This window comes from Eubalaena glacialis, chromosome 1 (genome assembly GCF_028564815.1).
Source record: "Eubalaena glacialis isolate mEubGla1 chromosome 1, mEubGla1.1.hap2.+ XY, whole genome shotgun sequence".
NCBI classification, from domain to species: domain Eukaryota; kingdom Metazoa; phylum Chordata; class Mammalia; order Artiodactyla; family Balaenidae; genus Eubalaena; species Eubalaena glacialis.
The window spans coordinates 9,091,809-9,370,575 of NC_083716.1; the positions used below are offsets into that span (position 1 = coordinate 9,091,809).

Consider the following 278,767-nt stretch of genomic DNA (forward strand, 5'->3'; position numbering starts at 1 on the left):
TTGATAAAAGTACACAGCCAGCTGGTGGAGGAAATGTGACAAGCCTCCAAGAGTGTAAAATTGTGCCACAAAACCATTCTCTTCCTGAGAATGATCTTAAGAATGCAGTATCTTCTTTCTTACCAAAGAAAGCAAGTGACAACTCACATATACCTAACTCTGAGTTGCTGCCTTTTCTGCAGAATCTGTGTAGTCAAGTGAACCATCTCCGTGTGGGACCCAACACCAAGTGGCAGGAAAGCATCACCAAGCCCGGCGAAGGCACTGTTGGTGTTACGTAAGTATTTAAGACAAGCGTGGTTTAGATTGGGGACAGGAGGGGGGAGGCAGGTGGAGGAAAACAGGTTTGTTTCAAGAACTACTGCCTGAAAATGTTTCCAGAGAGGATTTTAGCAGCTTTTACATTTGACCATTAACACACTGTAGGAAAGAAATACTCAGCAGAGTAGGATGGATTGCTTTGAAAGAAGTGTGTAAAACTGGAGGTGCCGAGCACTTCTCAGGCATCTGATGGAAGGGGTACAGGCAGCAGATAGGGTCAGAGTAGAGAGTTGTCTGCGTGAATGGAGAGGAGCTGTGGTGACTATGATATGTACATTTTTTGCCTGATTGTATGAAGTGAGCCATTGTAACAGATTTCCTATGTAGATCATGTGTGACCTAGGCTAATTTCAGAGTCATCCAAACATTTTTCAGCTCTAAATTACTTCTAGTGTACAGGTCCTTATCCCCTGATCTCATAATTCCAATTTTTTCCAGTCCTGCTTTGATTGAAGGGTGGCTAAGTGTTTAGTATGTTCCCCATCCTTTATATAGATGTAATGTGTCCAAATTTTGCACTAGACTGGAATTCAGGACTCTAATCATAGTTCTAGCTTAACTATTTTGCCTTACTGTTTAAATTTTTTGGTTTAGGGACTTCCCTGGTGGCACAGTGGATAAGACTCCGCGCTCCCAATGCAGGGGGCCCGGGTTCGATCCCTGGTCAGGGAACTAGATCCCACATGCATGCCGCAACTAAGAGTTTGCATGCCACAACTAAGAAGCCTGCGAGCCGCAACTGACCTGGCGCAACCAAATAAATAAATAAATATCAAAAAAAAAAAAAAAAGAATTCAATGGAAGAAAGACATCAAAAAAAAAAATGTTAGAAAAAAAAAATTTTTTTGGTTTAGACATTTTTCCCATGTAAAATGAGGTAGTTGTATTGGTTGAAATTTTCTTGATGTCTCTAATAGCATTGAAATTTGAGGAGTTTAATAAGTTATTGAAAAAAAAAGTGGTTCTTACTTGGGCAGGACAAGGAAAGATAACAATAGTCTTTAACAGTTGATAGTCTACATCAGTGTTAACTTGTGATGTGGCAAAACAAAACAAACAAACAATAAAACCCAAAGAAAAAAAACCTAAACATTTAAAAACTGCTTCTGGGTCCAGCTGAGATGGAATGTCCCTATTTCTCTCAGATCCCCCACTTTACCAATAAAATCCCTGGACATAATACAGCAAACATACAAAGACTATAAAAGGTGGAAAGAAGTCAGATTGCTCAGGGACTGTGAGGCTTAGTGTTCCTTGGTTCCTAGTTACCTGAGAGTTTCTTTCATCATAGATGGTATAGGATTTTGTCAAATATTTTTCCTATGGCCATTCATATGATCCTGAATTTTCTTCTGTAGTCTGTTCATATAGTGAATTACATTAATTTCAAAAACTGAACCCGCCTTGTATACCTAGAATAAATCCCACTTGGTTGTGGGCTGTAATTCTTTTTTACACAATGCTGGATCTGATTTGCTAATATTTTGTTGAGTATTCTTGCATCTAATTCATTAAAGATACTGGTCTGTATTTTTCCTGTACTGTCTTTGCCTGGTTTTCTATGAAGGTAATACTGGCCTCATAAAATGAGTTCCATGTCTTGGAAGAGATTGTGTAAAATTAGTATTATTTCTTCTTAAACTGTTCGGTAGAAGTCTCTAAGGAAACCAGCTGGGCCTGGATATTTCTTTCCTGGGAACTTTTAAATTACAAATTCAATTTCATACATAGTAAAGTTGTCAATTCTCCCCATTGATATGAAGACTTAACGTAATGCATACTGAAGTTCCACCGTAATACTTTGTAGACATAGACAGGATTATTTTAAAAATTATATGAAAAGCAAAAGAGGTAGAATAGCTAAAACAGCTTTGAAAAAGAAGAATGAGGGCTTCCCTGGTAGCACAGTGGTTAAGAATCCGACTGCCAATGCAGGGGACACGGGCTCAAGCCCTGGTCCGGGAAAATCCCACATGCCGCGGAGCAACTAAGCCCGTGTGCCGCAACTACTGAAGCCCGTGCGCCTAGAGCCCGTGCTCCGCAACAAGAGAAGCCACCGCAATGAGAAGCCCGCGCACCGTGACAAAGAGTAGCCCCTGCTCACCGCAACCAGAGAAAAGCCCGCACGCAGCAACGAGGACCCAACGCAGCCAAAAATAAATAAATAAAATAAAATAAATTTATTGAAAAAAAAAAAAAAAGAAGAATGAAGTGGGAGGAATCACTCTTCCCAGTGTCGAGTCTTATGTAGTGAGAGTATTGAAGATGATGTAGTGATGGCAGAGGGACAGACACATAGGTCAATGGAACGTAATAGAGAGCTCAGAAATAGACCCACACATGGACTTCCCTGGTGGCACAGTGGTTAAGAATCTGCCTGCTGATGCAGGGGACACGGATTCAAGCCCTGGTCCAGGACTATCCCACATGCCATGGAGCAACTAAGCCCGTGCGCCACAACTACTGAGCCTGCGCTCTATAGCCTGCAAGCCACAACTACTGAGCCTGTGTGCCATAACTACTGAAGCCCACGCGCCTAGAGCCCGTGCTCTGCAACAAGAAAAGCCATCGCAATGAGAAGCCCATGCACCGCAACAAAGAGTAGCCCCCGCTCACCGCAATTAGAGAAAGCCCACGTGCAGCAATGAAGACCCAACTCAGCCAAAAATAAAAATAAATAATTAAATTAAATGAAAAGAAATAGACCCACACGAATATGCTCAACTGATTTTTGACAGAGGTGCAACAGCAATTCAATAAAGGAAGAACGGTCTTTTTAACACATGGTGCTGGAGCAATTGGATATCCAAAGGGTAAAAAGTGAACCATGACCCAAACCTCATACCTTATACAAAAATTAACTCAAAATGGATCGTAGACTTAAATGTAAAACATAAAGCTATAAAACTTTTCTAATAATACATAGGGGACAATCTTTGGGGACCTAAGACAAGACTTCTTAGATATGACACCAAAAGCAAGGTAATAGAAAATTTGATATATTGGATGGCATGAAAATGTAAAACGTTTGCCCTGTGAACGACTCTGTTAAGAGGAATAAAATACAAATTACAAAGTGGGGAAAAATATTTGCAAATTACGTATCCAACAAATGACATATCTAAAATATAGAAAGAACTGTCAAAACTCAACATTAAAAAAATCCAATTAGAACATGGGCAAAAGACCTAAAGATACATTTTATCAGAGAGGATGTACAAAAAGCAAATAAGCACATGAAAAGATGTACGATTGACCTCATGGCTATTAAGGAAATGCATATTAAAACCACAATATACCACTATACAGTTATTTAAATGGCTAAAATAAAAAGTTGAAAAGTGGTAACGATAGCAAATACTGATGAGGATGTGGAGAAGCTGGATCTCTCATTTTAAATCCTGTGAGGTTTTAAAATGGTACAGCTGCTCTAAAAACTATTTCGGCAGTTTCTAATAACTGAACGTACAGTTGTGCTCCTGGGCATTCATCCCAGAGGAATGAAAACATCTGTCCACACAAAAGCCTGTACACAGTTGTTCATAGAAGCTTCCAGTAATTTAATAAAGTTATGTGGATTAAAAAAGAAAACTGTTTAAATTGTACAGTTGCTTGGGGAAGTACTTGGAAAACCTTAAAAAAATTTTGCAAGATTACTTTAGATTTGGAGCTCAAAATCAAAAGGACCCTTTCTAAAGAGCCATTCTTTGAGGGTAGAAATTCCATCATCTTCATTTTTATATTCTCATTTCAATTATATGCTTAAATGTTTAAAGAATTGAAGAAATAAGAATGCTTTGGGCATTCAGGATTGTGGTCACCTGTTGAGTGTGTATTTTAGAACCTGCAAATATGTTGTAAAGAGACAGTATAGTTGTGGAGACAAATTTCAGCAATGTGTGTTGGCTGCTTTATTGTACTACAGTTTGGTTGTTTTTGTTATAATATTAGGGAAAATTGTTCTATTATTATTTTTTTAATTTACTTTTAGAATGGAAGAGCAATCCATTTGTTCCTACTTGGAAAAGATTCTTTCTAAAAATATGGAACTGATGGAAAAGAAACTTGTGGACTACATTGATCAGCGAATGTATGAACTCCAGGAGCACATAGATAATAAGATTGCTTTGTTAGTGGACTTGCTGCAAAGTCCCAACTCCCCACCCTCTGGCATGCCTCTAAGACATTATGACTCTGGAGAAAGACTTTCAAATGGAGAAAGATAGCACTGAACATGTTCAAAGTACTACAGATATTTATTACATATTTATTACAAATCCAAACCCAAAAAGTCAAAGCAACTATTTAATGTCATTTGAGGATCACCGTTTACTTACATAAAGCAACCTCAGTGTTCATTTTAACTGTACTGTTACTGTAAATCTCGTCCTGTACACTAAGAGTTAACCTGATAGGGTCAGAAATTATTTTTGTTTTCCATATTTTTCACTTTTATAAGAAATTCACATATACCTCTGGGTTGCTTAAAGTGTTCAAATTTTTTAAGGATTTCTAATGCTTTTCATTAGTTGGTAGTTTATATGTGTTTGATTGGAATACTCTTAATTTTTGGAAAGACCTTATGTTTTACGGGTATACAAAATGCTTAGAATACTTGATTGATATTTTTTCTTTTCCTAATTGATTGTTCTTAGAAAACTGGGTACTTAAGACTTGCAGCCTTTAATTTCAGATCACCATATTACCTTTTTTATTGTTTATTTCAGATAAAAAATTAGATGTGATATTTGGCATGTGTAAAATTGGTTTACATTGGGGCCATTAATTTTGTGTTCTGTCACACTGTAGTTATGGATAGAAAAGTAAAAATTAGAACTGACCTATTCTTTGTTAGGATTATTACTTTAGATTTTACGTTTGATGTAAAATGAGAGAAGTCATCTTGTTTGATCTCCATCAACTCAGAAAGTAGAAGGAATTCTCTCCTTTTCTGAGCTGATACAGGTTCTTCATTCCAGAGCCCTTTTCTGATTAAAGTGTGAAATGCTGAGGTTCTGCATTGAAGGATTAAGGCATATGAATCAAGGAGATTGCAGTTCTCTCTGGCAGACATGATTTTCAGAAATTATACCTATTGTATATGTGTTGTAAGGTGATATATTTGCATCTAAAAAATAAATGCATCCACTCTGGAAAGTACTTGTCTTAAACAAATAAAAGTATTTTTTTTCATCTAATATTTAAGATGAAGAAGGATGGTTTACACTCATTTAGTATGTTGTATTTTGATGAATTTAGTTCTTTGAAGTGAAAACTAATATAAAGTGTGTTCATTTATTAATCACTCTGACCTTAGGGACATGAGGACTTGTATATTACTTTTATCAGTCTTTTCCTAATTTATTAACAACATATGTAGCCATTAGGTAGCATTTCTTTCAGCACTCAGGAGAAATGTGTCTCATTTAAAGCTGAACCCTTTCATTAATAGTTTATACAATTTCTGATTATTGTGGTCTATTCTTTGATTCACAAATTGCTTTAATATAATTATAACTAGAACACATATGCTATGTTTTCTAAAGTAATTAAAATAAATACAATATTCATGATTATAGTAGTAGAAATAATTCAGATGAGCTTTAATTCCTGATCATCCATTTCTTAATTTCTCCATGTTAATAAAAACCTAAATTACATTTTATATATATTAGAGATTCATAGGTATTGATTTTCTTATACTTACAAATTGCTATACGTATGTATATGTAATTGCTTTATTAAAATTATTATCACCTAAGAAAATACTGCCTGAATTTGCTCAGATAGGAGGAGCAGACCACAGTATGTACAAAATCTCTATTAAGTCTTTTTTTTCTTGTAATTTTTCTCCCCTTGTATGTGGCACACCCAGTAAGTCAAGTCTGGGAAATCAGGGCTGGCAAATGCACCTTCAGAGGTGTCAGGGTAACCACTGCAGTTTGAGGTGGCTGCATGGGGTGTGTGGGTGATCAGAAATTAAATCAAGATACAGTTTACGGGGGACTTCCCTGGTGGCGCAGCGGTAAAGAATCCGCCTGCCAGTGCAGGGGACACGGGTTCCAGCCCTGGTCCGGGAAGATCCCACATGCCGTGGACAACTAAGCCCGTGCGCTATAACTACTGATCCTGCGCTCTAGAGCCCGTGAGCCACAACTACTGAGCCCGCAAGCCTATAGCCCGTGCTCCACAACAAGAGAACCCACCGCAATGAGAAGCCCACGCACTGCAATGAAGAGTAGCCCCCCGCTCTCTGCAACTAGAGAAAGCCCGCGCGCAGCAATGAAGACGCAATGCAGCCAAAAATAAATAAATAAATTTATAAAAATAAAAAAAGATACAGGTTACGTATTTTAATTTCCACATTGCCTCCCGTTTGAGTATTAATTCATCTCTGTCTTTCCTATGGTAGCATATTAAGGTTTTCATCCCTCTATCATCACTGGACTTTGATCCTTTTAGGTTCAGGGCAAGGGGTGCGTTTGTGTGCTGCTGCCACGTGGCTCATAAACAGAGACGACCACCGGAGGCTCTTCCTCACTTAGCCCCAGCCTAGCTTTCCAGGCTCACTGGCCACCACCACGTGACCTGCGTTGCAGCCCGTCCTTTCTTCCCAAGTCTCCTCAAGCTGTTGCTTCCGGCAGACGAGAGTCCTCCTGCACTGATCCCCACCTCTTCCTGCCCTAAATCACACTACTGTTCAAAGCTTAGCTGAGGTGCAGCTTCATGAGCTGCCCTTGGTCTCTCTGTTCCTCAGCAAGCGACTGGACACGTGAAACATGAAAAAACAACACAGAAGGCTCTTTTTAGGGGTAAGTAAAACAGTTTAGATTGGCTCAAGCATGTGACGCATGTCAGGTAGAGGAAAGGCTTGAAAAGGTAGCCTGGGTCTGGCCTGGGAAACCATCACTGCTCCACTCGGGATTTGTTAGCACCAAATAATCAGTGGCTCAAGCAGGAGGGTGACATGATTTGCTCTGGGCCTCAGAAAGAAGGAGTGGAGCTTTGCTCATGACCTCACGTGCAGAATTTCTTGGCATTCTGCTTTGGGTGCTGTGAATGTACAACCATGTAACATCTGATTGCCTGACAAAGGTAAGTTGGTGTTGCTCTTCATTTGCTCTCCAGTCTCTGTCAGAATCACCTGGGGAACTTGTTAAACATGAAGGTTTAACAAATCACAGTCTAACAAATCACACCAGAGGGAGAAGCGGTCCCTGAATAGGCATTTCAAAAGATATCAGGGTTATTATTATTTAGATAACAGGCTGAGCTTGGGAAGTCGGCTTTGGTCTCTATCATAGCACACCTCGACACACAGCCGTCTGATCAGGCCCTCCCATCTGCCTTACCTGGGAGCTGGTTAGAAAGGCAAACTCATGAGCTTTACCCCAAAACCAATGAATCAGAATCTCTGGTGGGGGGGCTTCCCTGGTGGCGCAGTGGTTGAGAATCTGCCTGCCGGTGCAGGGAACACGGGTTCGAGCCCTGGTCTGGGAAGATCCCACATGCCGCGGAGCAACTAGGCCCGTGAGCCACAACTACTGAGCCTGCGCGTCTGGAGCCTGTGCTCTGCAACAAGAGAGGCCGCGACAGTGAGAGGCCCACGCACCGCGATGAAGAGTGGCCCCCGCTTGCCACAACTAGAGAAAGCCCTCGCACAGAAACGAAGAGCCAACACAGCCATAAAAAAAAAAAAAAAAAAAAAAAAATCTCTGGTGGGGCCCAGCAGAGACCCCTTGGTGAAGGTTCCATCAAAAACTTAATGTTTTCACTTTCACACTTTCCATCTGGATCAAGCTTGTGAACGGAACACATCTGTGGTTGGAGAAGAGGCACCATCAAAGGGATCAGCTGCTCACATTGGCATCACAGTTTACAAAGTGGTGACACCTCTGTTCTCACTGAAACCTCTCAGACATTAATAGCCACCGCCATCATTGTCAAACCACACATTATTCATTATCTTTTCACTTTCGAGAAGAAGCAACAGGCTCAGGGAGCTGAACTGCTTTGCCAGCCATTCTATCAAGTAAGTGGGGAAGATGGGCCTGGAATCCAGGACTCCTTTCCTTTCCCTTACTTCCATTCTCTGTTCCCCGTGCCCATGTGGGTTTTGGTATAGAACCTTCTTGCTTGGAACTGATCCCCTTTGACATTTGAAATCCAAGGCTGTTGAAAGGAGAAGTGACTCCTCTTCCATGGCCACCTCTCTCAAGGTAAAGCAAGTACAGCATCTTCCTAGTTGTCCCTTCCTTTCCTCACATCACTACTTCCTCCTTTTTTTTTGTTTTTTTTTGGCTGCACCATGCACAGCATGTGTGGCTTGTGGGATCTTAGTTCCCTGACCAGGGATTGAACCCACGCCCCCCTGCAGTGGAAGTGTGAAATCTTAACCACTGGACCACCACGGAAGTCCCACTACTTTCTCCTTCTTAAGGACAGTCCCATGCCCTGCATTGGACAGCAGCCCAGGATTTCAGTTTTCTACCATTTTGACATTTTCTCTCCAAATGCCCTCAGAGACCATATTTCCAAGATGACTTAGAGAAAAAAACAGAAGGATAGAAAAACCTGAATTCTCTTTCCATCTTCGTTATTCCTGCTGTGTAACTTTGGATGAGTGGCTTTACCTTTCTTGGCCTCAGTTTTCTCAGTAAGATTGGAGATATCACAGCCTACTTCATTCTCTTGTATGAAGTTTATATGACTTGCCTAGCACAGGCCTAGTATATAGGAGATATCCAGTAAATGTTAAATTTTTCCCTCCCGCTTTCTACTCTTCTGTTCTCTAGCTTCTTAAGTAGCAAGAGTGGGACTTCCCTGGTGGCCCAGTGGCTAAGAATCCGTCTTGCAATGCAGGGGACGCCCGTTCGATCCCTGGTCGGGGAACTAAGATCCCACATGCTGCGGGGCAACTAAGCCCGAGTGCTGCGACTACTGGGCCCGTGCACTCCGGAGCCCATTGGCCACAACTAGAGAGAAGCTTGCCCACTGCAACGAAAGATCCCATGTGCCGCAACTAAGACCTGACACAGCCAATAAATAAATAAATAAATAAATAGCAAGAGTGACATACATGGTTCTTAATATCATTACTATTCCAGTACATTTGAAAGTCCCTCCTCTCTTCCATCTTAAGTGCTATAGGGAAGTCACATTCAAAGTTAATTATATTGAGCAGTTGTTCTTGAGTCTGGTTCTGGAAGCAGCAGCAGCAGCATACCCTGGGAACCTAGTTGAAATGCAGATTTTCAGGCCCTACCTCACAATACTGGCTCAGAAGCTCTGGGGCTGGGCCCAGCCATCCATGGTTCATCAAGCCCTCCAGCTGATGTGAATGCATGCTCAGTTTGAGAACCGCTGGTCTATGTTTAAAAGCACAGGCTCTGCAGCCAGATTGCACGGGTTCCTTGCTAAAACCCCACTGACACCTTCCAAAGGTGTTCTATAACAGGCAGAAAAAAAAATCTAGACTTTTTACTAAGAGCTTTAAACCCCCCATAAGATTTTGTCCTTGGCTAATTTTTCCAACTCCGTCTCCTGCCACCACTCTCCCCTGGATGCATCCCACTAGCCACAGTGGCCCTTTTCTTGTCCCTTGAACACACCAAACCCATTGCAGCCTTGGGATTCTGTTACTATTTTCTTTGCCTGGAATACACCTCCTCACTTTGCTCCCCCGTTTTTCTAGGCCTCTGCTGGAATGTCACCTGTTCAGAAAGGTATGTCAGCTATTTTTACTTTCTTTTCCTTTAAGTGTCCTTTAAGGGGTAGATCTTTTCAGGACAAATTCTATTAGTTTTTCTTCATCCGAAAATGTCCTTTTTCCTCCATTCCTGAATGATAGTTTTGCCAGATACAGAATTTAACAGTTGTTTTCATTCAGCACTTAGAAAAATGTCATGTACTACTTTCTTCTGGCCTCCATGGTTACAAACAAGAAAGAAGTCCGTTGTCATGTGAATTGGTGTTCCTCTGTAGGTAATGCGTTGTTTCTAGCTGCTTTCAAGTTTGTTTCTTTGTCTTTAGTTTTCAGAAGTTTAATTTAGAATGTGTCTTGCCGTGGATTTTCTTGGCTTTATCCTGTTCAGGATTTTCTCAGCTTGAATCTGTCTTTTGCCAAATTTGGGAAGTTTTTAGCTATTATTTCTTCAAAACCTCATCCCCATTCTCTCTCTTCTTTCCTAAGACTCTGATAACATAAATGTTGGATCTTTTGTTATGGTCCCAAAGGTCCCTGAGGCTTTGTTAATTTTTGTTCAGATTATTAAATTCTCTTGTTCTGTCCTCAAGTTCACTGATTTGGTCCTGTCATTTCCATCTGCTACTGAACCCTTCCAGTGAGGTGTTTTTGTTTTGTTTTGTTTTTTTTTTTTTTTGTTTTTTTTTTTTGTTTTGTTTTGTTTTGTTTTTTAATTTCTGTTAATGTACTTTTTAGTTGTATAATATCTATTTGGTTCTTTTGTTGTAACTTCCCTTCCTTTGCTGAAATTTCTATATTGTCATTATTTCAAGAAGATTTGGTATTGATTACTGAAGGCTGTCTTCAATTCTTTTTGGATAATTCCAACATTTGATTCATCTTGCTGTTAGCATCAATTCATGGTCTCTTCTCATTCAGGTGTTACTTCTCTGGTTCTTGGTCTGCCAGGTGATTTTCCATTGAATCCTGAATCTTCTGGCTATTATGTTAGGAGACTCTAGGTCCTATTTAAATCTTTAATTTTATCAGGTAGTCACCTGGCTTAGGTTTAGAATGCAGATCCTGGCCTATTTTCGTGGGATGAGGTCCCGATGACAATTTAACGTTCAGAGGCTTTTCAGTGCTACTTTGATCTGCTTAGTTATTTTGGTGCCACTGGGGGTCCCAAGCCCCCAGCAGTGCTGCCTGAAGGAGCAGGAGATTCCCCAGGCTAGAGCCTTTTGGTGCATCTAGGTGTGAGAAGGAAATCCCTGGCCCACTTCCACTAGCCACTGACTGTCAGGGGGCTCCCACACTGTCCGCCTTGCCACTGGGCTAGCCTGGGCTTGTCAGCAGGACTCACATTAAATCCAGGGAGAATGAACCCTCCAGAGCCACCCTCTGTTGCTGGATTCAGAGTTGGAGAACATCGGGCCTGGGCTACCTTCTTCTGTCCTGAGGCTATACTGCTCATCCAGGCCTAGGGTCCCTAACCAGTTTGCTTTCCTCTTTCCAACTTTCACAGTTCTCCTTCGTTTGACCTTTGTTGTGTTTTCTTTTGTTTTTTACCTCAGGTATTACAGTTATTCTTTGCAGAGAGGAGCAGGGAGAAACAAATCTAAGCCTTCTTGTCTGTATCTGGAGTCTCCTCATTTAATGTTACTAGATTGGCTGGGTATGAGTACCTTAAATCATATACACTTGACTTAGAACAGGTATCCTATTCAACTTTCATTTTTGTAACCCTTTTAACTATAAAGTATGAAAATCTTGCAATGTCAATGAGCATATATGCTTGAATCCTAGTAAATGGCTCTGTATTATTTCATTGTGTAGCTAACATAAAGTCATCTATAATTGAACTCTTAAGTGTAAGACTATTTTTAATCTCCCCATTTCTATCTTTTTCTTTTATTTTTTAAATTGAAATTTTAAATCCTTAAAATTATCATGAGGGAAATAAGACCTGGAAAGTTAAAGACTTAGAATTAAGTGATTCAAAATAGTATATCTATTTCATGGGGGCTAAAATATACCTACACATAGAACAGAATTCAGAACTCCATGAAAGGGCTCGTGTCCAGAGAGTTGATGTCACACAGCCTATGGCCTGATAGGCATAGCAGTTGGAGCTGAACAGAGGCTGTGCTTCTAAAGTGAGCTCTTCAACCTTGGATCTTAATTCCTCCTAACAGGGATGATTCGATCCCTGTTTCTCAAATTACAGGTTTGATAAAATATCCTGTTCCCTAAAGTTTTTTTGTTTTTTGTTAAATTTTTTTCCAGTTAGCCTTCATCCAGATCTGGATGGTTTAACTGTAGAAGGTATGTTTAGCAGTAGAATTGTTTATGCTTCTTTCCTGGCTCACGTTCCCCAATTTCATTGTGTTAGATCAAGCAAATTGCTTATTCCAGACAAACTGGATTTCCTGGGAGGAATTAGGGGGGAAAATGGCAGAAAGGCCTCTGGTCTCCTGTTGAGACAGAATGAGGGACAAAGTCTCCTAGAATCTCCTTAAACCATGAGATGGCATGACAGCTGTCAGTGGGAGAATTAAAAACTTTTTTTCCTTAAAACATAATCACTTATGAAATGGGTTTGTGTATTCTATTACACAGCATGATATTTTTCAAAAAGTCTTTCCCTTAGTCATTCCTATAAAACAGTATTTTTAAATTTGCTGAACAGCAAGGGGTCAATCCTGACTCTATCAGTAAATATATTTCATGAGACTCAGGTGTTTGGGAATAAAACCATTTGCTCAAGTGCAGGCCTGTTTTTCACTGACAGTTGCACATTACTGCCTGTGAAAGGGAAAAGATTCTTGTCAATTTTTCTATTAATTTCCTTCTCTCTGGACTTTGTATTTCAGTCCTTTTCCATCCATGAATAAACCTTTACCCAACCTGGCCAGCTTAGGGTTCTAGGCTTCTCTGGGAAGATCCACTCATGTTTTAGATGCATAAAGAAGGCTCTGTGGCTTGGGTTCATTCTTCCTCCACTGAAGGAAGCATACTGAGGTTGCTAAGTGACTGTGGGCAGGGGGAACTCGCACTCACTGCTTGCCTGCACTTCTCTGCCCAGGTGTGTGTAAGATGTTTGACCTCAAGATTATGATTGCCATTTGTGGCGGCTTACTGACGACCGCATTTGTGCTGATGGGTGTTGTCATCTGTCTTTACTTCAAAGTAGCTGACACATTAAAGTGAGTGATGTGAGTAAGAGTGGCTAACACCCCCCCAAAGGGGATCCTGGGGCTCTGTGCTGAGCAGGGTCATCCCTTGCCCTGTGGCCGCACCCTGGGTGAGGTCAGGAAGAGCGGGAGGGTTTGAGACGACAAAGGCAGTGCGTGTAGAATCTTGGCTTCTTCCCCTTCTGGTTTCGGGCTGTGAGCTCATAAGTAGAGTGTTCTCAGCCAGGTGGCTCTGTGCTGCCTTGTCACTTAACCTCATTGAGTTTACCCTCAGCTGGTTGATTGCACACTGGCTGGCCCCGCTCTGTTCAGGCTCTGCAGACTGGGGACTGTCGGGGAGACTGTGTGAGTGAGTCTCTGCCTCTGTTCACCCAGAGGACGGGCTGAGCTGACCTCCTCTTGCCTGAGTTGGGGAGCTCTCAGGGTGTCCTCTCACTCATGGCCTTGGGGACGGTGAGGGGGGCCTACAGGACTCTGGGGAAGCGCCTGGGGAAGCCGACAAGGGAGTGTAGATCAGACAAGAGAGCATTAAATTGGGGGGAAAGAAACCTTCAAACATGGGAGAGATTGGTTGTCAGAAGCAGCGGTGTTCCCATTCTAGGGAAGTTAGGCCTGTGTGCTGGAAGGTGAATCCCAGCACCCAGGGGACGGCTGACTTTGGCACCTCCTCATGCTCTGCACTTGGCGGACTTGCAGTGATCATCTCATGACCCACACTTGCAATTCACTCTCCCTTATTTGCTGTAACCTGATTTTACATTTCTGGCAATCTTAGGAGAGAAAGGGATTAGACAGGAACTTGGGACGGGGGCAGAGCACTTTAATCTTGGGCTGGTGTCATGTGTTTGACTGGCTCCAGCCCCAAACTTTCCAGACACCCCTGACAATTGTAACAGATGGACTGAAATGAAAAATTCTAATTCCATGCTTTGTGTATGTTTTTCTTAAGTGCTGCAAAGGCCCCTGTTGCTATGGCCATAACCAAGAGTAATCAAGACAACGTCGCCGAGGCTACAATCTCCGAGTCTTATCCCAGCCTCCGGTGCTGTGAAGAATGTAGCTTGCCTGCCGACTTTGACCGCCTGCCATCGCGCTTCTGTGACATAAACAAGGGACTCTGAATACAGAATGAGTAGTAGAAGGTGTTTATAAATACCAACTGCTACCATCTGACCAGTTACAGAAACAAGGATTCTGTCATATTTCCTCCTTATTTGTTATGAATATATTATGTATTTACATATATTAAGCAAATATCTTTGTTTTCTTTCCTCTTTTATTTCCATATCATGTAACAGAAGATATATTGACTTTATATCAGCATTTAGTATTTAATTTTACATCATAGTATTTAAGTTACAGGATATCAGGAAAATAGTGAACATCACTCAAGGACTTCCCTACTCTTCTGGAGAAGGAACTAGTGTGTTTTGGGTTGCACGCAGAATAGTTGTATCATGTTAGGTGGAATTATGACCTTATTATTGCCTTTATCTGGAGATTAAGTATGCTTTAAGAAGATGCGTACGAGTGCCACGTTGACTAAGGGTGGACTTGTGGTGGTTAATTTTATGGGTCAACTTTACTGAGCTAAGGGATGCCCAGATTGCTACTAAACCATTATTTATGGGTGTGTTTGTGTGGGTGTTTTCAGAAGATATTAGCATTTGAATCAGTAGACTGAGTAAAGATCTGTCTTCACCCGTGTGGGTGGGCGTCATCCAATCCCTTGAGGAACTGAATAGAACAAAAGGCAGAGGAAGAGCAAATTCATTCTCTCTCTTCCTGAGCTGGGACATCAATCTTCTGCCCTCAGACATCGGAGCTCCTCTTGGACTCTGGGACTCACTCTAGCAAACCCGCCACCTCATCCCCCCTCCCCTGGTTCTTAGTGGCCTCGGACTGGGAGTTATACCACTGGCTCCCCCGGTTCTCAGGCCTTCAGACTCAGACTGAATTACACCACGGGCTTTCCTGGTTCTCCAGCTTGCAGCAGGCATATTGTGTCATAGCTCATTCTCCATAATTGGGTGAGGCAATTCCATTATACGTGTCCTCTTATGTATCTGTATATATCCTGTTAGTTCTGTTTCTCTGGAGAACCCTGACTAATAGAGTTGGATAGGACATGAAAAGCACTTGCAAACTAAAGCATTTTTAAGTAATATGAAAAGCAAACAAACAAAATCCCCTTAATTCTTCTCAGTGTATATTTTCTTGAGCACCTCCTGCGTCTAAAATAGTGGGTTCAGCAAGACAAAGTACAGACACAAAAGCTTTGGTTCCTGAACTCAAGTATCCGTCCACAGTGTAAAATCATACCCTGGAAACCTGTAGGTCAAACAGAATTCAGGTTTCATTAGAGGCACAAGCAATGGGCATGGAGATCCAGTGGAAGGAATAATTAATGGGGGGAGGGGGGACAGGTGAGAGCCTCAGGGGAGGCTTCCTGGAGAGGAGACGTTAGGATTTGAGCAAGTGGAGGAGGAGATGGAGGGCAGGCCCAGGCAGCCAAAGGAAGCGGCCCAGGCTCAGAGGTTTGAACATGTGTGGGCTGTGGGATGTACAGTGGGAGGTGAGGCTGGATAATAAGCTAGGCTGAGACAGAGATGGTGTTGGAGGCCATGCTAAGGGGTGTGCCTTCCATCCTGCGCTGTGGAGCTCCAGCTTCAAGCTCCTGGGGGCTCTCCACTGAGTTGAGGGTGGATCTGTTAGGGGAACCACAGACCGAAACCGCCCGCCCTGGCCAGACGCAATAGTAACCACTCGCATGAGTTATCTTACAACAGGAGGTCCTGGTAAGAAATGTGGAACTAACATTCCTTACCCCCCCACCCACAGGAAGAATTCGGGAAAGGTCAAAAGGAGAGAGGAGACGCCAGTCCATATGTCCTACCAGCCTCCCAGAATCCTTCTCGCTGGAATCCATCTTGGCTGAGCAATGCATGCGCCACCAGGAAGGACCCTGAGTCAGACCAGATACGGGCCAAGCAAAATGATTGGCCAGAGACAACCCAGAAACTAACCCCATCACCATAAACCCTGAGACTGCGAGCCACGTGGCAGAGCAGTTCTCCTGGGTTCCCTTACCCTGCCGCTCTCCGCCCGGGCGCCCCTTCCCAATAAAGTCTCCTGCTTTGTCAGCACGTGTGTCTCCTCGGCCTATCCATTTCCGAGTGTTAGACAAGACCCCACTCTCGGGCCCTGGAAGGGGTCCCCCTTCCTGCAACAGATCCAGCACTCCCACACGAACATTCCTCCATCTAAATCTCCTGCAGCTCCGAGTCAGCAGGTCTGGATTTGCCTCCACCTCGCTTACCCTTGTGTGTGGCATATAATTCCTCCAAGCCCCATTTTCCTTGTCTGTAAAATGGAGGTAATAGGACCCACTGGATAGGGTTGTTCTGAAGATTCAATGGGATGTTGAAGAGGAAAGATCTTAATTTAGAGACAAATACGGTAAAAATATAAGTTTCTCCTGAGAGGATAAGCCTCCAAGCAATACAGTGCTTACCACTAAGACCGAATTTGCAATAACTTTCAGAGCAGTCTTTTTCTCAGGCTTCTAAAGTATATTTTCTTGAAAATAAGAATTCTTCTAGTAGTCTGCATGACATTAAAATCTTTTGTCATTTTACTGTTTGCTTTTGAATCACATCACATAATTGTATACATAAAATTAGAGTGAATATGAAAATTCGCTAAAGTTGCACTTTTGATATAAGAGATTCAGGAGTGTCTAAAGCTTTTCTTAAGAAGACATTTTCTTCAAACCTTGTAAAAGCTCGGTTTTTCTTTTCCATGTTAAGTTGAACAAACCACCTGACTATGTTATCACTTAAGATTAGGTGTGATTATAACAAAATCTCAAAATAACAGTGGCTTGAACAAGTAAGAATTTGATTTTTCTCCTCTTCAAGATGCCCAGCAGCAGACAGTCAGGCTGGCTGCCTTTCCCATGTCAGGGGCCATGGTGTTCTACTGTGGTGTGTTGTTTTTTTTTTTTTCCCCAAAGTCATATCATGGTCCAAGATGACTGCTGGTTCTCTAACCTTCATGTCCAAATTCTAGACAAAGAAGAAGGAGGTTGGAAAAAGCTGTGCATTCCATTTCTCTTTGAATCCCCTGTGCTAGATAGAACTGAATCACATAGTCTCACCTAGCTGCAAGGGAAGCTCATAAATGTAGTTTTTATTCCGGTTGTGAATGCGCCCGGTAAACATCAACGTAGTAATAGACATTGCATGTAATGAGCTATCTTCACCTCAATCATGAAGTGATTTCTGACAGTTTATCTTCTAAATATTCATATAAAACACGTTTTGATTATGTTAATTCACATCTTTGCGGTAATGCATTAACATTTAATATAACCCTTATCATCAGAGTCATTATTTTTCCCCGTTAGTGAATTATTACTTCTCATAAATGAGTGAAAGCATGTAACACTTAGAACAGTGCCTGAGAATGTGTTCCATAAATGTTAGCCTGACGAACACACATTCTGTGTGATAGCACAGAAATGGGCAGCAAGATGCACCCTTGACTGTTCTGGCGCCTTCCACTGAGCCTCTAGCACCCCTTTCTAAGCACAGACTCCCCATCTGTAACCACAATTTGTACTTCTTGTGATAACAGAATGTTTGCTTTATAAGCATCACATGTTTACTTAGAGTTAACTAGTGACAGGTGATTATCTACTGAAAGGGGTAAAAAAGGTAACTTGGAAATGAAGGAAACAGCTACTCCCTCTGGGATGAACATAGAACTCAGCATTTTCCAAAGGCCCCTCTCTGCTGAGTTTCAGTCCTCTCAGCACAGGGCTTGGCTGATGGAATAGTCAGCATTTCAGCGATGCTGAAATTTGCCAGAAGGGCTGATGGGGACAAACTTCCTAGAGGGTGAGTGCTCCCAGCCCCAGTACAAGTTTTAAGAAGCAAATTTAGAATTGCATCTTCCCTGGAGGCTGCTCTGAAACCCTCCACTTTGAAATGACCTGTCCATCTTGAGTTCCAGGACACTTTCTCTGCTCCTCTCCTGGCATCTATTCCCAGGTTCATCTTAGGTGTTCATATGCCTTCCAATTTTCTCTTGCCACCAGGAAGTTCCATATCAGACATGAAGGCAGGACTGTGTCTCTCATATTCAATTCTGTATTCCCAGGCCCTAAAACAGTAACTAATGGATATTTTTTGAATGAATGAAAGAAAGAAAAAGAAGAAGGCAACACCACACACACACTTGCTCTTTTTAGTCTCACCTTGGACACCAGGATTCCTTTCTATCATCTGCAAAATGTAGTGCCTGAGGGACTTTAATGTGCCTTCTTCAGGCTCTCTGGATATAGTAGTTTGAAATTCCTCCAGACTGAACCTGGATCTGCACTTTCTTTTTCCTCCTGATCCTGTGCCACCTCCCCACCCCCTCCCCCTCAGGGTCAGCACCCTGGCAGGCTCAGAGGAACCCAGCTGGACCCAGAGTTTGCCCAGGTGCCACACTACCTGCCTCACATGGCTAATCCCTTAAACTCCAAAGGCTTTAATTTTGCAGAAGAGCAGTGAAGGCTTAAGAGGTCAATGGTGCTACCCCCTTCATGATTTGAACAAACAGTAAGGCAAAGGCACAGTCCCAAGTCAGTGCCACGAGGAATTAGTTGTGCCTACTGTGTGCCAGGTGTTGGAGATCCCCTGTGAAGAGCTTTAGCTGAACACCTCCTGCAAACCTTCCAGGAAAAAAATTGGGGAGAGCAGACACTCACTGTTTGGGATCGTTGATAATAAACCAGTCACACAGCAGTTATATTCTCACATAAATCTACCCTTTGCATAGTCAAACTGACACATTTCCCTAGAGGTGGCCAGGAGGCTTATGAAACTAGATAGTTATGAAATGCAGAAAAGTATAAAAATCTGCTCACCCTCAAGGCTGCCTCCTCACAAAGATGGAGGTTGTGAGAAGGGTCATCCCTTTGGTCCTTTTAACTGAATCATGTTTGGCGGAGTTGGATTTGACCAAGTCTGAAGGTAAGAAAATTGAACCAGGTCTTTCAAACAAAACAGGGTCATTCAAGAGGCACCTGCCAGAGACTTAAAAAATTTTTAAACGTTCTGCTGCCCTCAGTGTGGAAAAATTTACTCTTATATATTCTTAGTGAAAGATTAACTTAGTACCAGCTTTATTCAAGGTGATATAACAATATTTATAAAAATATAAAAAGCACAAGGAATTTTACCAGGTATATTACTTCTAAAAGTTTAATCTTTAAAGAATTAATACCAATCCTTCTCAAACTCTTCCAGAAAACAGAAAAGGAAAGAACGCTTCCAAACTCATTTTACAAGGCTAGCATTACCCTGATCCCAGAGGTAGACAACACAAGAAGAAAAAGTAACAGGCCAATATCCCGGATGAACATGGATGCAAAAATCCTCAATAAAAAATACTAGCAAACTGAATTCAACAGTACGTAAAAAGGATCATGCACCATGTTCAAGTGGAATTTATCCTTCGGATGCAAGGATGGTTCAGCATAAGTAAATCAATCTATGTGAGACAACACATGAACAGAATGAAGGATAAAAATCATATGGTTATCTCAATAAATGCAGAAAAAGCATTTGACAAAATACAACATGCTTTCATGACAAAAGCTCTCAACAAATTGGGTATAGAAGGAACATATCTCAACATAATAAAGGCTATGTATGACAAGCCCACAGCTAACATCATACTCAGTATGAAAAGCTGAAGGTTTTTCCTCTAAGATCAGGAACAACACAAGTATGCCCACTCTTGCCACTTTTATTCAACATAGTACTGGAAGTCTTAGCTGGAGCAATTAGGCAAGAAAAGGAAATAAAAGGCATCCAAATCAGAAAGGAAGAAATAAACTTGTCTCTGTTTGCAGATTATATGATGTAATATATAGAAAGCTCTCAAGATTCCACAAAAAACTGTTAGAACTAATAAATTCAGTAAAGTTGCAGGATACAAAATCAACATACAAAATCATTTGCATTCCTTATACACAAACTACCACAGAAATTAAGAAAACCCATTTACAATAGCATTGAAAAGAATAAAATATTTAGGAATAAATTTAACCAAGGAGATGAAAAATCTGTACACTGAAACCTATAAAACACTAATGAAAGAAACTGAAGAAGACACAAATAAATGGAAAGATATTCCCATGTTCATGGACTCGAAGAATTAATTATGTTAAAATGTCTATACTATCTCCAAGCAATATACAGATTCAATTCAATCCCTATTAAAATTCTAATGGCATTTTTCACAAAAATAGAAAAAAGAATTCTAAAATCCACGTGGAACCCCGAAAGACCCCAAATAGTCAAGGCAATCTAGAGAGGAACAAAGCTGGAGGCATCATGCTTCCTGAGTTCAAACTATATTACAAAGCTGTTGTAATCAAAACAGTAAAGTATTAGCATAAAAACCAATGAAACTAATAGATAGCCCAGAAATAAACATATATATATATTTAATTAATTTTTGACAAAAGAGCCAAGAATAAACAACGTGGAATGTATAATCTCTTCAATAAATGGTTTTGGGAAAACTGGATATCCACTTTCAAAAAAATGAAACTGGACCCCTATCTTACACCATATACAGAAATCAACTCAAAATGTAGTAAAGAGTTGAACATAAGACCTGAAACTATAAAGGCCTAGAAGAAAACACAGGGGGTAAGCTCCTTGGCATTTGTCTTGACATTTTTTTTGGATTTGACACCTAAAGCAACAGCAAAAAAAGCCAACAAGTAGGACTACATAAAACTAAAAAAAATTATTCACATAAAACAAGTCAAAATGAAAAGGCAACCTATTAAATGGGAGAAAAATATTTGCAAACTACACACCCAATAAGGGATTAATATTCAAAATATACAAGGAACTCATACAACTCAATAGCACAAAAACAAACAACCCAATCAAAAAATGGGCAAGGGCCTGAATAGACATTTTCCTTAATACTATATACAAATGGCCAACAGTTATATGAAAAGGTGCTCAACATTACTAATCATTAGAGAAATGCAAATCAAAACCACAGTGAGATGTCACCTCACACCTGTTAGGATGGCTATCATCAAAAAGTCAAAAGAAAAAAAAAGAATCTTATTTAAAAAAAAGTCAAAAGATAACAAGTGTTGGCCAAGATGTGGAGGACAGGGTACCCTTGTACAATGTTGGTGGGAATGTAAATTGGTACGACCATTAGGGAAAACTGTATAGATGTTCCTCAAAAAATTAAAAATAGAACTACCATATGATACAATAATCCCACTTTTGGGTATACATCCAAAGGAAATAAAACCTTAAAGAGACATCTGTACTCTCATGTTCATTGCAGCATTATTCAGAGTAGTCAAGATACGGAAACAACGTACGTGTCTGTCAACAGATGAATGAATAAAACAATGTGAGATATATTTATATATATAAAATGGAATATTATCCAGCCTTAAATAGGCTATTTATGACATGAATAAACTAGGATAACATTATGCTAAATGAAATAAGCCAGACACAGAATGACAAATACGGAATGATCTCACTTATGTGGAATACAAAAAAGTCAAATTCACTGCAACAGAGAGTAGAATGGTGGTTACTAGGGGTAGGTGTGGGGGAAATGGGGAGATATTAGTCAAAGGGTACAAACTTTCAGTTACAAGATGAATAAATTCTGGAAACCTAATATACAGCATGGTGATTACAGTTAATAGTGCATAGTATGTACTTGAATTTTGCTAAGTGAGTAGATATCAAGTGTTCTTGCTACACACACACACACACACACACACACACAAATGGTAGCTGTGTGAGTGGTAGATATGTTAATCAGCTTGATTTTGGTAATCATTTCATGATGTATATGTATATTAAAACATCATGTTGTATACCTTACATATATACAATTCTTATTTGTCAATCATACCTCAGTGAATAAAATAATACTAGTAAAATTGTTATCTTTATTAAAAACCTATAAAATACTATTTTTATAAGGATATCACTCATCAGCCACAGAGAAGAGAAATAAGTTTTGTTCCTCTACAAGTGGAGTTACTAACCATTAGATTCCATTGTAAGGTATGTGTTTGTTCACATTCAATTAAAGTTTCTTTTTAAAACCATCGTTCTTCAGGTCCTAAGAGATTTTTACTCTTTATGAACACTATGTAGAGAAGTCATACATGTTTTTCTCCCCAGAGCTTCACACTGGGATGTAAAGTCCTGGTAGCTAACCGTGATGAGAGAAATACAGTTCACTTTTAACAACATGGCTGAGTGGGGATCTCACGTGGGTAGGGCAGGCCCACAAAGCCCTGATCCTGAAACTCGGCCCTAGTGAGGATTGCACCTGAACACTAAAAGACCAGAAAGCAAAGCATCAGAATCATCTTTGCCCACTTTCAGCAAGTAGAGACTTTGGTCTCCTAACAAGGGTGGTTGAAGTCTCTGACCATATTGAAAACTGTTAGAAAGTCAGCTGCTTCTAGATGATGATGATAGTCAAGGCTGATAGTCACTGACTGATGGCTGTGCCCCCAGCTCGGGCTCACGGGGACATTGAGAATTTGTCTCAGATCATACAGTTTGTAAATGGAATGACTGGGGTTAGTACCCAACTAGTCTAGTTCCAGATTCTAGGCCCTAAGACACTACACTTCTAGTTTGGGACTTTGCTATGCATTATCATCAGCCAGGGAGCTTCCCCAAAACCAGATCTGCAGGCTAAACACAATAGAATTAGATCACAACCTCTGGGGGTGGGACCCAAGCATCAGTGGATTATTTTCAACTTTTTATTTTGAAATAAATATACACTCACAGGTGTTTTTGTTGTTGTTGTTTTGTAAGTGCCCAGGTGATCTCAGTGTGAGGCCAAGCTGAGAACAGGGCACTGAACTGCAAGACTATCTCAGGGCCTCATGAGAACTGCCCCAGTTAATCCTCTCAACAGCCCTCGGGGGTAGATGCAATCTAATCCCCAGTCAATGAATAAGAAAGTCCAGAGAAGTCACTTAACACGACCAAAGTCACATACTAATGGAAGTGGGAGAGGATATCAGAAGCACCTGGAGAGTTTAAAAGTACAATTGCTGTGCCCTACACCTCAATTCGCTGATTCAAATAAGGTGGGTGGGGCCTGAGAATTTGCATAGGTTAACAACTTCCCAGGTGATACTGATGCTGCTGGTCGAAGAACCACACATTGAGAATCATGGCTCTACAGCATTGATATTGAATTCACTTCTCTTTCTCTCTCAAAGAAATAAAAGAAGGGGGACTTTCAAATTTCCTAGAATTCTAGGGTTATTAAGAATCATATACATTATTCCTGATGTGGAAAGAGAAAGAATAAAGCATGGAAAGAGTGAGGGGAGAGGAAGATAAACAAGTAACATTTATTGGACACCTCCTGTGTGCCTGGCCTGTGCTAGCTGCTTCATGTTCAGAATATTATAAACCTCACACAAGATGGAAACTGTGATAGACCCATTTTACAGAAGGGAAAACTGAGGTTATAAAATATTAAATCACTCACCCAAAGTTATACAGTAGTTAAGTGACCAAGATGGAAGAACTCAGATTTATCTATCCTTGTGTTTTTTCCTCTAAGTCATCTTGGAAAAATGTTCTCCAAGAACATTTGGAGAGAAAATGTCAAAATGGTAAAAAACTTAAATCCTGGGCTGCTGTCCAATGCAGGGCATAGGACTGTCCTTAAGAAGGAGGAAGTAGTGATGTGAGGAAAGGAAGGGACAACTAGGAAGATGCTGTACTTGCTTTACCTTGAGAGAGGTGGCCATGGAAGAGGAGTCACTTCTCCTTTCAACAGCCTTGGATTTCAAATGTCAAAGGGGATCAGTTCCAAGCAAGAAGGTTCTATACCAAAACCCACATGGGCACGGGGAACAGAGAATGGAAGTAAGGGAAAGGAAAGGAGTCCTGGATTCCAGGCCCATCTTCCCCACTTACTTGATAGAATGGCTGGCAAAGCAGTTCAGCTCCCTGAGCCTGTTGCTTCTTCTCGAAAGTGAAAAGATAATGAATAATGTGTGGTTTGACAATGGCAGTGGTGGTTATTAATGTCTGAGAGGTTTCAGTGAGGACAGAGGTGTCACCACTTTGTAAACTGTGATGCCAATGTGAGCAGCTGATCCCTTTGATGGTGCCTCTTTTCCAACCACAGATGTGTTCCGTTCACAAGCTTGATCCAGATGGAAAGTGTGAAAGTGAAAACATTACGTTTTTGATAGAAACTCTACAAAGGGGTCTCTAGTTAGTGAAAATCTGCAGTAAAAATGATTGCATTCTGTTTGAATCATTTTGTTTCATCGTATTTCAAGAATTCTGACTCTGAAGAAGTCAAAGAATTGCCTTTGTCTTCTACTACTTCTCTCCTGGAACCCATAGTTCTTGTTTAAAATTAAAACTTCAGGAGATACAGAAGGACACAGGGTTTTTTCCCCTCCCCCTCAATTTTCTTTTTATTGTGTTAAAATAAACATAATAACCATCTTAACCATTTTTAAGTGTACAATTCAGTCGTATTAAATACACTCATAATATTGTGCAAACATTACCCTCATCTATCTCCGTAACTTTGACCTTGTGAAACTGAAACTGTATACCCATTAAACGGTGACTCCCATCACGCTCCCCCAAACCCCTGGCAACTACCATTCTACTTTCTGTCTCTGGGATTTTAACTCTAAGTACTTATAAGGTGTGGCTGGCTTCTTTTTCTTAGCATAATGTTCTCAAGGTTCATCCATGTTGTAGCATGTGATAGAATTTCCTTTCTTTTCAAGGCTGACTAATCTTTCATTCTCTGTATATACCACATTTTGCTTATCCATTCATCCATGGATGGACACTTGGGTTGCTTTCACCTTTTGGCAATTGTGAACAATGCTGATATGAACATGGGTGCACAATATCTCTTTGAGACACTGCTTTCAATTCTTTTGGGTATATACCCAGAAGTGGAATTTCTAGATCATATGGTAAATCTCTTTTTAATTTTGGGGGAAACCTCCATACTTTTTTTCACAGTGACTATACCATTTTACCATTTTAGTGTGTACCAAAAGTGCACGAGGGTTCCAATTTCTCCACATCCTCACCATTTTCTGTTTTTTCAATAGTAGCCATCCTAATCAGTGTGAGGTGGTATCTCATTGCAGTCTTGATTTGCATTTCTCTAATGATTAATGACATAGAGCATCTTTTCATGTGCTTATTGGTCATTTGTATATCTTCTTTGGAGAAACATCTACTCAAGTCCTTTGCCCATTTTTGAATTGGGTTGTTTGTTTTGTACCGTTAGGTGTTCTCCATATATTCTGAATATTAATCCTTTATCACATGTATCATTTGAAAATATTTTCTCCCATTGTGTGAGTTGCCTTTTCACTGTGGATAGTGTCTTTTGATGCACAAAATTTTAAAATTTTCATGAAGTCAAATTTGTCTATTTTTTCTTCTGTTACCCATGGGTTTCGTGTCATATCGAAGAAACCACTGCCAAATCCAATGTCGTGAAGTTTTTGTCCTATGTTTTTTTCTGAGAGTTTTACTGTTTTAGGTTTACATTTAGGCCTTTGATCTATTTTTTTTTAAATGTCATGTTACATAACAGTCCAACTTCATTCTTTTCCATGTGGATATCTAGTTTTCCCAGAACAATTTTTTGAAAAGATTGTCCTTTTCCCATTGAATAGTCTTGGCATCCTTGTCAAAATTCATTTGATCATATACTTGAATGTTTTTCTGGGCTCTCTATTCAATTCCATTGATTTCTGCGTCTGTCTCTATAATAGTACCCCATTGCTTTGATTACTATAGCTTTATTTTTTTCTTTAAATAAATTTATTTATTTTTTGGCTGCATTGGGTCTTTGTTGCAGCATGTGGGCTTTTTCTAGTTGCGGTGAGAGGGGGCTACTCTTCATTGCGGTTCACGGGCTGCTCATTGTGGTGGCTTCTCTTGCTGCGGAGCACGGGCTCTAGGCGCGTGGGCTCAGTAGTTGTGGCTCGCGGGCTCCAGAGTATGGGCGCAGTTGCTCCGCGGCATGTGGGATCTTCCCAGACCAGGGCTGGAACCCGTGTCCCCTGCATTGGCAGGTGGATTCTTACCCCCTGAGCTACCAGAGAAGTCCTGCCATCAGGTCTTTTTCAACACACACACACACAGAGACAGATACATAGGTGATAGATAGGCAGAAATAATGTAATTTAGATCTTCAGAACTTGGAAAGATTAACAAGATGAAAGAGAAATTAATGTTCATCTGAATTATTTTTAGTATTATAATCATAGAATGTTATAAAATTTACTTTTATTATTTTACAAAACGTGTACAAATTACGATAAAACATTTCTATAACTACAGCCATAATTACTAGAATTTTAAAGTGTATTTTAATTTTTACAAAGAAGGCCCTATTTGTGTTTTCTGGTGGTTTCCTTTTTTAAAAAAACATTTTCATTGCTTTCAACAGAAACCAGGACAATTAATTCATTTGTGCTATATTTTGGTAATAAACAGAATGTCATCAATCTACAAAATATATGTGGCATTCTAAAAAAAAAAGAGGTGGAATATTTCTTCTAAAGTGGTTTCATTGTTTTCTAAAGCTAATGGATTTTTTTTTTCTTTTTTTTTAATATATCTCGCTAGAGTGCAAGGGGAGCATTCAAATCTGGCCATTCACTCTATGTAATTAGGAATGGATCCTAGAAAAAAAAAGTCAAATAATATGAGTTTAAAGAATTTTTCTTTTTGAATTTTTGCATTTTATTTAATTTATTTTTTTATACAGCAGGTCCTTATTAGTCATCAATTTTATACATATTAGTGTATACATGTCAATCCCAATCTCCCAATTCATCCCCCCACCCCCCCCCCCCCCGCCGCTTTCCCCCCTTGGTGTCCATACGTTTTTTTCTCTACATCTGTGTCTCAACTTCTGCCCTGCAAACCGGCTCATCTGTACCATATTTTTAGGTTCCACATATATGCGTTAATATACGATATTTGTTTTTCTCTTTCTGACTTACTTCACTCTGTATAACAGTCTCTAGATCCATCCACGTCTCAACAAATGACCCAATTTCGTTCCTTTTTATGGCTGAGTAATATTCCATTGTAAATACGTACCACAACTTCTCTATCCATTCATCTGTCGATGGGCATTTAGGTTGCTTCCATGACCTGGCTATTGTAAATAGTGCTGCAATGAACATTGGGGTGCATGTGTCTTTTTGAATTATGGTTTTCTCTGGGTATATGCCCAGTAGTGGGATTGCTGGGTCATATGGTCATTCTATTTTTAGTTTTTTAAGGAACCTCCATACAGTTCTCCATAGTGGCTGTATCAATTTACATTCCCACCAAAGGTGCAAGAGGGTTCCCTTTTCTCCACACCCTCTCCAGCATTTGTTGTTTGTAGATTTTCTGATGATGCCCATTCCAACTGGTATGAAGTGATACCTCATTGTAGTTTTGATTTGCATTTCTCTAATAATTAGTGATGTTGAGCAGCTTTTCATGTGCTTCTTGGCCATCTGTATGTCTTCTTTGGAGAAATGTCTATTTAGGTCTTCTGCCCATTTCGGGATTGGGTTGTTTGGTTTTTTAATATTGAGCTGTGTGAGCTGTTTATATATTTTGGAGATTAATCCTTTGTCTGATGATTCGTTTGCAAATATTTTCTCCCATTCTGAGGGTTGTCTTTTCATCTTGTTTATGGTTTCCTTTGCTGTGCAAAAGCTTTGAAGTTTCATTAGGTCCCATTTCTTTATTTTTGGTTTTATTTCCATTACTCTAGGAGGTGGATCAAAAAAGATCTTGCTGTGATTTATGTCAAAGAGTGTTCTTCCTATGTTTTCCTCTAAGAGTTTTATGGTGTCTGGTCTTACATTTAGGTCTCGAATCCATTTTGAGTTTATTTTTGTGTATGGTGTTAGGGAGTGTTCTAATTTCATTCTTTTACATGTAGCTGTCCAGTTTTCCCAGCACCACTTATTGAAGAGACTGTCTTTTCTCCATTGTATATCTTTGCCTCCTTTGTCATAGATTAGTTGACCATAGGTGTGTGGGTTTATCTCTGGGCTTTCTATCTTGTTCCATTGATCTATGTTTCTGTTTTTGTGCCAGTACCATATTGTCTTGATTACTGTAGCTTTGTAGTATAGTCTGAAGTCAGGGAGTCTGATTCCTCCAGCTCCGTTTTTTTCCCTCAAGACTGCTTTGGCTATTCGGGGTCTTTTGTGTCTCCATACAAATTTTAAGATGATTTGTTCTAGCTCCGTAAAAAATGCCATTGGTAATTTGATAGGGATTGCATTGAATCTGTAGATTGCTTTGGGTAGTATAGTCATTTTCACAATATTGATTCTTCCAATCCAAGAACATGGTATATCTCTCCATCTGTTGGTATCATTTTTAATTTCTTTCATCAGTGTCTTATAGTTTTCTGCATACAGGTCTTTTGCTTCCCTAGGTAGGTTTATTCCTAGGTATTTTATTCTTTTTGTTGCAATGGTAAATGGGAGTGTTTCCATAATTTCTCTTTCAGATTTTTCATCATTAGTGTATAGGAATGCAAGAGATTTCTGAGCATTAATTTTGTATCCTGCAACTTTACCAAATTCATTGATTAGCTCTACTAGTTTTCTGGTGGCATTTTTAGGATTCTCTATGTATAGTATCATGTCATCTGCAAACAGTGACAGTTTTACTTCTTCTTTTCCAATTTGTATTCCTTTTATTTCTTTTTCTTCTCTGATTGCCATGGCTAGGACTTCCAAAACTATGTTGAATAATAGTGGTGAGAGTGGACATCCTTGTCTTGTTCCTGATCTTAGAAGAAATGTTTTCAGTTTTTCACCATTGAGAATGATGTTTGCTGTGGGTTTGCTGTATATGGCCTTTATTATGTTGAGGTAGGTTCCCTCTATGCCCACTTTCTGAAGAATTTTTTATCATAAATCGGTGTTGAATTTTGTCAAAAGCTTTTTCTGCATCTATTGAGATGATCATGTGGTTTTTATTCTTCAATTTGTTAATATGGTGTATCACATTGATTGATTTACGTATACTGAAGAATCCTTGCATCCCTGGGATAAATCCCACTTGATCATGGTGTATGATCCTTTTAATGTGTTGTTGGATTCTGTTTGCTAGTATTTTGTTGAGGATTTTTGCATCTATATTCATCAGTGATATTGGTCTGTAATTTTCTTTCTTTGTAGTACCTTTGTCTGGTTTTGGTATCAGGGTGACAGTGGCCTCATAGAATGAGTTTGGGAGTGTTCCTTCCTCTGCAATTTTTTGGAAGAGTTTGAGAAGGATGGGTGTTAGCTCTTCTCTAAATGTTTGATAGAATTCACCTGTGAAGCCATCTGGTCCTGGACTTTTGTTTGTTGGAAGATTTTTAATCACAGTTTCAACTTCATTACTTGTGATTGGTCTGTTCATATTTTCTATTTCTTCCTGATTCAGTCTTGGAAGGTTATACCTTTTAAGAATTTGTCCATTTCTTCCAGTTGTCCATTTTATTGGCATAGAGTTGCTTGTAGTAGTCTCTTAGGATGTTTTGTATTTCTGCGGTGTCTGTTGTAACTTCTCCTTTTTCATTTCTAATTTTATTGATTTGAGTCCTCTCCCTCTTTTTCTTGATGAGTATGGCTAATGGTTTATCAATTTTGTTTATCTTCTCAAAGAACCAGCTTTTAGTTTTATTGATCTTTGCTATTGTTTTGTTTCTATTTCATTTATTTCTGCTCTGAGCTTTATGATTTCTTTCCTTCTGCTAACTTTGGGTTTTGTGTTTTCTTCTTTCTCTAGTTCTTTTAGGTGTAAGGTTACATTGTTTATTTGAGATTTTTCTTGATTCTTGAGGTAGGCTTGTATAGCTATAAACCTCCCTCTTAGAACTGCTTTTGCTGCATCCCATAGGTTTTGGATCGTCGTGTTTTCATTGTCGTTTGTCTCTAGGTATTTTTTTATTTCCCCTTTGATTTCTTCAGTGATCTCTTGGTTATATAGTAACGTATTCTTTAGCCTCCATGTGTTTGTGTTTTTTACGTTTTTTTCCCTGTAATTCATTTCTAATCTTATAGTGTTGCGGTCAGAAAAGATGCTTGATACGATTTCAATTTTCTTAAATTTACTGTGGCTTGATTTGTGACCCAAGATGTGATCTAACCTGGAGAATGTTCCATGTGCACTTGAGAAGAAAGTGTAATCTGCTGTTTTTGGATGGAATGTCCTATAAATATCAATTAAATCTATCTGGTCTGTTGTGTCATTTAAAGCTTGTGGTTCCTTATTAATTTTCTGTTTGGATGATCTGTCCATTGGTGTAAGTGAGGTGTTAAAGTCCCCCACTATTATTGTGTTAACTGTCGATTTCCTCTTGTATAGCTGTTAGCAGTTGCCTTATGTATTGAGGTGCTCCTATGTTGGGTGCATATATATTTATAATTGTCATATCTTCTTCTTGGATTGATCCCTTGTTCATTATGTAGTGTCCTTCCTTGTCTCTTGTAACATTCTTTATTTTAAAGTCTATTTTATCTGATATGAGTATTGCTACTCCAGCTTTCTTTTGATTTCCATTTGCATGGAATATCTTTTTTCATCCCCTCACTTTCAGTCTGTATGTGTCCCTAGATCTGAAGTGGGTCTCTTGTAGACAGCATATAGATGGGTCTTGTTTTTGTATCCATTCAGCAAGCCTGTGTCTTTTGGTTGGAGCATTTAATTCATTCACGTTTAAGGTAATTATCGATATGTATGTTCCTAAGACCATTTTCTTAATTGTTTTGGGTTTGTTTTTGTAGGTCCTTTTCTTCTCTTGTGTTTCCCACTTAGAGAACTTCCTTTAACATTTGTTGTAGAGCTGGTTTGGTGGTGCTGAATTCTCTTAGTTTTTGCTTGTATGTAAAGCTTTTGATTTCTCCATCGAATCTGAATGAGATCCTTGCTGGGCAGAGTAATCTTGGTTGCAGGTTCTTCCCTTTCATCACTTTAAGTATATCATGCCACTCCCTTCTGCCTTGTAGAGTTTCTGCTGAGAAATCAGCTGTTAACCTTATGGGAGTTCCCTTGTATGTTATTTGTCGTTTTTCCCTTGCTGCTTTCAGTAATTTTTCTTTGTCTTTAATTTTTGCCAATTTGATTACTATGTGTCTCGGTGTGTTTCTCCTTGGGTTTATCCTGTATGGGTCTCTCTGCACTTCCTGGACTTGGGTGGCTACTTCCTTTCCCATGTTAGGGAAGTTTTCGACTATAATCTCTTCAAATATTTTCTCGGGTCCTTTCTCTCTCTCCTCCTTCTGGGACCTCTATAATGTGAATGTTGTTGCGTTTAATGTTGTCCCAGAGGTCTCTTAGGCTGTCTTCATTTCTTTTCATTCTTTTTTCTTTATTCTGTTCCGCAGCAGTGAATTCCACCATTCTGTCTTCCAGGTCACTTATCCATTCTTCTGCCTCAGTTATTCTGCTATTGATTCATTCTAGTGTAGTTTTCATTTCAGTTATTGTATTGTTCATCTATGTTTGTTTGTTCTTTAATTCTTCTAGGTTTTTGTTAAACATTTCTTGCATCTTCTCGATCTTTGCCTCCATTCTTTTTCTGAGGTCCTGGATCATCTTCAGTATCATTATTCTGAATTCTTTTTCTGGAAGGTTGCCTATCTCCACTTCATTTAGTTGTTTTTCTGGGGTTTTATCTTGTTCCTTCATCTGGTACATAGCCCTCTGCATTTTCATCTTGTCTATCTTTCTGTGAAAGTGGTTTTTGTTCCACAGGTTGCAGGACTGTAGTTCTTCTTGCTTCTGCTGTCTGCCCTCTGGTGGATGAGGCTATCTAAGAGGCTTGTGCAAGTTTCCTCATGGGAGGGACTGGTGGTGGGTAGAGCTGACTGTTTAAGCTAATGGATTTTAACTGGACCACCATACTGCACATTAATAATGGCAAGCAGGTAATGAAAAGTATTCAAATTCTAATATAGGTATCATTTTTTAAATTAATTCATGTGGACTCAGAAATTTAGGCTTAAGGGAATTTTGCTATCTTGCAATAAGAGCAAATCCAAAGTCTTAGCTTACATTAGTCTGAACTGAAGACTTTGTCTCTTTAGAGAGATTTTGGCTTCTACAAACTGGAAAATTCAATTGAAGAATATTTTGTATCATCTCTTTTCAATACTGTAGCTTTATACATCTTTTTGACATGACCATATTTCTGTTTCAGATGCAATCAAGATGAGACTTGTAAGAAGAATTATGTATCTGGAAGGAGGCATTTTGTAAATCAACAGACTATAACTACCAGAAGCTGTAAAACTTAACTAAAGTGTTCAGCTTGCAGTGAGACAGATTTCTCCTGAACAACAAAGGAAATACTATCTTACAGCTATGTATGTTGTGAATGTCCCATAAATTAGAAAAGACTAGAAAAATATGAAAATTTTCAAGTGGCTGTAGTGAGGGTATGTTCTATATACTGTGTCACCTTTGTAGTATGATACAAATGAACAAAGAGTATATAAATTAGCCCTCATTTTAAAGAACTGACCAAAATATCAATTGTGAGACACCCCTTTTCATAAAAATACGCATTTTAAGCAAAGATTAGATGAAAATTAAAAATTTGTATTTACTTAGACAAGTAGTTTCCAGAGTGGATACATTTATTTCTTAAATGCAAATACATCACCCTTCAACACATATACAATAGTTATAATTTCCAGAAATTAAGTCTGCCTGAGAGAATTGCAATCTCCTTGATTCATATGTCTAACCCTTCAAAGCAGAACCTCAGAATTTCACACTTTAAACATATAGAAGAAGGTTCTGGAAAGAGGAACCTGTATCAGCTCAGAAAGGGAAATAGTTCCTTATATTTTCTGGGTTGACTGAGATAAAACAAGATGACTTCTCTCACGTTACATCAAACATTAAATCTAAAATAATATTCCTAACAAGGAATGGGCTAGTTGTGATTTTTACTTCCCTATCTACTGCTACACTGTACTGAAACAAATAATATTAACCTCAGTGTAAACTAATTTTACACATGCCAAACACTGCACCTTGTTCATTATCTGAGATAAAAATACAAAATATAAACTAGTGATTTGAATTAAAGGTCTTAAGTATCCAATATTCCAAAAACAATTGATTAAAGAAAAATTATCAAATACTCTAAGCATTATTTTTCAGACGCCTAAGACTATATAGTTTTTGTATAAATAAAAAATGTACTTCTATGAAACACATATACAATACGAACTAATGAACTGCTTTAGAAATCCTTAAAATCTTAAACAGTTAATCCAGAAGTATACATAAATTTCACTGAGAGTGAAAAATATTGCAAACAAAAATAACTTATGATCCTATTATGTTAACTCAGTGTACAGTACTGGATTCACGAGTGCAGTAAAAGTGAACACTGAGGTCACTTTAAGTAAGTGGTAATATTTCAAAGGACATTAAATACCTGCTTTTCATAAACTTTTTTGGGGGATTTGGCTTTGTAATAAATATCTGTAGTACTTTGAACATGTTCAGTGCTATCTTTCTCCATTTGAAAGTCTTTCTCCAGAGTCAAAATGTCTTAAAGGCATGCCAGAGGGTGGGGAGTTGGGACTTTGCAGCAAGTCCATTAACAAAGCAATCTTATTATCTATGTGCTCCTGGAGTTTATATATTCGCTGATCAATGTAGTCCATAAGTTTCTTTTCCATCAGTTCCATATTTTTAGAAAGAATCTTTTCCAAGTAGGAACAAATGGATTGTTCTTCCATTCTAAAAATAAATTAAAAAAATAATAATAGAACAATTTTCCCTAATATTATAACAAAAACAACCAAACTATAGTACAATAAGCAGCCAACACACATTGCTAAAATTTGTCTCCACAACTATAGTCTGTCACCTTACAACATATTTCCAGGTTCTAAAATACATATGCAACAGGCAACCACAATCCTGAATGCCTAAAGGATTCTTACTTCTTAAATTCTTTAAACATTTAAGCATAAATTGAAATGAGAATATAAAAATGAAGATGATAGAATTTCTACCCTCAAAGAACAAGTCTTTAGATAGAAAGGGTCTTTTTGGTTTTGAGCCTCAAATCAAAAGAGATCTTGCTGACTTTTTTTAAGGTCTCCATGTTTGTCTTCCAAGTGCTTCCCCAAGCAACCCTACAATTTAAACAGTTTTCTCTTTTTTCATCCAAACAACCTTACTAAAGCAGTGGAGGGACAAGGACAGTGAATTTCAGAGTGTGGTCCACAAAACCCTAGGGTCTCCATGACTTTTTCCAGGGGTTCCATGAGGTCAGAAGTATTTTTATAATAATAATAAAATACGATTTGAACATTAATCGTACAATGAATGTACAATGAATTATCCAGAGGCTATACCATGTATAATGTCATTACTCTGATAACTAATAGCATGTATGGTTGTATATTCTGTTTCCTAGAATTCCTTAAGGTAGTAGGTTTAGGGTACAGATAAATGTTTTTCTCAGAGGTAACTCAATTTGTTCTCAGTATTTCTACTGTGGTCTTACTAGCTATCTATGTTTATACATGCTATAATGCAACATATATGAGAATACAACCCAAAGCTAATAAAGTTTTACATAAATTTAAAACAATACCGAACTTCCCTGGTGGCGCAGTGTTTAAGAATCCGCCTGCCAATGTAGGGGACACGGGTTCGATCCCTGGTCTGGGAAGAGCCCACATGCCATGGAGCAACTAAGCCTGTGCGCCACAACTACTGAAGCCTGCGTGCTCTAGGGCCCGCATGCCGCAACTACTGAAGCCCGCGCACCTAGAGCCCGTGCTCTGCAACAAGAGCTCACCGCAGTGAGAAGCCCGCGCACCGCAACGAAGAGGAGCCCCCACTCGCTGCAACTAGAGGTAGTCGGCGCACAGCAACAGAGACCCAATGCAGCCAAATAAATAAATAAATAAATAAATAAAACTATACCATTCTCACTAAACTTTTTAAAAAGAAAATATGGTATTTTTTCATAAAAATGTTTATGTTACTATGTAATGAGTTTATTGTTATTTCTAAACTAATAAATATTTTTATATAGCCTACATAAATAAAAGTTCTTTGGAGTGCTCAATTATTTTTAAGAGGGTAAAGACCAAAAAGTTTGAGAACCACTACTCTAGAATATACGAGGAGCTTTTTATTTTTCTCTTTATTTTCAAATAATTATAGATTCACAGGGGTTGTAAAGATACTATAATTCCCCAATGGTCCCAATCGTTACATCTTACCTAACTATGGTATAATATCACAACCAGGAATTTGATGTTAGTACAGTGTGTGTGTATGCCATTTTATCACATGTACACACATTCATGTAAACATCATGTTCTTGACAGAATCAAGTTCTGTCTCGATTGCAAAAACCACAATCAAGAGACAGAACTATTCCTTAACTACAAAGATCTCCCTCCTGCTACCCTTTTATTGTCACATCCACTCCCCTAATCTCCTCTATCCTTAACACCTGGTAATCACTAATACAGTCTTCATCTCTATTATTGAGAATGTTACACAAACAGAATCATATAGTATGTGACCTCTTGAGATTCTCTTTTGTCAATCAGCATAATGCCTTTGACAGACAACCAAGTTGTTGCATGTATCAACAGGTCATTCCTTTTTATTGCTGATAGCATCCCATGATATGGATACACCAGGGTTAATTTAACCACTCATCTATTTTAAGACATACTGGTAGTTTTTGGCTTTTACAAATAAAGCTTCTATGAACAATTGTGTACTGGTTTTTATGTGGAAAGAAGTTTTCATTTCTCTGGGATAAATGCTCAGGAGTATGACTGCTGAGTCACATGGTAACTATATGTTTAGCTATTAGAAACTGCCAAACTTATTTAGAGTGGCTGTACCACTTTAAATCGCCACAAGCAATGTATGAGAGATCCAGTTTCTCCACATCCTCATTGGTACTTGGTTTTGTTATCATTTTTAACCTTTTTATTTTAGCCATTCTGTGTAGTGGCTTCTTGTGGTTTTAATGTGTGTTTCCTTAATAGCCATGAGGTCAACAGCACTTATATTCATGTGCTTATTTGCTTTTTGTACATTCTCTCTGGTATAATATCTCTTTATGTTTTTTGCCTATGTTCTAATTGGATTTTTTTAATGTTGAGTTTTGAGAGTTCTTTCTATATTTTAGATATAAGTCATTTGTTGGATGTGTATTTGCAAATATTTTCCCTCACTTTGTAATTTGTATTTTATTCCTCTTAACAGAGAAGGGCAAAAGTTTTACATTTTCATGGCATCTAATAAATCAAATTTTTGATTACCCTGCTTTTGGTGTCATATCTAAGAAGTCTTGTCTTGTCTTAGGTCCCCAATGATTGTTTCCTATGTATTATTAGAAAAATTTTATAGCTTTATGTTTTACATTTAAGTCTATGATCCATTTTGAGCTAATTTTTGTATAAGGTATGAGGTTTGGGTCATGGTTCACTTTTTGCCCTTCGGATATCCAATTGCTCCATCACCATGTGTTAAAAAGACTATTTTTCCTTTATTGAATTGCTGTTGCACCTTTGTCAAAAATCAGTTGAGCATAATTTTGTGGGTCTATTTCTGAGCCCTCTATTATGTTCCATTGACCTATGTGTCTGTCCCTCTGCCATCACTACATCATCTTGAATACTCTAACTACATAAGACTCGACACTGGGAAGAGTGATTCCTCCCACTTCATTCTTCTTTTTCAAAGTTGTTTTAGCTATTCTACCTCTTTTGTTTTTCATATAATTTTTAAAATGATCCTGCTTATGTCTGCCAAATATTGTGGTGGGATTTCAATACGCATAATATTAAGCCTGCATATCAATGGGGAGAAATGACAACTTTACTATGTTAGAAATTGAATTGGTAATTTAACAGTTTCCAGGAAAGAAATAACCAGGCCCAGCTGCTTTCCTTAGAGACTTCTACCAAACATCTTAAGAAGAGATAACACCAATTTTACACAATCTCTTCTAAGATGTAGAACTCATCTTATGAGGCCCATATTACCCTCATGAAAACCAGACAAAGACAGTACAAGAAAAATACAGACCAGTATCTCTAATGAATTAGATGCAAGAATACTCAACAAAATATTAACAAATCAGATCCAGCATTGTATAAAAAAGAATTACAGCCCACAACCAAGTGGGATTTATTCTAGGTATACAAGGCAGGTTGTTTTTGAAATTAATGTAATTCACCATATGAACAGACTACAGAAGAAAATTCATGATCATATGAATGGTCATAGGAAAAATATTTGACAAAACCCTATACCCATCTATGATGAAAGAAACTCTCAGATAAGTAGGAACTAAGGAACACTAAGCCTCATGGTCCCTGAGCAGTCTGACTTCTTTCCACCTTCTATAGTCTTTGTATGTTTGCTGTATTATGTCCAGGGATTTTTATTGGTAAAAAGGGGGATCTGAGAGAAATGGGGACATTACATCTCAGCTGGACCCAGGAGCAGTTTTTAAATCTGTTTAGGCTTTTTTTTCTCCTTTGGGTTTTATTGTTTGTTTGTTTTGTTTTGCTATATCACAAGTTAACATTGATTAGACTATCAACAACTAAAGACTGGAACGTCCCTGGTGGTCCAGTGGTTAAGACTCCGCGCTTCCAGTGCAGGGGCACGGGTTCAATCCCTGGTTGGGAAACTAAGAACTAAGATCCTGCATGCCACGCAGCACGGCCAAAACAAAAAACAAAAAAAACAATTAAAGACTATTGTTATCTTTCCTTATCCTTCCCAAATAAGAACCACTTGTTCAATAATGTCAACTCCTCAAATTGAATGCTATTGGAGACATTAAGAAAGCTTCAACCAATACAACTCCCTCATTTTGCATGGGAAAAAAGGCTAAGCCAAAAGATTTAAACAGTAAGGCAACAGTTAAGGTAGAACTATGATTAGAGTCCTGAATTCCAATCTAGTGCAAAATTTGGACACATTACATCTATATAAAGGATGGGAAACATACTAAACACTTAGCCACCCCTCAATCAAAGCAGGACTGGAAAAAATTGGAATTATGAGATCAGGGGATAAGGGCCTGTACACTAGAAATAATTTAGAGCTGAAAAATGTTTGGATGACTCCGAAATTAGCCTAGGTCACATGTGCTCTACAAAGGAAATCTGTTACAATGGCTCACTTCATACAATCAGGCAAAAAATGTACATATCATGGTCACCACAGCTCCTCTCCATTCACGCAGACAACTCTCTACTCTGACCCTATCTGCTGCCTGTACCCCTTCCATCAGATGCCTGAGAAGTGCTCGGCACCTCCAGTTTTACACACTTCTTTCAAAGCAATCCATCCTACTCTGCTGAGTATTTCTTTCCTACAGTGTGTTAATGGTCAAATGTAAAAGCTGCTAAAATCCTCTCTGGAAACATTTTCAGGCAGTAGTTCTTGAAACAAACCTGTTTTCCTCCACCTGCCTCCCCCCTCCTGTCCCCAATCTAAACCACACTTGTCTTAAATACTTACGTAACACCAACAGTGCCTTCGCCGGGCTTGGTGATGCTTTCCTGCCACTTGGTGTTGGGTCCCACACGGAGATGGTTCACTTGACTACACAGATTCTGCAGAAAAGGCAGCAACTCAGAGTTAGGTATATGTGAGTTGTCACTTGCTTTCTTTGGTAAGAAAGAAGATACTGCATTCTTAAGATCATTCTCAGGAAGAGAATGGTTTTGTGGCACAATTTTACACTCTTGGAGGCTTGTCACATTTCCTCCACCAGCTGGCTGTGTACTTTTATCAATGTAAGCTTTTAAGTCTTCAGTCATGTTTCCAGATGTCAATCCAGTTCTGGAAGGGAAAGGTGTGGAGGATGACTTGTCGAAGGCTCCTGAAGCAGATGATGATTGCAGTCTGGTCATGTGCTTGTATCCAGTGCTCCCCAAAACTGACTGAAGCTGCTCTCCAATGGGAATACAATTCTAAGCAAGGTAAATAAGAAAATGTTATTATTAACATGAATGATAATGACAGGTAACCTCTGGAGTAACTCAGAGTCAGGCAACGTGCCTTCTTTCATCTGATCCTCAAAGCTTTCACATGGAGTAGGCTATAGCTACTATCCCAATATTAAGTTAGGAGACCAAGACTAAAGTTAACTTGGCCAAGGTAACACAACTGGTCAGTGGCAGAAGCAGGACAGGAACCCAGGCCACCGAACTCCAGAGTCAGGACTTCTCATCATTTCACTAGTTTTGCTAAGGAAAATATTCAAATAAATACAAGCATCCTTAGTAAAACTGCATGGGCATATTTTAATGTTTCCACTACAAAGGCCTCCTTAATATATGGTAATAAAATGTAGTATTCTCAGCTGAGTCACAGTAATTGATAACTTTCATAGAATTAAAAATCATCTGCCTTGGACAGGAATAAAGACGCAGACGTAGAGAATGCACTTGAGGACACGGGGAGGGGGAAGGATAAGCTGGGACGAAGTGAGAGTGGCATGGACATATATATACTACCAAATGTAAAACAGATGGCACAGGGAGATCAGCTCGGTGCTTTGTGACCACCTAGAGGGGTCGGATAGGGAGGGTGGGAGGGAGACGAAAGAGGGAGGAGATATGGGTATATATGTATATGTATAGCTGATTCACACTGTTATAAAGCAGAAACTAACACACCATTGTAAAGCAATTATACTCCAATAAAGATGTTAAAAGAAAAAAATATACACAGGAAAAAAAAATCATCTGCCCACCGTCACATATGGTAATTCAACCTAAGAATATGCAATTTATTTTCATTGGAAGATAGACCAGATAGTTACATACTTAAAGTATGATGTTATATGAGTACTTCTGTGACATTTTCAATGACTAAAATGAGCTACCTTTTGGCTAAGTCTGCCTTAATAATCTGTAGGGTAATGATTATGTTTTGTGGCCTCAACTCAACCGGCTATACTATATTATTTCCTGAGAAAAAACTCTGGCTCACCTTTGAGAGCAGGTTACACTGTCTCCTATCCAGGGCCATGTTCTTGCTATGCTCTTCAATTTTTCCACAAGAGAAAAGCAAAACTACCTCTAGCCTATCTAACTGTTAAGTTATACACCTCCATCCTAAATTCTAAACACAGAACTCTACTAGGGATTCTTATAGGGAATATCATCTCATACTTACTGTTGCTCAGTATCTAGTTAGAGAGACTGAGAAAAATATTATACAAGATTAGCTGAAAACACTCAGTCCATATATTTTCTGAATATTCTAATAAATGATTCTTGGATAAAGCCAGCCCCAAACTCATTCATTCAACAAATATTTACCAGGAATCTACTCTGTGTTAGGTACTGTTTCAGGGACTGGAAATAAGACAGTGAACAAGACAAATACAAATTTGCAAACATACCCTCAGATTTCTGAAAAAAATAAGTATCTCTGAACATCTTGTAGGATTTCTGAAAGGTCTGTCTTTAACTTTTTAAATTACCATAAAATCCAAAAAGTATCACCTTGAAAAAGCAAGAAAAAAAGATGTTTTTATCTTTTCAGATGAAAAAGGTAAACAGTGAAAATCTTGAATAACTGAATATATTTTTGTTGAGAAAATGGGGCACAGCTTTCCCTCAGATAACGTTAAATGACAACTATATGCCAGGCACTTTGATTCAGAATTCCTACTCAATTATTCTAAATTGCTAAAGCAAAAACAAATCGAAGTCAGCACATGTGAACTTCAAATACAAGGAAATAAGAAATCACTTTAAGAAACTTTCCAGAAAACAAGGAACCACAAGGCAAAGGTGCAGCAGGGAGTCTAGAAAGCTGTTCCCCAGGTCCTTTCTTTCCTCATCAGGACAGGCCCTGCCCCAATTAACATATGAAGGTTCCAAACAGTGTGTGGTTACACCCCTTCCATAGAAGGAGAGGTTCTGATCATGAAACATCCCTACTTTATACTCAACAGATAGTTACAGAGCTTATATGACACTTTCCAGGAAGACATTCCATGGATTCCTTGTTTGTGGACAAAAGCAATCCTAGAGAACCAGGTATATCCTGTGAGAATCATTCCATAAATATAGCCTCCCCACGAAAAAGAAGACTTTTATTAGCATGTTTCAAAGACGATTTAACAGGATCACCTTCTTTCTTCCCCGGGGGTTTCCCAAATGTCCCCATAGATAATGATTTAGCACGTGTGTTGGGGGGTTACAACACACATGCTGTTGGTTGGAGGACTTGTGTTTCTATACGATAGAAAATGCGACAAGGACACACATCAAGCTTGGGAATAGGATGAGAGCTGGGAGAGCACGCTTACAATATACCTTATGCACTTGTGAATGGACGGAAATTACACAGCAAAGAAAATGTATTGTTTGGGGAATTAAACAAAAAACCCTAAAAACATGGGCAAAAAACCCCATAAACTACTGTTCATGTCATTTCTTTTCCAGAGTCAAGGTTTTAAAACATAAAAATCAGTCCGTGAACTGATTTTACTTAATTCATTAACCCTCTCTAATGTTTCCAAAATTTTCCACACACAAAAAATTTCTTCTGTTTTTAAATGTTTAATCTCTATGGCCACTGGATCCTTCCCCTCAAACATCTGTTCTTAAAATATGCTATGCATAAGACTCATCTGGCATTGCCTGTATAAAACAGGTGAGTCCTGGATCACATCCTCAGTGTTTCAGGTCACTGGTGAGAGCCAGCATTCTGCACTTCATAAACATTCCAAGGGATTCTGATACCGGCAGGTTCCTTATCTCTATCATTCTTGAAACAACCCACTTTACCCTGGCTACCTCCACATTCTAACTACCCATTTACTATCTAATCCCTCAAAATCTGGTTTCCATCTCATCACTATTCAAACTGACCCCTTGAAGATCTCCAAGGAGTACGTAGTTGATAATCCAAAGGGCATATATATTATATAAAATTTACTTGGAGCCATAAACTAGACAGACAGGTCCTCTTTGCACAAAGCTTATATTTTAATGAGATACACAGAACAACACATAAACAAAAACAGGCAAGAAAGTGCTGATGAAAATATGATACAGATTTGGAGGAAAAGGCTAATATTTTAATCAGGGTGGCTAGGGAAGGTGTCATTCAAGATGGAACATTTAAGATGAGGTTGAAATAATAAGAAAAAGGCAGACTTGCTAAGATCAGGAAGAGAGGATTCTGGCCAAAGAGAACAGTTAAGAGGGCAGAGGTCCTGAGGTGGGAGCACGTCTGGATATTTATGGAATACCCACATCAGAATGTCTAGAGCAAGGCATCTAAGGAGATGCAGCAGGAAATGAGGTTGAGGAGGTAACGAGGGCCCAGATCTTAGACGAGAGCGTAAGGAATCTGGATTAGTTCTGAGTGTCAAGGGAAGCAGTCAGGGGGCTTTACACAGGGGAAGTCGAGTCTGCTTTACCCTTTGAGATCATTCTGGCTGCACTGTGGAGAGGGAGCACTGGAGCAGGAGGGCCAGTTAGGAACCTCCTGAGGTATGGAGGTGAGATAATAGTGCCAGCGGAAGAAGAGTATGGACCCTGTTCATTTTAAAGCTTTCCTTTCCATGCTTTCCAAGATCATCATCAACTCTCCTGTTCTCCTATGTCTGCCTGTTGATCCAACGATACTCGTCCTAAATTAATATTGGCAAATCTCAAAAAAGTTATATAAGTTTTTAAATTCATATTATTGGTTTTAAACTTTCATCCTGTGATCTTACTAGTATTACCATTTAGATTGTAAACACGAAGAAATTTATTCTCAAAAAGAGGAAGCAATGCCAAATAACACAGAACTAATAGCTTTGAATTCAGGTCTCGTGACATCAGATCTCTTGTGACTCTTAAGCACTGCTGTGTCCTGCTCTTGTGGTTCCTTTTTCCTCTCCCCGTATTCTTAGCAAACGCACCTACTCTCCCAGGGTCTTCCTTCCTGGCTCCGGTCTCTCCCTTCACCCCCTTCCCCATCATCTACTAGGCATGCTCCTCCCAAACCTCCCTCCACTCCACTAGCCCCACCTGTGTTTCCAAAGCCTCACAACATCATCCCAGGGCATGTGTTATTCACATCTAAAACTCAACACTCCCAAATTAAACTCCTTTCCCCCAAGTCGCTTCCCTCCTTGGGTTCCATGTATATTATGGTATCACCATTTTCAAAACTTTAGTTTCACGTTTGATTCTGTTTTTCTCCCACAGAACCCATATTCAGTTAGTTGTCAAGTGCCAATGGCCCCACTGTTGTAGCCTCTCACAATCCAGCATCAGGTTACTCCTTCCAAGTTTAGACTCTCATTAACTCTCCTCTGGATGAGGGAAATAACAGAGCTGCTTTCCTTCTTGTAGCCTCACTTTCTGCTGACACATCTTTCCTACTGACTCATCTTACACATAATAGCCGATTAAATTTATTAAAACAGAGCTAAAAAACACCCACAAACTTTATAACATCATTCAAAATCCTCTGAGATCCAGCCCCAGTCTACCTGAAACTTCCTGTCACTTCTTCACTCCAGAGAAATGAACTTCTGTTCATTTCCTAGCTACATCCTATTCCTCTAGCACTTAAGATTTAATCCATACTTGTCTCTATCTCTTAAGTTGCATCCCTCCAAATTTACTTGCCTAATCCCACCCTTCCTCTTTAAAGGCGTAGATAAAATGCTACTTCCTTTAATAAGCCTTTCCTAGCACTCCTCATCATTCCCCACTTAGATGCCCTGACTCCCCTAACAAGACTACAGAGATCCTTGACAACAGGCTATCGACTAATTCATCTTTGAATCTTCTGAAGTAACCAAAACTGTGGTACTCACTAAGAAGGGGCTAAGTAAATACTTGCTGAATGAATAAATGAGTGAATTCATGGAAAATTGTGAAGTCTGTAATAGAAATATTTTTTTGCAAGAGAGTATGTCTACAGAATGTTATTTTTAGAAAATTAGTAAAGTGAATAGTTAAATCAATAACAAAAGTTAAAATAAAAAGATTTATGTTTCTATATGTCCTTATAAGAAGACATCATTTAAAGAATTTTAACAGTATCTGGAAAGAAATCCATTTCTACTCACCTGTTGCTGGAAAATAACCATATTCATCAATTGCTGAGCTCCAGATGACAACTTTGACCCCATGGACTCCATGATGGTTTGGACCCTCTCCAGGTCTATCCTTGATCCTAGAGCAGGACAGCCTGCTGAAGAATTTGCCGAAACTGGCCTCACATGTACCACAACTTTACTGATGAACACACACTGCTTTTCACCAAAGGAGAGCAGCTATTATAATACAAAAGTTCAGCAAAATTAATGATAATAAAAATAATCATCATTTAAGGTCATTTCTTGTTAATACTGAAGAGTGAAGCATTCAAGAATCTAAAAATTAACTTCAAGTACATTTTAAAGGTTTCTCTATAACAGTCATAGTCAAAAAAAGACTCAAAAAAACAATGTAAATGCAAAAAGTCCTTTTTAAATAAAAGATTATGTATAAATAATGTTTTACTTACTTAGTTTAGGGAATTAAAGATAAACTATACCAATCTGAGATCTTAACATACTGAAACTTGCTACAGTATTATTTAATACAAAATAAGACTGTCCAGTGTCCCATGCAAAGTGTTTGTGAAATACTAAATATAAATAAGTCCGGATTTTAGAATTTAGAACTGTAGGGAATATCAATACAACCTAAGAGAGCTCAACAGTTTACACATAAAAATACGAGTTCAGGGTGGTTTTTTCAACTTGCAAAAGACACCCAATTAGCAAAGTTGAGCTCTGAGCCTGTTTCTTCTGGCTTCTATCCCAGTAGCTTTTCCAATGTTTTATGCTTCTTCATGTTGTCCATGCTTCTAGAGCAAAAGACATTTCATGTGTGGTGTAGGACAACAAAGTAGCAAAGTGGAAAGAAAATAGCATTTAGAATCAGACAGACCTGAGTTCAGTGATGGTTCTGCCTGGGTGACCATGGGCAAATGCCAAACTTGAGTCAGGAGTAAAATGAGTTCACACGGTTATTATGAGGATTATGTGTTAAAATTTCCAGTACATATCATTGAGTAAGTGCTCAGTAACTATTACTTTTAACTTACATATACTATTGGCCCAGAAGAAGCTTTCATACAAACCCAAGGATTTCACTAAATGAAACACTCTTTCACTCCCTGGTACTTCCACAGCACAGTTTTAAATACCATTCACCTTCAGACACAACAAACCCATACATCACACAAAGACACAGGCGAATACAGACACATGATCTAAAAACTCAGTGTGGCACCAAAGATGTGAGTGTCATCAACAAGGAAGTAAATACCTCATGAAATGTAAACACCTACATTCCAACCTCCATATTATCCCTGTTCTGCTTTTTAACCCCCAAGCCTTTCTCACTAGCAAATGTAGTACCTATTTTGCACACTGAGTCAACCTATTATCTGTCTTGCCCACTATAATATTTGCGACGTGAGGCCTTCATTCCAATTTATTTCATAACTGGCAATTCCTAAATGCCAAGTACAGTATCTGGCATCAATAGGCACTCCAACATTTGTTGGATGAATGAATCACCTTATTTAAATGACTTTAGAAGCTATTAGTATATACACCTAAAACAACATCTTGGGATAATCAGTTCTGTGCTCTTCTGTAAGTAATAATCAGCATAGAATTTTAGAGATAAAAATAATTAATCCAAGATCTATTTTCCTTAGTCCCCTAATATTACCCATGAAGTAGGTCCAAACAGGTGAAGAAACTTGCCCAAGGTTATTCTGCTAGTCAGCAAGAGAGCTCACTTAACACTCAGGGCTTATGTAAAAAAGAGTGGAAATATGTATATGTATAACTGATTCACTTTGCTGTATACCTGAAACTAACAAAACATTGTAAATCAACTCTACTCCAATAAAAATTAAAAAAAAAAATAGGGCTTTTGATTTCCAGCTCAGTACCATTTCCTTAGATCTGATGACCTTAGTAAAGTTCACCTTAATAATATTTTTCAGGCTGAAGACACCAATCCAAACTCCCTTAACTTTGTGGTGCCCATGTCTGAATCCTCCCTGATTGTGTCTTATCCTTCTAGATTTGGGGACCAAAACTGCTTGTGGTTTTCTTGGCACCTAAGTTTTATATAAAGATAAAAAATGTTTTTAACTCAGTTTTTTAAGGCTCAAAAGTACAATACTGCTGTACTAACAACAGTACATGACATGACTAGGAAATGGAGCAGGACCCCATGGTCCTTGCCCCCCATGTCCTCAGCCTGCCTTTGGTCTGTGGAAAAACTTTAGCCAAAGAATAAGTTTAATCAGAGAAGTGCGAAAATGGAGAAGCAAAGAAAAGCAGTCAACAGGACAAAACAATAATTGTTTAGTCAGTAAGCAAAGTCAAGGACCTTTAGTTCCTCCTCAAGGGCTATAGATCATATTCTGAGCCACATCCTGCGAGCTGTCTTATAGATACTGAAACCCCCGCCAGGTGGAGGAAGTTAACTACATGATGACAAGACTGTACCCATGACATAAGCTGCCACAATTCCGGGAACTGGCCTCAAGGAAAAGTGAACAAACCGACCCTGGAACTGAAGAACAATCAAGATGATGCTGGTCAGCCCACCACATGACCAAGTTCAAGATGACTGTCAGAGCTGGCTGTGCTGTTTCTGCATGCAGCCCCCTCCCTCTGTCTATAGAAGCTCTTGTCCCCTGATGGTTAGTGGGGGGAGTCGGCCTTCAGACAGGAGTCCAGCACCCCCAACGCCCCACCCCTGCTGTTGCCGGCATCCAAAACAAAGCAAACTTTCCTGTCCACCAACCTGGCCTCTTTATTGGCTTCTGAGTGGCGAGCAGCTGGGCCCCACTTTCGGTTACAACCGTAGCTAATAAATGGTCACATTTTAACAGAAGAATGTTGATAATTTTTTAGAAAAGAATTTCTTTTTACATGTTTACTGAGTATTTCTGAACAAAAACCAGGGACCAAGTTGGACTAACTACATTACCAAACCTACAGAAAATAAGTTTATATAATAGGAGGACAACTGTAGTTTTTAAATTAGTTTAGGAATGACTAAATGATATTTAGGAATGACTTACCTTTACTTTACAAGCATGTGGGGAAGACTCCAATTTTAGATATTTTTTGTACAAAATAATCTTTTCATGTTCACTAAAAATAAAAAAGAATTAACTTATAAAAAATTTCACACACTATCACTTTTAATAGTTACATTTAAAAATAAAGGCTTCCAGGACAATATTTAAATCCTGAGATTCAGTTTTCCTGGTGAGGCATAAACAGCTGGGACTTCCTACTGAAGTGCACTGGCTACAAAGACAACATCTGCCACTTACTAGCTATATGAGAAAATGAAATTAGATATCAAATGTATACTCATGCAGCACAGAGCACACTGTAAAGCTCAATAACATACCCGTTATATCCAACATGCACGGTATATAAAACACTTCGTATTTTGATTCGTATTAAGGAGAGATTAGGTCAGAATCTTTGTAAGAAATCAGAAAAAAAAACAAGAAGTATAATAATGGGTTAAGTATGCTGGTATGGCACAGTGTTGGGCTCACACACTATGTGTAAAGAGTTTCCTACAGGAAAATGTTCAAAGTTCCAGACTGATAGACAACTTAATTTTTGGAAAATAGATCGTTGTGAGTTAAAGAAAACAGACAAGAAACACTTACCAGAACTTCATCTGATCATAGTCTTCCACTAACTAGCTATGATCTTTTACCAACTTCTCTCTCTTCCACTAGCTCTCAATTTCCACGTTTATAAAAACAACTAGGCTGATCTAGACTGTCTTTAAGATCCCTAAAGGTCTAAACTTCTATGTCTGCTGGTATGTTTTTATCTTCTCTCCCCTAGTGTCTGGCACCAATGTCAGAGAATCAATAAATATCGCAAAAGCTCAAGAAAATAAAACACTACTTCAGAAGAACACTTCCACACGCATACGTCACAAACCTGTTATCCAGAACATTACAAACATTCTTGCCCCTACTGGTTCCACAGTACTCCTCTCCTGAGTATACTTCCATATTTCTTGCTGAACTTAAAATGCCAATAGAAACGATTTCTTCACCTCCAGGAGGGTCACATCTCAGGTAAAGGAAGCAGGGGTTTTCATCTTGGCTGTTCACGTTCCTTTGCAAAATCACCAGATCCTGGCTGAAAAGAAAATGAAGAATATTATACAGTTCTCTGAACACTGTCACTAACCCACTTAATGGGCCACAGGGGTTGACATGCTATCCTATTCATTTACATTTGCATTTGGAGTCCAAGCGCCTTGCAAAGCACTGACGGAATGCTCAATACAGAATTCATAAGGAAATGATGCTTTAGACGTGAGGGCTCTCCACTCTCTTTTCCCTTGACTTCTGTAATACATTCTAAGCGACTTCCTATAATTGCCTGTCCAGTTAATGAAATATATGTACTGGGCAGCTAGTGTAAGTTAAAAAACAGTTCAGAAGTGGGGGTGGGGCGGGGTGCAGAATAGAATAAAGGACCAAAGTGTGCTATTTTCAAAACTAAGCTGATGAAGATTTTCGACATCTGGATTTTGTTTTTAATGCCTATTTTGGCCGACAGGAGGTTTTTGTTTCGGGATAGAAAGGCGGTTCTGATCCCGACAGGGGGCCTCAGGAGCCGACGTGACGGACACAAGGGGGAAGGGGGTGAAATGCCGAGTCTTCAGGTCACCTGCCCCCCGTCCCCTGCGCCCGACGCTCACGCCGGAGTCGCCTCCTCTTTCCCGCGGGCCCGCCCCCACCCTCCCGCCACCCGGGACCTGCCCCCTCGCCCTCGCCGCCCGCACAGACCCGTCACCGGCTCGGCTCCGGGCCCAGACCCTCTCCCCTCACGGCCCCCGCCTCCCCTCCCGGCTCCCCCAGGGGCGTGGCTGGCACCGAGCACAACCCCAGTCCCCGCCGGCCCGGCGCACCCGGTGGCAGGCGGCGCCAGCAGCTCCTCCCAGTCGGCGTCCCGGGCGCCGAGACCAGACCGGGTGAGATGGAGACTCTGGGCCAGGGCTCCGCACGCGGCATCCCAGGAAGAGGCCAGCGTCGGGCGGCGGGTCAGTGGCGGCTGTACGGTCTCGGTCTCCATCTGGCCACCTACACGCCAGGCCAGCTCCGGAACCTCTCTTACAGCTCTTTAATTTCCGCCAGACTGAGGGACTGTAAAGGAACAGAGCAACTTCCGTCTCATCCGGCTGCAAACCCCAGAGCCGCCGCTTCGCGCCGGTGTCGGGAGAGACCAGCTACTGTAAACACGCATGCGCGCGCCGGCCGGTTTGGGAGGAGGGTTCAAAATCTGCGTGGTGGGGGGAGAGAGCTGGAGTCCGGCGCATGCGCACTGACAGCCTGGTCCAGCTGCTGGGCTGTGCGCAGGCGCGGTGCGGTGCGCGCGGGAACCCAGTGGTGGTTTGCCGTTGGCCCCAGAGATGTCGTGTGGATGCCAGTGTCTGGGCTGACCCGCAGGATTGGTCCGGTGAGGAGAGTACGTCGTGAGGTAGGTGTGGTGTCGTGGCTCTCGAGACCTGAAGGACCTCGTCCCGACCCTCGCTGTCTGTGGCGCGGACGCCGAGCCTTTCCGCGGACGCCGAGCCTTTCCGCGGACTGAGGTGGGGTGCGGGGGGCTGGGGACGCGGCGGCCGGGCGGTGGGTCGAATTTTCAGCAAGTCCTCAGCCCGCTCCGCACACGCGTTCTCTCCTTCGAGGGTGTCAGGTGGGTGCCGGTCGTTCGGCTTTAGCTGAGGAGGAGGTTGGGACGGTGTCGCCCTTGGTGTGGGGCCGGGGCGGGTGGCGTGTGAGGAAGGTCTGTGGCCGTGGGGCTTCGCCCTGTCAGGTGGCGCGGGCCGCCCTCGTGTCCCCCGGGCCGGGTGGAAGGTGGAGAAAGGCCTGGGCCCGAAGGGGGTGGGGTGTGCCCTCCCGGCCCCGGGAAGAGCGAGCAGGACGGCGGCCTCGGGTCTGCGGTGGAGCAGAATGCGAGCTGGACCTGAAGGACCCTGAAGCTTTGGGTCCGGAGAAGTGGGAGCGGGTGGCTCTTTCCCGATGCCCTCGGCATAGGAAGGCCTATGATGCCTTTCTGCCCCTTTCGGCCGCACTTTGTGAAGAAGTGCAAAGTAGAGTAAAATACACTTGTAATGTCAGCATTCTGCAAATTTGGCCCGTCACTTGTGTAGTTCTGGTGGTGTTCTGTGTAGGAAATAGACATCGAACTCTGCTACGGCAATTCCCTGGCTGTCGAGTGGTTAGAACTCGGCGCTTTCACTGCGGTGGCCTGGGTTCCATCCCGGGCCGGGGCGCTAAGATCCCGGAAGCCGTGTGGCGTGGCCAAAAAAAGAAAAAAAGAAAGAAAGAAAAAAGAAATCTTGCCTCACGTTAGTTTTGTCTTAGTACTTCCTACTATGGGTTTCCTGGGCAAAGTAATTTTTATTTTCTTTTTCTTAAGTTTTCATCTGAGTTGTTATGTTGGGATATTTACCTAATGAGAATACAGTGCTCTTTTGCCTTCTTTTTACGTACTTGTGGAGTGGTGCTAGAAAAATTATTAATGTATTTTTCTATAAGTAATTATCCAGAGTGTTTGTTAGATGGACTTAGGAAGATTGAAAGAGAAACCTACCACAGATCTGATAGGTACAGAATTTATAAAGTTAAAAGTCCTTAACTGTAAATGTTCTGGTTTTAATGATTGCAAAGATTAGTCCCCCAGACTTAACGGTAAGCAGTATATTTGTCATGTATGTCCTGCCTCTTGTGGTCATAAGGTAACTTTGATCCATGTTAGACTGTTTGCATGGTCCAAAGGAAAACTGGCTCTTCTTCAGAAATACCAATCTGCCATTTATGAGCAAGATCAATATTAGCAACTGGATGTTGACTTCCTTAAATAAAGCCGAAAGACCATAGGTCAGAAAACTAAAGACTTGTGTGGTCCCCCCTCTTTTATTCCCATATATCCAATAAATCACTGTCTTGACTTCCCCCCTCCTTTTTTTTTTTTAAGGAAAACTTTCCTCTTTGTCTCCATCTCTGCCTTTTCTGTTTTCCAGCACTGACTTTCAGCTGAAAAGTTCCAGGATTTTCTTTATTGGTCTTTTGGCCTTTTTTTTTGGCCACACCACACGGCTTGCAGGACCTTAGTTCTCCGACCAGGGATCGAGCCCGGGCGCCGACGGTGAAAGCGGGGAGTCCTAATCACGGGACTGCCAGGGAATTCCCGAGCCTTCATTTTAATTACCTCCATTTCATTCTCTGCATTGCCCTCTGATCCTTCTGGTGTTTGCTGCGCCAGACTGAGTCACATCACTCATTAGCATGGCGTACAAAGCCTTTGGTACTCTTACTCCTGCCTGCCTCCCATTCTCCTCTACCTTTGCACATGCCTTTCCCTCTATCTGCAATGCTTTTCCTTTTGGATAGCAGGGAAAATTCTGTTCATATTCAAAAGCAAGTACAGACCTCCACTGTGCTACAGAATTAATCACTAATTCCTCTGAACTACACTTTTGAGGTACTATGAGTCTCTTGTGGTTTGGGACTTTATAAAATAATTCTCACATTTGTGTTTCCTACCATGTGTATACTTATGGAAATTAGGTAGTATATTACACCTGGTAGAGGGTTTTTGTATGGAATTGATAGGGATAACAATAGAAGCCCTTCCTTGTTGGCCCAACACCCCCGCGTCACTTTTCTGCCCATTGTTTCCACTGACTCCTTACTGGACTATGGGACGTTGGGGTTTGGGGGAAGGATATGGTCCTAGACTGAACCAGGAGGATCCATTCCTAGTTGTAGCCAGGTGTTTGGCCGCATGCTTGGTGTTGCCATGGCAAAGCTAGCACCTGTGATACAGGGGAATGTCATGCCCATGAAGAACTTGGGAGCTTGGAAGTAGACCTCTGTAACTTCTCTTGGTTCTTTACTGTTGGAGAATTCTTGGGCTGGCTGTATACAAGTTGAGGACTGGATGTCCTCGTGAGAGTAAATAAGCAGGAAGCGTGACTATGGCATGCAGACCCTTCTGATTCCTAAGGGCTGCTTATCCTCAGCTATGTCCACAGATACTCTGTTTATCTCTGCAAGTAGTCTCACTACTCTCTAGTCTCACTACCTTGTGTGTACTGTGTGTATACATTCCGTGTATATATTTCATGGGGGCCATCAACCCAAATTGGGAAAGATATTCCCATCTTTATTTTTGTTAACCTCATACTGAAATGTAACAGTTTAATGATTAGTAAAACTAGCCACAGTAGAATTAGTAGACTTAGAAACACCTATCGCCTTGTCACTAAAATAAATGACATTTTCACATCACATTAGTATTCTTAGAGCTGTCTCAAAATTTTATCAGAACCTCAAACTTATAGTTATTAGACTACCACTATAAATTTTTATTTTTATAAGTGAGCTTCATTAAGGTATAGTCAACATAAAGAGTCACAAATTTTAGTGTATAATTCTTTGCCTTTTGACAAATACATATAGTTATATAATAAATTCTACAATGCCATGATTTGTGTGTGGTAGTTATTAGATCCATCAGTATTCTGGGCATTGAATCTAATTGTAAAGAAGCACATATACTACTATATTATACATTTGGTTTTTAAAATATTTTGTGATGATTTCAATTTGCTTGATTTCATTTGCAATCCTATGTATTTTATGTTAAATACTTAAATGTGTTATTCTGAAAGGGTCCATAGGATTCACCAGACTAAGTTTCTCCATGACACAAAAAGATTAAGAGCTTCTATTACTGTCCATCTTCCCACCACTATCTTAGGGTATGGTAGAATATAGGCACCTTTTAAGCCTTTAAGGTCTAGTTGGTTAGTCACTGACGAGGTCGGAAAGTGGCAATATGGTGACAAGTTTGCAGTTTGTTCTCCTTGATTTATTTTAGCCTCATTGCATTTTATAAAACAGTTAGGGGAGGAAGGGATTGGATAGGAATTGAGAGAGGTCACATGGTATGATTTGCCTCAGTAGAAAACTTCCAGACAGAACCCCCTGATGAATGTAACAAATGGACTTAGAAAAAACTCCACAAATCTAATTTTTAAAAATATATCTTTAGAGCATTGAAGAAAAATATTGAAAGCAATGACTTTGACACAAAAGGCATATAACAGAGTTTGGAAGAAGATAATCCTGAAAAATCTGATATCTCCTAACCCTTTAGTTGTTAGATGCTTAAGTTATGTAGTCTTAGAGAATAATATTGTGGCAGTTCATCAAATACAGGTGAACTCCCTTGTGCCACCCCCTGCCACAATTCATTTGTGTGAAGGATGTACTGTCTATGCCAGGCTCCATTACCTCCTGACATGCTTCTGTGACCAAAGTGAAGGAGTCTAACCTGGAAATGCTGGGAACAGATATCTTTATAATATCTTTATGGTTTACATTTAATTTCTTTTTAGTAAAATTTTTTGGTATTTCAGTTAAAGTATATTCTTATTTCTTCATTTGCTTTAGAAGGTCATATTTACATTACCTCTGATGTATTTTTCAGTAAATATGCAATTATGGAAAAAATTTCTTTGACTCTTGTATCCTATTCTGGTGATGTTTCTTTTACTTTTTTATTTAAAAAGTTTTTATATTATCCACTTTGGGACTTGAGACAGCTGGTTTATTTATTTATTTATTTTTTCATATGTATATGAAGCTGGTTTTTTATTTTTTAAATTTTTATTGGAGTATATTTGCTTTACAATGTTGTGTTAGTTTCTGCTGTACAGCAAAGTGAATCAGTTATACGTATACCTATTGACATATCCCCTCTTTTTAGATTTCCTTCCCATTTAGGTCACCACAGAGCATTGAGTAGAGTTCCCTGTGCTATACAGTAGGTTCTCATTATTTATCTATTTTATACATAGTAGTGTATATATGAGGCAGCTGGTTTAAAACCACAACAAAAGAACAGGTTGAACAGAAATTAAAGGAGGAGGTATAGCAATTTGAGAAGGTATATCTGGTGCTGGATAGGGATTGGCAAACTTTGTCTGTAAAGGGCCAGATAATCTTTTAAGCTTTGTAGGCCACTTTCTATTGACACTACTCAATTCTGCTGTTGTAGCATGAAAGCAAAAATAGACCACTTCTAAACAAATGAGTATCACTGTGTTCCAAAATCTTTATGGACACTGACATTTGAATTTCATGTAATTTCCATGTCATGAAATATTATTTTGAATTTTAGCTCAACCATTCTTAGCTCATGGACCATACTAAACAGTGGGCTTGTACTTACAAATGGAATTTGTACTAAAAAGAATTTTTACTATTCTGTACTATTAACTTTGTACTATTACAATTTGTACTATTAAAGAGAAATTAAGAAAACAATCCCACTGTCATTGTGTCCTGGCATCCTTGCACCTTTCCACATAGACCATGCAAGCAAAGGCTCTTCTGAGTTTTGGCGGAATGCTTTGTACTCCTCCTAGATCAAGAGATGATGAGAGGGCTTCCCTGGTGGCGCAGTGGTTGAGAATCTGCCTGCCAATGCAGGGGACACGGGTTCGAGCCCTGGTCTGGGAAGATCCCACATGCCGCGGAGCAACTGGGCCCGTGAGCCACAATTACTGAGCCTGCGCTCCGCAACAAGAGAGGCCGCGATAGTGAGAGGCCTGCGCACCGCGATGAAGAGTAGCCCCCGCTTGCCACAACTAGAGAAAGCCCTTGCACAGAAACGAAGACCCAACACAGCCATAAATAAATAAATAAATAAATTTAAAAATGGTCCACATCAAAAAAAAAAAGAGATGATGAGAGGCTTGTAAGGAATCGTTATAGGACCTTCTGTCACTTCCTTCTCTCCTCTGGGAGGTTGTCCTGAGACAGTTTCTCATTGTCTCTGGATTCTGATGAGTTCTGAGGCTTTCTGCCTTGCCCCCTCCCCGCCCCTTTCCCCCCTCCAAAATAAAACTTCAGAATATAAAACCACTTAGCTACAGGCTAGAACTGACTCCTCAGCATCGAAATACTCCACAACTTGCATTGCAGGCATTCAGCCTCTCTTGCTTTGGTCTCATCCTTTTTGGAGTGTGGAACAGGGATTTGGCACATCTTTCACTCTCTCTGTAAATAATAAACTGTCTGAATCTAGAAGTGGATTGTTTTATCTTTACCAGCAGAATCAGTCGGGTCTCACCCTGTCTTATGGGTGTATGACAGTGCCCTGCTACTCACCTTCATCCAGGTCAGTCCTTTGACTCTTAAGAATTTGCATTTTGGGGGAAGAACAGAGAAGGTTTAATCAACTTATTTATGATCTTATCAAACAGAACTGCAAAGCAAGAATGTCTTATCAATTCCACGAGTAATTAATTACTCAGTACCTACCCTGTGCTGCGTATTGAGATACCCCAGTGAAGGGCTTTAGTTATAGTACTCTCTATAAACCTTCTGTGAACGAGTGGGGTAAAGGGAACACTCCCTCTTTGGGAATTGCTGATAATAAACCAGTCATACAGCTGCGGTATTCTCACATAGATCTGTATATGGCTGGAATTGATATGTATCCCTGGAGGCCAGCAGGAAACTTATTCATCAGATGGTGTGAGAGACCAGAATTGTAAGACTGCTGGCCCTCAGAGCTGCCAAGCCATTTGCCATGATGGAGGCGTTAAGAAGCCTTGTCCCTTTGCCCCTTTTCATTTTACCATGTTTGGCAAATGAATTTGACTGAGGCTGAGAGAAAAAAAAATTGAACCAGAGTTTCAAATGAAATCAGTTAAGTTCTCCTTTCAAAAGGCCACAGCCAGAAATTTTAAAATTAAATTATCCACTGCTGGACATAATATGGAGAAACATTTGCTGTTATACACTCTTAAATGGAAGATTATGTTAGTACCACATTTCTTCAGAGCAGTTCGACACTATATAAATATGTGGAACTTGACCTGGTAATTCTAGTTCTAAGAATTTATCTTTATGAAATAATCAGATATATGCATAAACTTATGTATCAAAGTGTTAATTATGGCATGCTCATTATTGTAAAATATTAAAGAGAACACACATTTGTAAACCCATACAACCCATACAAAGGATTACTCCAAAGTTAATTCTTTAATTGAGGCATATCTATAGGAAAGATACCCATGATTTTATATATATATATGTGAAGTTGTTAACAGCTATTTTCCATAAGTAGATTGGATTATGGAATTTTTTTCTTTTAATTTTCTTTGCTTTCTTATTTTTCTGTAACACACATGTATTGCTCTTATGATAAGAGTTGATTTTAAGTAAGTAAATAATTTAAAAGCCCTTATCTTCAAGGCATTACCCTTCAGCCAAAAATAAGAAAGAAAAATAAAATGGGGGGACTTCCCTGGTGGTCCAGTGGATAAGATTCCATGCTTCCAAGGCAGGGGGCACAGGTTTGATCCCTGGTCGGGGAACTAGGATCCCACATGCTGCGTGGTGCGGTCCGAAAAAAAAAAGAAAATGATTGTTTTTTTATATGTGATGATTACAAATCACAAGTTAGGTTTCATTACAGATTGTTTTTAAATGCAGTTAAAGAATCTTCTAGTAAATTCATCTTTTTTTCTTCTTCTTTTTTTTTTTTTTTCCTTTGGCTGTGCGGCATGTAGGATCTTAACCACTGGACCGCCAGGGAAGTCCCAAACTCATCTTTCTTTACATAGAGAAATCATAAATGCTTTTCTCCCCAAGGGCTCCAGGAAGGAGAAATCAGTTCTGGTGGCTTACTTTGTGAGGACATAAGTACACTTCAACATTAGCTGCGTGGTTGTTAGGCTGCGCCCTCCAGACCTGCAGACCTTGTAATTGCCCAGCTGAGAGACTGAAGAAAGAGCCCGGAGACAGAGACACAGAGACATCAATGGTTTATTGGATAGGGAGTCTTACAAGTCTTACAGTTCAGTAGATGTGAAAATGGATGACCAGAGAAGTCACTTAAGACACGGTTACATAGTAATGAAAAGTGGAAGAGGAATCAAATCTTAGCACTCTTGGCTCCAGAGTCCATGTTCTTAAACATAGATCAGTGGTTCTTTAAATAAGCTTGCATTCCAGTGAGCTAGAGGGCTTGATGAAACACAGATGGCTGGGTCCCACTTCAGAGTTTCTGACTCAGAAGTTCTGAGCTGAGGCCTGAGAATTTGCATGTCTAACAAGTTCCAGATACTGCTCCTGACGCTGCTGGCCTCAGGCACACTTTGAGAACCACTATATTATTATCTTAATTAAATGTTATTGAAGTGACCTCCATTTGACTCTCAAACTAGGAAGTAAAAGAGAAGAGGGACTTCCAAATATTCTGGAATGGTGATGTTATTAGGGGCAATACAAAATATTTTTGCTCTTTAAGTTGAGGAGAGAGATCAGAGCATGGAAAGAACAAGGGAAGAGGAAATTGACATTTAGCATTTACTGGGCACCTCTTGTGTGCCAAGCCTGTGCCAGGTGCTTCATGTTCAGAATATCATCATGCCATAGTATGAAGTAGGCTGTGATATCCCCATTTTACAGACTAGAAAACTGAAGTTGAGTGATGTGAAGTCACTTAGCTAAAGTTATAGAGTGACTAAGGTAGGATAAGAATTCAGGTTTGTCTACGCTTGTGGTTTTTCCTCAAAACCACCTTGGAAGTGTGTCTTCTGAGGGCATTTGGAGAGACCCTGTCGGAATGAGCAGAAAACTAAAATTCTGGGTTAATTGTCCAATACGTGGCATGGAACTATCTTTAAGAATTTGAAAGTGGTGATGTGGGAACTGGGGAGATGCTAAGTCTTGCTTTACCTATATTTGGATGAAAATGGCCTATTTAAATGATTTACCTCTCAGGTATTAACCTGGGCAAGGGAATTGCAAGAGTCTCAGGGTAGCCATGCAAGAAGAGTTACTTCACCTGACAACAGCTTTGGATTTCAAATGACAAAGGAGGTCAATTACCCATGAAAATATCTGTTTGGGGCTGAATTGTGCCCCCTCTCTCCCAATTCACTTGTTGAAGTCCTCACCCCCAGTATCTCAGAATATTATGTATTTGAACCTAGGGCCTTTAAAGAGGTAATTGAGTTAAAATGAGGGCATTAGGGTGGGCCATAATCCAATAAGACTGGTGTTCTTATAAGAGATTGGGACAAACACAGAGAAAGGAACACATGAAGATACAGGGAGAAGGCAGCTGATTTTTTTTTTTTTTTGCACTACTGTTATCCCCATCTTAAAACAGTGTTGACACATTGTAGGAGTTCAATAAACATTTATCCTTAAGCTAAATTAAAATGAATTAAACAAAAAATTGAATGGAAAAATCTACACGAGTTAATTTTTACCTCATGGAAAAATACGTTGCACCAAAAACTCCCTGGTCTTGGACTCCTCCATTGCTCAGTATAACCGTCATCTTGTTTATGGACAGGATGATGAGGCGTGAGCAAGGCCCTCAGCCATGCAGGTGTCTGAAGGTAAAGATGAGAATCCCAGGAGCAGAGCAGGAGCTGTGGAAGGGGCACAGAGCTGGAACTTGGGCCAAGTAAGGGGGCCTCACAGGATTACTCCCAGTGGACTGGGATCTGGGCTGCTTTCTGCCACCATAGATACAATTTGCAGGTATGAGGGTGTGCAACCACCTGACCCAGGTGTTAGTCACAGGATGGGCACTTGGCAGAATAACTGACCTGGGTAAAAGGCCTTGAGTGTGAATTACAAAGAATTTCCCACAGAGAGAAAACAAGCCCCTGTAATCACATCACAGAGTTCAGCTCACTGATTCTGAATACAGCTACTGCTTACCTTTTGTCATCTGGAACACATGGCCCCTGGTCCCCATCAGCCCCAGTACTCTTGACTAGTCATGCCATGTGAATTGCCAATGAGATAGCTCTTAGGATGAAAACATAATGATAATAACCAGCCCCTTTCCCTAAATGAAATGCAGCTGGATTTCTTTGCCCATCTTTCAGCTCAGAGTCAAAATCAAAGTCTCTGGATAATAGAGTTGGGGGGACTGGAAATAGGAAACAACATATCATTTCAAACGGTTTCAAAAGGCAGGGGGCTGGAAAGGTGTTGGACCTGGGAGGAGGGGGCTGGAGGGAAAGATCACAGAACCAGGCCCTAGCTCCAGTCCTGCCAGTGACTTGCTAAGTGATCCAAGGGAGTCATTTGTTCTCTGAGCTTCAGTTTCCTCATCTGCCAAACAGAGGTTTTAGCTGTTTCCTCCTAGTCATCTCTAGAAAGCTGTTACTAAAACACGTTAGAAATGGTCAGGCCAATAGTTTAATGTTGGTAACACAATATGAAATATCCTTATCAATAAATGAAATAATACTGGTCAGGGCTTACTGCTATGTCCGAATTTATTGCTCTGTCTGAATTTAGAGGCTCAGGTGGGGAAAGGTGTTACCAGATTGATAAAATTCATATTTGAGTCATCGTCCATGACATGTGGTAGCACCTAATGGGTTCTAGGCTCTCTTTTTGATACTTGGGGATCCAGAGTTCGTTCCTCATGAAACTTACTCCTTGAAAAAAACACACTTTAAACGTACAGAGTCATCAAGTAACTCAACAGTCAAGTAACTACAGGAATAGAAGGAAAGCAAGAGGTGAAGTGGTCAGCTCTGTAAGGAAAGTCAACATAGCCTACCTCCTTAATCATGACTTACCATATTCAAGACTGTGTCCCTCAGAATCGTTGCTGCTTCAATAGGAAGGAATAGAAAAGAAACTTGGAAAAATAAAACATTTTTGAGTGAGATAAAAAGCAGAAGGAAACCCACAGTTAATTTAACTCAAAGTACTGGGTTCAGTGAGTGTGAGCATAGTAGGTTCCTTTACTCAAGACAAATGTCTGTTCAGAGTTAAAGCAGGAGCTGGAAAACCTTAAGGCAAACAGAAGTCAAATTTTCAGAGAGGTACAAACAAAGGTCATGGATACAGAGGGAAAGGAACAATTAACATGGGGTGGGGGGCAGATGGGAATCAGTGAAAAGTTTACAGAGGAGATGGCATTTTAGTGAAGCTTTGCAGGATTAATATTTCAGCCGATAGAGGAGGAGAGAGACTGGAGAGCCATCTAGCCAAAACTCAGGCATGAAAATACATTGGGTGTGGGGAAATGCAGTGGGGAATGAGACTGGAAAGATAAGCTATGATGAGATGACAGGGCCCAGTCTAGGATGACACACGTGAGGTGCCTGGGGTGCACAATTTAAGGAGGCATTCACTCTCAGGGTCGGACAAGCAGGGTTGGCACAGTGGCTTTGGTCATTAAGTAGAGAGTTGATGTCAAAATCTTCCACATGAGAGACTTCTGCTTCTGGTAAGATGGAGTAGATGTACCTTTCCTTATGCTTCCCACTAACTGCAACTAAAAACCCTGAACATATAAAACAAACAAGACTCTGACAGATGGAGAGACGAAAACAGACTAGCTTAGTAACCTTGAGATCCAAGGAAACATGGTGGTGCGTCCCCTGGATTTTGTTTTCGCTTCATATTTCCAGACTTGGAGCTGAAGAAGCTGGCAACCTGGAAACACCAGTGGGTGCAGACAAAAAAAGCCCAACAAAAGCCTGCTGTTTCTAGCCAAAGGACCAGGAAACAGGCAGCCTAGAAAGAATGAAATAACTGCTGTGTTCCAGCCAAATGCCACAGAAAAAACTGTGGCCCCACTTCTCCTCCCCTTCCCGTCCCCCACAGCAGAGACTACATGCAGAAACTAGACTTCCATTTTCACCAGGCTCTAAAGAGGTGTCCCAACCCCCTCTCTCCAGGTTAGTGCCCGAGAAGCCTGAGTAGAGCTGAGACCTGCATCCCTTCCCAGCCCCTGTGGTGTCAGTGGAGACCTTGGGAAGTCTGGACTTCCACCCTCATCTGGTGGAGATGAGGCACTGTTCTACCTAACTGATGCAGTGATACCAGAAGAAGCCTAGTGGAAATTCAGGACTTTATCTCCCAGCAGCAACAAAGCCACCTCTAATGTGGTGTCATTGGAGACCAAAGCACGAGGGTTTTTTCTTCAGTCTTTACCATAAGAACCTAATCGAGTTCCTAGAGGTAACAATCATGAAAGTGTGCCCCCCACCACCAAAAACAAAACAAAACAAAACTGAGCCTCCAGGAGGTTTTTGGTTTTGTTTTGTTGTTTTGTTTTTTGTTTTGTTTGTTTTCTCTCTCAAGCTAGTCCTCATTCAGCCTCCAGCAATTCATCAATTACTATTTATTTGTTCCTACCCATTGCTGGCTCCAGCAGTGACTTCTTCTCCTGGTGTGCTGTATGCCATGATTCTCTGTATTCACCTGTCTCTTAACTTTTGGGGGTGGCTATTTTCCATGTGACTTCAATTCTCTCGTTAACTTAAGAAGACTTGTTGATTTTCAATTTGTTCCAATTTTTTTTTAAATTACATTAAACCAAACTGTTGAGTTTAGTTGTCTTTTTTTGTTGTTGTTAAACTTTGGGTTTATTTATTTATTTATTTATTTATGGCTGTGTTGGGTCTTCGTTTCTGTGCGAGGGCTTTCTCTAGTTGCGGCAAGTGGGGGCCAGTCTTCATCACGGTGCGCGGGCCTCTCATTATCGCGGCCTCTCTTGTTGCGGAGCACAGGCTCCAGACGCACAGGCTCAGTAATTGTGGCTCATGGGCCTAGTTGCTCTGTGGCATGTGGGATCTTCCCAGACCAGGGCTCGAACCCATGTCCCCTGCATTGGCAGGCAGATTCTCAACCACTGCACCACCAGGGAAGCCCTCAATTTTTTTTTCTTGTTTTGAGGATGACAGCTCCCGAGCTCTTTACATTTTGGAGTGGAAATTGGAAGGTCCGTGTTCATTTTTATTTATTTTTTCTTTCGGTTCCTTAGACTGAATAATCTCAATTGACCTGTCTTCACTTTCTTCTCCCTGCTCAAATCTGTTGGTAAGCCCCTCCAGTGAATTTTTTTTTCAGTTATTGTACTTTCCAACTCCAGAATTTCCATTTGGTTCTTTTAAAAAATAATTTCTCTCTCTATTGATATTCTCTATTGGAGACATTATTCTCATACTTTCCTTTAGTTCTTTAGAAGTGGTTTACTTTGGGGATTTCCCTGGTTGTCCAGTGGTTAAGACTCCGCGCTCCCAATGCAGGGGTCCCAGGTTCGATCCCTGGTCAGGGAATTAGATCCTGCATGCCTCAACTAAGAGCCCACATGCTACAACTAAAAGATCCTGCATGCGGCAATGAAGATCCTGTGTGCTGCAACTAAGACCCAGTGCAGCCAAATAAATAAATAAATAAATAAATGTTAAAATAAAAAGAAGTGGTTTACTTTGGACATGTTTAAAATAGCTGATTTAAAGTCTTTGTCTAGTAGAGCCAATGTCTGGGCTTCTTCAGGGAAAGTGTTTTTTTAAAATTTTTATTGGAGTAGTTGATTTACAATGTTGTGTTTCAGGTGTACAGCAAAATGAATCAGTTAGACATATACATATATCCACTCTTTTTTCTTTTCTTTTCTTTTTTTTTTTTTTAGATTCGTTTCCCATATAGGCCATTACAGAGTATTTAGTACAGTTCCCTGTGCTATACCACAGGTTCTTATTAGTTTTCTATTTTATATAAAGTAGTGTGTATGTATCAGTCCCAATCTCCCAATTTATTCCCCCCCCCCAGGGAAAGTTTTTGATTGCTTCCCTCCTCCCCCTTTTTATGGGCCATACTTTCTTGTTCCTTTGCATATATTACATTCTTTTGTTGAGAACTGCACATTTAAAATAATATAGATAATATAGAGTTCGCTGGTGGCCTAGTGGTTAGGATTCCGGGCTTTCACTGTCATAGCCTGGGTTCAGTCCCTGGTTGGGGAACTGAGATCCTGCAAGCCACACACCACGGCCAAAAAAAAGCAAGAAAAAATAATATAACATGGCAACTCTAGAAATCAGGTTCTCCCCATTCTCCAAGGTTTGTTGTTGTTGTTTGTTTAGTGACTTTTCTCAACTAATTCATTGTAAAGTCTGTATTCTTTATTGTGTGTGGACACTGAAGTCTCTATTGATTAGCTTAGTAGTCAGCTAATGATTGGCTACTAAGCATTTAAGATTACCTTAAATGCCTGGAACCAGTATACCTCCCAGTCTTTCATGAGGGGCTCTGTGTGCCTACTGGAGCATGCCTTCAACAGTATCAGCCAAGCAGTTGAAAACTCTGCCTTTGCCTTCACTTCCTGCTTGGGAAAAGCTTCAAGGTCAGCCAGGGTTGAATGCATAGGGCCATCTCATGTCTTTCTTGAGCATGCTCACAACCCTGCATGCACACAGCTCTATACATGTGCATGGACTTCTAGACTCCCACGGATATGTCAGAGCTGTTCAAAACCCCTATGGACATCTAATTTACCAGCTTTTCCTTTAAGCTTTTTGGCTAGTCTGTCAGTTGCCCCAAATAATCCAATGCCTCAGAGAGCCAGGAAGTTAAAACATTTTGTCAAAAGTTTTGCCAAAAGTTCTGTGAGGAGACTTTTTGCACTGAGTGGACTCCAAGTTAGGTCAAATGCAGATAGCTTTGCAAGCAAGTGACGTCTTCCAGAAAACCAGCAGATGAGTCAGATAATGACAGTTCTTTGGGAATGAGACTCTGAAAGGGCTCTACCTCTATTCTGCTCCCTCTGGTGGCTGCGTTGGAATCTAGGCTGTTGAAAATAAGGCTACCAATGGAGCTGGAGAGTGAATGATGGAACAGTGCCACAAAGCATGCTGTTCAATACTGAGATTCAGTTGTTCTTAAATAAATGTTTCCTGAGCTGCTGAAAGCTTATAGTTAGTATCCAGAGTCAGAAAAACCTGATTCTGACAATTTCTTTTTTGCCAGATTTTTCATTGCTTTTACAGAGGAGAGAATTTTCAGAGATCTTATGCCACCATTTTGGGTTATATCTCCCCTGCTGTTTGTAACCTCACCCAGGGTTTGGCCAGAGCAGCAAGGAATAACCCTTTGTAGTTAAAGTAATTCCCTCATTTAATGGAACCAGCTTTGCTGGTGTGAGTACCTTGAAATCACAGAAACCCGATTTAGAACAGATATCCTCTTCAAATTGCTTTTTGAAATCTTTTTGTCTTAACTATAAATTATGATAATATTCTGAAGTCAATGAACCTATATCCAAATCCTGTTAAAAACTACAAGTATATACTATTTCATTGTGTTGCTAAATCATGAAGTCTAACCAGCCTTCTATGACTGTACTTTTAGATATGAGTATTTTTAGATATTAGCCTCCCCACATCACTGTCTTTTTATTTTATTGAAATCCCAAATTCGCTTTTTTTCCCCCCCCCAAATTTGCTTTTGATTAACTGTCAAACCTTAAATGGTCCTCTGAGAGAAACAAAATCTGAAAAGGCGAGATTGAAATTAAATGATTTAAACTAGTATTTGGGCATTCACATTTCCATTGGTGCTAAAATATATCTGAACATGGAATGGAATTCAGAACTCCCTGAAAGAGAGCTGGTGTCCAAAGAGTTGATGTCACACAGCCTAAGGCCTGATAGGCATACAAGTTGGAGCTGGACAGTGGTTGTCCATTCTGGTCGCACTGGTGGAGACTGTGCTTCTAAAAGCGAGCTCTTCAAACTTATATCTCAATTACTCCTAACAAGGATAATTAGAATTTTCTTTCTCAGATTAAGGGTTTGAGAAATTCCTGATAAGATGTACTGTTCCCTAAAGTTTATTTTAATTGTAATTTTTTTAAACTGTCAGCATTCATCTTTGAATGCCAGCTTTGATGACTTAGATGCTCGTAAGTATGCTTTGGCAGTTGGATTGTTTATTCCTCTCTTCTGGCTCACTTTTCCCCAGTTTCAGGGAGTCAGATTAAACAAATTGCTTATTCCACACAAATGGGACTTCCTGGAAAGATTTAGGGTTTAGGAGGAAAAATGGCAGTTGTCAGAGGGAGAATTGAAAGCTTCCTTTTCCTGAAACACATATCGCTTACAAAATAGATTAGTATATTCTTAGTATTTTTGAACATAACATTTTTAAAAAGCCATTCCCTTAATAATTGCCATAGAAGATTTTTAAGCCTGATGTACAGGCAAGGGTTTAATTCTGACTCTGAAAGGAAACATATTTAAGGAGGCCCAGGTGTTTGGGAATAAAACCATTTGCTCAAGTGCAGGCTGGTTATTTACAGCTGCACTTTACTGCATGTGAAAGAGAGAAAAAGATTCTTCCCACTTTCTTTCCTTCCTTCTCTCTGGACTTTGCATTTCAGTCCCATCTCATTTAGAAATGAACCCTTTCCCCAGTCTCTGGGCCAGCTTAGGGTCTTGGGCCCCCCCTAGGAAGACTCATAAGGCCCCCTTCCCCTTATACACGCATAAGGATGTGTGGTTTGGGTTCATTCTCCTCCACTGAAGGAAGCATATTGAGGTTGCTAGGTGGCTGTGGGGAGGGAAGCCACATTCACTGCTTGCCTGCACTTCTCTGCCTAGGTAAAGCTTCCAAAGTTAACACGATAATTATGTTCTGCATTGGTGGCGGTATCCTTTTGGCTATGCTTGTGCTGATGGCTGCTGTCATCTGTCTTTACTACAAAGTAGCCAACGCATTGAAGTGAGTGATGTGGGTAAGAGTGGCTAACACTCCCTCAGATGGGATCCTGGGGTTCTGTGCTTGAGTAGGGTCATTCCTTGCCCCATGGCCGCACCCCGGGTGAGGTCAGGAACGGCGGGAGGGTTTGAGACGACAAAGGCAGTGCGTGTAGAATCTTGGTTTCTTTGCCTTCCTGTTTGGGGCTGTGAGTTCATAAGTAGAATGTTCTCAGCCAGGTGGCTCTGTGCTGCTTTGCTGTCACTTGGCCTCATTGAGTTTACCCTCAGCTGGCTAATTCCACAGCACTGCAGACTGAAGACTGTGTGAATGAGTCTCTCTGCCTGTGTTCACTCAGAGGATGGGCTGAGTTGATCTTCTCTTGCCTGCGTTGGGGAGCTCTCAGTGTGTCCTTGGCCTTGGGGACAGTGAGGTGGGCCTATAGGACTTTGGGGAAGCTGAGTTGTGTGAAGATCCTGGAGTTTACCTAACAGGGGAGTGTAGATCAGAAAAGTGAGCATTAGATTTGGGGGAAAGGGACCTTCAAATATGGGAGAGATTGGTTGTCAGAAGCAGTGGTGTTCCCATTCATTAACGTTCCAAGGAGGCAGCATAAGTTGTGGAACAGAGCCCTGCATCAAGCTTTCAATGATCTGCCTTTTATTTACAGCTCCTCCTCTGCTTGTATGTGTTTGATCAAGGCACTGTGTTTCTCCATGTCTCAGATTCCTTATCTAATAATGGGGAGAAAAAACAAACAAACAAACAAAAAAGAAGCAGTGGTTTTCCCATTCTAGGGAAGTTAGGCCTGTGTGCTGGAAGGTGAATCCCAGCACCCAGGGGACAACTGACTTTGGTACCTGTCATGCTCTGCACTTGGAGGACTTGCAGTGATCATCTGGGTGACCCGCACTTGCAAGTCACTCTCCCTTATTTGCTGTAACCTGATTTTACATTTCTGGCAATCTTAGGAGAGAAAGGGATTAGACAGGAACTTGGGACGGGGGCAGAGCACTTTAATCTTGGGCTGGTGTCATGTGTTTGATTGGCTCCAGTCCTAAGCTTCTGAGATACCTCTGACAAGTTGTAACAAATGGACTGAGAAGAAAAATTCTAATCCTATGCTCTGTGTATGTCTTTTCTCAAGAGTTCCAAAGGTACCTATTTGTTCGGCCTTAAAAAATAATCCAGCCATGGTCACCCAGGACAAGGTCGCTGCGGCCATCACCACTGGGTCTTATCCCAACCTCCAATGCTGTGATGAATGTAACTTGTATGCTGGCTTTGATGCCCTGCCACCATGCTTCTGTGATGCAAACGAGGGACTCTGACTTGGGTGGGCATAAATATCTTTGTGAGCAATATTTCTTTCTTAGTAGAATGTTTTATTATTCAAGTCAAGTTTTATACTGTTTACATTATATCATGTACTATATAACATATTTATATACTTTTGAATAAATGAAATATTGAAAATAATCCTCTCTGCCTCCAGTATTGTTGTTGTTAGTTATAAAAGTACTTAAATTTGTGTAGTACCCACTTTGGGACTTGGGGCAACTAGCTTATAAAGTTATACTGCAATATAAGGAGAGTTAGAGTAGAAGATACACCTATATATCCAACCCCAGAAAAAAAATATTGATCTTAGAGTGTTTCTAGTTTCAGACCCTGCTAAACTTCCCACGCTCGGCCCTCCTCCTTCTGAGGGCTTCATTCACTCTCATCCAGCTACTCTACCATGGGCAGTTGTTACACTGCCCTGGAGGGAAACTCCATTCATCCCAGAGGGAGAACAGCCAGATGGGCTGTCTCTGGGTTGAGGTTGCCTGATCTGTGCAATCATGGGGTTGAACTCTGTGGTGTCAAAAGGACATTTTAAAAACCTGAGATTCCTCCTCCTGCTATCCTCCAAATCTTCAGAAGCAGATTTTTTTCTTCTCTTTGGATCACTTTAACACTGATTATTGCTGACTCAGCTGTCAGTGTCTTTAACTGCAAACAGGAACCTCCCGCTGAATGGTGAAGCCCAGATCCTCCTGGTCTCAGCAGAGGTGCACCCCTTGTCACTCCTGCTCGTCTGCTCCCTTCTGTTTCTGCTCTTTCCTCTGAGCCTCTGGAACCCCCTTCTAACCATAGACTCTCCATTTGTAACCACAATTTGTTCTTTTTTTAAAAAAAACATTTGAAATGTTGATAGCACATATTTATTTTTATTTATTTTTTGGCTGCGTTGGGTCTTCGTTGCCGCGCGCGGGCTTTCTCTAGTTGCGGCGAGCGGGGGCTACTTTTTGTTGCGGTGCACAGGCTTCTCATTGCGGTGGCTTCTCTTGTTGCGGAGCACAGGCTCTAGGCGCACGGGCTTCAGTAGTTGTGGCACGAGGGCTCAGTAGTTGTGGCTTGCGGGCTCTAGAGTGCAGGCTCAATAGTTGTGGCGCGTGGACTTAGTTGCTCCGCGGCATGTGGGATCTTCCCGGACCAGGGCTCGAACCCGTGTCCCCTGCATTGGCAGGCGGATTCTTAACCACTGCGCCACCAGGGAAGTCCCCACAATTCGTTCTTTCATTAACAAAACCCTTGCTTAGTGAGCATCATGTGTTTTACTCAAGGTAAAGAATTGACTCGTAACAGGTGGTTGGTTACCTGCTAAAAGGGGTGGAAAAGGATAACAGGAAATAATGAAGGAAACGGCTACTATGTCTAGGCTAACAGGGAGAGAACAATGGTAGAACTAAGCATTTGGAAGAGGCCACCTCCTGGCTGAGTTTCAGTCCTCAGCAGAGGGCTTGGCTGATGAGGGAGTATTCAGCGCTTTAGTGCTTGTGAAATTTGCCAGAGGGATGTGGGAGCTGGAGCTGCTCTCACACAGTAGCCCTTGGAATGTCTGGGAAACTCGATGGAGGGTGAGTGTCCCCAATCTCAGTAAGAGTTTCAAGAGGCAAATTCAAGGCTGCACCTTCCGTGGAGCCTGCCCCAGACCTTCCAGCTGGATGTGACGCGTTCTTCTTGAGTTCCTGGAGCACTTCCTCCCTCTCCTGGCACCTACTGCTTTCTGCCCCTTCTTAGGAGTTCAAATGCAGTTCGATTTTCTCTTGTCGCCAGCAAGCCCCTGAGCACGTCCAATTTCCCTCTGAACCCCACGCAGTGGGCAGCTCAGTGCCCAGCATCTGGGAGGCCCTGCACAAGTGTGTTCCAAATGTGGGGAATATGCCATAAGTCCAGGCATCTCAGGGTCCTTGAGGGAGGCAAGATGGAGTAAGGGGTCTTTGAGACAAACCTCTCTGGTTGGCGGTATGGACAGAGTGTAACACAGGGTCTTTAGAACTGGACACACTTGGTTCCAATCCAACTCTGCCTTTCACAAGCTAGTGCCACTGGAGAAGTTTCTTAACCTCTCTGAGCCTCAGTTTCCTTGATGTAAAATGGTGGCTGGGGGCTGCCAAACAGGCAGCCACATTCCTGATGCCCAGAGGCCTTCTCTTTACTCCTCTGTATGAGTATACAGTATGCTGGGGATACACCATGGATACAACAGCATCTCTACCCTCAGCGAACAAGTCCTTAGGGGCCTGATTGAATTCCAGCTCCAAATCAAAACAGATTTCCCCCATTTTCTTCTTAATATTTCCATGTAGATCTTCCAAATACTTGCCCCAGTGGCCATGCGGGTGAATCTCCTCTGTATTCGTTCATATAACGAATAAGATCTTTTCTAACCCAATGTGAAAACACTTAAGAACTTACTTAGGATGGGCAAATCAAATTAAGTATTTAAAAAGAGCACTGAAAAATTATCTGGTCACTGGCCCATCAATCATCCCTCTGTCAGGAACTGACTAAACATCTGCTGGTGGCCATGCGAGGGGCATATTCAGAGGTGTGTCAGGTGCAATACTGTAATACTAAGAAAACTGTCAGATACTGTGACTCACTAGAGAGTGTAAAATCATATAACCAGGAATAAAAAAACTTTGTAGTGGAGCTATTGAGCTATACGATGCACTATCAGCATATAATAATATATAATATCAATGTTATTTTTTCTTTAGTCTTAGCAGACTCAAAGGGGTGCCTCAGACCTGATGGATGGAGCTGGAAGTCCAGGCTCCCCACCTGGCCTCCACCTGACTTGGGGGTGCAGGGGGGCCCTCCTTGCTGCCTGGAGGTGATGAAAGTCCCAGCTCTTCACTCTGCCTTTTCTGACATCACCCTGGGGAAGGGAAGGGAGGGGAGGACAGGGGATGAGATGGGTGTGGGGCACGGAGAGCAGGTGGAAGTCTAGGCTCCCCACTTCACCTTTGCTGCCTGGGCTGGGGGGGGGCATAGTGTTACCCATGGTGTTTGGAGCAGGTAGGTTATTGCCTGAAAATTTTCTGAATTGCCTGGCTGCCCCTTTGCTGCTGGTCCTTTGGCTAGAGGGAGCAGGCTTCTCTTGGGCTGTTTTTTTCTGCACCCATTGGAGTTTCCGGGTTGCACGCTTTTCCCTGTTAAGTGCATTTTGATCCATGGGGCATGAGATGCTGAACAGCGGCCTTGGTTTTCAAACTTCATCATTCCTAAGAATCACCTGGGTGCTTTTGGAAAGAGCAGCTTCCTGGCTCCCATCCACTGAACTACACCCAGAGTACCTGAACTGGAAGTTCATTGGACCCTTATTTATTTATTCTTAAAAATTCAGTCCATTCATTGTCAACACTTTTCACATTAGGGATTTGCTAAAAGCCATAAGATGCTAATTTTGGAAACTGTTAGCCTCCCACTTTCTCAACAAGATTTGGATAGGTACCAGTTAATGGGCAGATTAACTTTTCAAAGTGGAAACTCTAGCAGCTCTTGGTTACTTGGAAAAATTCCTTTTTTCATTTGAAGCACTTGCATGAAATAGATGCCAGATGCTAAAATCATTGTTTCGTGTGACTGAGGATGAAGCTACTCGTGAGAGATAATTAACTTTTGATACAAAGATTGCCATCTTCATCAAATTGACCATTAATTACATATCATCAACTTCTACTGTGTATCAGCAGGAAACTTACTTTTACCAAGACAGTTGTTGGTGAAGGGCATGTTTGTAATCAAACTGACATGTCTCCCTTTAGAGGCAATGTCCCTCCTTGGGTCACTTGTCAGATTTTCACCTCTCAGGAATTTGGGGTTCACTTCCAGGCCCCACCAAACCCTGCCTTCTCCCTGGGGGACTTGACAATACTGTATTCTCATCTCGCACATGCTATTTATTGACAAAGATGGGAACAATACCCTGGACTTGAGGGCTCATATTTTAAATATTGTTACTGAATATTTCTAAAAAATTTTTATTGGAGTTTAGTTGCTTTACAATGTTGTGTTAGTTTCTACTGTACAGCAAAGTGAATCAGCTATATGTATACATATGTCCCTTCTTTTTTGGATTGCCTTCCCATTTAGATCACCACAGGGCACTGAGTAGAGTTCCCTGTGCCATACAGTAGGTTCTCGTTAGTTATCTATTTTATACATAGTATCAATAGTGTATATATGTCAATCCCAATCTCCCAATTCATCCCACCCCCCCCCGCCCCCCTTCCTCTTTGGTATCCATACGTTTGTTCTCTACGTCTGTGTCTCTATTTCTGCGTTGTAAATAAGATCGTCTATACCAGTTTTTTCAGATTCCACATATATGCATTAATGTAGTTACTGAATATTTATTGAAAAACAACAACAAAAATATCTGGCTGTGTCCAAGTCTGTTTCTTTAAAGACAACTTTGAGGGTACTGAGCCTAGTGCAGGCCTCTTTCTGTTAAGGTATAAAAAGAGATTAGATTAAGTGGGTGCTGCCCTTCTTTTCTGGGAGCGTGTGGGAATATGCTAATCTTTCTTTGCTTGCTTTTCAGGTTTCCTGTAATGCTTTGAAGATCTGGGAAACAGACTAAGTGCGTGGTAGCTCACAGAGCAGTCCTGAGGGGTTGTTGTGATTGTCGTTCAGGCTCTCATTTGCAAGCTTAACCCAAACTCAACAAAGCCAAGGCCCAATTTGTTCCCTTTGAAACAGACAAATAAAGCTTGTTTTGAGTAAATGACATCTGATTCAACTGACCAATTATTGTAGTTTAAAAAAAAAAACAGAAAAAAAACAGCGACTTTCTGACAGACCCTTAGTTTATTCTTCACAAGACCCTTGGCAAGATCTGAAAATAAATTCTCACACCATCAGAGGGACAGAAACAAAAAGATACACCTACTAGCATCTAAACATTAAGGAGTCAAAGATATCTTTAAGTTGGCAATGTGGTATCAAGAGATAACTTTTCTTTATAATATGTTGCACTGTTTAAGACAATGATCAAGTTCTTGATAGTGAAGAATTATAAAATGCAAGACTTCTAGCTGCAAAGAGAGTGACTGCCTTAGAAGTTGAATAATCAGAGAAGAAGACTTACTTAGCAACAGACCTCAGAGAGAACCTCTTTAGCTATTTCTTTTACCTGTCTCTACATGGACAACCTCAGATTTGTCAAACTTACTATTTTGCTGAGCAGAAATAGAATTTACTTCTAATTTCTAACAGATTGACGTGAAACTTGGAGAAATCACACAAGGGTCTTTCTTCGATCAGTTCCTTTGTGGATCTCCAGTGGCCCCACCATTTGGAAATACTCAGTGTGCTCTACTGTGGCCTCCATGGGGCCTGTGCCCCTCTTACTCTGCCCTGCACAGCCCTGGGAGCAGCGGGAGGCGTGGTCCCCCACTTTGCACATGGCAACTTTACACTGCAGATAGATCACATCATAGCTGGTGAGAAAACTGAAGACGTTGAACTTGAACTGGGCTATGTTCTTCTGTCGGGAGCGGAGGTTGACGTAAGTATTGTCTTTGATGCACCTGATGGCAAGAAAAACCCCAGGCCAAGAGGATTAACTTAAAGCATGGTGTGAATTAATTCTGGCTCAAATAATCAGGCTTGGACACAGACCTTTGAATTTCAACTGGAGTTCTCCCCACAACCCACTCTTCCTTTCGTTTATTAAAAAACTTTATAATACTACCATGAGGGGAAAAACCACCATTCCTGGCCAAACCACCATTCTTGGCCAGAAACAGAAGGGAACTGTAAAATAAAATAAAAACAAGACAAAGTAATTAAATTATAGCTAGAGCTGTTTCCTACTCTACTTTTTTCAAAAGGGGAGATTAAAGGTGGTGGCTGCATTATTTGAAGGTGAACTTCAATTATTTTAAAATGTATTTTGTAAACCCTAGTGCAACTACTGAAAAACTTAAGGAAAGAAGTAAATGATATATCAAGAGAGGAGATGAAATGGAATAATATAAAATGCTCAGTTAAAACCAGCATATAAAATGTTGTATTAAAACCAGAGAAGGGACTTCCCTGGTGGTGCGGTGGTTGGGAATCCGCCTGCCAATGCAGGGGACACTGGTTCGATCCCTGGTCCAGGAAGATCCCACATGCCGCGAAGTAACTAAGCCCATGTGCCACAACTACTGAGCCTGTGCTCTAGAGCCTGTGAGCCACAACTACTGAGCCCGTGCACCTAGAGCCTGTGCTCTGCAACGAGAGAAGCCACCACAATGAGAAGCCCGCGCAGCGCAATGAAGAGTGGCCCCCGCTCGCCGCAACTAGAGAAAACAGACACACAGCAACGAAGACCCAATGCAGCCAAAAAAAAAAAAACAGAAACCAGAGAAGGCAGCAAAAGTAGAGTGGGGGGAGAAACAAAGAACAAATGCAACAGGTAGAAAACAGTTACTAAGATGGTAGATTTTAATCCAACTATATCAATAATCACTTTAAACATGAATGGACTAAATATACCAATTTAAAGGCAGAGACTGCCAGAGTAGATAAAATGAAACCAAGGTCCAACTATATACTGGCTATAAGAAACCCACTTTAAATATAAAGATAAAGATTAATTAACAGTAAAGGGATAGAGAAATATTTACCATGCTAATACCAATCAAAAGAAAGCTGGATTAGCTACATTAATTTCAGACATAACAGACTTCAGAGCCAGGATAATTATTAGAGATGAAGAGGGGCATTACATAATGATGAAGGGGGAATCAGTCCTCCAAGAAGATGTAGCAATCCTTAATGTATATGCAGCAAACAATAAAACATCAAAATATATGAGGCAAAAACTGATAGAACTGCAAAGAGAAATCAACAAATCCATTATTATAGTTGGAGACTTGAACACCATTCTGTCACTAATTGACAGGTCCAGCAGGCAGAAAATCAGGAAAGATACAGATGACCCAAACAGCACCAACAATCAGCTAGACCTAATGGACATTTATAGAACACTTCAACAACAGCATAATACACATTCTTCAGCCCACATGGAACATTCACCAAGATAGACTACATTCTGGACCATAAAAAAACACCATAACAAATTTAAAAGAATAGGAATCACAGAAAATACATCTTCAGATCACTTTGGGATTAATCTAGAAATCAATAACAGAAAGGTTGCTGGAAAATTCCTAAATATTTGGAAATTAAACAACACCAAGTAACCCAAAGATCAAAGAAAAAGTCTCAAGAGAAATTAAATATTTCAAACGAAGTGAAAATGAATATACAATTTACCAGAATTTGTGGGATGCAGCTAAAGCAATGTGTAGAGGGAAATATATAGCATTAAGTTAATGTATTTGAAAGAAGAAAGATGTAAAATCAATAATCTAAGCTTCCACCTTAGGAAACTAGAGAAAGAAGAGCAAATTAAACCTAAAATAAGCAGAAGAAGAGTATGTCAGTTGTTTAATTCCAGCCTCTCTCCTATACGTATATAATATTTTTTTGGCTGTGCCACGTGGCTTGCAGGATCTTAGTTTCCTGACCAGGGGTTGAACCTGGGCCATGGCAGTGAGAGTGCTGATTCTTAACCACTGGACCTCCAGGGAACTCCCTCTCCTTGATATATTTTGAAAAGGGAGAATTGAAAAGGGAAGAGCTTTCTCACTCTGACTCAGTGCAGCTTAGTGCCACATCTGTGCACCTCCCACACCATGGCTCACACTGCCTCTGGAAGGTGCTGCCTCTTGCCCCTCACCGGCTTTTTGGAAACAGGCACCATGATGCTTCTCATGGGCTTTAAGCTGCTGTGGCTCTCACTACTCTGCAGCTGCCATCAGTAAGTGATGGGTTTTGTTATCTTCACACTGGTTGCCAATTACCCATCCATAAGCATTTTGCCCTGGTTGGGGGACATGGGAGCTATAAAGGCAAACAACTTGTCAGAGTTCTAACTTGTCAAATCCTTTGTTTAACCAAAGGCACCAGAATAAATCTCATCACTATAAGAGCTTAGCCTGGGGTAACCCACCAGCCCATCAGTGTAGGCCAAATATCCTGAGGAATGGGGAATGTAATACAGTTATAAAACTTAAAGAGAAGGGGGGCATGGGTATGAAAGGCTGGGATGAGACAGCAGAGTCTGAGACAGCAAGGGTTCTGCCCAGGACTCTTCGGGGATTCAAGGGAAGTTGTCTAGACTTCCTATGATTATTTGTCCCCAACTAGGATGAGAGGGATGGTGAGGGCCTGGGCTCTGCTTCTGGAGCATGATGAGGACTCTCCGCACAATGTTATGATTTAGGACTACCAGTTAAGAAGCCACAGGTCCCCAAAAGAATGCCACGTAAATATAATAGTCAACCAGCGAGGGCCTTCTATTTTCCTTACCCTTGTCGGATCAAATCGTACTTGACAGTTGTAAAATCACCAGGATCTGGAGAAGCCACACAGGTATCCACAAAGAGCCGCAGGCAGGGATTGGGGCTATGGAGTGTGACCTGGAGGAAGACCTCTTTCCTCTGGCTGGTGTAGGGCGGCCGCATGCTCCCCACGTGCTGGGATGTGGGCAACTCGAGAAATGATATGGACACATTGTAGCTGGCATTCTCCCTTGGGATGTCAGCCCCAGGGACAATTTCAACTGCTAACGGGCCGTCCACCTTGCAGGTGAACTTGAGCTGAGGCACCTGTGCCGTACAGTGTCTTGGCCAGGGTGGCCCTGTGTTCGGCCTCTGATGGAGTTGGAGTAGCTGAGAGAGCCGAGGCTTTCCTGGGAGGAGAGAGGCAAGTTGGTGGCCAGTGCTCCTGGCTCCCTGACAAGCACTTTCTTCATGAGCAGAGACCTCTGCTTCATGCCCCCCACTTGGAGCCAGTTTGCTGAGAAGCTGGAGGGCATGAGGCCGCAGGCATGACCTTGCAGGTACCTAAGGCCATGATGGGTGACCTTATGTCCTTGTTTTTGGGAGTTTGGGGTGCATACAGCGAGCCCCTAGTGTGTGAGTCTGGACTCCTGTCTTCCCTCCTGTGAGGGCCAGGCTGTGGGATGTGAAGTGGGGTGGGAGGTCCACGCTGGCTGCTGAATTCTTCCACTGCTCCTCCCTGCTCTTGACCCCAGATCAACCCTGGCTCCCTGTGAGCTGTGGGCCTGGCCCTGCTGACCTTCGCTCTCAGCCATGTTCCTTTAAATCCAACGTGACTTGAAGGGGCCAAGGGGGTGCTGAAGGCTGATGAGCAGGGGCCACTGCCTCTGGCAGCCTCCTTCCTGTAGCCTGGTGGGTCGCCAGAGACTCACTCTGCCCAGGGACGTTCAAGGAAGCCTTGGCCTGTGCAACTCAGATCCAGTGACAGTCTGCCTTGAAACCCTGCAAGGACTGCCCTGTCAGCTTACAGCAGTGTTTCTCACTGGTCTGCCTTGTTTTCCTTTTTTTGCGTCTAAGAACCAATCTCTCTCTTCCCCCTTGAAGGGGATGTCACCCTTGTTGAGAATACACAGCTTAGAAGGAAAGCTAAACTCCAGGACCACATGGCCCTGCCCACTTCCAACTGAACTTTGGGCTTCCCGTGGCTCCTGGGCCTGAGTCTCTCCCTTGAGCTCTCCAAGCTGGCTGTTGCCTTGGGGGCTCTGCACTGGCTGACCCCCTGCCTGGAGCCCTCCTCCTGTTCCTCTGTACTTGGCTCCAGCTCTTTGTTCAGGCCTCGGCTCTTTGACCACCCTATTCAAAGTGGCACCCCAAAGCATTTTCTAGCCTCTTCCTTGTTTGATTGTCTTCTTAACCCTTTTCACTATAAAGGACTCTCATTTGTGTGTTTATCCAGTGCCTGTCTCCCTTCTCTCGAATGTAAGAGCCATGGAGCTGTGGCCCTGTCGGTCTTGTTGGCTGCTGTTTCCTCAGCACCTAAAAGGTTGTTCATTCACTGACTCTGAAATCAGATACAGGACCTTTTTATAGTGGTGTTTTTCCCATAGGTGGCCTGGGGCAGGTCACCACTGCAGGTGGTTCCTGACTTCTATGTCCTCTGGCCCCAGCGCTGTGGTCAGCACATGAGGTTTGCAGGGGGAGCTGGGCCAGCCAAGGCCAGAGAGGACAGCTGCAGGGTTCTCCCTGCTGGCCTGGAAATGTCTGGGGCCTGCTCTCCTCCAAGACACTGGGGGGATTCCAGCATGGTTTCTGGGGCAGAAACCTCTGAGATAAAAACTAGCATTTTTAGAGAAAAAGAATAAGAATGACCATGGTCTGCACAACCAAAGAGACAAAATGTGAAGTATGGAGTTGAAGTGGTTATTTAGCATCATGCAGATGGTTTGAATGAATTCAACCTCCAAAAATATCAAGTATTTTTGTTTTGGTTTTTTTTGGCATGTGTCTAAACAGGGATGTGAAAGAATAGATGAATAGCATAGGGATCTTGCTTTGGAACATGTTACATTGTTAAATGTATCTACAAAAATGATTTTGTGGTTATACACTCTTCCTACATCTTTGGTATACTTGTTTCCTTAACTTCAATGATACTGTTTTGTGAAATAAGTAGGTGGTTAAGGAAAATGAAATAAACATATTCATTTCATTATACGTAAATGTCCTAGTATTTGCTTTCTACATTGGGAAATATAGCTCGGAACCTGGTTAGAAATATGGCAGTCAGTCTGCCTTCCCCCACGCTCAACACTATAGCTTGCACATGGTGGGTGTGCACTAACGCCGAATAAAAAAACATGTTGTAAAAAATGCTTTGGCTTTGCAGCTAAGAGAATAGCATCCAGCTATCCATCCATCCATCCACCCATCCATCAGTCCATCAGCAGTCTGCACTTGTTACTATGGATTACAAATTCAGTATGTATCCCAAATTCCCAAAAGGAAGGACAGTTTAGACAAATTAGTGAGCTGCTCCAGGTCTCACTGAACTCAGAAACAAAGTCATGGCTTGTGCCTTTCCTCTGTCCCTATCCAGGTTTTTAATGGGTGGTTGAATTTTCCAATCCTCTCTTTTTGGCCTCCATCCACAGAAGGGTACTACCACCTTGTCAGTTTCATACCTCTTGGACGGTGCCACAGCGGCCATAGGGAATGTTGAAGATCAGGTAGCACCCTGTGACTTGGGGGCGACCCAGCTCATCATTTAAATGGATGTCCCAGGAGGAGTAGCCCAGCCTCCGGAGGTAGCCTTGGTCAATGATGACTTGGAAAAGGTGAGGCAAGCAGGAGAGCTGGGCTGCAGGAGGAGGAGGATGGAGAGAAAGTCACAAAGAGAACCTGGTACACTGGACATGTAGTGTACTCAGGGGTGTGAGTGTATGTTTACTTTATAAAAGTACCATGGACAGTGCCCTGGGTTGGGGCTGGCTTGGCCCTCATCACCCCCTACCCTCAACTTGACTTTCACTAACTTTATTTATATCCCCCCCTTTCCAAAAGTCTCGTCATATCCACGGGGGATCCTAACCACAGCATATGTCCCATGGGCCATTAGTCAGAGCCTCTTCTAAGAATTTAAAGGATAGCTCGTTTCACATGCTAAGAATATCTGAGCCTGAACATGCATCTCTCTGGGCCTCCGTATGACGGGTAGGTTGGAAAAAGGGAGTGGAAGCCAAGGGTGAGGGTGCAAAGGGGCTTATTCCCCAGCCTCCTAAAGCCCAGTGAGAGGATGAAAATAACAAGAGATCTCAGGGGCGACACAGAAGTTGGTCCCCCTTCAAGCCTGTTCATTCTTCCCCAGACAATGGCTCTCTTAGCTACCCTTTCCGGAGCCTCACACCCTAGGAGGGGAGAAGACTTTGCCATTGTCCTTGGGTACCACAGAGTCAGCTGGACCTGGTGAGGGGGGAACGAAGAAAAGCAAACGTCAGCTGTGCAGAAGCACTGGAAGGGGACAATGTAGCCAGCAGTAGACATGAACGGTAGGGAAATGGACTCATTTGATTCAGCTATTAAGCTGGAGCACAATGGCATGAAAATACTCCAGGGCAGCTCAGGCGGGAAAATATGCCCTTCATGGCTATCAAAGGGCTCCCTGCCCAGAAGCGAGGTAAGATGGTAACCCAGGGCCAGGGCCCAGGCCAGGAAGCATGGCTAGCCAGATTTCCTCAGTGCTTCAGACACTCTTAGCCCCAGTCCACTGGTCCTTTGGTTGCTGTACTCGGTGAAAAGGAAACCTCTTGGTGTATAATCCGAGAATGGAAAATAAATGACCATTTACAGTGGGCCCCCCAACAGCACACGGAATGGCTGGAACTGTGCACAGACAGTAAAAGGATTTGGAAGAAAAGGACCCCCAGGCAGACTCATACTACATGGCTCTCTATGGGATTAATTTTGTCTCAAGGGGACTCTGATAGCTTTTCTATTTGGGTTCCATTTCTATGCAAAACAAGAGAAATTCCTACATAAAGTAAAAGGAACAGCACCTGCAAAGAACTAGAATGGAAAAGACAAGGTGAGCTAGACTTGTTCACCAAGTCTTAGAATTCCATCACTCTGTGAGATTTAGTGGATAAATGAAGGACAAATATAAGGAAGTACGACTCCACACAGGAGCAGGTCTTGCCTATGGAAGTCAGAATGCCAAGACTGATGGCCGGTGACAAAAACTATCCCAGGTATATGCTGAATCTTGGATGAAAGGGACACAAGGGGAACCCAGGACAGTGCAGGGTTCTGACTTCTGAGGGCTAGTTCAAGGTGGAGAAGGGGGGTCTACCTAGGACTGTGCCCTTGATGCCCTTGTCAGAGTTTGAAAAATGGACTTGGACAAATTGTAGTCTGACTGATAGCACGTTCTATGTCCTTAATCATTTTATTACACTATCACTCCTTTCTGTGGCCTCATAACCTTTTAGCTATATTTCGGGACAAACATTGCGCTGAACTGGAATTAGAAAAAACTGGTTAATAAAATCCCATGCCTGTATGATTAAAACATTTACCACAACTGCTATGTAATAAATATGCCCTTGTTATCCTAGAATCTGGGGCCTTGGCGGACCTGACTTTCTCTGGGTGGTGAAATTTGACCTTAGGGATGCTAAGAGAGGAAAGACGGGATGGAGCCTTAGGAACACCCCACGGAGGGCCTGGCGAGGCGGGGAGCTCGGGTACCTGCGCAGACCACGCCTGCGTCCTCCCAGTGCTGGCAGCCGTGCCGTGCCCAGCCCGCGTGAGCGCTGCGCCCCAGCTCATCCTCGGTGCCCGCATAGCATACGTCGTCCAGCAGGTTGGGCCCTGAGCCCGGGCCGAATCGGCCGCGCCCCAGGGCGCCCAGCGCGCGCCCGCAGCCCAGGACGCGGCACACGATGCGGGCGTTCTTGATGTTCCAGTGGTCGTCGCACACTGTGCCCCACACGCCCTGGTGCCAGACCTCGACCCGGCCCTCGAAGCTGCTGCGCCCGCCCGCCAGGGGCAGGGGCCGGTCTGCCAGAGGCAAGAGGAAGAGTCAGGTGGGAGCACCGCATCTCGGGTTGTCACTCGTGATTTTCAATAGAAAAAATAACACTGCAAGGACTTCTGTGTCTGGTTTTGTCGTTTTCTCTCGCCCTCTCCCCTCACCTTTCTCTCTCCCTGTACTCACTCTTTCATCGAAAGTAAATCCTTTATTAACTGAGACCCTCAAGGAATGGCCATTATGGGCAGCCTAATTTCCCAGATACCTAAGAACTTAACCTTTAAACAAAAAATACTGCAAACCCAAAGAAAACAAAAAAAAGGCATCCCCCACTCCAAATCTCTGGAAGACAATTGTTACAAAATGAGGCACTGCCCTGACTCATCAAAACAAATCTATCCGATGAAATTTCTTTTACTCTTGATGAATAAAAGTCAACATTTTAACTGTAAGAACTCCATTATGGATACAAATTTTCCAGTTATAAAATAAATAAGTCCCCAGGATGTAACGTACAGCATGGCAACTATAGTTAATAATACTGTATTGTGTATTTGAAAGTTGCTAAGAGAGAAGAACTTACAAGTTCTCATCTCAAGAAAAAAAAGTTTGTAAAAATTTGTAGCTATGTTTGGTGATGTTAACTCGAATTATTGTGATGACCATTTGCAATATATACAAATATTAGATCATTATGTTGTACACCTGAAACTAATATGTTACATATCAATTATACCTCAATAAAAAAACCCATATTATGTAATGTAGTTATTCCATTCCTAGGTATTCACTCAAGATAAAGAAAACACATGTCCACAGAAAGATTTATAAACAGCAGAATTCTCAGCAATAGACAAAACCTAGAAACAATCCAAATGTCCATCCACAGAAGAACGGACAAATAAATTGTGGTACATCCACACAATGAAACATTACTAAGCAAAAAAAAAAAAAAGGAAAAAAGAAGAAAAGAACAAATTACCAATATATGGAACCACCTAGGCAAAACTTAAAAACAATTTGTTAAGCAAATTGAAGAAGTCAGACACAAAAGAGCCCATGTGATTTGACTTCATTTATACAAGATTCTAGAAAAACAAACCTAACTTACAGTGACAGAAAGCAGATCCATTGGGGGAAGTGGAAAGGGTTTACTGTAAAGGGGCAGGAGGGGACTTCCTGGGGCGATGGAGATGCTCTAGGTCTTGACTGTGGTGGTGGTTGAACAGCTGTGTACATTAGGCAAAACTCACAGATGTGTGCAGTTTACTGTGTATAATTACACTTCAGGAAAGGTGATTTAAAAAGTGAACCTAATTAAAAAATAAAGCCTATATTATGTTGGTGGTGCAATACCTACCAACGTGTGTAAAATGACTTGGCTTCATATAAATTGGTTGCTAGTGACTATTTTTCAATTTCCTCCTCTGCTCGGCACATAGAAGATGCTTAGTGAATGTTAACAAACACCCCTGGCATCAGTTTCTCTGTGACTGAAACCACCCTGGTCCAGGATGGTTGCTCTCCTCCTCTAATTTGTTGCTGGATATTGAAGCAAGATAACCATTCTTGTTTGAACTATGAACAAAGGCAAACATCTTCTGAGTGAGGTCTCAGGAGGTGAATCGGGGCTTCCAACCCACAAAAGTGTGTGTGTGTGTGCACACATCTGTGTCTGCACGTACACACTTAAAGCTACGAAACCTTTCTGTAAAGGGTAGGAAGTTTGTATGAAAGAGAAATATGATCCCAACAGTATTAATAATGATATAATAATTTTAGTGCTTAGAAACAAAAAAAATTACCAGGTAAAGGAGCTGTTTATTCACCAACTGAAATTGAAACTGTAAAAAATAAAAACTAAGCTTAAAAATGCATATCCTTGAAGTCACATATTTATATTCAAAGCTGAAAACAAACCAAACATCTTTTCTACATTTAGACACTAATGCTTTTTTGAAAGTTTCTGCTTTAGTTTGGGTGCAGAAATACTGTTCATTAAGTTTTATTTTCTTGTCTATTAAGTTGCATTAAAATGTAACAAGTAGTCTTGTGTGCTGTTTATTCTGCAGAAATCAAATAATTTATTAAATGGTCAGAAAAGCTTCATAAATGCATGGAATTTTTGAAAGGAAGAATTCAAAAGCATCAGATTTTTACAGGGGCTGAAAATGAAATGAAGAAAATCAAGTCAGATTCCAGAAATATTTGTACATAAGATAAAGATCATATCAAAGAGGTGTAATTCCATATGAAAATATACAGAAGGAAGCAAGGTAGGAAGAGTAACAATGGGCTTTATGACAGAATATGGTTGTATAAACTACTGTAAAACTAAGGATTAATCTAGCAACAGGCATATGATCATTACCAGGTGATGGTGTCACTTCTGTTGAAATCAGATCTGTGGCTGCCAAAAAAAATTTTTTTCCAGTGAAAAGAAAGCGTTAACATTTGAATTCATTGAAATTTTACACTGTAGACCACACGTTTATGAAAACAAGACTGTCCCTTAACCTGTATATATTAGAATCCACCCTGCTTATTTATCTTGTGGATTTGTGCATTCAGGGGCGAAACGGTGTATGTGAAGTTGGCCTTTAACAAGGTAGATTAACAACAATTCCTATTATGAGCATCTACAATGTGTCGTATAATTTACATCTCTAATCCTTACAGCGACCATGCCAGCTAAGTATTATCACTATTTTAGGGATGAGGACATGGGGACTCAGAGGGCTTGTATATACGCCCAGGTCATCCACAGTTCAAACCTGTGAGGCCCCAAAGCACACTCTTCCTACACCCCTCTGCCTTTCAGGGGCATAAGATGTGGGAGTTGCGTTCACTCTGGGCGCCATGAGGTGAATCAGGAATGAGGGGGAAGGAAGGTAATGGTTTAACAGCCACCACATCTCTCCTAACGCTCCAAGAGGCACTTCCTGCAGAAACAGGAAGTGATTTTGGCTGTCATGCTTTCATAAAGGAAGTCAAACATGTGAGTGCTTTCCAGCCTGTGTGAAAACCAACCCAGGTACCACCAACCAGGTCTACCAGGCCTCATGCGACATCAAAAGCCAGAGAGAGTTACAAGTGAAGGCTCTTCTGCCAAAAGAGGAGTCTTGGCTGGAGCTGGGAGAGAGGGAAGTGAGTAAGTGAAGGATGCGAGGGAGGGAGGGAGGGAGGGAAGGAGGGAGGGAGGAAGGCAATACTTAAATATAAGCGAAAAGAAAGTCCTAAACTTTGGTTTCATTGAGTTTTACCTCGTATGTCTTCAATGTAACCAGGAATTGAAAAGAAAGAAAATAAATAAAATAGCAGCAAGCAGCAGGCCTTGAAAAGATCATTACCACAGGGATTTGGGGGGAATCACATAGATGGATTCGTCAGCAAAGCCTGGGAGCAAAAAGAACCTCGGTTGGGAGTTGAGAGACCCAGCTTTGCCCTGTGCTTTAGCTCTGTGACTGCTATAGACTGAATTGTGTCCCCTCAAAATTCGTATGTTGAGGCCCTAAACCCCAGTATGGCTATATTTGGTGATGGGGCCTCTAAGGTAGGAATTAAGGTCAAATGAGGTCATAAGGTTGTGGCCCTGATCTGATAAGATTGGTGTCCTTATAAGAAGAGACACCAGCACATTCTTCCTCTCTCTGCTGGCAGGCACTGAGGAAGGGCCCTGTGAGCACACAGTGAGAAGGTGGCCTTCTCCAACCCAAGCAAAGAGCCCTCACCAGATACCACCTCTGCTGTCACCTTGATCTTGGACTTCCAGACTCCAGAATTGTGAGAAAATAAATTTCTGTAGTTTAAGCCATGCAATCTGTGGTGCTTAGTTATGGCAGCCTGAACTAAGAGAGTGACCTTAAGCAAGTCTCTTCCTTCTTTGGGCCTCATTTTCCTCCAAAACAAAATGGTGGTGGTTCTGCATCTTATTCCTTGAATGTGGTCCGTGACCAGGAGTGTGGGCATCACCTGACAGCCTGTGAGAAATGCAGAATTCAGGCCCCACCTGGAGACACTGAATCACAATCTGCATTTTGACAAGTTCCCTAGGCCATTCACTTGCATGTTAACCTTGACTGGTGTAGGTCATTGCTAAGGTCTCCCCCAGAATTGACATTTGACGCTATTTTATCCTATTTATCCTGTCCCTGCACCTGCCTTCACGATGTTCAGAATCATAGCCAGTGATGGGGGAGTGGCTTGGAACCTCCCCGGCCTCTCCTCTCCTCTCTCCTGACCTCTGCTGGGGAAACAGGAAGTGTTTACTCTTGGATGGACTCTTTCAGAAAGTCTCTCACCAGAGTTACTACAAAGAGCAGAGAGATACCTGGTAAAGAAGGCGCTTCTCTTGAAGTGGGAGTTGTATCTGCAAACAAAGAAGGATCAAACTCAAGTATTAGTGAAAAGAAGATGGAATGTTTTTTTCAACAACAGTGTGGTTGAAACAGAAGAGTGAATGGGTAAAACCGACAATATCACAACCTGGTCCTCTAGTGGGTGCGTTTGGGTGTGATGGATGGGTCAAAGCATCACTTGACTCATAACACACATGGCCAAGCAGGTGGAGGTGTGGACCCCCAGCCCTCGCCTCTCTTGGGCACATCTGACTAAGACCAGTGCAACAAGCAGAAGGTGTTCCCTAGCAGAGGGACCACTCCTGTGTCTGTGGATGAATGAGGAGAACATGAAGCTTAATTTCTGTGAAAAGGATGCTGGGACTTCTGTTTACATTGGGGCTTATTATGTAGACAAAATATTCAGTGTATATGTTCACCTGTTAAATAGAAAGAGGGGGAGTTGATCATATTTAACTTGAAGAAATATGACAGGCAGAAAACATTACCAGAAGGGGTGTCCACTTCTGCTGAAGTTGAGGACAAATCTGTGTATGAACAAAGAGAACAGGACACTTAAAAACGACAGAAAGGACACTTCCATGTGTCTTTTCATTGGGGTTTACTTTGTAGTCAAAATGGGCATTAAGTGGCTCATTTTCTAAACAGAACATGACAAGTAAGTAGCTAGTCTCATTAATCTAAACACCACAATGAGAGAGCCTTTACCAGATGGAGAGGTCATTTCTGCTGAAGTTGAAGAGAGATCTGTAGAAAAAGAAAAGAAGAAACTTAAATACCAGTGTTGAAAAATCCTGGGTTTCTGTTTTTACTGAGGCTGTGTTGGGGACAAAATATCCATGGAACAGCCTAGACTGATAAATGGAACTCCAAGAAGAGGCACTTATGGGACAGTAGACAGTGTTCTACCTGGTGTGGAGGTCACAGTGGTTGACATTGAAGCTGCAGATGAACAAAAATAACAAGATGGCAGTAAGACAGCCATATCAGGCGTACATGTTTCTATAAGATACAGGAGACAGAAAAATGGCCATCGGATCAGTATGACTGATTTGGCTTGTCGTTCTACTTTTGAGACAGGGGCTATGGCAGGGTGTCTCCAGATCCTCCACTGCCCCCAGGCCACCCCTCTACTCGTTGGGTCGCCATTCCTCTTGCCCACCCTTTACTTCTCCTCTTGGAGGTGGAGGTTACTTGTTCAGAGGACAACAACAATTGGTCCAAGTTTCTCCACTGTATGGGGCTCATCTAACAAAGATTCTGTAAATGGGGGACTTGCTTTCCACTGTCTTCCCTCAAATGGGTGGGAGGCAGTGACCCAGGAAAGGGTAAGCTCTGCAGACTGAAACTTTCCCTAGGTGGGGTATAGATCCCAAGATCTAGACTGAGGGTGAGGAGGGGGGGTGAAAAGTCCATTTGTCTCTTGTATGAAGAGTTGCCTTCCCACACAGCTTTATCAGTAATAAAGGCCATCTTTTGGTGTTGACTCTGATGTTTTATTTCTTAATTGCTTCAACACCTGGAGTAGGGGAGAATATCTTCTTTATTGTCCTCCCCCTAAATAAACCTCTAACACTCTATTTGTCAAATTATTAAATCCAAAGTCACACAGGAAACTCCTCGGATAATTACATCACTCAAAATCTTAGTTGCAGCATGCATGTGGGATCTAGTTCCCTGACCAGGGATCGAACCCCAGCGCCCTGCACTGGGAGCGCAAAGTCTTATCCACTGCACCACCAGGGAAGTCCCTATTTTCTTTATTTTACAACTGATTAACCTTTGCAGGCACTCAAGTTGGATGGCGTCCTCCCATATATTAAACAGCTGGCATATTTTTCAGAGTTAGAACAGAAATCTGCCATCCGGAACACGGGGGAAGGTTTAAGGCATGAAGGCATTCCAGACTCTACGTGCAAATTCCAGGCTTGGCCTGGGCAGCCCCACGCCTGGCCCAGAAGCCACCTGTGCTCACTTGAGCAGGTGACGCCAGCGTCTTTGTGGTGCCTGCAGTTGTGGGTGAACCAGCCGCTGTGAGGGCACTGCCCCAGTGAGGACTCGCTGCCCATGCAGTTGACATTGTCCGAAGGATGCTGCCGGCCCCGGGGCTGAAGCTGGCCCCCGGGAGGGCAGACATGGCCGGACCACAGCCAAGCTGTCTGTAGACCACGTGGGCATCCTCGATGGACCAGCTGTCATCACACACAGTACCCCAGGTGTCGGCGTGGTAGATCTCCACTCGGCCCTCACACCGGCTCGACCCGTCTGCCAGCCGCAGGCCCAGACCTTGGTGGACATTCCAAACAATGACCTCCATCAAGGCTCATCCAGAGAGGCCACCAGAAGAGCCAGTATCTCCTGAAAATTGTGCACTGACCATGGATAATAACAAATCTACTCCCTCCTTTATTTCATTCTGTTTAATTTTGCCCTGGGTATTACTCTGTGTTTTTCGAGGTTACAACTGGTTAAGAAATGGTTTTGCTCCTTAGCCAGCTGGCCCAGAGCCCTGCATTCCTGCATAGCTGCCCCTTCTCTTTCACTGTGTGTTGTGAAGTCTCGGGTTCTGGCACTCACAGGGTTTTTTGGATTTTTCATGAGAAGCTATCATGCACACACTAACTGGTGTGTGTACGTGTGTGTAAGATTCTCTGTGTGCCTTGCACGCATCGATCAAGTGACAAGAACGATAATTCCTATCTGTGTTATTCCCAGGATCATGTGTCATCACATGTGAAGATGCTCTGGGAAGTATAAAGGGCAGTCATTACAGGCTGGTCCCCACGGTCAAAGGGCAGTGCTACAAAAAAGAGTCGAGACTGCATATGCTCAGAACACAGCCAAGGGGAGCTCCCAGCAGGACCGGGTGAAGATGTGAGGTCAGCTGGGTACTCCCATCCCAGCCTTCCTGGGCCCCGGCTTCTGAACCAGTCCCCACAAGCCAGTCTTGCATCTCACAGCTCTTTCCCCTCACTTTCCAGCCACAGATTTTCTAGGTGAACCTGGACATCATCAGGCCCCTCCAGCAGCAGCCCTTTGTGCGGCCTGAGGCTGCGGAGGAAGGCACTTCCGGCAGGGCCATTTTCTCCCACAGTAATGCTGGGGTTTTTCTGAGCTAAAACTCCACAAAGGGAAGGCAACCGAAGCGAGAGGGAAAGATTACCTGTTGGTGTGGGCACCCCTGTTGGCTTTGGAAAAGAGGCTAAGGACAGACAGAAAGTGAAAGAAAAATAATTATACAACAACCTAATTAAGGGTCAAACATACTTAACTCTCAGTCAGCGGTTGGTGGGTTCCCTGCCTTGTGGATTATCTACTTTCTGATTCTAAGTTGATTCCCTTCCTGAGTTCTTTCTCTGTGGGGAGTACTTCTTCCATCACCCAACTGGCGTGTCTACAGGGATTCAAGCCAACTCATACAAGCTCAAGAAAATCAAAGCATGGGGGTTGGATGGATTTTTAAAAAATAGATACATTTTAAAGTCAACAAGCATCCTCTGGGGCTCACTGCTGTTCAGTATAACCTACCCTGGTGCTTCATTTGAAGGTTTGGGGTCATTTCTCTTTTTTTCTAACTCTTCGCAGCATATTTTATTTTATTCTTAAAAACGTTTAAAAAAAGCAGCTGACCTAATTTGAAATGTGACAACTATTGGGCCAATCACAGAGTCAGGGAAAAACTAAAAAAGTGGTGATTTCTGCTCCTTCATTCTTTACAGTTCTGGCAAGCAGAAGGCAGTACCCAGAGACAAATCCCCGCAGGGCCGTGGGAGAGGTGGGGGGAGAAGGTACTAGCTGACGTCTGAATGGTGCGCCCCACGAGCGCCGCCCTTCCCACTCTACTAAGAGGGATCCACCAAGCCCCAGCACGGCTTTACGGGGCAGGTGCTCTTACCCTCCTCCTCCTCCTTGGCCAGAGGTGGAAACCGAGGCATGAAGAAGTTCAGAGATTTCCTCAAGGTCCCACAGCTAGCAAAGGTGAAGCCAGGACAACAAACCCAGGGCATTTGGTTCCTAAATCCAACCCTACAGCCCAGGGTAACTCTGCCGAGGCAAGTTATAGCTACTCAATTCAGAACAGCTGCAATTACCTGAAGCTGGGTCACTCACAGCAGCTGATGGCATTGAGTAAGGCAGGGAGGCTACGAGAAATATAAATCAAAAGGAGAGGGCAGGTTATGTCCCTTAGTTCTTCTTAAACCCAAGGGGTAGACTTGCTTGTTTGAAACAGAAGGGTATATGTCTTGGGAATTCCCTTGTGGTCAAGTGGTTAGGATTCGGTGCTTTCACTGCCAGGGCCTGGGATGGATCCTTTGTCCGGGGAACTAAGATCCTGCAAGCCGTGCGGGATGTAAGACATATACACTCTATGTCTTGTTTGGGGGAGAAACTGTACCCAATCTGGGCATCCGAGAATGGCCCTGAGTTGCCATGGCTACGATGTCCAGATGTCCTAGTTCATTTCTGTCACTGTCAGACACTGCAATGTCATTTTTGTGGGATTTTCTGGGGGGCAAACGGAGGCCACAATGGTGGTCACCTTGTGTGGAGCACCTGTCTTGCCAGTTGGTTTGGTTTTGTAATTCTTTGTGGGTGTGTGGGTCTTGCTTCCCAGAGTAAATGTCAGCTTGTAAAGGGCAGGACCACGTACGTATCAAGGACATACCACTGGCAAGGTCAGCGATGGGAAGGAGCAGATGGGCCCCAGAGTGGGCCGTGGAGCTGGGCCATGACCTTTCCATTGCCTCTGCCCCACCCCCTGGCTCCAAACCTCCCTGCTCTGTAGGCCCCCGGCCCTGCCCTCTGATGGCTTCGGCTCTTGCTTTGCTGAGAACGTTGATTCTGCCCCTTCACTTCTCTCCTCCTCTCAGAACCTTCCAGCACCTCCCCCTCCCTCTTGGCCTTTCATCCTTTCTCAGGTCGTTGCAGCCAGTCTAGCTGATAAACCAGTTTGCCTCTTCCCAGCCAGACCCAGAAGGATGTGGAGATAAAGGGGGGCTTTTTACTCCAACTACTGAATTTATCTGCAGAGACTCAACTGGGATAAAACTGGAGAATAAGGACCCTGGGCTAGGAGCTGGGCTCTCAGCTCTGAGACTTTCAGAGCATCTCTGGTTACCTGTAAAAATTGCAGGGTGCTGGGGGGGGATGGTTCGAACCAAAGAGACGGTTCCCAAAGGCATCACTCATCACTGGTGGGCTGTGAGATAATCTGAGGTAGCACATCTGCTAGTTTAAGAGTCACTCATTCATTGCATTAAAATATAAAAGTTTACACTTAGTTCCATTCTGCTTAAGGATATTTTCAGATATACATGGGTATGAACTGATTAGATAGTTCACTGTTTATTTGTAAACATTTTAACTTTGTTTTATTGCCATTGTATTTATTTTTATGTATTTCCTCTTCATGGCAAGTGATCCTGACCCTCCATTCATGGTGGTGATATAAAATTTCCTTGTAAAATGAATTCACTTCAGTGAAAAAAGAAGAGCTGATGGAAAGTATTCGGAAAATTCTAGTGTGGGTAGTAGGTGCATATGGCGGGGACCGTGCAGGGCTGAAGGGCTGAAGCTTGGGAAACTGACACAGGGACTGTCCAGGACTTCCCCGCGGCTTTAAGTACAGTTGGGCGAAGACTCATAGAGCAGGAATGTCATTTCGCCCACCCCCCGGCCTCGGCATCAGGCCCACCTGAGCAGACGATGCCAGCATCCTCGTGGTGGCCACAGTTGTGGGAGAACCAGCCGCCGTGCAGACACTGCCACAGCCTGGCTTCGGTCCCCACGCAGTCCACGTCATCCGGGGTGATGAGGCCCAGGCCTCGGCCGAATCTCGCCCTGCTGGGGGCAGACCCTGCCCCGCTGCAGGCCAGCTGCCTGCACACCACCTCGGCATCCTGCAGGTCCCAGCTATCAGCTATCGTCACACATGGTCCCCCAGCTGCCGTTGAAGTGCAGCTCCACGCGGCCCTCACACCGCTGGCTGCCGTTGGCCAGCCTGAGCGCCACATCTGAGACACAGACACGCCCGGGTCACCGCTCTGCCTTCGAGGAAGAGCTGGGCATCTCCTCTGAGCTGACCAGCTTTCGAGGGCTGCCTTCTCATTCTGGGGAGGGAACTAAGGTGGGTTAAAGCGCCAGCAAAGGTACTTTGGGTTTCATCTCTCAGGTTACTGTGATTTCGGGGTGTGTGTGTGTGGGGGGGTGTTTTGTTAAAGCTCTTTGCCAGACAGGATTGTCTACTTTACAGAGATCAAAAGAGGCCCCCGGGCACCCTGCGTGACGTGGGAAGCACCAAGCTCGGGGACACTGGCGCCTGCTGCCCTTGGTCAGGAACAGCATCCTTTAGGCAGGTGTTCCGAATGCAACAGGCTCAGAGACTGAACAGCATCAGCCAAGTACCCCTCTCACACAGCGTCGTGTGCTCTGCCCTCAGAAGATGTATGTGGACGCGTGGTTTCGCAGCAGTGCTGGGTGTTCAACCACTTTCTCTAGTCAGATCTGGGGGGTAAACTAAGGAGCTCGGGACCCCTTTCCCCGATCACAGAGTCGGCCGTCCACCCTCACTGTCATTACCAACCACGGCCAGGGGCTAAGATGACCCGGGAACCTACTGGTATTGTTCTCGTCTTGCACGAGGGACTCGTAGGATGCAGAAAAGCCGACGCTGGTGACGATGGCGTCGCTGTGGAAGACCACCGTCAGGTGATTTGCAGAGGAGGTAAATATTGGGGTTGGGCCGGAGCAGTACCTCCCGAGCGAAAAAGATTCGCTTTGTGGGCCATCAAAGATTTCGATGAAGTCGTATGGACAGCCGTAGAAGTTTTCCAATCTGTGAAGTCATGATAGTGTTCAGATCAATCCATTGGTTTTTACGCCAGGAAGCACTGCCCAGGTTGGTTCGGGAAGGGCTCTGGAAAAGCTGTCTGAAACCTACGTCTCTTCACACACGTCGGAGGAAGCCATGACCCCACTGGGGCAGGCAGTACGTATCCTCCTGATTCTAAAAGTCTTTTATTTTTTTAAAGTTTTCATTCAATTGTATTTTCTGAATATGCATTACAAGCACAAGGAATATAGTTTAAGTGATATTGATGGGTACATGGTGCAAAGCAACTTTTCTCCCACTTCTGATTAGTCCCCTTCCCAGAAGCAGCTACAACGAACAGTTTCTATTTGTTTCCTTCCAGAGATAGTCTGTGCACAACTGTCAGTCCCTGTACTATTGGCCATGATCTTGCAGATCATTTCACAGAAGTACACCCTACATGTGTGACAGCAATATATAAATGTACCAAAATCTATTTAACTGAACCCCTATTGATGGGCAATTAGATTGTTTCCAATCTAGCACTGCTATAAGAATGCAACCAGGATTCTCCTCAGTGCACATAAGACTCTATGGAATTTGGTTTTTTTTGTGGGGGGGGGAAGGGTGGTAGCAGGCAGTATAACCAAGTAAAGAGGATAGTAAAAGTAGGAGATATTTACTCACTTCATCACTTTGAAGGTAAGTTTGACATGAGCCCTGCTATCCACTTGTATGTCCCAGGCACACACCACATGTGTGGGGTATTTTTTAGGATACCAAGGGCTGGAGAAAGAGCCCGAACTATCTGTGAGCAAACCGCCACAATGGAAATTTTCATCTGCAAGAAACAGTGAAGAAATTCCATTGGAAGGGGGCACCGACCTCTGCTGGTTTTTTAGAGGGGTCAAGAGGGGGTGGGGTGAGAAGAGACTAAGGAGAATTTATTCTAGAGCTGCTTTTGCCCGTAACTACAAAAAAGAGCTTTGGAGGCTTTTGGAGTTTCCCATGTTACTCTTTGTCAGATAAGATCATTACGTGTGTCCTGTCAAGCTTATAGGGTTTTTGTGAGGAGAAATGATCGTGACATAAGGTTGAGAGGGCTCTATGAACCCATATGCACAGATAGGTCTGAGCATGCATTTTACTTGAAAAGGATGCAAAGACAATGCAAACCAAAGGCTCCTTGCTCAGTACAGCATTACTGTGTGGTCACGGAACAGACTGTATTAGAAGACCCCTCATTGTGTTATATCCAAATCCTAGCTGAAATCAAGACCGAGATTACTTAAAGCATCCACTTTATGGCTGAAACATTGGATTTGAAGTGGAATTTTTAAAGGGTTCTCTGTGCTGGAGCTTCTCATATGTAAAAGGAAGAAAGGGTTCCATCTGGTTGCTGGAAGTGCTAAAACTGAAAAGAAAGCAAATATAAAACCACGTGAAGTGTTTAAATAAAGCTGAAGTACCCGTAGGGCGGCTGTCACCAGTCGAGCCTATGAAAATACACAGAGAAAAAAATGATACTGTGAGCAAGGACTTTTATTCAGAATAACCCTTTAAAATACTCAAAAATATTGACATGCAGAGCTGTGATTACTCTGTGCTGCAGTGGACAGAGATGACTGACACTGCAAGAGTTGGGATATTTAGACACCAAGTGTGCAGACAGGTGCAGTTTGATACAACTTGTCGAGGGCTGACCCTGGGTTTCTATTCTATTCTATTCTATTCTATTCCATTCCATTCCATATTTCCTTGCTCCCTGCGGCACCTATAGCATGATCACCGCTGCAGGCAGTTAGCCCTTGCTCACAGCGGATACTGATTCAGGGAATCCCAGTGGCCAGAGATTCCATTTCTGATGAATCTGAATTTTCCTTCCGTCCGACCTCTCTCCCCACCCTCTGCTGCCCCCCTCCAAGACCCACCATTTTGCTAACGCTAATGGGCTGCATTGCTCTTTTTAATTAACAAGTGATAATTTAATTAGACTGTGGCACAATTACAGGATTACAAAGTAGCTAGGATTCACCTATACCAGGGACCTGGCAATGGGTTGAAATGTTTGGAAGAGCAATACCTGTTAGTCCCACTTTTGGATTGCCATCAATACCTATTCCAAGACAGAAGAGAGAATAAGAGATGGACTGAGTTAGACAGCCACACAATTCAGAAAAGGAATCAAGCATTTTTTTTTTTTTTTTTTTTTTTGCATCAAACACATTCTGCTCTGGGCAGTTAGGAGTGTGGCACTAAAACCCATCGATGCTGGCTAGACACTGGCAGCCTCAGTGCCCACCGGGTGAGGGAGCACACTGTGCTTTCCAGGCTCATGATGGCTCATCTAGTTGCTAGAAGTGCTAAATTTGAAAACATGGCATTTCCTTACTTTGGGTCAGTTATGGGGCTGAAGGAACTTTAGCAACAGAGCTGGGCTCAGTCTTTCACACAGCACCTTAGGGCACGGGCCTGTGTGTGATCTTGGCTATGCCTCTGCTGCCTTGTCAATCAAATGAGGATGCTGGTAGTCTCTACCTTATTTGAGACTGTGAAGATTAAATGAGACCAGGAATGCACTGGTTTTAGCACAGAGCCTGGCTTGTGTTAAGCACTCTTTGGACACCGGCTGCTATTCCCACTGAGGAGAGAGTGGGCTGTCACCAATGCCGTGGCCTGTCTATCCAGGAATCGGCTGTCTGGCGATACAAACCCCCCATTTAATCACCACAGCTTTTAAGGTGGGACCTTGAGCATTTTACAGACACGACAACTGAAGAGAAAGAAAACTACCTCTTAAGCAAATTGACTTGAAAAGATGGCTTGAAGCCCACAGCTCCTTTCTGAGTAATTGACGTCTCCCTTCCCAGAGGCTGCCGGGGGGTAAGACTCTCCCTGAGGTGTGCTGTGTCCCACGGGGGCCCACCTGAGCAGATGACGCCAGCTGGGTGTCTGCAGCTGTGGGAGAAGCAGCTGTTGTGCGTGCACTGCCACAGCCTGGCTTCATTCCCTGTGCGCTGCACATCGTCCAGCATGATGTGGCCACTGCCTCCACCAAAGTAGCTCTGAGCCGGGGCTGACAAGGCCTCGCCACAGCCGAGCTGCCGGCACACGACCCTGGCGTCCGTCAGGTCCCAGCTGTCGTCACACACGGTGCGCCAGGTGCCATTGTAGAGGACCTCCACCCGGCCCTCACACCTGTGACTGCCGTCCCCCAGTCTCAGGGCCGCATCTGGGGACAGGAGAACAGAGGCTCCTGAGCTGTGGTGCTGCCCCGTCTCTGCTCAGGTCCTTCGGCTCAGATAGAGAATGCCCAAGATTCTCAGATGGGTACGTTTTCCCATATTAGGCTGTTGGACCCTATGTCTTGATTTGCCAGGAATGGTCCTGGTTTATGACTGCTGTAGGTCAATTAATGCCCGTTAATTATTTTAGAGTCTCTTTTAAACTCTCAAAAGTACCCTGACTGAAGGATAAGTTATACGGTCACCCTAAGCATTATCCTCCGAGGGCTGTGGAATGTTCCCCATAGCTTGCTGCAGAAGCTCAGAGGTCTGTATGAGTATGCGTTCTGGATGGTTTCTGCACTGAATTCGGCTGGAAGCAGGTGGGCTGGTAGTTGTAGTTAGAGATGGTTTTGCTCCAGAAGGATTCGCTCTACTGCATTTCTCTTTCCTTTGGAGAAGGAGGCTGTTGTTTGGGTTCTCGCCCTGCACGCGTGGCCACGGCAAGATAGGAGACTCAGCCGTCTGTCTCTTCAGGGGGACGTCTTGGAGGAAGATGACAGTGAGGGGCAGAGCAGGGGGAGGGGTGGGCAGGGGGCTGTCAGTGTCAGAGTGATGTCACTCAGGATGTCAGTAATGCAGGTGGACCCCGCAGGTCGGATTTAGAAAGCATCTCCTCTCTTAAAGGGAAAGGACGCAAATTACATCTGACTTCCCTCCGAGGTCCGTATTAGGATACCCACCACTCTCCCTTTCGTCCTGCTGAATGGCATTGTACAGGGCAAGGAACCCTGTGTTGGTGATCATGGCATCACTTCTGAACACTGCGGTCAGGATGTTTGATGAGGAGCGGAACGTGAGCCCTGCCCCAGCACAGAATCTGCCCATGGAGAGCGAGGCAACCTGCTGTCCATCGAACACTTCGATGAAGTCGTAAGGGCACCCACAGATGTCCTCTAATCTGAGGAGGTGAAGGCAGAGTTAAGCTCCCCAAGGAGATCTGCAGAAATGTCTCACATAAAGTCAAATTTTGCATCATATCCAGCCAGAAACTGCAGGCACTCCTGCCCCTCCTTCCAACCACACAGCTCACTAGTGGACTTGACCCCTCAGATACTGCCTGAGTCTGCCCTCCTGTCCCTCCCTGTTGGGACTGGTCCAGGCCTCTGGACCACTCCCTAAGGTGGTGGCAAGTGTCCACTAGGGTCTCACTGAGTGAAACTCTCAACAAGACCCAGAGCAGGAAGAAATGGTGACAGCTGTAAAAGTTCCGAGGGCCTGTTGACTAAGACTCTTCCCTCCAATGCCCCAAACTGCCCGGTTCAAACCAAGTGTTTTCCTGGCATGTTTCATCTAACCTGGATGATCAGAGAAGCTGTCCCTGGCATCATATCTAAAGCTGTCTTCGCCCCTTTCACTCTCTGCCTTGTTACCAAGTATGTATTATATTTTTCTTGATAGCACTTATCAACTTATCACTAACTGAAGTTGTCCACTGAGTTATTGGTTTATTCGAGTACTATTTGTCTCCCCATCTAGAATGTAAACTCCATGAGGGTAGAGACCTTGTTTGTCTTTTTTGGCATTATAAACCCATTCCTAGACCAGGGCCTGCAGAAAGTGAGCTCAATAAATATACATTAAAGAACATCAACGTTTATCTAACACGATAAAAATGTAACATATGCACATTTGCATTTAAACAACAGTCAGTGGCCTTTGACGCATGCCTTGTCTGTGCTCATTGCATAATATACACAATGGGCACAATGACATTTGTATGCAAACTACTGAATTTGAAAAGCTGTTTGTTGCAGAACACATCTGTTTCAATGAAATAAGAGCCAAGTAGCTCAAAATAACTCATTTTTAAATTAAGGAAAAGTGATAATATTTGTGTGGAAGGTGACGATAGTTTGGCAGTAACAGGTGACACTGCAGTGCATACCTCACATTTTCACTGTGGACGTCTCAGTCTCAGCACCACTGACACTGGGGATGGATAACTCTCTACTGTGGGGGGCTGTATTGTGAATTGTAGGACACTTAACAGCATCCCTGGCCTCTACCCACTATACGACAATGGTGTACCCCCAATTGAGACAGTAAAAAAATGTCTCCAGACACAACCAAACATCCTGTGGGGAGGTACAGTTATTCCCAGTTGAGATTCACTGGAGCAAATAACAACTAAGTTTACGTTCTAAGAAACAAAAAACAAATATCAATAAATTCAGACTTAAAAATGTCAAACTCCGAAAATAAGCAACTAAGCTCAGCCTCCAGGCAACACACTAAACAGTCCTTGATTGGTGAGCTCTGAAATTATAGTAGGAAAAATCTTAGTAGGAACATGATAGAAATTCTTGAAGGGAAGAGGGAAAAGGTTTGTTTTGTGTAGCACCAGAGGGAAGAATAAAGATCAGAAAATGGTAATGAAGAAGAACAGTTTAGGGTTCAGCCAGAGGAAGAGGCTGTGTCCCAAATGGAGCTGGCTGAGAGTGGAGGGGCGAGGTCCTCACGTGTGGGTCACCCCAGCTGAGGCTCCCTCCAAGGCAGGTGTCAGGGATGCTCGTGGGGTCTTCTCCAATTGCACAGGAAGTAGAGCTCAGACTTTCTAAGCTAAGACTTTCTGAGCTCAGATGACCAGACCAATTTTCACCTAATATGTGAAAGGATTTGTCACATGGTGCTGTAGGCTGAATGTCTGTCCCCTCGAAATTCATATGTTGAAACCTAACCCTCAATATGATAGTATTAGGAGGTGGGGCCTTTAGGAAGTGATTAGGTTATGAAGGCAGAGCCCTCATGATGGGATTAGTGTCCTTGTAAAGAGGCCTGAGAAAGTTCCCAGTCCCTTCCACCACGTGAGGTTATAGTGAAAGACGGCCATCTATGAACCCGGGAGCCGGTCCTCAGCAGATACCGAATCTGCTGGTATACTGATCTTGGACTTTCCAGCCTGCAGAACTGTGAGAAAATAAACTTCTGTTGTTTATTAAGATACCCAGTCTATTACAATTTTGTTACAGCAGCTGAAATGACTCAGACACTTGGAAAAGCGACCTCTTGGGGAAAGCATGGTTTCAAATCCGATCTGGCCTTTGATGCAGAGAAAAGCAAAGCTGCTTACTTCAGGCTGGGGATTGTCAGCTCTACGTGGAACTTCTCAGCCAGGTGTATCACCTAGACACACTCCATGTCACTGGGGTAGTTTGTTGGATACCAAGGACTGGAGAAGGAGCCCAACAGACTTGAAATGACTCCTCCACAAAAGTGACTTCCTCTTGTGAAAACAAACGAGAGAGCCGGGGCTGGATTCTTCAGGCATGCAACTTGCATTTTCCCGAGTACAGAATCCAGAATTCCAGCAAGCTCAAAAGTGAATCACAAAATGGGAAGGGATCATGCTGGTGTAGACATGGTTGTGGCTTGGCTGGTGTGTGGCTGTACCCTGAGAGGGAGTGAGGGAGGAGCAAAGATGTATGACAGGTAGGCAGGACCCTAAGACTGTAGGTGAGACTGGAAATGGATTGGATATGTACATGGCAGGTGTGGGGTGTCCAGTGACATGTCCTTAATGCTCTCCCCAGCTTCCTGTCATGCAAACCAGCCCAACTAAGATGCAGACAATCCATCTACTCGTGAGGGCTCCATCCCACCACCTCCTTCCCCTCATGCAGGCAGGACAGCAGATGTCTATTCTACTTTTATGAATTATCACCATGATTCCACCCTTTACAGGTTATACTTTCAGTGGAAGAGAGTTACCTTGTGGGATAGGCGCTTGGGGAATGGCAGCTGCAAAAATCAGAACCAAAAAAATCAGGAAAGAGCTTGGCACGATAACACCACCTTATATCAATACCTAAGTACAAATGAATGAAGCTGCTACTACTCTTGAATCTTAATATATGGTGTGGACTCACTTATTCCTCTTTTCTCCCTGATCTGAGATGCAACCTCTCCCCTTCTCTCAGTGATTCACCAGGAAATCAGAGACAACACACAGTCTCATGATTTGTTCTCTCTTCTGTGCTGGGATCCACCAACCCAAGGGCTGTCCTGAGACTGACCAGTCATGAGGCATTACCTACAGTAGCATCTAAGCTTATGAACATGCCACAGTGCCTGTACAAATTTATCAGGTGCCAAAATGCAGAGGGACAATGCAGCTTTCAAACCCGGAAAGCTGAGAGCCATGGTGGGGAAAGGTACGTTGGACAAGTATTCCAAAGAAGTAAGATGGGCCCCTTCCCATAGGTCTGCCTCTGCAACCCACACCAGAAGGGCAACCTACAAGGGATGGCAGCTTCCACCTGGGACGCCCTCGGAACCTGGACTGGAGTGGGTAAGAGGCTCCCAATGTGTGTCCCTCCAAATGCACCATAGTGATGCCAGCCCAGGGGAGGGACAGCTGCTAGCCACCTCGCCTGGCCCCCAAACACAGCAAGGAGCACCCCTGACCCCGACTCTCCCTGGCCCAGGCCACCACTGAGGGCAGAGAGCGGCACCAGTCACTGGGTAAGGCTGGGAGGAGGATGCGTGGGGCCCGGGGTGCCAGTGAGCAGGGAAGCAAGCGGCTGAGAACTTGTCCTGGAGGGGAAGGCAGATGCAGGAGGCAGGACCGTAGGTGCTCTGATCCAGCAGGAATCTGAGTTGGGAGGTCACTGCTGCACCTCGACTTTGAGTAGGTTACCTGAAGAAGGTGTACCTTTCTCTACTCCTGCTCTGTTGGCTAAGCCAGGAGGCCCACAGAGGAGCCCCAAATGTTTTCACTTCCCCAATCTGCTTTCTACCCACTGGGAGAGTTCGACATTCAGTGTTTCTTTGTTGACTTGCATGCTTTCACTCTCTAATTCGTATCCCTGAGAGGTAAACCTTTCCTCCTTCCTCTCTGTATCAACACTCTTCTCAGCCACTGTGATGGAGCCATCCTCTTTCAGTCCCTTCCGGCCCCTCCGTGATCTGTTGTCCAGAGAGGAGAGTTTCAGATGCCATTTCATTTGGGAAATGTGACTTTTAGCTCGTTGACCAAGCCCCTGGTTCTCAGCCTTGGCTGCATGTTGGAATCACACAGGAAGCTTTAAATATCACTGATGACTGGCTGGACCCCAGAAGTGCTGATGTGACTGGTCTGGGGTGCAGCTTGAGCATCGGAAGTTTTTAAAGCTCGCTGGGTGATTCCAGTGTCTACGTCACTGTCCACCTGTGCCTGGGTCCAGACAGAGGTTAGATTTCTTTTTTTTTTAAAAATATAAATTTATTTATTTATTTATTTATTTATTTATTTATTTATTTATTTATTTATTTATTTATGGCTGCGTTGGGTCTTCGTTGCTGCGCGCGGGCTTTCTCCAGTTGTGGCGAGCGGGGGCTACTCTTCGTTGCGGTGCGCGGGCTTCTCATTGCAGTGGTTTCTCTTGTTGCGGAGCACGGGCTCTAGGTGCGCGGGCTTCAGTAGTTGTGGCACTCGGGCTCAGTAGTTGTAGCTCGCGGGCTCTAGAGCGCAGGCTCAGTAGTTGTGGCACACAGGCTTAGCTACTCCACAGCATGTGGGATCTTCCCAGACCAGGGATCGAACTCATGTCCCCTGCATTGGCAGGCGGATTCTTAACCACTGCACCACCAGGGAAGTCCCGAGGTTAAATTTCTTATTCACTTTGCAGAGATAATGGAAATTCAGTGTCAGACCTACCTGGGGGTGCAGGAATCACATCTGGAGCCCAGTCCCCTGCATCTGCATGCATTAAAAAGAGGTAAATTTAGGAAATCTAAGTTAAATTTTATAAAGACAAGTGGTGGTTTTCTAGTGTGGGCAAGTCCCAAACAGGCAGGCTTTGTCTTACACAAGCAAGAACAGGGCATGTTTAGACTCTGGAGAAGCAGTTCCAAACCTGAGAGAGGCTGCAAGGAACAGGACTGGAAAATTGTGTGGCCCTGGAGTGTGTGTTCAGAAGAGAGCGTGGCTCTCAGCATTCTCTGCCAGCCAGGCTGAAGGGACATTCATCTGTCCGGTCACCTGGCCCTGCTCTGTGCACACCTTCCACCCATCACCGAGATGCTGAAAGACCAGAAAGAACCTGCCGCGGGAGGAGAGGTACCTGAGCAGATGACGCCAGCATCCTCATGGTGACCGCAATTGTGGTCTGACCAGCCAGAGCTGGGGCGCTGGCCAAGGTGGTTCTCGCTTCCCGAACACTGAATGTTGTCCAGGAGGATGTCTCCAGAGCCCAGGCAGAAGTGGGCCTTTCCAGGGGCAGCGACGGCCCTTCCACACCCCAGCTGTCGGCACACGACCTCAGCTTCGTTCAGGTCCCATAGGTGGTCACACACGGTGCCCCAGGCCCCTCGTGGAGGATCTCCAGGCGTCCTGAGCACCATCCAGAACCACCCACCAGCCGCAGCTCTGGTCCATCTTCTAAACAAAGCAGGATTTTATTTTTGAGTGTAGGGAGTTTTAAGTAAGAAGGATTTCTAGCTCCCGTATTTGTGGCTAAGGGAAATAAATGCAAGAATGAAGCCTTAAGGCTGTCTTGATTCCGTCATATGTTGGGCTGAGGGGCTTAGTAGTGAGACAGAGGCGGGTTTGGATCCCAGCTCTCCTGCTCCCTAGTTGTGTAACCTTTGACAAGTTGTTTCATCTCCCTGGGCCCCAGTCTCCTCATCTGTAAAATGGGGCTTCTAGCAGCATGTATCTCAGAGCACAGTGCTTAGCCCCAGCACACCTTGGGTTCTGCAGATCTTGCTGTGTGGTTCTCTGTGTTGCAAAGCTGGGTTCCTGGGGAAATGGGTTTCCAGCTGTTTCTTTGGACATGTCTTGGATAAGTGCTTGGATAAGTGTAGATTTAGTCCCCTGAAGGCACCTGGCCACAAGGGTGTCTAGGACTTCATAAAGCCCCAAGGGAATGGCTTTTTCTGGGCTGACGGGCTGTGGCCAGCTGGAGTCACCTGCGGTCTCCTGGAGACGCCCTAGGGACAGCCTTCCCTTACTGTGTCCACAGGCTCTGCCACCCTGGCCTTCTTTCAGTTTCTCTAATATGTCCAACTCTTTCCTCCCTGAGAGCAGCCCTTGCATTGCTGTTCTCTCTGCCTAGAATGCCCCTTCATGGTCACTCATCACATATCACCTCCTCAGGGCCGCCACCCCATTCAATCCACAATAGCACCTCCTCCACCCCAGGCACTCTCTTCTATCCCATCTGGCTCTGTATTCCCAGCCTTATCACTACCCCCAAATCATCTTGTTTATTTACTTGTTTCTTATGTCTTGATCCTTCCCCACTCACCCAAATCCACGCTACTGTAAACTCCATGAGGGAAGGGCATGGTACTGTTTACTGTGTCCTCAGCACTTATAACTGGGCCTGGCACAGAGTAGAACCTTAGTGAAGATTATTGGATGAGAAAATGGTGATCTTGAGTCAATGAATGGTCTGGATTTCAAATGCTGGACCTTAGCTTCCCCAGGGCAAGATCTCAAGCATGCTTTTGAAGGTCAAATATATAAGGAATTCCCTTACTCAGAAACAAACACCCAGCTTCAAAATACACCCAGGGAGTTTCCACCCGAATTCCTAATGACCTGAGTTACTGGGGCCCCACAATCGGCAGGTAAGTATGCCTTCTGGGTGCAAACTGGACCTGGTCCTGGAATGAAAGGCTATAGCGTCCATCCATTAAGGAGTCCCCAGGCCTCTTATTTGGGTGAGTCTAGGGTCCAATGCAGGCAAGATGTAAAGTGAGCCAGCTGGTGGAGGGAAGAGAATTCTTGCAAGTTTGACTTTTACTTTTCAGCACCCTGGACAGTTCCCAGGCAGCCGGCAGCGCCGGATGCAGCTGTGGAGAGGAGCCGCCTGCCCATTCACATACAGGCTGCACGTCACTGCTTTATTTCATCGCTCATGAGGCCCTCTTAATGGAAAAATCTAGCAGCGATGCAGCAGGGCTTATGTGTGTGTGTGTGTGCTTTTAAAACTGAATCCCAGGCCTCTGCTAATAGGGAAATCCCTTAAATTAGAAAACTGTTCTGTCTTTTCAAGGCCAAAAACCTGCTTGAAGCTTCCTACCTGACTCTTTCGCCCTGCGGAATTGCATTGAACAGAGCATAAAAGCCACTGTTGGTGATCACAAAATCACTTCGGAACACCACAGTCACGATGTCGGAGGAGGAGAAAAACATCACAGCTACTGAGGCGCAGAATTTGCCCATGGACAGCAGGCAATCCTGGGGCCGTCAAAGATTTCAACTGAGTCATACGGGCATCCAGGGATGTCTTCCAGCCTGGGGGAATCACAGTGGAGGGTTAGCGGCAGGTTAGGGCATCCTAGATCTTAAAGTTTGAAAAGTATGACAATCACAGGATTAAATAGCTGGATTATACTTTAAATTGCATATTAATATATAAAATATCAATTAACTTTTTCAGATGCCTTATTAACAGAACTCTTATTATCTTTGTCTGCGGAATGTGTGAGGCTTATGGTTACAACTTAGTAATAGAAATTGAAAAATCATAATGGTTTTGGCCAATCACAACTTACACAGAACATTAGGAAATGCGAATATACACTGCAAATAAAATCTGAACAGTAAAATCATCCCAGTGATCAGCATGTAACCAACATCACAGCCTGATTTTCCTACCTCTGTATTTCACAACATTTTTCATACCCAAACTCTTGGGGAGAAAAAACTTGATTTTAAAATAAAAATAGGGACTTCCCTGGTGGTCCAGTGGTTAAGACTCCATGCTCCCAATGCAGGGGGCCCAGGTTCCATCCCTGGTCAGGGAACTAGATCCCGCATGCCGCAACTAGGAGCCCGTATGCTGCAAGGAAGATCCCGCGTGCCACAACTAAGACCCGGCGCAGCCATAATAAATAAATAAATATATATTTAAAAAATAAAATTAAAATAATGTCAGCATGTAGAAGAGTATTTGCACTTTGGTAATTATCCAAAAGGATGTGTATGAGAGCTGATTTTGAAGGAATGGATAACTGATAACATGACAGGCTTTAGAGGTATGGGTTCAAGGCTCTCACTTCATTGTGGGCTGTGTCCTTAGGGTTTTAGTCAACAAAGATAACGTGTTTCTAGGATATCCTTTGGCACAGGGCATGTCGGACTCCATGGACCAAGCTACAATTCAGTGCATGATAAAGGGGGATTTTCATAGCATTTCACAGTATTGTTGTGTTTGTAGCATGATGTGTGTCATAGACAACAAGAAGAAGGGCTTTGTACAGACTCTGCTTACAGACTCATATACTGGTGAAGAGCTAGGCCATTTACATCCAACAGAACTAGAAGGTTGGCCTTGGGCCTGTTAGTTAACCTCTCTGAGCCTCAGCTTCTTTGTCTCTAATTGGGATGATAAGGACATCTATCTTAGGGCTAAAGTGATGCTGGAACATGACAAAGCATACAAAATACATAGTACAGAACCTGAGCACACTAAAAAAAGTCAGCTATTACTTTATGTCCTGAAGATTAAAAAATGGCAATGACTTAGGAAATTCTATCCTTTTTATATCAGAGATGAGGCAATGACTCTACCATCCCCTTTCACTCTGTGGCAACATTTAGAGGATACAGGGCTCAAGGCTGGAGTAACCAGTTAATGTATGTGTATGGAAAGCCTCTTAATTTTTAAGCTTGCTTAAAATGTAAAGAAAAAGAAAGTCTAAGAGAATAAATATTGGTACCCAGTGTACAGTGAGGGCAAAGCTGATAAGGATATTTTTAGAAAAAAATCAAAGAAAAACCATCATAGTAATGTTAAATCAAATATGTTAATAAACCACTTATTGAATTTTTCAAGCTAGAAGTAGCTCATTGGATAGCACTACAAAAACAACTCCAGCTTCAAACTGGAAAGAATTTTGCATTCTTCTGGTTTTGCCCCTAAGTGTTTCCCACTAAAAGAAACATCTTTATTATGATTTCACAAGGCCATACTCTTATTTAGGTGGACTCTTCCCTTTAAAAGTTGTTTTCTTACTTCAAAGTTGGAATCATGAGTTCTATGCGGAATTTTTTATCCACGTGGATCTCCCAAACACACTGGACGTCTGTTGGGTAGTCTCCTGGATGCAGCGGACTGGAAAATGAGCCAGAGAGACTAGAAATGACCCCTCCACAAGAGTTACTTCCTCCTGAAATGACAGGAAAAAGGACGCTAGGATGTGCCTCCATGGCATTACTTATGTGATCCCACTAACGACCACCTCACACCAAGCGGCCTGGTGGAGTCAGGCTGCCGTCTGAATAGATCTTTAGCCTAAACGTCTCCTGGGAAAGAGAGTCCATTCAATCTAATTCTTATGGGTCAAAAAGTATTAATTCATGAGAGCTCCCTGCCTTTCTCCCTCCCTCTATCATCTGATGAAGAAAATATTATCTTTGTCCTGTTTACTCTCTCCTCACTCTTTCTAAAGTGGAAGGGTTCTCGCTTGCTGGGAGAGAGGCAGAGCAGATCGACATGAGGGTCTGGGAAAGAGAGACAGAGACCGAGGCTGGATGTGCCTGGGGAAGGGGTGAGTCTGACGAGGTTCGGGTCTGAGGAATCGGAGATGGAGGGATGGGGGTGGGATGGATTGTTTGGGGAGGTTATGACTGGGACCTCCCTTTAACTACTTTTTCATCACTTTTTCTGGGTAGATTGTGTTTCCTTCAACTCAGTATCTACTGCAACTGGAACTTACAGGTTTTGGATTTATAAGAATTAAACAAGGGGCTTTCCTGGTGGTGCAGTGGTTAAGAATCCGCCTGCCAATGCAGGGGACACGGGTTCGAGCCCTGGTCCAGGAAGATCCCACATGCCGTGGAGCAACTAAGCCCGTGTGCCACAACTACTGAGCCTGCACTCTAGAGCCTGCAAGCCACAACTACTGAAGCCCACGCGCCTAGAGCCCGTGCTCCGCAACAAGGGAAGCCACCGCAATGAGAAGCCCGCGCACCGCAACAAAGAGTAGCCCCCGCTCGCCGCAACTAGAGAAAGCCCGTGCACAGCAACGAAGAACCAACACAGCCAAAATAAATAAATAAAATAAACAAATTTAAAAAAAAATTCAAGAGCAGTAAATAATTTAAATTGTTCCTGAAGGTTAATTTCCATAAGACATTCATCTATGAATGACATCTGCCTTGACAGTTTACAATATTAAAACCTAAATTTTCCTGGTTTATTAGGTCTGAGGGTTCCGTGGAATCTGCATCTTTAACCAGTAAGCTGAAATATATACACACATACTCTCAATCTCTCTCTCTCTCTCTCTCTCTCTCTCTCAGACCCCACTACCACACACACACACACCCCACGACACACACACACACACACACACACACATACATATCTATACAAAGCATATAAAATGAATTTCACTTTAATTACAAATTCATGGAAGCACACAAAAATCAATCATATTTCTATATATTAGTAACAAACATGTGGAAACCAAAATTATAAAGAGTATCATTTATAATTACCCCCCAAAAAAGAAACACCTACATACATATCTAACAAAACATGTACAAGATTTCTATGCTAAAAATGACAAATAGCTAATACAAATAGTAATAGCAAATGCTAGCTAAGCTGTGGAGAAATTGGATCTCTCATATGGTGCTGGTGAGAATGTAAAATGGTAGTCTCTCTGGAAAATAGTTTGATGTGTTCTTTTTTTTTTTTAACATCTTTACTGGAGTATAATTGCTTTACAATGTTGTGTTAGTTTCTGCTGTATAACAAAGTGAATCAGCTATATGTATACATATATCCCCATATCCCCTCCCTCTTGCGTCTCTTGATGTGTTCTTAAAACACTAAACATGTACTTACCATACAACCTAGCACTGACTCTTGATCATTCATCCCAGAGAAATGAAAACTGATGCTCACGCAAAAACCTGTACGTGAATGCTCATCGAAGCTTTACATATAACAGCAAGACTGGAAACACCCCGAATGTCCTTCAGTGGAGGAAACGGTTAAACAAACTCTGGTCTCCACACAATGGAATACTTCTCAGCAATAACAAGGAACAGACTCTTGATACACACAACAACCTGGGTGGATCTCAAGGGCCTTAAGCTGAGTGAGAAAAGTGAATCTCAAAAGAATACGTACTGTATGATCCCACAGATGTAACAGTCTCAAAATGACAAAACTGTAGAGAAGGAGGACAGATTGGTGGCTGCCAGGGACAGAGGTAGGGTGGTTGTAAGCAGGAAGGGTGAAGAAGTCATTTCTTTGTGGTGGTGGAACACACTGCCTGCTTCTAGATTGTGGTGACGGTTGCATGAGTCTATACATGGGATAAAATTGCACAGAAACCGCCCCCCCACACACACACAAGTGCAAGTAAAAAATGGTGAAAACTGAGTTAGTCTGTATTTCAGCCAACAGTACTGTACTAATGTCAGGTCTGTGCTTTTGATATTGTTCTACAATTATATAAGATGCCACCAATGGGGAAAGCGGGGTGACGTGTACATGGGACTCTGTGTGTTATTTTGTAATTTCTTGTGTCTGTAATTATTTCAAAATAGAAACTTAAAAAGGCATGAAGAACTCTTTCAGTTACAAGAATCAACCAAGGGAGTAAATGCTTGGAATTTTAAACTACATCGTGTACTTAAGCAAAGTACTTTGGACTTACCTAAGATATGGAAATGCCAGTAGTACGTGATCAGATGCGTTTGCCTTGATTTCTCACATACACGTCATGCTGTTGTGCATGTCATTCCGAGGGGGATTCCTAATCGCTCCAGATGAGTTAGTAATGACGCTGCCACACTGAGATTTTTCTAAAAGCACAGAGATATTTTAGAATTTCAGGTTTTTTCACTGTTTAGTTCACTAATTTTATAGTCGACATTTTTTTTTCTTTCATTTTTTTCCTCGAAAGGTTTCATTGGTCATTACTTTGTCGGGTACGTCTTAGGACATAGCAGAGGTATAAATTAGTCTAAAAATTCTTGTAAACTTAGGAAATTAGGGCATGAAGGCGTCTGAATTTTCCAGCATCTCTCACTTCTCTTGAGAGTTTAACCACTGACACGTGCTTGCTGGGCAGAGCAGTTATCCAGAATCAGTCCGAACCTTTCCCTCGGATACTCCCTGGTGCTGGGGCCTATAGTTTTGATTTTGTCAGGTCATCAGCAGTAATGAATAAACTGCTTCATTTTCACGTTTAAGGTTGAGCTTATGTGGAGCCTCTGTGTATATGGAGATGGCAGTGTTCCACCCACCATCACTTGTAACTTATTAAAATTTCATTATTGAAAATCCACTAGTAAGTGGAAAGAAGTGGCTCTGAGTCATCCACCTTCTCCAGCACTGATTTGTTCTGTGTCCATCTGTCCATCCCCCTGTCCATTTGATTCTCCATCTGCTTGTCTGTTTGTCTATCCATCTGTCCAATATGTAGTCCAAAATTAAAGGTGACGGATGTGGCAACGGCTTTCTCCATCAGATTACCTGGCTGTGTAAAAAGTGGACCTACAGGGACTTCCCTGGTGGTGCAGTGGTTAAGAATCCGCCTGCCGGGGCTTCCCTGGTGGCGCAGTGGTTCAGAGTCTGCCTGCCAATGCAGGGGACACGGGTTCGAGCCCTGGTCTGGGAAGATCCCACATGCCGCGGAGCAACTGGGCCCGTGAGCCACAACTACTGAGCCTGCGCATCTGGAGCCGTGCTCCGCAATAAGAGAGGCCACGATGGTGAGAGGCCCGCGCACCGCGATGAAGAGTGGTCCCCTCTCGCTGCAGCTAGAGAAAGCCCTCGCACAGAAACGAAGACCCAACACAGCCAAAAATAAATAAAAAAAAAAAAAAAAAAAAAAGAATCCGCCTGCCAATGCAGGGAACATATTGCCACGGAGCAACTAAGCCCATTTACCACAACTACTGAGCCTGCGCTCTAGAGCCCGCGAGCCGCAACTACTGAGCCTGCACGCCACATTACTGAAGCCCGCGCGCCTAGAGCCCGTGCTCCGCAACAAGAGAAGCCACCGCAATGAGAAGCCCGCGCACCGCAACAAAGAGTAGCCTCGCTCGCCACAACTAGAGAAAGCCCACATGCAGCAATGCAGACCAAACGCAGACAAAAATAAATAAATAAAATAAATAACTTTATTAAAAAAAGAAAAGTGGACCTACACTCATTTGGCTCTGGTCACCTAGCTGCAGCTTTTCCCTAGAAGGACCAGCTAGGCTCTCCAGGCATTACATGATTTTAGCCCTTTATCTCCAAGTGGTGGTAAGAAAAGTTCAGTGGAGCTTCTGGAAATCCAAGATATAGGTAAGAACAGAGGAACAAAAAATGAAAGATGAAAAAGAAAGGACAGGGAAGGACACAGATAGAGAAGGAGAAGGGGCAGAGAAGGTGTTCATCATGGAAGCCCTCCAAAATGATGCCCCTGGGTGGCGCCCTGGCAATGTTGCTGTGCTAACAGCCCTAATAGCCACATGTCTGTCCTGCACACATGATGTCCATGCTGGGAGACTGAGAAGGCTGGCACCACTTGACTAACAGAAATGGAACTGGAACCATAAATTCACTGCCCTTCATACTGACACTTCACACAGAACACAGGCTCAGAGGGGTGACCTAGACAGGGCAGTAGTACTTTGCTCGATTTCCTTGAAGAATCACTTTAGGGCTCGAGCTAGACGATGATGGTCAGGGCAGCCAAGGACACCCCAGTCTCACCTGTAGCCACCATCCCCGCCATGGCATCCAAAGGGCGACCTGTCAAACACACAAAGGACATGGGACTGTCAGCTGGCACTGAGGTCCACACACCCACATGAGGAGCCTCCAAGGAGCTGGTAACAGATATGCTGTCAGGGTCCCTCCCAGAACTACTGAGTCAGTCTCTGGAGGTGAAGCCAGAGCGTGCAGGGGGTGATAATATACAGGAGGGAAGAAGCACTGATCCAGATCTTCCTAGACTTTGATGCATTTATTCTCTGTCATACATGTAAATGAGATATTTTTAAATTTGGGAGTTTAAGAAAACCAAAGACGTGAAATTCTGGCTCCTGCGGCCAATTTCCATGACCTCAGTGCTGGGAGTTATGAGGCTTCCATGTAAGAATAGGAAGAAGCACCAACTGACTGATTTCTTTGGCCTGGTGCTGCTCAGAGACAGAGTCAGGACCTAAGGAGGCTGTGGCTCCTCCTTCCTGCCCCCAACATCTCTCCAGCCAGTGACACCAGTGGCCCAGAACTTCCTATTGGAGATTCTCTCTGAGGACCCATCCATTCCCACTTGCTGAAGTTGACAGCCAGGAGGGGATGTGACTGCAGCTTTACTAGACCTTGTCTACTCAGCTGTGGTCATGACTCACCCTCTGGCCAGGAGCTGGCCAAGGGCAAGGCATCAAGGGACCAGGCGTTTTGATGGAGAGAGGGGCCAGGCATGGGAAACTCCCGGTGTTGACGCTGAGGGCATGTGGGAAAACCCACAGCAAGGAAGCTCCATGGGGCCAGGGTCGCACCCGGAACAAGGCAGAGGCAAGGAGAGGATAGGAGTGAAATCGGACCTTGACTTCGGCCGGTCTGGCCCACCAGCCATCTGCCCCTGGGCAAGAAGTGTCCTTAACTGTCTCTCATTGCTAACCACCCCCTACCCACCTGTCACTGCCAGCCCATCACAACTCCAAAGCGCTGTGCAGAAGTTTGAGAAATTTCGAATCTGCTTCCTGAGCGTGAAATGCCCAGTGAGTGAAGAGGTAGAAAGTGGGGTAGGACCAAATGATTTCTAAGGGGCTCTCCATCTCTCCCACTGGGCAATCAGTGACTTCACGTCTCTCAGCCGCTGCACCGGCTTGCAGAGTAAGACCCACCCAATTTCCAGCAAACCTTCTTCCCCCAGGTTCTGACAGACCACGCACGTCAACACCACCTTCCCCACCTGGTAGTGTGAGCGCTGAGCATTCAGCATCTGTAAGTGGGAGAGATGAAGATATCTGCTGTCCGTGAACAACGTCCTGCTTTATTCTCAATTGTGATTTTTACACTGTCTCTTGACAATGACTTCCTCAGAAAGGGCCAAGCTGGGCTCTGCCTGGGGAGGGGGCGGGGGTACCTGAACAGATCACGCCGGCATCTCCCCTGGGCCCACAGTTATGGGCAAAGCAGCCGACATGGGAGCACTCCTCCAGGTGCTGTTCCTCCCCGCTGCAGTGCACGCTGTCAAGGACGATCTTCCCAGAACCTTCTCCAAAGTGGGCCTCGCCCAGGGCCGACGCGGCCCAGCCGCACCCCAGCTGCCTGCAGACGGTGTTTGCTTCCGGCAGGTCCCAGAGGTCGTCCCACACGGTCCCCCAGACTCCCTGGTGGAAAAGCTCCACCTGGCCAGCACAGCTACCGCGGCCACCCACCAGCCGCATGGGGGCCCAGCCTCCTGGGGAGGAAAAGGGGTCTCGGGGTGACACTGATCCCTCTGCCTGTTGATGACTGGACTGCCTTCTACCACCCCGGTGTTGCTTACTTTCCACAGCTTTGCAACCTACACCCTTCATGCTGCCCTGAGGATCCCATGCTGTTTTCCAGACGTGCAGCTTTCAGAAGCCTATGAGGGCGTCCTTATCCACACCCTATTTAAGATGGCTCGTCTGGGGTAGGTTCTCCTCTGCCTTCTAACCTTGCTTTTTACCATGTGACCCTGCAGCTGCTCCCAAGAGGCTGGGCCTACTTTCCTACTCCCCGACCCTGGGCCGGCGGCCTGAGATTTGCTTGGGCCAACAGCACGTGGCAGAGGTGTGCGGAGCTGAGGCCTCATGACAGGCCCCGTGGGAGCTCTGAGATGGCCACGTGAATAAGCCTGGGTAGCCTGCTGGGCGATGAAAGACACGTGACCTTGTCACCTCTGTCACTTCAAAAGACACAATACAAAAAGAAACAGCCTTACCTGGAGGTGTAGAAGCAGGTGGGTTACGGGCCACTGATGTCACCAGTGACGTGGGAAGTAGGTTCTCATAGGCTGTTGATGGGGACAAAGGAAGGAGTGACGTCAGGGAAGAGACAGAACATCGGGAAAAGGTACACAGCTGCTTCAAGAGGGCACCTGCCCCCTCCCAGGATTCAGCAGGAATAATGATGACACTGCACGCTGAGGTCAGTGACCTCCTGTCCCCAAGACGCCCATTTAGGATGGCCCATGGCGTTATTGCCTGTTGACAAACTAACATGTGCCACGTGGCCACTAGCAAAAGCAAAGATCGTGGGCAGTTGGCCCCAAGTGGCCTGCTGTACGGGGGCTATCAGTTGGCCATCACCTCTCTCAGCTGCCCTCGCCCCAGGGATGTAGTGACTCCACCTGAACAAAGAAGGAAAGTCACACAGTGGTTCCTTCAGGGAGGTGGGCAGGGAAGAGGACATCGGATCTGAAATGCTTGAGGAAACCTTTGAGGCCGAGGGAACTGTTTTGTATCTTGACTGCAGCAGTGATCACACAACTGTGTACAGTCACCAAAGTCCATCAAACTGGACCTTAGCATGGGTGAACTTTATGGTATATAAATCAAACCTTAATAAAACATGAGTTGATGGATGATAGATGGATTGATAAATTTATCATACAATCTAGGTAGGAGTTCTTTGTTAAATTCTTCAAACTTTTCTGTATACTTGAAAATTTTCATAATAAAATGTTGGGGGCGGGTAAAGTGTCCCTCAGTTTCTGTTATAAGACCTACATCTCTGTTTTTTGATGACAGTCTCTCGCTTTCCTGGTGGCGTACACTTCATTCAACTAATCCACGTGGCTGCTTATTCCCTTGTTAGTCTCAGAATGTCAAAGGCATAGAATTTTAGGGAGCATGGCATCCAACGTGCCTGTTCTAATGACGTGGAGGCCGAGGGCCAAGGTCATTTAGCTGGCGAGAAACCAGCTGGGATCAGATTCCGACAGCTCAGGGCCCTCCCATTCCCCTACATCTCCTCCCTTAGGTCAGCATGTGACCAAAGGAAGGAACCATGGCTGGGTGAGTGCCTGCCAGGTGCCAGCAATTTTTAGGCATTGTCCAATCCATGAGCCTATTCGATTCTCTGTATTATTCCCACTTTAATGAAGAGGGATCAAGATGAAATGGGATGGAGAGAAGCCGTAACTTGGCTGAGGTCACTTAACTGAGGGGGATCATATGTCATGTCTGTCTCTCCTGTTAGGGAGCAAACCCCATGAAAGAAGGGATCAGGGGTTTGATCACTGCTGTGGCCCCAGCGCTTTACTGGCAGAGTTTGGCACATGTTTGACTGAATGGATGAGTGAAAGAATGAAGCTGGGAATCAAACCAGGATCTGACTCTAAACCTCAGGATCTTCTTATATCATGTGGAGTCTAGTAGAGGATGCTGGATGTAACCCTGATCCTACCTGTAGGCGGGGCAGCTGTGGACTCAGCACCTGTAAGGTACATGCTACCACATCTTAATGGGCGAAGGTTTACCAGGAATGTCCTACACGTAGGGAGCAGTGGAAGGCAGAAAGAGAGGCAGAGACCCTGCCCTCGAGGAGCCTGGCATTTCCTGGTGATTTGGGACACAAGACTAGGTGGCAAGTGTTGACTGTCCCAGGAGAGCTTCAGAGGTCAGTGCTCCCCGGGGGCATCAGGCATTGAGGAGGTGCGGCTCGGGACGAGCAGGTGCAACCTGAGAACTCGTCATTCGTAGAGACGTTATTCCAGCCACTGGCGGGACAGAATCAGGAAAGATGGGGAGGACCGTGGGGCAGAGAGTCAGCCAGAGGGACACATAGGTCTGGGGAGGTCACCAGGCCCAGACGTGGAGGGCCTGGAACACCAGCTGACACATTGGGCCCATCATCCAGAGGTCACAAACGCAAAAGTTTCCAAGGGCCATGGGGGTAAGATAAACAAGGGGCTTGAGTGGTAGGAGCTGTGTGAACGGAAGAGCTCTTCTGTGTCCAGAGGGGCAGGTCTGTCTCAGATCCAGCTAATTAATGTAATAAAAGAATTTGCTGCTTTGAACCTGAGCTTCCGCTTTGATGTTTTCCACAGAAAGGTAAGAATTTGGATTTTTATGCTGAATACTCTGATTTGGCTGAATTCAAGTTCAGTTTGAATTTTCAAACCCAACAGGTCACTTCTGAGCTGGGATCCAGCCTGTGAGCCATACTTAACAATTGCTGCAGTCAAGGGGGTGGTCAGGTGGATGCAGAACCTGGGAAGGACCCTTGTAAGGGTCAAGCATTTTTGTTCTGGTTTTGGTTTGGTTTGTTGCACTTTGATGTTCAGTTGTGTTGCAGCACCAGTTTTTTTTTTTAACATCTTTATTGGAGTATAATTGCTTTACAATGGTGTGTTAGTTTCTGCTGTATAACAAAGTGAATATGTATACATATATCCCCATATCCCCTCCCTCTTGCATCTCCCTCCCACCCTCCCTATCCCACACCTCTAGGTGGTCACAAAGCATTGAGCTGATCTCCCTGTGTAGCTGCTTCCCACTAGCTATCTATTTTACATTCGGTAGTGTATATATGTCACTGCTACTCTCTTACTTTGTCCCAGCTTCCCCTTCCCCCTCCCCATGTCCTCAAGTCCATTTTCTACGTCTGTGTCTTTATTCCTGTGAGAAGACTCTTCTAACTCCAATGCAATACCTTGGCACTTTTGTCAAAAATAAACTAACCATTAATACGTGGTCTATTTCTAAACTTCCTCTTTTGTTGCACTGATTTATGTGACCACTGTTATGCCCATAACACATTGGCTTGATTACTGTAGCTTTAGAGTTAGTCTTGAAATCGGGTAGTGTAAGTGCTCCAACTTTGTTCTTTTTTCTACTTTTTCAAAATCGTTTTGGCTAACCTAGGCTTTTTGCCTTTTAGAAATATAATATTTTAGAATCAATTTATCAATTTCTACAAAAAAATGTCTGCTAGGATTTTTGATTTGGATTGACTCATATAAAGTTGGAGGAAATTGGCATCTTAACAGTGTCAAGTCTTCTGGTCCATCAACATAATGTATCCCTTCATTTACTGAGGTCTTCCATTTATCTCATCAGTATTTTGGATTTTTCCATGTACAAATTTTGCACATACTTATCAGACTTATCCATAAGAATTCCATGGTTTTTGATGCTATTATAAAAGGCATTTAAATTTTTTCCTATTTCAATATTTTTTGTGCCTAGTGAGCTAATTTTTCCCAAAATGCTGAAGTATTTATTGAATTGGGAAAATTATGGTAATTTTTAAAATTTATTCACTTCTTAGTAAACCTCATTCCTCTTTTTTGTCAAATCTGATTTCCAGTTTTATGGATCAGGAAATTGATGTTCATTTGTACGTAATGTGTGGTGAACAAGAGTTAGATTCCAGATTAGAGCAAACATGTCTTTAAGCTGGAAATTCACCAAGCCCTTTGGAACTGGCTTCTTATATTTCACAAAGAGGTACCAGACATTGGTTTGGAGGGCTAGATAAGCTCTCCCTTTACTCAGCTTTAGTTTTGTTTCTATTTATGTGTTTTGTATATTCATCACTAACTGATGTTTTCTTTTTACTGTAGCTGCTGAAATAACGATTACCCCCATCACCTCTGGGGAAGAGGAAACACCAATAGGTATAAAAAATACAACTTTTTTGAGTTTACAACAAAACTTTATATTCTATATATTCAAGTTTACAAGTACTTCACCTTTCTAGAAATAAGAACAAAAATGGAAATTTGATAACAAACATTGCTAGGAGTCTCCAGCTCCTACCAGGATCTTTGAGGTAGTCAAAGGAAGATGTTTCTGAGAATATGCTCCAAGAACCACTAATTCAACAAGATGTTAAGATGAATCACACACACGTACACACACACACACACACACACACACACACGCACAGATTCTATGGTCTCATGAATTTAGGAAACACTGCATTATACAAATTACACAGGTTTCTTTACTACAGGATGTCTAGGAGCCTTTAATATACAATTAACCCTATAAAATCCCCACAGGAAGTCACGGGTTGCCATGCTTATAAAATACACTTGACCCAAATCCCCTTTTCTTCATGTACCATCTGTTGGGAAGTTTTCGGCCTATATATGCGTAAGGAAAATGTGAAATCCAGGTATTTGGGATTAATGCATATGCTACCACGATATTCTAATCAAATTACAATAACATAGCACCTCATCTCCCTGAATATGTGAATTCGAGGTTGCTGTCCTTCAGTAGCTGTGCTGCCTGAAATGAGATTCCTCCCTCCCTTGACCTGTTGAAGTCCTATCATGGCTTGGCTGCTCCCTTTCTCCAGGTAGCCTCCGCTGGTCTCCACAAGGACACATATCCTCTGTACTTGTATCTTTTTTGTTGCCGTCCCTCATAATCCACTTTGTATCACAATTACTTCTACACTTACTCTAGAAGCCTTTGAAATGCAGGAGTTCTGTGTCTCTTTGCACTGACTATTTTTTAATAAATGATGGCTCACAGCATAATTAATTTGTAGAAGCTGGCTTCATTTCCTTTAGGCTTTCTTAAATATGATGTTCTTAAATTCATCTTCTGTTTTTTTAAAGATTTGTTTCTACTGAGCCAAGGATTGAAGGATAAGTTTGCCATGAACATAGAATAGATGAATAAAAAATTAAATAATCTTGTTTGATGGTGATGGAAACTGACTGAGATGAATCAAAACAAGAAACTTCAGAAGGGTCTTATAATGACTCCTTCCAGCAACGTGTCTGCTTTATTCGTTTCACTGCACTGAGTGATGGTGACCTAGCTTTGTTGTTCCTTCTAGCTGACAGCTTCTCAGAGCCTTCGCTGGCCACAGCCCTCGAGGCCTTGACGCCTCCACCTGCAGGCATGGGAATAATTCCTAAGAAATTAAGGGCTGATGGATAGTGTGGGTAGAGGCATTTCTCCAAGTTGGAGGGAAACCACAGGCACAGTTAAAGTGAGAGACAGCCCACTGCCAAGCTATGGGATCCAGAGCAGTTTTCTTCACCTTTCTGAGTCTCAGTTTCTTCATCCGTAAAATGGGAACCCATCCCCTACGCCGTGGGGTAGTTGTAAAGACTAAGAGAGGAATGGTTGAGTTAGTGACTCCCTGAGGCTCTGGCACTAAACTCCCAAACAACAGATGTTGGCTCCTGTCCTCGGTGGTCTTTACATAGTAAAGCCATTACGAAAGACGTATGGGACCAAAGGGACCAAGCAGCTCTAAGACTGATGAAGCTCTAGATGACAAGGGGTCTGTTTAGCTGTGATCTGCCTATGGATAGTCTTGTTTGCTATTTCATTAGGTGTACTGACATCTCATATTTCTCTCCCTGTCCGTGGGAGGGGAATAACATAGGTTCTTTTTTGGAGAACCTAGGAATTCTGGCAATTCCTTAGAGAGAGTTTCACCTTTTGGAAAGGGGGGATAGAGTAAAGTCTCATTGAACAGACTTGAAATTGAAGATTATTCTGGCTCTTCTTACTGTCTGGGTGCATGAAGACTGTGTGATCTTGCAGGATTGTAAAATGGGGATATGACCACCTAGGGATTCTAAAGGACGAAGGAAGCCTTCCAGAGGCAGGAGGGCCAGTCACCCAGTGTCTCTCCTCCTTGTGCCTCCCCAGGAGCCTGGATGGGCTCAAAGCCTCCTTTCAGACTGAGAATGTGGCGTTGCCCAGTGGTCTCTGTTAATCGGTGAGGGAAGGGCTAGGGAAGACCCTCCTTCTTGTGCCCTGGTGTCTGTGACCTCAGCTTACCTCCGTGGGACAGATTCTATTGGGGAGGGGGAGTCCTCCTTGGTGGGCCTGAAATTCTGGTGGGAAAAAATAAAAAACACATGCAGGCAGGAGTATCATCATCCTGGCCTAGATTCTGAGGTCTGATTAGATCACCCTTTTGGGTCTTGACCTTCCCCAGATAATAATCTGTTCCCCCTCAGTCAGAAAAAAAGAATTAGAGACCCTGCTTCTGACACCTCCATGTGACCAAGCATTCCCCAGAGGTCTAAATGGAAACAGGCCTCGCCTTATCCATAGGTTCCACTGTTCTGGGTGGACCTCCCAAAGAGGCCCCAAAAGGGGTCCAGTGGACTTATTCCTAAGTAACTATTTGTAACAACTCTGCTTGAGCCAGCATCTCCTCAATCCTTATGCCAAGAGGAAGCAGACAGGAAGCTGGAAACTGGATTTATTTTTTAATTTTAATTTTATTGGAGTATAATTGCTTTACAATGTTGTGTTAGTTTCAGGTGTACAGCAAAGTGGTCCAGTTATACGTATACATACAATCGTTCTTTTTTAGATTCTTTTCTCATACAGGTTATCCCAGAATATTGAGTAGAGTTCCCTGTGCTATACAGTAGGTCCTTGTTGGTTAGCTATCTTATATATAGTAGTGTGTGTATGTTCATCCCAAGCTCCTGATTTATCCCTCTCCCCCATCCTCCCTCTTTTGTAACCATAAGTTTGTTTTCAATATCTGTAAGTCTGGGAAACTGGATTTTAGAAACAGGTTGGTGCACAGCAGGTGAATCCTGACCACAAGTCCTCTGGGCTGACTCCATGGGGGTCCATGTGGAGGTTGTGTGTCATCTGATTCCTCACGGGGCCAACCAGCTGCCTTTCACACTTTTCTGTGTGTGGGATTCACCTGGGGAGCTTGTTGAATTGCAGATTGTGACTCAGTTGATCTGGGACAAGACCTGAAATTCTGCATTTCTAACCTGCTCCCAGGTTATACCACTGCTGCTGGCCCCCTAGCCACACTTTGAGTAGCACCTCGTGCTGAGTAGTCCCACACATTGAGTTGCAGCTTTGTTCCTCTTGGACCAGCAGCATTGGCATCCCCTGGGAAGTTGTTAGAGGTGCAGATCTTTAGGTTCCACCCCAGACCTACCGAATCTCTGCATTTTAATAAGATCTCCCCGGGGGGTTATACGCACATTAATGTTGGAGAAGCACTGACCTAGAAGACCTGTCCAGGAGGCTGGTCTGCCTAGAGCCAACGGCTTTGTAATGGGAACTATGATTTTAAGGCACACAGCTTCTCATATAAAGTCTGGATATAATGCAGTGTTAGAAAGGCGCACCATTCTCATAAACCAAGGGGGCTATCTCCCTAGGAAATCTTAGCCCAGGAGTAGGGGGATGGCCGGTGGGTCTTCGCAGAGCCATCTTTCACTGAGTGGCAAGATCCACCAGAGGGAGCCAGACCCTAGGAGGTGACTGAAGTGACAGATGCGGCAAGGGGGGAGGAGAAGCCCGGACTTTTTGTGTATGACTTGCACACACAAACACACACACACGCAAACACACACATGTACACACACTCCTTGATAGCCATTATAATAATAAATTGGAAAATGTACTTAAAGAAAAAGAGGTAGAAAATGAACATTAAAGTTAATAAGATGAGGGTAGGAAGTTAAGAAAGTTCAAAAGAAAAACGTTTTTAGAGAATAATATAAGAGAAATCATAAATATATATGCAATATAATATAGGAGAGTATCATTCCTACCTAGGATAGGAAATGATTTCTTAAACAAGACATGAAAAGCACTAACCATCAAGGAAAAGACTCATAAATTGGAGTGCAGCTGGCTTAAAAGAGATCTTTAAGAAAGGAGAGAGGCCAGTCAAGGATAGGAGCAGATATTTGCAACATAGGTTACTGGCAAAGGGCTTATATCAAGAATATGTAAAGAAGTTGTACATATCAATAAGAAAAAAATTATTAGAAAAAATTGACAAAAGACTTGTTGAATAGACATTTCACTAAGGGTAATCTCAATGGGCAATAGAAAAAGTGTTCAACCTCATCTGTAATCAGAAAGTGCAAATTAAAGCCACAATGAGATATCACAAGATACCCATTAGTGTTGGCAAGAGGGAATTCTCATACTTTACTGGTGGAATGGTGAATTGTAGAGACACTTTGGAATAGAGCTGAGAATTTTCTAGGAAATCAAAGCTACACATATCCTAGGGCTCAGCAATTCCACTCTTAGGTATGCACCTGATAGAATAAGTGCAAGGAAACATGACAAGAATGCACCCCAAATTTTAAAAAAACCAACCCAAATGTGAACAACAGAAGACTGATTAATAAGTGAGTCTTCTCTTTGAAGAGAAGGAGACTTCTCTTTGTTGCAGAGCACAGGCTCTAGTTGCGTGGGCTTCAGTAGTTATGGCACATGGGCTCAGTAGTTGTGGCTCACAGGCTCTAGAGCGCAGGCTCAGTAATTGTGGTGCACGGGCTTAGTTGCTCCGTGGCATGTGGGATCTTCCTGGACCAGGGGTCGAACCCGTGTCCCCTGCATTGGTAGGCGGATTCTTAACCACTGTGCCACCAGGGAAATCCTATTCTGTGAAGGTGTTTTTGGACGAGATTAACATTTAAATCAGCAAACTCTGAGTAAAGCAGATTGCCCATTGCTCCATAACGGGGGTGGGCCTCATCCAATCAGTTGAAGGCCTGAAGAGAACAAAGACTTATGTCCCCTGAACAAGAGGAAATTACACCAGTGGACTTGAATTTTGACATGGGCTCTCCCTGGGTCCCCAGCCTGCTGGACCACCCCTGCCGATTTTGGACATTCCAGCCTCCACACTCATGTAAGTCAATTCCTTAAAATAAATTTCTCTCTGTCTCCAGATCCCACCCCAAACCTACCATTACCGTGGTGACATCACTTCCGGGCAGAGTGGCAGGGTGCCCTTTCTCACTCTCCTTTTCCCTGATGCCTGGAGGAGCTGGGTCCTGACAGTGCCACCCTTTTCTACCTGGACCTGCTGGGACAAGGCCATAGCTCCTCCATCTCAATACCTGGAGGTAACCAGGCTGCTGGTACATGGCCAGGCCTAGAATATCCCCCATCAGCCCGCAGTCCACTGCTGATGTCTCTGTGTATTTCCTTCTAGTCTTTTTTCCTCCTGCATATTTGTATATTGACAGCAGCCAGATCATACTCTATATAAGTTTTGTATTCTGTCTTTTTAAAATATCACATTACATCATGAGCATATTACTGGAAATTTGACAAAGACTTGATTTTTTGATAGGCCCATAATATTCTATCATGTATCATTCATTGGTTGTTCCACAAATATTTGTTGAGTGCACACAATGTGCCAGGTGTTGTGTGGCTTGTGCAAGCAGTTGAGTGTAGGACATATGTGTGAGTCAATGAATACAGGGCAGGAGGCTCAGAGGCACTTGTTGCTATTTCAGGTTCACAGCTGTTCCAGGTAACTGAACTTGCCCAGGTAAGTAAGAGGAGCACCAATGTATTTTAGGTGGCTGACATCGGTATGAGCACTGGACCGAGCTCTAAATACCCCCACTTGGGGATGTTTCCTGGTAGAAGCAAAGGAAAGCTTTAGGACCAGTACTTGTCAGAGACAACTTCTTCCATAAGCTGCTTCTTTACTTTTTAAACGTATGTTTTCAATAGGTAATATGCTTACATTGTTCTAAAATTCAAGATGAAATAATAATGTACACAATGAAAAGGCTCATTCCCACCTCTTCCTCATCTGCCAGGTACCCACCTCTGGTAGCCATTTTTATCATTTTTTTGGTATGTATTATTCTAGAGTTTCTTTATGCAAATATAAGTTTCCTTTCCAACGGAAAAAAGTAGTCTACAGTTTATATACTTTTGCACCTTGCTTTTTGCACTAACAATATTTCTTAGCGATATTTCCAAATAAATAAAGATCTTTTTATCACTTCTGTAGTCCTATTACTCCTATATAGTATTCCATTGTATGATCAACCATAACTCTCTAGCCAGTCACCTGTTAATGGACATTTGAGTTTGCCATTAGGTTTGTCACCTCAAACAAGGCTGCACTGACAAACTTGTGTGTATTTTATTTTATACATGTAATTGCTGGGTCAAAGGGTAAACACACTTGTAACTTTTGGTATATATTGCCTAATTACTTTCTACAGGATTGTGCCAATATACATTCCCAGCAGCAACACTCTTGACCCCACTTTTGGGCAGGAACCCAAGATGATTGCTTATTAGGTCAACAGGCTGAGCATCTGCTCTATACTAGATCCCATGATAAACAACCCCAGTGCAAAGAATGAGATGCTATTGGCACCTGCTTTTGAGCAGAGAGAGAGACAGACCTATTGGACAACCAAGTCAATACGTGACAAAGCACTATAGCATGATACAGGAAGTGCTGTGAGAATGTGGACAAAGGGATAATTTATTCTGCAAGGAAATCTTCAGAGGAAGCAATAGTTAAGCTGGGCCCTAAAAGACAAGCAAGTTGTCTAGGGGGAGAGAGGTATTTGAGACAGGGAGGAGCATGTCTAGAAGCTGATTCCAAGAACCATAGATAGAGTTCATGGATGGAGCATGAGGAACTAAGATTGGAGCTAAGATTGGAGAGGCAAGCCAACAGCAGGGAGAGACTTTAGCTGATGAGCCTTCATCCTGAAAGAACTGAGCAGTCTTTATGGGCATATAAGTGGCAGTGACGTGGTCAGATCATCTCCCAGCCACACTCTCTGCCCACTCTATTCCTCTAGACTCCAACACGCCAGGAGCATGGTAGCGTGTGTCCATTTCACCCCAGGGGGTCATTTGTTGCCTAAACTCAGACCTCACAATAGCTCCACGTAGGCCAGTTATGATGCAAGAAGTTTGTGACTGTCCCCTGGGTTCCCATTAAAACTGTCTTACAAAGAAACTCCAGGCACTGACACCTCCCATCCTAGCCTATTGCCAGAGTATGACCAGAGAATGGGAGAATGGCTGTCAGAAGACTGGAAAACAGAGGGCTAGAGATTCAAGGGCCCAAGAAAAGATGACTACAGAGGGGAAGTCAGATAAGAATGGAACACCAGTCCAAGTATTCAATATAAGCGATTCCTTTCGGGATAAAGACTCCCTGTGCTGCCAGGGGGATGTCTGTTCTGCTTCACCATTGGGGTGAGTATGACCTGTGCTTCTGGTCTATTCCTTCTCACCCATGTCAGAACGAGGCCAAGTGGAGGAGCCCACTCTAAGGCTGTAGAAACCCTGGTCACAGTGACCCTACCCTGACTAATGTAGAATCACCCTTTGTGAGATTTCCCATTCCAAACGGAAAACTAGGAGGACCCTTTCCGAGTTCTAATACACCTCTCTGCCTTCCAGGATATGGACCAAATTCTACAAATCAGACCCACGCATTGCCCTCGGAAAATACTCCCCCTTGGAAAAAGAGATCCTAGTAAGTGCTGTGAAATTTATACACAGGGAGGCCCCATGGAAGCCAGGCAGTTAGGCTAGGGGAGCCAGAGGTTCAAAAACCACCAGCAATAGAGATGTAAGTCTCCCAAACAGCAGACTGGAGTTGGTCACTATTTGGCCGTTGTGAGCTAGTGGCTTCCACACTTGCATAGCAAAAGCAAAATACTCTCTTATTTCAAAGTCCCAAGTAGGACTATAACTACAAGTGATAACAAATCACGGAAGCTGCCTTTTCTCGAGCCCTTATCTTGCACTAGTTGCTTTCATATATGTTATCTTATGGAGACCTCACAGGGGCCTGTAAGATCAATAAAATTCTTTCAAATTCATAGTAGGTAAGGAGAGTCAGGAGTTGAACCCAGGCTCATCTGACCCCAAAGATCTGCCCTCTTTCTCACTACACAGGGGCTCGGGCACCCTCAGCGATGGAGGGTGAAGGTGCCACTAGGTAATTGTTCCTGTGGGTGCCCCCTGCTCCCGTCCCGTTGAGATTTTAACCATCCCTTTCCCGTTGTCAGCGTCTAGGTGGTGTTCACACCATAGCAGCCAGGAGGTTTCTGACTTATAAGCAAGAGGAAGAACGGAAAATGCTCAAAGAACTACAGGTGCTGTCTTCAGACTATAAACGGGCGGTGGAATATAGAAAGCAACTCACCCCTCCTTGTGCCACCTGTGGACCCCTAGAAAAAATATGGACGGCGAAGGTGATGGTGGCCCCGGAGGAGTTCAAAATGCCACAACGGGAGAGGCTGAACATCAGCAAGCACATAGAACGAATGCAGCTCGCTCGAGCCCTGAGGAATAAGCAGCTTTTACCCTACATTGAAAGATTTAGGAGCTCTTCGCTTCTGTCTGGAGGGGGCCTGGGCCCTCTGGCAAGGGACAAAACTGGGGAAGGCAAGGATGACCGAGACGCTGATCACTGCGACTATGCCCATCAAGAGAAGACAGATGAGGCAGAGAGCAAAACCACGAAAAGACAGGAAATAAAGATGAACGTAATTTTCAAGTCAGAAGAACCAAAAAAATGTGTAACGTACCATCCAAATGATCTAAAACCATTCCTCCCCACAAAAAAAGCAGAAAGATCCATCGCTGGCTTAACAAACAGAAATCTTTTGCACCTGGCCGAATTCCCTGGAGACCTAATGCTGATGAATCAGGATTTTATATCACGGGGAATCCACCCCAGTGATGTGTCAAAGGCCAGCTGCCTGGAAGAAGGCAGTGCCTGGAAAGAGTACATGCACAAAGCTGCTTCCCACCATTATTAAAGGTTTATTTATTCCCCATGGAAACCGAGTGTCCTGGTCCTCATTGCTCCTGCAGCTCTGCCCCAGGTGGCTTCCCTCTTTCTCTTTTTTTCTTTCTTTTTTTTTTAACTTTAAAAAAAATTTATTTAAAAATTATTTTATTTTATTTATTTATTTTTAATTTTTAAAAAAATTTATTTATTTTATTTACTTATTTTTGGCTGTGTTGGGTCTTCATTGCTGTGCGTGGGCTTTCTCTATTTGCAGCGAGCGGGGGCTACTCTTTGTTGAGGTGCACAGGCTTCTCATTGCAGTGGCTTCTCTTGTTGCTGAGCACGGGCTCTAGGCACACGGGCTTCAGTAGTTGTGGCACGCGGGTTCAGTAGTTGTGCCTTGTGGGCTCTAGAGCGCAGGCTCAGTAGTTGTCGTGCACGGGCTTAGTTGCTCCGCGGCATGTGGCATCTTCCCAGACCAGGGCTCCAACCCGTGTCCCCTGCATTGGCAGGTGGATTCTTAACCACTGTGCCACCAGGGAAGCCCCCAAATTTTTATTTTATGTTGGAGTGGAGTCGATTAACAATGTTGTGTTAGTTTCAGGTGTACAGCAAAGTGATTCAGTTATACATATACATGTATCTATCCTTTTTCAAATTCTTTTCCCATTTAGGTTATTACAGAGTATTGAGCAGAGTTCCCTGTGCTATACAGTAGGTCCTTGTTGGTTATCTATTTTAAATATAAGAGTCTGTACATGTCAATCTCAAACTCCTTAACTATCCATCCCCCCCACCCTTCCCCCCTGGTAACCATAAGTTCGTTCTCTCAGTCTGTGAGTCTATTTCTGTTTGGTGGCTTCCCTCCTTTTCTCCTTACAGGACCCGATCTCCAGGGCGTCCTCTAGGTAGGACCTAGCTGCTGAGCATCCTGGTGTCAGGCAACTGTTGGCTCTCAGCTGCTCCCCCTCCCCCAGCAGCCCAGCCTTCCCAGGATGCAGCTCCTCCTTTTCACCTACTCCCATGGGGCCTGTATCAGTTACCTGCTTCTGTGAAGCAAGTCACCCCCATTTAGCAGCTTACACCCACTTTCATTAATTTAGGTTATAATTCTAATTGTGGGTCAGCAATTTGGGCTGGTCTCAGCTGGGTTCCTCCTGTGTCTGCAGTCAACGGCGGGTCATTTGGGTGGCTCTCTTTCTCAGGGGAGAGCTATCAGCTGGGTCAGTGGGAGTGATGGGTTACATCTTTCCTCTTCCAGCAGCTGTAGCAGGCCAGCCCCAGGCTTGTTCACGGGGCCACTGCAGGAGCCGAGAGAGCAAGCAAAAGTCTGCAAGGACTCTTGAAGCCAAGACCAGAACCGGCACACCACCCCTTTGCCACATTCTGTTGGCCAAAGCAAGATACACGGCCAGGTCCAGATGCAAGGGTGTGTAAATGGACTTCACCTCTTGTTGGGAGGAGGTGGAAAGTCATACTGCAAAAGGGCATGAGCTCAGGGAGGCTGGTACAGACAGGACCGTGGCTGCAGTCAGTCTGCCCCAGAGCCCCTGGGGCTGGAGCTGGGACCAGCCTGTAGCCCAGATGGGGGGAAAGAACCCTGCTCAGGAAAGAGGCTGCCCAGGCCTAAAGGCTAGAGGTCTGTCCCATGCTCCCCACTTCTTGCCTAGACATGCAGCTTCTACCTTGGAAGGCAGAGTCAGCTTGTTCCCGGCCTGATCTCTGCCGCCTTCCTCTTCTGTGCAGCCAGGTGACTTACACCCTCCCCATCAAGTCAAGTGCAGGCACGGGACACGCAAGGCTGTAGCGGGCATGATTCCTTTGGATGTGTCAGGAGGAGGGTCCAAGGTCCCTGCGGTCAGTTATTGCTACTCCCATGAAGGCCCTGCCTCGGCCCCAAGGTGGCAGATCTGGGAGATATTTCAGCGTTTGAGAAGATGACACAGTCGTTTCTTGTCTGCATCTGAAACCCAGAAGGATCCCCCGGTTAATCACACTCTGTCCTCAGCAACTCTGCACACAGTTGGAAAGACACTGAGCTTGTCCACAGGTACAGCTTCTGGGGACAAGGCCAGCATTCTTTCTAGATCGTTCCTCTCTGTGGATTTTTCACAATTGCCTCTTTCAGAACCACAGCTCTCCTCCAAGCAGAGGGGGAGTCATGGGCGGGAGGCTGACCCTCTCCCATTTTCCAGGAGAACTCCATTGGCCATAGCCACAGGTTAAGAGAAGGTATTGTATCGGTGGCTGCTATTGCCAAGACAGCGATTTAGGGAGATGTAGCATCATTCCAAAGTCATCAGTGGAAGAATCAGTATAAACCAAAGGAATGCTCTAACTTTTCAACTGGGGCAAAGTTGGAAACTGGGGAGAGGGAAAATATTATTTCCAATATTGATATAACTTCTCCAATGGCTATAAAATTGTGAATATCAAAGCAACACATGAAAACTCAAACCGGTTTGAAAACATTTTAAAGCTATTTAGCTGGATCCTAAACATTGCTCAAGATCAGCTCTGCAATGTGGTAGAAAGTTCTTTGCATGAGAAGTGAGGAGACCAGTGCTCTTCTTAGAGATCTACCACCAAGCAGCTGGGAAGTGTGGGTAAACCACAAGGCTCTCTGTGACTCAACTTCCTCAGCAGTTAAATGAGCTCATCAACTAGAGCATCACCAAGGTCCAGTTCTGGGATTCATTTAACTAGCTGTTTGCAATGGAGTTTGCATTGCTCACCATCAGCTTAGTGTCACAACCTAAGAACTGTGTTACAGCACCAGGTGGTTCTGGTCTGGAGACATTTTCACTGAGTCCAGTAGTCGCCTCTGAGAATAAATCAGGGAAGGTGTTAACAGAATGCAAGATGTTGCTCTACTAGCTGTTGTCAGTAACAACCTTGTTGATAGTGTCATTTTAATTACAATAAACATTAATTACTTGGAGCCATCCAGAAACAACCCACAGTTAACCATACAGGTTTGTGTATCTGTGTGCCATCTTCTAGGAAGTATATATGAAAATAAACTTAGATTTATTTATTATTAAAGGTTTCTGAAAAATCTCTGAATGAAGTATGTATTCCTTCTAACTGCTTATCTGGAGTTATATAAACACACCCAGATGATAATATTTGATAAAAAGATAAGTGACCTAAAGAGCCCTGCAAGAGCCTTAGGCTATGGTGGAATTTAATTAAAAATTTATTTTTTTAATTAAAAAAAATTTTATTGAAGTATAGTTGATTTACAGTGTTTCAGGTGTACAGCAAAGTGATTCAGTTATATATTTACATATATGTATATATATGTGTATATATTTTTTATACTCTTTTTCAAATTCTTTTCCATTATAGGTTATTACAGGATATTGAATATAGTTCCCTGTGCTATACAGTAGGTCCTTGTTTATCTATTTTATATATAGTAGTATATATCTGTTAAACCCAAGTTCCCAATTTATCCCTCCCCCCCGCTTCCCCTTTGTTGACCATAAGTTTGTTTTCTATGTCTGGGAGTCTGTTTCTGTTTTGTAAATAAGTACATTTGTATCATTTTTTTTTTAGATTCCACATATAAGTGATATCATATGATATTTGTCTTTCTCTGTCTGACTCACTTCACTTAGTATGATAATTTCTAGGTCCATTCATGTTGCTGCAATGGTAATATTTCATTCTTCTTTTTAGCTCAGTAGTGGTCCATTATATATTTGCACCACATCTTCTTTATTCATTTCTCTATCAATGGACACCTAGGTTGCTTCCATATCTTGTTTATTATAAATAGTGTTGCTATGAACCTTGGGGTGCACGTATCTTTTTGAGTTAGAGTTTTCATCTTTTCCAGATATACGCCCAGGAGCGGGATTGCTGGATCACATGGTAACTCTATTTTTACTTTTTAAGGAACTATGGTGGAACTTAGAAAGCCTTTGGGCATCAGCTCAAAGAGACTTCTGGTAAGGAGTAATTTAACCTGAAATTTGTAACAATTCTTTATTCCTTGAGAACTCCGATACAAAGTAGCCTTGTGGGACAAGTGATAGATTAAATTTTTCCCAAAAGTCCAGTATTGGTTATTCAATATACAGAGGCAAAAAGGGATAGATGACAGATAGATATTTCAGAGGAAAAAAGAATCTGATAGTTGATTTTCACATAAGCTTAATGTCGTCATTACTGGAAAAAGTCAGAACTTCTTTGGACTTCCTTACACTTACAGTTTAGTATCAGTTTTATTTTGAATTACTTATGGAAACAGACCTCATCGTCTTTTCCATTCTTAGAACCAATACAGATTTTAATCTGTTCTTGCCTGAGACTCACAGGAGCCCTGTGGAGTCCGAGAGGGCTCATTTACGAGGATGGTATCTGAAGAAGGTGACCAAATGAGCTGGAAGATTCTGGGGTGAAATATCTGGCTAGCACTTTGGACCTGGCCAGACCTTCAGCTCCATTTCCTGAAGAGACACTGGGTGCTTCCTGCTATAGTTCACCCCTAGACTGGGTCTGTTGCCCCCCTCTGGGATCCCATAGCAATCTGACTTTGCTCCCTCCATCTTCCCTGTTTCATCTTTCCTCATGTATAACCTGCTGGGTGATGAGCCATTTGTATGACCCCAGTGCCTAGGTTCAACTTAATCTTTCTGGCAGCCCTAGTGCCTAGCACACCTTCTGTACTCCATAAATCATTACATCATTGTAATGAGGTGACATTTATATTCCTTAAGAGCTGGTATCAGGATGTATCTTAGGGTAAATTGTCTTTCTTGGGGAAAAATACCTTATAATCCATTTTGAGCTGGAACGGGATACTTGAGGAGCCCCCCAAACAAAACAAAAGAATGGTTAAGCCTTCTGCATGGGGAAGTGAGAGGAATTTTCAATTTCCTCTTGAAAAAGGGAGAAAGAAGGGAGAGAGAGGAGGGAGGAACTAGTGAGATGGAGTAAGGCAGGGTGCATGGGTAGAGGGACCACATAAAACCCCCAGGTGACGATGAAAAGGAAGACTTGGACTCCACCCTCAACAAGCTTATAAACTAGTTAAAGAATGAGACAAATATTCCAAAATGTTAATACTATGGAGCCCCACCTATCCAAGTTTATCTTCCTCTCGGCACCATGAATCTCCAGTTTCAGCAAACAGGCCTTCAGAGTCTGCCCTGAAGGAGATGCTGAGAGTTCAAGGACCACATGGGCTATGGCGGCAGGCACACCTGGGTGCAAGTCCTTGTTCCATTATGAGGTGAGCTGCGGGATCTCTGTCAAGTTCCAGACATCTCTCAGCTTCAGGTTCCTCACCTATAAATGGGAGCAATAATGTGTCTCCCTCACAGGGATGTTGGAGGATTAAGTGAGGTAATGTGTGGGAAACACTAAGAACAGTTAATTCAGCATGAGGCTTGGTAACTACTTCATATCAGCTGAGAGTTTATAATATCTGAATCTCTGTTATTGTTATTGGGTTCAATCTGGTTGAAGCCCCCCATGTAAAAATTCAATAAAATGTATATGCTTTTCTCCTGTTAATCTGTCAGTTTAAGTTTTAGACCCATCCAGGGATCCTAAGGAAGTTGAAGAAAATTTTTCTTCCCCTACAATATGCATGTCTGCTACTTCAGTTCAGTGTTTCATCAGTCTCCAAAAGCCAGCAAAGCTGTCAGAAAAGACAACCTGATAAATATCAAGAATAATCAGAGGGAAATATGCAAAGTATAATGCTTGGAAACATCCATCCTAAAGGTTTACGTAAAATGATTCTTACGTGAAACGATTCTTAAACTTTTTTGACTGGAAAAATCAAATCATGGAAACTGTGACACCATTAGAACAATGGCTCCCATACTGCTACCCTGAGCTACATTTTCATATTCACATTGAATAAAAGAGCCTTAATATCAGTTTGAGTAATTATTGCTCATCTTTTGTACAAACTCAGAATTCTTCATATGAAAAAACCCAGGAAGTTCAAAAGACTTGATTTTTAGTGCAAATACCCAAATTCCTAGTTAGATTAAATCATGCTCTGATTGCATCTCTCTTTTTCTTTTGTATTCTGTGGTAATTGCCTCCTGAGAGATTAAGCACAAAAGATTTAAAATCCACAAAAGTACCCTAATGCACCAGTGAATGTTCGAGACATTCCAATTAGGTTCATTACTTACCATTTGGTAAGCGCTCTTACTGGTGAATAGTATAGCTTTTAGCTTCTAAGCCATACATTACCCTGACATCCTTTCCATCACAGCTTTTGACAATTCAACTCGTCACCCATATCTGGTGTTATTTTAGCAATTTTTGAAATAGAGGGTACAAGATATTCTTTCCTGTTTAGGGGAGAAAATTTTCCATTTGAACATGAAACACTATTGCTTTTAAAGAGACATATGGCATTCTTGGTTTCAAAGTCATGGTGGTATTCAAGGGCTTGAAATATGAGGGGGGGGGAATGTTAGTTAATTTTATTTTCATCCTAATGAGTACCAGGTTTATAAGCATCAAATGGTAAATATTATAACAATAGAAACTATTCCTCTAATAGCTGAAGGAAGAAAGGACTCATACACCTGTTGTTCACTTGCCCCTACATCCCAGCTGTCTGTGCACATAGTGTGGGAGAGGAAAAATTTCCCCCTTTACCCTTTCTAGATTCTGTGCCTGCTCTAAGAATTAAACTGACATAAGACAGATTAACCACTTGGCGGGGGGAAACAAATTTAGTTATGGATGTATTTATGGAGCCCCATAAAGATATGGGACTCAAAATGTGGCCAGATGATTGGGACTTATAAGCCATCCTGAGCTAAGGAAAAGGATAGGAATTGTAGGTGAAGAGAAGGCAATTCAAGGACAGGTGGGAAGAGAAAATGTATGGGAAACAAAAGTTCTTGCCCTTCCAGGCAGGTAAATCTCAGGTGAAAAAAAAGTGATCTCTGGGAGTAGCTCTCCTCCCTTACAAATACTCTTTCTAATGGAAATTTCCTTTATGAATGTAGATTTCCCTTACAGAAGGGTACCTTCTCCTGCATCCACAGTTTCTCAGAAATAACCAGCTCAAAATAATCCTTGTGCCAAAGGGGCATATTTGGGGTGGCCTATTCTGCTACCCTTCATAGATTTTCTGATTTTTTAATTATCCTTGTATACTTGGAATAAATCCTATATTTTCATGATTATTTTTTACATTGCTAAATTCGATTATCTAACATTCTATCCTCTTTTATCTTTGCATCTAAGTTAATGAATTAGTTTCCTTCCTGAATTGTCCTTGCTCCTTATGTTATCAGATTATAGTTATATCAGATTTTTCTAAAGTTGTTAAATGAGCCAGTAGACCTTTCACCTTCTCTAAGATATTTTAAATAAGATAAGGATTTTTGAAGAGTTTAGTTTTATTTTTTTTTGTAAAACTATCTGAACTTAGGGTCTTTTGGAGTAGAAAACTTCTGATTATTTACTCCATGTTAAATGATTATTTGTTTGTCAACATTTTTATTTCTTCTTGGACAAACTTGTATTTTCTGATTTATATTTTCTTCAAAACTATATTTTTCTAATGTTTTACATTATTTAGTATACAGTTGTTTATATATTCACTTTATTTTAAAAATATCATCTGTAATTTTTGTTCATAGTATAAGGTCCCCATACTCCACTCTTTGTTCCTGGTCAGTCTTCCTAGAGGTTCTTCTTTTTTACTAGCTTAAAAGATAAAACAGATTTTGGTTTCGTTGGTGCTCTCTATTCTATTTCCTTAGATTTACTTAACTAAAAGTTTAACACAACTCACTTTTTAATTTTGTGTTTTAAATAAATGTATTTTAAGGTTCTATGTTTGCCTTTAAATGCCAAATAGCTGCATCTAACAAAATTTGATGTCAACTACATTCATCCTCATTATATTCTAAACATTTAATAATTTCTATTACCATTTTACTTCCCTCTCAAGAATTATTTTATTTTGGAGTTCATTTTCAAGTTTACAAATAATTTAATACTTTTATTTTACTATTTACTATTTAATTGCCTTGAAGTTATAAACATGGTCTATATGACATCTTTAATTACTGGATTTAAAAATTAATCTATGACACAATTAATTTTTGTGAATGTTCAACACGTCCTTGAAAAGACAGTTCATGATTTCTAGGGTACGAGTCCTATATTCATCTTTTGGATCAAAATTTTAAATATTCACACTTTGTGGTAAAATCATCCACCACATTCATTTCTCCTTCTACCACGATCAGTTGTTGCTTTGTAGTTATGTTAAGTGTGCAATTTGTGATTGTTGTATCTTCTTAGTGGACTTTCTTCCACTATTTTTTAGTAACTATTTTAATTTTTATCCTTATATTGATTTGTGCATTAAATATCTCATTTGATATGAATATTTCAAATTCATCACGTTTTGGGAGGGATGGGATATTATATATCACAACTTTCATGGATTGTTGTGCTGTTCTGATGGCAATCACATGGCTTCCACTGTTGATGTGCCCTATGGTTTATCGTCACAGTGCGATGGGTGGGCACAGCACAGCTCAGGAATCAGACGGCCCTGGTCACAGTCCTGTGGGCATGAGAGCTGGATGGCTTTACACAAGTTATTTACTCTCCCCAAGCCTCAGTCCATTCATCTGTAAAATGGGAATTTAATAGTAACAGCCTCCTTGGGTTCTGGAGGATAATCCACACATACACGGCTCAGTGCCCAGCCCAGGGAGCCTCTCCAGTACATTACCTGCCACTGTCAACATCCTATGACAACCACGTCCTTTCCCAACTAGATACTTCTTTCCTCAGTAAATAGAAGTCAACAAATGCTCTGGAAACTATTTGACCATAAATGTCAACCTGAACACTGGGAGTCCATCTCCAGCTGCCCTTCCTGGGCCCTGAGGTGGCATTGGATTGGGGGGCACAAAAGAAACCTCCCCACCCTGGGGTGTCCATCACATCTGCTCTGGAAAATATAAATGAAGGTTTGCCTGAAAGCAGGTGTCAAGTGCAGAACCAGAAATTATCCCCATCACTTCAGGTGGCATCTCTAGACTGGACCCACATCTACAGTGAAACCCTCTGATCTAGAATCTGAGGTCCCGGCTTTGAAGCAGAGGGAATATGCAGCCCCTTGTAGGAGTTCAAGACACGTCACCCTGAAACATGCCATCTTGGCATACTGATGATTTGAACTGAAGGCACTTGAGACACAGCAGATGCAGGAAGGGCTCTGATGGACGCATTTCTACCTACAAGCTGCCCACAAAATGTCCCATCAGAATGGCACCCCCGCTGGACCAGGCAGACAGGAAGGTCCTCCTCACAGGAGCCTGGAATAGACGCTGACAGGGATCTGTGCTCACCTGTGCTCACCTGTGCATATCTGTGCTCACCTGTGCTCATCTGTGCTCACCTGTGCTCACCTGTGCTCATCTGTGCTCACCTGTGCTCATCTGTGCATAACCCTGTCCTTCCACTTGCCACCACCTACAGCTCCTAGTCCCGACCCACACTGCCTGAGGGAGAGGAGAGGGGAGGAGAGGAGAGGGGAGGGGGAGAGCCTAGTGATGGGCGCAGCCCCTGACCTGAAGTGCGAGAGGCAAAGGTGAGCAGGGGAGGAACCACAGGGCGAGGGCAGGGAAACAGAGTGAGGAGGGGTGCAAAGGGGAGCTGGAGGAGAAAGGGGGACAGAAGGGGGAAGGACAGAAAGAGACAGATACAGAATGAGAGAGAAGAAGACAGAGGTCTCCCTGGAGAAATGAAGGCTTCTTTTTCCCTCCCAGCATCGGGAATCAGCGTTGCTCTCCCTCCTGTGGTCAAGGGCACAGTCCCAGCGGCAGGGCCAGGCTCTCCCTGTCAGGACATCCTCAGCCCCTGCTGGGAGCTGCTCTTCCTGCTGTTCGTTCCCGAACTTGTGTTGCTGCCACGTCTCAATCCCCGGGGGCAGGTGCAGAGCACGCCCACCTGTCCGGGGGCTTCCGCAGGGGCCCCCGTTTCCCCCTTAGTCACGCCCTCCAGCTCAGGTCCAGCCAGGGTCCCCCCTCCAGCACCCACACGGTCACAGCTCCAAGAACGCCTCCAAAGCGAAAGCACGTCTGGTTCACCTCATCCAGGTCTGGGCTGAGCCCTGGCTGCCCCGCAGTGCATCCCAGGGACATTGGCTTAAGGCAGGAGGGAGGGGGGAGGCAGGGAGACCCAAGAAAACATCTCAGAACAAAGACAGGGGAGCCCAGAAAATGTTTAAAAATCAAGGTGGCCTCAGCCCAGGGTCATGGCCATCCTGTTGGACCCCTCCTCCTCCAGCCCAGGGTGAGGGAGACATCTCGTTGGAGGAGAGTATCTTGCAGACTCTCTTCGCTGGCAACAAGCAAACTGCATAGAATCTCTAGGTTGAACAGCAAGCAGAGCGAGAGGCCCAGGAGCAAGGGGCTCGGGGCCAGGTTTTACCTGTGCTGAGCAGCAAGGCCCAAGGGATGGCTCTGGACAGCTTCATCTTAGCAGGTCTGGCAGCAGCCTCAGGAATGAGCCTGGCCCTGGAGGCCTGGGGCTATATAGACACAGCCACTGACATCTGATCTCCTCCCTCCCTCTGGAGGCCAGGCCAGCAGGGCTGCAGGAGCCTCGGGTTCTCTAGAGGGAGGGAGGCTGCCTGCTACTAACCCCTTGTCTTTCTCAGACACGTCTGTGTCCTTTCTCACCCAGACTGGGAAATAATGCCAGTTTCTTCTCTTCCTCTCCTCTTTCTGTGGTCCTGGATGAAGGGTGACAAGTTGACCACCTGCCACATGGAACTTTTGTTTGGGGAGCACCTCCTGCCTGGGGTTAAGTGACAGCACTTTCACCTCTAGTAACTTGCAGAAGTCTCACAACACTTTGGACAGGATGGGAACTGAGACCCAGAGAGATCAAGGGACTTGCCCAACATCACAGGGTGACAGTGGCAGAAGTGGGATGAGGTCTGACCTCCTGGCTGCCTGGTCTCTCTAGGAGCCCTCCTTTGTCACTCAGGGCAAAGGCACGTAAACAGCCCCCAGTCTGCTGCAGGTGTGGGTCAGGATTGGTGGGGCAGCTGTAGTACATACCAGCCCGTGTGTGGTGTCTCCACAAGGATGACATGGGTACACACGTCAGAATTCCTTCTATATTTATGACACCAATACCACATGGCTCGGTCCAAGGAGTGTCACAGTTATAAGAACCCAGGAGAACTTCCTGTGGAAGACAGTCTAGCAGGTTCTCACCAGATTCCACAGGAGTTTCCATATGGCCCAGCTTTCCACTAGTTATTTACCCGAGGAATGAAAATGTATGTCCACACAGAAAATTATGCATGAATATTCGTAGCAGGATTATTGTAAGAGACAAAGGGTGGAAACAACTCAAATGTCCAACCACTGATGAATGGGTAAATGAAATGTGGTCTGCCCATACAATAGAAGTCATTCAGCCATAAAGGGAAATGGCAGCCCAACTGCCTTCGAAAGAGTATTAGCGATTACAAACCAAACAGAAACATGAGAGTCCAGTTTCCTGAAAAATCAACATCTCTGGATTTTACCAAATCTTTCAAAATTTCTTGTGGATCAAAAATCCTATAATTCATATCTAATTTTTTTAATTGTTATTTCTCCAATTGCCGGGGGAGTTGGTCTCTTTTTATGTTTCTAATGCAACTGCAGCTCTTTGGTGAAATGCCTGTTCATACATATCTTTGGGCCAGTTTTCTATTACCATTGCATCACTCATCTTTTTCTTATGGATTGTAGAAACTTCCTGTCATTTCCAATCCCTATCTCTTTTCATAGAGGCCCTGAAGGGTTCACAGTGTGGAGAAACGTTCCACCCCAAGCAGAACCCAGGGAAGCTGCCTTGAGCCATCTGGTCACTCAAGCTCTCCTGGCTGATGATGGGGGAGGAAGCACACTGGACAGTTTCTCCCTCTCAGGATACAATGAGAATTCTGCTGCAGTCGTTAAGCTCCCTGGTTATTACTAATATAAAATACAATATTTCCTCACAGTTCTCCTTGCATCTAGACTCTCCCTTTCCTAATCTTTCCCTGTTACCCCTCACAGTCACCTTTACTCAGAATACTACCCGGCCCTGGTCTGTGGAGAGGACAAAGGAGCTCCTCAGTGGATATAAATGCAGGAATTGAGCCAACACGGGAACCCTGGGGAAAGGGCAGTTCCTCATCTTACATCCCAGCCCAAACATCTGCCTTCAGCTCCAAAGTGTCAGGCCGGCTGTCCTCCCAGCAGTGTCCAAGCACAGCTGTGGCTGCCTGGGGAGAAAAAGAAAGCACGGTCCCTTTTCCAGGGAAATTCAAGGTTCCTAAAATCACAACGTCCTCTGGAGGAAATTTATGGGTTAACAGCAGTTTTTGAGGATTTTTGCCCCTCGGATTCTGTCCCCAAAGGTCACACCTGGTTTCTGAGGGGCCCTAAATGAGCCTGGTCTCCCGCTTCTAAGCTCCTTCCCTGTGGACTGCCCCACTGCACGTCTTTCCTCTCCTTCTCCGTGAGATGTACTAGTTGTCTCCACCTGGCTCACAGACCCCCTACGTGCCTTCCACCCCATCAGAACTTTCCATCTACTCTCTTTCTAGATGGGCGTCACCTCCTGCTGAGCGCCCAGGCTTTATTCTCACGGAAGAGTTCAAGGGTCTCTTGGGCATTTTGTAAGCTGCCTCCCCAGCATGGATTCCCTCCTCGTTGACAGAGAACCACAGGTTTATTCAGTTTCTCTTCCCCCCCTGAATGTCCCATGGGCTTTGGGAGAGGCTGATCCCAGACCCAGCTCTGAGAACTGGCCTCAGTGGTGAAGAGGTGGTGTGAGTGTCACCAGGAGGCTCCCCATCCTGGTTGGTGATGGTGCAGGAATGAGCATGTCCCCCAAATGGGCCACTGAAGTGAAAGGAAAGGTCTGGCTGCAGGGGAGGTGGGAGAGGTCTGCTCTCCACTTCCTCCCAACTGAGAGTGAAGCCAAGTCACAAGGCAAGAGGAGGGCGGGGCTGCCGGTCCAGAGCCACTGGGCAACCTCACCTCCAAAGCCTCCACTCTTCCAGCCCCAGGAGTCATCCCCGTCCTTGTTGTTGAGGCATTTGAGGTGGGGTTTCAGTCACACGCAGCAGGAAACATCCTCACCCATTTAAGGCCTCATGAATCCAAGGACAGAAAGTGCTTCTAAGGCTCCTTAAAGACTCAGAAGAACAAGCGCTGTCTTCTGTTTGAGCCCCCCAAGCTGAGCAGACCTGCTCCATCTCACTCTTCTTTAGAGGAAAGGCTATATTGGCTATACTGGAGGAAAGCCTCCAATACAATGTTGACTAAACTTGATGACAGTCATTCTGTAGTGTTCTTAACTTTACTAGGCTTGCTCCTGATGTCTCAGTTATAAATTATATGTTTTGCTGGATGTTCTTTCTTGTTGTGAGTTATGAACTTAAACTTGTTTCCTTCAATGACTAGTTTCTAAGCGTTTTGTTACAATGTTAATAGCTATTCAATTTTGTTGAATTGTGTGTCCACCTTCCGTCTCCCACAGTGGGGCCCCAGGTCCAGCAGAAGATCTTCATCAGCCTCCCTTAGCTGGTGGTCGTTGGGTGGGTGGATGCACGTCAGTCCCCATGTGGCTGGCCGGCTCCTGGCCCTCCCAGCAGGTCATGTCAGTGGAGGACACGGTGGCTTCTAGCTCTCAGTTGACCCCTGAGCTTCAACCTACTGGCCATTTTTGTGTCATCAGTGTTTCCAGATCTTAGAAACATTGCTCTTCTATTTGAAGCCATGTGAGCTTTTGATTTTTCCCTAGGTTATCCATATAGTCGTGTGCTGAATTTCAGGGAGGTTTTTACCCAAAGGCAAAGGAACATTTCTCAAAGTGACTGGTAAGTCAACTCTGTAAGAATCACAGCTGGGAACAGGAGGACTGTAAATCACTGCCCTGCACCAGGTCAACCAGAGAGGCTCCTGAGTGATTCTAAAGTTTGAAATGACTTAGCTTTAAAACAGTTGAGCCTATTTAAAATCTTGAACCTGTTTTCATGTTTACCCTGAAGGAATTCAGAACTTGCCACCAGAAAGTATGTTGATATGGCATATTGACTGTGTTGACTTAAAGATACTTGAAAAAAGACAAATCCAAAACAACAGCACACTCACGTGCACTCTGACCTTCTTTCTTTTTCTTAAAAGCAGGAGATAAGTTGCCGTTGAAATGCGTCCTCCTTATGCCAGAAGGAAATAACATTCTTATCATCAGGACATAAAGTTGAGTCCAGAGAATTCTATACACAGAGACCTTGATAAAATAATTCTAATTATCTTGTCTTCCTCACATAGTGTAATTACTTTTCCACCATTGTTTCTCTTTGTTGAAACACATATAAAAGCAAGTAGGTTTCCCAATTTGGGGGGTTTTCATTTCTTATGAGGTCTCTCCCCATGTCATGTAAAACTTGCATTAAATAAACTTGTATGCTTTCCTCCTGTTGAGTTGTCTTCTGTCAACTGAAGCCACAGCCCTGCCGTATAAAACCCTAAGAGGGTAACGATAAGCTTTTGTCCCCCAACCACTACAAGCCAAACCTAATTCCAGTTCAGCAGCCTTTGTCTCCAGGGATGACGTCAGTCTGCTTCCCTGTGTTAGAGAAAAGAGTCAGGCACGTTACAGATGCAGTTACAAACTGAGAACAAGTCCAAGGAAAAGCCCTGGGCCTCATCTGACTGCTCTCCGTTCCCGCAAAGCGCAGCCCCAGGGTGGGCTCAGTGCCCGCGGCTTTGCGGAGGCAGCCCGTTTGCAGTTTCCAGCTGGTCCTCCTGAAAAGGGCAGACAACTCCCAAATGGCTTCTTCTCTCTCTGAGCTAGACCTTCCCTCCACAGAGAAGTGAAAGCAGGACTAGCCTCCCTTCCAGGAATCTCTTCCTGAAACGAACATCCTGTTAGAGCGGGGTCCTGTGACTCCAGCCACCAGGGACCCTTCCCCACTAGACACTTTCTCTTTTCCACTTCTCCCGCAGGCAGAGACGTCACTGTGCTCACACACTGGAGAGTGAACGTGAGCGGTGCTGGCCCAGCTCCTCACATGGTGCTGGAAGACGTTATCCAGTCCACCCCAGGTGCGCACACACACACACACACACACACACACACACACACACACACATCATGAAGGCCCACATGCTTTTGTAACTCAGGGTCTTGATCCAGTCCTGAGTAAAACCTGAGGTCTTCTCACCCATCTGCTCTTGGCCCCTAGAGACCAAAAAAATATGACCAGACACTAACCCGAGCTAAGGGCAGTCTCCCAAATCCTGTGTCCGGTGGATCAAGGCACGTAGCAGCCACCTTGGCTGCTGCACTTTGGCCTGGTCTCCTGCCCGCTTCTGCGTCCTGTCTGCTACATTTCGTGGTTGTCATGGGAACCTAGACCCCAGCTCCCCGCTAGCCCTGCTGCCCAAAGTTTAGGTTGACCAACCCTCCCGGTTAGTCGGGGAACAGAGGGGGTTCTCAGGACAAGGGGCAGCAGTGCCAAACCAAGAAGGTCCTAGGAAGATAAGGGTGAGTGGTCCCCTCCCAAACAAGGGTGATATAAATGAGGCTCCAGTGGCCAAAGGACAGGGGACAGAGGTTTGAGTGGTCAGATGGCCAACCGCATGCAGCGGTGTCAAGCAGGTCCCCTGTCAACCTAGCGGGAGATGCTTTCACACAGATGTTAAAGGTTCCAACTTCCTGTACTTCCTGACCCTCTACCAAGTCTGCTCCACACTTCACACCTCACAGGAGGCCATGTGGGAGGGAGCGGACATGTCAAGGGTCACTGCAGGTCTCTGTCGAGAGTTTTCTGTCCTGTTGCCCCCATGAGCTCCTGACATTTCACCCTCTCAGCCCACACCCCAAGCTCGACACTACCCCAGGCCCCTCGGGGGCCACTCCTACAAGTACCTGCTCCATCGAGGACACGTACAAGAAGGGAATGTGCCCAACTTTGCCTCCCATGCCCGGCGTACAGAGGCTGTAATGGGTCCAGGGAGGGGAGGCAGGTTGATGTGGGCGTGGCTGTCTGCCCATCACAGCCGCCTTGCCCGTGAAGACCCCGAGGGGCTGTGCGTGGGGGATGCGGTGAAGCTGTCTCACCCCCACCTGTCCACTGCTCACTCCACACTCTCCTCCGCCTCAGGGGCACGACAGGGCAGGGCCCCGTGGCCTTTCTCACTCCTTGTGGGAGCCCACGTTACCTGTCTACCTAACATGAAGGGATCAGTGCTTAGATGTGGCACTGGAAACAGTGACCAAACCGACACTTGCTTTGAAAAAAGTTCTTTATTTGGCTTGTCCTATAATAAGAAAAGGCTAAGATATACACTACAGGCCAAAGAAGCTGGTTCATAAAAAGTCAGAAAAGAAATTCTATCTAGAACAAGCGCTGCTGTTCCTAGTGTGTGGCTCACTGCTTCACGTGGGATTTTAGGTTCCAGCACCTGCTTGCCTGACATTTCGTCCCAGCACCAAGTCTGTGTTTCTGGGAAAACCTGCTCCCATCCTTCTCACCCCCTCCTCCCCCACCCACCACTGTGCACCTGGGCCAGAGTTGGGTGCTCTGGGTGCCAAGCTCTGGACACTGGTTTCTTCCCTCCTCTTATGGGCTCCAGAGCATGGGGCCTGCGTCTGATCATCGCGTGTGTTCTCCTGCTTCACATCCTAGAGCTCAGAGGCTGGCCACGGGCAGCACGGGTGCTCCTCCCCAATGCGAAGGCTGCTACAGCCAAGAGCACAACCAGGAAGACCCCAGCAAGGATGGTGGCACTGTGGTAGCTCCCCTGGGCGCTGGCCTCCTCTTCCAGGTCAACCTCTGGCCGGTCTGGGAAGGAGAGGGGAGAGAAGTAAGGATGGGGGTCCCAGGGCAGGGTGATAGCAATCAGAACTGTTTGGTGGGCGGGGAAAAGAAGGGAGAAAAGAGTGCCTTTCAGGAAACTGAGGTCAGACCCCAAAGAGCAGCTGAGCGTCAGCCCTGGCGGACTTCACAGTGTCTTGTCAGCCAACAGGAGCAAAGAAGGTTCGTGAACAGGAAGTCAGAGCTGGGCTTTGGCATAAGATATCTGGCTGAAGGTTCCCGATGGATGGGAAGAGAGTGAGTTGGGGCATTTGAGCCCATTTGGGAAATGGGTACAAAGGTCCCAGCAAGAGGGACACCAGCCTTAAGCTACCGCAGTGTCGGTGGGAAGAGAAGGAAAAGGAGAGACATGAACGGCGTCCCCATCGGCCGCCTTTGCCCCTCCCCCTGCCCTGCCTTCCTTCTCTCTTGTAGCTCCAGCCCCCATGGTGGGTACCATGCAGGTGACTTATGACTGCACTGTGTCCCCTCCCGCTGGAATGGAAGCTGCTCAGGGCAAGGATTTTGATGTATTTAGTTCTCTGTCTCCTGGCACATAATTGGTCTTCCAAAGATGCCTGGAATGTTGAATATGGGAGGAAAGAGCCTGGAAGCAGCCAGACTTCCAGGGGAGGGCCTGAATCTGGGCCCCGAGGGGAGCAAGCTGTCAAAGATCCTCTGTGGGGTGAAGCCCTGTGACTGCGGGCAGATTTGTGACTAGTGCTGCCCCATATCTGCCCCTGTCACCAACGCCACCACACTTGTTGACCTGGTCCGGCCTGGACCAGAAACCATGGGAATCCCTCGGCAAACATTTCCTCACCCACACGCACAACAGAACAGCCCAGTGGGAAATCTGCTCCCCGTTCTAGATGGGGAAAATGAAATGGCTTTTCCAGGATCAACCCCTGGGAGCCGTGAGAATAAACCAGTCCTGCCTGGATCTACACGGCCCTGCCCAGACCCTGATCGCACTACTCCAGGGCTACAGTTTGTCATCATCATTATAAGTAATAACGTGATGATTAATGTTAACATTGGTGACAATAACGATAGTAACAAAATCACCGTTCTTTGCAGCTGGTGACTTATACCAGGCAGGGGCCAGGGCAGTGGAACTAACAGTATTTTGTGTAACCCTCTCAACAGTCCTAAGAGGTAAGTATTAACGTTTTTGTTTTACAGATGAGGAGTGTGAGGTTGGGTATTCAGAACCCAGAGGGTAAAAGTGTCAGGTGTTCTGTGTCCCACATTAGAACTGTCTTGACCAAACCCTACACGCGCATCCCCCACGGACCAGAAGCTCTCGGAAGAAGGTGAGAACCAGGTCTAGCTCCACTTCATATCGCCCAGAGTAGCACAGGAGCCCTATTCGAGGGGAAACGGGACACCCACGGAAGCATCCCAAGTCCCCGTGGTTCACGGGCCTGGGTCCTGGCAGATGGCGGGGTGGGAAGATGGCCACCTACCCAGGCTCCTCTTCTCAGCGTGCGGGACCTGCAGCAGGATGGGTCCCAGGGCGACATCCACCTTCTCCTGGTAGGAGCCCACGCCCCTCTTGGCCCTCACAATGCAGCCTCTGCTGCAGCGGGACGAGGCATCGTACGCCCTGCACACGACCATCTTGCACTGCAGGTACACGGAAGGGAAGCGGCTCAGGAAGTGGAAGGAACTGAACTTGAAGCGGAGGACGTTGGGTGAGGGCTGGCGGTAGGATCGGTAGGTTTCATCCTTCACACACCTGGAGGAGGAGAGGAGTCACCGTCAGCTCTCAGCAAGGCGCTGCCTTCCTCGCGCCACCCACCCCATGGGCTGGGCATCCTCCTCAGAGGGTGGCGGTCAGGGGACCGCCTGCTGCCTTCACAACATTCCTTGTGGACCACCTGCTGGGCATGCTCTTTGTGCGGCACCCCATCTCCTCCTTGTTTAATCCTTCCGACAGGCTGTGATATGGGCTCCACTACGCTCTTTGATGGCTGCAGAAACTAGTTCAGAGAGGTGCTATTGCCCGTCCAGAGTGATGCAGCTGGGACGGGGCAGAGCTGGCATCTCAACCTCCATCTGCTTCAAAAACAACATTTTCCCACTACAGGCATGTCTTTTTAATATTAAGGCTTGCCTGGAGTTCAGTCACTTGGTCTAATTTTACTTTATAGCTAACCTGCTTGATGGCCACTCAGTTCTCCAGATGCCCAGAGAGGACAGCCTGGCTGGTTAAGCTTGAGCTACTGGGAGCCCAATCTGCCTCCCTTGAGCTCTGGGCTGGTTGTGTGTGAGTTATCAGGTAAAGGCTGAAGTCCACCCCATGAAGACACTCCTTACCCACTCCGGATGAGATCATAAGTCAAAGATGTAAAGTCATTGCGATGTGGTGACGCCACACAGGTGTCCACAAATAAGGCCAGGGAGGCGTTAGAATGGAAGACTTCAGCCTGAAGGTACAAATCCTGGTTCAGGTCCACATAGTATGGGCTGCTGGTCACGGGATATAAGAATGAAGAGGATGTATAAAAGGAAATGTTCACGTCAAAATTGCTGTATTGTATGTTCTTGACCTCGAGGGTGTCATTAGCAATGTACATCGTGTTAACCCAGGTGTTCTGGAGCATTTTGCAGCTGATGTGAATGTGGAGGTCCTTCCTCCTCTTGATGATGCCACTCGAAACAGCTGCTTTGAGGAAGTTGGAGTAGGTGATGGTATCATTATCCACCTGGGAGAGACAGGCAGGCGAGCAGAGTCAGGCAAACGTCACCTACTAAGGGAATCTCGTTGCTGGTTTGGGTGAGAATGAGACTGAAGTGATGCTGCAAGATTTCAAAACCCTCCCAGAACCACACAGAGATGGCACATGCCTATCACCATGGCTACCATTACCTGGGATGGATACACTTCACCAGCAAGACTCCCTCCTTTCACACATCCCCTTTCCTCTGCCACGTGATGGGGACCACAGTGTGTTGGTGCCTCCCAGGAGCTGCTGCTTATGGAAAGATGGGGGTGTCTGGATGACCCCCTACCCCTGCTGTATGACTAAGCAGAGTTTGGTCTCCATGGCTCAGGGGCCTTCTGGCTTGTTCTATTTCATTCTCGCTCTTGCTGGGAGAAATCAGGGGAGGCAGTCGTGGGAGGGGCTAGTGGGATTCGTTTTCACTGTGCTGTTTGGATGGGTCAGTAGTTATTGCAGTTTGGTGTCTGAAGCTGCCGGAGCCTGAAGCAACAGAGATCCAGAGTTATGGCTGCGGCAGGTCTCTGACCTCTGGGGCAGGAAATTCCCCAGAGGCTCATATGGACAACAAGGTGGTGGTGTGGGGCGGGGTGGGGGAGGGTTGGAGTGGGGGCCATGGCAATGCTGGAGCACTTCCTGTCACGCTTTGCTTCTCCACTCCCCAAACCACAGGACCATTTCCTGCTGTGCCTTTCATGAAGCAGCAAATTCATAAGAATGTTGGTCTCTCACGCTGTTTGATGTGCCTACCGTCTCATAAGAGTGACCTTTCCAGAGACAAGAGTCTCACACCTGGTGGTCTGTAAGCATTTCAAGGAAAGGGTGATGTCTAAGCATCTCTCTTTTCCCAGGGCTTGGTGTAGTGTTAACTATAGCATCAGTAGCATCAATAAAGATCCATGGAATGGAGGAAAGGTCCAGGGGGCAGAAGTCCAGCAAAAGTACTTGTGATGAAAGAAGGATGGTGCCAGGAGCAACCAGCCCAAATGGCCAAGAGGACACAGGTGAGCAAATGCCCCTGGAAGCCCCATGGTCATGATCATCTGGCCGCAGGTGAGGTGAGCACAAGAGCAGCATCTCCAGTTGGAGACTGGGCGTGGTGCACTCTTTCCCTCCCATATGCTGTGATGGTCATAAGCAAACTTGTCCTTGCCTGGTACGAGTTCCCACCAGCCGTGGGTGCCTCTGCAAGAACAGGCACAAAAATAACACCATAGTGGCCTAAATAGAAGCCCTAAAATGTAAGACAACCTTACTCTTAAAAAAAAAAAAAAAAGAATAGCAAGTTTGTCATTGAGTGACATTTAGTCATATGCGCTGTCAGGAGCAAAAGTTCATTCCTGGCCATTTGGGAGATTAGACAAGTTCCCTTCTGAAGCCAGCGCTTGTACAACCTAAATATAATTATTCTTTAGAGCAGCATGTGTTGGAGAGGCTTTCACTTCATGTCTGAAGTTGCAAAATTCAGCTCTGAGTTTGTCCCTTCCAGAAAGACATGTGAAAAGAGAAAAGTTTAACAACTATCTAAAGTGGTCTTGCCACCCTGGGACCCTTGCCTACTCTCTGACCGTGGGTTTCCCTTTTCTCCCGTCAGAGGGAGGCTCTGGCCTGCAGGGGACGCCAGAGCCCGCACTTTGGACTCAGGTCTGGCAAAGGGCCTAGGATGGGCTCTACGCCTTCCATTCCTTCATGGGAAGTACACTGTGTTTTCTGCCTTTATATTTTCTTAAAAAAAGAGGGGGGCGCTTTATATTGGAGTGCCAGTGGTTATCGCAATAAACCATATAAATGTTGCCACCTTGTTACTCCTTCAAAGACAAGCTGAGGTGCCTTCAATTGAACTCTGTACATTCACATGAAAGTGTTCTTGAATCCACATTTGCCTGTGGTTTCCATGGTCAAGCTAGATTCTGAATGCACGCCAAACAATGAAAGTGGGTTGCAGGTTTATTTCTTGATCATCAGAAGCTGTTCTGATTTTAAATTAAAATTCATTATTAGACGTCTGCTCAGTGTGCAAGGCACTTGGGATGGAGTGGGAGTCTGGCAGACATGTCAACGGCTATCCCATAGAGACTCGGCCTCTTCCGCCTGGCATCCCTCCCACTCCTGTGGTGGGGAGACCTCGCCTATTCAGACACAACGTTCGTCAGACACCCACTAAACGGGGCACCTGGAGGAGATGCAGAAAGTCCCAGCTACGGATCATACCGTCCTGCCTTTGAATCCCGGCTCCACAGTTCGTGATCATGTGGCCTTGGGCAAGTGGCTTAACCTCTGCAAGCTTCTGTTTCCTCACAATTAAATGGGAACAGAAGTTGTCTCGAGAATTTTGAAAGTCTTGTGGAACTCTTAGTTCAGTGCCTGGCACGCATACTAGCCCTTAATAATCTGATTATAAAGGCTTAGGCTCCACACCAGGGGCACTGGCAGTTGCAAAGGTGAATGAAACATCGGCCTGCCCTGGAGGCACGGTTTGCTGGATACAGGTATTTAAATAAGCAGAGGAATCAGAATGCAGCCTGTGCTGCCCACGACCAGCCAGATTAGAAGACCAGGGCTGGCCCGTGGCTTTGGCAGCTCCTATTGGAGATGAAGGAACACAGATAGGATGGCTCAGATGTCAGAGGCTCCAGGCTGCATATTTGGAACTGGGAGGGGTGGTCACCTTTGGTAGACTGATTCCCACTGACTAAACTCAGGACAAACCAGAATCCAACACGACTGATTGACAGGGTGAAATGTAAAATCCAGGTCCACTAGAACGTTTGCAGGGCGTGACTCATCTGTACCCTTCTCTGCATGTAAGCATCCCTGACCCAGTCAGCTCCTTTCAGAAGGAGATCTGGTGTCTGTAGGGACTGTCCAATGGGCGCTGGGGGGCCACAGTGGCAACTGCAGACCCTCGGGCCCGGGCACCCACCTGTGGCTGACAGGCCCATCTGGTTAGCTAAACGAGTGTCCCCTCCCTCTCTCACGGTTCCTTGTGACCTTGCCAGATAATGAACAGCACCCTCATAGCACCTAGCTTGGCACGCGGCAAATGTACGGTACGTCTTTGGTGACGGGCAAAGCCTCTGATCGCGTGTGTCACACACATTGTACGTATTTGAGCATTTTGTGCTGTATATTTACTGCGGTCCTAAACCTAATAAAAGTATTTGCACTGTGTCTGTTCCCTGACAGACAAAATCTTGAAGTGATTACTTAGGTGTCAGCCAAAAATTCAGAACTTAGAGTGCAGAATTTAAAATGAATTTACATAAAATTAAATGCAACAACTCTAAGTTTACCATTCGGTGGGGTTTGACAGTAAAAGACTCACACTCTCATTAATTCAAACAGCTCCATCCTGCCCCTTTGCAGGCAGTCCCCTCCCGCCGGGTCGGCTCACTATCGTACACAAATTTCATAGAAATGACATCACAGGGTGGGTAATCTTGCACGCCTGGCTTCTTTCACTCAGTGCCACATTTTTGAGATTCTCAGAGTCTGGCGTTGGCCCTACCGCTTCCTGGCTAAGTAGCTTTAAGCAACCTGCTTGACGCCTCAAAGCCCAGTCTCCCTGTTTTTCAAGTAGGATGACAATGAGGGGAGACTTGCATCATCTTGGTGGGGATTTGGGGGAGTTTGACACAGACTAATCTCAGTGTCTGCCACTTGTAGGGTGACAGGATTAAGGAGTTTCCTGGGACATGAGACTTCTCCATGCTAAAATCTGCAAAGTCCCAGGTCAACGGAGACAACTGGTCACTCCAGGTGGAGACAGCTCAACAAATGATAGCTGCAGAGGCCAATTTACTGTGAAGCTAATGAAACTTAAGCTTCAGGGCCCCCCCTGCCCAGGCTCTCCCGGGGCTCAGCAATGCACTGGCACAGCCATGTGTTTTTGTAAGATTTCTAAAACTAAGATATGCTTGCATTCTGTCCATGAATGAGGCACCTGCGTCTCTCGCCCACCCCAACACCAACCTGTAGAAGCTCCAGGCCCTTCAGAACCTGCAGCTGACCCTGGGAGCTGCTATCGCTCTTGCCGAAGTGACAGCAGCCTGCCAGGCACCCTCTCTGGTGGACAGTGTGGGAAAACCTCCTCCCCACTGACTTTCCTTCCTTCTATTTGGACATGGCTGCAGCTACGTCATGGCACCAAGGGACGGATTTATATCTTCAGCCCGATTACGTTCTGGTTATACCATACTCATGTTTTCTGGGTCCCCGGAATTCACAAAGCACAGCGCAGGGCACTGTAAGAAAGCTGGCTCAGCAGGAGGGAGAGGGAGAAGCTCCAGGCTTACCTGCTGGGTGGTGCCACAGCCGGAGTAGGGAACTGTGAAGGTCACCTGGCTCGAAGTAATCTGGGGCTGACACTGGTAGTTCCTGTTCCAGCCGGGAATGACAAGGTCTCTGGCAGAGTAGCCCAGGAACCGGAGGTAGCCCACGCTCACGCTGGCTCGCATGTGATTCTGCAGGCAAAGCAGCTCTGGGGGCCGAGGGTAGACAGTGCGGTCAGTGTCAGCGCCCCCCAAAGCCCACAGAAAGGTGCAGAGATTGAGATGGCTGGCAGATGGTCTGCCTGCGGACACGGCTCACCACCACGCCAGGTGCCCTGGGGCTCAAGTCAGTTTCACTCTCGTGAGACCCCTCGAGGGCACAGGGGCTAGGATTCCTCTGATGGAGAAGTGAAGGCAGGGTGTGAAACAAGCAACATGTTTTGCCAAGTTGCCGCTTATCCATATAGTAAAGTAACGCTCGGGTTGAATTGCGGGGATGTCGGAAAATCAACATCCTTAGCTATGGACCTAAACATAGGTCCTTTAGCTAAGGGGCAGGTCGGTGCTTAAAATCCTGACCTCAAAGGGAGCCAGTACCTCGCCTCGCCCGGCCCCTGGCCAATCTGTACATCAGTCCACTTAACGGCTCAAACCGTGGCCATCAGCCTCTGCTGGACGTGGCTGAGTGACCAGCTCAGACCATCTTCAGGCAGCAGCCGAATGTGCTAGGTGTCAGGACAAGGGCACAGTGCCCCACACGCTGGGAAGGCCACAAGGCCTCAAGCCAGGTGATCCCCTCTGCCCTTGGCACTGACATCTCACTATCTGTTGAAAGCATCACCTTGCCCTTCTACTTCATCGCTGCTGACCACGGAAAGGCCAACGCGCCACCCATCGGCCATGTCTGGGAGCCAGAGTCCCAAGACCCACTGCTCTTGGCCCCTTTCTGCACCAGATAGAGCCTTGGTGACCTGAAAAGGCGGCCATCATTTCTCATTTCACAGCCATGGGAAGGCGGAGCAGCAGAAGTCACTCTGAGGGGCCCCACCCAGACGGACGGGGACTTACTTGTGTTCCCATTGAAAAGACTGGAGTAGTAGTCAGCCTGGAACCCTCTCTTCATGACGCTGCCATCGCTGATGAAGCGAATGGACATGAAGTTGGATGACGAGGTGAAGGAGCCCCTTGCCCCATCACAAACCCGGGCGAGCAGAGGGGAACTGTGGTAAGGGCCGTCAAACACTTCAATATAATCGTAGTTACAGCCGCCTTCAAGCCTGCAGAGACACAACACACAGTTCTGGCTTCACTTTTAACCAGGATTTGATGCAGGGGGTCAGATCTCCGTGAGAGGCATCACACCTCTAAGCCAGAAACTCTGACAAAATTAATTGAAAGTAATAGATTTCCTTTTTTTATTGAAGTATAGTTGATGTACAATATTATACAAGTTACGGGTGTACAATATAGTGATTCACAATGTTTAAAGGTTATACTCCATTTATAGTTATTATAAAATATTGGCTATGTTCCCTGCGTTGTATTGATACAATGTATCCTTGTAGCTTATTTTATACATAACAGTTTCTACCTCTTAATCCCCTCCCCCTGTACTGTCCCTCCTCCAATCCCTCTCCCCACTGGTAACCACCAGTTTGTGAGACTTTCTTAAATCGGGCGGAGATTCATCTTCCCATGACCTCCATACCTGGTTCTAGCCCTGCCTTTTGGGGTCACACATATGAGATCTACAGCCCCTCTCCTGACAGCCTTTTGCATCACGTGAGAAAGGATCACATCCTACCTTAGACTTTTTCTTTGATCAAAAAGACCCCAGTTTCCCATAGAATTTTTTAAAATCCATGAATTCATAGGGATAGAAACAAATAATTGAAGAAAAAAATACTGGGCAAGTCAAATAGCCTCTCTGCAGCTCAGGTTTCTTATTTACGAAGGTGAAATCTCCCTACCCGTGTATACTGAAGAAAGCCGTCGTGAGGCTCAAACAATGTTAATATATGGAAAAGTGCTTCATAAAATGTCACAAATGGTGGTCATTGTTATTAAGATGCTGACTCAGAAGCAGTCACGGTCAACCTTCCTCCAAAGGATTTCATACGTCCCCACAATCCAGTACGAATTGTAACGATGAAGAGATTAAAATAATATTGTACCTTTCACAAAACCCCACACAAATTTCCAACGCAGAGACTCCCAAGGCCACTGCAACCAGGAATCAAGAGAGAAAACTACTTTGTTCAGTGGTGGCTGTTAGAGGAGAAATTATGGTACCCCCTTCCCAGGACTCTAGAAACTACTGGTGACTCGCTGTGGTCACCCCCCTTCCTTGAACCAATCATGTATCACTGTCGTGCTGATGAAGTCTCCTCCACTTAAAACAAGGATTCCCACTCTTCATTGGATGAGGAACAGATAACCTAACCTCTGCTGCAGGGATTTCTCCTCCTCTGCCCGAAACTCACCCAAAAAAAGGAGGGAGTAGAGTGAAAAGGGTTCAGAAAAACTGGTGTGGTTGTTAATAGGATTCTTCTTCTTATTACTCCTAACAATTATTATTGTTATTATTATTATTACTATTATAATAATTATTGTAATAATAATAATTATTAGTACTCCTAACTAAAATCCCTCCCACTGGATAACATCGTCCAAGTATCTTCATATATTTCTCTCTTGTGACCCTCCCAGTAACCAGCAAAGGTAGGAGAGCAGTTATTTTATTCTCCTCTCTTGAGGCTAAGGTGAATTAAGTGATTTCCCGTGCTCACACAGGAAATTAGTGACATAGGTGCAACTTGAAACCAGGGCTCTGGTCCTGGCGCCACCTCTGTGCTTGGTCGAAAATGGAACCCATAAGAAAAAATGTCAACGGGGCCAACATGTCTCCTGAAGCGCTAGGTGCCATTTATCCCCTTCGACAGTGTCTGCAAGGTCCCTCACACACACTTACTGGACATCTCTGAAGACCACAGTCACACGGTAGTTGTTTTGAACCTCAATGTCCCACACACACTTGGCGTTGTTCGGATAGTTCCCAGGGTAGAATGGGCTGAAGAAGCTCCCTGAAGATTGGGACAGGAAGCCTCCGCAGGTGTAATTTGCTGTTGGGATAAAATGGAAACACGGATGACCTACAGTGCACACTGCACAGTGACCTGGGGGAGAGTTTTCAAACAATTCCCAAGACAGAAACCCACCAGGAGGTGCCTAGACCCAAACTACGCACTGATGGTCAGCGGGGTGCCCCTCCACAGAGGCTGGACTCAGGGCAACCATCTCCTCATCATTCTCCTCGTCCCTCCCCAGTGTCACTGTCACCGAGGAGAAGGGAAAGGGGGCTTGTCAGGGAGCTCAGAACTTACTGGCTGGGCGGGTGAGGTTGTAAACAGGATCTGTTGACAAAGAGAAAACATAATGATCAGTTTCCCGGTACCCTTGACACAACTGCTGAGTCCTTGCTGGCTCTGTGCCTGGAGATGTGCCAACCCTGGGTTCACCGTGAATGCTGGATACAGGCCTTGCCCTCAGGGACCACACAGCCTGGAGGAGAGGATGGAAAAGAGCCAATCCCAGCGTCATGGACTGGGACTGTGGTGGAGCAAAGCCCAGGAGGCGGTGGGAGCCTGGAGCTTTGGTTCCTGACCCAGACTGAGCAGGGAAAGGGTGGGTGGATAATCAGGGAGGCGAGGCAAAAAGGGAGAAAGGGCGTTCCAGGCAGAGAGAACAGTGTGTGCGAAGGAACCTAGGTGTACCTGGCACATTTGGGGAACCTCAGCGTGCATGCAGCAGGGGCAGGAAGGATGGCGGGAACTAACCAGACAACAGGAGAGAATTGTGCAGAGCCCCAGAGGTTGTCCTGAGCAGTGAGGATCTGTGACCAGAAGGCCCTGAGGAATCAGTCCCCAAGGCTGGGACTGACCTTGGCATCTTGTGAAGATGCCCCTAGCTGCACTGCAGAGAATGGATCAGAGGGGAGGGGCAGCCTGAAGCTGCTGCTGCTGCAGGAAGCCAGGTGGTGAGGAGGGGAGGGTGGGGACGGAGAGGAAAGATCTCGGGGAGGCGGGGGGAGGGGGGGTGTTCAGCAGCAGCTCAAGAGCAGCCAGTCAGGAGCTCTTGCTGATTACACACCGAGCTCAGAGATGAAGCAGGCTCCAGCCAGCCAGCACTGACCAGGGGCTAGTGTCCAAGGGGAGGGGTGGGATCTACACGGGGGAGGGGGGGCAGCCTCGCCTAGGGACTGACCAGAGATCCAAATCTTAGGCTGGCCAGGCTACTAAAGGACAAAGAGGAGCCTAGAGAGAGGCTCAGCCCTCCTGGGGTTGGGACATCAGCTGCAGGGAATGCCACGTGCCGGAAGCAGCAGGAGAGGCAAACTCTTTGGAGAGTGATCACCATGACTGCAGCTCTGGGACCAGCAGCAGAGAGGGGGTAGCTGGGTGGTGAGATGAAACCGCGGGTACTTACCAGGTGTGGTTGTATAGGTTCCTAAAAAGGGAAAGAAAGAAAGTATGGGTCACTGAAGTGTGGCTGGAAATCAGTGAGTGCACCTAGGGTCTACTGCTGGGGAGGTCTGTGACACTAGGAGGAGGCCTAAGTGGGTTTCCACAGCTGCTCCCCCAGATCCATCGTTACTTGGGGGTCATCAGCTTCACAGCCAAGGTCATAACACCATCACTTCCTACTTGACCAGAGCTGTTCTAAGGATTTACATGCATTATCTCTTTAATTCTCTAATCACCATTGGAAGCAGGTTCTACCATGATCATACCCCCTTAATGAAGGAGGAAACTGAAGCTTCGAGGTTAACTCATTGCTAAAGGTCATAAAGCAAAGGGGAGAGTAAGAATAAACTGCACACCAGCTGTGTGCTCTGTACAAGGACCCCAGGCCCACCAGAGGTCAAGTGGCCCCTGCAAGGTCTCCTGGAGGGGACAGGCCAAGGGGACAAACTGACAAGCTCCTGCCTGCCCCCTCCCCCTGAACTGAGCCACAGACCATCAGCCACCGGCCTCCACCTTCCACTTGTAGCAGGTCAGAGGTGACATGGGCCTTCCGCGAATGACATCATGCAATACCTGTGCAAATGACCCCAGCGTCTTCGCGGTGGGCACAGTTATGGGAGAACCAGCCTCGGTTCCGGCACTGCCAGAGGTTAGATTCCACCCCTGAGCACTCCACGTCATCCAAGGTGATGGGGCCAGAGCCGGAGCCAAAATAGGCGTTTCCTGGGGCTGATACTGCATAGCCACACCCCAGCTGTCTGCACACCACCTGGGCATCCTGAATGCCCCAGTTATCATCACACACTGTTCCCCACTGGCCACCGTGGTAAATTTCCACACGCCCGGCACATGCAGGACGGGAGGAGTTCCAATTGACCAATCTCAAGCTGGCGTCTGAAAGACACATGACATAAAAGGTGATGGCCACATCCCCCAACAAAAGCCAAAGGCCAGATAACCCACTGTCCTTTCCAAATCCCCAGAGTCACCCAATGGCACTGATCAGGGTACAGACAGCTACGTGATCGACTTGGAAAGGGCTCCAGACATCACAGAGCTCAGCCCCCCTCACCCTCCAGATGGGAAGGTGTTGGCTCAGTAAGGTGAGTTATCAGGTGCCCAGGGTGTTGGTGGTGGCAAACCCAAGGCCAGGGTGTGTCCCCTATTCTCCACGCCTTGCTGCCTTGGATTACCATGGTCAGCTGTGAGACAAGGACGATGAGCAAAGCATCACTGAAGCCCTTCTTTGAATACACCATGATGCATGTAGAAGAGGGGGCTGCAGGAATCCACGGAGCCTCAGAGGTCAGGTCTAGTTTGCACTCACGTCTTTTTTAAAACTTATTTTATTGAAATATAGTTGATTTACAATGTTGTGTTAATTTCTGCTATACAGCAAAGTGACTCAGTTATACATACGTGTATTCTTTTCCATTACAGTTTATCACAGGATATTGAATATAGTTCCCTGTGCTATACAGTAGGACCTTGTTGTTTATCCACCCTATATATAGTAGTTTGCATCTGCTAACCCCAAACTCCCAATCCATCCCTTCCCTACAAGCCCTTCCCCTTGGCAACCACAAGTCTGTTCTCTATGTCTTGTACTCACCTCTTGGAAAGGAGTTATACCAAGCGGAAAAGCCGGTGTTTTGGATACTGACATCACTTCGAAATCGAATAGTCATTCGGTTGTAAGAAGAGGTGAATATATCCCTGGTGTAATTACAAATTTTCCTCAGCGAAACATTGCTGCTCAATGATCCATCAAAGATTTCAACATAATCAAACCTGCAACTACTGTGCATCTCCAACCTGTATGGAAAAATAGATTCATGTCAACAACAGAATTCCTGTTGCTTATATATTTTATAGATATTTTGGACTTCATGAATGATGCCCTTGAATCTAAGATTTTCTTCTTGCTCTTCCTCAATCAGATCAAAGGACTTCCCAATATCGCCTGATGCTTCCCGGTAGGGAACAGAGCAACCTGAAATATAGTCTATAGCACGTGAGAGTGAAAAGCCTCACAACCTAGAACACAACCCAAACCCACAAGGTCTTCCGTGGAGGACACATCCTTTCCCAGATGGCCTGGGTGTTACTTACTGCAGACTATTGAAGCCCAGGTTGATGAGGTAGCTGGAGTTCACTTGTATTTCCCAGACACAGTTGGCATTGTTGGGGTAGTATCCAGGGTAGGATGGGCTGGAAAATGTCCCACTGGCACTGAATAAGAAGCCGCCACAACTTGAAGAGGGGCCTAGAGATGAGAGAGAGAGGGACATCCCCACTGTGGTGGCTCTTCAGGGGTGTTGTTCTGGGTGAGAGTCCTCAAGGTTTATCCTCTGCACTTACAGCAGGACTCAACTTTTCTTTAAACAAGTCCCCTCTCTCGGGCCTGGTCCCACATTAGAGGCCTTGATCTGAGTTTCTACTTCCCCCAGTGGGCCTAGCTAGAACAGTGATGATCTGGCAGGAGGTGACTCCACTGCAGAGGGAGCATGTGTCCCCTTACAGCAAAAAAGTGCCAAGAGAGCAACAAAGCCATTGCTGTCACTGTTCAATTACAGACAGGGACATGGGGATAAATCTTGGGTGAGAGAAGTGCTGGCCCGTGGAGAACACCCTGTGATATAATTTATTCCCTAGTGTCTCCTGGGAGCACGAGATTCTGCCACTTGACAAGAAGCAGTGTAAAGTGGGGTCTGTGTAAACAGAACGTCTGTGTTTCTGCCACAGAAGGCCTGAGCTTGCATCTCGGCTCTGCCTTTATCAGCTCCGTGAACCTGAGCGAGTTACTTATCCTCTCTGCCTCAGCTTCCTCATCTGAAAAATGAGGATGGTAATAGCATCTGCCTCATCAGATTCTGGTAGGTGTGAAATGAGATAATACATGAAAACCTTTAGAAGAGTGCCCAGCACGTAACGAGCACCCAACAATATTACCTATTACTATTTATCAGAGACTGATAAATAATATTGCACATTCAAACTTTTCATTGGTTGGTTTATTTATTAAAATAAATAAGTGGTCTATTAAGACCACTTAAAAATATTTATGTTCTCCTCAGTAGTGATCTAACTTAAAACTGTTTTTTCTCCTCATTCATAACTTTTTATTTTTTCTAAAGTACGCAACACCATGGTTTTTAGTATATTCAGAGCACTGCAATCATCGCCACAGTCAATTTTAGAACATTTTCATGACTCCAAAGAGAAACCCTGTACCTATTAGCAGTCACTCTGCATTTTCCCCAATACCTTCAGCCCTAGGCAACCACTAATCTACTTTCTATCTCTATAGATTTGTCTATTCTGGACACTTCATATAAATGGAATCATACAACATGTGGTCTTTTGTGACTGGTTTCTCTCACTTAGCATAATCTTTTCAAAGTTCATCCATGTTTTAACATGTATGAACATGTATCAGGACTTCATTTCTTTGTATTGCCAAATAATATTGTATAGTATGGATAGACCGTATTCTGTTTGTCCATTCACCATGATGAACATTTGGGTTGTTTCCACTTGGGGGCTGTTAGGAATAATGCTGCTATCTATGAACATTTGCATGTAAGTTTCTGTGTGAACATATGCTTTCTTTTCTCCTGAGTATATGCCTAGGAGTAGAATTGCTGGGTCATATAGTGACTTGATGTTTAAATATTTGAGGAACCACCAACTATATTTCAAAGTGGACGTACCTTTTTGCATTCCCACTAGCAGTGTATGAGTGTTCCAATTTCTCCATGTCCCTGTCAACACTTATTATTATCCAACTCTTTGATTCCAGCCAACCTACTGGGTGTGAAGTGGTATCTCTTTGTGGTTTTGGTTTACATTTCCCTCAGGCTAATGATGTTAGGCATATGTTCATGTACTTGTGACCATTTGTTGACCATCTTCTATGGAGAAATATCTATTCAGAGCCTTAGCTTATTTTTAGTTGGGTTATTTGACTGTTTATTATTGACTTATAAAATTTCTTTATATGTTCTAGATACAAATCTCTTATGAGACGTATAATTTGCAAATATTTCCTCTCATTCTGTGAAAAAACAGTGTATCTTAAATATAATTTGGCCTTTCAAATATACCCACCCAGAAGTTTTATTTCTATACTAGGAAATAATCGAAGATAAGGCCAAAGTTTTAGACACAGGATATGCATTACAGATTTCTAAAAATATAATAGAGATTTAGAAAATAAAATAAAATTATTACTGGATGTAATTACTTAAATATGTAACATATAATTAGAAAGAATTACTCCTTTTGTCCTATGAATAGTCATTATTTAACTAAATCATGGTATAGCCATACAATTGAAAACTGTGCAGCCATTAAACTTTATGGTGTAGAAATAATTTCAGGGCCATAAAAATGCTAACTTTAAGACCATCAAAAAAGTATTTATTATATACTCAAGTGAAAAAGGATGTTATAAAATAGGGTAAAAAGCATACTGTACCTTGTGTGTGTGCGTGCCTGTATATGTATATGGACTATACATCAGAATGCCAATAGTAATTATACATTCATCCATCCATTCATGTGTTCACTATTCTTTCTACTTATGGAATGCCAGACACAATGCTAGATAATAAGGATGCAATAATAAAAACGGTAGACATAATTCCTGCCCTCGGGAAGTGCAGTTTGGCAGAAAAGATACGTCTGATCTTCTGCAAACACACTTCTGATTGTGGAATTCCCTAGCTTAAAGCTCCCACTGCCCTTAGCATAAAGCCAGGAGTTTTAACCTGCACACAAGCTCTGAAGGATCTGGCCCTCCCTCACCCAGCTCTCCCACAATCCCTTCTGTTACCACCTGTCACTCATTTGAAAAGCCAAGATCCTTCCCACGCAGACCATCAAAGCATTCTTTCTGGCTGGAAGGCATTTAACCAATGAACCTGCTTCTCCTGTAAGCCTCAGCAAAAGTGTCACTTTGTAAAGAACTTCCCTTAATCCCTTGAGCAAGTAAAGACTCTGCTAATATGCCTCCTTGCACACTGAACTTTCCCTGTGAAGCACCTTTCACTGTAATAATATCATTAAGTCGGTATTTGATATTTAATACCTGAGTGAGGAGATTAATATATCCTTTTCATTGTTCTGTAATTTTACAACCATTCTTAATGGTGATTTGACCATACACAAAGCAAAGATTGTAAAATATTTAACATAATAAGAGTTAGTATTTCTTCAGTACATTCTATGTACAAGGCACTATATTAAATTTAGCCAGTAAATCTATTTCTGTCCTAAAAAATATTGAGGAGGTATGCAAAATTTATTTATAAAAATATTCTTCATCGCAGGGGCATTTATTTAAAACGATGGGAAGAGAAGACAATGACAAGGAAAAGTAGCCATATCATTTCTTAAGAACAATGGAAACCTACTGAACTATATCCATATCATGAGGTAAAAAATACTTGTAAAAGCATGCTTATTTGTGAAATTATCCATTTATTCTTTATCCCCCTTCTTTCTCCCAAAGCTCTGGAGATACTCCAAGAAATAAAAGCCATGAGGTCTATTTTTTTGAGAATCACTTATCTCATTCACAAAAAAGAAGGGGAAGGCAATCTCCTTAGTTAAAACAAAAGTCATCTACCGAGCAGGGGAGAATGAGGCTGACAGTGTGCAAGCTCCATGCGGGCTGTGGGTGAGGGCAGGGGCAGGGCGTGGTGGGGCAGCCTGGGTGGGCGGTGTGTGCAGGTTGAGGTGGGCTATGCATGTCTCGGCATTAGCTGCATAGACAGCCACACCTGGGGACAGGAAACCCATGCCCTGTGGGTCAGGTGGAAAAATGTGACACTTACTTTCCGTGGTTGGAGTTGATGGACGCCACCAATCTAGAAAGAAAATGAAGTGATTTTAGGATATTGCTGGATAATTTTTTAATTCCATGTTGTCAGTTTGATTGAGAAAGTCAATCGTTTTCCTTACTGCAGGACTTCTCAGAGCCTTGACCATCCCACCTGCACTGAGACTGGCCAAATGGGCTGGAGTACATAGCGCTTCCCACCTTCTTTGGCACCAGATATTATCACTATGGCAATGAGGCAGGAGAAAGATGGGCTCCAGGCTAGAAATTTACAACTGGCCTCCTGTTCACACTTCCTGGGGTGAGAAGAAGATGGGCTCCAGGCTGGACATTCATTACCAGCCCCCTGTTTACATTTCCTGAGGCAAGAGACAAACGGGCTCTGGACTACATATTTATGACCAGACTCCTATATCTATATTTCGAGATCTGCACTTCAGTATAAGAAACAACAACAGGAATGGGGTAGATAACCGAACACTGGTCACTTTTATGGCAGGGACAGAGAGGGGCTAAACCCTGTTAAAAGATCAAGAGGTCATACATTTCCCATCCTTGGGGCAAGGGAAACATTGCACATGCACAGAAAGGCTCTTTCGGGGTCAAAAAGGAGGGGGCGCCACCCCGTAATATGTGATGCTAAGGCCGTCCCATAGGCCTCTGGGCTGGAACGCATCTTGGAAAAAAGTTGCGCAAGCATGTGGGGAGGGTCCTAGGGCAGGTCAGGTGTGGAAAAAGAAGCCAGATAATTGGCCAAAGGTAAACAAAGACCCGGAAGAGCTGCCCTATATAAGTGACTTAACCGCCCCCTTACTGCACTCCTCCTCATTAGGGGGGACGCCCACACCCTTTCTCTGCCCTGCTTCTGTCTTAACAGTTTCTCTGTGTGCTCTCCCACTTGTTGTTCTTCTATGTCTCTAATAATAAACTTCGTGCCTGTTTTTACAGTCTTTGCCTCCGTGAGAAATGCGTTTTCACTGGGGGCAAGAGCCAGGGGGTGTGGTGGCTAGGATTCCTGGTTTTCATCCAGGCTACCCAGGTTCAATTCCTGGGCAGGGAATCAAGATCTCGCTTCATGCCACCACTCACTGCTGCCTCTGTGAGATCAGCAAGAAGATCATTTGGGGGATTGCTCTCAACGTGAAGGATTCTTTAACAGACAAACATTTGTAAGACTGCTACTCGGCCATGCTTCTAACATGGTCACAGTTGTCCATGGGATGACTGGGACAGTTATTTTCATCCAAAATGACCAGAGGAAACAATCTTTTTCTTCCACAGTCTCTCTGAATGAACACTGGCAGCAGGAGGTGACAGGAGACCGGAGGGGCCCTCCAGCCCAAGATGAGTGACAGCCATGGTCTTGGCGATTCAGCTGGTCACTGAAACGGATTCCAGAGTCCTCAGAGGGAAATCAGTCCCTAGGAGGGGTATGCTCTCCCCCTTCTATTTCTGGAAACCCGAGAGGGTAGGATTCCAGAGAGGAGTCTTGGGGTGGGCTGCAGGGACTCACCTGGGGCAGTAGAACTGATCTGTGCAGCGGCAGGAAAGAGGAAACATGATCAGCCTCAACACCCAGTATGTGCTGCAGCGAACCCATCAGGCTCCTGAGAGAGATGCTGAGAGCCTGGCCCCCACCCTGCAGGCCGTGAGAAGGGCGGCCTGGGAGATGTCCAGGAGAGCTGAGTAGCAAAGCTCAAACTCATCTATCAATCAGGCTCCACAATAAAAAAGGTTTTTGGGGAATTTGTTGTTACAACTTGTATTCACCCTTCTCTGCCCTGGTGGTCCACTAAGGAAGGTGCTACCCCAGACCCAAGAAATTCAGGGACCAAAGTACATGGGTGATGCCTTCAGGGGAAACTGCCCATCTTTCAGGGAAAATCAGCGTGAGAGGAGCTCAGCACGAAGAGCCCTTTTCTGGAGAAGACCACACTAAAATAGAAGCTCAATGACTTGGAAGCCAAGCTGAGCAGATGACACTGGCGGCCTCGTGGTGCCCACAGTTGTGGGAGTTCCAACAGCTGTGGGAACTGCTCTACAGGCAGCCAGACCGAGGGGTCCAGGCAGCCCTACATCGCTTATTTCCAATGTCAAGGTGATTAGCTCTGTGTCTAGATGACCGAGTGGACCCTAACCAGTCATCAGCCTCACAGCTTTTATGGGCCCACTGAGGCAGCAAGACTCAATCCCATGTGTGATCTGTCAGGCCCGACCGAAGGTGATGACAAGGCTGTGCCCGGCAGGCCACACAGGGGCCACTGCCCTGCACACGGCAGACCTGGTGCCCAGACAGTGCATCCCAGTTCCCTGCAGGGGCTACCGTCCAGGCCTCAGGAACCAAACCCTGGGCCACCTGCAGTCCTAGGCCATGACCTCCATTCACAGACCTCCTGACAGAACTAGCCTCTTTTGCCTCTGGCTTGCACTGTGGCATGGAGAAAATGGCTTCAAGTCACTTTCAGCTTGGTTCTTTGTTCTAATTCACCAGCTACATGCCTGGCAGCTTGTCAGAAAGCTCATACTAATTCTTAGCAGAGAGACAAGGTGATTTAAGGAAGCGATAAATGTAAACATGCTTTAAGAGGGATTCAGAATGTAAGAAGGAAACGACACCCCCAGAGAGGGACACGCAGCTTATTTGAGACCAACCTGAGCAGACGACACTGGCGTCCTCGCTGTGTCCACAGTTGTGTGTGTTCCAGCCACTGTGAGGGCAGCTCCACAGGTAGGTCTCGTGCCCCGAGCAGCCCACGTCGTCCAGGACGATCGGCCCTGAGCCCTGACCGTACCGGGCATTTCCTGGGGCTGACGTGGCCCGGCCACAGCCCAGCTGCCTGCAGACCACGTTGGCGTCGTTGGTGTCCCAGCTGTCATCACACACGGTGCCCCAGGAGCCTCGGTACAGGACCTCCACCCGGCCCTGACACCTGTCACCTCCATTCACCAGCCTCAGGGCCAAACCTGATTCAGTTCCTGGAAGGAGACGGGAAAATGCACTCGCCTGTGCCTTCCGAAGGAAGAGGTCCGGAGGACTCAACGAGATTCAGAATCCTTCCAGGAGAAGACTTCTGAGATCAAGCTAATGTTTTCCTTCCGGAGGACCTGACTGAGCCTGGTCATCATCAATTATCCTCACGGGGCTGTTTGATAGAACCCTTGGCTATGGACTGAGCTACGCATGTTCTCTGATGGGTTCCCCACAAGGCTCAGCAATTCAGTGGCTGATCCCAGCCTTGGGATGGAGGTGGGAAGAGGGGAAGCCCACAGCCTGAATCCCCGGGGACCACTGGGATGAACTTGAGCCCCTGCAGCAGGAAACCACCAGAGACAGCTTCCCAGACCCCGCCAAGCAGCCACCTTCAGATGTTCACTCCCACATGGGAACCCACTCCATCAGGCCCAAGTGTATTCTGAAGACTACTTTTCCGCTCAGCACTCACTCATGTCATTTTCAAACCCCAAACTTAAGCTGACTCTTGAACAAGCCATGCACCCGCTGAAAATCATCAGAGCACAGGGACATGATTAGGGAGAAGGCATCTGTTGGTAGCAGGCTGTTCAGAGTCCTTCCAGGGCTTGTCCGCTGAAGAGCTACAAGAAAAACAGACTCGCTCCGCTACTGGGATGTAGACCTGTGGCTGACAACTGCCCCTTGGCAGGAAGAAAGCTGAGAGCAAAGTTCATAAACATAAGAAAATAGAGGTAAGAAAAGTGCAGGGGAAAACTTTACTGGAACTTCTGGATCCAGCTCTACCTGAAGACCGACCACCTCTTAGCTATGGAAGTCATTGCGGCCCCCACTCCAACCCCCAACTCAAGAGAGTGTGAGGTGGGGTCCTATCACTTGGCAACAAAAGCATTCTGAGTTATGTATGCCACAACTGGGAGGTGAAGGTTCTCCGTAACTCTGACACGCGAAAGGAACCCTCCACATTAGATGAGGTGGTGAGCTCAGACGCTCCAACCAAGAGTCAGGAATTGCACCCAGGCCTGATTTCTGGAGTGTTCGGCAGGATCCAAGTGATGCTTACCATAGGCAGGAGTTGTGGTAGTCCACCAACCTGAAGGGAAAACACAGCAGGATTAGAAAGAAGGTGTCTAGAATCAAGGTTGGTCTAGTGCCCTGTCACTCACATCGGGGAAAGGAGGGTCTGAGAATCTCCACTGCCTGGGGGAGGAGGAGGCCTTTGCTGGGAGCTGGCCGTGAGCCTGATCATGCCCTCAAATGCCCACGGCATGGCGATGAGGCGCCACACTGCACAAGAGCAATTAGCTCGCTCTCCTGACTGAGTGCTCTCTGGGGAAAGTTTCCCTTTTGGATTCCGCGGGGGGTGGGGGACCTGAAACAGCCCTGTTCTCCCCGCACACATAACTCTCGGTCTAGACAATGCTTTCGAGCAGAAATGACCCCAGGACAGGCCTCCCTGTCACCCAAAGCTCTGGGGAAACACTGTGTAGCCACAATGTCCTGAAATCGCTGAAGCAGACCCGAGGATCCTTGTGCTATGGCTCCTCTGGAAGTTTCTACTCCCTCTAGGGTGACCAGGGCAGGTACTGAGAGGTGGAAAACGTCCACTCGCCCCGCCTGGGGCACCTGCTTGGAGTCTGCGGAGGTGAGTGGGGAGGGAGGGGACACCCCGGAGTCAAGAGGCAGCAGGACTCACCTGGCAGGAGCGTGGACTGGGGCCTGGCATCTGGGAGAGAGAGAAGGCAGATCAGACACCTTGCACAGAAGGGGCACGACAGGGGCAAAGGGGGACGACGCTGAGCAGGTGAGACGCTCAGTCCATGTCTGTGCCCTGCCACGCAGGGTGCGACCTCTGTCATCCTCACCCCCCAAAGATGCTCCTCCTGACAGGTCCAGGCAGCCCAGCATCCCTTATTTCCAATGTCAAGGTGATTAGCTCTGTGTCTAGATGAGCGAGTGGACCCAAACCAGTCATCAGCCTCACAGCTTTTATGGGCCCACTGAGGCAGCAAGTCTGAGGGGTCCAGTTCGAAGTCCAAATCCCATGTGTGATCCGTCAGGCCCGACCGTAGGTGATGACAAGGCTGTGCCCGGCAGGCCACACAGGGGCCACTGCCCTGCACACGGCAGACCTGGTGCCCAGACAGTGCATCCCAGTTCCCTGGAGGGGCTACCGTCCAGGCCTCAGGAACCAAACCCCGGGCCACCTGCAGTCCTAGGCCATGACCTCCATTCACAGACCTCCTGACAGAACTAGCCTCTTTTGCCTCTGGCTTGCACTGTGGCATGGAGAAAATGGCTTCAAGTCACTTTCAGCTTGGTTCTTTGTTCTAATTCACCAGCTACATGCCTGGCAGCTTGTCAGAAAGCTCATACTAATTCTTAGCAGAGAGACAAGGTGATTTAAGGAAGCGAGAAATGTAACCATGCCTTAAGAGGGATTCAGAATGTCAGAAGGAAACGACACCCCCAGAGAGGGACACGCAGCTTATTTGAGACCAACCTGAGCAGACGACACTGGCGTCCTCGCTGTGTCCACAGTTGTGTGTGTTCCAGCCACTGTGAGGGCAGCTCCACAGGTAGGTCTCGTGCCCCGAGCAGCCCACGTCGTCCAGGACGATCGGCCCTGAGCCCTGACCGTACCGGGCATTTCCTGGGGCCGACGTGGCCCGGCCACAGCCCAACTGCCTGCAGACCACGTTGGCGTCGTTGGTGTCCCAGCTGTCGTCACACACGGTGCCCCAGGAGCCTCGGTACAGGACCTCCACCCGGCCCTGACACCTGTCACCTCCATTCACCAGCCTCAGGGCCAAACCTGATTCAGATCCTGGAAGGAGACGGGCAAATGCACTCGCCTGTGTCTTCCGAAGGAAGAGGTCCGGAGGACTCAACGAGATTCAGAATCCTTCCAGGGAAAGACTTCTGAGATCAAGCTAATGTTTTCCTTCCGGAGGACCTGACTGAGCCTGGTCATCATCAATTATCCTCACGGGGCTGTTTGATAGAACCCTTGGCTGTGGACTGAGCTACGCATGTTCTCTGATGGGTTCCCCACAAGGCCCAGCAATTCAGTGGCTGATCCCAGCCTTGGGATGGAGGTGGGAAGAGGGGAAGCCCACAGCCTGAATCCCCAGGGACTACTGGGATGAACTTGAGCCCCTGCAGCAGGAAACCACCAGAGACAGCTTCCCAGACCCCGCCAAGCAGCCACCTTCAGATGTTCACTCCCACATGGGAACCCACTCCATCAGGCCCAAGTGTATTCTGAAGACTACTTTTCCGCTCAGCACTCACTCATGTCATTTTCAAACCCCAAACTTAAGCTGACTCTTGAACAAGCCATGCACCCGCTGAAAATCATCAGAGCACAGGGACATGATTAGGGAGAAGGCATCTGTTGGTAGCAGGCTGTTCAGAGTCCTTCCAGGGCTTGTCCGCTGAAGAGCTACAAGAAAAACAGACTCGCTCCGCTACTGGGATGTAGACCTGTGGCTGACAACTGCCCCTTGGCAGGAAGAAAGCTGAGAGCAAAGTTCATAAACATAAGAAAATAGAGGTAAGAAAAGTGCAGGGGAAAACTTTACTGGAACTTCTGGATCCAGCTCTACCTGAAGACCGACCACCTCTTAGCTATGGAAGTCATTGCGGCCCCCACTCCAACCCCCAACTCAAGAGAGTGTGAGGTGGGGTCCTATCACTTGGCAACAAAAGCATTCTGAGTTATGTATGCCACAACTGGGAGGTGAAGGTTCTCCGTAACTCTGACACGCGAAAGGAACCCTCCACATTAGATGAGGTGGTGAGCTCAGACGCTCCAACCAAGAGTCAGGAATTGCACCCAGGCCTGATTTCTGGAGTGTTCGGCAGGATCCAAGTGATGCTTACCATAGGCAGGAGTTGTGGTAGTCCACCAACCTGAAGGGAAAACACAGCAGGATTAGAAAGAAGGTGTCTAGAATCAAGGTTGGTCTAGTGCCCTGTCACTCACATCGGGGAAAGGAGGGTCTGAGAATCTCCACTGCCTGGGGGAGGAGGAGGCCTTTGCTGGGAGCTGGCCGTGAGCCTGATCATGCCCTCAAATGCCCACGGCATGGCGATGAGGCGCCACACTGCACAAGAGCAATTAGCTCGCTCTCCTGACTGAGTGCTCTCTGGGGAAAGTTTCCCTTTTGGATTCCGCGGGGGGTGGGGGACCTGAAACAGCCCTGTTCTCCCCGCACACATAACTCTCGGTCTAGACAATGCTTTCGAGCAGAAATGACCCCAGGACAGGCCTCCCTGTCACCCAAAGCTCTGGGGAAACACTGTGTAGCCACAATGTCCTGAAATCGCTGAAGCAGACCCGAGGATCCTTGTGCTATGGCTCCTCTGGAAGTTTCTACTCCCTCTAGGGTGACCAGGGCAGGTACTGAGAGGTGGAAAACGTCCACTCGCCCCGCCTGGGGCACCTGCTTGGAGTCTGCGGAGGTGAGTGGGGAGGGAGGGGACACCCCGGAGTCAAGAGGCAGCAGGACTCACCTGGCAGGAGCGTGGACTGGGGCCTGGCATCTGGGAGAGAGAGAAGGCAGATCAGACACCTTGCACAGAAGGGGCACGACAGGGGCAAAGGGGGACGACGCTGAGCAGGTGAGACGCTCAGTCCATGTCTGTGCCCTGCCACGCAGGGTGCGACCTCTGTCATCCTCACCCCCCAAAGATGCTCCTCCTGACAGGTCCAGGCAGCCCAGCATCCCTTATTTCCAATGTCAAGGTGATTAGCTCTGTGTCTAGATGAGCGAGTGGACCCAAACCAGTCATCAGCCTCACAGCTTTTATGGGCCCACTGAGGCAGCAAGTCTGAGGGGTCCAGTTCGAAGTCCAAATCCCATGTGTGATCCGTCAGGCCCGACCGTAGGTGATGACAAGGCTGTGCCCGGCAGGCCACACAGGGGCCACTGCCCTGCACACGGCAGACCTGGTGCCCAGACAGTGCATCCCAGTTCCCTGGAGGGGCTACCGTCCAGGCCTCAGGAACCAAACCCCGGGCCACCTGCAGTCCTAGGCCATGACCTCCATTCACAGACCTCCTGACAGAACTAGCCTCTTTTGCCTCTGGCTTGCACTGTGGCATGGAGAAAATGGCTTCAAGTCACTTTCAGCTTGGTTCTTTGTTCTAATTCACCAGCTACATGCCTGGCAGCTTGTCAGAAAGCTCATACTAATTCTTAGCAGAGAGACAAGGTGATTTAAGGAAGCGAGAAATGTAACCATGCCTTAAGAGGGATTCAGAATGTCAGAAGGAAACGACACCCCCAGAGAGGGACACGCAGCTTATTTGAGACCAACCTGAGCAGACGACACTGGCGTCCTCGCTGTGTCCACAGTTGTGTGTGTTCCAGCCACTGTGAGGGCAGCTCCACAGGTAGGTCTCGTGCCCCGAGCAGCCCACGTCGTCCAGGACGATCGGCCCTGAGCCCTGACCGTACCGGGCATTTCCTGGGGCCGACGTGGCCCGGCCACAGCCCAACTGCCTGCAGACCACGTTGGCGTCGTTGGTGTCCCAGCTGTCGTCACACACGGTGCCCCAGGAGCCTCGGTACAGGACCTCCACCCGGCCCTGACACCTGTCACCTCCATTCACCAGCCTCAGGGCCAAACCTGATTCAGATCCTGGAAGGAGACGGGCAAATGCACTCGCCTGTGTCTTCCGAAGGAAGAGGTCCGGAGGACTCAACGAGATTCAGAATCCTTCCAGGGAAAGACTTCTGAGATCAAGCTAATGTTTTCCTTCCGGAGGACCTGACTGAGCCTGGTCATCATCAATTATCCTCACGGGGCTGTTTGATAGAACCCTTGGCTGTGGACTGAGCTACGCATGTTCTCTGATGGGTTCCCCACAAGGCCCAGCAATTCAGTGGCTGATCCCAGCCTTGGGATGGAGGTGGGAAGAGGGGAAGCCCACAGCCTGAATCCCCAGGGACTACTGGGATGAACTTGAGCCCCTGCAGCAGGAAACCACCAGAGACAGCTTCCCAGACCCCGCCAAGCAGCCACCTTCAGATGTTCACTCCCACATGGGAACCCACTCCATCAGGCCCAAGTGTATTCTGAAGACTACTTTTCCGCTCAGCACTCACTCATGTCATTTTCAAACCCCAAACTTAAGCTGACTCTTGAACAAGCCATGCACCCGCTGAAAATCATCAGAGCACAGGGACATGATTAGGGAGAAGGCATCTGTTGGTAGCAGGCTGTTCAGAGTCCTTCCAGGGCTTGTCCGCTGAAGAGCTACAAGAAAAACAGACTCTCTCCCCTCCTGGGCTGTAGACCTGTGGCTGACAACTGCCCCTTGGCAGGAAGAAAGCTGAGAGCGAAGTCCATAAACATAAGAAAATAGAGGTAAGAAAAGTGCAGGGGAAAAGCTTTACTGGAACTTCTGGATCCAGCTCTACCTGAAGACCGACCACCTCTTAGCTATGGAAGTCATTGCGGCCCCCACTCCCACCCCCAACTCAGGAGAGTGTGAGGTGGGGTCCTATCACTTGGCAACAAAAGCATTCTGAGTCATGTATGCCACAACTGGGAGGTGAAGGTTCTCCGTAACTCTGACACGCGAAAGGAACCCTCCACATTAGATGAGGTGGTGAGCTGAGACGCTCCAACCAAGAGTCAGGAATTTCACCCAGGCCTGATTTCTGGAGTGTTCGGCAGGATCCAAGTGATGCTTACCATAGGCAGGAGTTGTGGTAGTCCACCAACCTGAAGGGAAAACACAGCAGGATTAGAAAGCAGGTGTCTAGAATCAAGGTTGGTCTAGTGCCCTGTCACTCACATCGGGGAAAGGAGGGTCTGAGAATCTCCACTGCCTGGGGGAGGAGGAGGCCTTTGCTGAGAGCTGGCCGTGAGCCTGATCATGCCCTCAAATGCCCATGGCATGGCTATGAGGCGCCACACTGCACAAGAGCAATTAGCTCGCTCTCCTGACTGAGTGCTCTCTGGGGAAAGTATCCCTTTTGGACTCCGCGGGGGGTGGGGGACCTGAAACAGCCCTGTTCTCCCCGCACACATAACTCTCGGTCTAGACAATGCTTTCGAGCAGAAATGACCGCAGGACAAGCCTCCCTGTCACCCAAAGCTCTGGGGAGACACTGTGTAGCCACAATGTCCTGAAATCGCTGAGCCAGACCCGAGGATCCGTGTGCTATGGTTCCTCTGGAAGTTTCTACTCGCTCTAGAGTGACCAGGGCAGGTACTGAGAGGTGGAAAACGTCCACTCGCCCCGCCTGGGGCACCTGCTTGGAGTCTGCGGAGGTGAGTGGGGAGGGAGGGGACACCCCGGAGTCAAGAGGCAGCAGGACTCACCTGGCAGGAGCGTGGACTGGGGCCTGGCATCTGGGAGAGAGAGAAGGCAGATCAGACACCTTGCACAGAAGGGGCACGACAGGGGCAAAGGGGGACGACGCTGAGCAGGTGAGACGCTCAGTCCATGTCTGTGCCCTGCCACGCAGGGTGTGACCTCTGTCATCCTCACCCCCCAAAGATGCTCCTCCTGACAGGTCCAGGCAGCCCAGCATCCCTTATTTCCAATGTCAAGGTGATTAGCTCTGTGTCTAGATGAGCGAGTGGACCCAAACCAGTCATCAGCCTCACAGCTTTTATGGGCCCACTGAGGCAGCAAGTCTGAGGGGTCCAGTTCGAAGTCCAAATCCCATGTGTGATCCGTCAGGCCCGACCGTAGGTGATGACAAGGCTGTGCCCGGCAGGCCACACAGGGGCCACTGCCCTGCACATGGCAGACCTGGTGCCCAGACAGTGCATCCCAGTTCCCTGGAGGGGCTACCGTCCAGGCCTCAGGAACCAAACCCCGGGCCACCTGCAGTCCTAGGCCATGACCTCCATTCACAGACCTCCTGACAGAACTAGCCTCTTTTGCCTCTGGCTTGCACTGTGGCATGGAGAAAATGGCTTCAAGTCACTTTCAGCTTGGTTCTTTGTTCTAATTCACCAGCTACATGCCTGGCAGCTTGTCAGAAAGCTCATACTAATTCTTAGCAGAGAGACAAGGTGATTTAAGGAAGCGAGAAATGTAACCATGCCTTAAGAGGGATTCAGAATGTCAGAAGGAAACGACACCCCCAGAGAGGGACACGCAGCTTATTTGAGACCAACCTGAGCAGACGACACTGGCGTCCTCGCTGTGTCCACAGTTGTGTGTGTTCCAGCCACTGTGAGGGCAGCTCCACAGGTAGGTCTCGTGCCCCGAGCAGCCCACGTCGTCCAGGACGATCGGCCCTGAGCCCTGACCGTACCGGGCATTTCCTGGGGCCGACGTGGCCCGGCCACAGCCCAACTGCCTGCAGACCACGTTGGCGTCGTTGGTGTCCCAGCTGTCGTCACACACGGTGCCCCAGGAGCCTCGGTACAGGACCTCCACCCGGCCCTGACACCTGTCACCTCCATTCACCAGCCTCAGGGCCAAACCTGATTCAGATCCTGGAAGGAGACGGGCAAATGCACTCGCCTGTGTCTTCCGAAGGAAGAGGTCCGGAGGACTCAACGAGATTCAGAATCCTTCCAGGGAAAGACTTCTGAGATCAAGCTAATGTTTTCCTTCCGGAGGACCTGACTGAGCCTGGTCATCATCAATTATCCTCACGGGGCTGTTTGATAGAACCCTTGGCTGTGGACTGAGCTACGCATGTTCTCTGATGGGTTCCCCACAAGGCCCAGCAATTCAGTGGCTGATCCCAGCCTTGGGATGGAGGTGGGAAGAGGGGAAGCCCACAGCCTGAATCCCCGGGGACCACTGGGATGAACTTGAGCCCCTGCAGCAGGAAACCACCAGAGACAGCTTCCCAGACCCCGCCAAGCAGCCACCTTCAGATGTTCACTCCCACATGGGAACCCACTCCATCAGGCCCAAGTGTATTCTGAAGACTACTTTTCCGCTCAGCACTCACTCATGTCATTTTCAAACCCCAAACTTAAGCTGACTCTTGAACAAGCCATGCACCCGCTGAAAATCATCAGAGCACAGGGACATGATTAGGGAGAAGGCATCTGTTGGTAGCAGGCTGTTCAGAGTCCTTCCAGGGCTTGTCCGCTGAAGAGCTACAAGAAAAACAGACTCTCTCCCCTCCTGGGCTGTAGACCTGTGGCTGACAACTGCCCCTTGGCAGGAAGAAAGCTGAGAGCGAAGTCCATAAACATAAGAAAATAGGGGTAAGAAAAGTGCAGGGGAAAACTTTACTGGAACTTCTGGATCCAGCTCTACCTGAAGACCGACAACCTCTTAGCTATGGAAGTCATTTCGGTCGCCACCATCCACCCCCAACTCAAGAGAGTGTGAGGTGGGGTCCTATCACTTGGCAACAAAAGCATTCTGAGTCATGTATGCCACAACTGGGAGGTGAAGGTTCTCCGTAACTCTGACACGCGAAAGGAACCCTCCACATTAGATGAGGTGGTGAGCTGAGACGCTCCAACCAAGAGTCAGGAATTGCACCCAGGCCTGATTTCTGGAGTGTTCGGCAGGATCCAAGTGATGCTTACCATAGGCAGGAGTTGTGGTAGTCCACCAACCTGAAGGGAAAACACAGCAGGATTAGAAAGAAGGTGTCTAGAATCAAGGTTGGTCTAGTGCCCTGTCACTCACATCGGGGAAAGGAGGGTCTGAGAATCTCCACTGCCTGGGGGAGGAGGAGGCCTTTGCTGGGAGCTGGCCGTGAGCCTGATCATGCCCTCAAATGCCCACGGCATGGCTATGAGGCGCCACACTGCACAAGAGCAATTAGCTCGCTCTCCTGACTGAGTGCTCTCTGGGGAAAGTTTCCCTTTTGGATTCCGCGGGGGGTGGGGGACCTGAAACAGCCCTGTTCTCCCCGCACACATAACTCTCGGTCTAGACAATGCTTTCGAGCAGAAATGACCCCAGGACACGCCTCCCTGTCACCCAAAGCTCTGGGGAAACACTGTGTAGCCACAATGTCCTGAAATCGCTGAAGCAGACCCGAGGATCCTTGTGCTATGGCTCCTCTGGAAGTTTCTACTCCCTCTAGGGTGACCAGGGCAGGTACTGAGAGGTGGAAAACGTCCACTCGCCCCGCCTGGGGCACCTGCTTGGAGTCTGCGGAGGTGAGTGGGGAGGGAGGGGACACCCCGGAGTCAAGAGGCAGCAGGACTCACCTGGCAGGAGCGTGGACTGGGGCCTGGCATCTGGGAGAGAGAGAAGGCAGATCAGACACCTTGCACAGAAGGGGCACGACAGGGGCAAAGGGGGACGACGCTGAGCAGGTGAGACGCTCAGTCCATGTCTGTGCCCTGCCACGCAGGGTGCGACCTCTGTCATCCTCACCCCCCAAAGATGCTCCTCCTGACAGGTCCAGGCAGCCCAGCATCCCTTATTTCCAATGTCAAGGTGATTAGCTCTGTGTCTAGATGAGCGAGTGGACCCAAACCAGTCATCAGCCTCACAGCTTTTATGGGCCCACTGAGGCAGCAAGTCTGAGGGGTCCAGTTCGAAGTCCAAATCCCATGTGTGATCCGTCAGGCCCGACCGTAGGTGATGACAAGGCTGTGCCCGGCAGGCCACACAGGGGCCACTGCCCTGCACACGGCAGACCTGGTGCCCAGACAGTGCATCCCAGTTCCCTGGAGGGGCTACCGTCCAGGCCTCAGGAACCAAACCCCGGGCCACCTGCAGTCCTAGGCCATGACCTCCATTCACAGACCTCCTGACAGAACTAGGCTCTTTTGCCTCTGGCTTGCACTGTGGCATGGAGAAAATGGCTTCAAGTCACTTTCAGCTTGGTTCTTTGTTCTAATTCACCAGCTACATGCCTGGCAGCTTGTCAGAAAGCTCATACTAATTCTTAGCAGAGAGACAAGGTGATTTAAGGAAGCGAGAAATGTAACCATGCCTTAAGAGGGATTCAGAATGTCAGAAGGAAACGACACCCCCAGAGAGGGACACGCAGCTTATTTGAGACCAACCTGAGCAGACGACACTGGCGTCCTCGCTGTGTCCACAGTTGTGTGTGTTCCAGCCACTGTGAGGGCAGCTCCACAGGTAGGTCTCGTGCCCCGAGCAGCCCACGTCGTCCAGGACGATCGGCCCTGAGCCCTGACCGTACCGGGCATTTCCTGGGGCCGACGTGGCCCGGCCACAGCCCAACTGCCTGCAGACCACGTTGGCGTCGTTGGTGTCCCAGCTGTCGTCACACACGGTGCCCCAGGAGCCTCGGTACAGGACCTCCACCCGGCCCTGACACCTGTCACCTCCATTCACCAGCCTCAGGGCCAAACCTGATTCAGATCCTGGAAGGAGACGGGCAAATGCACTCGCCTGTGTCTTCCGAAGGAAGAGGTCCGGAGGACTCAACGAGATTCAGAATCCTTCCAGGGAAAGACTTCTGAGATCAAGCTAATGTTTTCCTTCCGGAGGACCTGACTGAGCCTGGTCATCATCAATTATCCTCACGGGGCTGTTTGATAGAACCCTTGGCTGTGGACTGAGCTACGCATGTTCTCTGATGGGTTCCCCACAAGGCCCAGCAATTCAGTGGCTGATCCCAGCCTTGGGATGGAGGTGGGAAGAGGGGAAGCCCACAGCCTGAATCCCCAGGGACTACTGGGATGAACTTGAGCCCCTGCAGCAGGAAACCACCAGAGACAGCTTCCCAGACCCCGCCAAGCAGCCACCTTCAGATGTTCACTCCCACATGGGAACCCACTCCATCAGGCCCAAGTGTATTCTGAAGACTACTTTTCCGCTCAGCACTCACTCATGTCATTTTCAAACCCCAAACTTAAGCTGACTCTTGAACAAGCCATGCACCCGCTGAAAATCATCAGAGCACAGGGACATGATTAGGGAGAAGGCATCTGTTGGTAGCAGGCTGTTCAGAGTCCTTCCAGGGCTTGTCCGCTGAAGAGCTACAAGAAAAACAGACTCTCTCCCCTCCTGGGCTGTAGACCTGTGGCTGACAACTGCCCCTTGGCAGGAAGAAAGCTGAGAGCGAAGTCCATAAACATAAGAAAATAGAGGTAAGAAAAGTGCAGGGGAAAAGCTTTACTGGAACTTCTGGATCCAGCTCTACCTGAAGACCGACCACCTCTTAGCTATGGAAGTCATTGCGGCCCCCACTCCCACCCCCAACTCAGGAGAGTGTGAGGTGGGGTCCTATCACTTGGCAACAAAAGCATTCTGAGTCATGTATGCCACAACTGGGAGGTGAAGGTTCTCCGTAACTCTGACACGCGAAAGGAACCCTCCACATTAGATGAGGTGGTGAGCTGAGACGCTCCAACCAAGAGTCAGGAATTTCACCCAGGCCTGATTTCTGGAGTGTTCGGCAGGATCCAAGTGATGCTTACCATAGGCAGGAGTTGTGGTAGTCCACCAACCTGAAGGGAAAACACAGCAGGATTAGAAAGCAGGTGTCTAGAATCAAGGTTGGTCTAGTGCCCTGTCACTCACATCGGGGAAAGGAGGGTCTGAGAATCTCCACTGCCTGGGGGAGGAGGAGGCCTTTGCTGAGAGCTGGCCGTGAGCCTGATCATGCCCTCAAATGCCCATGGCATGGCTATGAGGCGCCACACTGCACAAGAGCAATTAGCTCGCTCTCCTGACTGAGTGCTCTCTGGGGAAAGTATCCCTTTTGGACTCCGCGGGGGGTGGGGGACCTGAAACAGCCCTGTTCTCCCCGCACACATAACTCTCGGTCTAGACAATGCTTTCGAGCAGAAATGACCGCAGGACAAGCCTCCCTGTCACCCAAAGCTCTGGGGAGACACTGTGTAGCCACAATGTCCTGAAATCGCTGAGCCAGACCCGAGGATCCGTGTGCTATGGTTCCTCTGGAAGTTTCTACTCGCTCTAGAGTGACCAGGGCAGGTACTGAGAGGTGGAAAACGTCCACTCGCCCCGCCTGGGGCACCTGCTTGGAGTCTGCGGAGGTGAGTGGGGAGGGAGGGGACACCCCGGAGTCAAGAGGCAGCAGGACTCACCTGGCAGGAGCGTGGACTGGGGCCTGGCATCTGGGAGAGAGAGAAGGCAGATCAGACACCTTGCACAGAAGGGGCACGACAGGGGCAAAGGGGGACGACGCTGAGCAGGTGAGACGCTCAGTCCATGTCTGTGCCCTGCCACGCAGGGTGTGACCTCTGTCATCCTCACCCCCCAAAGATGCTCCTCCCGACAGGTCCAGGCAGCCCAGCATCCCTTATTTCCAATGTCAAGGTGATTAGCTCTGTGTCTAGATGAGCGAGTGGACCCAAACCAGTCATCAGCCTCACAGCTTTTATGGGCCCACTGAGGCAGCAAGTCTGAGGGGTCCAGTTCGAAGTCCAAATCCCATGTGTGATCCGTCAGGCCCGACCGTAGGTGATGACAAGGCTGTGCCCGGCAGGCCACACAGGGGCCACTGCCCTGCACATGGCAGACCTGGTGCCCAGACAGTGCATCCCAGTTCCCTGGAGGGGCTACCGTCCAGGCCTCAGGAACCAAACCCCGGGCCACCTGCAGTCCTAGGCCATGACCTCCATTCACAGACCTCCTGACAGAACTAGCCTCTTTTGCCTCTGGCTTGCACTGTGGCATGGAGAAAATGGCTTCAAGTCACTTTCAGCTTGGTTCTTTGTTCTAATTCACCAGCTACATGCCTGGCAGCTTGTCAGAAAGCTCATACTAATTCTTAGCAGAGAGACAAGGTGATTTAAGGAAGCGAGAAATGTAACCATGCCTTAAGAGGGATTCAGAATGTCAGAAGGAAACGACACCCCCAGAGAGGGACACGCAGCTTATTTGAGACCAACCTGAGCAGACGACACTGGCGTCCTCGCTGTGTCCACAGTTGTGTGTGTTCCAGCCACTGTGAGGGCAGCTCCACAGGTAGGTCTCGTGCCCCGAGCAGCCCACGTCGTCCAGGACGATCGGCCCTGAGCCCTGACCGTACCGGGCATTTCCTGGGGCCGACGTGGCCCGGCCACAGCCCAACTGCCTGCAGACCACGTTGGCGTCGTTGGTGTCCCAGCTGTCGTCACACACGGTGCCCCAGGAGCCTCGGTACAGGACCTCCACCCGGCCCTGACACCTGTCACCTCCATTCACCAGCCTCAGGGCCAAACCTGATTCAGATCCTGGAAGGAGACGGGCAAATGCACTCGCCTGTGTCTTCCGAAGGAAGAGGTCCGGAGGACTCAACGAGATTCAGAATCCTTCCAGGGAAAGACTTCTGAGATCAAGCTAATGTTTTCCTTCCGGAGGACCTGACTGAGCCTGGTCATCATCAATTATCCTCACGGGGCTGTTTGATAGAACCCTTGGCTGTGGACTGAGCTACGCATGTTCTCTGATGGGTTCCCCACAAGGCCCAGCAATTCAGTGGCTGATCCCAGCCTTGGGATGGAGGTGGGAAGAGGGGAAGCCCACAGCCTGAATCCCCAGGGACTACTGGGATGAACTTGAGCCCCTGCAGCAGGAAACCACCAGAGACAGCTTCCCAGACCCCGCCAAGCAGCCACCTTCAGATGTTCACTCCCACATGGGAACCCACTCCATCAGGCCCAAGTGTATTCTGAAGACTACTTTTCCGCTCAGCACTCACTCATGTCATTTTCAAACCCCAAACTTAAGCTGACTCTTGAACAAGCCATGCACCCGCTGAAAATCATCAGAGCACAGGGACATGATTAGGGAGAAGGCATCTGTTGGTAGCAGGCTGTTCAGAGTCCTTCCAGGGCTTGTCCGCTGAAGAGCTACAAGAAAAACAGACTCTCTCCCCTCCTGGGCTGTAGACCTGTGGCTGACAACTGCCCCTTGGCAGGAAGAAAGCTGAGAGCGAAGTCCATAAACATAAGAAAATAGAGGTAAGAAAAGTGCAGGGGAAAAGCTTTACTGGAACTTCTGGATCCAGCTCTACCTGAAGACCGACCACCTCTTAGCTATGGAAGTCATTGCGGCCCCCACTCCCACCCCCAACTCAGGAGAGTGTGAGGTGGGGTCCTATCACTTGGCAACAAAAGCATTCTGAGTCATGTATGCCACAACTGGGAGGTGAAGGTTCTCCGTAACTCTGACACGCGAAAGGAACCCTCCACATTAGATGAGGTGGTGAGCTGAGACGCTCCAACCAAGAGTCAGGAATTTCACCCAGGCCTGATTTCTGGAGTGTTCGGCAGGATCCAAGTGATGCTTACCATAGGCAGGAGTTGTGGTAGTCCACCAACCTGAAGGGAAAACACAGCAGGATTAGAAAGCAGGTGTCTAGAATCAAGGTTGGTCTAGTGCCCTGTCACTCACATCGGGGAAAGGAGGGTCTGAGAATCTCCACTGCCTGGGGGAGGAGGAGGCCTTTGCTGAGAGCTGGCCGTGAGCCTGATCATGCCCTCAAATGCCCATGGCATGGCTATGAGGCGCCACACTGCACAAGAGCAATTAGCTCGCTCTCCTGACTGAGTGCTCTCTGGGGAAAGTATCCCTTTTGGACTCCGCGGGGGGTGGGGGACCTGAAACAGCCCTGTTCTCCCCGCACACATAACTCTCGGTCTAGACAATGCTTTCGAGCAGAAATGACCGCAGGACAAGCCTCCCTGTCACCCAAAGCTCTGGGGAGACACTGTGTAGCCACAATGTCCTGAAATCGCTGAGCCAGACCCGAGGATCCGTGTGCTATGGTTCCTCTGGAAGTTTCTACTCGCTCTAGAGTGACCAGGGCAGGTACTGAGAGGTGGAAAACATCCACTCGCCCCGCCTGGGGCACCTGCTTGGAGTCTGCGGAGGTGAGTGGGGAGGGAGGGGACACCCCGGAGTCAAGAGGCAGCAGGACTCACCTGGCAGGAGCGTGGACTGGGGCCTGGCATCTGGGAGAGAGAGAAGGCAGATCAGACACCTTGCACAGAAGGGGCACGACAGGGGCAAAGGGGGACGACGCTGAGCAGGTGAGACGCTCAGTCCATGTCTGTGCCCTGCCACGCAGGGTGTGACCTCTGTCATCCTCACCCCCCAAAGATGCTCCTCCCGACAGGTCCAGGCAGCCCAGCATCCCTTATTTCCAATGTCAAGGTGATTAGCTCTGTGTCTAGATGAGCGAGTGGACCCAAACCAGTCATCAGCCTCACAGCTTTTATGGGCCCACTGAGGCAGCAAGTCTGAGGGGTCCAGTTCGAAGTCCAAATCCCATGTGTGATCCGTCAGGCCCGACCGTAGGTGATGACAAGGCTGTGCCCGGCAGGCCACACAGGGGCCACTGCCCTGCACATGGCAGACCTGGTGCCCAGACAGTGCATCCCAGTTCCCTGGAGGGGCTACCGTCCAGGCCTCAGGAACCAAACCCCGGGCCACCTGCAGTCCTAGGCCATGACCTCCATTCACAGACCTCCTGACAGAACTAGGCTCTTTTGCCTCTGGCTTGCACTGTGGCATGGAGAAAATGGCTTCAAGTCACTTTCAGCTTGGTTCTTTGTTCTAATTCACCAGCTACATGCCTGGCAGCTTGTCAGAAAGCTCATACTAATTCTTAGCAGAGAGACAAGGTGATTTAAGGAAGCGAGAAATGTAACCATGCCTTAAGAGGGATTCAGAATGTCAGAAGGAAACGACACCCCCAGAGAGGGACACGCAGCTTATTTGAGACCAACCTGAGCAGACGACACTGGCGTCCTCGCTGTGTCCACAGTTGTGTGTGTTCCAGCCACTGTGAGGGCAGCTCCACAGGTAGGTCTCGTGCCCCGAGCAGCCCACGTCGTCCAGGACGATCGGCCCTGAGCCCTGACCGTACCGGGCATTTCCTGGGGCCGACGTGGCCCGGCCACAGCCCAACTGCCTGCAGACCACGTTGGCGTCGTTGGTGTCCCAGCTGTCGTCACACACGGTGCCCCAGGAGCCTCGGTACAGGACCTCCACCCGGCCCTGACACCTGTCACCTCCATTCACCAGCCTCAGGGCCAAACCTGATTCAGATCCTGGAAGGAGACGGGCAAATGCACTCGCCTGTGTCTTCCGAAGGAAGAGGTCCGGAGGACTCAACGAGATTCAGAATCCTTCCAGGGAAAGACTTCTGAGATCAAGCTAATGTTTTCCTTCCGGAGGACCTGACTGAGCCTGGTCATCATCAATTATCCTCACGGGGCTGTTTGATAGAACCCTTGGCTGTGGACTGAGCTACGCATGTTCTCTGATGGGTTCCCCACAAGGCCCAGCAATTCAGTGGCTGATCCCAGCCTTGGGATGGAGGTGGGAAGAGGGGAAGCCCACAGCCTGAATCCCCGGGGACCACTGGGATGAACTTGAGCCCCTGCAGCAGGAAACCACCAGAGACAGCTTCCCAGACCCCGCCAAGCAGCCACCTTCAGATGTTCACTCCCACATGGGAACCCACTCCATCAGGCCCAAGTGTATTCTGAAGACTACTTTTCCGCTCAGCACTCACTCATGTCATTTTCAAACCCCAAACTTAAGCTGACTCTTGAACAAGCCATGCACCCGCTGAAAATCATCAGAGCACAGGGACATGATTAGGGAGAAGGCATCTGTTGGTAGCAGGCTGTTCAGAGTCCTTCCAGGGCTTGTCCGCTGAAGAGCTACAAGAAAAACAGACTCTCTCCCCTCCTGGGCTGTAGACCTGTGGCTGACAACTGCCCCTTGGCAGGAAGAAAGCTGAGAGCGAAGTCCATAAACATAAGAAAATAGGGGTAAGAAAAGTGCAGGGGAAAACTTTACTGGAACTTCTGGATCCAGCTCTACCTGAAGACCGACAACCTCTTAGCTATGGAAGTCATTTCGGTCGCCACCATCCACCCCCAACTCAAGAGAGTGTGAGGTGGGGTCCTATCACTTGGCAACAAAAGCATTCTGAGTCATGTATGCCACAACTGGGAGGTGAAGGTTCTCCGTAACTCTGACACGCGAAAGGAACCCTCCACATTAGATGAGGTGGTGAGCTGAGACGCTCCAACCAAGAGTCAGGAATTGCACCCAGGCCTGATTTCTGGAGTGTTCGGCAGGATCCAAGTGATGCTTACCATAGGCAGGAGTTGTGGTAGTCCACCAACCTGAAGGGAAAACACAGCAGGATTAGAAAGCAGGTGTCTAGAATCAAGGTTGGTCTAGTGCCCTGTCACTCACATCGGGGAAAGGAGGGTCTGAGAATCTCCACTGCCTGGGGGAGGAGGAGGCCTTTGCTGGGAGCTGGCCGTGAGCCTGATCATGCCCTCAAATGCCCACGGCATGGCTATGAGGCGCCACACTGCACAAGAGCAATTAGCTCGCTCTCCTGACTGAGTGCTCTCTGGGGAAAGTTTCCCTTTTGGATTCCGCGGGGGGTGGGGGACCTGAAACAGCCCTGTTCTCCCCGCACACATAACTCTCGGTCTAGACAATGCTTTCGAGCAGAAATGACCCCAGGACAGGCCTCCCTGTCACCCAAAGCTCTGGGGAAACACTGTGTAGCCACAATGTCCTGAAATCGCTGAAGCAGACCCGAGGATCCTTGTGCTATGGCTCCTCTGGAAGTTTCTACTCCCTCTAGGGTGACCAGGGCAGGTACTGAGAGGTGGAAAACGTCCACTCGCCCCGCCTGGGGCACCTGCTTGGAGTCTGCGGAGGTGAGTGGGGAGGGAGGGGACACCCCGGAGTCAAGAGGCAGCAGGACTCACCTGGCAGGAGCGTGGACTGGGGCCTGGCATCTGGGAGAGAGAGAAGGCAGATCAGACACCTTGCACAGAAGGGGCACGACAGGGGCAAAGGGGGACGACGCTGAGCAGGTGAGACGCTCAGTCCATGTCTGTGCCCTGCCACGCAGGGTGCGACCTCTGTCATCCTCACCCCCCAAAGATGCTCCTCCTGACAGGTCCAGGCAGCCCAGCATCCCTTATTTCCAATGTCAAGGTGATTAGCTCTGTGTCTAGATGAGCGAGTGGACCCAAACCAGTCATCAGCCTCACAGCTTTTATGGGCCCACTGAGGCAGCAAGTCTGAGGGGTCCAGTTCGAAGTCCAAATCCCATGTGTGATCCGTCAGGCCCGACCGTAGGTGATGACAAGGCTGTGCCCGGCAGGCCACACAGGGGCCACTGCCCTGCACACGGCAGACCTGGTGCCCAGACAGTGCATCCCAGTTCCCTGGAGGGGCTACCGTCCAGGCCTCAGGAACCAAACCCCGGGCCACCTGCAGTCCTAGGCCATGACCTCCATTCACAGACCTCCTGACAGAACTAGGCTCTTTTGCCTCTGGCTTGCACTGTGGCATGGAGAAAATGGCTTCAAGTCACTTTCAGCTTGGTTCTTTGTTCTAATTCACCAGCTACATGCCTGGCAGCTTGTCAGAAAGCTCATACTAATTCTTAGCAGAGAGACAAGGTGATTTAAGGAAGCGAGAAATGTAACCATGCCTTAAGAGGGATTCAGAATGTCAGAAGGAAACGACACCCCCAGAGAGGGACACGCAGCTTATTTGAGACCAACCTGAGCAGACGACACTGGCGTCCTCGCTGTGTCCACAGTTGTGTGTGTTCCAGCCACTGTGAGGGCAGCTCCACAGGTAGGTCTCGTGCCCCGAGCAGCCCACGTCGTCCAGGACGATCGGCCCTGAGCCCTGACCGTACCGGGCATTTCCTGGGGCCGACGTGGCCCGGCCACAGCCCAACTGCCTGCAGACCACGTTGGCGTCGTTGGTGTCCCAGCTGTCGTCACACACGGTGCCCCAGGAGCCTCGGTACAGGACCTCCACCCGGCCCTGACACCTGTCACCTCCATTCACCAGCCTCAGGGCCAAACCTGATTCAGATCCTGGAAGGAGACGGGCAAATGCACTCGCCTGTGTCTTCCGAAGGAAGAGGTCCGGAGGACTCAACGAGATTCAGAATCCTTCCAGGGAAAGACTTCTGAGATCAAGCTAATGTTTTCCTTCCGGAGGACCTGACTGAGCCTGGTCATCATCAATTATCCTCACGGGGCTGTTTGATAGAACCCTTGGCTGTGGACTGAGCTACGCATGTTCTCTGATGGGTTCCCCACAAGGCCCAGCAATTCAGTGGCTGATCCCAGCCTTGGGATGGAGGTGGGAAGAGGGGAAGCCCACAGCCTGAATCCCCAGGGACTACTGGGATGAACTTGAGCCCCTGCAGCAGGAAACCACCAGAGACAGCTTCCCAGACCCCGCCAAGCAGCCACCTTCAGATGTTCACTCCCACATGGGAACCCACTCCATCAGGCCCAAGTGTATTCTGAAGACTACTTTTCCGCTCAGCACTCACTCATGTCATTTTCAAACCCCAAACTTAAGCTGACTCTTGAACAAGCCATGCACCCGCTGAAAATCATCAGAGCACAGGGACATGATTAGGGAGAAGGCATCTGTTGGTAGCAGGCTGTTCAGAGTCCTTCCAGGGCTTGTCCGCTGAAGAGCTACAAGAAAAACAGACTCTCTCCCCTCCTGGGCTGTAGACCTGTGGCTGACAACTGCCCCTTGGCAGGAAGAAAGCTGAGAGCGAAGTCCATAAACATAAGAAAATAGAGGTAAGAAAAGTGCAGGGGAAAAGCTTTACTGGAACTTCTGGATCCAGCTCTACCTGAAGACCGACCACCTCTTAGCTATGGAAGTCATTGCGGCCCCCACTCCCACCCCCAACTCAGGAGAGTGTGAGGTGGGGTCCTATCACTTGGCAACAAAAGCATTCTGAGTCATGTATGCCACAACTGGGAGGTGAAGGTTCTCCGTAACTCTGACACGCGAAAGGAACCCTCCACATTAGATGAGGTGGTGAGCTGAGACGCTCCAACCAAGAGTCAGGAATTTCACCCAGGCCTGATTTCTGGAGTGTTCGGCAGGATCCAAGTGATGCTTACCATAGGCAGGAGTTGTGGTAGTCCACCAACCTGAAGGGAAAACACAGCAGGATTAGAAAGCAGGTGTCTAGAATCAAGGTTGGTCTAGTGCCCTGTCACTCACATCGGGGAAAGGAGGGTCTGAGAATCTCCACTGCCTGGGGGAGGAGGAGGCCTTTGCTGAGAGCTGGCCGTGAGCCTGATCATGCCCTCAAATGCCCATGGCATGGCTATGAGGCGCCACACTGCACAAGAGCAATTAGCTCGCTCTCCTGACTGAGTGCTCTCTGGGGAAAGTATCCCTTTTGGACTCCGCGGGGGGTGGGGGACCTGAAACAGCCCTGTTCTCCCCGCACACATAACTCTCGGTCTAGACAATGCTTTCGAGCAGAAATGACCGCAGGACAAGCCTCCCTGTCACCCAAAGCTCTGGGGAGACACTGTGTAGCCACAATGTCCTGAAATCGCTGAGCCAGACCCGAGGATCCGTGTGCTATGGTTCCTCTGGAAGTTTCTACTCGCTCTAGAGTGACCAGGGCAGGTACTGAGAGGTGGAAAACGTCCACTCGCCCCGCCTGGGGCACCTGCTTGGAGTCTGCGGAGGTGAGTGGGGAGGGAGGGGACACCCCGGAGTCAAGAGGCAGCAGGACTCACCTGGCAGGAGCGTGGACTGGGGCCTGGCATCTGGGAGAGAGAGAAGGCAGATCAGACACCTTGCACAGAAGGGGCACGACAGGGGCAAAGGGGGACGACGCTGAGCAGGTGAGACGCTCAGTCCATGTCTGTGCCCTGCCACGCAGGGTGTGACCTCTGTCATCCTCACCCCCCAAAGATGCTCCTCCCGACAGGTCCAGGCAGCCCAGCATCCCTTATTTCCAATGTCAAGGTGATTAGCTCTGTGTCTAGATGAGCGAGTGGACCCAAACCAGTCATCAGCCTCACAGCTTTTATGGGCCCACTGAGGCAGCAAGTCTGAGGGGTCCAGTTCGAAGTCCAAATCCCATGTGTGATCCGTCAGGCCCGACCGTAGGTGATGACAAGGCTGTGCCCGGCAGGCCACACAGGGGCCACTGCCCTGCACATGGCAGACCTGGTGCCCAGACAGTGCATCCCAGTTCCCTGGAGGGGCTACCGTCCAGGCCTCAGGAACCAAACCCCGGGCCACCTGCAGTCCTAGGCCATGACCTCCATTCACAGACCTCCTGACAGAACTAGCCTCTTTTGCCTCTGGCTTGCACTGTGGCATGGAGAAAATGGCTTCAAGTCACTTTCAGCTTGGTTCTTTGTTCTAATTCACCAGCTACATGCCTGGCAGCTTGTCAGAAAGCTCATACTAATTCTTAGCAGAGAGACAAGGTGATTTAAGGAAGCGAGAAATGTAACCATGCCTTAAGAGGGATTCAGAATGTCAGAAGGAAACGACACCCCCAGAGAGGGACACGCAGCTTATTTGAGACCAACCTGAGCAGACGACACTGGCGTCCTCGCTGTGTCCACAGTTGTGTGTGTTCCAGCCACTGTGAGGGCAGCTCCACAGGTAGGTCTCGTGCCCCGAGCAGCCCACGTCGTCCAGGACGATCGGCCCTGAGCCCTGACCGTACCGGGCATTTCCTGGGGCCGACGTGGCCCGGCCACAGCCCAACTGCCTGCAGACCACGTTGGCGTCGTTGGTGTCCCAGCTGTCGTCACACACGGTGCCCCAGGAGCCTCGGTACAGGACCTCCACCCGGCCCTGACACCTGTCACCTCCATTCACCAGCCTCAGGGCCAAACCTGATTCAGATCCTGGAAGGAGACGGGCAAATGCACTCGCCTGTGTCTTCCGAAGGAAGAGGTCCGGAGGACTCAACGAGATTCAGAATCCTTCCAGGGAAAGACTTCTGAGATCAAGCTAATGTTTTCCTTCCGGAGGACCTGACTGAGCCTGGTCATCATCAATTATCCTCACGGGGCTGTTTGATAGAACCCTTGGCTGTGGACTGAGCTACGCATGTTCTCTGATGGGTTCCCCACAAGGCCCAGCAATTCAGTGGCTGATCCCAGCCTTGGGATGGAGATGGGAAGAGGGGAAGCCCACAGCCTGAATCCCCAGGGACTACTGGGATGAACTTGAGCCCCTGCAGCAGGAAACCACCAGAGACAGCTTCCCAGACCCCGCCAAGCAGCCACCTTCAGATGTTCACTCCCACATGGGAACCCACTCCATCAGGCCCAAGTGTATTCTGAAGACTACTTTTCCGCTCAGCACTCACTCATGTCATTTTCAAACCCCAAACTTAAGCTGACTCTTGAACAAGTCATGCACCCGCTGAGAATCATCAGAGCACAGGGACATGATTAGGGAGAAGGCATCTGTTGGTAGGAGGCGGATCAGAGTCCCTCCAGAGCTTGTCAGCTGAAGAGCTACAGGAAAAAGACTCTCTCCCCTACTGGGATGTAGAAATGTGGCTGAAAACTGCCACTTGGCAGGAAGCAAGCTGACAGTGAAGTCCATAAACATAAGAAAATAGAAGTAATAAAAGTGCAGGGGAAAAGCTCTACTGGAACTTCTGGATCCAGCTCTACCTGAAGACCGACCACCTCTTAGCTATGGAAGTCATTGCGGCCCCCACTCCCACCCCCAACTCAAGAGAGTGTGAGTTAGGATCCTATCACTTGGCAACAAAAGCATTCTGAGTCATGTATGCCACAACTGGGAGGTGAAGGTTCTCCGTAACTCTGACACGCGAAAGGAACCCTCCACATTACATGAGGTGGTGAGCTCAGACGCTCCAACCAAGAGTCAGGAATTGCACCCAGGCCTGATTTCTGGAGTGTTCGGCAGGATCCAAGTGATGCTTACCATAGGCAGGAGTTGCGGAAGTCCACCAACCTGAAGGGAAAACACAGCAGGATTAGAAAGCAGGTGTCTAGAGTCAAGGTTGGTCTAGTGCCCTGTCACTCACATCGGGGAAAGGAGGGTCTGAGAATCTCCACTGCCTGGGGGAGGAAGAGGCCTTTGCTGAGAGCTGGCCGTGAGCCTGATCATGCCCTCAAATGCCCACGGCATGGCGATGAGGCGCCACACTCCACGAGAGCAATTAGCTCGCTATCCTGACTGAGTGCTCTCTGGGGAAAGTATCCCTTTTGGACTCCGCGGGGGATGTGGGACCTGAAACAGCCCTGTTCTCCCCGCACACATAACTCTCGGTCTAGACAATGCTTTCGAGCAGAAATGACCCCAGGACAGGCCTCCCTGTCACCCAAAGTTCTGGGGAGACACTGTGTAGCCACAATGTCCTGAAATCGCTGAGCCAGACCCGAGGATCCTTGTGCTATGGTTCCTCTGGAAGTTTCTACTTGCTCTAGGGTGACCAGGGCAGGTACTGAGAGGTGGAAAACGTCTACTCGCCCCGCCTGGGGCACCTACTTGGAGTCTGTGGAGGTGAGTGGGGAGGGAGGGGACACCCCGGAGTCAAGAGGCAGCAGGACTCACCTGGCAGGAGCGTGGACTGGGGCCTGGCATCTGGGAGAGAGAGAAGGCAGATCAGACACCTTGCACAGAAGGGGCACGACAGGGGCAAAGGGGGACGACACTGAGCAGGTGAGACGCTCAGTCCATGCCTGTGCCCTGCCACGCAGGGTGGGACCTCTGCCATCCTCACCCCCCAAAGATGCTCCTCCTGACAGGTCCAGGCAGCCCAGCATCCCTTATTTCCAATGTCAAGGCAATTAGCTCTGTGTCTACATGACCAGTTGCACCCAAACCAGTCATCAGCCTCACAGCCTTTATGGGCCCACTGAGGCAGCAAGTCTGAGGGGTCCAGTTCGAAGTCCAAATCCCATGTGTGATTCGTCAGGCCCGACCGTAGGTGATGACAAGGCTGTGCCCGGCAGGCCACACAGGGGCCACTGCCCTGCACACGGCAGACCTGGTGCCCAGACAGTGCATCCCAGTTCCCTGGAGGGGCTACCGTCCAGGCCTCAGGAACCAAACCCTGGGCCACCTGCAGTCCTAGGCCATGACCTCCATTCACAGACCTCCTGACAGAACTAGCCTCTTTTGCCTCTGGCTTGCACTGTGGCATGGAGAAAATGGCTTCAAGTCACTTTCAGCTTGGTTCTTTGTTCTAATTCACCAGCTACATGCCTGGCAGCTTGTCAGAAATCTCATACTAATTCTTAGCAGAGAGACAAGGTGATTTAAGGAGGCGAGAAATGTAACCATGCTTTAAGAGGGATTCAGAATGTCAGAAGGAAACGACACCCCCAGAGAGGGACACGCAGCTTATTTGAGACCAACCTGAGCAGACGACACTGGCGTCCTCGCTGTGTCCACAGTTGTGTGTGTTCCAGCCACTGTGAGGGCAGCTCCACAGGTAGGTCTCGTGCCCCGAGCAGCCCACGTCGTCCAGGAGGATCGGCCCTGAGCCCTGACCGTACTGGGCATTTCCTGGGGCTGACATGGCCCAGCCACAGCCCAGCTGCCTGCAGACCACGTTGGCGTCGTTGGTGTCCCAGCTGTCGTCACACACGGTGCCCCAGGAGCCTTGGTACAGGACCTCCACCCGGCCCTGACACATGTCACTACCATTCACCAGCCTCAGGGCCAAACCTGATTCAGTTCCTGGAAGGAGACAGGAAAATGCACTCGCCTGTGTCTTCCGAAGGAAGAGGTCCGGAGGACTCAACGAGATTCAGAATCCTTCCAGGGAAAGACTTCTGAGATCAAGCTAATGTTTTCCTTCCGGAGGACCTGACTGAGCCTGGTCATCATCAATTATCCTCACGGGGCTGTTTGATAGAACCCTTGGCTGTGGACTGAGCTACGCATGTTCTCTGATGGGTTCCCCACAAGGCCCAGCAATTCAGTGGCTGATCCCAGCCTTGGGATGGAGGTGGGAAGAGGGGAAGCCCACAGCCTGAATCCCCGGGGACCACTGGGATGAACTTGAGCCCCTGCAGCAGGAAACCACCAGAGACAGCTTCCCAGACCCCGCCAAGCAGCCACCTTCAGATGTTCACTCCCACATGGGAACCCACTCCATCAGGCCCAAGTGTATTCTGAAGACTACTTTTCCGCTCAGCACTCACTCATGTCATTTTCAAACCCCAAGCTTAAGCTGACTCTTGAACAAGCCATGCACCCGCTGAAAATCATCAGAGCACAGGGACATGATTAGGGAGAAGGCATCTGTTGGTAGCAGGCTGTTCAGAGTCCTTCCAGGGCTTGTCCGCTGAAGAGCTACAAGAAAAACAGACTCTCTCCCCTACTGGGATGTAGACCTGTGGCTGACAACTGCCACTAGGCAGGAAGCAACCTGACAGTGAAGTCCATAAACATAAGAAAATAGAAGTAATAAAAGTGCAGGGGAAAAGCTCTACTGGAACTTCTGGATCCAGCTCTACCTGAAGACCGACCACCTCTTAGCTATGGAAGTCATTGCGGCCCCCACTCCCACCCCCAACTCAGGAGAGTGTGAGTTGGGATCCTATCACTTGGCAACAAAAGCATTCTGAGTCATGTATGCCACAACTGGGAGGTGAAGGTTCTCCGTAACTCTGACATGCGAAAGGAACCCTCCACATTAGATGAGGTGGTGAGCTCAGACGCTCCAACCAAGAGTCAGGTATTGCACCCAGGCCTGATTTCTGGAGTGTTCGGCAGGATCCAAGTGATGCTTACCATAGGCAGGAGTTGTGGAAGTCCACCAACCTGAAGGGAAAACACAGCAGGATTAGAAAGAAGGTGTCTAGAGTCAAGGTTGGTCTAGTGCCCTGGCACTCACATCGGGGAAAGGAGGGTCTGAGAATCTCCACTGCCTGGGGGAGGAAGAGGCCTTTGCTGAGAGCTGACCGTGAGCCTGATCATGCCCTCAAATGCCCACGGCATGGCTATGAGGCGCCACACTGCACAAGAGCAATTAGCTCGCTCTCCTGACTGAGTGCTCTCTGGGGAAAGTATCCCTTTTGGACTCCGCGGGGGATGTGGGACCTTAAACAGCCCTGTTCTCCCCGCACACATAACTCTCGGTCTAGACAATGCTTTCGAGCAGAAATGACCCCAGGACAGGCCTCCCTGTCACCCAAAGCTCTGGGGAAACACTGTGTAGCCACAATGTCCTGAAATCGCTGAAGCAGACTCGAGGATCCTTGTGCTATGGCTCCTCTGGAAGTTTCTACTCCCTCTAGGGTGACCAGGGCAGGTACTGAGAGGTGGAAAACGTCCACTCGCCCCGCCTGGGGCACCTGCTTGGAGTCTGCGGAGGTGAGTGGGGAGGGAGGGGACACCCCGGAGTCAAGAGGCAGCAGGACTCACCTGGCAGGAGTGTGGACTGGGGCCTGGCATCTGGGAGAGAGAGAAGGCAGATCAGACACCTTGCACAGAAGGGGCACGACAGGGGCAAAGGGGGACGACGCTGAGCAGGTGAGACGCTCAGTCCATGTCTGTGCCCTGCCACGCAGGGTGCGACCTCTGTCATCCTCACCCCCCAAAGATGCTCCTCCTGACAGGTCCAGGCAGCCCAGCATCCCTTATTTCCAATGTCAAGGTGATTAGCTCTGTGTCTAGATGAGCGAGTGGACCCAAACCAGTCATCAGCCTCACAGCTTTTATGGGCCCACTGAGGCAGCAAGTCTGAGGGGTCCAGTTCGAAGTCCAAATCCCATGTGTGATCCGTCAGGCCCGACCGTAGGTGATGACAAGGCTGTGCCCGGCAGGCCACACAGGGGCCACTGCCCTGCACACGGCAGACCTGGTGCCCAGACAGTGCATCCCAGTTCCCTGGAGGGGCTACCGTCCAGGCCTCAGGAACCAAACCCCGGGCCACCTGCAGTCCTAGGCCATGACCTCCATTCACAGACCTCCTGACAGAACTAGGCTCTTTTGCCTCTGGCTTGCACTGTGGCATGGAGAAAATGGCTTCAAGTCACTTTCAGCTTGGTTCTTTGTTCTAATTCACCAGCTACATGCCTGGCAGCTTGTCAGAAAGCTCATACTAATTCTTAGCAGAGAGACAAGGTGATTTAAGGAAGCGAGAAATGTAACCATGCCTTAAGAGGGATTCAGAATGTCAGAAGGAAACGACACCCCCAGAGAGGGACACGCAGCTTATTTGAGACCAACCTGAGCAGACGACACTGGCGTCCTCGCTGTGTCCACAGTTGTGTGTGTTCCAGCCACTGTGAGGGCAGCTCCACAGGTAGGTCTCGTGCCCCGAGCAGCCCACGTCGTCCAGGACGATCGGCCCTGAGCCCTGACCGTACCGGGCATTTCCTGGGGCCGACGTGGCCCGGCCACAGCCCAACTGCCTGCAGACCACGTTGGCGTCGTTGGTGTCCCAGCTGTCGTCACACACGGTGCCCCAGGAGCCTCGGTACAGGACCTCCACCCGGCCCTGACACCTGTCACCTCCATTCACCAGCCTCAGGGCCAAACCTGATTCAGATCCTGGAAGGAGACGGGCAAATGCACTCGCCTGTGTCTTCCGAAGGAAGAGGTCCGGAGGACTCAACGAGATTCAGAATCCTTCCAGGGAAAGACTTCTGAGATCAAGCTAATGTTTTCCTTCCGGAGGACCTGACTGAGCCTGGTCATCATCAATTATCCTCACGGGGCTGTTTGATAGAACCCTTGGCTGTGGACTGAGCTACGCATGTTCTCTGATGGGTTCCCCACAAGGCCCAGCAATTCAGTGGCTGATCCCAGCCTTGGGATGGAGGTGGGAAGAGGGGAAGCCCACAGCCTGAATCCCCAGGGACTACTGGGATGAACTTGAGCCCCTGCAGCAGGAAACCACCAGAGACAGCTTCCCAGACCCCGCCAAGCAGCCACCTTCAGATGTTCACTCCCACATGGGAACCCACTCCATCAGGCCCAAGTGTATTCTGAAGACTACTTTTCCGCTCAGCACTCACTCATGTCATTTTCAAACCCCAAACTTAAGCTGACTCTTGAACAAGCCATGCACCCGCTGAAAATCATCAGAGCACAGGGACATGATTAGGGAGAAGGCATCTGTTGGTAGCAGGCTGTTCAGAGTCCTTCCAGGGCTTGTCCGCTGAAGAGCTACAAGAAAAACAGACTCTCTCCCCTCCTGGGCTGTAGACCTGTGGCTGACAACTGCCCCTTGGCAGGAAGAAAGCTGAGAGCGAAGTCCATAAACATAAGAAAATAGAGGTAAGAAAAGTGCAGGGGAAAAGCTTTACTGGAACTTCTGGATCCAGCTCTACCTGAAGACCGACCACCTCTTAGCTATGGAAGTCATTGCGGCCCCCACTCCCACCCCCAACTCAGGAGAGTGTGAGGTGGGGTCCTATCACTTGGCAACAAAAGCATTCTGAGTCATGTATGCCACAACTGGGAGGTGAAGGTTCTCCGTAACTCTGACACGCGAAAGGAACCCTCCACATTAGATGAGGTGGTGAGCTGAGACGCTCCAACCAAGAGTCAGGAATTGCACCCAGGCCTGATTTCTGGAGTGTTCGGCAGGATCCAAGTGATGCTTACCATAGGCAGGAGTTGTGGTAGTCCACCAACCTGAAGGGAAAACACAGCAGGATTAGAAAGCAGGTGTCTAGAATCAAGGTTGGTCTAGTGCCCTGTCACTCACATCGGGGAAAGGAGGGTCTGAGAATCTCCACTGCCTGGGGGAGGAGGAGGCCTTTGCTGAGAGCTGGCCGTGAGCCTGATCATGCCCTCAAATGCCCATGGCATGGCTATGAGGCGCCACACTGCACAAGAGCAATTAGCTCGCTCTCCTGACTGAGTGCTCTCTGGGGAAAGTATCCCTTTTGGACTCCGCGGGGGGTGGGGGACCTGAAACAGCCCTGTTCTCCCCGCACACATAACTCTCGGTCTAGACAATGCTTTCGAGCAGAAATGACCCCAGGACAGGCCTCCCTGTCACCCAAAGCTCTGGGGAAACACTGTGTAGCCACAATGTCCTGAAATCGCTGAAGCAGACCCGAGGATCCTTGTGCTATGGCTCCTCTGGAAGTTTCTACTCCCTCTAGGGTGACCAGGGCAGGTACTGAGAGGTGGAAAACGTCCACTCGCCCCGCCTGGGGCACCTGCTTGGAGTCTGCGGAGGTGAGTGGGGAGGGAGGGGACACCCCGGAGTCAAGAGGCAGCAGGACTCACCTGGCAGGAGCGTGGACTGGGGCCTGGCATCTGGGAGAGAGAGAAGGCAGATCAGACACCTTGCACAGAAGGGGCACGACAGGGGCAAAGGGGGACGACGCTGAGCAGGTGAGACGCTCAGTCCATGTCTGTGCCCTGCCACGCAGGGTGCGACCTCTGTCATCCTCACCCCCCAAAGATGCTCCTCCTGACAGGTCCAGGCAGCCCAGCATCCCTTATTTCCAATGTCAAGGTGATTAGCTCTGTGTCTAGATGAGCGAGTGGACCCAAACCAGTCATCAGCCTCACAGCTTTTATGGGCCCACTGAGGCAGCAAGTCTGAGGGGTCCAGTTCGAAGTCCAAATCCCATGTGTGATCCGTCAGGCCCGACCGTAGGTGATGACAAGGCTGTGCCCGGCAGGCCACACAGGGGCCACTGCCCTGCACACGGCAGACCTGGTGCCCAGACAGTGCATCCCAGTTCCCTGGAGGGGCTACCGTCCAGGCCTCAGGAACCAAACCCCGGGCCACCTGCAGTCCTAGGCCATGACCTCCATTCACAGACCTCCTGACAGAACCAGCCTCTTTTGCCTCTGGCTTGCACTGTGGCATGGAGAAAATGGCTTCAAGTCACTTTCAGCTTGGTTCTTTGTTCTAATTCACCAGCTACATGCCTGGCAGCTTGTCAGAAAGCTCATACTAATTCTTAGCAGAGAGACAAGGTGATTTAAGGAAGCGAGAAATGTAACCATGCCTTAAGAGGGATTCAGAATGTCAGAAGGAAACGACACCCCCAGAGAGGGACACGCAGCTTATTTGAGACCAACCTGAGCAGACGACACTGGCGTCCTCGCTGTGTCCACAGTTGTGTGTGTTCCAGCCACTGTGAGGGCAGCTCCACAGGTAGGTCTCGTGCCCCGAGCAGCCCACGTCGTCCAGGACGATCGGCCCTGAGCCCTGACCGTACCGGGCATTTCCTGGGGCCGACGTGGCCCGGCCACAGCCCAACTGCCTGCAGACCACGTTGGCGTCGTTGGTGTCCCAGCTGTCGTCACACACGGTGCCCCAGGAGCCTCGGTACAGGACCTCCACCCGGCCCTGACACCTGTCACCTCCATTCACCAGCCTCAGGGCCAAACCTGATTCAGATCCTGGAAGGAGACGGGCAAATGCACTCGCCTGTGTCTTCCGAAGGAAGAGGTCCGGAGGACTCAACGAGATTCAGAATCCTTCCAGGGAAAGACTTCTGAGATCAAGCTAATGTTTTCCTTCCGGAGGACCTGACTGAGCCTGGTCATCATCAATTATCCTCACGGGGCTGTTTGATAGAACCCTTGGCTGTGGACTGAGCTACGCATGTTCTCTGATGGGTTCCCCACAAGGCCCAGCAATTCAGTGGCTGATCCCAGCCTTGGGATGGAGGTGGGAAGAGGGGAAGCCCACAGCCTGAATCCCCAGGGACTACTGGGATGAACTTGAGCCCCTGCAGCAGGAAACCACCAGAGACAGCTTCCCAGACCCCGCCAAGCAGCCACCTTCAGATGTTCACTCCCACATGGGAACCCACTCCATCAGGCCCAAGTGTATTCTGAAGACTACTTTTCCGCTCAGCACTCACTCATGTCATTTTCAAACCCCAAACTTAAGCTGACTCTTGAACAAGCCATGCACCCGCTGAAAATCATCAGAGCACAGGGACATGATTAGGGAGAAGGCATCTGTTGGTAGCAGGCTGTTCAGAGTCCTTCCAGGGCTTGTCCGCTGAAGAGCTACAAGAAAAACAGACTCTCTCCCCTCCTGGGCTGTAGACCTGTGGCTGACAACTGCCCCTTGGCAGGAAGAAAGCTGAGAGCGAAGTCCATAAACATAAGAAAATAGAGGTAAGAAAAGTGCAGGGGAAAAGCTTTACTGGAACTTCTGGATCCAGCTCTACCTGAAGACCGACCACCTCTTAGCTATGGAAGTCATTGCGGCCCCCACTCCCACCCCCAACTCAGGAGAGTGTGAGGTGGGGTCCTATCACTTGGCAACAAAAGCATTCTGAGTCATGTATGCCACAACTGGGAGGTGAAGGTTCTCCGTAACTCTGACACGCGAAAGGAACCCTCCACATTAGATGAGGTGGTGAGCTGAGACGCTCCAACCAAGAGTCAGGAATTGCACCCAGGCCTGATTTCTGGAGTGTTCGGCAGGATCCAAGTGATGCTTACCATAGGCAGGAGTTGTGGTAGTCCACCAACCTGAAGGGAAAACACAGCAGGATTAGAAAGCAGGTGTCTAGAATCAAGGTTGGTCTAGTGCCCTGTCACTCACATCGGGGAAAGGAGGGTCTGAGAATCTCCACTGCCTGGGGGAGGAGGAGGCCTTTGCTGAGAGCTGGCCGTGAGCCTGATCATGCCCTCAAATGCCCATGGCATGGCTATGAGGCGCCACACTGCACAAGAGCAATTAGCTCGCTCTCCTGACTGAGTGCTCTCTGGGGAAAGTATCCCTTTTGGACTCCGCGGGGGGTGGGGGACCTGAAACAGCCCTGTTCTCCCCGCACACATAACTCTCGGTCTAGACAATGCTTTCGAGCAGAAATGACCGCAGGACAAGCCTCCCTGTCACCCAAAGCTCTGGGGAGACACTGTGTAGCCACAATGTCCTGAAATCGCTGAGCCAGACCCGAGGATCCGTGTGCTATGGTTCCTCTGGAAGTTTCTACTCGCTCTAGAGTGACCAGGGCAGGTACTGAGAGGTGGAAAACGTCCACTCGCCCCGCCTGGGGCACCTGCTTGGAGTCTGCGGAGGTGAGTGGGGAGGGAGGGGACACCCCGGAGTCAAGAGGCAGCAGGACTCACCTGGCAGGAGCGTGGACTGGGGCCTGGCATCTGGGAGAGAGAGAAGGCAGATCAGACACCTTGCACAGAAGGGGCACGACAGGGGCAAAGGGGGACGACGCTGAGCAGGTGAGACGCTCAGTCCATGTCTGTGCCCTGCCACGCAGGGTGGGACCTCTGTCATCCTCACCCCCCAAAGATGCTCCTCCCGACAGGTCCAGGCAGCCCAGCATCCCTTATTTCCAATGTCAAGGTGATTAGCTCTGTGTCTAGATGAGCGAGTGGACCCAAACCAGTCATCAGCCTCACAGCTTTTATGGGCCCACTGAGGCAGCAAGTCTGAGGGGTCCAGTTCGAAGTCCAAATCCCATGTGTGATCCGTCAGGCCCGACCGTAGGTGATGACAAGGCTGTGCCCGGCAGGCCACACAGGGGCCACTGCCCTGCACATGGCATACCTGGTGCCCAGACAGTGCATCCCAGTTCCCTGGAGGGGCTACCGTCCAGGCCTCAGGAACCAAACCCCGGGCCACCTGCAGTCCTAGGCCATGACCTCCATTCACAGACCTCCTGACAGAACTAGCCTCTTTTGCCTCTGGCTTGCACTGTGGCATGGAGAAAATGGCTTCAAGTCACTTTCAGCTTGGTTCTTTGTTCTAATTCACCAGCTACATGCCTGGCAGCTTGTCAGAAAGCTCATACTAATTCTTAGCAGAGAGACAAGGTGATTTAAGGAAGCGAGAAATGTAACCATGCCTTAAGAGGGATTCAGAATGTCAGAAGGAAACGACACCCCCAGAGAGGGACACGCAGCTTATTTGAGACCAACCTGAGCAGACGACACTGGCGTCCTCGCTGTGTCCACAGTTGTGTGTGTTCCAGCCACGGTGAGGGCAGCTCCACAGGTAGGTCTCGTGCCCCGAGCAGCCCACGTCGTCCAGGACGATCGGCCCTGAGCCCTGACCGTACCGGGCATTTCCTGGGGCCGACGTGGCCCGGCCACAGCCCAACTGCCTGCAGACCACGTTGGCGTCGTTGGTGTCCCAGCTGTCGTCACACACGGTGCCCCAGGAGCCTCGGTACAGGACCTCCACCCGGCCCTGACACCTGTCACCTCCATTCACCAGCCTCAGGGCCAAACCTGATTCAGATCCTGGAAGGAGACGGGCAAATGCACTCGCCTGTGTCTTCCGAAGGAAGAGGTCCGGAGGACTCAACGAGATTCAGAATCCTTCCAGGGAAAGACTTCTGAGATCAAGCTAATGTTTTCCTTCCGGAGGACCTGACTGAGCCTGGTCATCATCAATTATCCTCACGGGGCTGTTTGATAGAACCCTTGGCTGTGGACTGAGCTACGCATGTTCTCTGATGGGTTCCCCACAAGGCCCAGCAATTCAGTGGCTGATCCCAGCCTTGGGATGGAGGTGGGAAGAGGGGAAGCCCACAGCCTGAATCCCCGGGGACTACTGGGATGAACTTGAGCCCCTGCAGCAGGAAACCACCAGAGACAGCTTCCCAGACCCCGCCAAGCAGCCACCTTCAGATGTTCACTCCCACATGGGAACCCACTCCATCAGGCCCAAGTGTATTCTGAAGACTACTTTTCCGCTCAGCACTCACTCATGTCATTTTCAAACCCCAAACTTAAGCTGACTCTTGAACAAGTCATGCACCCGCTGAGAATCATCAGAGCACAGGGACATGATTAGGGAGAAGGCATCTGTTGGTAGGAGGCGGATCAGAGTCCCTCCAGAGCTTGTCAGCTGAAGAGCTACAGGAAAAAGACTCTCTCCCCTACTGGGATGTAGAAATGTGGCTGAAAACTGCCACTTGGCAGGAAGCAAGCTGACAGTGAAGTCCATAAACATAAGAAAATAGAAGTAATAAAAGTGCAGGGGAAAAGCTCTACTGGAACTTCTGGATCCAGCTCTACCTGAAGACCGACCACCTCTTAGCTATGGAAGTCATTGCGGCCCCCACTCCCACCCCCAACTCAAGAGAGTGTGAGTTAGGATCCTATCACTTGGCAACAAAAGCATTCTGAGTCATGTATGCCACAACTGGGAGGTGAAGGTTCTCCGTAACTCTGACACGCGAAAGGAACCCTCCACATTACATGAGGTGGTGAGCTCAGACGCTCCAACCAAGAGTCAGGAATTGCACCCAGGCCTGATTTCTGGAGTGTTCGGCAGGATCCAAGTGATGCTTACCATAGGCAGGAGTTGCGGAAGTCCACCAACCTGAAGGGAAAACACAGCAGGATTAGAAAGCAGGTGTCTAGAGTCAAGGTTGGTCTAGTGCCCTGTCACTCACATCGGGGAAAGGAGGGTCTGAGAATCTCCACTGCCTGGGGGAGGAAGAGGCCTTTGCTGAGAGCTGGCCGTGAGCCTGATCATGCCCTCAAATGCCCACGGCATGGCGATGAGGCGCCACACTCCACGAGAGCAATTAGCTCGCTATCCTGACTGAGTGCTCTCTGGGGAAAGTATCCCTTTTGGACTCCGCGGGGGATGTGGGACCTGAAACAGCCCTGTTCTCCCCGCACACATAACTCTCGGTCTAGACAATGCTTTCGAGCAGAAATGACCCCAGGACAGGCCTCCCTGTCACCCAAAGTTCTGGGGAGACACTGTGTAGCCACAATGTCCTGAAATCGCTGAGCCAGACCCGAGGATCCTTGTGCTATGGTTCCTCTGGAAGTTTCTACTTGCTCTAGGGTGACCAGGGCAGGTACTGAGAGGTGGAAAACGTCTACTCGCCCCGCCTGGGGCACCTACTTGGAGTCTGTGGAGGTGAGTGGGGAGGGAGGGGACACCCCGGAGTCAAGAGGCAGCAGGACTCACCTGGCAGGAGCGTGGACTGGGGCCTGGCATCTGGGAGAGAGAGAAGGCAGATCAGACACCTTGCACAGAAGGGGCACGACAGGGGCAAAGGGGGACGACACTGAGCAGGTGAGACGCTCAGTCCATGCCTGTGCCCTGCCACGCAGGGTGGGACCTCTGCCTTCCTCACCCCCCAAAGATGCTCCTCCTGACAGGTCCAGGCAGCCCAGCATCCCTTATTTCCAATGTCAAGGCAATTAGCTCTGTGTCTACATGACCAGTTGCACCCAAACCAGTCATCAGCCTCACAGCCTTTATGGGCCCACTGAGGCAGCAAGTCTGAGGGGTCCAGTTCGAAGTCCAAATCCCATGTGTGATTCGTCAGGCCCGACCGTAGGTGATGACAAGGCTGTGCCCGGCAGGCCACACAGGGGCCACTGCCCTGCACACGGCAGACCTGGTGCCCAGACAGTGCATCCCAGTTCCCTGGAGGGGCTACCGTCCAGGCCTCAGGAACCAAACCCTGGGCCACCTGCAGTCCTAGGCCATGACCTCCATTCACAGACCTCCTGACAGAACTAGCCTCTTTTGCCTCTGGCTTGCACTGTGGCATGGAGAAAATGGCTTCAAGTCACTTTCAGCTTGGTTCTTTGTTCTAATTCACCAGCTACATGCCTGGCAGCTTGTCAGAAATCTCATACTAATTCTTAGCAGAGAGACAAGGTGATTTAAGGAGGCGAGAAATGTAACCATGCTTTAAGAGGGATTCAGAATGTCAGAAGGAAACGACACCCCCAGAGAGGGACACGCAGCTTATTTGAGACCAACCTGAGCAGACGACACTGGCGTCCTCGCTGTGTCCACAGTTGTGTGTGTTCCAGCCACTGTGAGGGCAGCTCCACAGGTAGGTCTCGTGCCCCGAGCAGCCCACGTCGTCCAGGACGATCGGCCCTGAGCCCTGACCGTACCGGGCACTTCCTGGGGCCGACGTGGCCCGGCCACAGCCCAACTGCCTGCAGACCACGTTGGCGTCGTTGGTGTCCCAGCTGTCGTCACACACGGTGCCCCAGGAGCCTCGGTACAGGACCTCCACCCGGCCCTGACACCTGTCACCTCCATTCACCAGCCTCAGGGCCAAACCTGATTCAGATCCTGGAAGGAGACGGGCAAATGCACTCGCCTGTGTCTTCCGAAGGAAGAGGTCCGGAGGACTCAACGAGATTCAGAATCCTTCCAGGGAAAGACTTCTGAGATCAAGCTAATGTTTTCCTTCCGGAGGACCTGACTGAGCCTGGTCATCATCAATTATCCTCACGGGGCTGTTTGATAGAACCCTTGGCTGTGGACTGAGCTACGCATGTTCTCTGATGGGTTCCCCACAAGGCCCAGCAATTCAGTGGCTGATCCCAGCCTTGGGATGGAGGTGGGAAGAGGGGAAGCCCACAGCCTGAATCCCCGGGGACCACTGGGATGAACTTGAGCCCCTGCAGCAGGAAACCACCAGAGACAGCTTCCCAGACCCCGCCAAGCAGCCACCTTCAGATGTTCACTCCCACATGGGAACCCACTCCATCAGGCCCAAGTGTATTCTGAAGACTACTTTTCCGCTCAGCACTCACTCATGTCATTTTCAAACCCCAAGCTTAAGCTGACTCTTGAACAAGCCATGCACCCGCTGAAAATCATCAGAGCACAGGGACATGATTAGGGAGAAGGCATCTGTTGGTAGCAGGCTGTTCAGAGTCCTTCCAGGGCTTGTCCGCTGAAGAGCTACAAGAAAAACAGACTCTCTCCCCTACTGGGATGTAGACCTGTGGCTGACAACTGCCACTAGGCAGGAAGCAAGCTGACAGTGAAGTCCATAAACATAAGAAAATAGAAGTAATAAAAGTGCAGGGGAAAAGCTCTACTGGAACTTCTGGATCCAGCTCTACCTGAAGACCGACCACCTCTTAGCTATGGAAGTCATTGCGGCCCCCACTCCCACCCCCAACTCAGGAGAGTGTGAGTTGGGATCCTATCACTTGGCAACAAAAGCATTCTGAGTCATGTATGCCACAACTGGGAGGTGAAGGTTCTCCGTAACTCTGACATGCGAAAGGAACCCTCCACATTAGATGAGGTGGTGAGCTCAGACGCTCCAACCAAGAGTCAGGTATTGCACCCAGGCCTGATTTCTGGAGTGTTCGGCAGGATCCAAGTGATGCTTACCATAGGCAGGAGTTGTCGAAGTCCACCAACCTGAAGGGAAAACACAGCAGGATTAGAAAGAAGGTGTCTAGAGTCAAGGTTGGTCTAGTGCCCTGGCACTCACATCGGGGAAAGGAGGGTCTGAGAATCTCCACTGCCTGGGGGAGGAAGAGGCCTTTGCTGAGAGCTGACCGTGAGCCTGATCATGCCCTCAAATGCCCACGGCATGGCGATGAGGTGCCACACTGCACAAGAGCAATTAGCTCGCTCTCCTGACTGAGTGCTCTCTGGGGAAAGTATCCCTTTTGGACTCCGCGGGGGATGTGGGACCTTAAACAGCCCTGTTCTCCCCGCACACATAACTCTCGGTCTAGACAATGCTTTTGAGCAGAAATGACCCCAGGACAGGCCTCCCTGTCACCCAGAGCTCTGGGGAGACACTGTGTAGCCACAATGTCCTGAAATCGCTGAGCCAGACCCGAGGATCCGTGTGCTATGGCTCCTCTGGAAGTGTCTGCTCGCTCTAGGGTGACCAGGGCAGGTACTGAGAGGTGGAAAACGTCCACTCGCCCCGCCTGGGGCACCTGCTTGGAGTCTGTGGAGGTGAGTGGGGAGGGAGGGGACACCCCAGAGTCAAGAGGCAGCAGGACTCACCTGGCAGGAGCGTGGACTGGGGCCTGGCATCTGGGAGAGAGAGAAGGCAGATCAGACACCTTGCACAGAAGGGGCACGACAGGGGCAAAGGGGGACGACGCTGAGCAGGTGAGACGCTCAGTCCATGCCTGTGCCCTGCCACGCAGGGTGGGACCTCTGCCTTCCTCACCCCCCAAAGATGCTCCTCCTGACAGGTCCAGGCAGCCCAGCATCCCTTATTTCCAATGTCAAGGTGATTAGCTCTGTGTCTAGATGAGCGACTGGACCCAAACCAGTCATCAGCCTCACAGATTTTATGGGCCCACTGAGGCAGCAAGACTGAGGGGTCCCGTTCGAAGTCCAAATCCCATGTGTGATCTGTCAGGCCCGACCGTAGGTGATGACAAGGCTGTGCCCGGCAGGCCACACAGGGGCCACTGCCCTGCACACGGCAGACCTGGTGCCCAGACAGTGCATCCCAGTTCCCTGGAGGGGCTACCGTCCAGGCCTCAGGAACCAAACCCTGGGCCACCTGCAGTCCTAGGCCATGACCTCCATTCACAGACCTCCTGACAGAACTAGCCTCTTTTGCCTCTGGCTTGCACTGTGGCATGGAGAAAATGGCTTCAAGTCACTTTCAGCTTGGTTCTTTGTTCTAATTCACCAGCTACATGCCTGGCAGCTTGTCAGAAAGCTCATACTAATTCTTAGCAGAGAGACAACGTGATTTAAGGAAGCGAGAAATGTAAACATGCTTTAAGAGGGATTCAGAATGTCAGAAGGAAACGACACCCCCAGAGAGGGACACGCAGCTTATTTGAGACCAACCTGAGCAGACGACACTGGCGTCCTCGCTGTGTCTACAGTTGTGTGTGTTCCAGGGGTTGTGAGGGCAGCTCCACAGGTAGCTCTCGTGCCCCGAGCAGCCCACGTCGTCCAGGAGGATCGGCCCTGAGCCCTGACCGTACTGGGCATTTCCTGGGGCTGACATGGCCCAGCCACAGCCCAGCTGCCTGCAGACCACGTTGGCGTCGTTGGTGTCCCAGCTGTCGTCACACACGGTGCCCCAGGAGCCTCGGTACAGGACCTCCACCCGGCCCTGACACCTGTCACCTCCATTCACCAGCCTCAGGGCCAAACCTGATTCAGATCCTGGAAGGAGACGGGCAAATGCACTCGCCTGTGTCTTCCGAAGGAAGAGGTCCGGAGGACTCAACGAGATTCAGAATCCTTCCAGGGAAAGACTTCTGAGATCAAGCTAATGTTTTCCTTCCGGAGGACCTGACTGAGCCTGGTCATCATCAATTATCCTCACAGGGCTGTTTGATAGAATCCTTGGCTGTGGACTGAGCTACACATGTTCTCTGATGGGTTCCCCACAAGGCCCAGCAATTCAGTTGCTGATCCCAGCCTTGGGATGGAAGTGGGAAGAGGGGAAGCCCACAGCCTGAATCCCCGGGGACCACTGGGATGAACTTGAGCCCCTGTAGCAGGAAACCACCAGAGACAGCTTTCCAGACCCCGCCAAGCAGCCACCTTCAGATGTTCACTCCCACATGGGAACCCACTCCATCAGGCCCAAGTGTATTCTGAAGACTACTTTTCCGCTCAGCTCTCACTCATGTCATTTTCAAACCCCAAACGTAAGCTGACTCTTGAACAAGCCATGCACCCGCTGAAAATCATCAGAGCACAGGGACATGATTAGGGAGAAGGCATCTGTTGGTAGCAGGCTGTTCAGAGTCCTTCCAGGGCTTGTCAGCTGAAGAGCTACAAGAAAAACAGACTCTCTCCCCTCCTGGGCTGTAGACCTGTGGCTGACAACTGCCCCTTGGCAGGAAGAAAGCTGAGAGTGAAGTCCATAAACATAAGAAAATAGAGGTAAGAGAAATGCAGGGGAAAAGCTTTACTGGAACTTCTGGATCCAGCTCTACCTGAAGACCGACCACCTCTTAGCTATGGAAGTCATTGCGGCCCCCACTCCCACCCCCAACTCAGGAGAGTGTGAGTTGGGATCCTATCACTTGGCAACAAAAGCATTCTGAGTCATGTATGCCACAACTGGGAGGTGAAGGTTCTCCGTAACTCTGACACGCGAAAGGAACCCTCCACATTAGATGAGGTGGTGAGCTCAGACGCTCCAACCAAGAGTCAGGAATTGCACCCAGGCCTGATTTCTGGAGTGTTCGGCAGGATCCAAGTGATGCTTACCATAGGCAGGAGTTGCGGAAGTCCACCAACCTGAAGGGAAAACACAGCAGGGTTAGAAAGAAGGTGTCTAGAATCAAGGTTGTTCTAGTGACCTGTCACTCACATCGGGGAAAGGAGGGTCTGAGAATCTCCACTGCCTGGGGGAGGATGAGGCCTTTGCTGAGAGCTGACCGTGAGCCTGATCATGCCCTCAAATGCCCACGGCATGGCGATGAGGCGCCACACTCCACGAGAGCAATTAGCTCGCTCTCCTGACTGAGTGCTCTCTGGGGAAAGTATCCCTTTTGGACTCCGCGGGGGGTGGGGGACCTGAAACAGCCCTGTTCTCCCCGCACACATAACTCTCGGTCTAGACAATGCTTTCGAGCAGAAATGACCCCAGGACAGGCCTCCCTGTCACCCAAAGCTCTGGGGAGACACTGTGTAGCCACAATGTCCTGAAATCGCTGAGCCAGACCCGAGGATCCTTGTGCTATGGTTCCTCTGGAAGTTTCTACTCCCTCTAGGGTGACCAGGGCAGGTACTGAGAGGTGGAAAACGTCCACTCGCCCCGCCTGGGGCACCTGCTTGGAGTCTGTGGAGGTGAGTGGGGAGGGAGGGGACACCCCGGAGTCAAGAGGCAGCAGGACTCACCTGGCAGGAGCGTGGACTGGGGCCTGGCATCTGGGAGAGAGAGAAGGCAGATCAGACACCTTGCACAGAAGGGGCACAACAGGGGCAAAGGGGGACGACGCTGAGCAGGTGAGACGCTCAGTCCATGCCTGTGCCCTGCCATGCAGGGTGGGACCTCTGCCATCCTCACCCCTCAAAGATGCTCCTCCTGACAGGTCCAGGCAGCCCAGCATCCCTTATTTCCAATGTCAAGGCGATTAGCTCTGTGTCTACATGACCAGTTGGACCCAAACCTGTCATCAGCCTCACAGCTTTTATGGGCCCACTGAGGCAGCAAGTTTGAGGGGTCCAGTTCGATGTCGAAATCCCATGTGTGATCTGTCAGGCCCGACCGTAGGTGATGACAAGGCTGTGCCCGGCAGGCCACACAGGGGCCACTGCCCTGCACACGGCAGACCTGGTGCCCAGACAGTGCATCCCAGTTCCCTGGAGGGGCTACCGTCCAGGCCTCAGGAACCAAACCCTGGGCCACCTGCAGTCCTAGGCCATGACCTCCATTCACAGACCTCCTGACAGAACTAGGCTCTTTTGCCTCTGGCTTGCACTGTGGCATGGAGAAAATGGCTTCAAGTCACTTTCAGCTTGCTTCTTTGTTCTAATTCACCAGCTACATGCCTGGCAGCTTGTCAGAAATCTCATACTAATTCTTAGCAGAGAGACAAGGTGATTTAAGGAAGCGAGAAATGTAAACATGCTTTAAGAGGGATTCAGAATGTCAGAAGGAAACGACACCCCCAGAGAGGGACACGCAGCTTATTTGAGACCAACCTGAGCAGACGACACTGGCGTCCTCGCTGTGTCCACAGTTGTGTGTGTTCCAGCCACGGTGAGGGCAGCTCCACAGGTAGGTCTCGTGCCCCGAACAGCCCACGTCGTCCAGGACGATCGGCCCTGAGCCCTGTCCGTACCGGGCATTTCCTGGGGCCGACGTGGCCCGGCCACAGCCCAACTGCCTGCAGACCACGTTGGCGTCGTTGGTGTCCCAGCTGTCGTCACACACGGTGCCCCAGGAGCCTCGGTACAGGACCTCCACCCGGCCCTGACACCTGTCACCTCCATTCACCAGCCTCAGGGCCAAACCTGATTCAGATCCTGGAAGGAGACGGGCAAATGCACTCGCCTGTGTCTTCCGAAGGAAGAGGTCCGGAGGACTCAACGAGATTCAGAATCCTTCCAGGGAAAGACTTCTGAGATCAAGCTAATGTTTTCCTTCCGGAGGACCTGACTGAGCCTGGTCATCATCAATTATCCTCACGGGGCTGTTTGATAGAATCCTTGGCTGTGGACTGAGCTACACATGTTCTCTGATGGGTTCCCCACAAGGCCCAGCAATTCAGTTGCTGATCCCAGCCTTGGGATGGAAGTGGGAAGAGGGGAAGCCCACAGCCTGAATCCCCGGGGACCACTGGGATGAACTTGAGCCCCTGTAGCAGGAAACCACCAGAGACAGCTTTCCAGACCCCGCCAAGCAGCCACCTTCAGATGTTCACTCCCACATGGGAACCCACTCCATCAGGCCCAAGTGTATTCTGAAGACTACTTTTCCGCTCAGCTCTCACTCATGTCATTTTCAAACCCCAAACGTAAGCTGACTCTTGAACAAGCCATGCACCCGCTGAAAATCATCAGAGCACAGGGACATGATTAGGGAGAAGGCATCTGTTGGTAGCAGGCTGTTCAGAGTCCTTCCAGGGCTTGTCAGCTGAAGAGCTACAAGAAAAACAGACTCTCTCCCCTCCTGGGCTGTAGACCTGTGGCTGACAACTGCCCCTTGGCAGGAAGAAAGCTGAGAGTGAAGTCCATAAACATAAGAAAATAGAGGTAAGAGAAATGCAGGGGAAAAGCTTTACTGGAACTTCTGGATCCAGCTCTACCTGAAGACCGACCACCTCTTAGCTATGGAAGTCATTGCGGCCCCCACTCCCACCCCCAACTCAGGAGAGTGTGAGTTGGGATCCTATCACTTGGCAACAAAAGCATTCTGAGTCATGTATGCCACAACTGGGAGGTGAAGGTTCTCCGTAACTCTGACACGCGAAAGGAACCCTCCACATTAGATGAGGTGGTGAGCTCAGACGCTCCAACCAAGAGTCAGGAATTGCACCCAGGCCTGATTTCTGGAGTGTTCGGCAGGATCCAAGTGATGCTTACCATAGGCAGGAGTTGCGGAAGTCCACCAACCTGAAGGGAAAACACAGCAGGGTTAGAAAGAAGGTGTCTAGAATCAAGGTTGTTCTAGTGACCTGTCACTCACATCGGGGAAAGGAGGGTCTGAGAATCTCCACTGCCTGGGGGAGGATGAGGCCTTTGCTGAGAGCTGACCGTGAGCCTGATCATGCCCTCAAATGCCCACGGCATGGCGATGAGGCGCCACACTCCACGAGAGCAATTAGCTCGCTCTCCTGACTGAGTGCTCTCTGGGGAAAGTATCCCTTTTGGACTCCGCGGGGGGTGGGGGACCTGAAACAGCCCTGTTCTCCCCGCACACATAACTCTCGGTCTAGACAATGCTTTCGAGCAGAAATGACCCCAGGACAGGCCTCCCTGTCACCCAAAGCTCTGGGGAGACACTGTGTAGCCACAATGTCCTGAAATCGCTGAGCCAGACCCGAGGATCCTTGTGCTATGGTTCCTCTGGAAGTTTCTACTCCCTCTAGGGTGACCAGGGCAGGTACTGAGAGGTGGAAAACGTCCACTCGCCCCGCCTGGGGCACCTGCTTGGAGTCTGTGGAGGTGAGTGGGGAGGGAGGGGACACCCCGGAGTCAAGAGGCAGCAGGACTCACCTGGCAGGAGCGTGGACTGGGGCCTGGCATCTGGGAGAGAGAGAAGGCAGATCAGACACCTTGCACAGAAGGGGCACAACAGGGGCAAAGGGGGACGACGCTGAGCAGGTGAGACGCTCAGTCCATGCCTGTGCCCTGCCATGCAGGGTGGGACCTCTGCCATCCTCACCCCTCAAAGATGCTCCTCCTGACAGGTCCAGGCAGCCCAGCATCCCTTATTTCCAATGTCAAGGCGATTAGCTCTGTGTCTACATGACCAGTTGGACCCAAACCTGTCATCAGCCTCACAGCTTTTATGGGCCCACTGAGGCAGCAAGTTTGAGGGGTCCAGTTCGATGTCGAAATCCCATGTGTGATCTGTCAGGCCCGACCGTAGGTGATGACAAGGCTGTGCCCGGCAGGCCACACAGGGGCCACTGCCCTGCACACGGCAGACCTGGTGCCCAGACAGTGCATCCCAGTTCCCTGGAGGGGCTACCGTCCAGGCCTCAGGAACCAAACCCTGGGCCACCTGCAGTCCTAGGCCATGACCTCCATTCACAGACCTCCTGACAGAACTAGGCTCTTTTGCCTCTGGCTTGCACTGTGGCATGGAGAAAATGGCTTCAAGTCACTTTCAGCTTGCTTCTTTGTTCTAATTCACCAGCTACATGCCTGGCAGCTTGTCAGAAATCTCATACTAATTCTTAGCAGAGAGACAAGGTGATTTAAGGAAGCGAGAAATGTAAACATGCTTTAAGAGGGATTCAGAATGTCAGAAGGAAACGACACCCCCAGAGAGGGACACGCAGCTTATTTGAGACCAACCTGAGCAGACGACACTGGCGTCCTCGCTGTGTCCACAGTTGTGTGTGTTCCAGCCACGGTGAGGGCAGCTCCACAGGTAGGTCTCGTGCCCCGAACAGCCCACGTCGTCCAGGACGATCGGCCCTGAGCCCTGTCCGTACCGGGCATTTCCTGGGGCCGACGTGGCCCGGCCACAGCCCAACTGCCTGCAGACCACGTTGGCGTCGTTGGTGTCCCAGCTGTCGTCACACACGGTGCCCCAGGAGCCTCGGTACAGGACCTCCACCCGGCCCTGACACCTGTCACCTCCATTCACCAGCCTCAGGGCCAAACCTGATTCAGATCCTGGAAGGAGACGGGCAAATGCACTCGCCTGTGTCTTCCGAAGGAAGAGGTCCGGAGGACTCAACGAGATTCAGAATCCTTCCAGGGAAAGACTTCTGAGATCAAGCTAATGTTTTCCTTCCGGAGGACCTGACTGAGCCTGGTCATCATCAATTATCCTCACGGGGCTGTTTGATAGAATCCTTGGCTGTGGACTGAGCTACACATGTTCTCTGATGGGTTCCCCACAAGGCCCAGCAATTCAGTTGCTGATCCCAGCCTTGGGATGGAAGTGGGAAGAGGGGAAGCCCACAGCCTGAATCCCCGGGGACCACTGGGATGAACTTGAGCCCCTGTAGCAGGAAACCACCAGAGACAGCTTTCCAGACCCCGCCAAGCAGCCACCTTCAGATGTTCACTCCCACATGGGAACCCACTCCATCAGGCCCAAGTGTATTCTGAAGACTACTTTTCCGCTCAGCTCTCACTCATGTCATTTTCAAACCCCAAACGTAAGCTGACTCTTGAACAAGCCATGCACCCGCTGAAAATCATCAGAGCACAGGGACATGATTAGGGAGAAGGCATCTGTTGGTAGCAGGCTGTTCAGAGTCCTTCCAGGGCTTGTCAGCTGAAGAGCTACAAGAAAAACAGACTCTCTCCCCTCCTGGGCTGTAGACCTGTGGCTGACAACTGCCCCTTGGCAGGAAGAAAGCTGAGAGTGAAGTCCATAAACATAAGAAAATAGAGGTAAGAGAAATGCAGGGGAAAAGCTTTACTGGAACTTCTGGATCCAGCTCTACCTGAAGACCGACCACCTCTTAGCTATGGAAGTCATTGCGGCCCCCACTCCCACCCCCAACTCAGGAGAGTGTGAGTTGGGATCCTATCACTTGGCAACAAAAGCATTCTGAGTCATGTATGCCACAACTGGGAGGTGAAGGTTCTCCGTAACTCTGACACGCGAAAGGAACCCTCCACATTAGATGAGGTGGTGAGCTCAGACGCTCCAACCAAGAGTCAGGAATTGCACCCAGGCCTGATTTCTGGAGTGTTCGGCAGGATCCAAGTGATGCTTACCATAGGCAGGAGTTGCGGAAGTCCACCAACCTGAAGGGAAAACACAGCAGGGTTAGAAAGAAGGTGTCTAGAATCAAGGTTGTTCTAGTGACCTGTCACTCACATCGGGGAAAGGAGGGTCTGAGAATCTCCACTGCCTGGGGGAGGATGAGGCCTTTGCTGAGAGCTGACCGTGAGCCTGATCATGCCCTCAAATGCCCACGGCATGGCGATGAGGCGCCACACTCCACGAGAGCAATTAGCTCGCTCTCCTGACTGAGTGCTCTCTGGGGAAAGTATCCCTTTTGGACTCCGCGGGGGGTGGGGGACCTGAAACAGCCCTGTTCTCCCCGCACACATAACTCTCGGTCTAGACAATGCTTTCGAGCAGAAATGACCCCAGGACAGGCCTCCCTGTCACCCAAAGCTCTGGGGAGACACTGTGTAGCCACAATGTCCTGAAATCGCTGAGCCAGACCCGAGGATCCTTGTGCTATGGTTCCTCTGGAAGTTTCTACTCCCTCTAGGGTGACCAGGGCAGGTACTGAGAGGTGGAAAACGTCCACTCGCCCCGCCTGGGGCACCTGCTTGGAGTCTGTGGAGGTGAGTGGGGAGGGAGGGGACACCCCGGAGTCAAGAGGCAGCAGGACTCACCTGGCAGGAGCGTGGACTGGGGCCTGGCATCTGGGAGAGAGAGAAGGCAGATCAGACACCTTGCACAGAAGGGGCACAACAGGGGCAAAGGGGGACGACGCTGAGCAGGTGAGACGCTCAGTCCATGCCTGTGCCCTGCCATGCAGGGTGGGACCTCTGCCATCCTCACCCCTCAAAGATGCTCCTCCTGACAGGTCCAGGCAGCCCAGCATCCCTTATTTCCAATGTCAAGGCGATTAGCTCTGTGTCTACATGACCAGTTGGACCCAAACCTGTCATCAGCCTCACAGCTTTTATGGGCCCACTGAGGCAGCAAGTTTGAGGGGTCCAGTTCGATGTCGAAATCCCATGTGTGATCTGTCAGGCCCGACCGTAGGTGATGACAAGGCTGTGCCCGGCAGGCCACACAGGGGCCACTGCCCTGCACACGGCAGACCTGGTGCCCAGACAGTGCATCCCAGTTCCCTGGAGGGGCTACCGTCCAGGCCTCAGGAACCAAACCCTGGGCCACCTGCAGTCCTAGGCCATGACCTCCATTCACAGACCTCCTGACAGAACTAGGCTCTTTTGCCTCTGGCTTGCACTGTGGCATGGAGAAAATGGCTTCAAGTCACTTTCAGCTTGCTTCTTTGTTCTAATTCACCAGCTACATGCCTGGCAGCTTGTCAGAAAGCTCATACTAATTCTTAGCAGAGAGACAAGGTGATTTAAGGAAGCGAGAAATGTAAACATGCTTTAAGAGGGATTCAGAATGTCAGAAGGAAACGACACCCCCAGAGAGGGACACGCAGCTTATTTGAGACCAACCTGAGCAGACGACACTGGCGTCCTCGCTGTGTCCACAGTTGTGTGTGTTCCAGCCACGGTGAGGGCAGCTCCACAGGTAGGTCTCGTGCCCCGAACAGCCCACGTCGTCCAGGACGATCGGCCCTGAGCCCTGTCCGTACCGGGCATTTCCTGGGGCCGACGTGGCCCGGCCACAGCCCAACTGCCTGCAGACCACGTTGGCGTCGTTGGTGTCCCAGCTGTCGTCACACACGGTGCCCCAGGAGCCTCGGTACAGGACCTCCACCCGGCCCTGACACCTGTCACCTCCATTCACCAGCCTCAGGGCCAAACCTGATTCAGATCCTGGAAGGAGACGGGAAAATGCACTCGCCTGTGTCTTCCGAAGGAAGAGGTCCGGAGGACTCAACGAGATTCAGAATCCTTCCAGTGAAAGACTTCTGAGATCAAGCTAATGTTTTCCTTCCGGAGGACCTGACTGAGCCTGGTCATCATCAATTATCCTCACAGGGCTGTTTGATAGAATCCTTGGCTGTGGACTGAGCTACGCATGTTCTCTGATGGGTTCCCCACAAGGCCCAGCAATTCAGTTGCAGATCACAGCCTTGGGATGGAAGTGGGAAGAGGGGAAGCCCACAGCCTGAATCCCCGGGGACCACTGGGATGAACTTGAGCCCCTGCAGCAGGAAACCACCAGAGACAGCTTCCCAGACCCCGCCAAGCAGCCACCTTCAGATGTTCACTCCCATATGGGAACCCACTCCATCAGGCCCAAGTGTATTCTGAAGACTACTTTTCCGCTCAGCACTCACTCATGTCATTTTCAAACCCCAAACGTAAGCTGACTCTTGAACAAGCCATGCACCCGCTGAAAATCATCAGAGCACAGGGACATGATTAGGGAGAAGGCATCTGTTGGTAGCAGGCTGTTCAGAGTCCTTCCAGGGCTTGTCAGCTGAAGAGCTACAAGAAAAACAGACTCTCTCCCCTCCTGGGCTGTAGACCTGTGGCTGACAACTGCCCCTTGGCAGGAAGAAAGCTGAGAGTGAAGTCCATAAACATAAGAAAATAGAGGTAAGAGAAATGCAGGGGAAAAGCTCTACTGGAACTTCTGGATCCAGCTCTACCTGAAGACCGACCACCTCTTAGCTATGGAAGTCATTGCGGCCCCCACTCCCACCCCCAACTCAGGAGAGTGTGAGTTGGGATCCTATCACTTGGCAACAAAAGCATTCTGAGTCATGTATGCCACAACTGGGAGGTGAAGGTTCTCCGTAACTCTGACACGCGAAAGGAACCCTCCACATTAGATGAGGTGGTGAGCTCAGACGCTCCAACCAAGAGTCAGGAATTGCACCCAGGACTGATTTCTGGAGTGTTCGGTAAGATCCAAGTGATGCTTACCATAGGCAGGAGTTGCGGAAGTCCACCAACCTGAAGGGAAAACACAGCAGGATTAGAAAGCAGGTGTCTAGAGTCAAGGTTGGTCTAGTGCCCTGTCACTCACATCGGGGAAAGGAGGGTCTGAGAATCTCCACTGCCTGGGGGAGGAAGAGGCCTTTGCTGAGAGCTGGCCGTGAGCCTGATCATGCCCTCAAATGCCCACGGCATGGCGATGAGGCGCCACACTCCACGAGAGCAATTAGCTCGCTCTCCTGACTGAGTGCTCTCTGGGGAAAGTATCCCTTTTGGACTCCGTGGGGGATGTGGGACCTGAAACAGCCCTGTTCTCCCCGCACACATAACTCTCGGTCTAGACAATGCTTTCGAGCAGAAATGACCCCAGGACAGGCCTCCCTGTCACCCAAAGCTCTGGGGAGACACTGTGTAGCCACAATGTCCTGAAATCGCTGAGCCAGACCCGAGGATCCTTGTGCTATGGTTCCTCTGGAAGTTTCTACTCCCTCTAGGGTGACCAGGGCAGGTACTGAGAGGTGGAAAACGTCCACTCGCCCCGCCTGGGGCACCGGCTTGGAGTCTGTGGAGGTGAGTGGGGAGGGAGGGGACACCCCGGAGTCAAGAGGCAGCAGGACTCACCTGGCAGGAGCGTGGACTGGGGCCTGGCATCTGGGAGAGAGAGAAGGCAGATCAGACACCTTGCACAGAAGGGGCACAACAGGGGCAAAGGGGGACGACGCTGAGCAGGTGAGACGCTCAGTCCATGCCTGTGCCCTGCCATGCAGGGTGGGACCTCTGCCATCCTCACCCCCAAAGATGCTCCTCCTGACAGGTCCAGGCAGCCCAGCATCCCTTATTTCCAATGTCAAGGCGATTAGCTCTGTGTCTACATGACCAGTTGGACCCAAACCAGTCATCAGCCTCACAGCTTTTATGGGCCCACTGAGGCAGCAAGACTGTGGGGTCCAGTTCGAAGTCCAAATCCCATGTGTGGTCTGTCAGGCCCGACCGTAGGTGATGACAAGGCTGTGCCCGGCAGGCCACACAGGGGCCACTGCCCTGCACACGGCAGACCTGGTGCCCAGACAGTGCATCCCAGTTCCCTGGAGGGGCTACCGTCCAGGCCTCAGGAACCAAACCCTGGGCCACCTGCAGTCCTAGGCCATGACCTCCATTCACAGACCTCCTGACAGAACTAGGCTCTTTTGCCTCTGGCTTGCACTGTGGCATGGAGAAAATGGCTTCAAGTCACTTTCAGCTTGCTTCTTTGTTCTAATTCACCAGCTACATGCCTGGCAGCTTGTCAGAAAGCTCATACTAATTCTTAGCAGAGAGACAAGGTGATTTAAGGAAGCGAGAAATGTAAACATGCTTTAAGAGGGATTCAGAATGTCAGAAGGAAACGACACCCCCAGAGAGGGACACGCAGCTTATTTGAGACCAACCTGAGCAGACGACACTGGCGTCCTCGCTGTGTCCACAGTTGTGTGTGTTCCAGCCACGGTGAGGGCAGCTCCACAGGTAGGTCTCGTGCCCCGAACAGCCCACGTCGTCCAGGACGATCGGCCCTGAGCCCTGTCCGTACCGGGCATTTCCTGGGGCCGACGTGGCCCGGCCACAGCCCAACTGCCTGCAGACCACGTTGGCGTCGTTGGTGTCCCAGCTGTCGTCACACACGGTGCCCCAGGAGCCTCGGTACAGGACCTCCACCCGGCCCTGACACCTGTCACCTCCATTCACCAGCCTCAGGGCCAAACCTGATTCAGATCCTGGAAGGAGACGGGAAAATGCACTCGCCTGTGTCTTCCGAAGGAAGAGGTCCGGAGGACTCAACGAGATTCAGAATCCTTCCAGTGAAAGACTTCTGAGATCAAGCTAATGTTTTCCTTCCGGAGGACCTGACTGAGCCTGGTCATCATCAATTATCCTCACAGGGCTGTTTGATAGAATCCTTGGCTGTGGACTGAGCTACGCATGTTCTCTGATGGGTTCCCCACAAGGCCCAGCAATTCAGTTGCAGATCACAGCCTTGGGATGGAAGTGGGAAGAGGGGAAGCCCACAGCCTGAATCCCCGGGGACCACTGGGATGAACTTGAGCCCCTGCAGCAGGAAACCACCAGAGACAGCTTCCCAGACCCCGCCAAGCAGCCACCTTCAGATGTTCACTCCCATATGGGAACCCACTCCATCAGGCCCAAGTGTATTCTGAAGACTACTTTTCCGCTCAGCACTCACTCATGTCATTTTCAAACCCCAAACGTAAGCTGACTCTTGAACAAGCCATGCACCCGCTGAAAATCATCAGAGCACAGGGACATGATTAGGGAGAAGGCATCTGTTGGTAGCAGGCTGTTCAGAGTCCTTCCAGGGCTTGTCAGCTGAAGAGCTACAAGAAAAACAGACTCTCTCCCCTCCTGGGCTGTAGACCTGTGGCTGACAACTGCCCCTTGGCAGGAAGAAAGCTGAGAGTGAAGTCCATAAACATAAGAAAATAGAGGTAAGAGAAATGCAGGGGAAAAGCTTTACTGGAACTTCTGGATCCAGCTCTACCTGAAGACCGACCACCTCTTAGCTATGGAAGTCATTGCGGCCCCCACTCCCACCCCCAACTCAGGAGAGTGTGAGTTGGGATCCTATCACTTGGCAACAAAAGCATTCTGAGTCATGTATGCCACAACTGGGAGGTGAAGGTTCTCCGTAACTCTGACACGCGAAAGGAACCCTGCACATTAGATGAGGTGGTGAGCTCAGACGCTCCAACCAAGAGTCAGGAATTGCACCCAGGCCTGATTTCTGGAGTGTTCGGCAAGATCCAAGTGATGCTTACCATAGGCAGGAGTTGCGGAAGTCCACCAACCTGAAGGGAAAACACAGCAGGATTAGAAAGCAGGTGTCTAGAGTCAAGGTTGGTCTAGTGCCCTGTCACTCACATCGGGGAAAGGAGGGTCTGAGAATCTCCACTGCCTGGGGGAGGAAGAGGCCTTTGCTGAGAGCTGGCCGTGAGCCTGATCATGCCCTCAAATGCCCACGGCATGGCGATGAGGCGCCACACTCCACGAGAGCAATTAGCTCGCTCTCCTGACTGAGTGCTCTCTGGGGAAAGTATCCCTTTTGGACTCCGTGGGGGATGTGGGACCTGAAACAGCCCTGTTCTCCCCGCACACATAACTCTCGGTCTAGACAATGCTTTCGAGCAGAAATGACCCCAGGACAGGCCTCCCTGTCACCCAAAGCTCTGGGGAGACACTGTGTAGCCACAATGTCCTGAAATCGCTGAGCCAGACCCGAGGATCCTTGTGCTATGGTTCCTCTGGAAGTTTCTACTCCCTCTAGGGTGACCAGGGCAGGTACTGAGAGGTGGAAAACGTCCACTCGCCCCGCCTGGGGCACCGGCTTGGAGTCTGTGGAGGTGAGTGGGGAGGGAGGGGACACCCCGGAGTCAAGAGGCAGCAGGACTCACCTGGCAGGAGCGTGGACTGGGGCCTGGCATCTGGGAGAGAGAGAAGGCAGATCAGACACCTTGCACAGAAGGGGCACAACAGGGGCAAAGGGGGACGACGCTGAGCAGGTGAGACGCTCAGTCCATGCCTGTGCCCTGCCATGCAGGGTGGGACCTCTGCCATCCTCACCCCCAAAGATGCTCCTCCTGACAGGTCCAGGCAGCCCAGCATCCCTTATTTCCAATGTCAAGGCGATTAGCTCTGTGTCTACATGACCAGTTGGACCCAAACCAGTCATCAGCCTCACAGCTTTTATGGGCCCACTGAGGCAGCAAGACTGTGGGGTCCAGTTCGAAGTCCAAATCCCATGTGTGGTCTGTCAGGCCCGACCGTAGGTGATGACAAGGCTGTGCCCGGCAGGCCACACAGGGGCCACTGCCCTGCACACGGCAGACCTGGTGCCCAGACAGTGCATCCCAGTTCCCTGGAGGGGCTACCGTCCAGGCCTCAGGAACCAAACCCTGGGCCACCTGCAGTCCTAGGCCATGACCTCCATTCACAGACCTCCTGACAGTACTAGCCTCTTTTGCCTCTGGCTTGCACTGTGGCATGGAGAAAATGGCTTCAAGTCACTTTCAGCTTGGTTCTTTGTTCTAATTCACCAGCTACATGCCTGGCAGCTTGTCAGAAAGCTCATACTAATTCTTAGCAGAGAGACAACGTGATTTAAGGAAGCGAGAAATGTAAACATGCTTTAAGAGGGATTCAGAATGTCAGAAGGAAACGACACCCCCAGAGAGGGACACGCAGCTTATTTGAGACCAACCTGAGCAGACGACACTGGCGTCCTCGCTGTGTCTACAGTTGTGTGTGTTCCAGGGGTTGTGAGGGCAGCTCCACAGGTAGCTCTCGTGCCCCGAGCAGCCCACGTCGTCCAGGAGGATCGGCCCTGAGCCCTGACCGTACTGGGCATTTCCTGGGGCTGACATGGCCCAGCCACAGCCCAGCTGCCTGCAGACCACGTTGGCGTCGTTGGTGTCCCAGCTGTCATCACACACGGTGCCCCAGGAGCCTTGGTACAGGACCTCCACCCGGCCCTGACACATGTCACTTCCATTCACCAGCCTCAGGGCCAAATCTGATTCAGTTCCTGGAAGGAGACAGGAAAATGCACTCGCCTGTGTCTTCCGAAGGAAGAGGTCCGGAGGACTCAACGAGATTCAGAATCCTTCCAGGGAAAGACTTCTGAGATCAAGCTAATGTTTTCCTTCCGGAGGACCTGACTGAGCCTGGTCATCATCAATTATCCTCACGGGGCTGTTTGATAGAACCCTTGGCTGTGGACTGAGCTACGCATGTTCTCTGATGGGTTCCCCACAAGGCCCAGCAATTCAGTGGCTGATCCCAGCCTTGGGATGGAGGTGGGAAGAGGGGAAGCCCACAGCCTGAATCCCCGGGGACCACTGGGATGAACTTGAGCCCCTGCAGCAGGAAACCACCAGAGACAGCTTCCCAGACCCCGCCAAGCAGCCACCTTCAGATGTTCACTCCCACATGGGAACCCACTCCATCAGGCCCAAGTGTATTCTGAAGACTACTTTTCCGCTCAGCACTCACTCATGTCATTTTCAAACCCCAAGCTTAAGCTGACTCTTGAACAAGCCATGCACCCGCTGAAAATCATCAGAGCACAGGGACATGATTAGGGAGAAGGCATCTGTTGGTAGCAGGCTGTTCAGAGTCCTTCCAGGGCTTGTCCGCTGAAGAGCTACAAGAAAAACAGACTCTCTCCCCTACTGGGATGTAGACCTGTGGCTGACAACTGCCACTAGGCAGGAAGCAAGCTGACAGTGAAGTCCATAAACATAAGAAAATAGAAGTAATAAAAGTGCAGGGGGAAAGCTCTACTGGAACTTCTGGATCCAGCTCTACCTGAAGACCGACCACCTCTTAGCTATGGAAGTCATTGCGGCCCCCACTCCCACCCCCAACTCAAGAGAGTGTGAGTTAGGATCCTATCACTTGGCAACAAAAGCATTCTGAGTCATGTATGCCACAACTGGGAGGTGAAGGTTCTCCGTAACTCTGACATGCGAAAGGAACCCTCCACATTAGATGAGGTGGTGAGCTCAGACGCTCCAACCAAGAGTCAGGTATTGCACCCAGGCCTGATTTCTGGAGTGTTCGGCAGGATCCAAGTGATGCTTACCATAGGCAGGAGATGTGGAAGTCCACCAACCTGAAGGGAAAACACAGCAGGATTAGAAAGAAGGTGTCTAGAGTCAAGGTTGGTCTAGTGCCCTGGCACTCACATCGGGGAAAGGAGGGTCTGAGAATCTCCACTGCCTGGGGGAGGAAGAGGCCTTTGCTGAGAGCTGACCGTGAGCCTGATCATGCCCTCAAATGCCCACGGCATGGCGATGAGGTGCCACACTGCACAAGAGCAATTAGCTCGCTCTCCTGACTGAGTGCTCTCTGGGGAAAGTATCCCTTTTGGACTCCGCGGGGGATGTGGGACCTTAAACAGCCCTGTTCTCCCCGCACACATAACTCTCGGTCTAGACAATGCTTTTGAGCAGAAATGACCCCAGGACAGGCCTCCCTGTCACCCAGAGCTCTGGGGAGACACTGTGTAGCCACAATGTCCTGAAATCGCTGAGCCAGACCCGAGGATCCGTGTGCTATGGCTCCTCTGGAAGTGTCTGCTCGCTCTAGGGTGACCAGGGCAGGTACTGAGAGGTGGAAAACGTCCACTCGCCCCGCCTGGGGCACCTGCTTGGAGTCTGCGGAGGTGAGTGGGGAAGGAGGGGACACCCCAGAGTCAAGAGGCAGCAGGACTCACCTGGCAGGAGCGTGGACTGGGGCCTGGCATCTGGGAGAGAGAGAAGGCAGATCAGACACCTTGCACAGAAGGGGCACGACAGGGGCAAAGGGGGACGACGCTGAGCAGGTGAGACGCTCAGTCCATGCCTGTGCCCTGCCACGCAGGGTGGGACCTCTGCCATCCTCACCCCCCAAAGATGCTCCTCCTGACAGGTCCAGGCAGCCCAGCATCCCTTATTTCCAATGTCAAGGTGATTAGCTCTGTGTCTAGATGAGCGACTGGACCCAAACCAGTCATCAGCCTCACAGCTTTTATGGGCCCACTGAGGCAGCAAGACTGAGGGGTCCCGTTCGAAGTCGAAATTCCATGTGTGATCTGTCAGGCCTGACCGTAGGTGATGACAAGGCTGTGCCCGGCAGGCCACACAGGGGCCACTGCCCTGCACACGGCAGACCTGGTGCCCAGACAGTGCATCCCAGTTCCCTGGAGGGGCTACCGTCCAGGCCTCAGGAACCAAACCCTGGGCCACCTGCAGTCCTAGGCCATGACCTCCATTCACAGACCTCCTGACAGTACTAGCCTCTTTTGCCTCTGGCTTGCACTGTGGCATGGAGAAAATGGCTTCAAGTCACTTTCAGCTTGGTTCTTTGTTCTAATTCACCAGCTACATGCCTGGCAGCTTGTCAGAAAGCTCATACTAATTCTTAGCAGAGAGACAAGGTGATTTAAGGAAGCGAGAAATGTAACCATGCTTTAAGAGGGATTCAGAATGTCAGAAGGAAACGACACCCCCAGAGAGGGACACGCAGCTTATTTGAGACCAACCTGAGCAGACGACACTGGCGTCCTCGCTGTGTCCACAGTTGTGTGTGTTCCAGCCACTGTGAGGGCAGCTCCACAGGTAGGTCTCGTGCCCCGAGCAGCCCACGTCGTCCAGGACGATCGGCCCTGAGCCCTGACCGTACCGGGCATTTCCTGGGGCCGACGTGGCCCGGCCACAGCCCAACTGCCTGCAGACCACGTTGGCGTCGTTGGTGTCCCAGCTGTCGTCACACACGGTGCCCCAGGAGCCTCGGTACAGGACCTCCACCCGGCCCTGACACCTGTCACCTCCATTCACCAGCCTCAGGGCCAAACCTGATTCAGATCCTGGAAGGAGACGGGCAAATGCACTCGCCTGTGTCTTCCGAAGGAAGAGGTCCGGAGGACTCAACGAGATTCAGAATCCTTCCAGGGAAAGACTTCTGAGATCAAGCTAATGTTTTCCTTCCGGAGGACCTGACTGAGCCTGGTCATCATCAATTATCCTCACGGGGCTGTTTGATAGAATCCTTGGCTGTGGACTGAGCTACACATGTTCTCTGATGGGTTCCCCAGAAGGCCCAGCAATTCAGTTGCTGATCCCAGCCTTGGGATGGAAGTGGGAAGAGGGGAAGCCCACAGCCTGAATCCCCGGGGACCACTGGGATGAACTTGAGCCCCTGCAGCAGGAGACCACCAGAGACAGCTTCCCAGACCCCGCCAAGCAGCCACCTTCAGATGTTCACTCCCACATGGGAACCCACTCCATCAGGCCCAAGTGTATTCTGAAAACTACTTTTCCGCTCAGCACTCACTCATGTCATTTTCAAACCCCAAACGTAAGCTGACTCTTGAACAAGCCATGCACCCGCTGAAAATCATCAGAGCACGGGGACATGATTAGGGAGAAGGCATCTGTTGGTAGCAGGCTGTTCAGAGTCCTTCCAGGGCTTGTCAGCTGAAGAGCTACAAGCAAAACAGACTCTCTCCCCTGCTGGGATGTAGACCTGTGGCTGACAACTGCCCCTTGGCAGGAAGAAAGCTGAGAGTGAAGTCCATAAACATAAGAAAATAGAGGTAAGAGAAATGCAGGGGAAAAGCTTTACTGGAACTTCTGGATCCAGCTCTACCTGAAGACCGACCACCTCTTAGCTATGGAAGTCATTGCGGCCCCCACTCCCACCCCCAACTCAGGAGAGTGTGAGTTGGGATCCTATCACTTGGCAACAAAAGCATTCTGAGTCATGTATGCCACAACTGGGAGGTGAAGGTTCTCCGTAACTCTGACACGCGAAAGGAACCCTCCACATTAGATGAGGTGGTGAGCTCAGACGCTCCAACCAAGAGTCAGGAATTGCACCCAGGCCTGATTTCTGGAGTGTTCGGCAGGATCCAAGTGATGCTTACCATAGGCAGGAGTTGCGGAAGTCCACCAACCTGAAGGGAAAACACAGCAGGATTAGAAAGAAGGTGTCTAGAATCAAGGTTGTTCTAGTGCCCTGTCACTCACATCGGGGAAAGGAGGGTCTGAGATTCTCCACTGCCTGGGGGAGGAAGAGGCCTTTGCTGAGAGCTGGCCGTGAGCCTGATCATGCCCTCAAATGCCCACGGCATGGCGATGAGGCGCCACACTGCACAAGAGCAATTAGCTCGCTCTCCTGACTGAGTGCTCTCTGGGGAAAGTATCCCTTTTGGACTCCGTGGGGGATGTGGGACCTGAAACAGCCCTGTTCTCCCCGCACACATAACTCTCGGTCTAGACAATGCTTTCGAGCAGAAATGACCCCAGGACAGTCCTCCCTGTCACCCAAAGCTCTGGGGAGACACTGTGTAGCCACAATGTCCTGAAATCGCTGAGCCAGACCCGAGGATCCTTGTGCTATGGTTCCTCTGGAAGTTTCTACTCCCTCTAGGGTGACCAGGGCAGGTACTGAGAGGTGGAAAACGTCCACTCGCCCCGCCTGGGGCACCTGCTTGGAGTCTGTGGAGGTGAGTGGGGAGGGAGGGGACACCCTGGAGTCAAGAGGCAGCAGGACTCACCTGGCAGGAGTGTGGACTGGGGCCTGGCATCTGGGAGAGAGAGAAGGCAGATAGACACCTTGTACAGAAGGGGCACGAGAGGGGCAAAGGGGGACGACGCTGAGCAGGTGAGACGCTCAGTCCATGCCTGTGCCCTGCCACGCAGGGTGGGACCTCTGCCATCCTCACCCCCCAAAGATGCTCCTCCTGACAGGTCCAGGCAGCCCAGCATCCCTTATTTCCAATGTCAAGGTGATTAGCTCTGCGTCTAGATGACCGAGTGGACCCAAACCAGTCATCAGCCTCACAGCTTTTATGGGTCCCCTGAGGTAGCAAGAGTGAGGGGTTCAGCTCCAGGTCCAAATTCCATGTGTGATCTGTCAGGCCCGACCATAGGCTATGAGAAGGTTGTGCCCGGCAGGCCACACAGGGGTCACTCCCCTGCACACGGCAGACCTGGTGTCTAGACAGGGCATCCCGGTTCCCTGGAGGGGCTACCATCCAGGCCTCAGGAACCAAACCCTGGGCCACCTGCAGTCCTAGGCTATGACCTTCATTCACAGACCTCCTGACAGAACTAGCCTCTTTTGCCTCTGGCTTGCACTGTGGCATGGAGAAAATGGCTTCAAGTCACTTTCAGTTTGGTTCTTTGTTCTAATTCACCAGCTCCATGCCTGGCAGCTTGTCAAAAAGCTCATACTAATTCTTAGCAGAGAGACAACGTGATTTAAGGAAGCGAGAAATGTTAAAATGCTTTAAAAGGGATTCAGAATGTCAGAAGGAAACGACACCCCCAGAGAGGGACACGCAGCTTATTTGAGACCAACCTGAGCAGACGACACTGGCGTCCTCGCTGTGTCCACAGTTGTGTGTGTTCCAGCCACGGTGAGGGCAGCTCCACAGGTAGGTCTCGTGCCCCGAGCAGCCCACGTCGTCCAGGACGATCGGCCCTGAGCCCTGACCGTACCGGGCATTTCCTGGGGCTGACATGGCCCAGCCACAGCCCAGCTGCCTGCAGACCACGTCGGCGTCGTTTGTGTCCCAGCTGTCGTCACACACGGTGCCCCAGGAGCCTTGGTACAGGACCTCCACCCGGCCCTGACACCTGTCACCTCCATTCACCAGCCTCAGGGCCAAACCCAATTCGGTCCCTAGAGGGCAGCACAAGGACACCACCTCATGTCTCTCCTGAGGTCACAGGCCTAAGGCCAGTTCCAGACTCAGGGGACTTCGTGCCGGTGACTCTCCCTTGGGCAGGAATCACCTTTCTTTTATGCCCAGGAGTTAATCTTCGTCACAGGGAATGGAGTAGAGATTCCTATTCTGCCCAAATCTCAAGATGCTCAAATGCAGAGACGCAGCCCATCAGTCCAAGAGGAGGCGAGCACGAAGGTAACCCCAACCCACCCAGGATACACCCAGGCTAGAGCGCCATGGTCGCAGGAGGAAGGCCAAGACCATCCCCATGTTGGTAGCTTGTTGTCTCCCGGGTAGTTCTCCCTGCGTTCTGGCCGTGCCCCTAGAGGTGACGGGACCGGGGCAGACAGAAGCAGTTCAGGCATTTTACACCCCACTCCTCAGGCTGGACAGCCATCCATGGCCTGAGAGACCGGGAGAGGTACCAGCAGGATGGAGAGGCATCCAGGGCCTACACTGACTGCCTGGAGGAAAATCTTTCCTGAGCCTCTGGACCCCATCCCACTGGACACAGCTCACCAGCCCAGTAAGATCGGACATCAGACCTGGCCTCCAGAGACTCTTGCTTCACTCACAGGCACAAGGATATGGACGGCCACACCCTGAACCTGCTCCTGTCACATCCAAACCCCCAGTTTATCCAGAAGCAGAAAGTAAGCCCCAGGGAGGTGGATAGGAATATTTACCTGTTGGTGACGGAGCACGTGAGGATAAGGTCTGCCAGGAGGCTGGAAGTGGCAACAAAGGGAAAGGTCAGTGTTAGACAGCACCGGAAGGAAGGCTTGGAAAAACTTTTACCCAGCATGATGACACCAGTTCCACATCTGGTTCCTGCCACTTGCTACCTGTGTTTGCTGAGCAAGCCTCCTGCTCAGCTAGCTCCTCTGGGACAATGGCGCTGTCTGAGGTCAGCTGGCTCCCTCCACTTCTCTAAGCCTGGCATGTTCTCCTTCCCATGAGAAAACCTTTGCCACCTCCCTTCCATGAGCCATATCTGCACTGGCACATCTGAGGGGTTGTCCAGAGGCAGAAGCGGACAGAAAAGTCAGGGGGTGAAGCTGGAGCCAATCATGGTCCCTGGCACCCAGAGCACTGCAGTCCCTTATGACCCACCATCTCCTGGGCACTGTCCCTGCCACGTCCGGATGCAGGTGTGGCCCTGTTGGATCTGAGGTGTGGCCCGGAGTGAGGGATGCAGGCACTCCTCCCTGTTCTCATGTCCCATCAACAGAAGGTCAGTGATTATCAACCTTCCTTCTCCCACAAAACTCTCCTCAGCTGGGATGTAACAGGGCCTAGGGTGGTGGAACACATTCCTGGTTCTCTGAACCTGCAGGTGACAATCTCTGGGACAGTATCAAGGACAGGATGTGACAACTCAGATGGATCAATGGGAAGACGGGAGTGCTGGAAACCCCATGTCTAGATGAGAAGAACCAGCTGGGAGACTGAGCAAGGGAGGGGACAACGTGTCCGCCCAGGTTCTGCAAAGTACAGTGATTCCCCCCGAGGGGAGAAGAATGGGGGATGGGCAGGGAGTAAAGGGACATCCCGAGGAAGGTCGCCTGAGACTCACCGGGCCAGGCAGTGGACTGGGGCCGAGCAGCTGCGAGAAAGACAAGGAAAGTCAGACACAAAGCGCACAGGGGCCCCACTGGGATCCCAGGTGGAAGAAACTCAGCCGTCACACATTGCTGATGCTTTTCCTAGGGCCTCCGCGTGGAGAGTGTGTGCCCACCATCGACGACTCAGTCCACTGGGGCGCCTCGTTCTGTCTCACTTCCTGTGCCTGACTGCCTGGACCTGAGGGCTTACTTTCCTGAATATGAAAGTCCCTGGCATGCCTGCGACCAGCCACCAGTGCGACCGGCCACCGGAGCTACCGCCTTGACTCCCTGTGGGAGCAGCAAGGATGAGCCCCAGCGGTTAGGGTAGGAGTCCCAAGTCCACCAGCCCAGCTGCAATGAGGGTGAGGCTCATCCAGGCACCCCAGAGTTTCTGCCTGGGATCCAGCTCCGGCCCCAGTGTCCTAGCAGGCTCGTTAGCACTCCACACAGCCACCCCCTCCTGTACCCCTCCGCCTTCTCAACTGTGTTCACCGCACTCACACATGCACCTTTTACGCTGGAACTCTGTTGACTGAGTCGGCTATGAGAGGACCCCAGTCTGTAAGCCATCAAGCGCACCTTTCCCTTTTGGTAACAGCATCCCCTAGACTCTGCCGGGGGTGTGGGACATGAAAAAGCCCTGTTCTCCGGCACACATAACTCTTGCTCTAGACAATGCTTTCGAGCAGAAATGACCCCAGGACAGGCCTCCCTGTCACCCAGAGCTCTGGGGAGACACTGTGTAGCCACAATGTCCTGAAATCGCTGAGCCAGACCCGAGGATCCTTGTGCTATGGCTCCTCTGGAAGCGTCTGCTCGCTCTAGAGTGACCAGGGAAGGTACTGAGAGGTGGAAAATGTCCACTCGCCCCGCCTGGGGCACCTGCTTGGAGTCTGTGGAGGTGAGTGGGGAGGTGGGGGACACCCCGGAGTCAAGAGGCAGCAGGACTCACCTGGCAGGAGCGTGGACTGGGGCCGGGAAGCTGGGAGAGAGAGAAGGCAGATCAGACACCTTGCACAGAAGGGGCACGACAGGGGCAAAGGGGGATGAGGACGACACAAGGACACCGCTTCATGTCTCTCTTGAGGTCACAGGTCTAAGGCAGGTTCCAGACTCACACCATTTCTAATGGCCACAGTTCCCCGGGCAGGGGGTCACTTTGAACATGGCCATGAGTTAACCTTCATCACAGGGAAATGAACAGAGACTTTCCTTCCCCAAGCCCAGGCTGCCAGAACCTGAGGCTCTACTGGCTGACCTCCCAGCTCTCCTACTTGGGGTACCCCCAGGGGGGTTTACGGGACCTCTGATGTCCACAGGCTGAAAGGTCATGGTTCCTGTATAGTGAAAAGAAATCAGTGTGGCCTCATATGGGCTCAGGAAAGGGCACAGACAAGGTGGCCCCCTCAACAGGTATGCACCTGCCTCTGCAGGCTGTGCAGCCAGAGACCCAGGACCCTAGCCTGACCAGAGGTCAGCATGCATTGGTGAGGACCACACGGTGGGCTCTGAGCATGGGCAATAAGACCCTCTTGGAGACAGAACACCAAGCTCCATCTCGGAGCTCCTTGGAGATGCCTCTGCAGGTTGATTCCTCCCCTCTCTCAGAGTCAAGGTCCATGGAAGAGATACCTTTTCAGGCCTGAGGCCTTGTTCAGAAGTCCCCACCCTTGAAAGCTGAGCGCCCCCATCTCTTACACCTTCTGCCCCTGTTCTGGATCAGAGATGGACCTCTGGGTGCAGTAAGGTAATGAGCCCACAGGGATCCCACACAACAGACTTTACCTTCCGCTGAACTGGCTGTTACGGGTTCCTCCGTGACAAACAAAGCTACAGAACGGAGAGACGGAAAGGTCATTCGATGTTGCCTCTCCTCCGGGAGGGCTGACCCTCTGCACCTTGGCTCATAAAAGGGGCTGGATGCAAAGATCTGGAAGCCCTGCCCACTGCCCAAAGGCTGTCTTCCTTGTGAAGCAGAACCCATCCCTCTGTCACTCTGTCAGCCCTCATTCAATGCTGGAGGCCACCAGGGACATTCTTGGCTCCAGACATTCACCACCTCCTATGCTTCCACAATATCCATCCAAAACATCACCCTTTGATGAACAGCCCAAATCTATCCACAAGATTAAACTTCAAATACCAACTGCCTATTTCTATGGCTCAAACGTAGTCTCAAATGACAATACCTACCATCACTGAGATATTCCTGAATGTGGTCCCAACTAGGAGGAAAGGCAGTTTCCGAAGATGCAGCCCCAAATGTCAAAATAACCTGCTCCAAAGTGACTGCTCGGACAGACATGCTTTCTTGGGGAACGCATTCTCATGTGACAGCTGGATTATCATGGTCGCATCCTGTGCATAGTGACATGTATGTACACACAGCAGTCCACACAGTAAATGCCAGAGGTTGCTCTAAAGATGGATAATTTGACTAGAAACTCCCCTTTGGGGCACACAAGACGGGTGGCATCCTTAGAGGCTTCTTTGTGGATTAAAGGACCCATTGGTGCTAGAAGACCCACCAGCACCCTGAGCGTAGAGAAATGTTGGGATTTGCTGGGTTAAGTCAGGGAGAATTTCTCTTCTTCACTGAGGCTGTAAATATCCTTCATTTGTCATTTAATCACCGATAAAGAGAACATATTGGTTACCGCTTAGTTTGCTTTTGGTATAGATTTAAGTTTTAAAGCCCAAAACCCCCCAATCCTTCCTCCTCGCATTTAAAAGGATGAGAAGGTACCACTTAGGAAGGTGTTTGGTCATCCCAGGCCAGGGATGGTTGTGATGCTGTTCACAGGATCATGCGCCCCGGGGAATGGCACCAGCAAGCTCAGGCAAGTCGCCTGCCCTCTCTGAACCTCCATTTCTTTATCTGTGAGAAGGGACAGTGACACCTGCCCCCTAACCTCAAATAAGAGTAGAGCAGATAAACTGCAGAGTGTTCCGGGTATGCGTCACGACACTGAGGACCTCGGGAGCCCTGTCCTCAGGGTGGCACAGGCGACAGTGCCAGTGACGTCTGCGCTACCTGAGCGCCCGACTCCAGCGTGCTCCCCGTGGCCACGTTCACGGTCGCACCACCCGCTGTGGGGCAACTGGGCGGGGCAGGGGGTGCTCCCTTCCCAAGCAGTGCACGGTGCCCACGAGAACGTCCCCTGAGCCCTGACCAGGGTGGGTCCCTGGGTCCCACCCAGGGCCGGCAGTGAATGGCCACAGCCGAGCTGTGGGCAAACAACGTCTGCATCCCGGGCGTCCCAGCTGTCGTCACACACGGTGTCCCAGCAGCCTTGGTACAGGAGCTCCACCTGGCCCTGACACCGGTCACCTCCATTCCCCGGCCACCCTGCGTGGACACGGTGGAAAGCCCTTGCCGTCACGCTCTCTGCCGCCCCGGCTTTCACCAGCCGGCGCCCTCTGCCCTCCCTCCTCTGTCCCCTCTCCTGGACCGATGTCCCTCCTCTGTCCCCTCTCCTGGACCGACGTTTCTCCTCTCTCAGGACCTTATACATGGCGGCTCCCCCAGCGCCGTCTCAGCCCTCTTCTCTTCCCCACCTGGAGGGCCTCATGTACTCTGAGAGCTTTCCAGGAAGAAGATCCCCAATTCCACCTCTCCAGGCCTGATCAGCCCTGACCAGCCCAGCCCCAAGCTCTGGACCAGCGTTTTCAAATGGCCTCCTAGATCCCATCCCCTGCCCCGGCCGACCCCGTCCCACACCGAACACAGGCTCCTTCCTCCATTTGAACCAGCAGTGTCAACACGTTCCACGTTAACTGTGTCGGAAATGTGGGCGTAATATTTGGTTCCTCCTTCTCCCCACCCCTTATACCCAGCCTGTCACCAAGGTCGTCTTTCCGTTTTTACTCCACCGCCATTTTGCGAGGTTAGGTCTTCCTTCTCTTGAACCTGGCCTTCCCCAGGGGCCTGCCTATTCATCTCCCTGCCCCTGCCCTTCCCGTCTCGAATCCATCCACACCCACTGATTCAACCAGCATTCCTGAGGTGCCTACTCTGTGCCTGTTCCTGTGCTGAGCCGATTCATCTGTCTCCCCCAGACCACCTCAAGTTTTATCTTTATATAAAGTACAGACATGTTCAAGTCACTTTTCTGTTCAAAATGCCTCGATGTACTCTGCACTCCCATCAGGGTCAAGCCCAAGATGGCACATGTCCAAGAGTGGGCCTCAACCTACCTTTTGAGCCTCCTGTGAGGGGCTTAGAGAGCCTGATTCTCACCAGAAAGATGACCATGACTGGGGAGTCAGTGGGCACCGTGTTCCTGCCTGACATGACCCTGTGGAATCACCCACGCTGATGACACAAGGAAAACAGGCAGCAGGTTTTGAGGGAGGGATCCAGACCAGCGTCCTGACAACAGGAGCCTTGTCAGTGGTTAGTCTGAGGTTATGAGAAATTTTTGGTCGGGGAGTGATCAGAGAGGTTAGCATGGGATGGAAGAGAAAGGGGCAGGTGGCGCCCATGGTTGTTGTCAGGGTAGGGGTCAGGGAAAGAGGGAGGAAAGGCCAAATGGACTATCTGTTGGGTTTTCCCAAAGTGCATTCTGGGCTCCCTTAGCCCCTCCCGCTGTCCCCTTCTGGTCACTCCTGTGAAAGGTCCCTGCAGAAGAGATCTCAGCCTCGGCCTGTGCCTTGCTGGAGGTCAATCACCAGAAAGCTGTCCCTCAAGTCCCTCCCAGGCCACTTCTGGACTCTCAGGGCATGCTCTGAAAGGGCAGGGATTGGCCTCAAAACAGCTAAGACCCAATGGCAGGATCAGCTGCCCTAAGTGAGCACACGAAGGACCCTGACGTATCAAATTTGGTGCAAAGTGTGCGTATTCTCACTGAGCAGAGGAGAAGAGATGACACATTTAGAAGGAATCCCGGACAGAGGCAAAGGCACCTGTTCTGGGATCAAATCTCTGCCGGGCCACTGACCCACCATGTGACCTTAGACACAGAACTTGACAAGTTACCTTACAATGCCCTGGTTTCCCCATCTGCACAAGGAAGGTGATTATACTACTTACCTCAAAGTGTTGTTGGAAAGATTTCATGATAATAGCACTTACTATGTGCATTAGTTGAGCACTTATTATGTGCCAGCCAGTCTTTTAAATGCTTTTTTATATATTAACTCATTTGGTGTATGAAAATAATTTTGTGCAGGGTACAAAGCAAATGCTTGGGAGATGTTAGCTATCTTTGATAGAACTGACATTCATGGTGAGAAGAGGCACTGATTTTTTTTTCACCTCTCTCTCCTGACACCAAGCTGAAGGTAATCTCATGCAATGAATAACTGAGAGGCAGAGAGAAGAAGGAAGGAGAATGACAGATGAAACTGGCTGAGTATGTGTCTGGGACACGCAGAGGATCTCTGAACCCCTTGACCCCTCCCGCTCCATCCCTGCATTCTAAAGGGCAGGCACTTGCTCTGTGGCCAAGACTGCACTCAGCCTCAAGTAACCCTGGCCGACCCAGCCAGCGAGCAAAACCCCGGGGAAGGCAAATAAAGAAAAAATATCTTACCATCTTCTGTGGTGTGGAGAACCCACGGATCTAGAAAGAAATCAAATTCATCTTAGGCGATTCTGCTGTTTGTAAATGATCTACAGTCACAGAAACTGGCTTGAAGTTCACCTCACAACAATGCCACGGGGTGCTGTGGTTCAATGTTGGGTTTCTGTGCCTGCAACATTCTTGCTGAAAGTGTTTGGGGTTTTGCAATAGACCTTTAAAACAAGTGGGTTGGATATGGGGTGTTCAGTAATATTAGATGTAATAAAGTACATGTCTCCTTACCAGGCCCTCTAACACTAGATGTAGTCCCAGGATGTGATCTATGCTCAGGAAGCACCCAGCTTATTTCATGCTCTCAGGTACTATCTTTTCTGCCATACAGAATGCATCTATCTCAGTGAAGTTTAAGGATTTTGTGGATGGGAGCCTTGTCTGAGCCCTCTCCATGGACGAAGGGGAGGATGTCCGGCCTAAGGGGATGGTACGGAGGGGCAGTGTGGCACAAAGTGGAGACTGTGCCCGACTGCTCACTGCTTGATGCGTCAGTTTGAGACATGACCAAGGATGAGCATCCGGGAGATGTGCTCATGGATACATCTCTGAATTTGCCTCCATCATCTCCATGCAGATTTAGACGACAACTTAGAAAGCAGACAATAACCGAGTCTGACTGCAGCAGAAAGCAGACAAGAACCGAGTCTTACTGCAGCTGCCCACACACCTGCTCTTCAGCCATTTGCCCCAAAAGACAAACGGTGTTCTACCACCAATGGCAGGTGACACTTCCAAACTTTGTTGATCAGAAGCCATTTTTTTCTAGAGCTTCAGAAAATGTATCAAAGGCACAGTTTGGGGAATGGGACCTAGAGATAACCTCCCATCAGCACACTACGCTGGTTAGCTACACGATATAAGGATGGCTAAGCATGGGGAGGGGGGAGTATCTGACTGCAGGGGGAGGGCGGCTACTGTCAACCTAAGTTTGTATCTATTCCCTCAAGTTCCTGGCAACAGTGCCAATGAATAACAGAAAAACACTCTTCCTTTCTCCTCTGTCTGGCTAACTCCACCATCAGCCCCGGACCTCAGTTCACCTGTGACTTCCTCGGGGCTGCTCTCTCTGATGGCTTGAGCATGCCTCTCTTGCTCTGGACCTCTTGCTGCAGCACCTATCACAGCTGTAGTTGTAACTGTGTGCTCAGAGATTAATGTCTATCTTTCCATTAGACCCTGAGTCTCTGCAGGGACTTCTCCTGTTTAGAAGGATCCGGTAGGACCTCTTCTGGCCAAATGAGGTGGCACGGATGTCGAAGCCGTTGTGAAAGATGTGTAAAAGTTCAATGTCAGCAATTCACTTATGGAAAAGTCTTTACATCAACAAGTCAGACTTACGATGTAGCCAATAACCATTTGGGAAAATGTTAAAAACCTGCATTTACTTGACATTAAGCAAAACACAGACATTAAGAAAAAATAAGTTTAAAAAGGTAGCCCTTAAAATATATACACGTATCTTCTGTCGCTTGCTTTGGAAATTTTTAGCAAAGTCCCATAATTACATTGTAAACATGAAAACTTAATTCAGTCCCGGGCCATGCAGCGTGCTTGCTCAAAGTGTGGTCTGCAGACCATCCTTATTTTCGGTTATATAAAAATGCAGAGATTCCTGAGCCCCACCCCAGACCAGCCAAATCCAAGTGTCTGGAATGGGGAGGTGAACTCTAAGGACCTGCATTCTGCCAAATATCCTAGTTGATTCTGATGTGCACTGAAGTTTGAGGCAAAGGCAAATTAAAATTGAAGAAGAACCTAATTGTATAACCACATGGTCCATTTATGCTGTAGCTGAAAGAAGTTTCTATTGCCCTTGTATTTCCATACAGGACACAAATCATATTCTTATGCAACCCTCATACCATTCATTAAAGTCCAGTGAGGCAGTGTTTATTCTTTTTGATATAAGTAACTGTATAGAAGGATAAATAAATTTTAAACCAAATACAGGATGCTGTTTTCAAAGTACTTACCATGTGTTCTGGGAAGATCTGATTCAGAAACTATAAAGGAATAAAAGAAAAATCAGACGCACGCATGTTTCATGCACAGGGAACCCTAACCAAGAAATCCACCTTTGAGCCATTGCTTTTCTTATAGTTGACTCTGAACTAAAGATGTAACAACTGCATGGAACTCAACAGCAACAAATCTGGAATCTGTTTTTGAAATTTAATTCAAATTGAAAAGGTTTCTTGAGGCTCTAGTGCAACGAGAGGTCTAGGCTTGCTTCTAAAATGCCTCAAAAGTCCACACTTGTGTCGTCTCTTCTCCTCCTTCACACACACCCAAGGGTGCTGATTTTTAAAAGCTTAATCATGGCAGAAGATTTTGTACATTTTCTAACCTGGGGACCTGGGGTCATATTCAAGAGTTTTATATGTGTCATCTTAGTTAATCCTCATACAACCCCAAAGGGAAACTGAGGCTTGGGTAGGTGACCCAAATCAACTGACTAGTAAGTGACAGGGGCAGGATCTGTACTCAGACAGTTGCTCTTAACCAGTTCACTCTTCTGCCTCCCAGTATATATATTTTTAACGTTTGTATTATTTGGCCCAAATCATGGTCTGAGGTTTTGCACAGACAGGTATGCTCATGCGTGCACAGGACTAGAATAAATGAGGAATTAGGGAGCAGAAGAAGTTAGCCTTTAAAGCATTGACTGAGGCAGGGATATTCATTATTTCCCTAAGGCCTGTTAACAATTCTAGAAAAGAAGAGAAATGTGATTCTATCCAGAGAGACTCAGTTAGATGCTGCTGTCCCTGTCTGCCCCTGCTGCCCTGCTGTCTGTAACCCCTGCTGGACACCCAATGGGGCAGTCTGGGGGACAGAGACCTTAGGAAAGAAGTGTGGCTGGACAGAGACTTGCATGGAAACTTGGGGCCTGTCTTATGGTCAGTATGGAACCTCACAAGGAAGGAGCTAAGGGTCCAAGTGGACCCCCTCAGAGGACCTGTCCTACATCTAAAACCCAGCAGGACTCTCTGCAGCAGTCCCTCCTGAGGTCTTGGGGGTGGCCTTGGGCACCACAATCGCCCAGCTCCCGAGTTTGATAGAGTTACCAGAGCTGAGTGTCTGTGTCTCCCGAAAAGCAGTTTCTCTGGTGTCATTCACTGTTGGTGTTGCTGAAAACACAAGGAAAAAGAGCCAAATGAGAGGTCTTCCGAAAACAAGAATTAAATCCGGACCCACCCACCCACCCGCTAATTTAAGCAGGGGAGAAAGTTGCATTACTCTTTGCTTTGCAGGGTAGCTGGACCCATCATTCATTCATTGATTCACTCAGGGAATATGGACCAGTCTCTGACCGCACAGGGCACACAGGACAGTAGGGATCCATCATAGAGGGTAAGGTGTAGTCCTCTGGAGCTCAGAGGCCATCTGGCAGCCAGACTTGCTAACCGGTGACTCTCCATCTTGGCCAATGAGGAACACAGTGGAAGGGGAATGGGAATCTCAAAAGAAGCAATTCCTGGGCTTGGGAGAAGGGCAGGAGGAATCCAGAGAGGAGAGGATATTTCAACAAGGCTTAGAAGAAGACATAGACATACATCAGGAAAAAACAGGGTGGAAGTCGAGTTGCCAGATGAAACACAGGATGCCCAGTTAAATTTGAATTTCAGATAAACAATGAATACTGCTTTAATATAAGTATGTCCACAATATTACATGGGATATATGTATACTTAAGAAAAAAAATTTATCTGAAATTCGAATTTAACTGGGTGCATTGTATTGTTATTTACAATATCCGGCTACTCTAGATGAAAGGCATCCCATAGGTGGCAGTAGACAAGAAGTTGTCTTAACTACCCTATATGTAACCCCCTAGCCAGATCCACTGAGGCTCTCCATCCTCTCTGTAAACCTACTGAACACTAGGGCTGGTATGCTAATATCTAGTACACTTGGCATCTTTCACTCCAACCAAGCTGTGTGATCGATTAAAGGCAGGTGTGAGTCCTGAACCTGTTTATGCTGGTTGTACTTGGCATTAGATTAAATTAAATATTAAGTAAATTGATCAAATATGGGTACAAAAAGAAAGATGTCTTTAAAAAAAATAAGGCTGAATGCTTTGGAAATAAAATAGAATCAAGTTGCTAAAAGAAAGCAAGTGGGTTAAACAGCAAAAAGTAGAAGGATATGTAAAGCAATAGAACTTCTGCCCTCATACTGCTTCGCAAATGTCTTTCATTTCATGCTCTACTTTAGAGAAACTAAAATTAGAAATTATAGATAATGCCAGATGGGCGTAGTTTATATAAGAAAGACACTGCAGAATTGCAGAAGATCCCTACTGAGAGAGAAGCCTACGGCAACAAATTGGCAAATCAAAGTGTGTTTATATGTTTTAAGATAAAATGAAACATTTAAAATGTGTCTGTGTGCTATTTTATGATTTCCCCATTTTAAACAACATTTTTGAAAAACCAGCCAACTACCGGACCCAGTCACGTTAGAAAAGGGTTCCTTTAGAACAACGGCTCTTAAAACGGTTCCATGAATCAGCAGCACCAGCCAGCACGCGGGAATTTGTACAAAATGCAAATTTTTAGGCCTCCCCCAGACTTAAGGATTTACCCTGGAGGTGGTGCCCAACAATATGTGTTTTTAACAGGCATTCGAGGTGATTCTGATACACTCTAAGGTTTGAAAACCGCTCGCTGTCCTGCAGCAAGAGCGTTTCCACACAGTGATAGCGAATAATTCATTCAACAATCATTTACTGGCACCTTCTGCATGCTAGACTCCAGTAGGCAGGGGGAATGTGGAGATTACACGATGCCGCCTCTGGTAATTGGCTCTAGTTGTCGAGACCTGCAGGTAAGCAATTACAGCACAGGGGACTGAGGGCTCTGATTGCTGGACGTCCAGGAGTCCGGCAGGAGATCACGCGAGATTTCCTGGAATGGGACCTGGACGTCCAAGCGGATGTGCGTCAGGCAGAGGGGAAGATGTGGGTGAAAATGGGCTCCAAGGAAGTAAAGACATTGTGAGTAAACTTTCCTTTCGAAATAAACTCATGAGAATAAAACTACAAACTCTATGTGAAGCTTCTTGGCTGTCTCCTGGCAGATGAAGAGATGAATCGGGTTTCTGGGTGGAAGGACTGAATATAGGAAAATCAGTCATTCTGAACTAATTCATAGGTTTGATATAATTTCCATCCAAAGGTTTTTCTTGGATTGATTGGTTCTTTAAAAAATGATTCTGAAGTTTATCAGGAAAAATAAATAGGCTAAAAATGACTGAGAAGTTCTTGAAAAAGAAAAAAATACGGATGGGGCAGGGGTAGGGGCAGTGAGAGTGGGGCTGGGAGGTCTTGTCCACCTATGAACCTGGGAGACAGGTGACTTAGGTTCAAATTCTAGCTCTGCTGCTTATTTGGTCTCTAAACTTGGGCAAGTCATTAATTCTCACTCAGTCCTAGTTTCCTTATCTGCAAAAAGGTAGTTACACTAACCTGCTTCACAAGCTTATTGTGAAGACAAAATCAGAAAAATACATCCAGTGCTTAATATATAGTGTTTGCCGTGTAGTCAGCATTCAAAAAATTATTATTAGCTCCAAAATATTCAAAATAAAGCTATAAAATTAAAACAAAGTTTAAAAATTTAAATAATTTAAAAATTATTTTAGATACCTGTTTCACACCAGAAAGCAAAATAATTTTCAGAACAGAAGAACTAGATTTTTTTTAAACACACCAAAACAGGAAACTCATTAAATGTTTAGCTGATTTCTGTGAAATTTCTAGGTGTTAAATCAACAGGAAATCACAAAGGAAAATAGCAATAAATTTCATCTTGTAAAAATATAAAATATTTGTGTGGAAGAAAATCAGAATTAAAAGGCAAACAACAAACTGGGAAAATATTTGTCATCAATGTAATGGACAAAGTATTAACACCCAAATTATAGAGAGAGTTTATATAAATCAACAAAGATGATACTAGCTTTCACACGCACAAAATAAATGGATAAAGGATATAAACAGACACTTCAAGGAAAAGGAATGTAAATGGCTTAAAAACATTCACCTTCACTGTAAGCAAAGAAATGCAAATTAGAATAACTGTACACCATTTTTCACCCAACAATTCAGCCAAGATTTTTGACTGATAATATTCAGATCCAGTGAAGGTGTAGAAAATTGCCACTCTTGTTTTTTTACTGATTGGAGAAAGAATTGGTATATTGCTAGAAAATAATTTATCAATATGTTTTAAAAGTCTTAAAATGATCAACTCTTGAACTTAGTAATTCCACTTCTAAGAACCTAGCCAAAGGAAATCATAATTTACTTAATGTGGACAAAGATGCATGAGCAAACATGATCTTCACAGTATTAGCCATTATAATTACAGAAAGAACCTGAAAGGGGGTGGAAGAAATAGGGAGAGGTTGGTAAAACAGTACAAACTTTCACTGATACCATGAATAAGTTCTCAGGATCTAATGTAAAACATGGGGACTAGAGTTGATAACACTGTATTTATTGTACAATTGGAATTTGTTAAGAGGGTAGAACTTAAATGCTCTCACCAAAATAAAAGATAAAAATGTGAGGAGATGGATATGTTCATTAACTAGGTGGGGGAGAATCTTTTCACAATGCATATGCATATCAAATCACCACGAGGTACTCTTTAAATATCCTATAAATTTCTTGGTCAATTGTACCTCAATAAAGCTGAAATTAAAAAAAAAAAAAAAAAGGAGAAAACCTGAAAAAACTTTTCTCCAAAAATCATGACTGCATGTTAAAATGTTCAGAATATAAACTATAGAAAAACTGTATATGAAAAGATATCACTTAGGGACTTCCCTGGTGGTCCAGTGGCTCAGACTCCAAGCTTCCACTGCAGGGGACACAGGTTCGATCCCTGGTCGGGGAACTAAGATCCCTCATGCCGCACAGTGCGGCCAGAAAAAATGATATCACTACATACACACATAATTTGAAAGAAATACATATTTTAACAAAGGCAATCTCGGGTGATAGGACGATGAGAGTTTTCACCTTCTCTCTGTTTTTCTCTAGCTCCTACATTTCCCACACTAACTATGCATTAAAAGCTGTGGTTTGAGGCTGAAGGCATGAAATGAGGTGGTAGGTAAGGTACGAGGCAGATTCTTTTAGGTTCGCAGGGAATTGGGGTTGTAGCCTAAAAGGAAAGAACAAGGATGAAAAAGAAAAAGAAGATCAGGAAAAAATGAAGCTAAGGATAAAACAGAGAGGGAGGAAGAGGAGAGAAAAAGGAGGGGAGAGGGGAGAGGTAGGGAGGGGAGAGTTAGGAAGGGGAGGAGATGCTCATATCTTTTAGCAATTAGGACATTCCGGCATTAAGTTAAGTGCTCTACCTGTAGTATCTCATTTTATCTTCACAATATCCTTTATGGTAGAATTATTACACCATCTATTCTATAGAAGAGAAATCCAAGGCTTAGGAAAGGAAAACAACTTGTCAAAGGTCACACAGGTGTGACAGAGTGAAACTGATGCCAGAAGTCGAGTGCACTGACCCCAGAGCAAGTGTGCTCACAGCTCAGCTCCACTGCTTCCCAAAATTCAAGTGAAAACACTGAGATTCCATTTCAACTTGTCAGAAAGCAAAACATTCTGAAATAATAATATTTAGTAATGGAGAGGCTGTGGTCAGTATTGTTCCTGATACGGTGTCTGGCTCCCCATAAACTATACATAAGGGAAGAGAAATACTTCATGGGACCTGGCACAGGGCACAGAGGGGATGTCTCAGGGCACAAGCACCCTCTCTCCTGCCCTTCCATTACCATCAGCGGGAGCCTTTGTTAGGCTCTTGGTGATGCACTGTGTTGTACTAAGTGAGCAAGATGTGGTCCCTGCCCTCCAGGGACTCCCGGCATAGCAGGATCTCTAGAAAAATCCACAGATGATCTAGTGTAAGAGTTAAGATGTTATGGGAGAATAAGAGTGGCAACCATAGGGTGACACACTGCGTGTGTGTGTGTGTGCATGTGTGTGTGTGTGTGTGTTGAGAGTACATGTCAGGGTTCCTGGATGGGACAGTGTCCATCGTATTTAAAAATAGCGGCTAGATTTAGCCAGGGGAGGGGAGGGAGGAGGGGAAGAATAAGACTGCGTTCCAGGTGGAGGGAACAGCATGAGCGCAGTCACCATGGCAAGAGGCAGCATTACTGCAGGGCCTGAGGTGGGCAGGACAGGTTGCTTTGTACTGTGAGACATCCCGCTACCAAGTATCCTGGAAAACAGGTAGAACAAATAAAATCATGGGGTGGAAAACAGCAGGGAACAAGTGGGAACTGAAACCCAGGTGGGGGTCTGGAGACACAGGAGGCTGGAGAGGATGGCTGGGCGGGAGCGCAGGGTCCCGGTGCCAGGCTGTGACGCTTTGGAACTCGGTCCCGGGGCATGGCCTTGGACTTTATCTTCTTTCTGTAACATTCCACACCTAGACTGGACTGAGTGACATAATGCCCAGGGGGGATTTTGCACAGTAAAGATGAGTTGCAGCCAAGAGAACTGGCGAGGGAGTAATTAGACGTCTGCGGGGTCTGTTTAAGTGATAACAGAAGTGCCTCCCCCAGTCCAATGTCACCGGCATAAGGACATCTCACAGTGCCTTAAAGTCCTTCCATTGCATTTCCTCCTTCTTTTCATGGCGTTAATCGTTGCCAAAACCCCTGATAAACTGTGAAAAGGGGAAGTACAGGCATTAACACTTTGCTAGGAATTAGTTTGTAAGCAATTATTACTTTCTTATTTTGCAAAACATTGACCTTGAAGAAATGGGACCAAGGGAAGTTGAGTTAAAATAAATTCTTTCGCAATAACTTTACAGAGTTATAGAAAAGTTGCAGAAAATACAGAGAGTTCCCATATACTCTTACCCAATTTCCCCTCATGCTAACATCTCACATGACTGAGGTACATTTGTCACAATTACCAAATCAACAATGGTACATTCCTACTAACTAAACTCCAGACTTTTTTTGGATTTCACCAGTTTTTCCTTTTTCTAGAATCCAGTCCAAGATACCACTTTGCATTTAGGAAGTTATGTGAGGCAAATGCCTAGGAGAGTAACAGTGGACGGCACCCAGGCCCCCTCACACCCTCCAGGTGCCAGACACCGCGTGGGTGACCTCAGGTCTATACAACCTTGTGAAGCTGGAACACAACCCCAATTTACCAGTGAATAAAATGAGGCTTGCAGAGGCTCCAGAGCTGGTAAATGGCAGAACCAAAGACATCGCCAGGAGCCTAGAGCCCAGCACAAACCTGAGGTCACTGACTCTTTCTCAAGAATTTGTGCGAAGACCGGAACTGAGGAGAGTGTCTGCTGCATGGGTCCCCCCAGCACAAAGCTCCCCCGGGGGGCTCCGGCACTCCTCAGCTCTCTGCAAGGAACAGCAGGGGTTAATGGGCCAAAGCCGCTACCCGCTACCCGAATGCCAGCAGACCTCCTTCTGGTTCAAATCCCAGCCCACCGCCTGCAACAACTGCTGACTTTGGACGGGACACAGAACCTTTCTGAGCCTCAGTTTCCTCATCCGCAATGTGGATACCTAACTTGTTAGCAGATTTAGACAAGGGAAGATAGGTACCCTGTCTCACAGAGCGCCTGGTACAGAGCCAGCACTTTGCAGAGGGTTAATTCTTACATCTAAAATACAAATGCAGTCACACATGTATGTGTGTGTCTGGGCATGTATGTGCACATAACATCATGTCAAACCACAAGTTCCCTCAAGCCACGCGTAGAGGCTGCCTTAAGCCCCTTTGTAGATAAGGACATGGCAATCCGCTCCTTGTCCTTTAGGGGCTGACATGAATCCCCTGTCACTTTTCAGAGCCAGTGCAAGTCCAGGGATTAACTTCGTACTCATAAAAGCTGGAGCTAAGAACACTGCCTTCCATTTTCAAATATTTTGATGGAGGCACAAACTCCAGCCCCCAGATTGTCCAGAGCCAGTACCCCCCGAGGTCCTCCTGACAAGAAGGGAAGGTGGGTGTCACCTGTCAGCGTGTTCCTGGTCAGAGACAGAGAGAGAGAGAGAGAGAGACAGAGAAAGAGAGAGAGAGAAAAAAAGAGAGAGCTAATAGACAGACTGGCTAATCGTCCTGTTCACTTAGCATCTCAGTAAAATGACATTGAGATTCAAGGTCTCACTGATTTGCCCAGGGCTCTTTCGTGTCCATTTTATCACGACACTCTAAGAACACAAAGATATGCTTGACTAACTAAGCTTCAGATCATTTCTCTAGGACTTCCCTGGTGGTGCAGTGGTTAAGAATCCGCCTGCCGATGCAGGGGACACGGGTTCAATCCCTGGTCCGGGAAGATCCCACGTGTCGTGGAGCAACTAAGCCTGTGCGCCACAACTACTTAGCCTGCACTCTAGAGCCTGCGAACCACAACTACTGAGCCCACGTGCCACAACTACTGAAGCCCATGCGCCTAGAGCCCGTGCTCCGCAACAAGAGAAGCCACCGCAAGGAGAAGACTGCGCACTGCAACGAAGAATAACCCCTGCTCACCACAGCTAGAGAAAGCCCGTGCGCAGCAACGAAGACCCAACGCAGCCCAAAATAAATAAATTAATTATTTTTAAAAAAGAGAGAATTTAACTGCATCTGATTAAAAAAAATTATTTCTCTAAAGTAGTGACAGACACAAACTTGCAATCTTAATGATCTTATCTGTGTTCAGCCACTTGATCTGATTTTGCTCGGTAAATATTAATTAACAAGCCAGACACACCTGCAGAAAGAAGTCACATTATGAGCATTTCCAGGGCAATCTTTTCTGCCCATTTTCATCAGTACACAAATTGAGGGCTTAACCAATGATGACAAAGTTTTAGGGTCTCTTAATAGTGCACACTTTTCCTTAATTTCAGGAATTTTTCTAAGACCAATCAATCATTTCCTTAGTTGAGTGACTCACTGTAGACACTGACATAATGATTGACTTTTTCTAACTACAACCATGGCACTTCTCAGCCAGAAACAAAATAAAAATACTTGCAATTACAATGATCAGCAAAGAATTGCCCCCACCCTTGATAGAAAACTCCCCCTGAGATGGAAAGTCTAGCACCAAGAAACAGATATAATTTGCCATGATCTGGATTTAGAGCAGTGAAATTAACAAATGTAGTAATTAGATATAATACCTGTAGATAGAACTTGACCCCATAAAAGACATATTTCAAGGATGACTGTAGAGATCCCCATTTTTCTGGGTTCTTCTCAATTTGAATAAAAATGCCTTGATATTTATAAGTTCCTAGCTAAAAGGAGGCGTGTCTTCTGGGGTACTCTATTTCTACTGCTGCCGTAAAGATAAAGGAAGTAAGTGACTTTTCTAACAATCGATGGTTAATCTGTGGGAACAATTTAGGTGTGTTAGATTGATTGTCATATGAACAGTCTGGCTATTCCCCAACTGCAAAAGCACTGACATTAGCGATGCAATTTCCACTTCCTTCTAGGTGAACCTGTAAGTCTCTCAAGTGCTCCCTGAATATAGGCTTGATTTTAATCTTGGAGAATGTGAATGAATTTGTGGGAAGACTGCTCCAAGATTCGGGGCAGAGCAGGATGTGGGCTGCTGAGCAAATACAGGACATGGTGCCAAAGGGGAAAAGCATCTCTTGGGGATGATTTGCCCTGGCAGGGCGGTCTCCTGTTGGCCCTTTGCCTTGGAGAAATGAGGATGGCGTCAGTGCAGACGTGACTGGAGAGCAGAAGACGTGAGTGATACCCATGGATTCCACGGGCTTATACTAGATTCAGCCGTCACCTTCTGCCTCTGACACGGATTCCATAACCCAGAAGCTGAGAACATGGGACCTCAAACTGAACCACCTCCAACCATTCACAGTCTTTGATTTCTTGCCCTTGGCATTCACATTGTCTGACCCTTGGAGCTTTGCAAACCCACCACACCTGCCCCCAACCTTGCCTGCAATCCCTCTCTTACGTAGATATCGCTTTGGGACCCCTGGTCTTTCTTTATCACCAGACTCTGGTTTTACCCCGACAATCTACCAAGAAGGTTTCCTGTCGTTTATTTTTTATCAAAACTCTATTGGTGGTTGGTAACTCTCGGTTAGAAGCATATGGCTTTAGGACTTGCCTCTGTTATCGTGGCCTGAGTGAACCACGTCCCACCTTTCAGCTGAGGTGTGGAGGCTATGAGATGACACCTTGGCTTCCTTGCCAAGAGCTGTTAACCCCTAGTCTCCCGGTGCTTCATTCTGGAAGGATACCAGGAGCCCATGCCTTGTATCAGCCACCAAGCAGGATTTAGGGCTGGATGTCTGCATTTGGCTTCATCCAGATGAAAGTTACTTTCAACCTTGGATTTCTTTTTTAATCCTATAGCTCTTCCCATCGTTCCCAAGTTCCTCCTCTCCCCTTGATAAGAATAGGCAAATTTCCGCAGGATAACCCCACTCTTTTTCATTCTCCTACTTTCAGTCCAACAATTGATGAGAGTCAGGTGACAAGAGAACCAGGATACACATCTGCTAGGGAATGCCTAAGACCAGACAGCACTGTGGATTCCTCTTACGGGGGTTATGATTGTTTGGATCTTGAAGTGCTGGGCTGAGAATGATTGTGAAGTGCTGAGTTTGGGATCATCAAAAAAAGAGTGCTGTGATTGATTCATAATGCCTGCCCTGAGCACAGCAGAGAAAAATAGAGGTAGGAGTACAAAATATCCACGAGGGAGGAGGGGGTACAAAGTGTCCCTCCCCCACAGAAGCACACTGTCTGGTCTTAGAGACAGACCTGCATGGTGACAATTATGACAGGGCGTGAGTATTAATACAAGTTGCTATGGGAGAATACAGGGAATAAAACATGTAAATCAGATGGCAGAAGCAGTTTCTCTAAGGAAGTGAGACTTGAACTATAAGCAGGGGTCATCGGGCAAACAAGGGTGGGAAGACCAGATGCGGAACAGGAGTGACCTTCCAGGACTGTGTGAGAGTGGAGTGGGTGGTAGGGGTCCTGCCTGGAGACTGTGGAGGAAAATCCATCAATAGGTCAGCTCAGAGCAGAAAGAACAGCACCACTTCCTCATTTTTGTCACTGTGATGACCCTGTCGTTTCCCCCCTGTGGTTAGCGTAAAGATCCTAACACAACAAGGGCTTGTGAGCTTTTTGTTCAGAAGATACCAGGAAGAAGGAAGAGGAGGGAACCTACCTGTCATTTCAAAGCCAGCTGGAGAGGTGTCCAGGTGGGAAGATGGGCGATGTCAGTGGAGCAGGAAGGAGGTGGGGTCCTGGATGTGCGGGAAGAGCACCATGGGGCCGTAGGCCACCTGCCACCACAGTGTGGGTCCTTCATCACCAGGACCCCACCCTGTCCCAAGGCCCTTTGTGTCCCATGGCCTTTTATCAGACAGACCCTGTTCAGAGTGGTCTTCCTCTTGTGTAGAGAGGAGGGTACTGGAGAGACCCACCCCTCTCAGAGCGCCAACCTTTCTTTCCCCTGCCCACTGGTTAGAAGCATCTATGTCAACAGCATGTCTGGGTAGAAGATCAGAGCTACAGAACTCCATTTCCTAATGAAACCTAACATTAAGAACAGCAGAAAAGGGGGCTTCCCTGGTGGCGCAGTGGTTGAGAGTCTGCCTGCCAATGCAGGGGACACGGGTTCGAGCCCTGGTCTGGGAAGATGCCACATGCCGCGGAGCAACTGGGCCCGTGAGCCACAACTACTGAGCCTGCGCATCTGGAGCCTGTGCTCCGCAACAAGAGAGGCCGCGATAGTGAGAGGCCCGCGCACCACGATGAAGAGTGGCCCCTGCTCGCCGCAACTAGATAAAGCCCTCGCACAGAAACGAAGACCCAACACAGCCAAAAATAAATAAATAAATTAATTAATTTTTAAAAAAAAAAGACAAAATAATATGCCCAAGCATGATTCCAGGAGAGTTTTAAAAAAAAAAAAAAAAGAACAGCAGGAAGAAGGAAAAGCTCATTAAAGCTCCAGGACTCGGCCCTCAGACCCCATTTCGCAAGAATCTTCCCCAGGTGACTATGGTCCTGATGACCACCTGCTCTTGAAAACTCCAGAAGGCAGAACCAAGCGCTGGGCCTCAACCCGGGAGGCATGGCCTTCACTGGGGAGAATCCTCTATGGGGGTCCCTCACGGCTTTTTTTAAGAGGCAGAACACTTTCCTAAATTGAAAGTCGTGGGGAAGCTCCAAATATTAACATTAACAAGTCAGTGGGACCACCCTGAGTGTGGCAGGGGAGTCCCTGCCAGCTCAGCCAATGCCACCAGCCCCTGTCCTCCTAGAGGGCAGCCTGTGGCAGAGCTGGGGGTTCCCTGATGGAAGCCAGCCCCTCCCTTTCCAGACCAGGGACAGGAGGCCCAGCGAGGCTCCTGGGGTTGCCAGAGGCTCTGCCCTGATACTGAGCCGGGTCCCAAGTGGACGCCGCAGAGCAGGCACCTGCCCTCAACTTGGGTTATCTAAGCCCCTTTCCCCAGAGGTTGGCTCTGCACCCTGCCGGCCACCTGGGTCCTCCCACCCTGTGAGGTCTCTGATCTCTGAGCCCGGGAGCCCCGTGACCTGGGACAGACCTAGGTGGGAAGAATCGGGGGCTGTGGCCTCTCAGGCATCACCGTATGCTTCCAGGTACTGGGTCCCAGGAGTCTGTGTGACCATGGCTCCCCTTCGGGTGTCAGCTTGACCTCTAAAATCTAATATTACTGTCGCTGAGTAGCCTGACATAATTGTTAGCCATTGTTACCATTGTAACAACCCTCTGGGCACTGTGTATGTGATACGTACAATGTTGCAACATCACTCAGCTTTGCCCTCAGAGAGCCTGTCTTCCCAACCAGGTTACCAGGGACCCGCACCCCACCCCAGCCCCCAGCCTGAGGACCAAGCTGAGTCTCATCCTTTCCTGCTGCTCCTCTGTAATTGGGAGCTTCAAGCCGAGCAGGTGTTCAGTCGGCATTGGTTGTTGAAGGTGGCTGTCAACAGCAGCACCGCCCCCTGCCCCTGCCTTCCAGGGTAACCTACAGCCTCGAGCAGGGGACACTCCAGGGACAGGAAGTGACACGCAGAGCCAGGCCAGTGTCCAGGGCGGCAGAAACTGCCTCCCATGAGAAGGATGGAGAGTAGAGGCCTGACACAGCTCTCTGCTCACCAGGGTGCAGTCCAACTGCAGAATCTTCCAGCAACAAACACAGCCCTCTAATGACCCTTGAAAATAGAAGGCTCACCACATTCTTCTCATCTTTCTCAGGGCAACGCGGAAAGCCCTCACCATGGTTTACAAGGGCCCGCTCAACCAACCCCCATGACCTCTCTCCCCGCAGCCCACTCTGGCAATCATCCAGCCCCAGGACCTTTGCACTTGCTGTTTTCTCTGCCTGGAAGACTTCTCCCCCAGAGATCTGTGAGTTCACCCCTCCCCTCCTTCAGGACTTTTCTGACATATCATCTCCTCCGGACAGACTTTCCGGACCATCCCTCCCCAGCACTTCCTACCCCCTCCACAGCCCTTCTCACCATCTGGCCTCCTTACATTTTCCTTCTTTATTCTTTTGCCTGTCTGCCCACTAAAACTTAAGCTTCACGAGGCAGGAATTTGTGTCTGTTTTGTTTACTGCTGTATCCCCAGAATCTAGAACAATACTTAGCACATAGTAGGTACTCAGGAAATATGTGTAGAATGAGTTGACTGAATGAGTGTGGGCAGATCGGAAGAGGAGGACCAGGGCTCTTTACCCAGATGGTTTGAGTGAGTTCTACATTAACTGGGTGTCAACCACGTGCTGAGGATTATGTTATCCATACCTCTGTTCAGTCAACAAATAAGTGCTGAGCACCTACGATGTTCCAGGAACTGCTCTAGGTAATAGGGCTGAAGTTCAAAGCCAGATAGACATGAACCCTGCCTTCCTGGGCTTTATAAACTAGGGCAACACAGACAATAGGCAAGAGAGAAATACGTAGGGAGAAACATTTCAGATTGGGATAAGAATTATGAAGGAAATGAACAAGGTGATAGAATAGCAAGTATCTGTGGTAAGGAGGGCTATTTGGATAGGGTGGTCAAAATCTCACACTAGCTCAATAACTCCTTCAGAGATTCCTCATCTGAGGCTCAGAGAAGTTAAGTAACTTATGAAAGTCACACAGCTAGAAAGTGGCAGAGCCAGAGCTTGAACTGAAGTCTAACTCCAAAGCCTGGTATTTTTCCACTAGACCCCAAAACCTTCCCCTTCCCCCAAGAAGACTGTGTTCCCATTCAAATGGCAGGCCTTGTGTCTAAGTGCCCCCCACCGAGGGATGCCTTGCTATTCAGAAACATTCAAAGGAATGGGTAGAGAAGGAAAACTGGCTCTGATGTCATCAGAACAAGCACAGAATTTTTTGACATATGCCCCACGAAAGATGCTAAGTGGCTTCTCCCTGAAAGAGTAAAAGGAGAATATCTTTAAAGGCAACACTAGATCTAGACCAACATGGTTGGAAGTGGTATCGGCAAAATTGCAGTGCCCAATAGGCTCACAGCAAAGTGGGAAAATAAAACATCAGGGATGTGACCATCTCCCTGGAGTTATTTACTCCTTAACACTTTCCCTTAAGGTACATGAGGTTGGTGGAGCCCAGCGCACTGCCCTTCCAAGGGGGTTATTGCAACTGAGCAGGGAAGCCTCAAGAGTGAAGGTCTAACAGCAAAGTGAAGGAAGCGCAGGGCAGTGGGGGACAGTGGGGATGGCTGCTTCAGGCGGGGCTGTAGACGGGCTGGCAGCATCATGGAGTGTTAGCCTTTTCAAGTTCAACTTGCCCCAGTGTGATCAGATTCTAGGAAATCCAGTTACATCAATTACACTCGCCAGACATTAATTACACTCGCCAGACACTAATTGGTGAGCCAGGAGACCAATTCATTCATTTGCAATTGGAGTATACTTGGACTAAAGAATTATTCTCCTTGAGAGATCAAATTATATGCCAGCAGTTTGCTTGCGGAACAAAGAATAAGAACAAGGAAACTGGATAGTGTCCAAAGGAAACTCTTATCAAGATAATGGAGCCTGTCGTTACCCCATTTTGGAAGTCTCAGCATAAAGAACCGTTTTGGGTTCCTCTAAATGCTTGTCATCCTGTCTGCCCTTCCAAATCCCTGACATGGGGTCCCTGGTAAGTAAGAGACACAGGAGACTCAGATAGACCACCTCCAACCAGAGCATGGGCGAACTTGGGCCACAGCCAAGTTGGTTCATTTCACAATTTTTCAAGTTCGATTCAGTTGCTTCAGAAGGGTGGCATGTGACAGTCTTCTTGTTAAATTAAGGGACTAGAGTTCAGTTACTTTAGGTGAAGTCTTGTGGTCCAAAGGGGCTGATGATGGGTCTACTGAAGGGTTTCCTGAGCTGCAGGAGAATCCTTCATCCCCAGCTCCTTCAACACCTTTACACATGACTGGGCAACAACATAGAGGGAGGGATGAAACAGAAACAGAAGTTGCCACCCGTACGCATGACAATCCAGAAAGACTGAACCACCGGCCAAGCCAACCATGATTAAATGTACCCAAATCACACCTGTCTTTGAGTCTAAAAATCAACTGCACCAGTCCTGGATGGTGGGGGTGGGTGGTGGGTTTTTACATGTAAAAACCACTATAACGTTAGAATCGACCGGAAACGTAACAGGAGTGCAGTGGGGAAAGGCGCCACCAAAAGTGAATGGGTCTAAGGGCATCTTAATTGCTGCACAGGCGTGGGGTGGGCCTGAATGAGGAAGAACCCACTTCCCTCTGGATGAAACAGACCATACCTCAAGTACTAGCTCAGGTTCATCCGGCCATTTGATGCACTAAACCACTGGTGCTCACAGTGTGGTCCCTGGACCACCAGCACCGGCATCACCTGGGCACCTGTTAGAACTGCAAAGTCTCAGGCTGCAGAGTGGGTCCCAGCAATCTGCGGGGGCTCCGAGGCTCTCTCTGCTCTACACAAACCTGCGGGGAACGCTGCCTACGCGGCGGGCTCACTTGCCCAGCCAGGGACATCCAGGTGAGTAAAGCAGGGCCCTGAACTGCAGGGACAAAGCAGGGCCAGTGGTGGTGGGGAAGGAGATTTTAGAGATGATGGTAGCTGAAGTCAGGAATGTAAGCTGGGGGCCGACGGGATGGCAAGGGCGTAGGGACAAAGGGGACGGGGGAGCCCAGGAAAACCAGTTCTGCTTCAAGTCTCTGGGCCTCCAGGTGAAAGAGGCACCACGTGGGACAGGGAGCCCAGGAGGAAGGGTGGGCACTGGGGACAATGAACACTTTGGGGGGCTCTGCCCCCCTCTTCTCTTCCCTCTTGACGGACTCCATCTGCTGCCGCGGCTTCATGGACCTGGGACACGCACTCACCCCAGTCCTTTCTCCCCAGTCCCTGCTTCCCCCTCCCTCTTCGAACTTCCCTCTGGTCACCTCCACCTGCACAAAAGCTTAACCTGCACCTTCAGTCGATGCAGCCCTGGAGGGGATGGGAGAGGGGCCCCGAGACAAGATACTACACTGAAGGACAAGCAGCAGGGGTGGCCGAGACTGAGCCACGGATGACAGCAGCCCAGACCCCTGGACTGCGGTGTCCTCTCCACCCAGGGTGGGGCGGGGAAAATGTTGGGAGGTTCCAAGGGTGGGGGTCTGGAAGGCGTGATGAAAAGGAGGAGTAAGGCTGGGGGTGGAGCAGATGAGCTTGGGGGTCACCTGTGAAATGAGGTCTGGACCTGTCGTCATCCGTGTGGAGGCACTGAGGACAGGGAGGGCGGAGGCTCGTGGCCGGCAGTGGTGCCTGGCAGCAGCACATCCGGCTGAGGTTCTGCAAGTTGCTAAGGTCTGGTGTGGCCATGGGATAAAGGAAGGTCACTGGGCAGAAGGGGTCCAAGAACCGAGGCGCTGCTGGACTCTGCACTTCAACATGACCCCGACCTGCTGTTCCCAGACATTTGCTTTCACAGCCCTATCAATTTTCAGATAAATGTTATTTGGGGTCATTTTTGTCCCCACAAGCCTGCCATGTTTTATTTGGTAAATGAAGATGTTTTTAAAGCCCAGTTTTCATCACCATTGTTTCATAAACTAATAGATGTTTAAACAAAAAGAATCGGGGATGACAGAAGATCAGATTCAAGGACCATCCTTCCTGAGAAGAGACCTGTTTTCTCATTTTGCCACAGATCAGTCCCTCTTCATCCTAGTGGTGCTGTCCACACGCCAGCATCTGGGGGCCAGCTGCAGATGCCAGGGGAGCATCCCTGCCTGAGAGGGACCGGGGCCGTCCAGTCTCCCCCGGACAGCCCCGCTTCTTACTTCCTATCCCAGAGCCATGATTGCTGGAGCATCCGTCCACTGACACCAGTGTCCTGGTTGGGACGAGTTGACATGGCCCCCGCGCCCTCCCGCATCTGGCCCCTGCTCACTGGCCTCCAGCCCGGCTGGCCTTCCTTCTGGTCCTCAGCCACACCACGTGCCCTTTCCCCTCAGGATCTGGAACTCTCGGCTCACATCCTTCTCTCTCCTTCAACAGGGAGTATGGGCCTTTCAAGCCAGTGAAACAACACCAAAGCAGAAGAGAAAAGCCATGTGGGCATCACAGGAGGGCGTGACACTGGTGATGAATGATCCAGATTCAAACCCAGACTGACCATCCCCAATACTGTGGATCTTCACACTTCTCTGGGCCCCAGAGTTGGAGGGGAAATATGAGGGGAGCCCAGCTCTTAGCAGGAGCCCAGCAGGACCGCCATCAGACCCCTGGGAAGGGCATCAGACCCAAGCCACCACTCTCAGTCTTGGAGATGAGGCCTGTATCCAGCCTTTCATTCTGATTCTGAGGATAGAGGGCAGCGGCTCCAAACAGCAATCAAAGTGGAAAAAGAAGAGCATCCCAAAGGACCCTTATCACCGAAGAGGAAAGCTTTTTATTTAAAAAAGGAGGATCATCTGTTGCCCACATTGGCTGAAGAGCCCACTGTAGTCCCAAAGTGAGCTCAGGTGGCAGGTGTGGCCCCAGGGACCAGGAAGCTGTGGCCACGGCCGCTGGGCTCCAGAGAGCTGGTTCACATTGAGGTTGAGGCAGTGGTTCACATCCACTGCTTTGTTCATCAACAACCCTCAAGTTAGTCTTCGTTGTGGCCTTGACAGGTGGTGTTGAAAACCACAACACCTACTATAAAACGCCAAGGAAATTGGAACAAAAGAAGAGTCTTAAATGGGTACAGGGCAATGACAAGCACATAACGCTCAGCCAAACCAAAGAAAACAAAAGTGCCTTAAAAACAGCACAGCCATAATGGAGTTCTTATGCACGGCCAGCGAAGAAGGCAACGTGATTGATGGCCTCCACAAAGCTCTCACTGGGTCCCAGCTAGTTCCTTGAGTGAGAAATGTTTCGTTCATATTTCCTTCTTCCTTGTTACAACACAAGACTCAGAGAGCCAGTGCACATGTGCGTATGTGTGTGTGCGTGCTGCACACACGCATGGGCAGTATCCCCCAGGAGATGCCTGACCAACCATCTGGGTGGATTTAATGGAACGAACACGTTTTTGCCGTAGCCTTTGATCGGGCTGAGAATTGAGCACCAGGGAGTCCAGTCCAGGAGGGAGCTGACCTCAGGCCAAGAGAGCCAGCCTGGCTTTACCCAAGGTTGGGGGAGATCTGCGTGACCTGCCCCACCTCTGGGGTCACTTCCAGCCATTGGCGGCCTGGGCTCTGAAGAGGGGCTCTGGACTGGTAGGTGAGCCGGTGCCTAACCCTTTCCTCTTGCCGAAAGTGCCAGGGCATAGGGAGGGCTTTAACCCTTTCTCATTCAGCCAAAAGACTTATTCAGAGTTCTCTCTCCTCCTCTGGGGTTGCCTCACACATTCTCAGAAAACCGGATTACCCCTCTTGCCTCTCTCCACGAAGCCTTTTCTCTCCACACTCATGGAGTCAGTGGCCCCACTCACTCCCTGTCTTCCTCTGGCTCACATGCAACATTGGACGGGGCCCTAATTATTCTGCGTATCACAATCTGGGTCCTCCTTGTGAAATCAGGAACCACAGCTTCTACTCCCCCAGCACTGCATACCCAGCAAGATCTCAAACAGCACTTGAGGACAAGTTGCAAAAGCTGTCATGCTCTCAGCACCCTGTACTTAACCACAAAGCCTCACATACACTCTTCAGGTGAGACTCAGCCCACTTCACAGATGAGGAAAACTGAGGCTCGCAGAGGTGAAGTACCTACTCCCATGATCAAGTTTAATAAGTGAACAGAGTGGGGAGAGCTCAGGACACAAACCCACGACTACCTGACTCAGATCCTACAAGCTCCCTGATGATACTGTTCTTGGCTGAGATTCCCTGATGGGATGTGATATTTCTCCCATAGTTTGTGTGCACCTGTCTTGCTCCAAAACAGTTTGATGCAATTTTCAAAACCACATATGGTGTAATAGCAAGGAGAGAAATGTTTAACAAGACCATGAAAACTAATGGTAGTTTAGAAAACAAAGCCAGGGGAAATTTTCAACACAAAATTGAGAAATACCGTAAGGTCCTCCACCGAAGGAACTTAGTTGCTAGAGAGCAATTGGAATTGTGGCTCTAAGCTTCCTAGCGGCCAAAGCAAAGAAGGAAACAAGATCAGTATAAAATTTAACTCATCTTTGTTCTTAGAGGCATTAGTTTTCTTGTTCCCAAGCCCTGAAAAAATGTCTCCCAAATGGTCTCACGGACAGATTACCTGGGTGAAACACGGCAGCTTTCAAATCATATTCCCACATCCCTGGGGTGCCATGGGTTTGATGAAGAGAAGGGCGAGGAAGCTAGCTCTGCTCCTGCACCCACCTTCTCCCCACCAACCTCAGCTCCAGCAGAGCAGAGATTACACTTAGAATGCTATGGTGGCCTGTGAAGCCTAGAGATAGGCAGCTCCTGCGTGTCAGTTCACGGCCATCAGGAATTTTGACTTTGACTTTATTAAAATCTTCCACCTTATCCTATTTTCTAGCACCCAAAACTCCCAGGAGGCTTTCATTTTTCTATGCAAACAGACATACAAGGATCTCAGTCCCGTGCAAGAAGCCCTGCATCTGGACCCCCTGTCCCTTTCTCCTCTCCTCCTCCTCTTCACTGCTAGGAGCCCTCAGTGCCTTTCCTGAGCTGACAAACCCCCTTGGAGGTGGTTTTTCTCTTTACCTTATTATTGTCTCAAGAATTCTCCAGTAGAGCTTTTGTCTCTTCTCTCCTCAAAAGGAGGGAGAAGGGAAAAACACTCCACACTCAGCAGAGAGAGAAGGGCTATGTTCCCCTCTTAAAGCATACAGAATGTCCAATGTCTTGATTATAATATGGCATGGATTATATAGAAATCTTGTCCTGGGTTAATAACTATGTTGGAAGAGGAAGAAGGAAGAAACAGCACAGTAAAAGTGTCTCAACTGAGACAATTCCCAATTTCAGAACTGTTAAAAACCGAACCCAAAATGTATATGTGTGAATCAACAAAATAGTTTGATTAGAAAAGATTTTTTTCTGATAGTTCCTCGAAGTACGAAAAAGAGAGCTTAGACGTCATCTACTCAATGCCCCTAAAGGTTATGTATCTTCCCTAAGTCTCCCAACCCCTCCCTGGTCAAAGGTCTTTTCCGTTCCACCTGCTGACTCTTTACAGATTTCTAATAAAACTAAGAACCTACAACTCCTTGATAACCACTGCCTCTCCAGTAGCAAACTGCAATGATAGCTTCGAGATAAGTGGAGATAAGAGAGCCAGAATTTTTGAAGCTGCCTTCCTGGTTGAACCAGAAACACCTTGCCTCCCTTGTCCTGTGGCCCAAGGTGAGGATGAAGATCCCCCACTGGGGGATGGAGCAACTTTCTCCAGGTCTTCCTGGAAGCTGTCCTCATAGAACCGTAGAAACTTACACAGGGCAGGGGCTCATTAAATTTCCCTTTTGTTTTTCAATAGGGCGACCTGCAGTGGGAAGCTGATGAGTTTGCTCCAGACTGATTCCAAAATCAGAGGCCACTGAGCTCTTCTGGCGGGGGGTTGGGGTGGAATGGGGGGAATGGAATCATCAGGGGTGTCAGGGGCATCGGTTTAAAATACAGATGCCTGGGTCCCACGCCCTCGAGATTCTGATACACTAAGTTTGGGGTTGGACCTGGAGATCTTTCTGCTTAAATTTCCCAGATGATTTTGATATACACCAGGGTGTGGGAACTGAGAGAGGCCAGCTCTGAGCAGGACCTCCTGGCTGCAGACACGGAAGGAAATTCACACTGGGGCCAGTGGCAGATTCATTTGAGAACAGCAGAAAGGAGCTTTGGGCTGCAAGGAGGTGGTTTCAGACAGCTTACAGAGGACTCTGCATTTAATTCACTGGCAGGGTTTTGAGGAGGAGAGTGGTGGGATGCGTCTTTTATAAAGACAGACAATAGAACAAGAAATGACAGTGTGTCTGTGTCAGGAGGCATGGAGGCACACACACATTTATCGAGCACAGCCATACCCGTCATATTGTGCAGGAGTCTGGAAAACTACCAGGAAGAATAAAATAATCCCTGCCTGAAGAAACGTACAATCCAGCTGGACCAAAAAATCACTGGCTCATCAGAAAATAACAGATGGAAACTTTTTGGCCCCTCTAAGACCTTAGAGACCATAGAGGATTTTGACTTTAAGAAAAAAGCTTAGATGAACTCTAATTCCTTTAAAAGCTTGAATCTGGGGAACAGATAAGAGTCAGATCTCTAATAGGGAAAGATTTGTGAGATGGTACCTGGCAGTGCCTAGGCATGTGTAAATTCAAATCTTCATCTACATTATGTATTCACTTTTTCTATAGCTAGAAAACCACTGGGTATTTTGAATTATTATTTGTGTAAATATTTTTTATTTAAAAGGTAAAAATGAAATCACCAGCAGTACACAGGCCACCTGTGCTGTGTCTGGTGGGTGAATGCACCAGGTGGCCTGTGAAGCCAGCTTCCATGGATTCGAGGGATGCAAGGAGACTTAGAGCAGTTTAGGGCTTCAGCTGGACCTTGTGGATGCTGTCAAAATCCTTGACATTTCTAGGAGATGTGTCCCCAGATCTTGTAAGTGTCTGATCACAAACCGCTTTAGAAAATTCTAATGTATTGACAGAACAGCAGCCAGAGGGAGTTGAAATAAGCTGTAATTTGAGTCATGAGTTACCATTTGTGCTTAGATTTAAAACAGTCTCATTGACAAATTGCTGCAACAAGCTATCAAAATTTAATTTCCAGGTCATATACAATTTTGTAATGGAAGAAAAAGTGCAACTTTTTTTTAAAAAAAGGGTAAAATGTTTCATTTTATGAAAAAGGGCAAAATATATGAAAATAAACTTTCACTTTACATTTGTATAAATGCATCTTCCAAATAAATGTTTTTTAAGAAGAAGAATACGTTTGTATCTTTATCACAAGCCATGGTGAACACTGCTCCACAATTTTCAGATGGAATAAACACCACATTAATTTTTCTTAATCCAATCAAATCCTGCCACAAGCCTCCCATTCACCAATGTTTTTTTTGGCTCTGCCACACAGCTTGTTCCAGGCTTGGTTCCCCGACCAGGGATTGAACCCGGGCCCCAGCAGTGGAAGCTTGAACTCTTAACCACTGGACCACCAAGGAAGTACCCCATTCACCAGTGCTGATGAGAAGGCCAACACCCATCATTCCTCAGGGATTCTCCTGCCTTCTAGGGTGGTACTGAGGCCCCAGGTTCTTCCTGGGTGGTCTCAAGTCCCCACCCCACTCCACCTCTCATCCCCGCCCTTTGGTTGACTGATACTAGGTTAATCCTCAACCTCCTCGCCCATCCATCACTATAACTTTGTAGAAGCAAGTCTTGCTTGACCTGCATCCTGCCCAGGCCAGCTGGTTTACTCAGTGGTGGGTGACCCTAGTGTCCAAGCCCCTGGGCTTAGTGCCCAGGCCCCCAGGCTGGCAGCCCCAAAGCTCTGGTTTGTGATTTAAAGCAACCACAGCGCTCTCCAGGGCTTCTGAAGAACACCAGCCTAAGTTTTCTTTCTGGAACAGGGGGCGATACTAAATTTTTAAGGGACAAAAACAAAAAATAAATTTGTGTTTCAATTGCACCATGGACTGCGTTTTTTCAGTGTATCAATTACACAAGCAAATTTCTAAAGGACAAGTACGATTTTTAAAATAAGTTACAAAATAATAAAATGAATGGCTTGCTATCATAACACAGACTCCCACCTATTCCCCTAAAGGATTTATGAGTTTCGAAATGGCCCTGGTAGGATTTTAAGTATATTTTCTTTACACAAAAGAAATGTCCTTGAAACTTCATGAGTAACATTGTGTGAATGGAACTTTGTTTGTATGGAAAATAGGGAAACTGGCCATTTAAAGGAATCCATCAGGACCCTACTTATACATTGAAAAATCATTTGCTAGTGATTTGGGGGTAAATCAGGCTTCTGAAGCATCAGCTTGCTCAAAGGTTTAGTTTACTTTACTTTTCTAGGTTAGTTAAACTGTTCTTTCCATTTTGGCTGAGAAACGGAAATTCAAAAGGCAAATCAGTCGTCCTTATAAGCGGAGAGCAGGAGCACCCAGTCTTAAACCCATAGGAAGGCACGGCTCCTTCGCCTAAGTTTTCAGGACCCCTTGGCTTCCCTGTTTGGAAACCGCCCACCTGCAGTTCCAGGTCCCCTTAAGTCGCAGGATCCCAGAACTAGCAGGGACCTCAGCGAACATTCACATCCAATTCCTCTCCTGCCCCTGTTTTAGAGATGAGAAAACAGAGTTCCAGGGAAGTCAAAGCACACATCCAAATTCAAAGGAGTGGGTCCAACCCCTCCTGCTTCCCACTGGTCACCCTGCCTCTGGGAAGTCCCCCCTCGGAAGGGGCTGCTGCAGGCTGGACAGAGCTGCTTGCCCTCCAGACCATTCAGCTGGGGGACGTGTGTGACGGGAAGGACAGGCCGCACAAGGCCACTGTGGGGAAAAGGGAAGCATCTCACCCAGCTTCCGAGCTGTGCAGGGGCCACTCAGGTAAGTGTGTTCCAGAAGGACTGAGCCGCCCTAGCAGTGAGAAGCCACCGCAGCCCCCGCCATGCCCCGGAAGCCCCAGGACAAGGGGCAGATCATCTGAGTGCTCTTTGTGTGGCAGTGACTACGGCAAAGGTTGCACAGGAGTGGGGGACAGCTTCCTGTGCCCACTGCCAACACAGACTTCCCAACTCCCCTCTGTCACCTCAGTCAGCGTCCACGGCCTGTCCTTCCACACTGCGAGCCTCAATCTTCTCTGACTTCTTCCTAGTCTGTCTCCCTTTCTTTCTGACCTGCTCTTCCGGAGCCAGACAGCGGGTTTCCTAGCCTCCCCTTTGCCTGCTGGCTTTCGGGGCCTTCACCCTCACCCTCTCACCACCTGACTCCATGTCTGGGCAGCCCCATCTCAGAATTCAAGCGTGGTCCTGCCAAAGAGCCAGGCCTGAGACCGCCCACCCCACTGGTACCTGCCTGTCTCCAGCCTGATTTTGTCCTGTTGCCCTGTGCCTGGACTAGGCATCCCTCCCCACGTGGCTCTTTCACAGCCTTCCTATTCCTGCCCCACTCTGTTTTTCTTCGCCTTGCGCGGTGTCCACAGTGTTGCCGCCAACTGTCATCATGAGCTCAGGAACTAATGCTCAAAGCTTCAGGTTGTGCATTTCGGGGGCCTCTGTCAGGGCACCGGACTAGGGCTTGCCGGCCACACCGTGTTCATCACAGAACACATATGCGTTATATCTGGGGATCTTTGGACAAGAAGTGTTTCACTGAGAAGCCAACATATCCACACCACAGTCTTCAGGTTAGAATATCTCTTTGAACCAACCCCAGATGGCGAAACTTTCTTGCTTTGAAAAAATTCAAAAAACAAGGCTCCACTACTCTCAGCCATCTTATTTTGTGGGAAATAAAACACAAGAGCCATGAGAATAAAAGTTGTTAAACACTGTCCAAAATAAGGAAGTGTCCCTTTGTCCCAGTCCTGCTAGGGCAAGGTTCCCTCTGCCTTCCTCTGAGACCAGCAGAAACAGGAATGGGATGGAATGGCCCATGTCAGCCTGGCTGAGAAGCACCCTTACCCTAAATAAGCATGTGTGCACAGGTGTACAGGCACAAACACAGGCAAAGAAGAAAAAGAGATTCAGCTGGATATTAAATTAAACCTGTCATTCAGAATTTTTTTAAAATTCATTTTGTGCATTATAGATGGCGTCTTTTCTCAGGTCCACATGTTATATGAATTTCTCCTACCACCTAGAATATTTCATGGTTCCTTTCTTTGTTCTAATTGGGCCACTTCTGGATTGTAGGAATCGTGCTGGCAGTGCTTGTGCCATACACAAGCCATCACAGTGTCTGTGACTAGAAAGGACAGACCCTCTTTTTTCTGTTTCAATTCAAAAAAATCAGGGAAGGACTCTGATTGGCCTAATTTAAGTTCAGTGCTCACCCCTGAGCCAATCAGCAAAGATCAGTTGCTGGAGTCTCTGAGAACATGGCAACCCCTGCTCCAGTGGATGAAGCAGTTTCCCGAAGCAAAAAGAAAGCTACCCTCAAAAGAATCGAAGACAAAACACTCAAGACAATAGACATCCACAATAAAGTATTCGTAAATCTGCATATAGGTGTAGTGAGCTATGACAACAGCACTGCCTGAAGACACATTTAAACATAATAAATACATTGAACAGAAGGTAACAAAATGCCAATAGCTATTACATTAAGATGGTAGATGGTAGAAACTGAATACCTTTATATTTTTCTAAAAAAAGTTAGAATTATGTATTAAGTTTAGAAATTTAGGGGTAAGAATAAACTAAGAAATGCAGAATTTATAGCTTCCACATCAGCAAAGGAGGAAAAGGGAACATGAAAAAATTTCATCAATCTAATCGAAGGCAGGACTGGAAAAAAATGCAAACAAAAAGGATGGTAAGCACAAATCATAAAAGAAGATGTTTAAAATAAGTTTAAATATATGAGAAATCACAGTAAATGTAGATTATGCTTACTCTTTAAAAGAAACAGACTATCCATTCATATTTTTTTAACTAAGCTATATTCTGTCTATAAAAGTCATGCCTAAAACAAAATGACACAGAAATATTGAGGAAAGATACACTGTACAAGTATTAAACCATAGTTTGCATAGTGGTATTAATTTATAGTAAAGTATGATATAACTTACCCAAAATCATTAATATAGATAAGGAAGAATGCTACATAGTAATAAAAGGAAATTTCCACCAAAATTTGATTGCATCTACCAAAATAATCTGGAAATATAATAAGCAAAAACTGAGGATCTTAGCAGGTTTTTCTCAGACACTTAACAGATCAAGCAGGCGTAACGTTGTTAAGAATACAGAAGAGTTGTTTAAAAAAAAAAAAAATGGGGCTATTAGTCACCAAGCCCTGATTAAAATCCAACCACTAATGCAATTTCAGGTAAATCATAAAAGGCAGAAGTTATCACTCCATGGTTCTCAATGTCCTTTCTCTTAATAGCCTGAAAATAATTTATTAGTGAATAACATGACTGAAAAATGATGGCTGTTGGAAAATGATCATTTAATCATTAATCTAATACAAGACACATTTATAAAACTTGCCACAGAGTAACAATTTTATAAAAACAAGAGCAAGCCAGTCCTTGACTTTTTATCCTTTCATCGCTTTGAAAAAAATGGCGTCAAGCTGAAAGAACAAGAAGACCACCAATGTCTCCTGTTGGCCTCTGCCATAAGACCTGCTACCTATTGACCGATAGCCTGGTTACCATTCAGGAACTCTTTCTACGGCAGTGGTTCCCATCTAGATTTTGGCAGAAACTTGAAGAATAAAAGACTCAAAACAACACTAAAGATTACAACAGGATTTCCATGCCATCTATAAAAGCATTCACAGTTAATGTGATATTCACTTGGCTGGTTTTTACCACCATATCTCTGTTTGATCAAGAATGTTTGTTGCCCTGACTGTATTCTCTTAAATACTCACGTCCACATCTGTCTCTGACTCAATTTCATGCTAAGCCTCATAACTCTTTGGGGAAAAAGCTACCTCGCTTCAAATGCCTGCTTAGTTCAACGAGCCTATGATCAATACCACCTAACAAAATAAATCTTTTATTAAAACAAAAATACATTTTAAATGTTTATCTGACTCTTATCCAACAGGTTCATAACCTGTTGAGGTTCCACTCGAGAGCCACAGTTCTAGGGTTTTATTATCCTGACATCCTAGAAGTTTTCCTTTATAACATTTTGCTTTCATTTAAGTCCAGTTGCAGGAAGGGAAAAAGAAAAAAATGAAAAAAACTTGCATAATCCATTCAATAAGAATTTACAGAGTCCTGGCTCCATGTCAGTTCCTGGGCCAGGTGTTGGGCTTCAAAATGAGTAATACAAGGTCCCTGCTCTTAAAGTGCTTCTGAAACAATGGGGAGAACTATAAAGCAGATAGTAACAGTACAGCGTGATAAGGTAACTAAGGAGGCTCTGGGGGCACCAAGGAGAGGCCTCTTGCTTGGGGACTGGCACAGAGTGAGAGCATTAGTCACAAAGGCCATGCCTGAGCCAAGTCATGAAACAAAGTAGGTAGTAAGGAAGCAGAGGAGGGAAGGGAGGGTGGGGAGGGCTTTCAGGACAAGAGGATTAGCATGTGCAAGGCCGTGAAGATACGAGAAAGCACTGGCACACTGGGAGAATTGCCAGGGAAGCATAGAGTGGGAGGAGGAAGCACCTGGTGAGAGATGGAGGGCCTTGTGTGAGCCCTGAATGAGGAGACAGGGTGCATTCGTGGCTGTAGAAGGGGGCTTGGTTTCGTCTCTACAGGAATTTCTCATGGATCTAGAGGCCTGATATATCCACCTCTTTGCTGTATCTTCTTTGGGTTTGAATCAATTCTTTAGCCTTTTGACCTGTTTCCAGCTGCCATCAGATACATCCAGAAGCCTTCAATGCCCATTGTCTACAGGACAGACTTCCAAGTTTGACATTCAAGGGCCTGCACCACCTCCATCCAATCTACCTGCTTCTGCATACACTCTCTCCTCCCGACCAACCATGTCCTAGTAACAGACCTTACCCTCCTTCAACTGTTCTCATTTGCTTACAACGGCCAGCTCTCCTTCTGCAAACTTATTCATCCTCTAAGACCCACCTCAGAGCCTGAGAATATGTCTGGCATTTCATACATGCCATCTGGCATTGTCACATTTCTTATAAGTTTATTTCTCATCTCCTGAGCTAAACTGTGAGCTCCTAGAGGCAGGGGATGTCCTCATAAAGGCACAGTGTACGTTTTAAAAAGTGGATTGGATTAACATGGGTCAGAACTTGAGCTTTGTGCAATTGTTAAAAGGAAGATTCAAGCTTAGGGAATGTTAAAGCCTAGCACCAGAGACAGCTTTACTTAGCAGGGTGCAGGAGAACGGACAAGGACCTATGTTCTCACTATGAGATTCAGACTATTTCACCATGGTTCCTGTACTGCCAAGGTTATCTCCTGACCGCCAGTCATATCAGCAAACGCTGACATCCATAAAGGTCTGAATTACTAAACAGCAAGATATGGAGAATATTTAGTTCTGAAAGTGGCAACCTAAATCTATGAGGGGAATTTCCCCTTTTACTGTATAAACTTTGGCCTTGTTTGACCCTATTGCACATACGTAAGATATACTCAAAATAAAAACAGCTATTAAAGGGATTTTTTTTAGTGCCAAATAACCGGAAAGCTTACAAAAAATAATGTCGTATTTGGATGTTGTGTTCTTGGCCAAGAAATCAACAACAAATTAATCATGGATTTAGCAAATCCTAGTAAAGAAAAGTTGATCATAATAACTGTGAAGGGGGTATTCGCTGGCGGTCCAGTGGTTAGGAATCTGCGTTTCCACTGAGGGGGCACAGGTTTGATCCCCTGGTCGGGGAACTAGGATCCCAGATGCCACGCAGCACAGCCAAAAAAATAAAAAATAAAATCTTAAAGGTTTCTGTAAATTATGGGGAGTTCCCTGGTGGCCTAGTGGTTAGGATTCCAGGCTTTCACTGCCAGGGCGGGGGTTCAATCCCTGGCCTGGGAATTGAGATCCCGCAAGCTGTGCAGCACGGCAAAAAAAAAAAAAAAAAAAAAAAAATGAAGGAAACATTTTAATTAGCATTAACTGTGTCAGCCTTGTTAGATTTATAAGGACTTTGAAAAAGATGTACTGGATGCCTCCATGCTCTATATGAACCTCCGATTTTTCCCTCAATACCTTTTTCTACAGCAAGTAGAGAAGTCAAAATCATTCCATGGATCTTAAGTCCTTCAAACAGAGCCATAGAAGCACTTCTATTGGTTGATGGCAGAGTTTCTGCTCAGAACAGCAGTTTGAGAATCAGGAATCATCATTTATTCCACAAATATTTATTGCATCTACTGTGTCCCAGGCGCTGTCCAGTGAGCAAAGAACACAGGAGCCCTGCCTTCCTGGGTCTTCCAGACTAGAGGAGGAGCCATAAGCAATCAAACATGTAGGTAAAGAGGGACTAAAGCAACATTGTCCCCTTTATCCACTCCTATTTTATTTGAGTCCCCCAACTAATTTATTTGGATGCATTTAACGACCACCAGCGAAGAACACTGTAGCAATCTGTCTTGATTTGCCTCATCCTTTCCCATAAGGGGTTTATTGAGCTTGCTTGCTTGAACTTGACCACAGAAATACTTCTCACTTGAGTTGAGTCAAAAAGGCAATTCTCTTTAGTACAAGTATTCTAATCTGAGCATCCAGACCTTTCCCTGGGAAAGACAGACGAGGAGGCTCCCCTCCACTGAGGACCCAGATTCTGACTTTGGCAGAATTTGTGATTCAAGGAAGAAGACTGGGGTCAGCCCACTGGACACTCAGCTTCAAAAGAGTCAAGGGCTGGTGAAAAGTAGTAACTGCCAATGACATTTTGAATCCCACCAGGCTGCAAGCATGGTGCATTGTAAGTGCTCCATAATCCATTTATGATTAATTTCCTTTGAGCCGGTGGCTCCCAAACCTGGTCCCATGGACCTATGGGCTTGAGAGCCCTATGAACATTTAAAGTACAGGGCGTGTGCGTCTTCCTAGTTATAGAGTCCATGGCTTTCATCCAATTCCCAGAAGAGTCTGAGCTTTAGAGGTTGATGTTCTCATCTAACCAACCATTATGAGTGGAGGTCTAAAGTGCAGGAAGAAGAGCAATGAATTCAAGTTCTGCAGTCAATGTCGCTCATAGCACGGCACCCAAACCGCTCTGGAAGACCAGACAACAATGACAGAGAGAAGCTTTACTAAGCTCAGTGCATTGTGCTGCAGTATTTCATTTATCTGCCCATAGTTTATGAGACAAGTACCAATGTTATCATACCCACTTTACGGATGAGGAAACTGAGGCTTGGGAAAGTTAAGTAAGTAGACTCGTATCACAAATAATAAGTGACAGTGCTTGGATTCAATCCCAGATCTAGGTCTAAGTGGTTTCCAGCCTGTGTGCTTAACCACTACCTCGTATTTGCTCTTCCCAAGGTCAGAAACACTTGCGTCTCCTATGGGAACCCAAGAGCACTATGGTTACAAAGAGTCTCTAGCTGTCCCCTTTGCCAATAAAATCAAGTCGAAAGCCTGGTACCGGAAGGCCCCAAAGGTGTCTCCAGCAAAATCTGATTTAAAAAAAAGAAAGGGAATCCAGACAGGTTCCCAAGACTTCACAATGCTCAGAGCTCTGACGCCGGTGCACGCATATTTCAAAGAGCCATTGTGCATCTTAATTACAGGTAAACAGGTGGACATAATAGTCTCTGTTGACTCTTTTCAGGTCTAGTCATTTCCTTTGGTCTGTTCAAGGGTAAACTCAAGTTCCCCATCCCCTGTCAAGATCTAAAGCTTATGATTCAACTCAATTCAACCATAATCTAACCCAGCACCTGTCACTTACATGTCAACAAGCCCCAGGCAACCGTGGGCAGGAAGGTGGTCACAGAGATGAATAAGACATTTCATATATCCCTCTTGGCAAAAAATAAGGATGCAGGATACATTTTATGTAATCTATACAGCCCTAAAAATTAGGCACAAATCAATGGAGTCGGATTGAAGAATGGTGGCAATGATGAAGATCACCACTGTCACCTCCATTTAACAAGGACCAACATGGCGCTGGCATGTTATACGCAGTGTCCCAAAACACGACAACAATTCTAGGAGGTAAGTTTTATGGGCCCATTTTAGAGCTGCAATAAAGTGGAGAATATTGCCCAGTGGCGCTACAATAATAGCTAACTAATTGGCTGAGCGAGAGCTTGAACCCAGTTCTGTTTGCCTCCAGAGCCCTGCCTACTTCCAGCCAGCTCGTTCTGCAAACCTTTTGCTGTAATGTGAATACCCTCTGGTTTATCTGGGGTTTTTTTTTTGTTTTTTTTTTAATATTCCATTGGCTGGATAGACCACACGTTTCTATTTTTTCCTCTTTTTAAATTTTATTTATTTATTTATTTATTTATGGCTGTGCTGGATCCTCGCCTCCGTGCGAGGGCCCTCTCTAGTTGTGGCAAGCGGGGGCCACTCTTCATCGCGGTGCACGGGCCTCTCACTATCGTGGCCTCTCTTGTTGCGGAGCACAGGCTCCAGATGCGCAGGCTCAGCAATTGTGGCTCACGGGCCCATTTGCTCCGCGGCATGTGGGATCTTCCCAGACCAGGGCTTGAACCCGTGTCCCCTGCATTGGCAGGCAGACTCTCAACCACCGTGCCACCAGGGAAGCCCCTATCTGTTTTATGTACTTGGTCTTCCAAAAGCATATTCAAAATAGTAATTATTAAAACACAGTGTAATTCTAGATTTTAGCACCACACAACATAGATCCGTGATCTAGGAAGAGTTAAGGGCTTCATGCTGACCTTTCTTTTTCAACATTATTTTAAGAAGTCTTCCATTCAGTTACCCATTCACTGGATCATGAGCAATTCACATCTTCCACCCCAAGCCCAGGGCTGGTGTTCTAGAAGCCCTTCTCCTGGGGAGCTGCCTAAAACCAGCTGATCTGGTTTCCTTCCCATGAAAATGAGCTTGAGACACCTACCTAATATCCAACATTATCCAGTGTGTTCATCTTTACACTTCAGTTAATCATTTGCAGTGTTTTGTCACAGTTTAGACCATGCAAGTAATGCACAGCACAAAAATAATCTGCCAGAAAGATTAGTTGTCATTGTTCCAGTATGTTATAAAACTACCAAATTGCTGACGTAAGTTATCAATCGCTTAGATTGTGAGAAAACACCATGTCCCAAGAGTGGCTTTATTTTATGAATAACTTTGATTCCCCAAAGTTTTCCAGGCAAAAAGTCCAGCTTCCTCTGTCAAACGTCAGGCTCCTAAGAGCCACTTATCATACTATGAAGTAGTATACTGATAACATGAGTTAACAGGTGGAATAATAAATGTTAATTTAGGGAAACTGATGTCTGCTGGACATGCCATAAAATGCTTACTGTTGTTACTCCTAATGATTGTTTTTTTGGGGGGTTTTTTGGTTTGTTTTGTTTGTTTGTTTTTCGGTCACACGGCATGTGAGTTCTTCATTCCCTGACCAGGGACTGAACCTACACCCCCTGCACTGGAAGCGTTAGAATCTTAACCTCTGGACCGCCAGGGAAGTCCGTTTACTCCTAATAATTGTTACTAGAGGGCAATTAGGAGATAACTTTTATCCAGACTGTTCTGTACTCTATAGAAATCTTACAGGAAAATCAATCATAGGAATTAATTGGTTCAGGGGCTTCCCTGGTGGCGCAGTGGTTGAGAGTCTGCCTGCCAGTGCAGAGGACACGGGTTCGAGCCCTGGTCTGGGAAGATCCTACATGCCGCGGAGCAACTAGGCCCGTGAGCCACAATTACTGAGCCTGCGCGTCTGGAGCCTGTGCTCCGCAACAAGAGAGGCCGCGATAGTGAGAGGCCCGCGCACCGCGATGAAGAGTGGACCCCACTTGCCACAACTAGAGAAAGCCCTCGCACAGAAACGAAGACCCAACACAGCCATAAATAAATTAAAAAAAAAAAAAAAAAAAGAATTAATTGGTTCAGCCCAGGTGTACTAAGACCCCAAACTTCATGCTAATTAAGTTCATAAAACTGCTAAGATTGTTAATATTTTGAAAAACTTTTGTCCAATAAACAGAAAAGTCACACTGTTCTCAAATCTTAGGTAACATCAGAATCAAGGGGTTTGGGAGGGGGTAAGGAATCTTAACATTTGCTCAGGTAATTCTGATACAGGTGATCTTTGAGATTGCACGTTAAAAGGAGGTAGCTGACCATCTGGGTACAGGGCATCCCCTCCCCTGGCAGGATGCCCATCAGCAATGCCCTGGGGCTGACCCACACCCTGGTGTAAGGAACAGTAATGCTAATAGTTCCCGGTCCTTGTTTTTCCTTATTCTTTTCAGAGGCGAGGGCTTGGGTTTAAGGATAAAGGCCATTTTAACCCCTGGGAAGGTGGCTAATTTGTTTAGTTAGCAAGTGACTGTAAATCATAGAGGCAGATATGCTCCAAGCAGTTTACCAAGTCAGCAGTTTACCAAGTCCCTGCTCTCTCTCAGAAACTCCTACCCCCTTGGCCCCAATGCCTTCACCTGATCCCTCCCTCCAGCCTCTCACCAATTCTCTCCCTCCTTCATGTCCCCTGGGCTCCAGTACCTCCCCTTCTCCTGGTTCTTTGTCTTTAAGTTTAAAGAAATGTTTATCTTCACTGCTGTTCATTTAAAAATCAGAGAACTCCTATTTTAATTTCACTTACAAAAGTTGACCCAGTTTAATTGTGTTTTCTTTTGTATATTGTTTTCTTTGTATGATGGGGCCCCTCAGTCACTAGCTAATCACTACTCACTTCTTTTGAGCTGGGACCTCTAAAAACACAAAGATTTTAGATGTGCTTTTCTTGAGGGCAGAGAGTTGTTTTACTCATGCCTGCATTGCTTTCCACAGAGACAATACTCTCAGAAATAGAGCAAGTGCTCAAAACATAGCTACTGAATTAAGTCAGTCCAGGCTTCAGAAACTTACATCCTGGCTGGGGGTGTGGACATAAGTGCAGGGGAAAGAATCATGACACGGACCGTATTAGTTTCTTATTGCTCGTGTAACAAATTACCACAAACTGGGTAGTTTAAAACAACACAAATTTATTTTCTTATAGCTCTGGAGGGCAGAAGTACAAAACAAAATGGGTCTTCTGGGCTAAAATCAAGGTTTTAGCTGGGCCGTGTTCCTTCTAGAGGCTCCAGGGGAGAATCGTTTCCTTGTCTTTTCTAGTTTCTAGAGGTGCACATATTCCTTGGTTCGTGGTCTCTTCCTCCATCTTCAAAGCATATTACTGCAACCTCTGCTTCTGTGGTCACATCTGCTTTCTCTCCTTCTCACCCTCCTGCCTCCCTCTTATAAGGACCCTTGTGATGACACTGGGCCCACCCAGATAGTCCAGAATAATCTCCAGAGCCCAAGATCCTTTATTTAATCACACCTGCAAAGTCCCTTCTGCCACGTCAGGTGATACAGTGGCAGGTTTCAGGGATTAGGATGAGGACGTGGGGGCATTATTCAGCCTACCTCAGACAAGCACAGACCTAGGAATCCAGGAAACAGTGTTGGGGGAGGGAGACCCCTTAGGTGGGATGAGTAGGGGTTGGCTTTCTGTTAGAAAAGGCTTTCCAGCTGAGCCGTGAACGGTAGGTAAAGGTGGTTGGTAAGAGCATAAGTTTTTTGTTTTTTTTTAAAAAGGGGTTTTAATCTCTTTTTATTTATTTATTTATTTATTTATGGCTGTGTTGGGTCTTCGTTTCTGCACGACGGCCCTCTCCAGTTGCGGCAAGCGGGGGCCACTCTTCATCGCGGTGCGCGGGCCTCTCACTATTGCGGCCTCTCTTGTGGCGGAGCACAGGCTCCACACGCGCAGGCTCAGTAGTTGTGGCTCACGGGCCTAGTTGCTCCGCGGCATGTGGGATCTTCCCAGACCAGGGCTCGAACCCGTGTCCCCTGCATTGGCAGGCAGATTCTCAACCACTGCGCCACCAGGGAAGCCCAGAGCATAAGTTTTGAAGTGAAGCAAACCCAAAGCCTCGGTTTCCTTATATGTAGATTAATATAATGGCTATTCCATAGGGTTATGGGAGGATTAAATAAGATAATGTATGTAAAGTGCCTGGCAACGTGGTGAGCCTGCCGCGTGACTAATATGTAAGACATAGAAAGAGGATTTTGGAAACAACAGAGATGATGTCCACCGCAACTGCTCATTACAGACTATTCCCCCTCAAGGCTGGAAGGACACAGAAAAAGAGAAATTGTCAGTGAAAAATGTAGTGTCCTAGGAGTGACCACGAAAACATCTTACAGTGCCACTCTCCTTCCCAGAGGTTGTAAGTTCCACATCTAGCTGTCAAGATCTCCTGCCAAATTACTTGGCCATTTCCATCCAGAATAAAAAGAAGTTAGGGGTGTGGCCAAGCCAAAGGAAGTGCACTTGGCTGCAAGTGCATTGGCTCCAAACCGTTTCCATAGCGACCCAGCCCCACCAGGCAGCCGCCATCTTGGGCTGTGTCAGGTGCTGGCTCTAATCCTTACCCACTGCCAGGGAAATGCTCCCTCCTCAGGTTTCCTTTTAAAACATTGGGTTGGTTTTATGAGAAAAATAAGTCTGAAGGGGACTGTTGGTGATGATCCCAGTGGTGGGCGGCTGACTCCATGCTGCTTGGCAATTGCCTCTTAAACGTGCAGTGCTGGTGAGTTTGGGGTTTGTTGCAACCGGGAGGATGGGGGGAAGCTCGCATTCTCCTTCTCTACGTGTCAGACCCTGCTCAGGGAAGGAATAGGACCACAGGAACAGGAAAGTCACAGATGGGTACCCAGCATCCTCTGGAGGCACTATGGACGTGGCATCAGAACATGGGAGGGAAATTGGAAAGCAGAGGCAACACCTTATGAAGGGCCGAGACACCAGATGTCAGGTGCCTGTGCATCCTTACGCCTTCAGCTTTATAGAGTGACCCAGGTCTCTAATATTTAAAGTACTCACATCCCTTGTCACCTACTGAGAGCATCAGCACAGCTCCCATGTTTCTGTAACTCATACTGGAAATCACCACTGGTCCCTGCTTCCTGCACCCACTGAGCTCAGCGACCAGTCTCACCAGAGTCTTACCACCTCATCTGTTTGCTCCTCTCTGCCCAGCATTGACCTAAAGTTTCATCAGCAAAACTTTACCCACGATTGGGGACAATGAAAGGGGTTTACAGAAGAGCTAGAGCTTCAAGTATAAGCACCTCCGTCACCTCTCCCCACCCACAGGAATTTCTCACTGGCTTCCCGTCAAGATCTGTGTCTCTTTGCCCCTCTGCCCTCGGTTTTTCTGGGCTTGTTAACCTCTCTCCGAAGGCTGCCCAGGAAAGACCCAAATTCCTCTTGTCTTCTTTGACAAAGCAGCCATCTCCTTCTGCTTTTCTCCTTCTAGATCAGGAGTTTCGCCTGAGTTGGAGCCTTCACTTTTTCAATCCCAAAGGCCTCCAAATTCTCCCCCAAAACAAAGAACCACCTGATGTGGTGTGAGTGATGCCATTGCCCTGGGGCTGCATGGCAGCTGCAGACAGCTCTAGGTTCAAAGAGCAGTGTCCCCTCTGTCTGCCAGAGCTGTAAAACCACACTGACTCTGAGCGACCTTAAAGCGCTGTACACACCCCAGTGAGCCAGCACGATGCTGCTTTCCAGTGTGAAGGGTGCCTCCTGGAAGAAGAGAATCGTGTCTCATAGACCCTGGAGTCAGAAAAGACCTGGAATCAACTTCCTGCTCTTATTAGCTGAGCATCTGGGACAAGCTAATTAGTGAGCAAAACCTCACCTTGTTCACCTCTGACATAGGGCCATAACACCTATGCTGCAGGGTGTTCTAAGGACCAAATATGAGAGTCAACACACTTCTTTTTTTTTTTTTAATTGAAGTATAGTTGATGTATAATATTATATAAGTTACAGGAGTACAATATAGTGAGTCACAATTTTTAAAGGTTATACTCTATTTATAGTTGTTATAAAATATTGGCTATATTCCCTGTGTTGTATGTATCCTTGTAGCTTATTTATCCTACATGTAGTAGTTTGTACCTCTTAAACTCCTACCCCAATATTGCCCTCCTCTCCCCTCCCCACTGGTAACCACTAATTTGTTTTCTATATCTGTAAGTCTGTTTCTTTTTTGTTATATTCACTAGTTTGTTTTCTTTTTTAGATTCCACATATAAGTTATATCATACAGTATTTGTCTTTCTCTGCCTGACTTATTTCACTTAGCACAGTGCCCTCCAAGTCCATCTGTGCAAATGACAAAATTTCATTCTTTTTTATGGCTGAGTAGTATTCCATTGTCTATATACACCACAGCTTCTTGATCCATTCATCTGTTGATGGACACTCAGGTTGTTTCCATATCTTGGCAATTGTAAATAACGCTGCTATGAACACTGAGGTGCATGTATCTTTTTGAATGAGTTTTTTGGTGTTTGTTTGTTTGTTTGTTTTTTGAATAAATATCCAAGAGTGGAATTGCTGGGTCATATGGTATTTTTATATTTTCCATTTTCTGAGAAACCTCCATACTGTTTTCAACAGTGACTGCACCAATTTACATTCCTACCAACAGTGTATGAGAGTTCCCTTTTGTCCACATCCTCACCAACACTGAGAGTCAACACACTTCTATCTTCAGCTAATGGTAGCCATTTTTGTCATTATTATTATTGCTTGGCAAAAACTCTTTAATCCATTTTTAATTTTTTAGTTTTTAGTTTTTGCAGGTTTTTAATCCATTAAAAAATTTTTTTGTCCTCTCAAAACTCTACGAGAGAGCATCCATGCGTGAGTGCACACACACACACACACACACACACACACACACAGAATTAAAGGTTCACCTGGCCGAGCTGACCTAGCTAATGAGTGACTGAGCGTGAAGCAGAAGCAAGGTGCACCACCTCCTCCCCTGCAAAGCCGCTCCTTGGCGCTGCCTAAAATCAAAAGCCTCCAAGCTGACACACTGGGCGGCCAGAGGTGAGACAGGGAGGAGAGTGGACTTCCTCCTCAGGTTACTCGATTTTTCCAGCAACTGGGTGCTGCGGAGGTGGATGCCGACCCGGACCTCAGCCCAGTTCCTGAAGCCTTGGGCTGCACAGTTCTCCTGGCTGCATCAACTGCAACAATAGTTACAGGCACGGGTGTTTCCCATCTGGGAGCTGATTTTTTTCTCTCTGGACCAGATGAAGTGGTGGAATGCGGTCCCTAACAAAGTCCAGATTGAGCCTTTTAACAGGGAGTTTCCCCTCCGCTCCTATGTTTTACTGATGCCAGGGTCGTGCCCTACTGCCTTCCAAGGCAATAGGGGTAGCTTAGGATAAAAACACAGTACAACGGTGGACATTCAAAGACTCTCGAATAGAGGCCACAGGGAGAGGGGACGAGGGAGCGGATGTGGTTCGACAGCAGGTCACACGGCCGCTTCTGGTAAAAGAGTCAACTTGGCTTCCACTTTGCATGAATCAAGTCTCTTGGTTGCCAGAAACAGAAAGTAACTGGAAGCAGCTCACACAAAAAGGAAGATTCTTTATGCACCCGGGGTGTCTTATGGTCTCCAAGGTCCAGGACACAGCAGGTCCCCAGGAGGGGATGGGAAGCAGGGGCTCAGGCTGCTTGGGACTCTCTCCTTCCCTCATCACTGCTCCATCAGAGCTCTCTCACTGGCCTCTTGCTTCATTCCGTCCTCCCCCCTCTCTCCTTGGATTATCTCTCCTTACCAAGGAAACCTCTGGCTGCCAGCAACTCTCTAATTTGCATCTGCTCCTTTAAAGAGACCCACAACCTTAACCCAGAATCTCTTAGTTCCAACCTAAAAAGCCAACAAATTGGAAAGCAGAGCTTGACACTGCATTTGTATGGCAATTTATAGAAGGCTGAATCAATTGCCTAAAATAAAGAATGGGTGTCCTCAGCAATGAATATCAGGGGACTTGGGAGGGAGGGTTGTGGACGGCTTAACCACTTCTCAGAGCTTCCAGGGCCCTGGTCCCTTCACTGTGCCAGGAGGCTGCTTGGATGCCAATTGCACTTTCCATGTGAATTGGGTGAAGAGATAGTTCCGAGAAAAGTTGTGGATGGGGGAGGGCCCTGAGCAGAAAAAACAATAGATGCTCAGTACAAAGTTGTTTATACTTAAGGCAAAAAGCATCCAGAGAGTGTACGCCATACTCGTTTCTGGCATACATTGCAGTCCCAAACATTTCAGCAGAAACTCAGCTCACCAGGAATCTCTCATCTGAGACTGGAAACAGGAACACATTCAGAGGATGACCAGGATGGCGAAGGGATGGAAGAATGCATCCCAGGAAGGCTGCATCTCCTTCTTAAATTCTGGGTGGTTAGCCTAGACGATGAAAGGAGTAAGGATGGGCATAGCTGCTGCCCTTAAATGTGCAATGTGCTGGGGTTCACGGAGGGGTGGGATGGCCTGTATGGCCCCTTCAGGCAGAACTGGGGCAAAAAAGTAGAACTTAGCAAGACACAGATATTTGACCCGATTTAAGATAGAGCTGCCTTTTAGGGTTCGGAAGGAATGGACAGCTCATGGTGGTAACTTGTGAAGGAAATTGGGTTAGAGGACTCATAAAATTCTTTCCAGTCTTAGAGAGGAGCCCCCAGGGCTGACCCTGTTCACTGGGCCACAAGCCCTCCTTTTATGAGGCCAACCAGAAAGGTTGCCTTCGCTGGACATTGGGGAAGATACTGGACACGGTGTGTCCTGCAACAGGACTCATCCTGGGGGCTGGAAAACCACTCCCTGTAGGTCTTAAGAAGATTCTGTGGCCAAGGGCCATGTGAGATGCCTTCACCTGTGTCCCCTCACATAGGCTCCACAATGTGTGAGAAAGGTATAATGATTCCCACTTTACAGATCAAGACACTGAACCTTTTCACCATAAAGGTCCATCAATCAGGAAATAGAAAAGTTAATCCTGGCATATTCATATGATGGAGTACTACAATGGAGAAATAGATGCATATATAGATATAGATATAGATATAGATATAGATATAGATATAGATATAGATATAGATATAGATATAGATATAGATATAGATATAGATATAGATATAGATATATAGACCTATCACGACCGGATAAATCTCAAAAAACAAAGTTGTATAAAAACAGTTATAGAAAAATACACACCATGATACCGTTAATGAAATTCTAAAAGCCTGTATGAAACAATACATATTGCCCATAGATATATATGCAGTGTACAAATGTATGAAAAAGTGACACATCAAATTAATAACAACAGTTGCCCCTGGGGTGAGGAGGCAGGAAGGATGGGATTGGGCAAAGGTGGTCAAAGGGAAGTTCCGATGTGTTTGTAAGGCATTTCCTTTTTATTCGTAAAAAAGCAAATATAGCAAAGTGGGAGCAATTATTAAACCTGGTTCAATGGAAGATGGGTGCTTGCTATACTGAGAGACAGAGACAGGAACAAACTGAGGCCTCAAGAGACTAAATAACTTCCAACATTACCTGGGACATGGCCTGAAATGCACTTTCCAGGCTGTGCACCCAGCAGCAGGTGGATTCTGACCCAGTTCTGCTCAGTTCCCGCCTCTGCCTCACGTTGGGCTGGAACCCTCATGCTTGACGGCCCCCTGTCTCCCCTCTATTCATTGTCCAGAACCCCAGCAGCCTCAACCTTTAACAACAGGGAAGCCTCAAAAGGTCCAGAGTATGAATCACTGGCTCAGCATCCCTGCAAGGAGTAAGTAACTCACATCAGAGCCTGAGAAAACATGAGTGATGGGAGAGGCCTGGACGCCCGGTGGGTGTGGGAACAGAGGAGGGCAGAAACGGCTGTAAATAAATGTTCTCAGCCTGACAATTTGCCACCCTGGAGAAAACCAGCTTATCATCTCCGTTCCCAGTATTTCTTGCTGGGAGGAAGAGGGCCCAGCATGAGGTGGAAACAGATCTGATCTCCCAGGCAGGGTTTCTCAGCTGTGGGGCCTGTTAGCATGCAGGTTCCCAGGCTCAGCTCCGGGTGGGTCTGGGGGTCAGGAATCCAAGGTGGAGGGGATCCTCAGACCAGGTGTGTCCCTGTGAACAGATACACAGCAGTTTACACCAGGTCACAGCCCAGTGCCACGGGGAACACTAAGTCCTGCTGATCTTCAAAAATGGGAGAGATGCTTAGAAGTAAAGAGAACTATGACCAGAGGAGATAAATACAGCAGGAGAGGAAATCAGCTCCCCAAACTGAAGATCAGAGAGGTGCTCCCAGTGGTACTCCCCTGCCCCTTAGGTCTAACTGTCCCAAATTTCAAAGTACAGGAAGCCAGAGGCAGCAGGATGCTTCCCATTGGCCAGGAGGGACACAGCAAATGCCTGAGAGTGTGGCAGACATTTCTCTACTGCAGCTCATTTTTTCATCATTCCTCAGCTGTTCATTTCCTACTCCTTGCCCCACTGGAGAGGCTGTGCGTAAGGTCCTTGCTGTCAGGGGGCTTGTATTAATATTTTAGCAGGAAAAACAAATAATAAACAAGCAGACAAGTAAATGAGATCGGTGTGTGCGCACACAGAAGAGAAGGGGGCTTCTCTGTCTGGATCACAGAAGGGAACCGGGGTGGGTCAGAGCTGCCCCCCTAGGCTTGGCGATGCTGCCCACAGTCATGGCTGGGGGAAGCTGCCCACTCCTGCCCGCAGGCTCGCCGGCTGGTCCTCCCGGCTGCTTCCTCCAGGCACCCTTCCCTTTCACAGCCAAGTCCTCTGACACCTCCCTGGACTTTCATGAGGTCAGTTCACCCCCTAGTGGACACACCTACCCCGTCATCCCAGCCGCGATGTTGAATGGGACCTTTTCTCCTCTCCCAGCCGAGTAATGAATAGTTAGGGGTTCTGGAGCTCAGATGTGATATGCCTGCTTCATAGGTAGAGAGGAGGTGATAAAATGATCCGAGAGGAGGAGAGGAACCCTGCGTGAGCAGGGACCAGGTGGTCCCAGACCTAGTAACCCAACACTCCTAAAGGGGCTTGGCAGGGGCATTCATGGAGGGAAGAGAGCACATAAGCCGGACAGGGGCACCTGGGGCCGGTAGACAATGCAAGAGGCCAAAGGCACTGCCCGAGAGCCCAGGAGGGAGGTGACGGTGGCTTCATGGAGTAGAGGCAGCCGTGGTCATCAAAAGCCTCCTTGGTCCTGATTGGGCTCTGAGGGATTTTGTCACAAAGACAGGTGACCCACAGGAGAGGGGTGGCACCCAGGGGGTAGAAACGCACACAGAAGTGGCCTGCCTGGCGCACCTCACAGAGTCCCCCACCTAAGGCACAGCGTCCCCCCTGCCCCCGGCCTCATTAGTCAAGAACAGACTTTCTTCCATCAGAACATGTGTTTCTGTCGCAGACAAAGGACGCGTCGGGAAGCCCTGGCAGAGCAGGTTGCAAGGAAGCGGGCTTGGAGCTACGTGGGAGCCACGTGGGGGCCAGCAGCGACACTCCCAGCACTTGCGATTGATTTTTCACTTTTATTTCAGGGATAACTCAGCAGGCTTGAGCCTGCTGGGGAATCTCTTCCTTGGGAGGCTCTAAAAGGCACCCTCCTCTCACCTTTGCCCAGAACGCCTGTCTTGGATCTGCAGTCTGGGCCAAAGGAAGCAGAACGGGGCCGCTGCTGGAAGCCAATGTGGGTGAGCAGAATCTGGTCATTTTCTGGGTCAGGCATGTGCTTCCTTTGGCTCTAGGGCTTGATGGTGAGTTCATCTCGTTCAGATGTTTGTTTTTAAACTTTAATTAATAGACTATTTTTGAGAGCAGTTTTAGGTTGGCAGCAAAATCGAGGAGAAAGTGAAGTTCCCATACACCCCCTGCCCCATCCCACCCACAGGCTCCCCCCATCACCATCCCCCCCGACGGTACGTTCGTTACAGCTGGTGAACCTACAAGACACGTCCTTATCACCCAGAGTTCACAGTTTGTACTAGGGTTCACTCTGTGTCGTACATTCTATGGGTTTGGACAAATGTATGTGACCATCATTATAGCATCATACAGAATAGTTTCATTGCCCTAAAAATGCTCTATGCTTCACCCATTCATCCGTCTCCCCCCTAACTCCCGGCAGCCACTGATTTTTTTTTTACCATCTCCATTGTTTTGCCTTTCCCAGAATGTCACATGGTTGGAATCATACGGTAAGTAGCCTTTGCAAATTGGCATTTAAATAAGCATTTAAAGTTCCCCCTTGTCTTTTCAGGGTTTGATAGCTCATTTATTTTTAGCATTGGGTCATATTCCATTGCCTGGATGTTTACTTATTCATTCAACTACCGAAGAACACCTTGGTTGCTTCTAAGTCTTGGCAATTACGAATAAAGCTGCTAAAACCTCCATGTGCCGGTTTTTGTGTGGAAGTAATTTTTCTTTCTAGATGCTTTTGCTTTCATTCTTTGTGGCTTTTCAGCTTAAAGTAATTTGACTGGTGAGAAAGCTGTGCTGACAAATGTTTACCCCTTTTCCCACCCAAATCCAGGATAGGGACTGGGCATGGGGCTCCAGACCACTAAGCCAGCCAGTACGGAAGATGCTCTGGGGCCGCTGCCTTGGAGCCAGCACACGGGTTCAGTAGGCAAAAAGCCTGGTTTCGACCCTCTGCTCTGACTTTAGTGTGTCATCCAATGAGGAACGCTGCCCCTCTGAGCTTCAGCTTCCTCCCGTCAAAAGGGAGGCAGCAAGGTTGACTAGGGTGCCATCAGAATTCCCCGGGATGGTGGCTGTAGAGCCTGAGCAGCGCAGGGCACAGAAACAGTGCTGGATAAAAGGTCGCAGGAGTGGGTGCGTGACCAAGATTAAAAGTAGAAACTGATGTGGTAAGCCCCTACCTCAGCTGCCCTGCCTTCAGAGGACACTCCCTCGAAACCCCCATTCACTTTGATCTACTTTCATTAGTGCAGGAGAGCAGCTCAGACTCTTTCATACCCACTCCACCTTTCTCAATTTCAGTCATTAAATGTCAGTGCAATTAACTTATGAGGGAAAGGGCAAGGATGATAAACCAGAAAACAGCTAAAAATGTTGAGGATTCTAATGAAAAAAAATGTAGGGCTTCTTTGGTGGCGCAGTGGTTGAGAGTCTGCCTGCCAATGCAGGGGACACGGGTTCGAGCCCTGGTCTGGGAAGATCCCACATGCCGCGGAGCAACTGGGCCCGTGAGCCACAACTACTGAGCCTGCGTGTCTGGAGCCTGTGCTCCGCAACAAGAGAGGCTGCGACAGTGAAAGGCCCGCACACTGCGATGAAGAGTGGCCCCCGCTTGCCACAACTAGAGAAAGCCCTCGCACAGAAACGAAGACCCAGCACAGCCATAAATAAATAAATAAATTAATAAATTAAAAAAAAAAAAAGAATGTATATATACATATCACTGACTCACTTTGCTGTACAGCGGAATTTAACCCAACGTTGTAAATCAACTATACTTCGATAAAATTAGTTTTTTAAAAAATGTTGAGGATTCTTGGTTGTCAGGATTTTTGATGAAGTTTTTCCTGGCATTTTTCGGACGTGTTCTTTGGGCTCAGCATCAGTGCCAGGCCTTCAAAGATGAAGCATGCTGCTTACCCTGGGTATGGTTTCAGACTTTGTGTTCCAGATCTAATGACTCATTAGAAGACAGCACAACAGAAAAGGCACGAAGGCAGACAGGCAGCTGGGAGATGATGCCCGGATTATCTGTGAATGAACGCGAGACGGGTGTGCCTCGGGCTCTCCCTTACTGCCCACTGCATTTATGACCCTTTCTGGGGGGCGATGCCCATGAAACCATGTGAGCTTTCCCGTTTTGCAAAGTCATTCTCACAAAACAGCCACTAACGTCATTACTGCTTCAGAGATGGGTCAAGTGAAAATTATACCACACTGGAAATGTGGGTCTTCAGTTACAAATGTCACTGGGCAGCATCAGCCAAAGGGGATAATGGCCGAGTGGTTAAGGGAGGGCTTGAAGCTCATGCAGCTCAATATCAAAAAAACAAACAACCCAATCTAAAAATGGGCAGAAGACCTAAATAGACATTTCTCCAAAGAAGGTATACAGATTGCCAACAAACACATGAAAGAATGCTCAACATCATTAATCATTAGAGAAATGCAAATCAAAACTACAATGAGGTATCACCTCATACCAGTCAGAATGGACATCATCAAAAAATCTACAAACAATAAATGCTGGAGAGGGTGTGGAGAAAAGGGAACCCTCTTGCACTGTTGGTGGGAATGTAAATTGATACAGCCACTATGGAGAACAGTATGGAGGTTCCTTAAAAAACTAAAAATAGAATTACCATACGACCCAGCAATCCCGCTACTGGGCATATACCCTGAGAAAACCATAATTCAAAAAGAGACATGTACCACAATGTTCATTGCAGCTCTATTTACAATAGCCAGGACATGGAAGCAACCTAAGTGTCCATCAACAGATGAATGGATAAAGAAGATGTGGCACATATATACAATGGAATATTACTCAGCCATAAAAAGAAACGAAATTGAGTTATTTGTAGTGAGGTGGATGGACCTAGAGTCTGTCATACAGAGTGAAGTAAGCCAGAAAGAGAAAAACAAATACCGTATGCTAACACACAGATATGGAATCTAAAAAAAAAAAAATGGTCATGAAGAACCTAGGGGCAAGACGGGAATAAAGACACAGACCTACTAGAGAATGGACTTGAGGATATGGGGAGGGGGAAGGGTAAGCTGGGACGAAGTGAGAGAGTGGCGTGGACATATATACACTACCAAACGTAAAATAGATAGCTAGTGGGAAGCAGCCGCATAGCACAGGGAAATCAGCTCAGTGCTTTATGACCACCTAGAGGGGTAGGATAGGGAGGGTGGGAGGGAGGGAGACGCACGAGGGAAGAGATATGGGGACATATGTATATGTATAACTGATTCACTTTGTTATAAAGCAGAAACTAACACACCATTGTAAAGCAATTATACTCCAATAAAGATGTTAAAAAAAAAAAAAAGGCACTTGAGTTCCAGTGAAGCAGGTTTACCTTCCTTCTTGCTGTGTGACATCAGGCTGGTTACTTAACTGCTCTGTGCCTCACTATCCTCATCAGTAAAATGGGGATCCTACAATGGTGGTGGAGGAGGAAGAGGAGATGGGGTGAAAGAGCATCAGGCAGCTCATGTACAAAAGCTTACCTGACCCAGTGAGACACATGTAACAGAACACTATTTTCATAAAGCATCTGAACCACTTTTCAATTTTATTTTTTTAACTAATAATGCATTTGTTAGTGTTTATTTCATTTGATGTTTGCTGATTCTTGGCAGGCACGACACGGAGGCAACTTTTAAAGTTCTAAATAAAACAACTGCCTAGTGGTAGGAAGGCCTCTGCTCTCTGCATGCTCCACCCACATTTTGATGGAAACACCGGAGGACCATTGGCTCCGGGTGGGAGCCAGCGCGGACAGCAGCGAGTCAGCCCAGATGGGCCCCAGAAGCAGGACACAGATGGGTTTGGAGGCCCAGGTAGCCAGGCCCAAGGTCTCCTGCAAAGACCGTGGCCCTTCTGATGTGGGCTTCCAACACGCGGGCACTATTTGATTCCAGGAACGGGCCTTGTGCTTGGCAGGCAGACTCCCTGTGAGCTGTGGCTCAGTGCATCCTGGGGGTGTGGGGGGACACATGCGCAGAAGTGTCAAAAACAACGCTTGTTTCAAAACAGGGGTGGCTTTTCAAGTGAGTATCCTGATGGTCCGCTCATATCCAGGTGGCCAACAGTCACATCCCATAGGCCAATTCTGGTGACAGTTCTTTAGAACCATGTGGGGTCCCTGCAGGAGAGGTGGGCAGTGGCACGTGAACATGGCTCTGGAGAGCTACAGGAAGCACTGTGGAGCGGGTGAGACGCGGCAGCCAGGTGGACAGGCAATGGGGAAGAGGAAATGGCCCAGAGGGGAGGGGCCGTGTGAGAGCAGGCCGCCCGCTGCGGCCCGCCTGTCAGTTACATCATCAGAATGGCTCAGAGTGAACCCCCAACATCGGTTCTTTTTTAAAACACCTTTGCGCTGAGTCTTACAACCGGCTCAGCCCGGAGGACCCAGTAGAAACCTATTTGCCATCGTGGCACAAAGCCACCCTGGTGCTGCCATACCCCTGACCTACCTATAACCACCTTCAGAGGAGAAGGCAGCTTTCGTCGTAACCCGGAACCCGCACCGGCCCACTCGCCCAGACACGGGCCCCCTTCCGCACAACCTCAGCGAGCCCGGCCCTGACTTGAGTGGCATTTACCAAAATGGGCCCAGCACCCTTGCCGGCCAATCAAACACCACCGTCGGAGGCTCGGGCCTGTCTAAAGCATTAACCAGGTGGAGACAGGCACTGAGCAAGTTCTCGTATACACACGCTGCCCTTCACCCCGTCCACCAGACATGGGCATTCTTCCAAATTTTCACACAGAAAAGAGCGTGACCCTGTACAGAGCTGCTGGCGTGACACCCACTCAGCTGGGCCCGGAAAGCACAGCAAAGGAACTCTTGCACTCAGAGCCTCTCCTGGCCAGAGCATCTCGTAAAGCATCCCGCAGGGCTGGATGGGGACCGGCAAGTGACGCAAATCTGCTGGCGAAATCCAGCCCCTGTGATTGGCAGCGTCACTTGACGTTTCGCAAAAGCTGGAAGCAGAGGACTGGAGCCGGGGCGCCGAGTTTGGAAGATGTGTGGGTAAGCGGAGGGAGCTTTGCAGGAGACAGAGAAGAGGGGCGGCTGCTGATCTACCAGCCAGTGGGGCTGTTGAGAGATCTGAAAGGGCCAGGATGAGTCACCAACCCAGCAGGGGGCTGAGTCCGCACGCCCCCGTGACCACCTTCTAGAAGTGGTGATGGACCTAGGCTACACAGAGATGAAGGGACCAGAAGGCTTGGTCCTAAGAAGGTAAAGATGGGCTGGGTGGCACCGTACAAAAGCCATGAACTCAGACCTCCTGGGCTTAAATCACAGCTCCCGCTTATTAGCTCTGTGGCTTGATCAAGATGCCTAATTTCTGAAGAGCCATTTCTTTACCTGTCAAAGGGGATAAATGTGGCATCCACCTCAGGGCTGATCTGAGGACTGAACGACTAGCTAATAAATGTAAGATGCTCAGCATGGTGTCTGTCACACAGCGAGCATCCAACAGACGTCTGCTACTGTGAGTGTCATTAAAGACCAGAACAATGGCAGGCTAATAACAACAAAAACACTAGCAGCTGTATTGACCTAGTGGCACATGCCATCA

The 278,767-nt window shown here is 47.1% G+C and overlaps 7 protein-coding genes and 1 long non-coding RNA gene across 9 annotated transcripts in view; 5 read left to right on the top strand and 3 right to left on the bottom strand.

Moving 5' to 3' along the window:
• The window catches only part of LOC133092746 (ATPase PAAT-like), a 15,867-nt gene extending 11,175 nt beyond the window's left edge, over nucleotides 1–4,692 (top strand). Inside the window, exons 5-6 of the mRNA XM_061192513.1 lie at nucleotides 1–277; nucleotides 4,313–4,692. The exon at nucleotides 1–277 is cut by the window's left edge and continues 178 nt beyond it. Of these exons, the coding sequence (XP_061048496.1) occupies nucleotides 1–277; nucleotides 4,313–4,547 (512 nt within the window). The 3' untranslated portion in view covers nucleotides 4,548–4,692. The remainder of the gene's footprint in view (nucleotides 278–4,312) is intronic.
• Nucleotides 4,693–10,027: 5,335 nt separating this feature from the next.
• LOC133090923 (protein FAM24A-like) lies at nucleotides 10,028–14,321 on the top strand. Its single transcript, XM_061189573.1, has 4 exons — nucleotides 10,028–10,046; nucleotides 12,293–12,331; nucleotides 13,092–13,212; nucleotides 14,150–14,321. Exons 1-4 carry the CDS (start codon nucleotides 10,028–10,030, stop codon nucleotides 14,319–14,321), a joined length of 351 nt encoding a protein of 116 aa, XP_061045556.1.
• Nucleotides 14,322–33,658: 19,337 nt separating this feature from the next.
• Nucleotides 33,659–49,619, bottom strand: LOC133092751 (ATPase PAAT-like). The gene is made up of 6 exons (XM_061192537.1): nucleotides 49,331–49,619; nucleotides 48,349–48,552; nucleotides 47,457–47,529; nucleotides 44,425–44,631; nucleotides 38,847–39,301; nucleotides 33,659–34,064 (listed from the first exon to the last, which is right to left on the bottom strand). Exons 1-6 carry the CDS (start codon nucleotides 49,492–49,494, stop codon nucleotides 33,830–33,832), a joined length of 1,338 nt encoding a protein of 445 aa, XP_061048520.1. The 5' UTR covers nucleotides 49,495–49,619; the 3' UTR covers nucleotides 33,659–33,829.
• Nucleotides 49,297–72,015, top strand: LOC133092755 (uncharacterized). 2 transcript variants are annotated; one of them, XR_009701133.1, is made up of 3 exons: nucleotides 49,297–49,462; nucleotides 70,025–70,140; nucleotides 71,854–72,015. It is a non-coding gene; the product is annotated as an uncharacterized LOC133092755 (long non-coding RNA). The 2 variants fall into 2 exon arrangements; XR_009701132.1 differs by lacking the exon at nucleotides 49,297–49,462 and adding an exon at nucleotides 49,783–49,899.
• LOC133092298 (protein FAM24B-like) lies at nucleotides 65,908–67,306 on the top strand. Its single transcript, XM_061191554.1, has 2 exons — nucleotides 65,908–65,999; nucleotides 67,123–67,306. The coding sequence occupies exons 1-2, from the start codon at nucleotides 65,908–65,910 to the stop codon at nucleotides 67,304–67,306; spliced, it is 276 nt and encodes a 91-aa protein (XP_061047537.1).
• A 534-nt stretch (nucleotides 72,016–72,549) lies between the features above and the next one.
• Nucleotides 72,550–113,497, bottom strand: LOC133090925 (deleted in malignant brain tumors 1 protein). The gene is given in 21 exon segments (XM_061189588.1): nucleotides 72,550–72,841; nucleotides 75,675–75,973; nucleotides 78,328–78,503; nucleotides 80,390–80,701; nucleotides 87,006–87,116; nucleotides 87,119–87,316; nucleotides 88,005–88,145; nucleotides 90,726–90,948; nucleotides 90,950–91,047; nucleotides 91,648–91,865; nucleotides 92,529–92,649; nucleotides 94,768–95,073; nucleotides 95,809–96,026; nucleotides 98,199–98,351; nucleotides 99,494–99,559; nucleotides 103,135–103,292; nucleotides 105,487–105,560; nucleotides 109,783–109,821; nucleotides 111,164–111,481; nucleotides 111,989–112,060; nucleotides 113,455–113,497. Coding segments are annotated over 21 exon segments (3,636 nt in total).
• A 9,305-nt stretch (nucleotides 113,498–122,802) lies between these two features.
• Nucleotides 122,803–124,579, top strand: C1H10orf120 (chromosome 1 C10orf120 homolog). Its single transcript, XM_061186267.1, has 3 exons — nucleotides 122,803–123,002; nucleotides 123,210–123,285; nucleotides 123,824–124,579. The coding sequence occupies exons 1-3, from the start codon at nucleotides 122,803–122,805 to the stop codon at nucleotides 124,577–124,579; spliced, it is 1,032 nt and encodes a 343-aa protein (XP_061042250.1).
• Nucleotides 124,580–141,242: 16,663 nt separating this feature from the next.
• DMBT1 (deleted in malignant brain tumors 1) lies at nucleotides 141,243–226,204 on the bottom strand. The gene is given in 42 exon segments (XM_061189599.1): nucleotides 141,243–141,409; nucleotides 142,891–143,162; nucleotides 143,744–144,132; nucleotides 148,443–148,627; nucleotides 149,487–149,695; nucleotides 151,390–151,540; nucleotides 151,802–151,831; nucleotides 152,904–152,924; nucleotides 153,515–153,835; nucleotides 154,554–154,756; nucleotides 155,054–155,207; nucleotides 158,782–158,814; nucleotides 161,403–161,762; nucleotides 164,261–164,643; nucleotides 167,061–167,465; nucleotides 169,884–170,288; nucleotides 172,707–173,111; nucleotides 175,530–175,934; nucleotides 178,353–178,757; nucleotides 181,176–181,580; nucleotides 183,999–184,344; nucleotides 186,842–187,224; nucleotides 189,643–190,047; nucleotides 192,466–192,870; nucleotides 195,289–195,634; nucleotides 197,325–197,354; nucleotides 198,096–198,514; nucleotides 200,933–201,337; nucleotides 203,756–204,160; nucleotides 206,579–206,924; nucleotides 209,424–209,806; nucleotides 212,224–212,597; nucleotides 214,192–214,202; nucleotides 215,068–215,450; nucleotides 217,869–218,214; nucleotides 219,907–219,936; nucleotides 220,713–221,061; nucleotides 223,409–223,416; nucleotides 223,642–223,671; nucleotides 225,724–225,796; nucleotides 225,798–225,863; nucleotides 225,866–226,204. Coding segments are annotated over 42 exon segments (11,190 nt in total).
• Nucleotides 226,205–278,767: the final 52,563 nt, after the last annotated feature.

Excerpts from the sequence above, each read along its gene's own strand:
- LOC133092298 (XM_061191554.1), top strand. The coding sequence starts at position 65,908 with ATGTTCTGCATTGGTGGCGGTATCCTTTTGGCTATGCTTGTGCTGATG. Across the intron at positions 66,000-67,122 it reads AAAGTAGCCAACGCATTGAA|AGTTCCAAAGGTACCTATTT; the intron begins GTGAGTGATGTG and ends TCTTTTCTCAAG.
- C1H10orf120 (XM_061186267.1), top strand. The coding sequence starts at position 122,803 with ATGACCAGAGAATGGGAGAATGGCTGTCAGAAGACTGGAAAACAGAGG. Across the intron at positions 123,003-123,209 it reads TGTTCTGCTTCACCATTGGG|GATATGGACCAAATTCTACA; the intron begins GTGAGTATGACC and ends TCTGCCTTCCAG. Across the intron at positions 123,286-123,823 it reads CCTTGGAAAAAGAGATCCTA|CGTCTAGGTGGTGTTCACAC; the intron begins GTAAGTGCTGTG and ends TCCCGTTGTCAG.
- LOC133092751 (XM_061192537.1), bottom strand. The coding sequence starts at position 49,494 with ATGGAGACCGAGACCGTACAGCCGCCACTGACCCGCCGCCCGACGCTG. Across the intron at positions 44,632-47,456 it reads CACATGCTTGTAAAGTAAAG|CTGCTCTCCTTTGGTGAAAA; the intron begins GTAAGTCATTCC and ends GTATTATAATAG. Across the intron at positions 34,065-38,846 it reads GAAGGCACTGTTGGTGTTAC|AATGGAAGAACAATCCATTT; the intron begins GTAAGTATTTAA and ends ATTTATTTTTAG.
- LOC133090923 (XM_061189573.1), top strand. Across the intron at positions 12,332-13,091 it reads GGATGGTTTAACTGTAGAAG|GTGTGTGTAAGATGTTTGAC; the intron begins GTATGTTTAGCA and ends TTCTCTGCCCAG. Across the intron at positions 13,213-14,149 it reads AAAGTAGCTGACACATTAAA|TGCTGCAAAGGCCCCTGTTG; the intron begins GTGAGTGATGTG and ends GTTTTTCTTAAG.